The 234,977-nt window shown below is 40.8% G+C and overlaps 2 protein-coding genes across 7 annotated transcripts; both read left to right on the forward strand.

The window, feature by feature from the left end:
- The first annotated feature begins 1,038 nt into the window (after nucleotides 1-1,038).
- On the forward strand, nucleotides 1,039-32,672 carry LEMD3 (LEM domain containing 3). Of its 2 annotated transcripts, XM_073000412.2 has the most exons (13): nucleotides 1,041-2,662; nucleotides 7,878-7,909; nucleotides 9,375-9,438; nucleotides 10,462-10,529; nucleotides 22,645-22,724; nucleotides 23,307-23,455; nucleotides 24,229-24,330; nucleotides 25,195-25,297; nucleotides 25,466-25,644; nucleotides 27,423-27,504; nucleotides 30,104-30,209; nucleotides 30,295-30,373; nucleotides 30,568-32,672. In XM_073000412.2, exons 1-13 carry the CDS (start codon nucleotides 1,108-1,110, stop codon nucleotides 30,729-30,731), a joined length of 2,763 nt encoding a protein of 920 aa, XP_072856513.2. In that variant the 5' UTR covers nucleotides 1,041-1,107; the 3' UTR covers nucleotides 30,732-32,672. The 2 variants fall into 2 exon arrangements, with proteins under 2 accessions (XP_072856514.2, XP_072856513.2); XM_073000413.2 differs by lacking the exons at nucleotides 30,104-30,209; nucleotides 30,295-30,373 and having other exon boundaries at nucleotides 1,039-2,662.
- A 2,105-nt stretch (nucleotides 32,673-34,777) lies between these two features.
- On the forward strand, nucleotides 34,778-129,897 carry MSRB3 (methionine sulfoxide reductase B3). 5 transcript variants are annotated; one of them, XM_020786047.3, is made up of 7 exons: nucleotides 34,939-35,079; nucleotides 57,949-58,075; nucleotides 77,056-77,164; nucleotides 78,935-79,012; nucleotides 85,911-85,939; nucleotides 122,493-122,590; nucleotides 129,036-129,897. In XM_020786047.3, the coding sequence occupies exons 2-7, from the start codon at nucleotides 58,000-58,002 to the stop codon at nucleotides 129,198-129,200; spliced, it is 555 nt and encodes a 184-aa protein (XP_020641706.1). In that variant the 5' UTR covers nucleotides 34,939-35,079; nucleotides 57,949-57,999; the 3' UTR covers nucleotides 129,201-129,897. The 5 variants fall into 5 exon arrangements, with proteins under 5 accessions (XP_078233024.1, XP_020641706.1, XP_020641705.1 ...); XM_020786046.3 differs by lacking the exon at nucleotides 57,949-58,075 and adding an exon at nucleotides 55,743-55,886 and having other exon boundaries at nucleotides 34,941-35,079; XM_020786048.3 differs by lacking the exon at nucleotides 34,939-35,079 and adding an exon at nucleotides 55,093-55,886.
- Nucleotides 129,898-234,977: the final 105,080 nt, after the last annotated feature.

The raw sequence follows: 234,977 nt of genomic DNA on the forward strand, positions 1-234,977 counted from the left end.
TCCTCAGGGGTCTTGGAGAGCAAGACGGCTCGAGTTGACCCCTGAGTGCAGGGGGACGGCCGGGGCATATTTGGGGCCTCTGCCGTGCTCCCTGCTTTAGGCCTCTCACAGTGCAGTTGGGGGTAACGATTCCCAGAACGGCTGGGATGCCTTGTGCATGAAAAGGGGGGCATCCAACAGATTTTTTTCAGGGTGCAGCTCTACAGTAGGTAAAATCATCGTGGGGGTGGGAATCTACAGTACTTGAATTCATTCCACAGATATAATAGGCAGCTTCAATTGGGAAGCACAACAGACAGAAAGTCAACAGGTACGGGCTTTCTGCCCCTCTTGCCTCCATAATGGCAAAGGGTTGCTTGCAACTAGTACTGAATTCCTGTCCTGGGAAGGCATGAGAGAGGACTTGCTTTGAAAAATAACAATAAATCACAAGGCTGTTTCTAGTTTCTTGGGTAAAAATGGAAACTCGTTACTTTTATTTATTTATTTATTTATTTATTCCATTTATACTCCGCCTATCCGGTCATTGCGACCACTCTAGGCGACTTACAACACAAATGCATAAACATATATATATGAAATGGAATTTTACACGGTTAGAAAAATTCTACAAGATGGAGAAAAAAAGGCATAACGCATAAGTTACAATCTATAAATGAAATTTTACACGAAAAATTCTACAAGATAAGAGAAAAACGGCATAAGGCATAACAATCCTGGATCTTGACTACCTGGTTGTGAGAAAAATATTCAGCAATTGAGCTGCTCTCATCACTCCATTTGTTGAATTTCTGTTTGTTTTGAGATATTTAAAAGGAAAAGTGTGATTTCTCTCCCAAGAATATGTGTCATTTTTCTAACTTTTTTATGATGCGTGAATGCGTATAAAATTATAGAGCTCGATAATTGTCCAAAGGTTTTTTTGTCTGCATTGCTTTGTCATCTATTGGTCCTACTTACCACGCACATGGAGGATTCCCCCCCCCTTGTAGCCAGGGAACCGGAATTTTAAGTACATAGAGAACCTTTAAGACCGCAGCCCCTGGGCGGGGACAGGAGCTCGGCGCGTGGGTAGGAAGCAGCCGCGGCGGCTGTTGAGGGAAGAAAATGGCGGCGGCCGCCGCGCAGCTCAGTGATGAGGAGCTTTTCTTCGAGCTACGGCGACTCGGCTTCTCCCCAGGGCCGGTAACGGAAAGTACCCGGCCGGTCTACCTGAAAAAACTGAAGAAGCTTCGAGAGGAAGAAAGGACCGGAGGGGCCCGCGGCGTTGCCGCCCCTACCAAGACCCGGAACAGTAACAACAATAACCCGGGGGCAGGAGGCGGCGGCGGCGGCGGCTTCTTAGGCGTTAGGCTGGCTAACACCAATCTTTCCCCTCTTGCTGGGACTGCGGGCGGCGGCCGGGCCCGTGCGGCTCCCGCCGCCGCCGCCGGCGGCAACAAAGTCGTGCTGGGCTTCAGCTCGGACGAATCGGATGTGGAGGCCAACCCCCGGGGCCAGGCTGGCGCCGCTGGCAGCCGGAGGGAGAGGAGTTCAGCTTCGCGCCGGGACCCGAGGCCTGCGACCGGCGCTTTTGGCGCGGCTGGCCTCAAGAACAGCGCCTTGGCGGAGGCGCCGCCCCGGAGGAAGCCCAATGCCTGGTGGGGGGCGACGCCTAGACGACCCACGGCCACGGCTGGGCTTTGGGAGCAGACTGAGGGCGGGCGGGAGTCTGGGGGCGGCGGCGGCGCAGAGGACGACGACGCCGAGGCGAAGGAGGAAGGAGAGGAAGAGCCGCCGCGGGAGCGGTGCAAGGCTCGGGCCGTGAACGGGAATCGGTTCCTTGGCGGCGGCGGCGGCGGCGGCCCGATTAGGAGGGAGAAGTACTCTGACTCGGAAGAGGACGAGGAGACGCCGGTTACTGGGGCCAAGCCGCAGGGATCGAAAGAGGAGGCGCTTGCTCGCCACTGCTTGGCCAAGAAGAGCCTGAGCAAATCCATTGCCCCCTTCGCAGCACATAAATGTGCGGCAGGCGGCGGCGGTTTGATGGAGACGGGGCACGGTCCTGCCTTGGGCGGCGGCGGCGGCCTTTGCTTAGACGCCAGGCTGGCTGCTGCCACCGGTCGGGGGAAAAATCTGGAGGAGGAGGAGGAGGAAGTGTCAGTGGCCAGAAGAGATGGCGATTATCTCGACTCCAGCCCCCTCTACCCGAGATACCGCTCCAGCTCTTCTAAGAAAGCCCATCAGCTGGTATTGCCGCCACCACTCACCGACTTGGACCCTAGCAAAATGACCGATTCCTTGGGTGGTCACAGAAAGCCAGCCAATAATCATGTTCTCCCCGGTGCTGTTGGTGGCTACAGTACTGAACCGAGGATATATACTGCTGCCAACAGCCTTTCTCCAGGTGCTACTGCTTCCACCTCCACTAGAATTAATCACTCCAACCACACAGGTTCCAACCATAACTACCTGAAAAACACCTACAAACAGAAACTTTCAGAGCCGGAAGAGGATCTTCTTCAGCAGTTCAAGAGAGAAGAAATATCCACTACAGGAGGCTTCAGTGCTCATTACCTGTCTATGTTCCTCTTAACTGCTGCTTGTTTGTTCTTTCTGATACTGGGACTCACTTACCTAAGAATGAGAGGTTCAGGAGTAGCTGAGCATGTGGGAATTGACAGTAAGTATTAGAACATGGGGTGGAAAAGCCTATGTGACATTGAAGTAAATGAGTTAATCCAAAGCCTGTCATTGGGGTTAAGAGCCTGAGCCCAACTATGTTGTGATTTGTCAACTGTTAACACTTGTGTATAATCATGGATTTCTAGTTTGTAACTTTCCCCATCTCAAGAATCTGTATATAGATATTTTTGGTTTACACCAACACTTAAGTATTTCGCAGAATGCTTCAGAATTTTAATTGTGCATTCTTTAACTCTAATGAGGTATTTGGCTATGAGGTAATGCACTTGACACTGCTGCGCTAATATATGTTTGTTTTCTCAAAACAAACACATATTTTGTTTCTTCCTACTTCAAAATGGGAACTTGATGGATCAAACTGTAAACTGTATTTGAGATGTCTTGCTCCTTGCTACTTTTTGGCCTGTTGGAGTCTCCTGCCCACATTACAGAATATACTCTCCATCTACACTTTCATTTAGAAATGAATGAGTTATACAGTATAGGTTGTTACATAATCCCATTCTGAGCCACATGCAGTACCTTAATTTCAATGTGGAAGTACTTCTTATGCAGGAATTTGTAAAATGTGGCATGACGTAGCAGTCTGCATAAAATATAGAAATTACTTTTCTCTAGATTTTTGAAATAACTTTGAAATACAATTCCATATTACTTTCTATCTCCAGTGACATAAAGTTGGCTTAGTTGCAAAGAGTTTGGACAGTTGAAGGGAGAGCTTTGTGGTAGAAGGAATTATGGGTTTCACTTCAGTTGAGGAGAAGTAAGGCTCTGGCAGTTCTTGTTTGAGGTGAAGCAGTTCTTCATTATTTTTGAAAGATTCTTTTGTGCAGTGTATAAAACCCTTGACTTTAATGTGATTTGCATGAAAAATGTATTGGGGAGATCATAAAAGTTTCCTGAAAACCTGACCTTTCCTCCTTTCCCTGTCTTGTCAAGTAGATATTCTTCAGTGACCTCCTATTGTCTTCTGTAATGGTATATATCCTATATTTAACACGTTCCTTTTCATCATCATAATAGTTTTCTAAAATTTGTTTCATTGTTGACATTTTCATGATGTCACTCTCATAGTGTACAGGAAAAACAATTTTCTGACATTTCTTTGCCATATATAAATAAATCTTTATGTAGGCCATGATAACATTTGTTTTACCAGTAAAGCACCAATGAAAGGCAATTTTAAATTTGGGTCCTTTCAAAGAGAAAGGCTGAGTAAAAATATTTTATAAATAAATAAATTTGCTTATGCATCTTTAGATGAACATTTATGCAAACATAATAGTATTAATTACAATAGTTATGTGCCATCAGGACAATTTTGACTTACAGCAACTTTTTTCAGGGTTTTCCAGGTGGACAATACTCAGAAGTGGTTTACCCTTCCCTCCTTTTGCATATGCCCTGGGACTATGCAGCTTGCTCAAGGCCACACAGGCTGACTCTACTTGTAGGAGGCACAGTGGGGAATTGAACTCCCAGCCTCTGGCTCCACAGTTAGATATCTAAACCACTGAGCTAAAATATAAAGGCAGAACCCTATCTGTCAGCAGAATCTTTCCTGTACCTGTGGTATATGTTGAAGTTAAAATCCCTAGAATTTACATGTACTGTACTATTTTTATGAATTTGATTGTTTCATGTGTGGTGGAAATATTGGCTACACTAAATGTGCCTTTAACACATAAGACTATGTGTTCTTTTTACTCTGCATTATTCTGGCCTATATGCTGTACCTTGTAGAAAATAGAAAGATTTACATGTAATTTTAGAATACAGGAAAAAAAGTGTGGGCAGTGTATATATCCTCTAATTTAGTGTGATGTGAAACATCAGTTAAACTTGGAATGGTTGGCTAAGGAATGAAAAGCCATATAACTAAGTAGTGACAAAATAGTAACTTCCCCAGGCTGCAACACTTGTCTTCAGGCATAAGTTTTGTGTAACATGTGGTTAGCTAATTTTTATGCTATATTTTAATTTTGACATCTTTTTTCCAGGAATATTTCTGTACTGCTTCTTATTTTCACAGATCCCAGACTTGAAATCTTCAGTAGGTGTGCATGCAGTCATTGGCTTTTTTAGGCAAACATACTAAACATTGAGACCTATGTGGAACTGCTTCCACACACAGAGAGAAATGGCTGATTTCCAGTTGTCCAGTTGTGGTGCTAGAAGTTTTAAGTCCACAACAGATGGAGAGCCAAAAGTTGTCCACTCTAATTTGTGAAATTATGTCATATTTGGGGAATTTTTTTATTAAAACAAGACATTCTTATAATTCTAGGAAAGCTTGGGAGACAGCAGCAAGGAATTATTTTGTGTGTAGAATTTCTAAATGTATATTATCTGAATTGGTAGCAATTTTTGATTTTTTAAATGGCAAAAGTAATGAGAGGCATGTGTGATAGATGTTCTGACCATACAGACGTTGAGTGTGTTTGTGTCAGAACTAAACTTCATAAAAATAGGAAAAATTCATTATTTTAAAAATTGTATGATATGATCAGCAAAGTTGAATAGAGAGAAGACCACAAGCTTTGCATACTGAAGTTTCAAGGTCAACCTCATGCATCTCTAAATAGGACTGAGAAATATTACTTCTATGTTCTACGTTAGACTTTCTAAACCTAGTGTACTCTAAATTTTTGGAGAGCACCTTTCATCATTCCTAGGTGCTTGGGAATGAGGGGATCTGTAGTGCAGCACATTTGGAAAGCTCCATACTGGGGAAGCCTGGCTGGACTAGACTGATGTAGTTAGACAGATAATCTGATCAAGCATAAGGGAGCTTCTGTTGTTCTATTTCATGTATTACTCAGATGAAGATATACTGTTGCTCTCAGGTGTACTGCATTACACATCTTGAAGACATGATGTTGTTGCATTTCATTTTACATGTTTAATGTTTATATGTAAAAATAAAATTTAGTGGCCAGATTTACAGAGTACTGTAAAACAGCTAACCCTGGGAATGAATAATCAATCTGTACACTGCTTGTTTGCCCCATCCCACTGTGTCCAATTCTAGTTAGATTGTCTTGGTTTCCTAAACCACAGTCTTGTGGTGTAAAATTGAAGAGAGCAGCACTTACAGTGACTGCATTCAGGTATAATAATCTCTCCTCCAAATCAGGTTTGGACATCATGGTGCCTTTCAGATGTGTAGTGCAGCAGCCCCCATAGTCCCTGACTGTTGGGGTCATACCACTTGGTGTGTGGTCCAAAAAATACCTGAAGGCGGAAAGGTCCTATCCATGCTCCAAACCATATTTTTGTATTAATTAATTAGGTCTTAGTTTGGAGGGATTACTCAAAATCTATTTTGCTGATTCATATTTAATGCCTAACTGAAGTATGATTAAGGCACGATCCATTCATTAGGCCAAAGGTGCTCTAATTGCTCTATGTGACAACTTTTCCTGTGTTCCTAAGCCCTGTGCTTATGTACATAGGAACATAGGGCATTCTTTACACTGACTTTGCCATTTTGTTCCAGAATTTAATCCTGTAGTTGCTGTCTGAGTGTAGTTCTGCACATCACTGAATAAACATAGTTTTATTCAAAATTTGGGAGCGTAATGCATCATCTTATATAAAGTACTCATAATTCTCACATATAGTACACAATTTTTTTATTCCTTATCCACTACTTTTCATTATTTGTATCTTTTTTGTCCTGTGGAAGAAATATAGCCATCAAAGGACAAAATAGTTCAAATAATGAAGAGCAGGGGGATAAGGAATAAAAATGAAATTATTATATGTGATAAATATGAGTACTTTATTTAAAGTGTTGCATTATACTTCCAAATTTTGTCTTTCAGAATTATGAGTTTTAGGATCACAATTACAAAGTATACTGAATGTTTGTGTGATATTTGATGCATTATCTGTAGCAACCTCTATTAGATGGCCAGATGTTAGACTTTTACATTCCGAGTCAATAAAAAAATGCTGTTAAAATAATTTATTAATTTATATTGCGTATTTCTCCCTTGAAAGACCCCAAATGGCTTATAAATTATTTTAAAAACAGATACTCAAATAGTATATTAAAACACAGTAGACATTTTAATAATTCACTTTTGAATAATGTGCCATGTTAAAAACACTGAATTAACATGGTTAAAACTAATGTAATAATACCATAAAAGGAGCTGAACAGCCATCCTCATCAGTGAACCAGTGGCCAAATCTGTGTTCTAGAAAACTGTATGATTGCTTCAGAAAGGACAGCCAGGTGGAGGGCTGTCCAGTATCCCTCTGAGAGGATTTCCATGGTGTTGGAGCAGTCACCAAGAAAGCCCTTTCTTACAAAGTTCTCAGCAAATAGGCCTCTCCTGAACATCATGGGACCAGGGCATGCCCATATGGGGAGATGTCATCCAAATGCATTAAACCATAAAATGCACTATAAGTCATAAGCAATGCTTTGAATTGTATCCTAAAATGGACTAGTACTCAGTGAGCCTGTTGTAGCAAACAATTTTTATTCTCACAGTAGTTGGCTTCAGTCAATAGCTTGGCCTCACCATTTTGGATATATTGGCAATTTGAAACTCTTTCGAAAGGCATTCCCAAATATAACATGTTACTGTACAGTAATCCAAACACCATGTAACCAATCCATATGATATTGTGACCCGATCAGACTTCTCCAGGGATAGACATGCAAATAGGTTCTTGCCCACACCACCAAAACCTGAGCATTCAGACTCTGGGCTGAATCGATAAATATAGTCAAGCTGCAGCTCTGAGTTTTCAAAGGGAGTATATTCAGTTCAGCAAAGATTGGGTGCCTTTCCCTTGATTTGCCTTTTGAATTTTCAAAAGAACTTGTTTAAGTTAAGCATCAGTTTGCTCACCCTCATCCATTCTGTAAATGGATTAAGAAATAATGTACCTTTAAGCACATATCTTAGACCAGTGATTTGTTTTCAATATTGGAAGTGAGCCAAGTCTTTTTACATGTCCCCCAAGCATTCTTTATTTCAAGAACGTGATGGAGGGCTATTTTTGTTGCTTTTCTTTAAAAACCAGGAGTCAACATCTCTTATAGATCACAGTCTTCATCCTTTCTGTTCTTGGTATAAACTGGAGATGCTGCATTTAATTTGATGACTTGATTAGTTTTGGTAACATGTGGTATTGATTAACTTAAGTGAATTTCTTTTTTTCTCTCTTAATAGATAAAGATCAGGTTCCCTTACTTGAGATGAAAGTAAGTATGCATTTAATATCCATGTTAAAGTATCCCCCCCCCCATTTTGACTATTGCCTCCTGAATATTAATAAAATGGGTTAGTGTTCTATGTAAATCTTAGGTGGGCTTTCTGTAGTTTTGCATGCTGTATGTCAGTTATGTGAGGAATTTATGTTCCTTATACAACATTTTTGCCATGAGGAATTCTGTATATATGGGTTTCTAATAAGAGCTTGGTTTATGTTTTACTCCTGGGCTTGAATCACCTCAAATCCCCAAAAAGGACACATAACTGATATAAGGGATACAGTGGTGCCTTAATTTACAAACTTAATCCATTCCAGAAAATGGTCGTAACTTGAATTGGTCTTAAGTCAAAGCACCATTTCCCATAGGAATGCATTGAAACCCCATTAATCCGTTCTGGCCGGGGGGGGGGGAAATCACTGTAAAACACACAAAAACACTGCAAGCCCCATCAGAATGCGTTGGAGCTGAAAAAAAATCACCAAAAAACAAAACACAGCAAGCCCCATTGGAATGTGCTGGGGCCAGGAAAGAAAAACGCCCCCCCTAAACGCACACCACCAAACAGAGCAAGCCCCATCGGAACGCACTGGGGCCCCAAATAAATGTTGCCAAAAAACCAAACCAAACCAAAACAGAAAAAGCCCCATCAGAATGCGCTGGGGCTGAAAAAAATTGCCAAAAAACAAACAACACAGCAAGCCCCATCGGAATGTGCTGGAGCCAAAACAAAACAAAACAAAAAAAGCCAACCACAGTAAAAACTAAAAAAAAATCACATCAAAGAAACATACCCCCCCCCTTATATCAATTATCTTGTTTTGGTGTTTTGCTTTCAACCTGTAGTTTTCATTTCACATCTTAACTAAAAACTCAAGGCACTGAAGCTGCACTGTTTTGGCAAGGTATATTAGTTAGTTATGTCCTGTCAGTGGAAACCAACTTATAGTGACCTAACAGAGCTTTCAAGAGTGACCCTAACAGAGCTTTCAAGATAAGTGAGATATTTAAGGTTTTACCAGTTCCACTTCACCAGCGAGTTTCCATGGCGAAGTGGGAATTTGAATCTTGGTCTCCAGAGTCCTAGTCTATCTGTCTCTCCACTACACTACACTGGACACCTACTAGGTACATTAGGGTCTATATAATAGAGGCTTGTAATAATCATCCATCATCAAAACATAATACACAACACTGCCCTTTAAACTGTACAATAAGGACATTGTACAACAAAGACACTGGTGCATTTCCTCCCAATTTCATTGCTCTTGAGATCATATAGGAATATAAATGGAAGACTTCTTTCCCATGAATGGTGATTCTTAAAATTCAGGATGCTGTACTTAAAAAATGTTTGTTGCCCACTAGGACTTGTGCTAATTGTAAATGGTTATGTTGGTATTTTTAAATAAATACTTTATAAGAATGTTTGTTAACTATCTTCTTAAATTTGTAGGGAAATGAAACAATTCTCATGAATAGCTTATACATACTTCATGAAAAGCTGGCACAAATAGCAGGTAACATTTAAATTTGTTGGGTAGCTAAACATTTGAATGTAAAAATTTGACTGTATGAATAGTGGGATCTTAGACATTCAATAAAAGTCAGAATAGAGATGTCTTGGAGCACCTTCTTAAATATGAAAAATGCAATATATAGCAAAAAGAAGACAGTGACTTAGAGTGTATATTGTAAGTTGTTAGGTAGTTGTGCATCGACTGTATGGAATCATAAATGTTAACATAGACTGTTATGAGAGATAAATGTGGATTTATTGCAGGATAATCAATTATTGGAACAAGAGACTAACAAAGACATGTTAAGATAAATTAATAAATACATAGAAATCACAAGACACATCCTGTGCAGAAAGCTAGGATACTTTGGTCATGTGATGAGAAATAAAAAGTACAGATTGTTATAACTGGTCATTTAGAGTGAAAGGAGGAGAAGAGTTTTTTGCTGAAGAAATTTGGAGACTGGTTTCCTTGTAACATAACATAATTGTTTAGGTTTATGTGTGAAGTCAAAATAGCTGTGTTGACTTCTAGCCGCAGTCTCAAATAAGAGAGAATTAAGAAGCAGCAGTAGAATGGAAAAACAGAACAGAATCTTCCCTTTTGTGAATTTTTGTCTTATCTTGGGATCCAAGTCTTATTTATTCAGAGCATCATCGAACTTAAAGCAGATGTTCATTAATCTGAAGTTTATTAGCCATTGAACGTGATGCTTAGGTTACAATCCTGTAGCCCCACTTATCTGGGAATAATCCACATTGGATTCAGTGGTCCTTATAATTCGTATAGACATAGCTAGTGATATATAAATTGTTCTCTAGATTTTTTGTGAAGGTATTTATAGGATGTCTTAGTTAAAACAACATGGCAGATAGATCACAAACAATAAGAACGTTCTGATGTAATAGCATATTGTAACATTTGTATGTATACATTTCACTTGAGAATTTGTTTCTAAATATATTTTTAGTATGAAGAAATATTACTGTCTAAAAGGGAATGTTATGACTTTAATTCTTGTAGGAGATCATGAATGCGGCAATTCTGTCAACAATGGTCTTTCCGTCCAGGAAGCAGCTTCATATTTAAAAGTAAGCAAATGTTTGTCATTTTGTCATTGGGATTATCTCTGTTACATGTTCCATTGTGGGATGGCACAGTTTTTTTAATCTTGCTTTTCCCTTATTTCTGTGCATCATATGGGCAATCAGTGAACAGTGGTATACTATATGTTGAGTTCATTCAGGCACAACATTTTCAGTTCTCTTAAGTGCTGAAGTGGGGAAGGCCATAGTACAATGATACAATATATGTATGGCAGGCTAATTGCTGAAGATTCTGTTATCAGTATCTTCAGGTATGTCTGGGAAATCTGCCTGATACCACAGGTAGTCTACAATACTGGCTTGATAAAATAAGGGTCTGAGTTGTTACAAACTAGCTTCCTATGGTCCTTCTGGTGTCCTTTTGACTATCTATAGATTTCTCAGTTTTGAAAGGAAATCTTCTAGCAATTTGGCAATTAAGAAGAACTAACAAAGATGTTTGTAGTGGAGAAACACAATTATATATTGAAAAACACGTAACTAGGGATGTGTTTTCGATTCAAAATTTGATTGGAAAACAATTTTATTTATTTATTATTTATTTATTTATTTATCTATCTATCTATCTATCTATCTATCTATCTATCTATCTATCTATCTATCTATCTATCTATCTATCTATCTATCTATCTATTTATTTATTTATTTATTTATTTATTTATTTATTTATTTATTTATTTATTTATTTATTTATTGGACTTATATACCGCCCCATAGCGCTACAAGCACTCTCCAGGCGGTTTTATTTTATTTATTGCATTTATATGCCGCCCATCTAGACATAGTCTACAAAGCAAAATGGAGTATTTTTTGCTTCAGAACTGATCCAAAGCAAATAAAGGAAACGTGAAGCAAAGCTTGAATCAGATTGGGAGTTCTTTCAAGTGCTAAATTTTGCTTGGAACTTCAGAAGTTAAAAATGCTGAAAATTGGGAGGAGGGAGCAACTTGGTTCCAGATAAGTCTCATTCAGAAAATGAAAGGAAAAGTCTAATAGAACCAAGAAGCCCAAAGTGTAAGGCGTTTGACAGCTCAAACACCAATGTAAAGCCTAGCTTTCTTGGAAGGCCCAATCACAGAACCCTAGGGAAGGTTCATATTAACTAGATAACATCTGCTTTTGCTGTAATGGATGGTCATTTTCCATCATGTGAGGGCAACATTTTAGTCTGTTGGAGATTCCTTTCCTTTTCAGTAAGGTGGGTTTGCCTTGGAGCCCCCCCCTCCAGTTTTGTTTTAGGCAACCACAGATCTCATTTTCCATTACACTTTAAAATCTTCTCAGTTGAGTGTCTCTACAAGTCTCCCATGCAGGATTTGAGTGGTTTAGGTGACAGTAAGTAGCTACCCCCACCATGACAGGGGAGCAAACGTTGCGAGGCGAACCCAGGCAGCCTCAAGAGTCGAGGTGGCTGAAGCAGAACGAAGAGGAAGCACCGCCGGGCGCTCAGACGACCGCTGGCCAGGCTGGTGCTGGGGGTACCCAGAGAGAAAGAGAGCCGTTTCCCTGGAAGAGGCGTCAGTGGTAGCTGCTGTTGGCAGCTTGGAGGTGCTCTTCGAGGACCGGCCAGGAGCAACTCTTGACAGCAGAGGACGCATGGGTGCTTCGGGGGGGAGGCAAGGTGGGGGCCACAAACAATCGTGCGGCGGGCCACCTGTTTGAGACCCCTGGCCTAAACTAACAGGGAAAAACCGATCAGTAAGGTGTAAATAGTGGGAAATTTGGGTGACTCTTGGAATTTGTTATACTGGGGGGGGGGGAAGGGAAAATCTGAGAATATTGTAATGAGCACTGTGGACTTTAGGAAAGCTGATTTCAGTAAGCATAAGGAAGCACATGGTAAGAAATATTCAAAGAGAATGGAGTTCATTATGGATGGCAATTTTTTAAAGTCAGAATAGGAAAGGCACAGTCAAAAACAATTCCTGTTTGAGAAAAGTGGAAGACACTTGAAGAAACAGGGTGACTGCTAAGAGGTTTTCAGATAAGCAATGTTTTAAAAAGGGCATGTATGAGAAATGGAAGGAGGGGCGGATCACCAAGGAGGAGCAGCCAGATTATGACCCAATAATTATAGAGAGAAAATTAGAAAGGTGAAAGTCTAGAATGAGCTCAGCTTTGCAAGAGGAGTTAAAATTAACAAAAAGCTTTGTTTTCAGGTATGCTCAAAGTACCAGGGAAATGGTAGGTTTGCTACAAAGGGGATGGAGAGAAAGCAGAACTGCTGAACACTTCCTTTGTCTCTCAAAAGGAAAACTGCTCACCATAGTGCTGGTACAATAGAGGAGGAAGGGAGGGTCTCTTACTCAAGGTTGGCAAAGAGGTGGTACAAAAACACCTAGCTGTGTTAAAGGAGTAGAATTTAAAAAATAGAATAGAATAAAGAAATAGAATAAAGTTCGATTACGCAAGCAGGCAAGCAACACCCTCTTTCCCATTCAATGCCAGCTGCAGGCTTCCATCTCCTGTTCTCTGGCTTCATACAGGAGTGATAATGGGAAGGATGGAAAGAAACTGATAGGAATGTTACCTGTACACGATGTAGAAGGAAAGGTAGGTGGGGCTCATCAGCCTTGGAAGGCAGCCCATCTAAGAGAAGGAAAACTCCGATTTCAAACCTCCACTGCCTTGTGGCTATATCCACCAATGGAAAAGGCTTCAGGAGTTAAACTCGAGGCAAAATCCAGAGCCAGAGCCCTGGAGGCAGTTTGTGTCATTCTGCCAACTCCTGCGACGTTGCTGGAACCAGTTGTATTGGCTCTTGCCTTTCCATTGGACTATTTCAGTGACATGGAGAGGGGGGATTTGGTGCTTGGGTAACAGCCTATCCTCCATATTAATCTACCAAGGCTTCATGCTGTGGAGAGGACACTCATACAGAGCGCGTTATCATGGTCTTTCGAGACTGAAGGGTGCTTAAGGGTACTGGGAGTTCAAGTAGTAGTTGATGGTGTTGACTTCCATCCCATACCAGATTCAGACCCTTGTCTTTTCTCCATTCGCATGTTTATTTCATTATTGAAACATGTGCAGATCTTAAAATGTCCAGGTACATTTAATCAGATTCTATAATATGAATTATATTTTAAGACCGTTTCGAATAAATAAAGGTGGATGGTATTTTCACTCCTCTACTTGTAACCTAATCTAGTAAATTTATAGTAGAAATATTGCTGCTTACATATGAGAGATTTAAGGAACTGGATTTGGTGGACAGAGTGCCTGAAGAACTTTGGATAGAGGCTCGTAACATTGTACAGGAGGCAGCAACAAAAACCATCCCAAAGAAAAGGAAATGCAAGAAAGCAAAGTGGCTGTCAAACGAGGCCTTACAAATAGCAGAGAAGAGAAGGAAAGCAAAATGCAAGGGAGATAGGGAAAGTTACAGAAAATTGAATGCAGCCTTCCAAAGAATAGCAAGGACAGACAAGAGGGCCTTCTTAAAGGAACAATGCAGAGAAATAGAGGAAAATAATAGAAAGGGAAAAACCATAGATCTGTTCAGGAAAATTGGAGATATTAAAGGAACATTTTGTGCAAAGATGACCATGATAAAGGACAAAAATGGGAGGGACCTAACAGAAGCAGAAGACATCAAGAAGAGGTGGCAAGAATACACAGAGGAACTATACCAGAAAGACTTGGATATCCCTTACAACCCAGATAGTGTGGTTGCTGACCTTGAGCCAGACATCCTGGAGAGTGAAGTCAAGTGGGCCTTAGAAAGCTTGTCTAACAACAAGGCCAGTGGAGGTGATGGCATTCCAGTGGAAATATTTAAAATCTTGAAAGATGACGCTGTTAAGGTGCTACATTCAATATGCCAGCAAGTTTGGAAAACTCAACAGTGGCCAGAGGACTGGAAAAGATCAGTCTACATCCCAACCCCAAAGAAAGGCAGTGCCAAAGAATGCTCCAACTACCGGACAATTGCACTCATTTCCCACGCTAGCAAGGTTATGCTCAAAATCCTCCAAGGTAGGATTCAGCATTTTGTGGACCGAGAACTCCCAGAAGTGCAAGCTGGGTTTCGAAGGGGCAGAGGAACTCGAGACCAAATTGCTAACATGGATGGATTATGGAGAAAGCCAGAGAGTTCCAGAAAAACATCTACTTCTGCTTTATTGACTATGCAAAAGCCTTTGACTGTGTTGACCACAACAAACTATGGCAAGTCCTTAAAGAAATGGGAGTGCCTGACCACCTTATCTATATACTGAGAAACCTATACGTAGGACAGGAAGCAACAGTTAGAACTGGATACGGAAACACTGATTGGTTCAAAATTGGGAAAGGAGTACGACAAGGCTGTATATTGTCCCCCTGCTTATTTAACTTATATGCAGAATACATCATCCGAAAGGCAGGACTGGAGGAATCCCAAGCCGGAATTAAGATTGCTGGAAGAAATATCAACAACCTCAGATATGCAGATGATACCACTCTGATGGCAGAAAGTGAGGAGGAATTAAGGAACCTTGTAATGAGGGTGAAAGAGGAGAGCGCAAAAAATGGTCTGAAGCTCAACATCAAAAAAACTAAGATCATGGCCACTGGTCCCATCACCTCCTGGCAAATAGAAGGGGAAGATATGGAGGTAGTGACAGATTTTACTCTCTTGGGCTCCATGATCACTGCAGATGGTGGCAGCAGCCACGAAATTAAAAGATGCCTGCTTCTTGGGAGGAAAGCAGTGACAAACCTTGAGAGCATCTTAAAAAGCAGAGACATCACCTTGCCGACAAAAGTCCGAATAGTCAAAGCTATGGTTTTTCCTGTAGTGATGTACGGAAGTGAGAGCTGGACCATAAGGAAGGCTGACAGACGAAGAACTGATGCTTTTGAATTGTGGTGCTGGAGGAGGCTCTTGAGAGTCCCCTGGACTGCAAGGAGAACAAACCTATCCATTCTAAAGGAAATCAACCCTGAGTGTTCACTGGAAGGACAGATCCTGAAGCTGAGGCTCCAGTACTTTGGCCATCTCATGAGAAGAGAAGACTCCCTGGAAAAGACCCTGATGTTAGGAAAGTGTGAGGGCAAGAGAAAAGAGGACGACAGAGGATGAGATGGTTGGACAGTGTGTGAGGGTTCGTGTATGCGGGCTGTCCCTTCTCCAATAAACGGACGAGACTCTTGGGGAAAGTCAAACGGCAACGTGTTTATTTCAACTTTAACATCATCGGTAACGGTTCCCATAAATGGGTTCAGGGACGTTTGGAGACCAAGGTTCGGCTTGGGAGGAGTCCATAAACTATGTACAAAGGGGTTAGAGTTCTCTGGGTTCCAGGGACCTGTTGAAGGCGGCACCGGTCCCGGTCCAGGGTTTGCTTCTTCTTCCAGGGATATCAAGGGTAGGGTCTCCTCGTCTCCACTCCAACCGTCCCAGGAGGATCCATCTTCTATTGTGTAGCCCCAGGGGCCGGGTAGCCCCCCAGCTTCCTCAGTTCGGCGATGTGCCATTGGCGTTTCCTCTCCAGCTCTCGAGCCACCGCCTCCCGCTCCTCCCGTAGCTTCCTACGCCACTCTCTCGCCTCCGTCTCACCCCAGTAAGACGGACGAGGCTTCAGCCCCAGTTGCCGGCGCCTCTCTGCCTCTTCATGTGGTACTCGGACTTGTTCCCACTTGTGGGTCCACGGATCCTCCATCCACACCCACTCCCAACCGCCCGGAATATCCCTCGGTCCTCCCCTTATATCTCCCATCCCTGCCTCTATCTCCTCCCCCCTCTTTCCCGCCTGAAACCGTCCCGTTTCGCGGGCAATTCTTAACCCCTTCAGGTCTTCTTCTAAGTCTCGGGTATCTACCCCCTTGTTTAGGGTGAGGGTTCCGCCGCACTCTGCTCCCCAGTCAGGGGTCTCCACTCCTTTCTCTTCCCGTCGCGGTGGGGATGGTGGGGGGGAAGTCTGGGTCTGGCTGCTATTCTTCAAGAGCAGCGGCACTCCAACCATGGCTTCCACCTTGGGAGCCTCACATACCCCCCCATCCGAGAGTGCCGCTCGCTCTTCCTCGCTCCGCGCCCACGGACCCTGCCGGGAAAAATAATCTACGTTAGAGTGTTCCTTACCCTTGCGGTATTGGACCTTGAACGAATAGGGTTGCAACGCTAGATACCAGCGGGTAAGCCTTGGGTTAGTTTCTTTCATGCGTTTTAACCACTGTAAGGGGGCATGGTCTGTCACCAATGTGAAGGGGGCTCCCTGAAGGTAATACTTCAAGGTCTGGGTGGCCCACCTTATGGCCAGCGCCTCTTTTTCTATAACTGCATATCTTTCTTCCCGGGGTTTCAACTTCCGGCTCAAATATAGAATAGGATATTCCTTACCTTCCCTAACCTGGGACAACACTGCCCCCAAACCCCTATCTGAAGCATCGGTAAATAGGATGAAAGGGTAGCTGAAATCAGGGGAGAACCTGATGGGCAGTTCGCATATTATCCCCTTCAAGGTCTCGAAAGCCCTTTCCTGGGCGGGGCCCCATTTCACCTTAACTGAAGCCCCTTTTCTGGTAAGGTCGGTGAGGGGGGCAGCTATGGATGCGAACTGAGGTATGAACTGCCGGTAATAGCCGATCAGGCCCAAGAATTGCTGCACCTCCCTCTTGGTACGAGGCTTATACCACCGTGAAATCTTGGTCACCTTTTCCTCCTGCGGCTGCACCTCGCCTTGCCCTACTCTGAAGCCCAGGTACTCTACTTTGTCTACACCAATTTTGCATTTTTTGGGATTGACGGTTAGGCCGGCCTTCCTCAATTCCTTGAGGACCCTCCGCAAGTGGGTTAGGTGCTCTTCCCAACTGGTGCTGAAAACAATGATGTCATCTATATACGCCGCAGCCCAGTCCCTCTGTGACTCCAACAGCCGATCCATAAGCCTCTGGAATGTCGCGGCCGCCCCATGTAGCCCAAATGGCATTTTAACGAATTGGAAGAGCCCCTTAGGGGTGCAAAAGGCCGTTTTCTCTCTATCCTGGGCCCTCACCGGAATTTGCCAATATCCTTTAGTTAAATCGATTGAGCTCAGGTACCTGGCATTCCCTAATTTGTCCAGCAAATCCCCTACCTTGGGCATGGGATACGCGTCAAACTTAGAGACCGCATTGACCTTCCTAAAATCCACACAGAACCTCAGAGACCCGTCGGGTTTGGGTACAATGACGGGGAAGCTGCGCCACGGGCCCTTGGCGGGTTCTATAACCCCAATACTCAACATGTCTTCTACTTCCTTTTCTATTAGGGCCTTCACATGGTGGGGCCACGTTCTACCGTTCTCCCTTACCACCACCCCAGGGTCAGTTTCAATGCTGTGCTCCACCAGATTTGTTTGACCCGGGACCTTGGAAAACACCTGGGGAAATTCATCTTTCAAGGAGAGGGCTTGCTCCTTTTGGGTGGGGTTCAGGAGTTTGCCCACAGTGATTTCTTCTTCCTCTTGCATTTGGCTTACTTCTGGGCCCAATTCCTCATCCGTCTCTCCATCGAAGAAGCATTCACGGTCTACCCACGCTTTTAGTAGGTTTACATGAAAAACCTGCCTTTTCCTTTTCCTATCTGGGGTTTCTACTTCATAATCCACTTCACTGAGCCGCCTCACCACTTCATACGGCCCGTGCCATTTTGCCAGAAATTTAGAAGTCTCGGTAGGCAACAACACTAATACTCTTTGCCCCTTTTCAAATTCCCTAGGTTTCACCTTCCTGTCATAGCGCTCTTTCTGTTTTCCCTGGGCTTGGGTTAAATTTTCTTGAGCCACCTCCCAGGCCAATTTCAAGTTATTTCTCATCTCTACTATTTGCTGCAGGGCATTCCGTGAAGCATCTTCTCCCTCCTCCCATTTTTCCCGGATGAGGTCCAGCACCCCCCTAGGTTTCCTCCCGTACAGCAATTCAAATGGCGAGAAACCCGTCGAGGACTGAGGGGCCTCTCGCACTGCAAACATTAAAGGGTTAACAAACATATGCCATTTCTTGGGGTGTTCCATCGCCACTTTTCTCAACATTCCCTTCAGAGTCCGGTTGAATCTTTCTACCAAGCCATTGGCCTGTGGATGGTAAATGGAAGTTCGGAGGGGCTTGACCCCTAACATTTCCCACATTTGCTTAAACGTTAAGCTCATGAAATTGGTTCCCTGGTCCGTTAGTACCTCCTTTGGGAACCCCACCCTCGAAAATACCCCCAAAAGCTCTTTGGCCAGCACTTTCGCCGTTGTTGACCTCAAAGGGAGGGCCTCCGGGTATCTCGTCGCATAGTCAATTATCACCAACACGTACTGATGCCCCCCTTCCGATTTGGTCAGGGGTCCCACAATGTCCATGGCAATTCGGTCAAAGGGCCTATCCACCAACGGCATGGGCACCAGGCCCGCCCCCGGGCCGGTCTTAGGTTGCGTTAGTTGGCATTTGGGGCAGGATTTGCAATATTCTTCGACGTGCTTCACCATGTCTGGCCAAAAGAACCTTTGACGGATGCGGGCCAACGTTTTCTGTGTGGCCAAATGACCAGCCACTGGCAAATCGTGGGCCCAGTGCATTACCCAGCTCCTCAAGTGGTCGGGGACTACCAGGGTTGACTCCTCCCCCTGTTCCCCTCTTCGTATCTGATACAGCAGTCCTCGTCGTACCTCAAACCCTTCCCCATTCACCGGGGTCTCCCCTTCGGGGTTGGCTTTTTGGAAACAAGGCCTTAGGGAAGGATCATCCTGTTGCAGGCCCCTTACTTGATCTCTGGACAACTGCATTATCTCTCCTTCCCCTTCTCCCTCGTCTCGTTCGCCAACCAGTCCGTCTTCTGCCCGTCGTGCCAGGTCCTCCAGGCCTGGCCAGTCCCTGCCCAACAACATCTCGCGGGTTAAGCCGGGAACAACTCCCACCTCCAGGGTTGCCTCCTGGGTTCCAATAGTCACGTTTGCCCTGGCTGTATCATATTCTTTGGCGTCCCCGTGGATGCACCTTACTACCACCGTTTCCCCTAGTCTCGGTCCCTCTAGTTCACGTACCAGCGACCGGGTGCATCCAGTGTCTATTAGGGCCCTTTTTCTCTGTCCATTAACCTCGGCAGTCACCACCCACCCGGGATGGAACTTCTCACCCACCTTAGCGGCGTTCGCATAAATGTTGGCCCACGCGTATTCTTCGGCTGGGCAGAACTTCCGGATGTGGCCGAACTGGCCGCAGCCGAAGCAGGCGGTCATTTTCTCTTTCCCCTGGTTCCAGGTGGGGGCTAGCTTGCTCTTCGCCGGGTCTGTCGTGATTGTTGGGCGGGGGATTCGCGACCCGGTTGAGTTCACGTATTCGATACGGTCGGGGCCTTGCTTTTTCGGAGTCGCCATCGGGGTCCCTCGTGGAGCTCCTGTGTTTACCGCCTCCGCCATCTTGTCCTTGCTCCGGGGTTTCTCTCCCCCTGCTGCAGGGCGATTTGACCATGGATCTTCTGCTCCTAGATAGTCTTCTAGTAGCGTCACAGCGCCCTCTACCGATGTGGGTTTGTGTTTCACTACCCAGTTCCTGGGTCCGGAACTCAGTGTTGATACCAATTGTTCCAGTATCATTAATTCTAACACCTGTTCTGCCGTTTTTCCCTTCGGTTGTACCCATCTCGTGGAGTTTACTCTCATCTTTTGCGCCACCGTTCGTGGGTGTACGCCCGGCTTCAGTCGCAATTCCCTAAACCGTCTGCGGTAGGCTTCTTCATTCAGATTCAGTGTGTTGAGGATCGCCGTTTTAACCTTTTCATAATCCCCTGCGTCCTCTGGGTCTAACGTGTCCACTATTTCCTGAGGCAAGCCCGTCAGGTAAGGTGTGACAATTAGAGCCCACTGGTCCTTCGGCCATTGTGCCGACACCGCCACTCGTTCAAATATATTCAGGAACGCCGCCGGGTCGTCTTGGGGACCCATTTTTTGGAGTTTGATCGGTGGCCGGTGTGCGATTACCCCTCTTCCTTCCGTAGCTGGTGTCTTGGCCGACAACCCTATTTGTGTTCTGCTTAGTTGATCAATGATGAGTTTCTGCTGATCCGCCAGTTGTTTCATCAATGCTTCTTGTCCTTCTGTTATTTGTCGTATCCATCCATCCGTTTCTTGCGGGGCTGACAGCCCCACGTTGGGCGCCAATATGTGAGGGTTCGTGTATGCGGGCTGTCCCTTCTCCAATAAACGGACGAGACTCTTGGGGAAAGTCAAACGGCAACGTGTTTATTTCAACTTTAACATCATCGGTAACGGTTCCCATAAATGGGTTCAGGGACGTTTGGAGACCAAGGTTCGGCTTGGGAGGAGTCCATAAACTATGTACAAAGGGGTTAGAGTTCTCTGGGTTCCAGGGACCTGTTGAAGGCGGCACCGGTCCCGGTCCAGGGTTTGCTTCTTCTTCCAGGGATATCAAGGGTAGGGTCTCCTCGTCTCCACTCCAACCGTCCCAGGAGGATCCATCTTCTATTGTGTAGCCCCAGGGGCCGGGTAGCCCCCCAGCTTCCTCAGTTCGGCGATGTGCCATTGGCGTTTCCTCTCCAGCTCTCGAGCCACCGCCTCCCGCTCCTCCCGTAGCTTCCTACGCCACTCTCTCGCCTCCGTCTCACCCCAGTAAGACGGACGAGGCTTCAGCCCCAGTTGCCGGCGCCTCTCTGCCTCTTCATGTGGTACTCGGACTTGTTCCCACTTGTGGGTCCACGGATCCTCCATCCACACCCACTCCCAACCGCCCGGAATATCCCTCGGTCCTCCCCTTATATCTCCCATCCCTGCCTCTATCTCCTCCCCCCTCTTTCCCGCCTGAAACCGTCCCGTTTCGCGGGCAATTCTTAACCCCTTCAGGTCTTCTTCTAAGTCTCGGGTATCTACCCCCTTGTTTAGGGTGAGGGTTCCGCCGCACTCTGCTCCCCAGTCAGGGGTCTCCACTCCTTTCTCTTCCCGTCGCGGTGGGGATGGTGGGGGGGAAGTCTGGGTCTGGCTGCTATTCTTCAAGAGCAGCGGCACTCCAACCATGGCTTCCACCTTGGGAGCCTCACACAGTGTCATCGAAGCGACCAATATGAATTTGGCCCAGCTCCGGGAGGCAGTGGAAGACAGGAGGGCCTGGCGTGCTCTGGTCCATGGGGTCACGAAGAGTTGGACACGACTAAACGACTAAACAACAACACATATGAGAATGTTGTGTTTTATTGATACATTCATATATAGGTGTTCTCTCTTACCTACAATATGATAATTTAAATGTTGTTTTCATTACAAGATTGAAAACTGTTACTTTGTATAAGTAGGGTTCAGGAGAGAGCAACAAATCAGAGACAGTTTCTCCTCATGTAATTTGTTTAATCTAATAAAAACCTGGATCTGGCAGACTTTGTTGCCCCAATTTTTGCATTATCACTTATTTACTAATTGTAGAGTGGATGCATTTGAGATGTTGATGAACAGCTTTTTAAATAACTGTAGCAGTAGCTCTTGAATTGTAACATTAGAAATGTGTGCTCATTATCCTTGTTACTGGCCATATTATGCTTAGCATAATGTAATCTTTATGACACTTCAGTTGTAGGATAGGAAATTCATCTTTAGATGCCTTTTGTACTGGAATACAAACTAATGAATGGTTTTTGACTACAAAGCTGGAAGTAACTCTACAGAGTTTATTTTAATAAGAAAGGGCAAACACTTTTAGAAGTGGAGAAAGGAGAAAGGATGTGCTCCAAGCCAGACCAGTAACTTATTGTCTCCAGCCCCATGAGGAAACTGCCAGGTAGAATGAACATACAAAGTAATTATCTAATGGCAGAGCCTTCACAAATATAATGTACGTATCTAACATTTTTGTAAGAAAGGTTCAAATAAGTATTTCATTCTATTTAATACAAAGGCTCTGCAATAGACAGCAAAATCTGAATAGGCAATCTTTTATGTTCTGAGAGCAATTAGAGGTTAGGGAAGTATTGATAAAAATATTGGAGAGTTTAGTGAACATTAACACATTTTATTAGAATGTTGTTAGTGACATTTTTATAGCATTTATTATTTGGGAATTATTTTTTATAACCTGCTAATACTGAGCTTTTCAGTTTTGAGTGGAACTCTTAGTTGGCTCTGTGTTTACTTTGTTTTCTTCTTATAAGAGTTTAGGTCCAGAATATGAAAACATACTTAATGACTCTCTGCAATGGATTCTAAATAGTGGAGAAGATGTTGGTATAAAGTAAGTCATTTTATTTCATAGTCTACAGAATCTTAATTTGAACAATCCTTCAAAGAGAAATTTCAAAATGCTTTGGTTTAACTTGTGGCTTTTGTGTCCCCTTTGTCATGGATTTCACCTCCATTATTAAAAATGGGGTGTGGTACTGTGAGATAGTCTGCTGTGATGCTGGAATTTCTTCACTTGCTTACTAGACCACAACTTAGGATTTACTTCAGTCTCTTTTCTGTTCAGTTTGGAGGGGAAGTGCTAAGCATAATTACTGTTGTCTTTGAAGTCATAGCACAGTGTACAGTAGTTAGTGCTGGACCAAGAGAAGGAGGTAGCCACAGATAAGGGGGAGGAAGAAGTGGACTAATGAATAGTATTTGCCTTTTTCATGGTCTAAGCCACTGGTTCTTAACCTTGTGTTACTCAGGAGTTTTGGACTGCAACTCCCAGAAGCCTTCACCACCAGCTGTCCTGACTGGGGTTTCTGGGAGTTGCAGTTCAAAAGCATCCGAGTAACAAAGGTTAAGAACCACTGATCTAAGCCACAGTTGTCATGAAAATATTGGGCTATCTTCTTCTTTTTTTTGATAGGTGTGTTGGCCGCAGTTTGGATGAGGAATCTATAGCCAATATAAGTGATGTAAAATACCTAGTATCGACTAGGCCACAGATGTCTTTTACATGTCGTTTTCGTCGTGCATTTATTACTGTGACATGTAGATCAGTATTTCTACTTTTAGGTGAGTTCCACCCCACCCCAACGAAAGCCTGTTTATATATTTTTAGCTATAAGGAAAACTAGGGAAGTTAATTTGGCAGTAAGCATTTAAAGTAATGTAATATATTTTGTAATTAATTGACATCTGAAATAAGAGGAAATTAGTGACATTTCTAGAATGGAATAGGGTATGTGGTTACTAATACCAAAATGTTAATGAAAAAAAAGTCTGTATCTTTCCTTTATATGGAGATGGCTCAGTGATGTACCTCTCCAGTGCTTAGTAAAAAAAAACCTTCCCCAACCTGGTACCTTCCAGTTGTTTTGGAGCAACTCCTGCGATCCCTCACCATTGACAACAATAGTTGAGATTGATGGAAGTTTTAAGTTTTTTCTTCTTTTCTTTAGTAAATTTATGCTCTGCTTTCTACCTAAAAGCACTCAAGGCAAGCCACAGCTCTGCCAAGTTGCAGATCAGAATATATGGAAGCACAAGGTTGGCAGAAGGCTGCTATGCATGCACTTAAATTTATATAAATAACTATATACATAATTTAATTAAAATTTATCAATCAAAACCTAGGATTAAAATACTTAAAATGCTAATATATAAATACTGCATATTTTGCTAAACACGTATTCAGTGATGCCATCTAATATTTATTTCCATTCCTCTGAAATATCTTTAACCAGATTAGATTTATTGGGGTTTTTTGATGTAAAATATTTGCATTTTCAAAGCAAAGCCAGTAATCTGGTAAAATTTGGATTGTTAAATTATTCTGTTTCATACAGGTGTAGGAATGGTTTGGGCAGTCTTAAGGTATATGAAATATCGGTGGTCTAAGGAGGAAGAACAGACCAGACAGATGTATGATATGGTTGTAAAAATCATAGGTAAGTGCTAACTGTGCTCTAAGTATATGATGACCTGGTTTCACTTCTTTTTTTGTATGACTGTAGGCAGATGTTAATTTTTTGCTTCTATTTTCAATTGACTGCACATTGTTGTTACAAGTGATGTCTAAACCGGCTAATCATAAATATGGTTTAGAGCACAGTAGGCAGGCCCAGAAGGTCTCAGGGCTGTTTTCCAGCCCTCTTCCCCAATTCACACCAGCCACTTCCAGCAAATGGGAAGTCACTTCTGGATTCTCAAAGGAGTTTCAGAAGGTGTTGGGGGGGGGCAGCTACAAGTGCAGTGTAGTTTTAGATGAGTATTGTGCCCTTGGGGCTTCTGGAGCCAGGATCCCCCCCCCCTCTTTTGGAAGAAATATTTTTAGCGGGAGGAACCTGCAGTAATAAAAGAGTCTTGCCTAACTCTACCTTTGGTTTAGCAAAATGGGTCATTTTCATAAACCACAAATAGGCCTCGGTTACTTTCAGTAAACTACAGTTAAAACTGTTCACAATTCGTCTGGGTGTGGACATAATGAAAAAGTAGTTAATTAAAAAGTAGTGTGAAAGCTTATGGTTTGTTTTGTGTGAGGAAAGAGGAGGCTCATGGCCCCAGATTATATGCATATAATGCTAAGCCATAGTCTAGCATTACATATGAATGAAAGGAATGTCTTACCCACATGACCTGTTACACAGAGATAGTATGCACTCAGATAGGTCTGGTTATCAAGAGTGCGTTTTTGGCTCTACTCAAAGAAATTGCCATCAGTTGTACTGTCCTTACCTACTTTTCACTGGATTTCTAAATATCCCTGATTCCAGCTTGATTTGCAATATAGTAACTTCATGCAATGCTTTCAGATGTTTTAAGAACTCACAGTGAAGCATGCCAAGAAAATAAAGACCTGCAGCCATATATGCCTATTCCCCATGTTCGAGATTCTTTGATTCCACCAGAAGACAGGTATGTACAAATAGTTATTTTTGAATCAAGTATATTGATGATCTGAAAATTGTGCTTTTGATTTTCAGTCTTCATACTGAAGTACAAAACTTTTATTACTCTTTGGAAATTGAGTAGGCGGTTTTGATTAAATAAGTCTTCTAACTGAAATGTTCGTTTATATTTAAGGAAAAAAATGAAGAAAGTATGGAATAGAGCTGTTGACTTCCTTGCTGCTAATGAATCTAGAGTTCGCACAGAAACTCAAAGAATAGGTGGTGCTGACTTCCTGGTTTGGAGATGGGTACAGCCATCTGCATCATGTGATAAAAAGTTAGTCATACCATCTAAAGTATGGCAAGGGCAAGGTATGCACAGTTTATATTTTATGAAATATGCCAGCTTTAACATGTTGAAAAAAAGCTATTTAACTCTCATTGAACCATATCTATCACCGACAGTTGAAGTTTATAGTACATAGACAAATCTTTGTCAAATAATATTTCTATAATTCCTGGTAAATAATAATTCTGAAAACTGATTTCATTTCCAATTTCTTGGGTCATTTGAGTATTAAAGCTTTCTTAAAGTCTTTGTTGCTCATTGTGTTATAAAAAGGTCTGTATCTTTGATTGTAATAGTTAATAGCACTGGGATAGGATAAGATGACCATCTGGATGTTATTGTACTGCAACATCTGGCATTCCTAACTACTGGCTATGCTGGGTAGCAAAGATGGGAGTTGCACATCTGGAGAGTTGCAGTTTGCCTACCCTTTACCTTAGTGATTGACTTCCCATGCATTTGCTTGTACTTGTCTTACACTAGCTACTCAGATGGAAACAACAAACTTTGCGTCGAGCAGAAAGTATTGATTGATTGATTGATGGATTGCAGTTTTACCCCGCCTATTTGGTCTCTATACCTACAGTGCTTTAGTTGTCCATGAAGCTCCTTCAAATTCATTCTTTCCTGACAATTAACTGAGCCTTAGAAAAAGTAGCAGCTATAATTGCTAACTATAGGAACTGTGACTGATGACAGTGACAGAATAAAAGGACAGAATGACTTTGTAAAATATCTCACCAGTACTATTGGTATACAAATTTTCTTTCTCAGAACAATAAATATATATAAATATATATAAACAATATATTCTTCAGACAGTTTTGAATTTTTGTAATTTTAAGTGTAAAGTAATTTCACCTGAACGCTATTTATGCTTATTGAATTTTCAGCAAATGTAGGCATCTAAGACTCAAATTATGTGTGGTAACCTCTGTTCCAGTCTCATATAAAATAGGTATCTCATATGTGTTACACCAGAGCAGTTATCCCAAGTTTTAGGTGACCTGGTGTTTTTGGATTGCAATTCCCAGAAGCCTTCACCACCAGTTGTGATGGCTGTGGTTTCTGGGAGCTGCAGTCCAAGAACATTTGGGTTACACAAGTTTGGGAACTACTGTGTTAGAGCATTGGAGAGGACCATAGAATCTTTTATGTGCCTGCTACTTATATCCTTCTAAATTCTCTGTTTTCCCAGCTTTTCTAGTACTTTATGATGTCCTTTCTGTGCAGTAGAATTAAGAGGTTTTTTTAGAGTACGATGGGCTCATATTCCAACCATTGCAAAAATATTGTATTTGTCATATAGCTAAGTAACATTTAGTGTAACTTTGTTTCTAAAATATGCTGGTATTGCTATAATGAAATTGCTTACTTTCTTGCCGAGCTAAGTGAGAGAAGTTACTGATTACTGCAGCCATGTAGGAGCAATATGCCATAATACAGAGGAGAGTTTCATTATATACACTGTAATGCTTTCTGATAGCGTAAGTGAAAACTTAGTTGTGTACATAGCAAAGATTTTTGCATATTATTCACTTATATTTGTCAAATAATGGCAACTTCAGAATGCCAGTTTCTATAGCCACATTTAGGAGCAGCATACACATAGACATGTATTATAATAGAAATGGTGTTAAAGTTCAACAGGTTGACACATTCCTGTAAATATTTGTTGCAGGATGTGTGAAACATGTCTTTGCAATTTGAGTTGCCTGCAGAAAAAAGATTAATATTAGAATATTTGGCCCATGGTGATGTTTATTTGTGAATCAGACATTCATATCTTTTTCCTTGGTAGCATTTCATCTGGACAGAAGAAATTCTCCACCAAATAGCTTGACACCATGCTTAAAGATCCGCAATATGTTTGATCCAGTTATGTAAGTATATGATTTCTTCCGTGCAGTGGGTTTATGTAATTTGTCTAGATACTAAAGAAGAATGGGAGAGTAAAAATACCATAGAATTTGTTTTTCAGCATAGGTTACTGGCATTGAGTGTCTGGAGAAGAAAGAGAGAAAAGAGCTACCTTACAGTATTTGTTTTCCCTACGTCAGTAATTTCCCCCTGTTGGAAATGTAACCATTAGATCTCACTTCAGGATTTTACTCTGTCTCTTCTACCTCTTGTGTAAACCAGACTACTTAGATAGAAGCATGGTTTTCTCTTCAAGCCTGCCTCGTGGGTGTGGGTGTTCATTCAGTGGAATAAATAAGAAACGACTGCTTCAAAAGTGGGTTCTCTGCATCAAGCTTGACAGTACAAGTTGACATCCCTGATTGATTTTCTATACCTATGTTTCTGGACTGCAACACTACCACCCCGAGTTCTGTAAGAAGTGCTCAAGCAGAAATCTGGGAGTCCACAAACACAGTTCTTCAGATATCTGGATTTCACCCTTTTCCTACAGAAAGGTTTTTGAGTTATTTATGCTCATCATCCTGAAACAAGGGTCCCATTAGGCTTCCTAGGAATCATAGTTCTTCAGGATACACCCTCTATAAAACCTAATAGGAAGTAGGACTATGATTTTCAAAGTCTTCTGCACTCTGGAGGGTCTGGTCCTTACTAGTTGGTAAACATGACTGCAGGAATGGTTGCCCAACCAGCAGAAGCCAGTCCTTTGTGAAAGTGAGTGTTGTAGTCTCACTGCCTGTTAAGCTCTACAGAGTGCCTCTTGAAGAACTAGGACTCCCAGGAAGCACCATAGATCTTTCTTTTGGGATGGTGGGAGTATGGCAGCATCAGAGATAAATAACCTGAGAGCCTTTCTATAGAGGGGCAAAATCTAGAGGTCTGCAGATTTGGTTTTGTGGGCTGCAGCTCCCAGAATTCTACCTAGTGTGATGTTAGGGAATTCTGGGAACTGCAGTGCAAAAAAATGAAAGAGCACACCCTCTATGATCTTGATGCTTGGAGTATTAATCTGTTAAGAACTTTAGAGGAATCTCTGCTTTTTAGTTTGATCAGTGAGCATGATCAAATGCTATTGAGAGCATGTAGTTCAATTGTCTGAATTAGGGCTTTGTTTAGCTCTCAAGCCACCCAGCTAAACTTTGTATGAAAAGTCCTGTAACCTTGGCATTTGAATATACAGTATGTGTTCCATACTAGGCCTTTTCTGTTATTGAGTGACAGTGGCATGGAACACTGAAATTACCCAAACAATGTAACCTTTCTTTCAGTGTTTTTGGTTTTAATGCATATATGAAGCTACTCTGTATTGAGTAAAGCCATAAATTCTTCTACCTCATTATTGTGTACTCTTTCTGACACTAGGATTCCAAAGTCTCAGATGGACATTATTTCCAGTTCTGTAGCTTGAACTTTGTTCTATTTGAGGTGGTAGGAATCTGACCTGAGAACCCTCCCCAGCCCTTGATACATGGGGGTCTCATTTCAAACATAAGTATCTCTGCTCTTTAAAGTTACTGTTGAAACTAAGAAATGTTGGGTTGCTTTATGGAATAAGAAAACTTTTCTAGAAAGCAGAAGTACTTGTATAAAGGTTTTGTAGCATCAAAAGTGTTTGTTTCCATAATGAAGAAAAGTAAAATCTCAGACCATTGGAAATTATGGAACTCCTTGGTATATAATGTCATTTTGTTGTTGTTGTGTACTGTCAAGTCATTTTCAATCGTTCGTGACACTAGTATGATTTTTTTTGAAGTATGTGATGTGTTCAGGGAGTGATTTAGCACTACCACACTCACACCTTGTGTGCTTCCATGACTTGAGTAGGCATCTGAACCCAGGTCTCCTGAGTTCTAGTCTGACATTCTGTCCACTACACCACACTGGCATTGCTCTAATATCCTAGAGAATGACTATTTTGTTTTTTGCCTGATAGTTGTAAAAAGAAAGTCTGTTTGACTTAGGTCCAGAAGACAATGCAATTTAGTATGCAGTCTGGTTTTAGTTAGGAATTGTATCCCAGAGGATCCAAAATGTTCTTGAAAAATTTATTCTGTCATAGAGAACTATCAAAATCCACATAGGAATATCTGAATGTCCTCACAGGAGGGCTCCTGATCTACAGACTCTCTATAATAGATTTGTGTCTTTCACACATCTGACAAGGAATTTATTTGTAGTTTCAGAAGATATTGTACCTTGTTTATATTCAGTTAATTCTTCTCTCCTGGGTACCCTTGGTGCACTCCCTTTCATTATTCTTCAACAGTATAGATACAGAGCAAACAGTTTTTATCCTCAAGTATTTTAATGTAAACTTGTTTCTCATAAATTTTGTGGAAATATGTGTTTCTAGGTACGCAGTTTGTGAGGTAGCACCACTTCTCCACACTTCAGTTATCCATTTCCCCTGACATAGTGAATTCGTTTTTTAAAAAAAATCTCAGAAATTCAAATAGGTATTTAAAGAATTGCTTACTTACGTTTATTGCTTTGTCATTAAACTGCTTTAACATTTTTAAAAACTTATACTTACCTGCTAGTTTTGTGTTCTGTGTGTTTTAGGGAAATAGGTGACCACTGGCACTTGGCAATTCAAGAAGCAATCTTGGAAAAGTGCAGTGATAATGAGGGAATTGTTCACATAGCAGTAGACAAAAATTCACGAGAGGTAAAAAATGACATACAACAGTTAAACATTCTGTCTACTCAATGTCTATGTTATAGCTAAATCAAAGCTTTATTTCTCCCCTCAGGGTTGTGTGTATGTCAAGTGTTTGTCTCCAGAATATGCTGGAAAGGCTTTTAAAGCATTACATGGGTCTTGGTTTGATGGTAAGAAGTTTTGATTTATAAAAAATATTCAGGTGGCTAGCGGTAGTTGGTGGAGCATCAGAATAAACAGCAAATATGGTTAGCTTCTAGATTAAAGTATTGCCGATCAAAGTATTTGAGTTTGTACAGTATAAGTGTAAATTCATGCATTTTTTAAAAAAAGTATTAATGTATTGAATTGTAATTTACTACAGGCAAACTTGTAACAGTAAAGTATCTACGGCTAGATCGATACCATCATCGTTTTCCCCAAGCTATTTCTTGCAATATTCCATTGAAGCCATCTAGTACACACATGAACTCGATGTCACATCTTCGTCTCCGGACAGGCACAACTAACTCTCAGGGGAACTCCTGAGACATTTTATTGCTATTAGAACTGTTGACCTGCAGCAGGAGCATTTCCTGTCTGACCCTGTCTTCCACTTTTACTACTTTTGTATGTTAACAGTTTCATTAATCAACGTTCCAGAGGCCTCACTTTTTTGGATGTCTGAGCGATGAGGCTGTAATAGTGAGTAAAAGGAACAGTTGCTCTGTATGTAAAGTATTTTGGAGCTCAACTGAACCAACACTTTTTAAGTTTTGCATGACATATGTTGAATTTATTAAACATTCTCAGATGTGGCTGTATTTTTGCACCAACAAGTGTTTGATAACAGTCTAAAAGCATGGAGAAGTACTGTATTTCCATAGTTTCCTGTGAAATAATATTGTGGGTATTTTGTAACAAAACCACCTACAGTTTCTGATGGAAAGTGAGTAGAAATGTTAGTTCATGTCTGGGTTTCTGTTTATGTTGCTGTAAAAGCTTCATCTGTGTCAGCCTAGAGATGGAGAAGAACTTCTTGTGTTAGAGAGGGAAAACCAACTGAATGCAGATGTACCAGTTTTGTATATAAATGTAGTTGGTGGCAGCAGCAGCAGCAAAAGTAATCTTGTTTTGTGAGGATGTTTGCATTAAAGCAGCAAATAAGCTTCCTATTTTATTCATAACCTAATGTTTTATATATTTTGGCTGTACCAATACATAAAGGCCAAACAACCTTGAAGTATTAGATATACATTAAATATCTTTTTTTAGGTTTTATATTAAAATACACAGTTATGATTTTTGTGTGAATGGATTCATATTATAACTGTGATAATGGATTCAAATTTATGTGAGCAATAAAAAAGCAATTGGCAGGTACTCAAACACTTTGTGAAAAGTTTCATTACAAAAGTAAGTCTCTGATAATATACCACTGGGGAATTTACTGTCCTATAGATACGGTGCCTAAGTATGTGTGTAAAACTAAACAGATGCACATTGTGTGGAAAGAAAACATTGATGAGAGCTGGGAAATGCAGTACATTTACATGAAGACTTGTTTATGTTCAATATTAAAATTTGTGCATTGTTTACACCTAAAACTGCGAGTTACTGAAAATATTAAAAAATTGGATACAGAAGTTCCTGCTGAAGCAGCATAACGGTCAGTCCAGCTGGATACTGTATGAATGAAGAGATGGGAAACCAATCAATTGAAAGTACATCTATTAAAGCCCAGTTTTATTGTAGATATGGATCTGCAGCATGATATTGCACAAATAATGCACGTTTTCTTATGGTTAAGTGAACATGATGCACACTTCTGTAATGGAAAATCCTATTGTGCCTTAACTTTGTGCTTTCTATTTGTGGGCAACATGTTTAATAATGGACAGTTTCTTATCTGGAAAAATCTGTTTTATGTCCTGGATGCTAACAAACAAGTATGTGTAATATAATCAGTCATGCAAAATTCTACTCACCAAGAAACAAGTACATATTTTTGACAAGCGAGTAGATTTTTGTCAAATCTGGTAGATTTTTTTCATGAGATTTACTACATACATATACAAATATGTATAATATACATGTATATGTATTTATATGTATATAATCAGATTTTGCTGTATTTGTGCATCATAGTGATTTATTGACCTGATCTTAGTAACCATCTTGTGACTTGTTGCAAGTGTGAATGTAAAATTTAGTTGTGGCAGTTTAAAAGGTTGCCTTTTGATGCAGATGCATCTTTCTTGCTTCTAAACTATTTGTAAAGACTGTACATTTATTATGGTAATCTGTACTATTTTGCAGCTTATTTTACCTTTAAAATGTTGACCAATATTCCTCCCTGCAAGACAGATGGGAATGTGTATAATACCTTGGACATTTGAGAAAATCAGATGTTTGTAATTTGTCATTTGTCCTGTAAAAACAAAAAGCAAAGCAAAACAAAACTAATTAAAGATTTATTAGGGCTTTTTACATGGGTGCCAATTCTTTTTCAGCTTTGAATGTGTGTGGACCATGGCAGCTTTTACATCTTTTTTTTTAAATGTTGAGGAAGGTTCATTGCTCGTTGCAACACATTAATCTACACTGTATCTCACAGTAATACAATGTTTTTCATGTCTCCAGCTTCTTCTCAGAGCTACTCCCAGTTTTGAAAAGGAAATTATATGATGCAGGGAAGCCTCGGGATGACACCAAACAATATACCACTGGTACATTTAACAATAGCTTGCCATCAACAAGTGCAGAAATCAGCTATAGAACTGCCATGTAGAAAGGCATAATTTCAAGACATTTTTTTGAGCATTTTGCAAGACTATCTGATTTCCAATTATGCTAGTACAGTGGTGCCTCGCTTAATGAGCGCGCCGTTTAATGATGAATCCGCATAGCACCTGGTGGCCATTTTTGAAACAGCTGATCGGTGTTTCCAAAATGGCCGCCCGCACCATTTTCATGCCCTGCCCTCGCTTACCAAGCAGCGAAAATGGCGGCCTGATCCAGGATTCTTCACTTACCGGTGAGTTTTTCCCTAGTAGGAACGCATTAAATGGAGTTTTCCCTGCCCGGATAGCGAAGAATCCAGATAGCGACGTTAATCCTGGAACGGAGTGACGTCGCTATGCAGGGCACCACTGTACTTAATTTCCTCAAATTATCTTTTGTAAGTGTTTTGTATAGTAGAGAAGAACAGTTGACAAGAATGCTCCCTTTGCTTTGAGGAGTGAAAGTAAACTCCACAATAAGTAATCCCGCTAGCTTCCAGACAGAAGACCCTAATCTTTAGTCAGCTCTTGTGAAGACTGGGTTGTGAAGAAGAAACACCGTACACACCCACAATTTTTCTAAAACACTTGACTTGGATCCAGTCTTAGTTATGCTGAGAATACTTACTGAAAAAGTAGACAAAGATTAATGAGTCCTTATTTCTGGAAGGTCTGCTCTTGGTTTGACAATCTGGATCTAAACTACTGCACTGCTGTTCTGCTGATGTACACTGATCTGTTGCAAGATGGAGAAAGAGCAGCCCTCTACAGATGTTTGGTGCTTGCAACATTCTGCACTATTTGAGATGTTGCCTAAGCCTGGAAGGAGCTGGGCTGAGCTGGTGTGTGCATGTGAGAGAGTAAGTGGACATGCAGTATGGGCACACTGAAGAGTGAGATGAGTTTTTTCAGTTTGCATTTTTTCAAGGACCCAGGTGTATGAAACTTGCATAGTAGACATCACTTTGTATTTCTTCCACTTGGATTTTTAAATGACAGGAAAAACCTTGAATTATATCATGCTGACCATAATACTCGGTCTACATCAGTCACTAATATGGTGCACTAGTTCATATTTCCAAAAGAGCTTTGTCTTTTAAGGTACCACAAGAACAAAGTATTCAATTTACAAGCAGTTTTCAAAATAGCTGTCTGTGTTAGTCTGTGCAAGCATGTAAACAAGAAACAAACAAAAGCCCAAAACCAACTCTGTAGCTGGCACCTTAAAGACTACTACTGTATATTAAAATATAGCAGTTAGTCTTTAAGGTGCTAGAATGCCTTTTTGGTGCATGTTTCCTGTTGAAAAAATGGCACGCAGTCACAGATTAACACAATAACCTTATAATTTTTCATGGAATTCTAACACAACTCTGAAACTCGCTCCCCGTCTAACTAGGGCATCTAACACAAAGCACACAAGTTATCTTACGATACTGGGAGGTTTCATCGAAGCAACAACTCCCAAAAAACATCCCAATGAAACAGGACGAATACCCACAAAATGTCCGAAATTCGTGGTTTAAATGCAGGTATGACAAATCGTCTGAAATCAATAGAATGCATAAAAACTGATCACAACCACCCTTAGTCCCATGGATTTCAGTGGATGTGTCCTCGAAGCATGATAAAATCTGGCTCTCCGCCCTGAAAACTTTTGAGAAAAGAGGGCCTGCCTTGACGCAGAACAAGCGGACGCCGAAACCCAGGGAAACGCGAGCCGTCCTCTCTCCGGCCCTCCCGCTTCTGGGAATGGTTCCGGCCCTGCGGAGGCCCGCCCGACTCTGGAACGGGGCGAGGAGGAGGCAACTTGCCTGACCCTGGATCCCCTGCGCTTCTCTCCATGTTCATATTTGGAGCTGCCCGGGCAGCAGCTGGTGCCCCAGGAATTTCCCGTCATGCCTCCTGGAGAGGCGGCCGGGCCTGTCACTGGGCTCAACTGTGGGGGCGGGCGGCGCTTTTTTTTGGGCGAAGCCGTCATCTTCTGCGGGGCGACTTCTTCCTCCGCCGCTTCACTTTCTTCGCCCCGGCGTCGCCCTCCATGCGCCCGGAGCTTTCCTGGCTGCTGAAGTTCGGCTGCCTCGTGGGGCTCTCGGCCGCTGCGCTGGTAGGAGGTGAGAGAGAAAGAGAAAGAGAGAGAGAGAGAGAGAGAGAGAACCGGGCGACCACTTCTCTTTTTTCCCTTCTTGCTTCTAGAGTTTTCTGACCGGCCCGTCGTGCTCGGCGCCGCGTCTCTGGTCTGTCCTACCCTCCGCTTCTAGCAGGGAGAGTTTGAGAATTACGAGGCAGTGGGGTTGTCAGAGGCGGTGCTTGGTGAGGGGAGAAAGGGAAAGGGGCGCTGGAGTGGCTCCTGTCACAGGACGCCTATGCTCTCCTTCTTGAGTGCCATTATATAGTACTTAATACGTACTTTAATATACCTCTGAGCGCCGCCCTGTTTATGATGTGCAGCCCGTTCACTTTAGGGGGGCTTACTCTCAGGTAAGTCAGTCCAGGGTTGCAGCCTTCAGCCACTTTATTTTACTCTTATAGGATAACCCTGTACATGCCTAGTCGGTAGAAAGCCCCCTGAAACGAATGCAATTGCTTAGTACGCATTTGGCTCTAAAGCAGGTATTTATAGCAGCCCAAAATGTCAGTCCTTAACCGTTTATGTAGGAGTAAATCCTCCTAAACTCATGTGGTGCAGCTTCTGAGCAAATGTGTGTCTGACTGAACTGACATCTGAGTAGAAAATTTCAGTGTGTATTTGTGGTTAACAGAATGTAATAGTTATCCTGTCGAAAAGGAATTTATTTTGGGCTAGATGTGGATTACAAATATATGAAGAGGTGCCTCCTGTTAAAGACCAGTATTCTGGCCAAGTCACACCTTTCTGGAAGTTAGCAACAATATAATCAAAATCCAGAGCCCTACACTTGGTTTGCTTTTGACTGCCAGGTTTGAGATGCATGTAAGCAAACTGCTCAGCCTTTGGGATCTTTTTTTTTTAAATAGATTCATATCTACAGAAGTAAACAACCTTCCATGTAAGCTTATGCTGTTGAAGTTATGGGACTTCACCAAACATTGGATGGGTGGGAAAACCCACCAAATGTTGCTTCCCAATGTTTTATGTTCTGTACCCAATCATTTGGAATTCTGGGACAGAACACTGTTTTTTGGATAGCGCAGAGAGTTAATCTGTCCATTCATGCACACCATTTAAGCCAAGAGTATAAGTAGACTTCTGGCTTTGCAGCAACTGCCTTTTTGAAAATTACTGCCCTTGTCATGTGTTACTAATTATACATAATAAACAGCATATTAATAATTCATTGGAGATCCAGGATTCACGGAATAGAAGACATGTGTTTGGAATGAAGGAATTCTGTGCCCAGAGTTTGGTTTTGGCTACCAGAACTGAATGAAGCACAATGCTTTTTTTTTTTAAAATGGAGCTCCCAATTTATCCCTGATTTACTTCATTTCAACAGTGTGACCTCGAAAGGAGTGATTATACTGTATTGCATTCTATTAAGTGTACTGTGGTGCTTGTGGTACAAATAAAGAAGAAATAAGGAATATATGCAAACATGCATATGGCAAGCAAAGGCAGGAATCAGTTCTTTTTGTGGAGAATAGAGTAATAGCACGATGCTGTTTCAGGACACATAGCAGCCACTCTTCCTCCACTTATCTGAAATCACTGTAGCAGATAATCAGTAGTTCCTAGAAATGAGAACCAGTACTGGAAAAGAAAATTATATTTCTTTGTTGTGACTTCTGTGTATTCCCACAATTAGGTACCCTGTTACTGACTTCTCAATTGTTATGTGATAACTGCTCTTAAATATATTGCAGTATTTCTCCATTACAAATTCAACTTAATAGTATATTGCTAGCAAATTATATACCATGTATTACTAACAGTTATCCTCCCCTTACAGCTTTACTAGTGGGTGGATGTGTGCACACACATCTGTGTTACACACTTACCATAACTCTGCTTTAAGGGATAGATGAAAATGTTAATTTTTAACCAAAGAGGTTAATCAAGCAAACTCAACCAAGTAATTTAGAAATAATTGGGTTTAATTCTAAATGTCATATTCAAATAACCAGAATGACTTCTTCAGATAAGAACTTCAGATGGAATCACAGAGAGCCCAGTCCTAGTGCATATCTATTTGGATGAAAGTCCAACTGATTTATGTGGAATTTGTCACTAAGTGTATAGGGTTGTAGCATCAGTGAACAAGTGGGAAATGGTAATTGCTCACTTTGCCAGAGAGTTCATAGGCTGGCCTCACATGGCCTTCACACTCTTTTTCAACAGGTTATTTTCACAAAGATATTGTGATACTTTAATGCTACTCCAGGGCCTTAAAGCAAGGACTGAACAAACATGTAGCAAGTAGAGATGAGTGTCCGGCTCCCGGGGGCCAGACCGTCCACTCACCATTCTGCCGCTGCTACAGGCTCCATGCTCCCTTCCTATCGCTCCAGAGCTCGTGGTGGACTAGCCACTCCTGGCTGGAGGTGGGATGACGAGCCTGCCAGGTTGAAGAGTAGCTAATCTCCAGCTGTGGGGGTGTATCTAGTACCATCTCTAGTAGCAAGTAAATAGTAATTTGTAGCATATCTAGAATGTAAACTCTATGTCAGTAGTTCATAATATTTTGCCTTCTGAAGATTTTGGGCTCTCCTAAAATGATTTGCTTGTATTTGTTCATCCATTCGTTCAGCAACCTATGGGAGACAATTGGGGTTCCCTAAGGCTTTCTTCTGCCTCTTTTGCTATTTTCTCCTTGTATAATTTGGGTCCCAGGGATTTCAGTGTCGTTTGTACACCAGTAACACTCAGCAGTATCCTTCAACCTGTGATCTACAGTGGGGTCTTGACTTAAGAACGGCTTGAGTTAAGAACATTTTGACTTAAGAACCACTCTCATAGGAAAATATTGACTTGACTTAAGTACTTAGATTTGAGTTAAGAACTGAAAAAAACCCACGTGGGAGGCAGGGAAAGTGCAAAATTTGAACTTTCAGTTAACTGTTGGCCAGTGAAAAGGGTGCCTGTCTGCTTCCTCACTCCTCCCAGCGTTTAGAGAGTGGATTGGGAGTCTTCAGACTGCCTGGTACTGCCTGGACTGTATTTTCCCTGCCTTCCCTGAACCTTTCTTGACCTAAGAAAAAAAGAAACAAAATATCCCCCTCTAGTGGTCGAAGGCGGAATAGCAGCTTCCCATTAGTTTCTATGGACGGAAAAGAGCAGATACGGATCAAATGGTTTTCAATGCATTCCTATGGGAAATGCAGATTTGACTTGAGAACTTTTTGACTTGAGAACCGCCTTCCAATACGGATTAAGTTCTCAAGTCAAGACCCCACTGTATCTTCTAATATTCAAATTTGTACTTCAGATTATTTGTCCAGTGTTTCAATTTGGATGCTTCACCGTTATCTGAAACTTAATCTCACTAAGACTCAATTGCCTGTTTTTCCTCCCGAAAAACTATTGGCAATGCTATTATCCATTCTGTGCACACAGTCCTGATTCTATTTTTGATTCTATCTTTGTCTATGCTTTTCTTCATAACTTGGTTAGAATTCATCTCTTTCTTTCTATTTCTTCTACTAAGACTTTAGCTCATGGCTTGGTTATTTCTTGTTTTAGATTGCTATAACTTTTTTCTTCCACAATATTAATTTCTTGTTTATAATCTGACCTTGGCAGTGAAGATTTTTTGGTCCATTATTTGGATCATGTTACCCTCCTTTTGAAGTCTCTTTGCTGGCTTTTTTTTTCCATTCCAGGATTCAGTGTAAACTTTTCATACTCACTTTTAAGACTCTTTATAATCTTCCTATCTGTTGACCCGAGTTTCCCACTGTAGGCCCTCGGTTCTGTTTCTCATGTAGTGGAGGATTTTTATCATTCCTTTATCCTTTCTCCATCACAGCTCTGTATGCTTGCAAGCATCTTCCTGAATATTTGTGGACTATTTCCATCACTTCGTATGTTAAGATCTCATTTAAAAACCTACATTTTTTTCTGTTGATTCTATGTAGTTTTATTATAATTTTTTGTTTTTATTTCAATTATGTATTTTAAATTGTTTATTTGTATTATATTATTTTACCCCTTTCCTCCAACTTTCTATTCTGTGTTTTACTTTTACTTTTCATCTGTCATTAACAATTTTTAGTACAGTATTTCATTTGTTATTCATTGAGGCTTTTCTGTTGACTCAGGAATAATATTTTTGCATTTCCCCTTGCAAATATCTTTGATTTACAGTCTACAATTCTTCTGTTTCATAGTCATTTGAGGGTAAAAATGCAAATCTGTTCTTCACATGTCCTTAAATTCTTCTGGAAACCGGCTTAAATTATGTTTTGGCATTATGCTCATTTTAGTGCTTTTCTTCTGCTTTACTGTAATTTTTGATATTAACAGTTCATCTTCCATACCATTGTCTGCTTTCTACTTTTTCCAGAAAGAATAGAACTTTCCTGTCTTCTGCTCCTAATTATACAATCTGTTTGATTTCTGTGGCCATTATCCTCTTAGAGAGCCCGATGTGTGCAGTGGGGATGGTGTTACTGGCTTAAAAAGATCAGACATATGTGACTTTGTTTCACTGTGTTCTAGTTGCATCCATTCCAAAATTGAAAAAGAGACTCTGTAATCAGTAGCAGTTTGCTGCTACCAGCAATGCCATTCCTATTTTGCCCGTGAAGCTCCACAAGAAGATACTACTGTTTGCCATCCAGTGACTTCCATGTGCATAGTTGTTTGTTAAAGTACCTGAAACATGTATTTGTACTAAACAGATTGTTGGCTTCCCAACCTTCTAAGAGTTGTTTTCCTGCTTCATTTATGAGTCCTAGACCAAATTCTCCAACAGTGTTTGGTTGTGCTTAATTTCCCACTTCAATGTTGCTTTTGCTGTTACTTATTATTATCAGCCCATCCTGTGTACATTGATTGCTCTTCAGAAATTACAGTATTTCTATTATTCAGTTCCTGTGGAAGAGATGGCTTGGAAACCTCTCTTTAGTCTTAATCATGTGGTAGCTAGAACCACAATATAATATCTCAACTTTTGACTGTTCCAACTTTGTATCTAAATGCTTTTCAGAACCTCCTCATAATGACTATGTGATAAGCTTTTACCTTTTTTCAAAAACTGATGGTAAACAAGCCTTTTGCTTTTCAAAAATATTTTAAAAGAATTCCATATATCTCTTAATCCTAACCGTACTTTCCCTCCTGTATAATTTTAAACATTTACTGCTCTAGAGACTACAATGATATTTTTACATTTCTTAAAAACATATCACTCAGGATACATATTTGTGATCATGAATGAAAAACAGGTAGAGCTTTAGAAAGTGTATGAGGTCATAGAGACTTGTGATAATTTGTTAGTCTTTCAGATGTCACAAGACTTGTTTTCTTGAGTCTCTCTTCACCTTAAACATTTGCTTCTGAAAGAAATCTTGTCTACTTGTATAAAAGAGTCATGATTAGGATTTTCATGCTCAACTGACAACAGCCACAAATACTTTTATTGATCTTTCTTTTTAGAAGTGACCTTGAGTTGTTGGTTACAGATGCTGAAATGGTCTAGCTGCATATTCATAGCTGTCAATAAATCACAGTTACTAGTCAAAGGTAAATGCTTGAAGCCAAGAATGTTCCTAGTGCTTCATTTTAATAATGCCCATTCATTTATAAAGAACAAATTAAGCATGTGCTTTTAGCAGACACCCATAATGTGGGGGCTAATCTTTTTATTGTCCTGGGGAATCCATCTGTTTAGAAACAAATTTTCATAGATCTGTCTGCACAGTTATCTTGGTCTATTATATTCTGCGGATCAAATATATTTAGAAGACAGTAATTGTTCCCCCATGATGGTTATTTACAAACGCGGGTGTAAGAAGGAGGGAGAGAGAGACCCCTCTCTCGGGAGTGCCGTCCCTCCCGCTAACCGCTGAGAAAGAGAGCCAGACCCCACCAGTTCCCTTACCCCGGAAGATGAGACCTCCTGGACAGGACCCGGGGAATTTGGAAGGAGATTTGAAAAGATTTATGATTACAGAACCCGGGACTATCTTGGTGGGCGTGGGAGAGAAAAGGCGGGAGATAGTGGAGGCGGGGTTAGGGGATATAAAAAGGGGGGGAAAGAGGGTTACCCGTAGGCTGGGAGTGGATCTGGGTAGAAGATCCATGGACAGGGAAGACAGAGAAACTGCGTGTTCCCAAGGAGGAAGCTGATGCTTGGAGGAGGCGTGAGTTGAACCCCAAATTTTCATACTGGGGTGAATGAGAAACTAAGGAGTGGAGGAGGAAGTTGAGAGAGGAAAGAGAGAGAGTGGAAAGAGAATGGAGGGAGAGGTTAGAATGGAGAATTTGGGAGAACCAACAGAGAGAATTCCTGGAGTCCCATGGGAGATGGGGGAACCCCCCCCCCAAAGAGTATGGTTGGGTGGACATTAGAGAAGAAGACACTACCCCCTTACTGGAAGGAGAGGAGGGATTACTACTGAACCCTGATACCCCACTGGAGTGGCCCAGACCCTGGAATAGCCGGGGTAAGAACCCTTTCAAAGTCGACGACTGGACACCCCCCCCCTTCAGCCCTGTTGTTGAAGGGGAAGAATGTTTGGAACGCTTTTGTTGATACTAGACTGTTATTAAATATCCCAATAAATGTTACTCCCGTTTCAAAACCGAGGAGAGTGGGTGCATTCTTTGAGAAAGATTTTGAGCAAACTACAGAACCCTTACAACGGGGCAAAAACCTAGACTCAGTTACTGTATATACATTATGCTGGTAAAATTAAATAATGGGATTCCCCGAATTAGGGAAATGTTTTAAACATCAGCCTTATTCTAATGTTGCCTAAAATGGCAAGGAATTTGGATTAAGTTAAGCCATTTATGACTGAAAATAGGTGTCTTCAATAATTTAATTTAATTTAATTTAAAAATATTTTTAGTCAAATGGGGGCTGTAATAATTTCTTTAGACAAAGCATTGGTTCATGCATTGAGTGAAAGAAGGAAGAGCAGATTATCAATCAGACCAGCAGAAACTAGATTTTACTTGGCAATGTAGTAGCTTCCTGTCAGGCCACATTCTCAGACAAATAAGGAGTTTTCCAAACAAGTGGTTTGTTTTGTGCAAAAATATTAGTAGTGCACATGCTCCCATTGCAATCTGTAGATTCAATTCCCCGCTGTGTCTCCTGGGAGAAAAGCCAGCCTGTGTAGCCTTGACCAAGCTCACGGTCCCAGGGTGTCACCAGGAGAAGTGAATGGTAAACAGCTTCTAAATTCTGACCAAGAAACAGCTTCTGCATTTCTGACCAGGCCAAGAAAACCCTGGAAAGGTTTGCCTTAAGTCAAAATCAAATTGCCAATAAGTAATTAATTCAAATCCCTAGATCCAGCCCTTTCTAGAAAAAAAAAGGATAGGAACTCCTGGATTGTGTCAACAATTGCTAATGACCAGAAGAGATTCTATAGCTATTTCATATCCCAAATGAATAATTAAATATATAACAAACAAACGTACGCACGCACGGATTGTATGCTTCGTTTGAAGGCAGTCTTGTCTAAAAGACAGGGTGCTAGTAAAATAATAGTGTTCCTTATATACCTTCTAGCTACCCTGTTTTCCCCAAAATAAGACCTAACCGGAAAATAAGCCCTAGTATGATTTTTCAGGATGCTTGTAATATAAGCCCTACCCAAAAAATAAGTCCTACTTAAGTGAAACCCCGCCTTCCACCATTGTGCAGCAACTGGAAGAAGATGACATGGCTGTATTTGAATAAATGTAGCTTGTTTTACATGGGGGGAAAAAATAAAACATCCCCTGAAAATAAGCCCTACTGCATTTTTGGAGCAAAAATTAATATAAGACTCTGTCTTATTTTGGGGGACACACGGTAGTACAGTACTTCCTGTGCTGGAGATTTCATCTCCCAAAACCTGCAGCCATCTTGGTAAAGAATTATGGGCATAGTTGTCACAAACATACAAGGAGGCAGACAAGTTCTCTAGCACTTATAGATCTACCACAGACCTGAGTTCAATGCAATTTCTTGACTACTTGCCTGTTTTCATACCTTCCTGCTTTTGCTGTGCTCACTTTCCCAGTCCCAGGATTAGCCTTGCCTAATCTCCCAGTATTTATCACACCAGCGTTTCTCAAATGAGCACTTTCTGGGTATATTGGGCTTTTGATTTCTATCACTTGCACAAATATTCCTTGGGGATGATGGGTGCCATAATCTAACATATTTGGAGAGCTTAGAAGTGAATGTTCACAAGATGAAAGGGCAAAAATCCACTAAAGTTTCTCTCATTAGCAGATTAAGCTCTTTGTAAACATGTGAGTTGTTAATCTAACAATAAAGCAGATAGAAGCAGTTGAAATAAATAACTGTACTTTATTAAGAAAATTACATTTAGGATAGAAAAACTCATTCCAACTAGATGCACCTGTGCCCTTGGCAGGCATATGGGAGAGGAGCATCAGCATGTCTGCTTCTTAAAAGACTCGGGAAAAGGAGGGAAATGAGACTGGTAGGCTGACCCTGAAAATATACATCTAACAATAGATTCAACAGGAAATAGAGGCCAGAGAGTCAAAAGGACTTACAGGATGTTTGGATTCCCTGTTCCCAAATGTTCTGGTACTCACATGTTCTTTTATTTGGTTTGCGTTGGAACAACACACACACACAAAACAGAGAAGAAAAGTCAAATCTGATACAATCCCACACAGAAACCCAAAAATGCACTGGCCAAAATTATTGGGACCCTGTCTAAATTGTAAGAAATAATTACTTTTCAAGCATGTGATGCTCCTTTAATTTGTACAGAGGTGTGGGCAATATAGTAATCATACTTGCAATCAGTTAAGATGGAGAAAAGTTGACTCAACCTTTGTGTTGTGTGTGACACTGAGCATGGAGAAAAGAATGAAGTGTAAAGAGTTGTCTGTGGATATGAGAGAAAAAATTGTGGCAAAACATAGACAATCTCAAGGCTACAAGTCCATCTCCAGAGATCTTAATGTTCCTGTGTCCACTGTATGCAATATCATCAAGAGGTCTACAGCCCATGGCACTTGATGTGGACGGAAGAGCAAAATTCCTGAAAAATTACAATGAAGGGTTGTTCGAATGGTGGATACAGAACCCACCATAAGTTTGAGATGGCGACCTGATAGCAGGAATGTGTTTTTCCTCCTGCTTGGTTGGCCTTTCCCTTTTCTTTTTGGTCTCTTGTTTTTTGCTTTCTTTACTTTTCTTTGTTACTTGCCTCCCTCCTTGACGCAACTGCTATCACCTGTGAGAAAGAACAACATTGGAGAGAAAGAATCACAATGTTGTTGCAGCTGTTCTCCTTGAGGAAAACGGGCAGGCAGGCTGGAATATAGTGAGCTTTTTTACTTTTCTGTCTAACTGGCTTTGCTTACCTGCCTGGCTGATGCTTCCCACTGGAGCCTCCCAGTGTCCCTCTTGCTGGAGCTTCCCCATTTTCTGGAGCCTTTTCTGCCTTGCTACTTGTTTCCACCACCACCCCACTCTGTGCTGTGTTTGCTGACACTGAGACCAGGTTGGGGCCTTCGGGGCTTCGTTGCTGCAGATTTTGTACATTGGCGCTGCCGGACCCATCGTGGTTACTTTGCTTTGCTTTTAGCTTGCCCTGAATTATTTATCAACACTGGAACCAGGGATGCGGTGACCGGCTTGCTGTTGCTGGCGTGGGAGCTTTCACCTGTAGTCCTGAGGTTTGATGAGCCGAGCTTGTTGCTGCTCGGATGCCTTGTTGTCCATTGGGAAGGCCGTTTGAAGGGCGGGTTGTGGCTTGAGCTTTGAGCCTTGAGCTCCGTTGCTGGTCCCATCATTGTCAGCCCATGGTCTTCGCGGCACGACTTCGTGGACAGCGATATCATTGCTGCGAGCCCCCAGTGCTATCAAAGAGCAGAGCGCCGGGCGGAACGTCAGGCTTCCAATGGAACACTGTGCTGCCAATAGAATGCTGAGTCCTGGAGGAGAGTGGTTGAATGATGGTGGTAACAGTAACAGAAGTCAGAGGAGGTGAGAGGAATGAGCATCGGTCATTCTCTTTGCCTTGCGTGCCACCTCAGGTGCCTGTCACCTCAGCCGCCATTTCTACATCACGCCATCACCTCGACCCCGATCGCCTCAGAGTTTTCTACCTCAACTCCGACTTCCATCTGGCCCCCAACTGCCACCCAGTCTGGCCGTGGCCAACGGGAGCTTCAGTTTATCTGGCAGTAGGAACAGCAGGGGACCAGGACCCATGAGTAACAAATGTAGATGTCAGCTTAGCTATGAGGCCTGGAACTGTCTCTGGACATGAGCGGGGCATGTGTGATCTGGGTGTGTGGGGGTAGTCTGTTTTGTCTCTCCCCTTATCTAAGTGTTTAATTTTTAGTTGCTTATGTTATTAATTTAATTTCATTGCATCTATTATGTTATGGTTTGTTTGATTCATTGTTTATTTGATTTGATTTGTTAATCTTTGTCACTATTTATTGGTTATTTTTTAGTTTGTTAATTTTTGTTTCTTTTTTCTCCTTTTGTTTGGCATGGAGTGGAAGGTTGCCCCCCCCCCCGAGAGGGTCTCTCCAACATCAGGGTGATCTCTGGTAGAGGGAAATATGGTATAGGTGCAGCAGCCATTCGTTCCAGAAGAACTGTGAACAGATGCTTGAAATCTGTTCACTGTTCTGGCACTCTGACCTCCTGCCAGACTTGAGGTATTCAACTCAGCTGGACCTCCACTCTAAACCTGTTGTTGTTGAATGCCATATCTGTATCAAATAAATCCCAGAGTATACAAGACCTGATCCTGGTGGAGGATGCAGATGTGGCATGCATAACCGAAACATTGATGGGCAGGAAAGGGGGTGTTCCCCTGACTCTTGCCTGTTCTCCCAGTTATGCAGTCCCAACACCAGGGTAGACTGGAGGATCGGGTTGGGGGAGTAGCCATTGTGTACAAGAACACCCCGGAGGTTGTTAGGTGCTCTGCGGCGGCAGCAATGGATCTAGAGATCCTACATGTGTTTATTGGGGTCAGGGATGGTATTGGGATCTTGCTGGGTTACCGTGCTCCCCGTGACCCATCCATTTCCTTACCAGAGCTGGCAGACTTCGTCTCTGTGGCACTGTTGGAGTCCCCAAGGCTTCTGGTCTTGGGTGACTTCAACATACATGCGGAGGTGGAGATTTCCGGTCTGGCTCTTGAGTTCTTGGAGACCATGGCCTCCTTGGACATGTCCCAACATGTCAATGGCCCCACCAACGTGGGTGGCCATACACTGGACCTGGTGTTCTTCACCAAGGAGAGTGAGTGTGGTCCGATGGTGACTGACCCCTTGTCATGGTCAGATCACTGTCTGATTAAATGCAACCTTACAGTGGCTCTTCCTCCCCACAGGGAGGAAAGACCTGTTTTAATGGTTTGCCCTTGAAGGTTACTGGATCCTATAGGATTCCAGGATACCATGAGAGGGATTCCGGCCGATTTGACTGTGTGAGATTGTATCAGATTTGACTTTTCTTCTCTGGGTTTGTGTGTGTGTGTGTGTTGTTCCAATGCAAACCATTATTTTCTGAGAGAAGGGTTGCATTTTCTGACAGAATTGCAAGGGTGCCACTATATTTGGCCATGAATATATATGACATTTTCTCTGACCAATAGTTTGGCAAATATGCGTTGTCACTAGAATGGGCTGCTGACAGTTGGACTATTGCCCTCAGTGCAGTGAGGAAGCAGTATTTATTGCCCTGTCCTTGTAATCACAGTGGCTCATTAAAAAAACTCAGCAATTTAATTAAAAGACAAACACCTACTTATGACCATCCCCCTTCAAACAAGTCCCAAATCATTAAAAGTGTACTGAGCTGATGTAAGAATTTGGCACAGTCTGTACTTGGTATCTAATTACCATAGCTTGACTGCAAGAGTCATAAATAAACATCCCCTCCTGCTAATCTCCCTTTTTTGCTTGGGATGCAGTAGTATGCTTGTGCTTTGAGCCAAGCTACAGAGACCACAGAATTCCCCCAAAGTGAGGTACATACTACACAGTCTGTGCTGCTGTGGGTCCAGAACCCTTAAGAAAAGAGGCTTTGTGTCTCCAACCAAATGAAAACTAGAGATCTGTAGCTTCCAAATGATCTCTTTCTTCCACTTCATAGCAAACCACCTTATCCTGTACAATTTAATCTATAATTTTAATTTTAATGCTTACCTTCTGTTCTCAGTTTAATTTTTGCCCTGTCTTTCTACCTAGAGTCTTGCAGTTGGTCTACCCAACTGTATATGAGAGGATATGAAATCAGTTCTTCAGTTTAAAGAACAGAATCTCTCTGTCTGTCTCCTTTATTTCACTAGATGAACCTTTGGGTACTGTCATGTGTAATGAAATCCATTAAATGTCGGATGAAACAATATTTCCCTTATTGGAGTTCAGCTGTGACTGATCTTTTAACTTTCAATGATGTCTGGTAGAAATATTTTATACATTTGCAGAGGAAGACAAATGGCAGTGGTTTCCTTCCAGAGACTTTTTGTGGTGTATTGATGAAGTGTTTAAATCCAAATTCCTGATCCATATTTCAGCTTCATCTGCAATGTCTCTGTGTTGCATGTTGTGAAATTGCTTTCAGTTATAGTGGTGCCTCGACTTATGACCATCCTGATATACGACCATTTTGAGTTGTGACCAGCTCCAGCCACAAAATTTTGCTTTGACTTGCAGCCAGAGCTTTGAGTTGCAAACAGAAAAGAGGCAGGGAAAAAAGGCGGGAAATTCAAATTAGAGTACAGTTGTGCATCGACTTACGACCATAATCCGTTCCAGAAGATGGTCGTAAGTCGAAATGGTTGTAAGTCAAAGCAACATTTCCCATTGAAATGCATTGAAACCTGATTAATCTGTTCTGGCTGTTTTTGGTTGTATCTAGAGGCACCGGTTGCAAGTCGAAGCATTCGTTCCCATAGGAACTAATGCACAAGGGGTTAATCTGTCCTCTGCCACTAGGGGGGAGAATTTTTCTTCTTTTAACCTAAGATGATTTAGGTTAAAAAAGGGCAGGAAAGGAGGGAGGGAAAGAACAGTGGGGAAAAGAGAAAAGAAAGAAGGTCATCACTGGGGCACACAGACCCCTCAGACAAAGGATTGTGCAAGCGCCGGTAGTATAACTTGAAACTTTGGAATTTCTTTTAAAATAAAAAATTGCACTGGGCCGCATTACGAGCTGACCTGGGCCGCATGCGGCCCTCGGGCCGCAGGTTGGACAAGCCTGATCTAAACCTATTTTACACCAGGCCTGCAACCACAGCCCCTCATATAAAATGTTCTGATTTTAAAACAAAAAACTTTGGAGTCACATTTTAAAGCCACATTTTAAAACAAAAGAGAGGTCACGGTACACAAACCCTAGGAGCCACAGAATGCAAAAATGAATACATAAAATGTTCATTTTAAAATTACAGTCTAATTTTCACATTTTAAACCCACACTGCAAGACTCATCAGAACACAGAAACATAACCCCCCCACTTAGTCCAAACCCACGCTGCAAAAATCCTGTATAGTAAATACAGTATTCACCCAGAACAGGCAGTCTCTCTGTTTTAAAAAAGAAAGTCAAAAATCCAAAAAGCAAAAATAAAAAAAAAAACCAGACATACAGTACAGTACAATACAATACCAGGCAGTACATTAGCAAGCAGTACCAGGCAGTACTAAGCAGTCCGAAGTCTCTCTCCATATTTACACTGTCTAACAGCTGGGACAAACGAGATACAGAGAAGCAGCCTCTTAGCTGACCAACGGTTAACTGAAAGTAGTTCAAATTTCCCACTTTCCCTGTCTTCCCCGAGGTTTTTTTCCCAGTCGCAAGTTGAAGCCAAATTTTGCGACCGAAGCTGTTCATAAGTCAAAATGGTCGTAAGTAGGGACGTTCGTAAGTTGAGGCACCACTGTACTAACCGCTGGTCGGCGAAGATCTTCTCTGTATCTCTTTCGCCCCAACGGTTAGAGTGTGTGCGTTTGCAGAGAGGCTTTGGACTGCCTCTCTGGGTGAGTACATTTACAGGGTTTTGCAGGGTGGGTTTGGGCTGGGGTGGTTATGTTTCTGTGCTCTGATGTTTTTTTGGTGTGTTTGGTGTGTGTTTTTTTCAGCCCCATTGCGTTCTGATGGAGTTTGCTCTGTTTGTTTGTTTGTTTCGGCCCCATCGCATTCCGATGGGGTTGGCTGTGCTATTTGTTTTTGGGTTTTTTTTCTTTCAGCCCCATCGCGTTCTGATGGGGCTTCCTGTGTGGTGATTCTTTGGTTTTGTTTTTTGTTTTTTCCCCAGCTGGAATGGATTAATGGGGTTTCAGTGTATTCCTATGGAAAATGGTGTAGCGAACAGCCCTGCCCTCACCTGTCCGTCACAGCTGAACAGTGGAGAAGAAGCCAATGAGAGGACGGAAGGTGGAGCCAAGGGGGGGAGGGGGCTGGATATAAAGGCTGGTGTATGGAGTATGAGGAGAGATTCTGTGAGTGAGAGACAGTGTGAAACTTAAAAGTGAACTTAGAGTGAGATAGAGTTCTGTAAGAACGCTGAATGGTACAGAGAATTATTAGAAATTTAAAGTCAAAGTAGAACTGATATAAATACAAGTGATTAGCAACCTGTGATTTACTTATCGAATATTAATCAGATGTTAACTTCCCTGACCGAATAAATGAGTTAAGTTTTAAAAGCACACGTGTCTCCTTGATTGAATGGTATTGAAACAGCAATACCTGGTGGCAGCGAAGAAGGAAGAAGAGTGAGAACCTTGTGAAGACCTGAGGGAATAGGGGCTTCAGAGGGGATTGCCACATAAATGGTGACCAGCGGCGGGATTCAAATTTAATCCAGTAACGCCTAGAAGCAGAAAGGTTCCCAGAGCAGAAAAATATATTTTAGTCAGGGAATCTGAGTGGAAGGAGTGGGTAAACTTCTTAGGGCTTTTTCAAGGGGAAAAAGCTTAGTGGGAAGGCTTCTAAGCTCAGATTGGGGGGCTAAGATAGGGGCAGGCTCTGAGGAAACCATTTCTGGAAGGAGTTTACCTCAAGCAGAAACTGGGACCAGTTGGCTAGCTTGTTCTGAGCTCAAAGGATAGAGTTCTGAGGGGACAAAGCAGAGACCAAGGGCAGAGAAGCTGAGGTGACTCAAATCAGCAAAAACTGGGAAGAGTTAAAGCTGATATTTCTGGTTATTTGGTGCCTAGAAGCAGGGAGAGACACTTTGTCTCAGAAAGAAGGCCTGGCTAGGAGCCAGAGGCCTAAATACAGTATTTTAACAGTGGATGGTCGCTGGGGGAAGCAACTTTATTACAGTCTCTAACTCACAGGAAAAAAAGAAGGGAAAAGTGTACCTTTTAAATTTGAGGTTTGTAAATTGGAGTACAAGCCTAAATAACTAAACATGCCTTCCACACAGGGGAAAAAGGCAGCAGAAGTGCCTACTGAGATGGCAGTTCAAGAGAGGGAAGAAACTGAGGAAGAAATTACCTCAGAGAGAGAAATGGAGACCTCAAGGGAGGAGGACTCTATAGAATTCAGAAAGTGGAAATTGGAGCAAGCACAGGAAAGGGAATTCAGGCTGAAACAAATGGAGCTACAACAGCTAGAAATTAAGGCCAGATCTGAACAAAGACAGCTAGAAATTAAGGCTAAATCTGAGGAAAGAGAAAGGGATAGGAATTTAGAACTGGAAAAAGAAAAGATTGCCATGGAAAAAAGAAAAAAATTGCCCTGGAGAAGGAGAGGATGTCATTTGAAATTAAGAGGATGGAGCTGACAGCTCAGGTGAATAATAATAACAATAGCCAACCTAATTCTGATGAGAGACATCTGTCCAAGGCAGACCTTAAAAGATTCCCAGTATATAGGAAGGGTGATGACCCTGAATCTTTTATGATTATGTTTGAGCACGCATGTGAGGACTTTGAAGTAAGGGGATCTGAATGCATGAGGGTGCTGAGGTCTCAAATTAGTGGCGGCTTAGCTGACATATACTTAGAAATGCCATTGGAATTAATAAAAGATTTTGATGAATTTAAAAAGTTGGTTTTCGCACGATATGGCATCAATGCTGAGCATTTGAGACAGAAGTTCAGGGCTCTGACAAAGAAACCTGAAGATTCCTACTCTCAGTTGGGGGCAAACTTGACCAGATATCTTGACAAATGGCTTCAACAGGAGGGAGTTGAGACTGTACAGGATATTAAAAACATCTTAGGACTTGAGCAGGACTTGGAGAACTGAGATACCTAGTGAGAGATTAAAAAAACCCAAAATATTCAAGAGGCAGGAGAAGCTGCTGTTTTTATTTCACACATTTGAAATCCAAACTTTTCTGAGGTAAAAGTTGGAAGGAAAGCTTGGGAGGATATGAAAAGAGATCACAGAAGGCAGTTTAAGAACCAACAGAAGGTTGGGGGCCATTTTGTAGGCAAGCCTTCAGATCATAACCAAATCAGAAACAAGGATTGGGAAGGAAAGGGAGTAAAAGGCTCTAGTTATGATCAAATGAACTTTCAAACTTGCTTTTGTTGTGGGGAGAAGGGCCACTTCTCAGCCCAGTGTAGTAAGAACAGAGAAGTTGGGCCACAAAAGGGAAATTTGCCTAAGCCTAAGGCTGTATACTGTTTACAGCAGGACCAAGTTACCACCAAGAGGGAGGAACTGGGCACCATGGCAAGCCAGGCTAATCTCCCTACACAAGCTGAGAACAAAGAACCAGACCAACTTCCAGAGGCTGAAATGCTGCATTGTTATTTGATTAATACAAATCAAGAACTCTTTAAAACTTCTGGTGATAATATTTTTGTTAATAACATTAAATTTATGGCTCTGAAGGACTCATGCTCTCAAGTAACCTTATGCTATCCTGACATCGTCCCTCAGGAATGCATTTTGAAAGGGGAAAGCATGACAGTTAAGGGGACTGGAGAAGCAGCTGTTATTCTGCCAGTCGCTGAAATACCTATTAGCTATCAAGGGTGGAAAGGTGTATGGAGAGTAGGTGTAGCTAATTGATTGCCTACACCTTGTTTAATTGGGATTGACCTCACTGAGCATGTCAAGAGTGTTTTAGTACAGACTCGCACCCAGCAGGAAGAAATAGGCAAAGCAGAGGATGAGGGCGAATTTCATACAGAGCTGGTGAGGGAAGAGGGGCCTAGAACTGAATTAATACCGGTTAAGGTTCCACTACAAAACACTTTTAAAAGGGAACAAAGTACGGATCCCACGTTGGATCAATGTTTTAAGCCAGTTGGTGAAGATCATTTAACCCCAGAGAGGCCTGAAAGGTCCTGCCTAGAAGAAGACCTTTTGGACAGGAAGGCCTGTGTGAATCCCAGTGGGGGAGGGGAGACTCACCTCAAGCAAATTATTGTTCCTCTCAAAGATCAAGTGGGGATAGAGGAGCAGAGGCATGCTGGTACCTTTGCAGCTAATGTGGACATGACAAATACCAACCAAGAATTGGCTCAAAACTTTTACTGCCTTGGAATGAAGGAGCAGTTAAGAGAATTTGGCCAGAGGTGTGAAGGAGGTAAGAGGCAAGGGGATTGCAGTGGCAAATCTGATGCCAAGCTGTGTCCTTTACCTGTCATTTGGAACCCAGACCATAGCATTGGATTAGACATGGTGGAACTGTTGCCCAGAGTTACCCTGAAGGGAAACAAAGTTTGTCTGAATATCGTTGACTGGGTGATACATTATCCCAAAGCAGTTCCCCTGAGAAATATTGAGGCTCAGAATATTGTACATGCTCTGCTGAGGCAGATGGGTAGCAGGAGGTGTGCTTCTGAGCTTGTCAAGTTTTTAGGAACATATTTCCCTTCCAAGATGCTGCAAGCAACCTCCTAAGTGAACAAGGGAGACTACATCAACCTGGTAGAGGGAAAGACAGGCAGGATAGTGGACCAGGGGAAATTAATCAAGCCCTTCTATGGGAAAGAAGACTTTGTCTTGCTGGCATTGAATGAAGCAGACATGGGAAACCCCAAGTTAACTTATGGGGAAGGGAGGGGCGAACTCAAATACACCCCAGAAGAGGCCCAAATCAGTTCCTCAGTTTCCCCAGAACAACAAAAAGTAGCTAGAGCCGTGCTTCTGAGGGGCAAGCAGGTTTTCTCCAACAAGGGTGTAGTGCACAGGTTTGACACTGGGGATGCATGCCCACAGGTGGTTACACCTTATAGAGGACGAACCTATCTATCCAAACTTTGGGGCCAGAAAGCAAAGTTTGGTCAAGATAAGAGAAGAGGAAAGCCCAGAAGAAAACACACATGGCCATATTGGGAAGGCAGAAGGGTGACCTATCGAAAGCTAAATAGGTTGAGACATAGCCTAACCAAGCCTCATGTTGGATATTAATAGCATGATCAGTACCACAATCTGCTCTTGGTGTTTTTTTGTCAAAGAGTCTACAACTTCTCCATCTCCTGCTTCTAGTTACGTAGTCTGTTTGATTCCTGTATTGGTTATCTGATGATGTCCATGTGTACAGGCTTTGTTCGATTGCTTGAAGCATGTATTTTTGATAAATAGATTGTTGTCTTCAAAAAAAAAAACTTTACAAATTCCTCTCCTGTTTCATTTATGACTTCTAGGTCAAATTTTCCAATTTGATTCTGCTTTTTTCTTACTTTAGCATTCAAGTCACTTATGATTATAATCATACATATAGTAACCAGGAATACCATAATCTGAATGGTCTTAATGTTGCATCCTCACTCTTGAGAATCTTTTCTAATTCCTTCATGGCTGCCCTTGGAAGTGTCAATCTTCTTTTGATTTCTTGATTGCAGTCTCCATTTCAGTTAAGGTATAGAAAATATTAGCCATTTCAAGTTTTTCTTTGCTTTTATTAAAGTTATGTAGTTTTTCTGTAGTCCTTACTTTTGTCTTCTTAATGTATTCAGCTGTATTCCTCTTTTGCACTTTCTTCATTATTTAACATCTGTATGTTAAAGATGTGTAAATTAGCATTGGTATTAGTGGAGGATATTTTCTGGCCGAAGAGTCTCATTTCCTGGTTGAAAAATTTTGGGGGACTCCATTTCAGCAGGGACCCAAATACCAAAAGTTGTATCGGATCAATGGAATTGTACTCCCCCTTCCCTCTTTCCCCTTTCCCTTCTCTCCCCTCCCTGCCGCACCTACACATCCCAACCAGGCCACATAAACTGTTTCAGTAAGAAGGTACAAAAAGCCATTGAGACCACTGCCTAGCCCCTGATCAGATTAACATTGTAAGCCCAATGAGCTGAATTCACTTACAGGCATCTCTGCAGACCTTTGCAATAAACATATGAAGTAAATTTATCTTCTGGCCTGGCTGGAGGCACTCGTCCAGCTTCGTTCAGTATATTCCATGGCTAAGCAAGGACTTAAGTTTGGATCTCCCTGGTCTTGACATTCCACCAGTGTCAGCCCTACCATCCTCCCTGCATCTTACATATGCACCCTTCTTCCTTCCACAGTTGCGTCCTTCTTGTAGGTTTAGTGCCATTATCCTACCGGTAGATCTACTGAGAGTAGCTAGCACTCTTTCCTGCCAACAGCAGTACTTTCTGTCACTCATTGGTGGCAGAAGAGTTGGCTCAGACAGGTGTTTTTCTCTCTATTATGGACTGGACAAACCTGTCACTTTTGTTTTCTTTCACATTCATTTTCTAAAACCTCGAGTTCTTTCTATCACATTTATGAAGAACTTGGACAGTTTTGTAAAGATAATGATGTGGCTTCTCTGTTATCATCCTTTTTGTCATCCTCTCCATCACCCTTTTTACCTTCTTTATTGCCATCTGTTTTAATTTACCCTATTTGGCTTGTATTAATTTATTTATTTTTATCGTGTTTTAATATTGTTGTTTATACTGTTATTAGCCGCCCAGAGTGGCCTGGTTTCTAGATGGTACGGGGTAAAAATTCAATAAATAAATAAATAAATAAATCTGCAGACCGAAAGAGTGAGAACTTTTTTCTCCTAAAACAACTTGGGAATGTTTAATTGAATTAAATGGAGTTTTGTTTTTTTAAAGAGGGCATGGATGTGATGTAAGAAGCATATGCGCTCTTGTCTTCTTCAGATGTTTGGGTCCTCCCCCCCCCCCGGTTTCCTGAATGATAGTGAATCAAAAATTAAGGCTGGACTTCTGAAATGATGCAGGGCTCCCAGATTTTCAGGACAGGTTTACATTTACTATTACAAATAAGAGATGTCTTTATTTACCACTCTGAATTTATTTTCTGTGGAACTTATATTTTCTGTGGAGCTTACATTGGGAAAGTTATCTTTTGGACGACTACTCCCATTGGCCGTGATGGCTGGGGATTCTGGGATTTGTAGAGTCCTGTTCATAAGTTTTCTAGTGTCTGGTTTCCCAAGGTGAACCAGCAAACGCCTTTGTTTGTTGGGATCAAGGTTTTAATTTTTCCCGACAGAAGCAAACCTTTTTTTTTCTTACTCCTTGCACTTCTTTCCCTGCTAACCACTAGATGGCGATCTGCTACTTCGGCAAGGGAGAGAATTGCATTAACCATAAATCACTTATGTAAAAGCATGCTAGAGGCCTCTGTTCCTAGGGCAGCTAGCTTTTAAATGGTAGAATACATCTTTGTTCTTTGCCTGACCTGAAGAGTGACATCACTGCCTTTCTTCCTGTTGCACTGTAGCTGCTTGACTCACAGGCTTTGACACAAGCCAGATGGCTGCGATTGGTAGGCGCACAGGCTGCCTGGTACTACAGTTGATGAGACAGAATAGGAAGACGTTTTATGATCAGCTGCGAGAGCACAATAAGACTGCAGCTTTGCTAGGTAATTACATTTTCACTGCACACTTTTATTCCTCATGGTGAAAGTTGCTTCGGGAAAAAAAATTACATTTTATATGTGTGTTTGGAATCTACAGATCTTTGATCATTTATTAGTCAGTAGTCTGCAGCTGAGGAATGCTGGGAGTTTTTTTAACAACAACAACAAAAAAAGAAAAAAGAAAAGGAAACAAAAAAGGAGTTCTGCAGTCACTCGTGAAAATGACATGTTTATTTATGTTTAATGGTTCTCCCAGGCTGTTCAGCATGGCACTTGCCTTCTCCATCTCCACCTCCCACCCCCACTTTTGTCTTCGTTTAGTAACACACAAAAACTGCCATTCTGTAGTTCTAAAGTCAGAATTCAGGCATGTTAACACAACCACTTTTTGGTTCAATGTACTAGAGAATATATATATAGAGAGAGAGAGAATATGTGTGTGTGTGTGTGTGTGTGTGTGTGTGTGTGTGTGTGTGTATACACACATACACATACGTACACACACACACACACACACACTTCATGGTGTAGAAAAAAGCACAACAGGGCCTTTGTTGTTGGGATGTATGCGGAATGGAACAGCTTGGAAAAGTTACTATTTGGCCTACAAAAACATTTTAGTTGGCATGGCCAACAGCAATACTGGCTAGGGGATTTTGGAAGTTGTAGTCCAAAAATATTTTTTTCCAACCTCTGGAATAAAAGGGATCATTTTCTTTCTTTCTTTCCCCTCCCCGTGCCTTTACGTTGCATAATTAGCACAGACACTCAGTTTAAACACAAATAGTTGGACCCAAAGGCTGCAAGAACAGAAATCTGTGAAACAGATATTTTCCATCCCTGTTTCCTCCTGTGACCCTCAAAAACCTCTCCAGAACATTGAGGGGGAGCTTTTCTGAACACTGTGTTATAAAACAGGGAGCCTGCATTAGGAGGGGAATCTGTGGGAAATGGTGCAGAGGTACTTGACACAACGGGGACTCTATTCATACATTCTGCTTGCATAACAGAACCAATTCTCTATTTTTCAAAAGTTAAAAAATGGCAAAAAAATTCCCTATTATCTGGTAAGCAGCGGTTCTTTCTGCATGTAGACATATAACTCTTCAGTCCCAGAATCACACTGTGATCCTGTATAGTTAAATGACATGTCAGAGAACTGGGAAGAAGAATATAAATTGTACTTTTCAAAGAAGGAATTTTCAAGGTTCTTTTATGAACATTTGTGCCTCCTTCCTATTGCTTCCTGCATTCTATTTAAGTGTATAATTAACAGTGTGCAAAACTGATCTCAGGATGCAGAATGAATTAATCTCATATGAAATATTATATTACATTTCGTATGTGATTTATTGGAAATGCCCTGGTAAGCATATAAAAATGAGTGGGAATGGGAAAAGAAGAGACACTCTTGCGTATATTTATCTTGCTGTACTTTGCCTGTTAAATGTGTTTGATGGATTCTAAACTTACCTGGTTGCATTCCAGTGTCATGTCAATGACTGTTTATTATATGGGGCAGCGTTTCACCCACATAAAAGTTATGTTCCTCTCATACAATATTTCTTCATTGCATTTATCACTCTTCCTCATAAGAGCTCAGTGTACTGTATTTATGTATTTATTATGTATGCCACTTCCTTATTTTGGGAGGGAGATAACCAGCAGTTTTAAGGTATCTGAAACAGTCACACAGCCTAATTACATTTTTACCATAATGAGTGTAATAAGTGAAAAGAACAAGACCCTTGTTTACTTCCTGTGTTTTTCATGTGATCAGTTATCTTTAATTGCTCTTATTTCACTGTTTTGTATTTAGGAAGATACTTCACTGCCTGATGTTGTCAATGTTTGCTCACTACGATAAGTTATGTTGTGCTAATCTAATCAAATATAAGGCCAAATGGCAGGAAATGAGAAGAACTTGCTTGCAAATGTGTATTTGGATTACTAGTCTTATATCTTCCTTTCAGTAAAAAAAAAAATCAAAACCATCAGTTTTGCTTAATATATCTAACATTTTTGGTGTTTTAATTTTGTTTTCATCTTTTTTTTCCTTACTCAGCTCTTGCCCCTGTTCTTTGCCTCTGGTTGTGTTGGTGAGGATATTACAGTGATGTCTGCATTCAACCTCCTGCATTTGGTGACAAAGAGCCAGCCAGTGGCCCTGCGAGCCTGTGGGCTTCCCTCAGGTTGAATGGGTGCTACTTGTTGTGGTCATGTATATGGAGGTCTCCCTTTTTAGTAGAGTGGGTGTCTCTGCTACAGTAAATAATATGACGTGGTTTGGTAAAATTTTAATTTTCTAAGGTGTTGGGAGATGAAGCCTTTCTTTGAAGGTATACCATGTCTTTGTTTTGCTCTTATTTTTAATTTTAATTTTTATTAATTAATTAATTTATTTATTTTTGGAAACATGCTTGACTTCTTGGGCTGTCACATCAGTTGCAGCTCCACAAACTGAAAAACAAAAAAGAAGTTATATCTCAACAAATATCAATACAGTTATACCAGTGAATTGAGCTGCAAAACACTTTAAAATGTGTTACAGTGGAAAAACACAATAGTTCAATTTATTGTATTAAGTATAAAAGCTCTGTAGTTTGTAATGCAGGCCATTCCTTTTTTTTTAACTCTATAGGATGAAAATGTCAAATTGCAGTCTAAGGGAAATTGAATGTCCATACAATCAATATGCCTGAAATGGCAAACCTTCTCACCTAAAACACCTTCCCTGGTTTCTCATAACACTAGGCTTGCCCAAGGCCACACAGGCTGGCTGTACTTGCAGGAGGCACAGTGGAAATGGGTAAGCAAAAAGATGGCTGTAAGAGTCACTAAGGACTGGGAAGAGAGCAGAAAATGGTTTACAAAATCCTAGCCTCTGTTTCCCCCTGTTTTTTAGGCACAATTATGGCTTGTGAATGTATAATTTTTAGCTGGGAGATAAATAACATACCTTACTTTTTGCAGTCTTGAAAGAGCACAGAAACTCAGGTATGGTTGCAGCTTCGTTGTTCAGATTTGTATATCAGGATTTTCCACCAGCTTAAAGATAAGGTAAAGGTAAAGGTTCCCCTTGACAATTTTTGTCCAGTTGTGTTCGACTCTAGGGGCGGTGCTCATCCCCATTTCCAAGCCATAGAGCCAGCGTTTTGTCCGAAGATAATCTTCCGTGGTCACATGGCCAGTGCGACTTAGACACGGAACGCTGTTACCTTCCCACCGAGATGGTCCCTATTGATCTACTTGCATTTGCATGCTTTCGAACCGCTAGGTTGGCGGGAGCTGGGACAAGCGACGGGCGCTCACTCCGTCGTGTGGATTCAATCTTACGACTGCTTGGTCTTCTGACCCTGCAACACAGGCTTCTGCAGTTTAGCCCGCAGCGCCACCACGTCCCTGCAGCAGCTTAAAGATATCCACATACTATTTGAGAAACATTTTCTCAAATATTTTACTTATCCCAAACCGATATTGCTGCCTATTCCCCTTCTTTGGGCTTCTAGTCATCTGGGATAAGAACATTATTCTTTGTACAGGTAGTATTTGCCATTACTTATAAGTGCAGGCAAATGTTTCTATGAAGTAGATCCATATTTCACTGTAACGATAAGGAAAATTAACTTGTTTAGAAATGATGTTTCAAAGTTCATCTCAGCTAAAAAGATAATTTCACCAAATTTCCAGTAGATGGCACTAATTATGTATTTGAATACACTAAACTGAAATTCTGCCTTGGGAAGGAAAAGTTCAGCTTAGTAGTTATAAAATCATTTGTCCATCCTGTAAACAGTTTTAATAGAACATTCTATATAACATTTGTGTTCTACTTCTGAAATAATACCCAAAATATTTATCAGTTTATGATAGTCTTAAGTCCTAACTTTTCTTGCAATCTTTGGGTAAAAAATAATTGTTTTGTCATTGTATAATGTGGAATGGGAAAAATCAAATTTTCTTAAATGTGATTTTCTCTTTTTAAAGAATTACCTATTGTAGACTGTATTTATGCAAAACCTTCATTTATGCAGAACATTAACAATATTTTCTGTAGCAGAGCACCACTTTTATATAGGGGCAGAACTTAACGTTGCTTTGCTGTGAGTTTGCATTGTATGAGCTCACTCGTTACTGCAAATTGTAATCCTGTCCCCCATTAACACTCCTGTTGCTTGCATCACTTTTTGCATGCAGTAGAAAGCTTTTTTCCCCCTTCCTGCTCTTAATGGCCTAGAAAAGTAGAATTATTTGTAACTTTATATAGCTTTAATTATATTTATTTTGAAGGCATTCTGAAGGAAATGGATGCTTCTTAATACCAAATTTCTTGATTTCCAAATAAAATTTTATTTATGTTACTAAGAAAAGTTTAATTTATGTTACTGTGTGGTGTTCAGGTTACTTTTATTGCTGTTCATAAGTAAATTGTCTTAAATTTACAGTAGAAAACATACTATATCTATATTGAAGATATTGGGCATATCATGTTGGTTGCTTTTTAATATATTTAATATTGTGTTTTGATAACTGACTTTAATGAATAGTAACGAGGCACTAATATTATGGAGGTCAGTTGTCTCTTACATTCAGAATGTGGAGTGTTCTTGTGCATGATTTCATAACAAATGTAAATAAGGTGGTCCAACCTTTGGGAACCATGGTACGGCTCTTGTTCATGACAGCTAAAGGTAACCATTATAGTGGGTTGCAGCAGTTCTTGTGGCCTTCCAGATATTTTGGACTTCAACTTATGGAGGCTTCAGTCAGCATGGTCACTTATAGGCATCCTAAAAATTTTGGTTTAAAATACCTGGTGGGCCAAAAGTTTTCAATATTTATTTCTTTCCCATGACAATTCAATCACTGTTGTGAACATCATAATGTTATCCTTCGTGTCCTCTGTGAATACACACTAATGGGTTAATCTGCGCTCGAGCAGAGCATCTTCAGAAACTTCCATAGCTTTAAGCACTTGGTGCTGGGACCTCCCCTACACTTGTCTATATAACTCCGTCCCCAACATCTGGCCCTCGGTTCTTTTTTCGACCGCTGCTGTAGTAGCAGCTCTGTTCGGAACTTCGCAAGTAAAAACAAATTCTATTTCTTATCTTTCCTTTTTTAAATCTCCCTTGTTCTTTTTTCTAAATAACAAATTGTTTCTTCTGCCTGGGGGAAGAGCACCAGCTGGCATTAGTTGTTCTTTGTGAAGGCTTTACAAAGCCTTTACAAAACTGGCTTTAGGGCCTCAGGGCTTTTTCTCTTAAAGACATAAGGTCTCTTTTACCTTCTTAGCAAGGTTACCCCCAGGCTCAAGAGCAACAGCTTTCTACCTGTTTGCAGTCTTCCTCTTTCTATCAAAAAGAAAAGGACAGCATCTGAGCTTTACCCTTGGAGGAAGAAAGGGCTGCCTACAGCTCCGGCCACCATCCCCACTTGTCAGTGATTCTCCTGACATGGGATAAAAGCCTCTGTGTGAAGTTGGTGTAGAACAGCCCTCTTGCATCAAGGGGCTTGTTCATACAGCTGTCAAGTCTGCAGTAAGATGAGCACCTATTGTAGCCCCAGGGTTACCCTTGGAAGAAGAAAGGGCTTCCTGCAGTGCCAGTTGCCTTCCCTGCCTGTAAGTGATTCTCCTGACATGGGGTAAAGCCTCTGTGTGAGGTTGGTGCGGAACAGCCCCCCTCTGTGGGCTCATTCATACAGCTACTAATTCCGGAGAAAGCTGTGCGCCAAGGCTGTAGATGTTCCGGCAACATATGGTAAGCCTTGGTTTTGCCTTTGGGGATAGAATGGGCCCCCTTCAGCTCCCGATACCAGCCCTACCTGTAACCTTGGGGCTACTATAGGTGCCCATCTTACTACAGACTTGACAGCTGTATGAACATGCCTGACTGGGGTGACACCTTTGGGCGGTTTGGAATAAAACAGCCCTCATTTATGAATGGGCTTGTTCACACAGCTGCTATTTCCAAAATCAGCTAAGTGCCAAAGCTAGAGCTTTTGGGCAATATTTGGCAGCCCTAGCTTTGCCTTTAAAAAAAGGGGGGGCTGCAGCTCCCATTGCTAGCCCTGATAGTCAGTGACATTCCTGTTTGGGGTAGCCCTTCTTTGGTGGCTCATGGTTTGGCACAAAACAGCCCTCTTTTTCAAGGGGCTCATTCACACTGTAGCCTGTGGCGCCATTTCAGCCGCCGACACCTGCATAGGCTCATAAGGAAAGGACTCATAGGAGTCAACCCTAAAACCATGCTACTGTCAGGTAGACCCAAGTAATTTTCCTCAGTAGGGTCCTATCATGCCGACAAGTTCATGCAGGACCAGTCCTTTCTATCTGGTACAGGAGCTATGAGCCTTTTCCGCCACCTTTTCTGCCACCACTGCTGCCCACTCCACCTGGCACTGTTCTCAGCCACAGGCTAAGAAATGCTTTGCGCCTCCATCTATGCCTCAGAAATGTAGTGATCCCTCAAACTCGGCTCTGGCACCAAAGTGTCCACGGATTTGACCTAACCCGCTGTTAACCCTTTCAGCCTTCTGTGTCCTGGCAACTGTATTGAGACTGAGTTTGGTCAGGCTCATACTAAGAAAGACTGCTCCCCTAATCGTCAGAAGGACTTACCTTATTTATCTGAGACTCACAAGAGTCAGAAGGGGTGAAAGACTTCCAACGAATCTTCCTACTCCCATATCAGTTGCCGCAGTTAGTCACCCTCCTTTACCGTTAACAAATAAGGAGTTCTTTGGTCAGCGTTTTTATTTTCTGGCCGCCTTGTAGCCAACTACTCTGCTATGGGTGCTTATCATCACCACTTATTCAATTTGACATTGCCAATTCTGCGGGTAACTCCTGTGCACCTTTACCGTTAAAGCCTTCCATGTCACTAGGAGGCAATGGGGCGGGCGCGTCATGAGCGCATTGCTGCTCGAAATGCCTTAAACCAGCATCCAAACAACTGACGGGTTGCAGACCTGTGGTTTGTTGGTGTGCGGCTTTTAGTCAGAAAACTGATGTTATTCTTGATAACCTCCCCAAGCTCCCAAAGGCGGCATGGTCATTTGCGGTATAATAACCGCAAGTACCTCCTACCAGCCTAGGGCATAACAGACATGTCAAAGACCTCAACCCGAAAGTTACCAGCTGCCACCCCTAGACACGTGGGCAGGCAGTGCCGTGACCAGCAGATCTGCAGGCAGGACCGCAAAAGCGAGTGGTCGCTTTACTGCACCTGACTTCTCTGTCATTGACCAGTCAGGCTGTCTGGCCCCTTGTCTTTCTGATTGGTGTTCCTTCATATTTAATACAGTACTTGGGTGCTCTCTATCATAGCTACCGGCTATGCTATTGAATTCAATATACCCCACTGTCATAGGCCACGTTATGGCCACACACACACACACCCCAAAAAGGATGGAAGCCTCTGGCCCATCCTTGATTTTGAAGGCTTGGATTCTTTTATTACTCTACGTAGATTCCGTATGGCTTTCTTGGACTCTGTTATTCACATGTTACGTCCAGAGAGTTGGTTGGATGCTTGTTTTCATGATGGCATTTGCTCAGGCCATCAACGTTTTCTCAGGCTTTCAGCAGGGGGAATTACTGTTTACCCATAGCTGGATAACTGGCTCCTGGCCACTGAATCCAAGTCACAAGCTCGTAGACACACGTCCCTGACACTGTCCCTTTGTCAGCGTTGGGACTGAAGGTCAACATAGAGAAGTCGACTTTGCAAGCTACACAGTGTGTAGATTGTTTTAATGAGACTTGGGATGCTTTCTTGAAGCAGGGTTTTCTTCCTTGACGACAAGTCTGTGAAACTGCTTGATTTCTCATGCTCCTTTTTTTTTCTTCAGGCGCTTGCTTCCCTGTCCTACAGGTCCAGCGACTCCTGGGGCTGATGGCATCTACCACAGCCATGGGACTGCATGCTCAACTGAGGATGTGGTCCCTTCAAGCCTGATTTCTCTCACTTTTTCAGATATCTTGCGACCACCCATCCACGTTGCTCCAGGTGACTCCGGAATTCGCTGCATAACTGGACTGGTAGGGATCTCCCCCAACCTACGCATAGGGAGACCCTTTGGTCTCTTGACCTGGTTGGTTCAGTCAGTGGTGGGTGCCAGCCGCCAGGCAGGTGGGCTTGTCTGCGCCACCAGATTGCCCTTGGTCGCTGGTAGCCAGCCTTCATGTCGTTGTGCTGGAGCTCCTGGCAAACACCAGGGCCTTTTGGGCCTCTGAGCCCCTACTCCGGGGTCAGGTGGTTCAGGTCGCATCAGACAATACCATGGCAGCTTATTATATATACAAGCAAGGCGGCGCTCATTCATTCCGCTTTCTTGTTCTCACCATCAACCTTTCAGAATGGTGTTATGCTTGCCACATTTGTCCAGTGCCTGTACATTTGGCAGGCGGAAACGATTCTGTGGCAGTCCATCTCAGACTATGGTTCTGCTCTCATGAGCAGGCTTTCGACCATGCCACCTTTCATTGCCTCTGTCATCGATGGGGGACTCCAGACATACTTTTGCATCCTGATTAAACAAGAAGTGTGCCATGTTCGGCTCCTGAGCTGGCATCAGCCGCAGCTCCCTAGGGGACACCTTCCTGACTAATTGGTCACGGGGCCTCCTTTACAAGTTTCCACCTTTCCTGCTTCTTCAAAGGACTCTTGTTCAAGTCCAACATGAGTTGCAAACGTCATGCTTGGTCGCCTCACTAGCCATGGTTCTCAATAATGCTCCCATGAGCTGCAGAATACATCAGGCTGCAGCTGGTCCCTCACCTATTATCTTGGGATAAGGGTCAGATGTTTCATCCGGGCCTCATGTCCCTCTGCCTGTCGGCTTGGAGTCTTCCCCGGCAGTAACAGACATGCTCAATCATGCTCGCAAACCTTCTACCACCTTCACCTACTCCTTTAATGGGTAGGTGTTCTGTCACTTTGCATCAAGATGACATTTGCCTACTAGGCCAATGTCTCTGGACACATTCCTTCAGTTTCCCCTTCACCTGTTTCACCTGGGACTGGTGAAACCAAGCTATTTCTCCGATGCATGGAGAACATGCGCCCTGCCTATAGACCACTAACACCTCAGTGGTCTCTGCAATTACTTATTTGGCAATTTATAAGGCCTTCCTTCGAGTCCTTGGCGTCAGCATCACTCTGCTTGCTAGCCCTCAAGACTGCCTTTCTCCTGACAATATCCTTAGCTTCCAGGGCTGGAGACTGGCTACACTAAGAGAAGATCCTCTTTTCTGCAAAGTAACCTTATGGCCAGACCTTACCTTCTTCCCTAAGATATTTTCTGCCTTCCATTTGAACCAGCCAGCTGTCCTTCCTGCCTTCTATCCCACTCCATCTTCTCTGCGTGAGACAGCGCTGCACGCTCTAGATGGGAAGCGTGCTCTGTCATATGATGTGCATCATATGATCACTTTTTGTGCCTCACAGTGTCTCCTTGTCACATTTGCTGGCTCCTCCTTTGGAGCACTGGCTTCCTCTCAGACCCTCTAGATGGATAATCCAGGCCATCCGTCTTGCCTATAACTTGGCAAAGACTCCTCTTCCAAAATCACTGAGAGCTCACTCTGCTAGAGGTGTAGCATCCTCAACAGCCTTTCTCCGTGGAGTGGACATTGCGGATGTCTGCCACGCTGCCATATGTGCCACTCCGTCTACCTTCATCTTGCACTACCGCCTGGATGTCTGGCCCAAGGCTTAGACTGCGTAGGTCAAGCTTTTCTGGCTTCTGCACTTTCGTGACGTCTCTCCTGGCTAGTCAGCTTGCCAGTCACCCATTAGTGTGTATTCACAGAGATCACGAAGGAGAAAAGAGATTACTTACCTGTAACTCTGGTTCTTTGAGTGGTCCTCTGTGAATTCACACATCCAGCTCTCCTCCCCGCTGTCCATCACGTGTGCCATGGCATGTTGGGCAGCGGCAGTCGGTTCTTTGGAACTGAGGGCCAGGTGCCGGGGGTAGATTTATATAGCCAGGTGTACGGGAGGTCCCGGCACCAAGTGCTTAAAGCTGTGGAAGTTTTCGAGGAAGCTCTGCTTGAGCGCAGATTAACCCATTTGTGTGAATTCACAGAGGACCACTCAAAGAACCAGTGTTACAGGTAAGTAACCTCTTTTTATCTGACCTTGTTGGACTGGCTGGATGAATACCTTCATGCAGAGTGAAATAGGGGCCTTGCTGCTATATCAAGATATGAACCATTGCTTTTAATGGACATGAATAATCTCATTTAGTGTTGGTTATACATTACTTTTATGCTACATACACAAAAAACAGGGATGAATTGGGGACTCAGCTGTGTATTAGGCTAACCCTGTATTCTCTGCAAGTGTCAATCTGCAAAGGATTCATGGATTACATATTCAGTGCCTTTCTCAATGCTAGCCGCCTAGAGTGGTCACATTTGACCAGATAGGCGGGGTATAAATGAAATAAATAAATAAATAGGTTGTCATCCTCTGCAGACTTCAGAACTATTCTTTATTAGATTTCCTGAGGTCTTCCAACTGGAGCCAGATGCAAGTGGTGTCTCAGGACATAGAGAACTAATGAAACTCGTGAGATATCTATACATAGGGATAACCTGCATATCCAAAGTCTACATTGAGTTTCTACAGATCAAGGACACTAAAAGTCTAATTTTGACTTTAAGATTGTAGTTGATATGGGTGTTGAAAACCTTCATTGACTAACTGCAAATCAGTCAGAGATCTACCAGTGGATCTCAGTTGCTACTTTAGCCTATCACTCTATTAAACAAGTTAGTCAAAAGCCTAGTTTAACAGGTGTTTGGATTTGAGCTTTGTCTCATTGATTTCAATTGTGAAAGGAATTTTAAAAAATCAGTTTTCAAGCCTTAATTACCAAAAATATTCTGAGTGTGTATGTATCCAAATGGCAACAACTCAGATGTCCCAGAAAAAGTATCCTTATATAGAAGAATGAATAGATTCAAACATCACTCTCAACTGGAAAAATTATACTCTCTCTTCCAAGAGATAATTATGGTATTATGCTAAAGAATGCTATATTAGTGTTATACTAAAGAGCAATTCATGTCATAGTTCAGGCGTTAATGAATTCATGTTTCACAGATAATTTGAAAACCCTAGCTAGAAATTTCAAGATCCTGCATCGCATAGCCTTCATATGTTTCAGTCTTCAAAGCCGAGTGGCTGAAATCTAAAAATGTCTATGTGAAGTGCATGGTGAAATGATTCAATTGCTACTCCAGGCTTTCCTTCTTGTAGAAAGTTTCTGAGTGGGTTATGCACTTCTAGCCCCAGGAACATAAATTTTTGTATCTGCAGTAGTCTGACTTTTATTGTATACTTCTTTCCTTAATTACCTCAAGGTGGCAGACCATAGTGGAGAATTGAAATTAATCCAGGCAAAATAGAAATAATGACAATTGACAAGCTTTGCAACACAGGGAAAACTGGCACTCCCATTATTGGTTGTATGGCTTGATTGCCTAGAGGTTTTCCTGCGTTCTTCATGGACCCCAGGTAACCAAAATGCAGTGGATGGTCATTTAGTTGGTAAGAGAACTGCAGCTTTCTCCTGATATTAAAGACCTAACAACCATTATGATTTAATAATCTTGACATGATAATGCACTTGAATGCTGCCATAAGTAGTGGTGGAAAAATGTAACCCTTTCTGATGAGAAGTTGGTCCTTTGCTATTTTTCAGACTTCATGAGAATAAAAGACCTAACTGTCCTGGTCCCAAAATGTCAAGAGACCACTTGAATCTAAGTATTCTATTATGACACTTAGATCTGGCCAGTTCAAATTGAGCTTGCCAGCTATACCAGGTCCAGACAATATATGGTACACAAATGTTCTCAGCTACAAAGTTCAGTTGCCCAGGAAATTTAGTTGTGACCAAGAGATCTAAAAATAAGAAAATAAAACAAGAATACAGCAATAAAATTGCATAAAATGTATAGGACAAAGCTTTAAAGCTTGTTTAAAATTACAATGTTGCCCTATTCTGCAGTGGATACACAAATTCATAGATTAGATATCTTTTTCAGCATAACCTTTCAGAAACAGTGGCCAGAATCCTCTTGTGTAGCTATACAAATGGCATAACTTCTGGAGTCAAATTGCCCAAGTTAAGAAATCACTGGAGACATTGGCAATTGGATGCTGAGTCACTATGCAGCTAATAATGTCTGTGGTGATTTCTCAGCTTGTTACAGTTTGCTTCCAAAAGTTACACCATTTCTGCTATGCCAGCATAATTAAGTAAGAAGATTTGGGCTAATAATGTGGTTTTAAGTGAGAGATAAATTTTACCTATATAAATTCTATCTATGTAGATGTCTTAAATATGCTTTTAAAATTGCTCTTCTGTGGCATCTTTGCTTTGAGATGACATGGGATGTCTTCTGGATTTTGGAAGTTTGTACCTTACACATTACTGTCTGAGCCCCTGAAGGGGAGCAAGCCCAGTGAAATAAAATAAAATATATAGCCATTTCCTAGCTATAAGTTTATAGTGGAGACAGCAATAATTTAAATTCTGAAATTGAGTGTTTATGTAATAAGTCAGCATTTGGTTTTTAACAATTGTCCTCACGCAGTTTCATATAGAATTGAATGTGTGAGTCCTTTAATAAGTGCACAAAATTGGAATGTAATAAATGCAAACACATTTCAGATATTTGATATAATGGCTATCTACAGATCATAAGTTCAGTCACACACAATAAAGTGTTCCATAACAAAAAAAAGTACATGAATTGAAAACAAATACATTGGCTTGTTATTTTAATGAAACTATACTAAACCAAACTTGAAACATACACAGTCTTGCTAAAAATATGCCAGAAAGTTACACAATAACACTAAAAAAAAATCAAATATATTTCAGTCGGCATCTGCCTCAATGGAATATAAAATTAAAACCCATAACAACTAAATCAAAAGTCAAAATAACAACAGTGAATACTAGACCTTTAGGATGCATAAAAGAAGTAGCTGAAGATTAATTGACCAAGGATATTATCAACTGCCAAATCACTATTCCAAAGTTTGAAAAATTATGCTTGTCCTCCAGTGTGCATTTTGAAGCTAATGAAATTCCCTCTGAGTTTAAACTATTAAATAAGAAGCCTGAATAACTGATGTTAGTAAACTTGGCTTTTGTCATGCTCATTTAATTCCTCCTGTGAGGGTAATCTTAAGTAAAACATACAACACATTTCCATTTCCTATTAGAGACCATATACTTTGTACCATTTTTAGAATGCTGCTTTACTAACATTGTAGAAATAAATACTTGTCCAGCGTATTTTCAGCATTCTGGCCACTAACAAAAACCCTTATCAGAGTTGGTGAATTTCTCCTCTTAAACAGCAGTTCCTAGTAAGAACACAGATTATTTACTTATTTATTCATTACATTTATATTCTGCCCATTTAGTGTTGAAGCGCTATTCTGGGCGGCTAACAATGGTAAAAACATAACAACCCAATCCTAACCACAAGAACATGAATAAAGAGAACCAGAAAACATTGTAATTGAATCCCTGTTTCTTACTCCCAGTAACCCTTAAATAGGTGGCCCAAAAAGGTGTAGTTCCATCATAAGTCACATGATAGTAATTTAACACAAAATTGAAAATGGAGCCTGTGATAGCCAGTTGTCAGTATTGTGGTAAATATCCTGATAACTACACACAATCTGTTACACAGTAAGGTTACACTAACCGCATAACTAACCAGCTTGGTTTCTCACTGATTCCCTCTAGGATCATAATCCCTTGAGTGTGGATCCTCTCTGAAGCTATTTCCTGTAGAGTTGTGTCCCATGATGTTGAATTTGTTCAGTTCAGCTGAACATCAGTCTGTATTCCAAAAAATGTTTTTATAATTGGGATTGGTAGTCCCTGGTTTCTCATACAACATGCATGCTCTATAATTCATGGTTTTATGGTGCTAGTGCTCATTCCTACATATATTGTGCTACAGGGACACAGAATAATTTTAAATTAATTTAAATTGTAGAAGTATTTTGGGGTACAATATTTTACCATTGAGTGGATTGACAAACTCCTTTGCCATGGTGTACGAAAAGTACAGTGTCTTCTTGTAAACTGCCCCATCAGTTCTCTTCCATAGTATATCCTACAGAGCAGAACACTTAGTTCACAGAGGTTACTTTAATAATATATCTAGAATGTATTACATAATATATCATTGTTGATCCATTTATATGAAAACAGTGGATTTTTATTGAAATAACAAACATTTTTGCTTTGTATTGTAGTTTTATATTATGCTGATTGTGCTGAGACACTCGGGACTTGTAATCGTAGATAATAGTTATATTAAATTTCTGGTTTATATGTTCATTTTATTTCATTTATTGTACAGTGGGGTCTCTACTTAAGAACGTCTCTACTTAAGAACAATCCAACTTAAGAACAGCTCCATTTGCTAAATTTTGCTTCTACTTGAGAACAGAAATCCAAGATAAGAACAGGAAAAAAACCTTTCCTGCTCTTTTTTTAACCTTAGGTCATCTTAGGTTAAAAAAAGTTCTCCCCCTAGTGGTAGAGTACATATTAACCAGCTTTGCATTAGTTCCTATGGGAACTAATGCTTCAATGTACGAACACACCTCTAGATAACAAAAAAACAGCCAGAACGGATTAATTGGTTTTCAGTCCATTCCTATGGGAAATTTTGCTTCAACTTAAGAATGTTTCAACTTAAGAACACCATTCCAAAATGGATTAAGTTCTTAAGTAGAGGTTCCACTGTAGTTTCTATGGACGGAAAAGAGCAGATGCAGATTAAATGGTTTTCAATGCATTCCTATGGGAAATGCAGATTCAACATAAGAACTTTTCAACTTGAGAACCACCTTCCAATACGGATTAAGTTCTTAAGTAGAGACCCCACTGTATACCATTTATTGTATTGTATCACTGTATTAGTTACTGTTGGGATTTACTTCTTGTTCAGTTTTGATTATCTTCCTTTTGCTTCTACACAAACATTTAATATGAGAATGCAGCATAACCTGAGAATATAACCTGAGAATATGAGTTTTTAGCACTTGATTTCTTAAAACAAGCAACAGAACATTACAAAGAACAAACAGGTAGAGAAGCCAGGATGCTGGGAAATCATGCTAATTTGGAAGGTGACCTTTAAATGCCCCAAAACCATATACTTTGCCAGTTATGGCATATGGCACATTCCTGCAAAATTTTGGTAACTACTTCTATAGTGATAGTTTTAAGACAAACAAAAGAAATCTGAAATGAAGTGTTCATCTCTCTCCAAAGTCAGATTTAAGCTAAGAATGGGAGTACAACAGTGGTCTTTTAAAGACTTCCATTAAAATTAGGGCGCTGCAACTGTTAATGAGGGAGATCACAGCTGAAAACAGATTTGTTTTTAAAAGAATGCTTAGATGAAAACTAATTTCTAATCTGTGAAGTAAAAAAAATTCTTTTCACTACCTTATATTGAACAGCTAAGCTTTTAATGTCTGCAGTACAGGTATTTACTTCAATCATATGTTTTTGATTTATTTATTTCTATCTGCAAATACTGAACAGGGTTAGCTAGTGGTGACCAGAAGCAACATGTATTTTTCTTTTTCTTTTTTAAATAAAAAGATGGAAATGGAATAAAAGGGAGAAAAAAAGAAATATTTTTTTCTTAAATTGTGTGAAAGCATCTGTTCTTTAAGGTACTTTTCATGAACACTGTTTTGTAATGACTGAAGGTAGGAAAGGAGGGAAAACCCCCCCGAAAAGCATCCAATGTTAGGAAATTGCAACCCAATACCATGTAATTTAAACCTGCCGTTTCTTCTCTTGTACTAAATGATATACAGATGGATAGCTCTGGTCACTCTGTATTGAGAACACAATTGCTTTCTTTATGAGTGTATATCTATTACTAACAAACTTCAGTGAGGACTGTTTATTTCTAATCAAGCATAAGTCCTTCAGTAATTGGAAAAACTGTTAATTTTTCAGACCCAGTTTAACTGTAGGCATTTGAAAAGGTTTTATTTTACTAAAATGTCTGTGCTATTTCAGAAGATAATTTTAAATAGATACAGGTGTTGCCCAACCTGAAAGAGTGAAATTAAACTATATGATACTTACTTTTGCTTCGCTACCAGTGTAGTAGTCTAAATTTAAAATATATCTGTGGCCTTTTTGCCTTGTTATACAAATCCATGCCCACTTTGTTACAGTTGATTAAAACCTGGGAGACAAGTGCCTAGAGATACAGTACATTCTTAAACATGTCTTAAACATGGCAGTGAGTCTTACTCGTAGGTAAGTGCAGATAGGATTTTGGACTTTAGTGATTTCAAGTGTAATCTTACACTTGTAAGTAAATCCTTCTGATATCGGTTGTCCTTAAGTCCAGGTAAATGAGTATAGGATTGTGGCCAAATATATTAATGGGCAGAATATATGCTGATGGGAACCTCATGGCGCAGTGTTTAAACTGCTGTACTGCAGCCAAAACTGTGCTTACTACCTGGGCTTCAATCCCAAGTAGCTGGTTCAAGGTTGACTCAGCCTTCCATCCTTCTGAGGTCGGTAAAATGAGTACCCAGCTTGCTGTGGAGGCAATGTGTAGCCTGCATAATTAATTTGTAAACCACCCAGAGAGTGCTTTAAGCACTATGGGGTGGTATTTACGAACACTTTGCTTTGATATTCCAGATGGTTAGCAAATTCAAGCCCTCTTCACATTTTAGCCATGTGCAAGTGTCAATTCAAAGATAATGTTGTCTTTTTTTAAAGCACCAAATAATAGAGGAGCAGGTGGCGTTTATTTTTTTTAATTATTTATTTGTTTGAAGTATTTATATTTTATTTCTCCATGACAAAAAAAACACTTTCTGCACAAAAAAATAAACATATCCGGCATGTTGTGAGTTCTTGTGCTCTAAAATTGATTTAGTACATTTTTCTATCTCTTCCATGTACTGTAATTTACCTTAGTGCTGTCCATTTGTTTTGTTAAATGTTTGTATTACTTGTAAAGTTGCTTTTGGTTCAGAAATGCAGGGTATAAATTCAATTTTTTTAAAAGTTCCATATTAGTAATGCAGAGGAATGAGTGGAACTGTGCTGCTGGCTACTATTCATATCTTGAAATGGTGAATCTGGCAATTGGGTATTGCAGTCATATACAGGTGGGTTGTACTAAATGTAATCAAATACAGTTAATATAATCCTTGTTCAGTTTTAGTTACAAATAGTCAAGTGCAATTGTTATACAGTAATACGAGCGGGAATGGCCATTCCATTCAAAGGAATGCAGTCTAGGAAGATAATTTGTTGTTACATGCTGTCAAGTCAGAACTATTTATAGTGACCCTAACAGAGTTTTCAAAGTAAGTGAGCTATCTAAAGATCATTTATGCCAGTTCCACTCCCCCAGTAATTTTCCATGGTTAAGCAGGGATTTAAACCTACGTCTCCTGAATCCCAGTCCATTACAGTGGTGCCTCGCTAGACAGTTACCCCGCATGACAGTTTTTTCGCTAGACATTGACTTTTTGCGATTGCTATAGCGATTTGCAAAGCAGTGATTCCTATGGGGGAATTTCTCTGGACAATGTTTGGTCCCTGCTTTGCTAGCCGATTTTGACAGCTCCCTCCGCGCTCGCAAAACGGGTGTTTTTGGGACCTAAGCTTCGCAAGACGGCTATTTAAACAGCTGATCGGCGGTTCGCAAAGCGGCTTTCCTATGGCCGATCTTCGCTAGATAACGACAATTTTTTCCCATTGAAATGCATTAAACAGGTTTCAATGCATTCCAGTAGGGAAATGCTTATTGCTCGACAATGATTTCGCTAAACAGCGATTTCAGTGGAACGCATTATCATCGTCTATCGAGTCACCACTGTATTCTATCCACTTCAGCACACTGAGAACCCTTGGTAGAGAATACTCACCCTGATTTCAGTATTCAGTTTGTGCCTGTTGTTTGCATTCCAGAGATATGTATAACCTCATTTCTAAGCTGTCAGTCTCCTTGGATGATACCAGGACAAGTACATCTGATTCAGCAGCACAATTCTGTGCAGGCATAGCTGAATAAGATTAAATAAAAAGGTGTTTCTCTTAATATTTGCTAATAAGAAAAGACTTCTAAATTAATGAATGTTTTTCAGGTGTTCATCCCTTGTTGAAAGCTTTCCAGTCATATTTAACCCATGCTTCTAAGCATTTCCTCTCTTGCAAAAAAAAAAAAAAACTGTTGTCTAGATTTTGCATCCAAAATTCTCCCAAGTCTATCAAAATTTTTCACTGTCATGAAAAGCTGAAGTGCTGCTGCTTTCTTCTTTTCCTTATATGTTAACTGGTTGCTAATATTATATTCTCTATAGAATAGCTACAGGTAGGGATGAGAGAGAGTATATTTAGAAAGTTTCAATAATGCTGAAACTGCCTGACTGCATATGGGTTAGAGAACATCAAAGATTCGGAAGTGCTTTGGTTTTTTTATAGGAGACTTCCATCCAACTCTTATAGAACTAACACACCACCCTGGCCAAGATCCAACTGCTATTGTTTAGTTAGCAGCCTTGAGTTAAGAGTTTTTTCCTCCAAAATTTTTTACAGAAAGCATTCTGACACACCAAATATCTATCTATTAGCAACAGCAGCAGATTATTTAAAATGCAGTTTGCTTGGTCTAAAGTTCCAGATTATGATGGTGGGTGCAAGAGTTCCAAATGTCCCAGAACAGATTAACAGTTTATTTAGATCCCTGCTGAATTCAGACTCAAATGGGGCAGGGTTGCAGATCTGAACAAAGATAGATTGACACTGGTATTAGTGACATTTCTTTATTTTTACAGCACCCATTAGTACATTAGAGTGCTGTTTGGAGAGGATCTTAAAAGTATACCTGTGCTGCAGCAAAAACAACAAAGCATCTTCTGCTACTTCAAAGATTAATTAATTTAATTATGGGAGAAACGGGCTACGGGCTATAGGGTACCTTTGGCATTCCAGATGTTTTGGACATCAGCTTCCAGATGTCCCAGCCAGCATGGTCAGCTGTAAGGAATTATGAGTTTTTATCTGAAACATCTGAAAGGCTGAAAGGCCTTGCCTTAATAGTGCTGTGACAAAATTTGTTAATGTTTGTGACACCCTAATATTTTTGTTTAGTAGTGTAGTAGTCACTTTTAGAGAGCCAGTGTGGTGTAGTGAATGGTGTGACAGACTAGAAATCAGGAGGTGTGGATTCTGTTCCCTGCTTGGCCATGCAAACTTGCTGGGCGAGGTAGTTCTGGTAAAACAATTCAGAGACCATTGGTAATATTGTGGCTAAATAAATAAATAAATAAATAAATAAATAAATAAATAAATAAATAAATAAATAAATAAATAAAATCCTATTAGGGTTTCCATAAATTAGATACAATTTGAGAGCATACAAGTCACTTTTATATATATTTTTTGTATTTCAAAATAAATATGGTGTAACGGGATGTTCACATAAGAATAGGTACCTACTCTAGTCATCAAATTAATTCGAATACATTTTGTGGTTGACTCAACATCAGTTTGACAACTTAGGGTGTGACTACACTTAAATACAATTTTCCAAAGCAGTCCCTGCTGATTTCTGTGGGTGAGATCATTGTCACCATCGAGATGACTACCCATAAATAAATAAATAAATAAATAAATAAATAAATAAATAAATAAATAAATAAATAAATAAATTTTCATCCTAACCACTGGCATCTTTGTTCTGACAAGGTGCTAATTGGCAATTTCTACCTCTTTTTTAAAAATTCTTTTTTCTGAGTGGCTTAGTGCTAATTCTTTGTAACAGTTCCTTTTAAATCCTTTAAAAAACTGGTTAGTGACAACATGCACTCCACCCACAAGTGCCCCTCTATATTGGATCAGGCAATCACACAGAGCAGAAAGTGGGGGGGAAATGATGCCTATGCAGAGCAAAATTTAAACCGCCCTTGCTGGCTGAACTAAAAAACAACCCCTGATTCTCCATATAAAGAGATGATTCCCCAGCAGGCTTCCCCACATTGAGCTTTGTGTCATGTAGTATCTGATTTTTAATTTAATTTTGTCTGTGCCAGATCTAATACAAATGGTAGATAATTTATCAATTCAGATGCCCCTTTAGCATCAGTTCAACATATTACTTCTAGTAAGGCACAACAGACTGCATCCAGTGTTATTGGATCATGCAATAGAATAATTCAGTGTGAAATTTGGAATTTCCTCATCAGCTACTGCCCATTGAGCAAACCAAAACCTGCTTCAGTGAGCTGGGAATATGTCCAGACCTGGTTTTGGATGGCTTCTGGAATCTCTCCTAAATTATTCTCAGAAAACAAACTTTTGTGCAGCCTTCTCACAAAACTCCCATGTTATACTGTGAATGACTGAAAACCATGTTATTTATTCCTTGACATCTCAGCAAAGGGACATCAGCCAGCTTCTTACTGCACTGCATTGACAGGAAATCTCCTCCCCCTCCTCAGCTTATTGTCTACTAAAAGAACTCTTCTCTGAAACCTTGGAGAATTCTCAGCTGCCAGTAATTGTCAATGACATGGGTTAATGATCTGAGTATGGCATCATTTTTTAGGTCTTCAGCAAGTTGATGACCTTCCTGGCTGCTATAATTTTAATGTATTTATTTAAAAAAATGTTTACTAACACATTAGAAGATATTCTGGTAAGTGGTTCAACATAATATGCCCATGAATTTTTATCTGCAATATAGATCTCTTGCAAATATTAAAGCTACTGTCTTTAGTTATTTACTGGGAATATATGATTCAATATGTTTAGGTTCAGGATGTCACCTTCTTGTGAGTGATTATGTAACTACAGAGTCTTATCAAAACCTGTGACTTTTCTGCGTTGAGAAGGCTTTGGCTGTATCACATTTACACTGTTCTTGTAGAGTCACCTGCCTTGCATACTGCAGACTTCTTAAAGCTGGATTTGAAGAAGCAATCGGCTGACCACTATTAGGATCCAGTCTGACCATTGGAAAAGTGAATGCAGAAGCTGTGCTTTTGGCTTGCAGCCCAAGCAGTTGTTCAGGATTTAAACTAAAAATGTTTCTTGTTCCTCATATCCTTTACCTTTACAGGGTCATGTAGGGATAAAAAGAACTGTAAGGTGGTCTTTTCCGAAGAAGAACTAAGGAAGCGGCTGACACCTTTGCAGTACCATGTTACTCAGGAGAAAGGGACTGAAAGGTAAGGCAAGATGAGGGAGATGACACCAACATGAAGTATATGGTTGGCTTTTTGTGATGCTGTTTTCTCTTCTTCACAACTTGACACGTTTTGAAGAATTGTGTTGTTTACTAACTTACAGAAATTAACTCTACTAAACAGACAGGAATTTCCAGTGCAGAGGGCAGGGTCACAGACTTCATAAACATAAAATGACCACATTATTCTGTCTTGGCTCACATTTAGGGTCTGTTTTCAGTTTACTACAAAGTGTGTGGGAAGTAATGGTAGTTAAGAAGCTCTTTTGTGTTTTTTTGGGGAGACACCACAGTAAGCAGAACCATAAGGGAAATAGGGAAATAGTCTTGTGCTTTAAGGCTGCAAATTTGATGGTGATCATTGTAAGTATAGACATTTCGGCTGGGGGAGGATCAGGAGAGAGGAGGTAGCACAGTTTCGCTCCATTCCACTCCAGTTTTCTTTTTTGAAGAACATGTGGAGAAAGTATTTATTGCCTCATTTGTGGCTGGAATGTCAAATATTTTCAATAACTGCCCTCACATGGATTCTGTCCTTGGAAGCAAGCCCTAAATCCTTCAGGAGGGGGCAGGGGGAGACAAAGACAAGAACTCACTCCCAAGGTTCTCACAGTAAATATAGATCTTCTCAGCTGATTCTATCATGACAAACAGTCACCTTTGGCAAGGCCTAAATTAAATTTTGATGCCTTGTTCTGAGCATGAAGGGTAGAAAATAAATGTTCGCCTTGCTTCTGGTCCAGTAGTATTGGACCATGCAACCTTGTTTCCATACCAGATTCCAAAGGGTCCTTTCCTCACATGTGGGGTCCTAGTTAATTGGCAGCACCTTTCCTGTTGGAAGATATGTTTTACTGTATTTTCTGAGCGTGGAGCACTGAGGCTAAGCTATGTATACGTCACAGTAACCTAGTGATGGTGCCCTTTCCAACTCAGGAGGTCGTTCAGCCCAGTCATTTATTGTAGTATACAAAGTCAGTGAGATTATTTAGTGCCCACAAACAACCAGAGATTAGGTCATTTTTAAAAACCCTGTTTATAAAGACAAAAATTGGACCCCCATAAAAAGGGTGAAATGATAATAAAAACAAGCTGCCAAGCACATAGACTTTTTGTTGGCCTAGCACAGCTGATTTGTATTAGATGAATGACCTCCTAGCCTTTAAGATTGTTAACTTAGAAAAATATTCCCTTAAAGCAGTAATATTCTTTTTCAAATAAAAATACAAAGCTCACACAGCTTGAAACCATGGGTTAGCCTCCGTCTCCCCCTTTCAGTTTTATTCTTTTGGTACTTAAACATATTTGTATGTCCTGTCTTCCACAAAGGTCTTGAACTAATGCTTTGAGTTGCACTTAATGACAACAGATTTGGCACTAAGAAATAAGATTTAGAAAAGTTGTTAGAAGGGTGCTTAGGACTAAAATCTATTTTAAAATGACATTTGTACTCAGGTGCAAATTAAAACACTGAACTGAAAATGTCTAGTAACTAGCAAATGGTCCTGTGTTTTGAGGTCAGAACAATAGCTTCTTGTCCAATGTAGGAGACTTCTATGTTACTGTTCAGAATTTAATAAATTTTTCAGTGAAGGGCAATAATGCGTAAATTATGATGTGCTAGTTATTGGAGAAAATATACAACTAGAACATACAGAATTATTTCAGTGTTAATGCTATTGGAATTCACTAATTGTCAGAGCTAATAGTTGTTCACAATCTCTCTCTCTTTATCACACTTGTCTGTCTCTAGTGCCTTTGAAGGAGAATATACATATCACAAATCTCATGGAATATACAAATGTGTTGTTTGTGGGACTCCTTTGTTCAAGTGAGTACATTCAATAGATATGAAACAAAGTGGTTAAAATAATTATTCTTCTTAGTTGTTAAGTGTTACATATGATCTGTGTAAGACAGTGGTTTCTAATCTTGATGGTCCCCATATGGTCCTGGACTACAAACTGTGGGTAGCACAACTAAGTGGTGAATGCTTCTGGGAGTTCTAGTCCAGGAACATCTGGGGACCCAAGGTTGGGAAACCACTGATGTAAGATAAAATTGATTATTTTATTTTGCCTCACACCTTTGTGATCTAAACTGCTGTAACTAATGTACAACCTACTACTAATATAGTCTACTTGCTCTCACTCAGGGATATTGCTTCAGTAGATCTGGGGACCAGTTTCATTTCCTTGGAGCCTCATGGTGCTGCATCATCCTACTGCCATTATTTTGTGGGAGAGCAGTGAGAATAAAGCAAGATGCACAAGATGTGCATGTCTTGCCTTAAAGGAAAAAAAACCCCACTTATGATAGGTATCCAGAACAGTGATTTCTCCTTTGCATTTCTCCATACCTTGTTTTTGAATGAAAATAAGGGAGGTTACTGCCACCACATCGCTGAATTTCAGCAACACATTAAAAAATTTATTTGGGTGGCAGAGGCCACAAACATGAACATGGGGTGCATGTGTTAGGCCATGCTTGCTGGAGGTTATTGGAGGTGCAGTCAAGCACCTCTGGAGAATACTAGATTAGAGAAAGCAGTTTTAGCACTATGGAAGTAAATGGAGGAGAAAAAGAGACACAATTGCCTTACCCCTCCTTTTTTCCACCTGCATAGTTTGAGGGTTGTCATCTAGCAGTTCAGAACCAAATCAGACATGATACATGTGTCCATGAGGAATGGGGACTTACAACTTGCAACTCAACCTGCGACTTGGATCCATTTGTCTGAGTTGTGTTGTCAAGTCCCTGTGGTCCCCGCTGGCCTACCTGCTGCTGCCACCATCACTATCTTCAAAGACAGCACATCAGAGGGCCTTTCATGGTGATGCTCCAGCCTGCGGTAGTCAGAGGGCAGGTCCTCTGACCCACCTCTTCATGTAAATTGTCCTGGTGATACTCTAGCCTGCTATAGAGCATCATTAGGGCAACTTACAGGAACATGCAGCATCTCTCTAAAGAATAAAATTTTAAATCTTTCAGAACTGTTTAATGAATTAGCTGCTGTCCCAGATTTTGTTTTTGTTTTGAGTGGTGGTTTTTACATTAATTCAAAACTTTTATCTGGGAGCTTCTCATCATGGATATCTACTGTGAATCCATATATGTTCTATTTAAGGAATCAGCATTTGTATATTCCCTTTCTCTTTCTCTGAAATTTCCCCACATATATTATTAATATATATATTATTAAGGTACATATGGTCATCTCACTGGCTTTCCCTGCAGTCTTCTTTTAGGTGCTGTATGATTCCCTCTTGCAATCCTTCTATACTTCATTTCCTAATGCAATTTTCCTTGAATCACTTGCCATAATTTATAGCAATGTACTAAAGTACCTTACAGTTACTAGTCTGATCTGTTTCAGAACAGATTCTCATGGCACTTTTAATACAAACAGTATATTTTTAATCATAAGATTTGTAGAATTACAATTCCCTCCTGCACGTGCGTGTAATAATGTACTGGCTGAATGCCTGCTGTAGAGCTGCTCATGCACAATGGTGATGATATCAGCAGCAGCAACAAATCACTACTGATGAAAGGTTCCTTTGGTGATTTTTGGGGAGCAAAGTTGTGCACATCCCTAAAATTGCCTTTAATTAGTAGCAATTTGCTCATGTGAAGCTACACAACAGGATTTTAGCCAATGTATAATAGTGTAGTGTTACAATATAGTGTATTATAATATTAGAGATTTAGGTGCATATACATTGTGTACATGATGGGAAGGGGGTTCAGAGTGAACTGAATGTAGAAAATAACAGTAACATAATTACCACTGGCCTTAAGCAATTAGTGTAGACATCTTGCTAGATTAAAAATAAATCTGTCAGTTTTAATGGTGTCATAAGACTGTTTTTCTGGACACGACTGAAAATAACACTGAAGCAAAAGTCATAATATGTATATTACCATTTGAAAACAGCATTCAAATGCCAATGAGATTTTAAAGTATTGGGCATCAACTTAGGAAGCTTGGTTCAAGCTCTCACTCAGCCATGCAACTAATTTGAAAAAGAGGTGATTGCTGGTGAGGATAAGACAGAGTTGCTATGTTATTTTCCATAGCATTCTGGTATTTTAGCTGGATGCCAACGTAAGGAAAGTTAAGATGTGAAGAAAACAAGAGGAGATGACAGATATAAATTGTTGAGCTTACACTTGCTGTGAATCTTAGACTTCCAGAAATGATTTCAGATAGCAATACAGAAATAATATCTTTCTTTTGGAAGGACTAACTGTACTGTTACCTGTCTTAGGAGTGTGGTATGGCCCCTTTAATTTCTTATCCGGATATCATGTCCTATTAAGTTGAATTAGGTTGTGATTAAAGTTTAAATTAGAGGGAACAAAGTTGATCTAGAATATTTTCTAGTAATAATAGAATTTTTCATCTCTATCTCTGATGGGCAACTGTACTTTTTATTTTCTCTTATGATTCCTTCCTTCCTTCCTTCCTTCCTTCCTTCCTTCCTTCCTTCCTTCCTTCCTTCCTTCCTTCCTTTAATTATATACCACCCCATTAGTGCAAGCACTGCCCTGGGTGACTCCAGTGGTTTTTTTTAAATAGAAGAATGTCCTTTTTACTCTCAAAGAATGGCTGCAATTTGCTGAGAATATCACCAGTAACCTGTACCATATGGCAAATTTTTATTTTTTCTGTTTGTATGCATTAGCAAAGTACATGGTAACTTAGCATGGTTCCCATGTTTTATTTGTATGCACCAGCAGCATACCTGACAGCTTTTAATTGTTCCCCTCTCCCTGTTCATCCCTACAACAATTCTGTGTTAACAATATTTCTGGTCTGATTAAAATTTGTTACTAATTACAGTTATTGTTGCCGAGCTTAATTGAAAGCAAACAAACAAAAGCATGTTTGTTGTTTGGTCTGCTAGTTGAATTCCTTCAAGTCTTGCATTCTTAATTAGTGGACACTATAGAAAAGTGATAATTATGCCTTGCAATGTAATTTTTGCAGTAAAGCCAGAAATGCAGTGCACATTGTAAGAAGACCAGTGCACAGCTATGTAATTTGTGTCGCATATCCTGCTTGCTAGAAAACTCTGTAAAGCAGACATTGCTTTGGTAGGCCAGAGGTATACCTGCGTCAGTACTATATGTGACCTAAGTATATTTCTTTCTTGGCATCTCTTCTTAGCAAACACCCTTTACAATGCATAGCAGGTTTAAGAAGTACCTTGAGAGCTGTGAAATTTACGAGCAAGTGAAGTTTACCATGAGAAAGAGTGTGTAAGCAATAATATCATCATCACATACAGTACATATTACTTAATGGACAGAGAGTAGGTAGAAAGTTTGGGGGAAGACACCTTCAGCTCTCCATTATTCAGCAGGGGCCACTCACTCCTAGAAGATGCTTTACAGGGGCCCGAGTCCTCCAGATGGAGAAAGAGGTTTTTTTTTTTTTCAAAATCTAAGCCATGTCTTGTACTTAATCATTTTGTATTCTGTAAATCAAGGCAAGCATAATATTTTAATGAACTCTATTCTGGCTTTTGAATTACAGTATATTAATTTAGTATGCTACCAAAAAAATGTGCTACAGTTTGGCCCTCTGTCTTCCTGAAAAATAGCTTGAAAGAAAAATCGTTAGACAGAACTTAGCCATTTATCAATAACATTCTGCAATCGAAGCTTACTCATGTTATAATTCACTGATAAAATGGCTGGTCATATTTTAATAAAAACAGTAAAGTAAGGCTGTGCCTTATTTCATAAGCCAAAATTTCCTAGACCCTGCATTGGTTCCATGTGTTCTGGAATCCACCGCCTCCATAGAATTTAGGTTGCTGTCTCCCATTAGTTAACCACTGATATTTTACTCTATTTTGAGAATTCCATGTCTGATCTCTGGCATCCTTCATTGCTGCAGAACTTAGAAAAGGTATCTTTTTGGGGTGACAAATACTAGTATCTTTTTTGTTTCCATATTACTACATCGTTATGCTGGGAGGTCTGTTTTTGCAAACACACCTATTCAAGAAGAAAATTGTGACAGAAAACCCTGATAACTGTCTGTGCAGAGAGGATAATAATAATTATTTCTTTTAAAGTATATGTTATGGAAACAAAAAGGGCACCATTGGCTCAAACCCAAAGGCATCAAAGCAGGGGTAGAGAAACATGTATTACCGTCCTACCTAAGGAGAAATGCTTTTCAAGAACTTCGATGAAATTGTCTATGAAGTGGCCCAGTCCAGGTGGGAGATTTCCTAACCTTGGGCAACCTTTACCCTGAAAAGAGGTGAGAAGGTATGGATTGGGCCAGGTAGAAACTGACAGCTTACTGTACACACTTTCTTTTTGAAGAAGAAAGCTAGACAACAGTTGACTGCCTGTTGATTAATACTCCCAAAGGCATTCTCTTTCTTTTTCTTTAATCATGGGAGGCCACCAGTTGATCTCCCCTATCCCATTAGCAAGTGACCCATGATAGAGAAAAAGGCTCCTCCCTTCTTAAAGAATGCTTTTATGAATAGAATAAGTATGTAAGTAAAACAGCACATGAGAAAGAAGTGGTCATATAAATAATACCTTGATTGTAGTAGTAGCCTTCCCTCCAGTCAATTAAGTCTTTCTCTCTCTTTTTTCTTTGCTATTCTATCTTGGTAATCCTCTCTTTAAATTAATTGTTTTAAAGTGAAATTTGTAATTTTATGATTTTATATGTTTTTATACAGTTTTGTTTTATTTTGTAAGCCGCGCCGAGTAGACATGGTCTAGAGGGGTGGGGTAAAAATCAAATCAAATAAATAAATAAATAGATAGATAAATAGATAAATAGATAAATAGATAAATAGATAAATAGATAAATAAATAAATAAATAAATAAATAAATAAATAAATAAATAAATAAATAAATAAATAAATAGTAGTTCACAAGTGAATACATGACTAAGCACAAGCCTCTGCATATCTGTTCAGAAACATGGCCTATTGAATTCAGTGGTTAAGTGTCTGTAGGACTACAGTCATAATATTATTTCTGAGGGTAGTATAACTGGGATCTCATAGGTCATGTGTGTACATGACGGTGCTGGAATTAGAGACTATGAACCTATTAATGATACTAAGGTCTGGCCTCTGTGGTGTTCCATTTTGCCCCATTTTGCATTCAGACTCCCATCACTGGATTCAGATTCTACTCCCCTTTTCCAGAAATTGGGTACTTTACTTTTTTTGGACTGCAGTTCTAGTATCCCTTAACTAGCATGGCTAGATTTCTAGCCACATGCCATGCTATCTATCTCCTCACCCACTCATCTGTGCCTGTGTTTGACACTATAAGGGTGTTCTCTTGTAATGGAGATCAACTCTTTGACTAGTGATGTTGGATAGAGCACAGTTAGAATGTGTTCCTGACTGAAAGATATTTGCTTTTGTTCCCTGCCCTTTTTCTTTATCATAGGTAGGGCATCCCTTTGAAAAATAGTTGCAGAACAAAGAATATATTTTCTTTATATTTGCTCTTTCATTCCTGATGGCTCCTTTCCCTTGGCTTCTGACTTAAGCCATCTCCATCCAATATTCCAGTTACTGTTTAAGATTACTAGAATTCTTTATATAGTTCTACATTATATGTACTAATTTTATTTTTTTCTGTTCAACCTAATAACACTTTGTCATACATGGTTAGTGAAAAATGCATGCACCTTCTCAAAGCACATGAACATCTTCTCGTGAATGATCCTTCCATTTTGCACCCAGTTTGGGTGCATTTCACTCAAAAGTACCCATACTAAAGTAACATCTTTTATGAAGGCTCCTGCTGATCCATTCTTGTATCTTGCTGTGGCAGCTGTGAATATATATAATATACATCCAGGCACAGAGGTTGTTAATTTGTGATATAAGGCTGGCTGGAGCATGCCTGCTAATTGGTTTGAGAGTTAGATGTAGACAATGCCTCTCCTAGCTGTTTGTTCAGATACGCCTAGTCATAGGGTTAATTCTGCTTGACAGCACTTCAGCCGCATCTCAAAAGTAATTACCCAACTTAGGTTTTCCCACAGCTGAACTGAGAGCTTCAAAGACTTCTGAATTTAAAACTATTATTAACGTATATCTGAAACATGATGTTCCCACAAAGGCTAATTTTCCGTTTCTTCCCCCCTCCCCCTCATTACTAGGTGTATAGCCTACTGAGTTCATTGGTGTTATGCTAAACTCTTTAAATACCACATTAAAGACACAATTGGTGGTACTAGTATGGTTTGCATGAACTCTTCTCTTGTTCAATAAGAATTCAGGAGGTTGGATTTCCTACCTCTTTAAGGGAAACAAACATTTTGGGATGTGCATGTTATAAAAATAATCCCATTGATAAAGCCAACAATTCTGTTGAAAGAAATACTCTTCAAAATTATACTATAATGAATAAATAGAAAGTAAACTTTTTAAAATTAACTATAAATTATACATAATTAAGAGGGATTGTTTTGTATTTTTATTTTTCTTGCAGGATTTTCTGCCACTTTTACTAGCTTTATAAATTTAAATGATTATGAATAAAAGTTGCTAATGTGAAAAATGCACTTAAAAAGTGTTTAGTATCAAATGTATTTGTAGGCAGGACACATTAATACAGAGAGATAATGTTCTCTGCTTGCAGTTCAGTCATTGGTTTCCCATGATATAAATAGTATTTTAAAATTAAAAAATTCCCCCCTTTTCTCTCTTTCTCTCTCTTTTAGATCAGAGACAAAGTTTGACTCCAATTCAGGTATGTTTACATTTACAGTATAACCATTATGTTCAATGTGCAATTTTCATGTTACTCTCAAAAGAGTGATTTATCAGTTCACATGCAGTCTTGACTTCAAGCAGTCTGTAACAGGTCAGTATTTAAGGCATTTTGAAATCTGAGATGGTTCTAAATAGTGCTGTTATTGAGCATGGCAGTACTTCTATTCTTTCTTTGGGTTCAAATCTCTCTTTAATTTTACTCTTTCATGTTAAGGTGACTGCAAGGAAACCATGTCCATTATGCATTATATTTTGAATGATACAGGGCTGAGGGAGATGGACTTTGGGAATATTGGCTGATTTAAAAACTTGTTTTTCTTGCTGGAGGACAAAGCTGTTTCATGGACATGAGGACTGAGCAACCAATTCATCAGGAAATGAGTGATTTGTCATTGAACATGTCTATGTATACGTGCATGCCAGAAAAAGTTGTAGAATTCTCTCTAGGTGGTTAACCTAAATGTCATTTTAAAACACACAAACATGTTTGTAAGAAATATTGGTGTCTGGGGTTCTAAAAAAACAGATATTCCAAAAGCTCATTTAATTCCAACAGAGGGGAAATACATAGTATAGCAAGCAGCTTGACTTTCATCAACTAGGATCATAGTAGTGATGGTAGAAAACCTGGTTGGTTTTTTGTTTTATATGAACAACAGAGGCTTTCTATTTCTAAAAAAACCTTTTGTCCAATAAAACCCGTTAGTCTTTAGGGTGCTATGAGATTCTCCTATTGTTTTTGCTTCAACAGACTAACATGACTACTGTTTCTTGAATTTTTTTCATTGTTTAATACAATTATTTTTTCTGACACAGCATGTGTTCCAGTGATAAAGCTATTATTTCTACAAGGAAACAGAAGCTACTTTCCTATAATTCTTTAGGATTTGTGATACAGTGATAGAACAGTTTAAAACTAAATAAAAGAATTTGCTCCAAACGTGCAATAAACAGCAACAATTGAAACTACAGCTTGACATCACAATCTTGTCTCAAAGATGAAGTGAAGTGGCTATAGGAATTTAGGAAGGAATGCTCTTCTGCCAGCAGAAATTTCATTTTGCCAGCTGATTGTGCAGATCTGCCAAAACAGTTTTCTCCTGGCAGAACTGCTGTCGAAAAAGTCAGAAAAGAAGTGGAGAAGAGGTCCAAACTTTCTGCAGACCAAGCATTCAACTCCAGTGGTGGCAAAAGTTGGCCAAGATGAGGGAAATTCCAAGTAATTTCTAGCATCTCTAGGTTGTGGGACAGGTCATAGACATGGCACACCTTCAGTTGTCCTAGTAGCCATTTTCTGTTTTGGCCTGTTAGAATGGCGTTTTAAGAATGAGGACCAGCAGTCTTATTATCCAGTTAAAACTAAAGGATCTGAAGGGAGCCTCTGAAACTTTGGATCAGAGAACTAGAAACTTTTAATTTGGAAGGGAGGAACCATGGTTTCAGACTCCAGTTGTGTGGCATAAAGTTGTGTAGTAGGATTTTAGCCATAGAAATGTTAGTATTTAAAATGCCAAAAATACTTTGTCTTGTTTTCTCTTGTCTCCCTGCCCCACCCTTTTTTAACTTGCAAATATTCTGAGATAAACTGACAAGGCTTCTTCTCTGGAATTAAACCAAAAGGGCGTCCAAATGAGTATGCTGCCTTCAATACGTTGCTGTCAATTTTTAATAAGCTGACTGGGTTTTTTTTTTAAAAAAAACTGTTTCCTCTCCCTAACCAATTATTACTCAGTTCTCGTTTGAGCCCCACATCACGTTACCTCACTGGTATGTATGCCTTCTCTTAATGTATAAGGTAGACATTTTTCTTACAAGTTCAACTTTATAAGGTATACAATCCTGACTTTTAAACATATTTCTTCTTTGGTTTAAGTCAAGGCTGAGCAAAATGTGGCTGGAGCCATGTGTGTCAAGACTGCTCTAAGAAGCCTCCAGAAATAGTGAACAATTCTTTAAAAAGTTTGTGTGGGGCCCGAACAGCATTTCACACCAAAAATACTAATTTTTCAAAAATGGAATTGGTCCACTTTCGTGTAGTCCCTGGACCCACTGAATTTTATAACAAACAGTCTTATTCAGTCAATCAGGTTTTTTTATCACACATTAAAAGCAAACAGTGCAGTCACATCAGGAGGGAGTTCCATAGAGGCAAGGCTGTCTCTAAAAGTGTCCTGCTTCTTGTATCTGACAACCTGAGAGATCTTACTAGTGTAAGACGCAGAGCACACTCAGGCAAACAACCCCCCCCCCCCTTTAACACTGCTGCCACCAGGTGATCTCTAAATCACCATTACTTCAGGAAGATGAAGATTCAGGTCCACACTTCAAAGTCTTTTATATATAACTTTGCTTTATTGAATACAGAAATTGATAGTGATTCATGAATATCTTTTTAGGTAAATTTATTGTTAACAACAATCTTCTATTTGATAATACACTCCTAACTCCAATCACCTCTCAGATTTCACCAAATTTCACACTCTATCTTCTTCTCCACTCTCCCATGCTACTCTCTCTCTGACTCTGACTGACTGTCTGTCAGGCTCCGCCTCTTATAATATCCCTCTCGGCTCTGCCTCTCAGCAACATGAATATGCATGAACAATTAACATAACAAACATGAACCATTGACATAATAAAGGGGAACGCTACAGACCTCCCCCCTTAAATATGTTTGCTTGGGAGGGGAAACACGTTTTTCCTCCTAAACAAACAGGCACACTTGCATTTAACTTTACTTGCCTTATAACACATTTAACATAACAATTACTATACCTTATACTCTAAACATTTCACTTCTATTCAACAATATACTTTACCTTATTATTTACATTTAACATTTTCAACCATACAGAAATCACAATCGTGAAACTTTTACATAAATAGTGAATTATAGTCCATTTCAGTTAATAATAAAACTCCTTGAATCGTTCTTCACATTTCTGTCCATCAGTTCAATTTTTCATCACATTTACAAACACAACATTTATAATATCAGCTTGGGTTATCCACCCCCATCAGTCATTGGGCTTTTGAGGCACGATCTGAGTCTCCGGTGCAAAGGCAAAATTGGCAAAGTCCAAGTCTCTCATTTTTTCGTAGTACAGTAGTCTGGCGCACCGTGGACTGGTCCGGATGTTGTCATCTCCTTCCAATGGACACACCTCTGCTGGCACTCAGGAGTCCCTCTGTTGACCACTGGCTCCTTCTTCCGCAACCTTTTCCATCGACTGGCGGTCATCGGCCACTCGGTTGATCCCTGGATGTCATCTGCTGGCCGTTTTATAGTGACGTCAGCTTTAAGTCTGGCTTGGGGCTTCACTTGCTCAGCTAGGGATAGGGTAGGCAGTTCGTATGGCATCCTGTGGAGTTTTACCAGGCTAAGTACAAAGACTGATACCAATCCCGCCGGGACTATAGAAGCACTGAAGACAGATGTACCTGGAACTTCACCTACTGACCAAATAAACACCCCAGAGAGCCAGCAAATATTTTAAATCCCCACCTTATAAAACCTACCTGGATGCCACAGCCAACCCACTTGCTCTGTTCTACAGTATTACATCTACAGGCTATGTTAGGGACCCAAAAGATAGCCCCAACCTCAAGGGCTGGTTATCTGAAAATCCTTTCTTGGAACATAGCTGGCTGGGACTCTAGACTGAATGACCTGGGTATACTCAGTTATCTCAGATCTTATGATATACTGTAATCACAGTCCAAGAAATCTGGAGTATAGACTACATCACCTTGAATGGTTACTTAGTGTTTAACAGTCCCGCAGCTCTTAGTAATGGGAAGGGTCTGCAAAAGGCGGGGTTGGCCTTAATGTTTTCTACCGCCTTGAGGGCTTGGGTGAAATGGCTTCCACCTTGTGATAAAGCTGTTGTTGCAGGGCTACTTGTCACCCGGGCAAACACTTACTTTTCCATTAACATTTATATCCCCCCCATCATCTTCCAAAGGTCAAACAACCCAAATATGGGACCAATTGGAGTTCTATATACTTATTTAGAATCCCTAGCACATAAGGCACATGTGATACTTATGGGAGATCTGAATGCAAGGATTTGGCCGAATAATGATATATTTTCCAAAACTCTGGATGCGCTACCAGTAGAGTTTTATACCTTGAGGAATTATAAACTATCAGAAGACTTGAAGACCAAGTGGATTATGCTTGGCTTGGATGGCTGTATGCCTTTCTCTTCATATTATTAATGGCAATGATTTGTTTGATAACTGTGGAAAATTTGCTTTCATTTCAGGGAGAGGAAGTAGTGTGGTAGATTATGTGTTAATTTCCCCATCTTTAGCCAGTTCAGTTAAGGGATTCACAGTTGAACAAAGATTAGAAAGTGATCACCTACCCTTATTGTTAAACCTATCACTCTCAAATATGATACATCTGCCCCTTGAGCCACACATAGATGACAATGTCCTATCCATACGTTATAAATGTTTAATCTGGACAAAGTAAATGCTAATGTTTCCAATTTCTTAAATTCCATTCTGATGTTTGTTGCAAAATTACTGTTGAAATTTTTGATGTTCTGTACTCTGGACTGTTAAGTCCCATTCCATGTTGTTTTTCTATGCTTTTGAGAAATGTGGTAATTATGATGAAGCTTTAATTGAGAAAGTGGCTTCACAGCAAACCATTAAAGGATCAGCAGAGGTGAGAGCAGAGGAAGAAAAGATGGGCAGAGGTGGGAACAGAGGAGAGAAGGAAAGAAGGGGGGCTGTGGGCTGGAAAGCAACTTGCATCCATCAGTATGAAGGGTGAACTTGTCCACAACCCACAACCCCCGTGTAAGCACTAACTGTGATTTCAGATGTGATACAGATGTGAATGAAAACCCAGCAAAAATGAATCATTCTGATTTGGCTTTCAAGTATAGTGACAGACTATATGCAGAAAATATATATATATTTTTGGCCTTTCCTGTCAAACTCCTGTTAGCTCTCCCTGTTCGCTTATTTTTGTCGCTTGCTCTCTGGGATCTGTCTTGTTTTATTCGTCTGCTGTGCTCTGCTAGGAGTTAGTAAAAGTCCGCTACTTGGTGGTGGTGGTATAGTGTATTATTATGATGCAGATGAATATGCTATACCAATGTTTCACCTTTTCTTCAGTGAAGCCTGCATACATGCCTGTCCTCCCTATATTATTAGACTACTAAATCAAGTTGAGAGGGAATGACTGGCTCAGGGGATCATCTGGTGAATTTCATGGTTCAGCAGGGATTAGGACCTGAATCTCCAAAATCCAATCCTGCACTCTAACTGCATTGCATTGTGTGGGAGAAAATCGTTCTGTTGTTCATCCGAGTTTCTGAGACAGATGACAGTGATATTGGAAAGAGCTGCAAAATGTTCTTCTTTCACATGGGTAATAGCTTCTCATTCTACGTTCAGTGATGCAGGTACAAACATGCTTCAGTGATCCCAGTGTGATGCAGTAACTCCCAATATGGTGGGGGGAGAAGCATAAAATAATACACTGGAGATTTATTATGGGGTAGTGGCTCTCACTGGATAGCCAGTGTGATGTAATTGAAAGTGTGATGGACTGGGACTCAAGAGACCTAGGTGTGAATCCTCACTTAGCCATGGAAACTCATAGGAGAAGTGGAACTAGAAAAACCACACCTTAAATATCAGAATAAATTGAAAACCCTAATAGGGTTTATTTATTTATTTATTTATTTATTTATTTATTTATTTATTTATTTATTTATTTGATTTTTACCCCGCCCCTCTAGACCATGTCTACTCGGGTTGTTATAAGTTGGTTCTGACTGTATGGCATATAAGACACAGTGGTTCTTACTCATTGTTCTTCCTAGATGTTTTAGGTTTCATGTCCCAGAGTCTTTAATAGTTGACCACGTTAACTGGTGCTTCTGGGAGCTGAAGTCCAACATGTCTGGAGGACCAACAGGGTGTGGAAACAGCCGGGCCTCATAAACATGACTTGAGAATGGTGGGAATATTCTTAGCAGATTTTATAAAACAGAACTGAGAAATGTGTGTCCCTTCAGATATTTCTTGACACTTAACAGCAATTACTCTGTACCATTGGCTAAGTTGGGTAGAACTGCTGCTGTTGTAGGGCCCTCAACCATATCTTGAGGGCCACATGTTTCCCACAACTGCTGGAATATGACTAAGCATAAAAGTCTATTTTGCTGCTTTCTTGGTCTAATACCACAGTTTGGTAGTTTTCTTTAATTAAAGAGGTTCACATTTAGAATGCTACTACTTTTGCTCTGTTTCTGCATAGTGGGCTGGAACAGACATTTTCTTTTTCATTTCACAAACTCTCTATGTGCACAGTGGTAATGTATTCTAAAGCCATTTGTAAAGTCCAGATGGTATGCTTTGAGGAAACCTTGATAATTTCTTTGCTTTTTTTGGTAAAAGTATCATGAAGTTATGTTCTGTGTTATGAAGAATAACACAGATTTATTTCCTTACAATAAAAGTGGAGCCTGGCTTGCAATTTCTTCTGAAAGGTTCAATTTATTAATTTTAACTACAAAATCTGGAAACTTCATACAGGGATGAAATACTGAGGAAAACATTGTCTGTGAAACGTGAATGTGAAATTGAACATTTAACTTCAAAGTGAAACAAAAAATAAATTAATTCCCAATATTCATCATGCAAATGATTATAACATATGTACATAAATGTACATTCGTCACCCTGATTACTAGGAGTTACATTAATAAAAGCAGAAACTTTGACTGAAAGAAATTTTCCTTTACTGTAGAAGCTCTTGTGTGAGAAAACATACTGTTTTTGAGCTTTAATGTCTGGGAATAAAATGTTCATGTAATAGAAATTACATTTCTACTTCTAACTTTAGGAATTGTATTGTAAGAAACTGGAGTAATAAGCATAACATGAACAGCTGACACAAAGGAAGTAGATACTTACACTGGAGATCCATTGCCTTGTGAGAAGAATGTTAAATTACAGTAAGTGAACAAAGAGTGATTGTTCACTTGCTGTAATTTAACATTGTGTTGTTAAAAAGGACTACATTCTATACATTTTGTGTATACTATATTACTTAAGTTTTTTTTTTCTTTATTTGAATCCTCTTAACAGTCTGACTAAAAATAACTTGTCTCAAATAGTTTGCAACAATATAGGCTGGCTTACCATTTGCAGGTTTAAGTTCAGTTCCCTGTGGGTGGTTGGGAAATCACTGTCTTTAAGAATATACAGTACTTCGTTTTTTAAAGCTAGTGAAAAGCATACCAGGAATTGCTTTTCACTGAGGTGATGCTTGGAAGTCTGCTTTTTAAAAATAGGCATTGTATATATATGTTGTCCTTTTGTCACTTAAAAATGGAAACAAGATATAAACATTGTTATACTGGACTTGTACAACATAGAGTACAATACTGGTAAGAAACCCTGATGAAGACACAAAATGTAAAACTTATTTTATCTTATACATCTTCACTTCTAAATAAGTTCCATTATTCATGGTGAAATCCTAAGTGAATACAGTATAAATAAAATTGTAGCCTCAGGTATCTTCCACTGTCATCAGACTTTTTAACATCTAAGAAAGCAGTCTATTAGGAACATTTTTCTTAATTAATTTCTATTGCATGTACAATTACTGCTTTTAATAGATAACATTTCCCCTTGATTAACATGTTTGACCTAATTTATTTTGGAGGTTCAAAGGATGTGGTCCATGTTAAGAATGTGACAGAATACGTAATTAGAGTGTTGAATTGGGTCTGGGAAATCCATGCTGGTGTTCTCACTGAGCCACAAAGCACACTAGGTGACTCTGAACTAGTCACTCTTTTTCAGCTTTACATATCTCTCACAAGAAAGTATGAAGTTAACACATGGAGCTGTCTTTCTACTTATTTTATCTCAAGCTTATTGGAGGAAGCTCATTGCTAAGTTCCATAGTTCTTTGGCAGTATTACTGTGGATAGTGAACAAAGAAATTAAACTCTAGAGCCTTGTGCAGACTTTTCCAAAGTTGTGGCTCAGTGTATATATGAAGGAGCCAAGTAGTGTGTGTACTGTATAGCCTTGCCAGGGAAGTCACATTGGGATTTAAAATGTACAGGGGGAGCCTACATGGGTAGAAGTGGCTTCTTGCTGAAAATATCAAGGGCTAAGGGGAACTGCATAACCTCACTGGGGAGGAGAAACACCACAACCACGTTGCCCTTGCTGTCATTTATGTTAAATGGGAAAAAAGGTACAGTGGTGCCCCGCATAGCGAGGTTAATCCGTTCCAGATTAACCCTCGCTATGCGGAATCGTCGCTAAACAGGTAGGGAAAACGTATTGAAACACATTAAACTTAGTTTAATGCGTTCCAATACCTTGCTTACTTACCCGTTCAGCGAGGATTCCCCTTGCCGGCAGCCATTTTCGCGCCCTCGCTAAGCGAGGGCAGAGCGTGAAAACGGCTGCCGGCAGCCATTTCCGGGCTTCCGGCGGCCATTTTGGAGCCGCCGAACAGCTGTTCGGCGGCTCCAAAATGGCCGCCGCAATATCCGATCTTCACAATGCGGGTTTTCCCCATTGCGAAGATCGGGTATGTTTCCGTATAGCGATCCCGAAAAAGGGATCGCTATACGGAAACATCGCTATACAGTGCACTCGCTAAGCGAGGCACCACTGTACTGTATTCGGACTTAGCCTCTTTTGCTAATATTGATTCATCTGTATGAATGTACACATCTGATTAAAAATATCTGCTGTAAGATGCTTTTTCTAGTAAAGTGTTGACATGAATGTGGACTGGCTCACTCTACTTCTTGTCTGTTGTTGTCTATTACTTTGAATTGGGAAGACCCCCCTGTGTCAGCTGGGGAACTATGAAAATAACTAAATGGGATATTAAGTCTTTCTGGTCTTTCCACAGGTGACAGACTTTCAAATAATATAGTTCTTTGTTCCATATCCACTTCTAACTGTTGCTTCCGGTCCCATATATAGATTTCTCAGAAGATAGATAAGGTGGTCAGGCACTCCCATTTCTTTAGAAACTTGTCATAGTTTGTTGTGGTCCACACAGTCAAAGGCTTTTGCATAGTCAATGAAGCAGAAGTAGATGTTTTCCTGGAACTCTCTGGCTTTCTCCATAATCCAGCGCATGTTAGCAATTTGGTCTCTAGTTCCTCTGCCTCTTCGGAATCCAGCTTGTACTTCTGGGAGTTCTCGGTCCACATACTGCTGAAGCCTACCTTGCAGGATTTTGAGCATAACCTTACTAGCGTGTGAAATGAGTGCAATTGTACGGTAGCTGAAGCATTCTTTGGCACTGCCCTTCTTTGGAATTGGGATGTAGACTGATCTTTTCCAATCCTCTGGCCACTGCTGAGTTTTCCAAACTTGCTGGCATATTGAGTGTAGCACCTTAACAGCATCATCTTTTAATATTTTAAATAGTTCAACTGGAATGCCATCACCTCCACTGGCCTTGTTGTTAGCCATGCTTTCTAAGGCCCACTTGACTTCACTCTCCAGGATGTCTGGCTCAAGGTCAGCAACCGCACTATCTGTGTTGTCCGGGATATCCATATCTTTCTGGTATAATTCCTCTGTGTATTCTTGCCACCTCTTCTTGATGTCTTCTGCTTCTGTGAGGTCCCTACCATTTTTGTCCTTTATCATGTCCATCTTTGCATAAAATGTTCCTTTAAGATCTCCAATTTTTAACAGATCTCTGGTTTTTCCTTTTCTATTATTTTCCTCTATTTCTTTGCACTGTTCATTTACGTAGGCCCTCTTGTTTCTCCTTGCTATTCTTTGGAAGTCTGCATTCAATTTTCTGTAACTTTCCCTATCTCCCTTGCATTTTGTCTCCCTGCTCTTCTCTGCTATTTGTAAGGCCTCCTTGGACAGCCACTTTGCTTTCTTGCATTTCCTTTTCTTTGGGATGGTTTTTGTTGCTGCCTCCTGTACAATGTTACGAGCCTCCATCCATAGTTCTTCTGGCACTCTGTCCACCAGATCAAGTTCCTTAAATCTGTTCTTCACTTCCACTGTATATTCATAAGGGATTTGGTTTAGATTATACCTGACTAGCCCAGTGGTTTTTCCTACTTTCTTCAGTTTAAGCTTGAATTTTGCTATGAGAAGCTGATGATCAGAGCCACAATCAGCTCCATGTCTTGTTTTTGCTGACTGTATATTTATCTGTTCTACACCTTGCCATTTTTGCAGTTATATTTTTTTCCAATTCATTTAAGCTGAATGCTATTGAGCATGTATATGATTTTGATGATGGCTTGCAAATAAATGTCGATAACAAAAGGGCCCTTATCAGGTCTAAGCTTTTCAAGACCTCTATTAACATAGAGGGCCTGTCAACCCAAAAAGAAGAGCTGCTGCACCTGCTCTGCCAGATATCAATGTGATATACTTTGTATTCAGGAAAGACATAGGGTCAGCCACGAGCAGTGACCTAAAATATTTGGCAAGAGACTTGCAGCTGAGAGACCTGAGAGACCAGACCTGGGCAAAGTGCAGCCCGAGGGCCACATACAGCTTGCGAGCCAGTCCTTTCCGGCCCGCGGACAGTTTTGAACATCAAAACCATTTATAGCTTTTTGTCTAAAGTTGATCAGTTACTTATCTTCAACATACCGCAAATAACCTCTGTAGTATTTGTGAAGATTAACAAGTTTAAAATAAAAACAGTCACAACATCACTGTATTCGCGAAGGCTTTCACAGCCGGGATCTAATGGTTGTTGTGAGTGCTGTCCTCTGAAGATGCCAGCCACAGAGACTGACGAAACGTTAGGAAGAACAACCTTCAGAACACGGCCAAAGAGCCCAAAAAACCCACAACCACCATAACATCACTTTTTCATTTTATTTTTAAGTAAAGTTGGTTTGCCCCCCGAACACTGTTCAGATTTTTCATGTGCCCCCCCTATAGAAATTAATTGCCCACCCCTTTGATAGTTAAGTAGCACTGTATTAGTCAAGTCTGACCTCCAGTTATTGCTTACTGCTGTCAAAAATACAGGATGATACAGAGATAGTAACAATGGAGCTAAGTAATTGTATGGTATAAACCACCTAATGCCCAAACTTGATATTTGTTTAATGCACAGATATTAGAGTCAAACAGTGCAGTCAGTCCGTACTGCTATTCTGAATATGTAGCACTAGCCCATAATGTGGCAAATCATGGCAGCATCCCAACCATCAACAGTACCATTCCACAGCAATATAATTTTGGAAAACAACTATAATTTAAAAGAAAAAACGAATTAGATTCAGATGAAAGAGAAGCAAAAAATTGATGGTTGTAGCCAAGGGGTCAGAAGAAGGTATAGTCATAAAGGCAGCTGTGAAGGAGCTTATAAAGACCTCAAGTGTAAATATGTGCCCCTGGTGATCAAAACAAGTTAATTCATATTATGATATTCATATTATGATTTGTGGATGTGAAAGCCAACACTTGAATTGTGATGCTGAAGGAGTTTTATAGACATAGTGAACTACCAGAAATACAGTGGTGCCCTGCATAGCGAGGTTAATCCGTTCCAGATTAACCTTTGCTATGGGGAAACATCGCTATACGGATCAAAAAACCCCAAATGGGCCCAAAACTCTCCTTTCTGCGATGTTTTCCCATGTTCCGGCGGCCATTTTGAGTGTTCCGGCGGCCATTTTGAGTGTTCCGGTGGCCATTTTGGGTGGTCCAGCAGCCATTTTGAGTGTTCTGGTGGCCATTTTGGGTGGTTCGGTGGCCATTTTGGGTGTTCCGGCGGCCATTTTGGGTGTTCCGGCAGCCATTTTGGAACCACTGAACAGCTGTTCCCCCATCGCAGTGCGAAGAAACATCGGTATGCGATCGCATTAGCGATCGCAAAATCCACATCGCTATGCGGATTCATCGTTAAACGGTGCGCTCGTTACGCGAGGCACCACTGTACAAGTAATTTGGTTTTGGATCAAACCAAGCCTGAACTCTCATAGAAACTAAAACGAATAAAATAGAGGCTATAGTACTTTGAACTTGTCATGAGAAGGCAGGATTCACTGGCAAAGAAAATAACTCTAAGAAAAATTGAAAATGGGAGGAAAAGAGGAAGACCTAATATGGGATTGGTTGAATCAATAAAAGAACCCATGGCTTTTCATTTGTAAGACCAGAGCAGGGCTATTAATGACAGGAGGATATTAATTCATAGTCACCATAAGTCAGAAGCAATTTAATTATACATAACATCACTTAGTCTTAGATGGTCACATCACCACTGCCTGTTAGTCTATGCAACAGGGGGTATAAGCAGCAGCTTTTACTCTATAAAGCAGTTTTCTTTAAGGATCAGATCACAACATTAAGAGAAATTGCATATTCCTTTTTCTATATTATCCCCTTAAGCAGGCAAATCTTGCATGGCTAAGTGGCAGAGGCTTCAGGCATGTAAACAAAATCCCTGTATTTCCCAAATAACCAGTTTCAAAACACAAGCAAGCTAGTTTGCCAAATGTGGAGAATTGAACTCTCAAACTCTTGCTTTGGAGCCAGAAACTTAAATTACTGAGCTATAGCAAAATTTTACCTAAGCAATCAGGAACACAACATGGAACTATGCACTCTCTCAGACTACCCTTCCTATTCTGAGGTGAGGTTTCTTTCTACCCCCCAGCTTTCTGCACGGAAGTGAAGCATTGCTTTGATACCAATGCTTAATGGAATTTGGACCAGTAAGATCTGCTTTCTAGTTAGGATATACGGTATATCCAATTTGAGGCCCAATTACATATAAAAACTTGTTGATCTTAACTGGTTAGCATCTATGATGATACATTGCTTAATTACAGTTCAGACTGGTGGAGAGCTCCAATGCACTCTTCTCATGCTGGTTTCAATTTGAGGTTGCTTTCACAACTCAATTGTTTTGTTTTTGTGTTTGAAAGTCTTATTTAATGAATAGAAGAAGTGAAAATGTAGCTGCTGTTGGGACAAAACCATAACACCTGATGGAAACTGTGGTGTGATTTTAACAGTCTTTTCCAGCTGCTGCAGTTCACAACATTACTGACATTTACTATGCGTCACACATTACTTACGTCTGTTTAATCTAAACAGAGCTGTCTTAAGAGGAGCCCAGAGCAGGACCACAGTGTAGACAGAAAGGAAGTGAACTAACAGTTGAACACCTCTGTGTAATTTTTTTAGTGTAGTACTTTCGTAATTGATATATGTTGCTTCCAGAGAACCTAATTTTAAGTATATGTGCTGACACACCCCAGTGTACTGCAGAATGATATTCTGTGTCCACTAAGGGCTATTTCTTACTGAGATTGTAAATGTGGGCTTGGGATATACAGTCATTAAGCTCTTCCACAAAGTTGTATTGTTTGTTTTTACTGTGGGTTTGCTATGGGTAATTTTGGCATTTTTGTTGTTACAAATTTGTTAACTAGTTTGAACTCATTTAAAACCATATGTCAACAGAAGTGAGGTAATACCTGCATACATTACTTGGAAGTAAGGGAAAAGAGTAACAGATGGGTGAAGTGCTGATCCCATGAAGTGCTGATCCCATGTCAAATCATTCCGAGTTGTGAATCATGGCGTATTTTGCAAAATTACTGTTCAAACTTTTGATGTTCTGTATTTTGAGACTGTGAAATAACTTTCCATGTTGTTTTTTCTACAGAAGTGTAGTAGTCTGAAGTTCTAAATGAGAAAGCAGCTTTACAGCAAACCATAATCACGGTGCTTTGCTTTTGCATGTCTCTTCCCCATGGTCCTGAACATCACACCCTAACTTCCTGTGTCACTAAAACACCACCTACAGACATGCCCCTTGTCTTTAGTTATGATTGGTTCTTGTAGAGACAACAACCACAAGCTTAACAAAGCTTTGTTTGTAAATTTCGTTTCTCAGTCACAAAAGTTTGCTTCAGTCACAGCTCTGAAACACTAACCATTGCAGATGTAATGATAGATTATCTGTAATATATATTCTGGTCCCATGACTCTCCAAGTAAGAGTCGTCTGACAGGATGGGGGATGGATATGATTCTAGTCAGATCTTAGAAATGTTACTACAGGTATTTTGTACAAAATTTTTCAGAGTCCCCTAACTAGCCTATAGCTAGTACTGATTGATTGATTTTTAACACCAGAGTGGAACAGACCACCATATCCTTTGGGATATGAATCAACACCCTGATTTCAGCACTACAGTTTAGGAAGGGGAGTTGTTCTGTTGTTACTTTTGTTGAACAGCTGCAGGTCAGAAATCCTTGTTGATCTAGGATTAATCTGCCAATCAATCCAGATATATTTTTTGCCCATTTCTATGGTCAAATTACATCTCTGTTTCAATATTAATTATGTAGCTAAAGTTCATTTTTTCCTACTGTAATAAGCACAAAAAGGTCTGATCTGGGACTGCAAATTCACTGACACCAGTGGAGGTTTGAGTTTTGTTTAAAAAAAAAACTCTATGCACTCCCCTGAATTTCAAAATAAAGACCAGATGCAGAAAAAGTAAACTTCATCAGCCCTATTCAGGTTGGGGGCACACATGTGTACTAGAGAGTTATAAATACACATCTTTAGTTATATAATATAATCCCAGTTAAAACACACATACTGATTTACCAAGCTCCCATTGACTCTGTTGAGTGTTAGCTCTAATAACTGGATTTAAGCTCAAGTATTTAATATATCTTGTCTCTTGATCCTAGTATGTAACCAATTTTAGTTAAGATAATATTGTAAACAAACCATAAGCTCTTCATGATCAGCATATTGAAGGAGCTGTTTCTGATCAATCCTCTCTTTTCTTCAGGGATTCTTGATTTCAGCACCTAGTCCTTGGCAGTTTCTCACCTACTTTTGGTTTCCATTCAAGACCACTTGGCATGATTTCTTTCCTGCCGTCTGTTTGATAGACCCAGCTTCAACAGGACTGAATACTCCCTCACATTTTTTTTAACTTTGGAAATGCGCTCTTAATCATGTTAGGTGTCATCTGCAGAGAAACGTCATAGCCCAGGGATACATCTCAGAAGAATTAACCTTTACTTAAGTGTGAGTCCTATTTAAGTCAGTGGGATTTATGACAGCAAATTCACAGAGATAGTTAAATGGTTGTTTACACTCTGTGTCATATGCAAAATATATTATTAGTTATGATTAGTTAAACAAGTCTCTAAAGAACTAGGCCCTATACAGTTCTCTCAGTCATATTGTGTGGTCTTCGTTTTTTTAAGGAGAAAAGATTTATTTTAATTTATTTTAATACACGAAAGCTGACATTTTAGCAAATGTTTTAAATTGTGTATTTCAACTAGCAAATTGTTAAATGTGACGTGTGAATCAATAAACACTTTACAGAAAGCTAATTTTTGTGGGATCACAGCTTGCACTCCACAGGCATATCTAAACTTTGGTAGTAACTGCGTGTTAAATGGTCAAGCATTTAAGAACTGCATAAGCAAACCCTCTGATGTCTTTTGGGACCTCAAAGTTGTATGCTACTGGTGTAATCTTATTTCAGGTCACCTTGCTACCTAACCAAGAACATGTTTCAAATTGCACACTCAGGAGAAATATAAGACCAAGTTAAATGAAACAGTGGAGATCCGTAATCCGATTTCTTAGCCTCTTTGATTTCTTTAAGGAACCACAGGGCTCCTCAAATTTTATGAAGAACGTGTCACTAGGAATGTGATGGTTTTCTTCTATGCTACCCCCCCCCTTGAACAAGCCTAATAAAGCTGCTATTTGAGATATTGCAATGGGAGTGCAGTATTGGGTTTCTTACCCAATTTGTAGGACATGTGGATTTCTGTAAGATGAAACTGAAAAGGTGAGAGATATGCTTATGGATTTCCAGTTGGTTGTAAATCTCAAAAAAATACTTAAATCAGAAGTCTGTAATCTCTTGAATTAAAGTTCAGAAAATCTATTGCTATATTTAATACAAGTCTACACCTGTCACAGTTGCACACATACCCTCCTCTCCCTCTAGCTTAATCTACCCTCTAGCCTCACAGTGGCTTGGATTTTCTGCTAGGTGTTTTACACAGTAACGTTTTGTCTATAATGATCATGTATTTTTGTTTTACTCTGTGACAAATTCTAATCTAAAATTAAGTGCACAATCTCTTGGGTATGGAGTAACTTGCTCTGGGTAATTCTTGGTTATTAGTCTCCAGCTTCAACAGGGGAGCTGAATGAGATGATTTTCGTGGATCCTTACACTCTACAGTTCTATGATTTTGTTACTGGCCAAGTCATCCAGCTCCACTATATTTGTATATTTGTTTGTTGAGAGTGGAGGGGGGGTCATTGTTTTGCCCAATTAGTATTTTCCTGTAGTGAGAGCCTTAACACTGCCATAACCATAATAGACATTTAAGATAAGTAAAGTATTTATTGTGATTTTCGTCTTTTGAGTCATGCAACTGTAGCACTGGAATTTCATGTCTTTGTCATTTTAGCTGGGGTCATTGAAGTAATTTCTTTTAAAATGGTTCTGTTCCTGAGTTTTTATTGCAATCCCTGGGGAGTCACTCTTGTATTCCAAGAAAATTAATCCCTTTTCATGTACTGTATATTCTTTTAAAAACTTCAGCAGTTGTTTTTAAATTGAATTAGAATATTCAAAATATATGCAAATCTGTGCCTTCTTTTTGTCTCCTTGTTTGCTGATGAGGTAACCATAATTCAGCATTATAAATGTATCCTGGAGTATGGCTACACAGTCCTAAGGCTATTTGCAGTGGAATTATATTTTTGCAAAACATTATACATATTTTAGAACAGTTCCTCTGCATTGTTTTTGTCTTGTTCCTCCAGTGAAATCAAAAGATGAAAATTAGTATAGACCCTTTGGTGATGTAACAGACTTAGAAATCAGGCTTTTAATACTTGCATTTATACCATAAGTAAATTGTATTTATGTATATACTGTTTTAGTAGGCCTGAGGGATTTCTAACTATGAATAATCCTTTTCTTAGAATCATAATAATGTGACCCTAAGAATATGACCAGTTCAGCAGATAAAAATTTTCATGATGAAAGACTATTGTACACTCAGCAGACTGTTATTTCTTGAAGAGATCTATGTCTTCTGAATTTAGTAGTGATGCCAGCAGGATCCTGAGCCCTGAGACATTAGAGCCAAAACCTCAGACAAGATGATGTGTCACTAGTGTGATGTCACACTAGTGGAAGAGGCAGCTACATTGGTGGAAGGGAGTCCTCTGAGACTAGAGGAATTGAGATGCAGAGGGGATCCAGGTGAATGAGTTTGGAATCTGAATAATAGTGCATTATGGAAACCCAGAGCAGGTGGAAGAGGGATATTTTTCAGTAGCTTGGCAGGTGACAAAATGTGCCCAACAGCAGGAACTGTAGCTGCTATTCTTGCTGTGGTGTTATCCTAACTCATGTGCCATGAAGATGGCACATGGTTTTCCAAACCTTAGATTACTGGTTTATAGAAGGCAGACAACAATACATGGGGAGTTTTCCCCCTGCACTGCTCCTGTACAACAAGAAGGCTCAAGAGTCATGATGTTGATACTCTGCTTTTTGCCTTGTTGTAAATGGCATGACAGAAATAATTGCATGTATCCATTAGCTCTCTACCTGGTCCTTTCTCTTTTCTCCTGACTTTTTGCTGATAGTTTTGCATTAGCACAACACACATAAAAGCATCTTTGCTCTAAACTAGTTAGTCCCAATGGAACTGGTGAAGATAGGTACCCGTACAACAGGTTTAAAAGTTACCTCACACTCCAAAATAAAACCTTATCATTCTGCAATATTGTTCATCTTGAGATCTGTCTTCTTTCTTCATTCATGGAAGCATAGCAATTGTCTGAGACTTAGGGAGCGCTCTGAGGATTGGCAACTGTAGCATTCAGATAATTTTAAAGAATACCTTCTGCCATATGAACCTGCAGCTGGGACTTAGCTCCAGGTTGAAATATTAAAACCTGGAAAAGATGCTGTATGCAAGTATAACTTATTGATTTGTTATTTTTCCTGTTAACATATTAGTGTAGTTGGGTGGGTGAGTATATAAAGAAACCAAACAAAAGTAAAATTCAGCTGTAACTGATAATGTTCTGTTAGTGCTATCATTTAGTTTTAGGTAATATGAAAAATCAGACAACTGGATAAATTGAATTTGTTTTCATTTCAGCAGGTGGAGACAGGAACACAGACATTAAATATCAGTCATTTTGTAGTATTCTTGCTGACTTTCATTTAGAATTGTAAGTTGTTGCCACCAGGTGGAAGTATCTCCATGCTAGCTACTTTCTAAGGTTATTACGATTCCAAATTGTGGCATTATATTCGAGATACAACTTTTATATGTGTTTTGTTCCACTTGTTGAATTCTGTTAAGCCCTTCATGTGAAAGCATGTTATTGGTCCACAGTTGTAGCAAAATACTTGCTATTTCAAAGTTCTGCATATTACTAAAGACTATCATTACATAACAGAACAAACATTAATCAGTATAATTTAATTATTTTGTCCCTATTTAAGGGATAAGGCAATAAAGCAAACTAAGTTAAAGAGCCAAAGACTTATGGTGTTTTTGTTTGGTGATTGAAAAAGAAGTAAGATAAAGTGTTGTTCCTTCTTGCTTGTAGTCTATAGAAATCACTTATTCACCTTATAGAAAGCCAGTGAGTTATTTTGACAGGTAATGTAGAAATGTTAGAGAATTGGTCCTCTTAGTAGGACCTGAGATGGCTGTTCCTTAGTCCCATCATGCTAATCAAACTTTCTAACAGTGGTTCCAAAATTTAGGTCCCCCACATGTTTTTCAGCTTCAGCTGCAGGCATCATGATCAGTGATCAGGGATTCTAGATTTTGCAGTTCAACAAGGTGCAGAGATTTACATTTGGGAGCCACTGTTCTATATCATAAGTAGCTATTCATAATCTGGAAGTTGAGTCATGGCAACTGGACTTCTTTCTTGTTAGGTTGAAATGTTTCGCTAGTCATCCTAGCAGCTTCTTCAATCTGAGAAGAGTTGGTAGGAGAACCCTGATATATCCTCCACGTTGGTTTCACTTCCACCTGCTTCTGCAGTCCTTCTCCACTTCTTCCTGGACTGTGCAGTCATCATAGGATCCAACAGCAGTTTAGGAATAGAAATCTACAGAAAAACCGCACATACTGATCAAATAAATACCTGTGATAACCATACCAGAATGACTGAGAATCTTCACAGATATATAGCTATTCATAACTAATTTTATTAATTTCTCATATAGTTGATGTTTAGAATTAGTCTTGATGGCAGATGTTTCTATTTAACATTTTCCCCAGTGAATTTTGGGAATACTGTAGGAGCATACAAATAGGAGCATATCTCTACTGTACAATTGTAGCAATTTGATAGCGCTTTAACTTTCATGGCTCCTCAGTCTATAGAATCCTGGGATTTTGTGAGATACTAATAATTCTCTTCTATAATTCAAGACACTCTGTGTCCACATCTGGACAGCCACATTGTACCTTCCCCGGGTGTGGTGTGGTGGAGTGGCAGAGTTAGATTTTTAAAAAATCCCACGCAGCATACACATTTACAGTTTTTTATACTACTGAGGCCAGAAACAAGCATCAAAGAGTAGAAGCCTATAACTGAAAGAAAGAAGTGCTTAACTAATGTAAATATCTGAATATCACAGTTTCACTCACTTCTGGGATTATGCAAATTAGCTAGTTTGGCTTCAGGATTTAAGCATGGGTTTAAGCATGGGATTCCTCTGAGGTTTCACAAACAATCAAAAACTGTCCCGATCTGTAGGATTAACACTTATATTTTGGCTGGATGCTGGATTTTCTCTTGACTGGCTATAGCAAATGATTGCAACCATGTGAAGAAGAAAATGTTGCAAATGTGTTAATGTTAAGGAAAACTTTACTGATAGAATTAGATGTTTCACTGATCTGATTTGAACTATCAAAGGTTTTATCTGGCGTCTTGCACTTAGTTGATAGACTCCTGTAGATTGAAATTTAAATAACTGTTGAGGAGCCTGCGGACAGTATTTTACTATGAATATTTTAACTACACAAACTGCAATTTTATAGCATCCTGGAGCTAGTAGTTTGTAAAAAAAAAAATAAACAGAGGCAGTGTATGAGATGTTTTATTGAACTACTTTTTTGAGATAGCAACAAAAAAATTATTCAGCATCGAATACTTTTGGATTGAGGTTACTAGGTCACTAGTAAATTTTTAAAACTATTTCAAACATTTTTAAATGGCATTTCAAAATTATAGCTTAAGGTTATATTTCTACACAATGCCATTCAGATCCTTTGATGCCAAAGATCTACAAATGACTTATGTTTTAGAAGATCTGTTTTCAAAAACATTCCCTGTGATTTAAAGTAATACAAGAGATCAAGCAGAAGTGGATGAAGGGAAAACAACACTTCATCTGGAATGAAGCATGCCCAGTCATTTTATTTAATTTGACAGATAAAGATATATACTTAATGGCAGAATCATAACTGGCGACGATTTCTCTTCCTTAACCTGATTAATACACTGAATTGAAATTTTATTATGCCTGGATAAATGTAATCAGGTAGGCAGTTCTTAACACAGTTTTAATACATTTTGCTGTATTTTAGAATGTTGATACAGGTTATTAAACTTACTAAAGTAGTGATAGTTTTATTAGCATTGTTGAGTTTATTTTCTTAAAAAAACAACAGAATAAAGTTTCATTCTTTGAGTGTCCAAGTTGGTCTTGTCAATTTCACTTTCTAAGTAAACTAAACTCCCACATTTTAAACTTACTTGTAACTGACTCTTAAATAGTATTATCCTACTGAGAACTCAGCTAAAGAACTGAATCCATACCCTTTTTTTGGTAAGCTCTCTTTCACATTCATTAGGAAGTAAAGGGGGAAAAGAAACATAATCTGCATAGTCCTTGTTTCCTTATTACTGAAGTAAGAGAGAGAGAGAGAGAGAGAGAGAGAGAGAGAGAGAGAGAGAGAGAGAAGGAATTTGCTCATAAAATTTGAGATTTAGAACTACAGCTAAAATTTATGCCAGTTGTTTTTCTCCATGTATCATTCCCAGGACAAAGTTACCTAACCAATTCTGTCTTTTGTTTAAATCTGGCCATGAAATGTTGAGCAATTGGGTAGGTTTGGCCTCCTCAAATAGCTGAGTAAAATGCCTTTCCCATAAATTCGGTGGAATACTACAGTGAGCTGTTCCTAAGCAGGCAGATAGTGCCCCAGACACCAAGGCCCAGAATAGTTTGGAATCTTTGTTCAGTACAGAGTCTGACAGAACATTCCACTGTTTCTGAGTTGATTGTTTCTTTTTCTAGACAATCAGAGTTTTGTATGGATTTTTAAAGACATAATATTCTTCAGCGTGGCCTCTGTGAATGCACACAAAAGGGTTAAATCAGCTCCTGCGCTGGACCTCTCAGAATCTTCTCGAGCTTTGAATAGAAAACTAACAAGTTAGATTGCCCCTAATGCGCATGCTCCACCCACCAAAGAAGTGCTAGATTCTTCTTCCTGTACTGCTGGTAAATCTCTCTGAGTTGATTTTTCTTTCATAAGCGTTCCTTGTCAGACCACTTAGGGATGAACCTGCCCAATTTTCTACCAAAGTGAAGTTGTTTTAGGTTAGCACAGAATGCATTTTTAAGACCAGCGAATTATAGTTTAAGACAACTGAGGCCATAGTAAATTTCATGGGTGCCATTATTAAATTTCTTAAGTTCTCAGCAGACAAGGAATTTAAGAAATTGAAAACATTATCATTTACTTCATCTGTCCAGATTAAACGTTTATAACATATGGATAGGACATTGTCATCTATGTGTGACTCAAGAGGCAAATGTATCATGTTTGAGAGTGATAGGTTTAACAATAAGGGTAGGTGATCACTTTCTAATCTTTGTTCAACTGTGAAACCCTTAACCAAAATGACTAAAGATAGGGAAATTAACACATAATCTACCACACTACTTCCTCTCCCTGAAACAAAAGCAAATTCTGCACAGGTATCAAACAAATCATTGCCATTAATAATATGAAGAGAAAGGCGTACAGCCATCCGAGCCAAGCATAATCCACTGCAATTGGTCTTCAAGTCTTTTGATAGTCTATAATTCCTCAAGGTATAAAACTCCACTGGTAGCACATCCAGAGGATTGGAAAATATATCATTATTTGGCCCAGTCCTTGCATTCATATCTCCCATAAGTATTACATGTGCCTTAGGTGCTAGGGATTCTAAATAAGTATATAGAACTCCAATTGGTCCCATGTTTGGGTTGTTTGACCTTTGGAAGATGACAGGGGGTTATAAATGTTAATAAACAAGAGTTTGCCTGGGTGACAAGTAGCCCTGCAACAACAGCTTTATCACAAGGTGGAAGCCATTTCACCCGAGCCCTCAAGGCTGTAGAAAACATTGAGGCCAACCCTGCCTTTTGTCGACCCTTCCCATTACTAGGAATTGTGGTTCTGTTAAATGCTACAGTAAGTGACCATTCAAGCTGATGTCATCTATACTCCAGGTTTCTTGGACTGCAATTATGTCATAAGATCTGAGATAATCAAGTATACCTGGGTCATTCAGTCTGGAGTCCCAGCCAGCTATGTTCCAAGAAAGGATTTTCAAATAACGAGCCCTTGAGGTTGGGGCTGTCTTTTGGGTCACTGATGCAGCCTGTAGATGCAAAACTGCAGGACCAAGTAGTTATAAAACCTAGCCATCTGGCTAGGCTTTATAAGATGGGGATTTGAACTGATTGCTGGCTCTCTAAGGCGTTTATTTGAACAATAGGTGAAGTTCCGGGTACATCTGTCTCGGTGCTTCTATAGTCCCATTGGGTTTAGTATCAGTCTTTGTACTTAGCCTGGTTAAACTCCACAGGATGCCAGTCTGACTTCATATTTGCTTGGTTCTTGACCTATTGGTTTGCATTGTCATACATGTGTGAAGATCTCCTATGTGTTCTCCTTCCCTTCTTGGCTATTGTATATCTTTCATAGCCGCACCACTGGCAATGGTGCGGCTAAAAAATATTGTAAATAAATAAATAAATAAATATTGTAAATAAATAAATTTCAGCACTGGTAGATTAGATGCTCCAGTGTGGTTGGGGATGGTGGCTAAAGAAGGAATAACCCTTTCCTCATTTAGATCAATCAACCGCCCAATCAAAGGCCCTTTATTTCCTTTAGTGAGTCCCTAATTTTCAGTATGGTTTTCATCTCCAGGAGATTCCTCCTTCAGGAGGAATTGGGACTTGGTTACATTGGGCATTGTTCAATGTGGTCGTCTTCAGGTCCTTCAATTCCCTAACTATGCTCTCCTCAAATGTGGGAAGCTTTATTGGATATTCAGGATGAGTATTACTGTGTTTGGCAGACATGTCTACAGGAGTGACTGAAAGAATGATCCTATTGCTTACCGGAAATATCAAGTACTCTGTTCGCAGCTTGCTGAAGTCATTGCTTAGGAGGCTGTTCAAGTGACTGAGATCCAGGAAGTGCCCCTGTTCAGCAATTGGTAGATCAATGGATGAATTACTTAGCCTTCCTGAGCAATCTGATTTTTGCCTCCAGATGTAGTCTGTCATCTTGATTTGTGTCCTTGTTTTTAGAGTTTTATTGTCACTCTTACTGCTCAGGAACTTGTCCTTTAGCGAGTGGGCCAAGGTTTTACTTTTCATTTTAAGTTGAGTCACTGGTAATGGTCATAGGAGTACATCTTCACACCTGTTGCAGCACTGGGGGAGATAGAGTAAGATCAAGTATTTGATCAGGTGCTCCATTCTCAATAGATTCTCTGTAAGTTCAGATTGGAGATATATGATATGGGATCCAGAGATTCTGGCTTCCCAGGCTCCTTTGTTTGCTAAACCTCCACAGCAGAAGGCTGGAGCAACAACAGCAGTAGAAGCCATGAGGAAACCTGAGTCCCAGTAATGCATGAGTCCTGGTAATAAGCTGTTTATATTCTGAGGTATAAACTCCTCCTAACATTCCTACACATCAGCCTTGGGTAAGAGATAGCTTTTGCTGCAGGGTCTCAGCCTGGTCAGCCAGGTCAAAGAAAAAATGTTGCTAAAAACAATAGATAAGGATAAAAGAAATGCTTCGAACTCACAAACGCTTGCTCACTGCACCCAGCCAGAACCAGAAGCCCTCCAGAAATGTCAATAATAGAAATACAGTATGTTTTACTGTAGAAGGGAAGACAGTGAACTGTTTTCTGCACTGTCACTTGTCCACGTACTAACTGCTAGTGGGCAATGTCAAGGCCCGTGCTCTCCTTTATGATCCTTCATCTTGAATTGGAAAGCAATCAGAAGATTGTCTTTCAGCAAAAGAAAGACTTCAAATAGAGGACTGTCCTTCCTAAAATAGGCTGTGCTAGGCTACTCTACAGCACCTTTTCCAATGGTAGTTGCTTACAAGCGGTACTTGTTGTAGAGAAAGATCATTTCAAGCAAACAACTTTGGGAAAGTGTAATCAAATTTCATCTGAGAATCCGGAACTATTTAGCTCCTGGGTGTAGAACTCCAGAGACAAACAAAAGCTGTTGCACTTCACAGCATCTTCTTAACTTGCTGTCATTTAGCAGGTGGTAGCCTGTTCTTTTGCTGGCATTTTGAAGTGGCCAAGTATAGTATGGAGTGCTGCTGTTTGTGTATTTGTTTGTCTGTTTGTTTCATTTAGTTCCATGCGATGGCGCCATTTTAATTTCACTTCATAGTCCATGTTGTCTTGTATTTTGAGCCTTGAGGCAAAAGTGATCAATCTGTGACCCTAAGGAATTTGGGCTAAAATTACCATAAGAAATCCATCAGCTGTGCTACCTATGGTGGATGGAATTCTGGATACAATAACACAATGGTGAGGTATCTGTGCCTAAGGGATATGCATATTAACACATAAGAGAAACTGATGTGAGCTACTCTGCTTTTACAGGATGAAGTCAAATCATGACTGATAAATAAGAACTGAAAATAAATAGATGTACCATATTGCTGTCTGATACAAGCCCACTTTGAATCACATAGTTAAGTTCTTCAATCTTTTCCTCAATCGTTTATGTGAGTTAATGATAACTCCATCAAAGCCTTGAAAGTGTTAATGACTTGAAGTTGTGGTGTTTTATTGCAGTCATAGAGCCATGCCATGTCACTGAGAGTACCTAGAGCAGGGATGGGAAACATGCAGCCCTCTATATGTTGTTCTAATGCATGGTGTGGAATGATTGGAGTTGCAGTCCAACACTGTTTGGAAGGCCATGCCCCTGTCCTCATCACTGACCTAGGGGGTCATTTATTTTGTGTGTGTTTAAAACAGAAGTACTATACCACTGCAGTGCCATTTCATTTGCTGAGAGTAGCAGTGCAGCTATGGTATTACTCCTACACATGTTAGGTTTTAAAAGGCCTAGACAGGCAGCAGGGACATTAGTGAGACATTCCTTCCTTCCTTCCTTCCTTCCCTCCCTCCCACCCACCCACCCACCCACCCTGACTTTTTCTTCGAAAGGACCCAGGGCAGCTTACGTCATTAGAAGGACAATATATAAAAGCTAAAAACAATAAGTGTACAATTATTTAAAAAGAATTAAACAAGTATATTAAAAATGGTAAATAAAATCCATACTAAAAAGACATTTAAAAACAACAGAGCACAAAACCCCTCTTAGACTGCCAGTCACTAAGGAAAAGCCTGTCTGAAGAGAAAGGTTTTGCCCACTTGCAAAAGGACAACAAAGATGAGCTAGCCTGTGAGAGGGAGTTCCAGAGTCTGGGAGCCCTCTCCTGTGTCCCCACCAAACACACCTGTGAAGGTGGTGCGACCAAGAAAAAGCCTTCCCCGGTGATCTTAATGTCCAGGCAGGCTTATAGAGGGAAATGAAGTATTTTAGATACAGTGGACCCTCTACTTATGGAATTAATCTGTATTGGAACGGTGGCTGCAGGTCGAAAAGTCTGCAAATCAAGTCTCCATTGACCTACAATGCATTGAAAACCGATTAATCCTGTAACCAACCATTTTTGTTCCATTTTTGTTCTATTTTGGTTTTTTTCTGGTCTGTAGGTCGATTCTCTGGCTGCAAGTCGAACCTAAATTTTGTGGCTAGAGAAGTCTGTAACTTGAAAAGTCTGTAAGTTGAGCCGTCTGTAAGCCGAGGGTCCACTGTAGCTTTGACCCAAGCCGTTTAGAACTTTATAGGTTAAACCCAGAACTTTCAATGCTGCTCAGAAACAGATCGGCAGCCAGTAGAGCTCTTATAACAGAGATGTTATATGTTCCCTGTAACCAGCTCCAGCGAACAATCTGGCTGCGGCATTTTGGACTCTCTGAAGTTTCCAAACACTTTCCAAAGCCACCCCCATGTAGAGCATGTTGCGGTAATCCAGCTGAGAAGTTACTAGAGCATGTGTCACCATGGCACAGAGTGGAAAATTAGAAAGGTAAAGAGATTCAAAATGACTTTAATCCAAAATTTAGAGTGGAAAGAAAACAACTATTTCAGTAACGATTAGGAGACACGCACTAGCTGCTACTGCCAGCATATGCTGACTTAATTTTAGATGAACAATCCTACGTTTCTTTCTCATGCTGCTGTCAAGTTTGATTCCCATTGTGCCTCCTTGACAGGGACTGGACTCAGCGATCCACAGAAACTCTTGGAGCTCTGCAATTCTAAGATGATGCTGATGATTAAAATTTCTGGTAGCCAGCAGATTCCTAAGCCTTCTATGGAGAATTAACATGGAAGAAAGATCTCTTAAAAGTAATCCAGATTTACATTCCCATGAACAAAGGGCTAAACACATCCAGCCTCCTTTTATTGGTGGGTGCATGAGTATGTTAGGGTAGCCTACTATCCTTGTCCTGGGCCTTATAACTTAGTTCCCAGGCTGCCTCCTTCTCCAGATGTTCAGTAATCAGGGATCATTTAATTGTAACAAAGTAGTTGAAAGTGAGCATTTTAAAGAGCAAGCATTTATTTCCTATTGTCTGCAGTTCTAAGATTCAGGAAAGAACTGGACACTTCTCAAATCACAGAAAGACTCAGCAGGGGAATATGAAGTATAGCAATGCATAACGTCTCACAAGACTTTAAAGACTTTAAGATGAAAAGACAAAAGAATAATATGCATTTCTGTTACAAAGGCATATTTTGTTGTTCTGAGAAATGGGAGCCCCTTTGGCCAGCCTTCAGGAGTGGAGCCAGAGTTTTTCTCTGTTTCAGAATCTACACTGGTCATAAAACAGCTGCTTCTCACTTACTAAATTTATGTTGATTGATAGATATTTAGACACATTTGCCAATTAACATGATCCAAGGAAGGAAAAAAATACAATGTTTGTGTATTCGAAACAAATTCAGATACAGTACCTTGTGTCCCTGCCATTGCTAAGGAATGTGTGGAGATTTACAGTCCTCAGTAGTTTCCACTTTGTAGGTAACTGGTGTAGGTAACTGGTCCCTCTCCGTGGGGAACAGGGACCCATTAAGATGATGTGCCTCCCGCAGGCTATTGGATCCTGTTGGCTTCCAAGATGCAATGCAGGGGATACTGGCTGACCTGGTTGAAGCCCTGGTGGATGAATGGTATATGGCCGCCATCAGGGCAGCTGACATGATTGCTCCTAAATGCCCCCGCCACTCTTGACCCCGACCAGCCACTTGGTACAACTAGCAGCTGTGGAAGTTGAAACGAAATAGCAGGAGGCTAGAGAGCATTTGGAGACAGGCCCCGGCAGTATCCAATTTAAAAGCTGTAAAAATCACGTCTAGCATCGATCTAGCCAGAGTGAAGGCTACAAGAAGATCCTACTTCACTCTCCGGATAAGCAAAGCCCAAGACCATCAGGTTAAACTCTTTTACATAGTACACAATTTATCTAGAGTTGGTTGCAGTGCTGCTCCTGTTATCAGTTTGCAGCCTTTTTAAGACACAAAGTGGAGGCCATCCACCGGGACCTGAATCTCTCTTCTTTATCAGTATATCAAATTGAGACGTTCTCTGCATTGTCTTGCCTGTTGACTTTAACATAGTTTCAGCCATGACGTCATTTGAGGTTGACAGGGTGCTAGAGCTACCACCTCTTCACAAAACCCTTGCCTGGCCTGGCCCCTGAAAGTGGCCAGATTGTTAGCAAGAGAATGGGCAGACGCTATCATCAATGGGTCTTTCAATGAGGAAGGGTCCCCCTTTCCCTCAAGGAGACACTCATGAAGCTGATTCTGAAAAAGCCCAACTTGATGGCTGACACTGGTAACAACTATTGACCAGTCACCAACACTTCAGATGCTTCTGGAGGAAACCAATGTTTTTGATCTGTTCCAGTATGGGTTTGGGCCACGTCATGGCAAGGAAACATTGGTCACCTTGCAAGGTGACCTAAGGGAGGCTGGAAAGGGCAAAATGTCCTTGTTGGTCCTCCTCAACCTGTCAGTGGCCTTTGATACTGTTGACCATGGTATCCTCCTGGAGATGCTCTCTGGGTTGGGTATTAGGGCCAGGCCTTAGCTCCAATCTTACTGGGAGGACTGACCCCAATGAGTTCAGCTTGGGGAGATGCTGTCCGCTCTGTGGACTCTCAGCTGTGGAGTCCTGCAGGGATCAATCATCTCCCCAGTGCTATTCAACATCTATATGAGGCCACTGGGGAGGTCATCAGGAGTTTTGGAGCTTCGTATCATCAATATGCAGATGGCACCCAGCTCTATCTCTCCTTCCACCCTTCTGCAATGAATGCTGTCCTATCCCTTGAACGCTGTCTGGATGCCGTGCTGGGTTGGATGAGAGATGATAGACTGAGGATGAACATGGACAAGATGGAAATCCTGCGAGTGAGGGGCCCTAGTGTCTGCAGTCTGGGGGCTTCCCTCTCCTTCAGGGGGTGACTCTTTCCATTAACAATGAGGTGTGCAGCTTGGGCATACTCCTGGACCCAGTGCTGTATATGGAATCCCAGATAGCATCTGTGGTCCATTCCACCTGTTTCCATATAAGGAATCCGATGGGTTTCTGGTTCGGAAAAAAGAAAAATGTCTAGTTCCGGAAAAAAAAAGTTTTAATTGAAAGATGGTTGATTCCAAATACTTGCTGGCAGGGTAGATTTGATTTAAAACAAATTTTAAAAATCAGATTCTTCAGCGTGGCCTCTGTGAATGCACACAAAAGGGTTAAATCAGAGCCTGCACTAGACCTCTTGGAATATTCTCGAGCTTTGAATAGAAAAGTAACAAGTTAGTTTGTCCCCAATGCGCATGCTCTGCCCGCCAAAGCCTCAGTTCCATTTTTCCGCCGAGCAAATTGGAAACTCTCACATCGAGCTAACTCTTTTTTTCTATTTTTTGACTGGATTTTTACGGTTTTTTCACTTGGATCTACGGACTACTCTAAAATCTGTTGCCGCCAATGCGGACTGCCTTTTTCGGAACTCGCTTTTGTTTCTCCCGATGATCTAGGTTGCCTTGGACATTCCGTTTTCCTGCCTCTTTGCATTGCAGCACGAAGATTTTCACTAAGACATTTTACCCTTCACCAGCTTATGTCCCCTTAAGGTCCCTTCAGCCGCTGCGTTGACTGCCTTAGAAAAGTCCCTTTTCATGACGGGCATGATCACTGCCTTTTTTGTTTAGGGGAACCTCACCAAACTCAATCTTGCAGGCATTGCAAAAAATTCATTAAAGCTTCCTTAAAAGCCAGACAACAGAGATTTAAATACCACCTCTGGGACATCACTCTGTCATCCTCTAAACCTTCTGAGATGGAGATTTACTCACCTTCAGCTACCCTTGTGCTGAGCCCAATGTTTCCTCTAAGTCTTCAACCAACAAACCTGCGGACAAATCTTCAAAAAAGATCGCCTCAGTGAAGAAAACTTCGTCGACGCTGAAATCCTCCTCATCTGTCTTGTTGAAACCTGTTAAGCAAGCAAAAAAAGAAGTCAGTTAAGGCAAAAGAACAGCCTAAACAAATACCACTGATTACTGCTTCTTTGCTCTCTCCTATTCTGGAGGACTCATCGAGAGACAGAGAATCTTTGTTGGAGGCAGCCCCCTCACTCCCTACTCGACAATCTGAGCCAAATCCTTCGGTAGGCGTCTCTTCTCTGACGCCGAGCCAGCTTGCTAGTGCCACTGGAGGCTTGGTCTCTGCCCCTCATAGCCCTGTATCTACCAGGTGGGCATCTTTGGCTCCATTGATGTCATCGGCTGCTTCGAGGTCGAGATCTCCCCCTCAAAAGCGAACCGCTAAGACCAAGCATACTTTGCTGGTTCGACACCGATCTTCTCGACATCGACGACGGGACCAGTCCTCTGACTCTGACGACTACGTTCCTAGGCGTAAAAAAACACTGTCATCAGCGTCAAAGATGTTACTCCTCCTTTTCTGACTCATCTTCGACCTCAGCAGATCGACGCCGACAGAGAAAGAAGAGTAAACACATTTATGTTTCTTCATCCTCGTCATCTGCATTGACATCTCCTAGGAGGCATCGACACCGAGAACGGGTCAACATTGAAGAACACCCAAGGAAACGTATTGGTCCCTCTCTTCCTGTTTCCTCGACGTCGATGGTGGTTCCTTCTTCACAACAAACGGAATCCTCTCTACACGACGTTGACAGCCGTTCACTCCAAAGAGCTCGCCATAGGTCTCCTCCAGAGCAAGAGAACATGTTTTTGCCTGACTCTTCCGATTCCGAACAAGAAGCCCCCCGTCAGCCTTCCCAAGACAAGCTGCCAGAGGGTGAACTAGTGGAGTCGGACACGGTGGACAACCATGCCTCTTCTCCATCGGAGGATTTTTCCTCTTATACACAAATGTTGTCTAGGCTTGCCAAGATCCTGAAATTAGAAGTCGATCAACCAACCCCTCTTGCTGAAGATCTTATATTTGGGAACATAAACCAGGAAAGGTCCTCACTGCTTAGCCTGACATTTATTCCGGATATTTTAGACATCATTAAAGATTATTGGGAACAACCTTCTACATCTGCTCCAATATCAAGGCGTACGGAAAATGTCTACCGAATCCATGGAAATGACACCAATTTCCTGCTTAAGCACCCCATTCCTAATTCTCTTATAGTGGAGACTAGTTGTACGAAACCTACTGGAAAATCTCATGTCACCCCTACAAACAAGGAAGGCAGGAAGTTAGAAGTACAGTGGTGCCTCGCTTAATGGGCGCCCGGTTTAACGACAAATCTGCATAGTGACGATTTTTTGCAATCGCAAAAGCGATCGCATTGCGATGTTTTTAATGGGAAAATATCACTTTGCAATCATCGGTAAGCTGTTTTGCTTACCGATTTTCGCATAGCAATGATTTTCCAACAGCTGATTGGCGGTTCCAAAATGGCCGCCGGGTAAATAAAATGGCCGCTCGCTGTGTTTTTACCTGGATTCCTTGCTTACTGGGCAGTGAAAATGGCGGCTGTATGGAGGATTTTCGCATTAAGGTGAGCTTTTTGCTCAACGGGTTTTAATGCATTCCTATGGGCTTTTTTATTTCGCATAGCGACGAATCCATATAGCAATGATTTTGGTTGCACGGATTATCGTCGCTATGCGGGGCACCACTGTACTAGGGAGGAAGATTTATTCTCTGATCTCCTTCCTTTTAAGAGTCACTAACTACCAGACTGCACTAGGAGCTTATCAGAAGCAGCTGTGGCTTAAGATTCTACCTGGCCTAAAGATGATCCCTGAAGATGTTCGTCAGGGCTTCTTAAATACATATGAAGAAGCTCAAACAGTTTCTAAGCATCAGAGGCTATCAACTAGACATGCAGCGGAGGCTGCTGCCAGGGTACTCATGTCAGCAGTTACACTACGCAGACATGCTTGATTGCGAGCTGCTAATATTTTGGAGGATGTGAAGACAAGGGTTGAGAACCTTCCTTTTGACTCTAAAGGCCTTTTTAATGAGAAGACAGATAGTCGTCTCAAGGAACTTCACAAGGCAAAGAAAACAGCAAAGTCTTACTCCATTCAGCCTCAGACTAGATATAACAGATATCAGTGGCGCATATACAGTACTCAATACTCCCAACCTACTCAGCAATACAAACCTTTCAAGAACTTACCTCAGCACAGGTCTTCTCAAGCATCCTCTTCAACCTCCAATTATTGTCCTCAATCTTCTCAGCGTAGGCAATCCTACAAGCCTCCTACTAAAAAATCCAGATAGTACCTTTGACTCAATCACCAGACCATTCGGAAAGCACTTCACAACAAGACTGCAACCTTATCTTCCAAACTGGACAATCATCACGAGAAACTCATGGGTCTTAAAAATTATACAATTCGGCTACCAGCTGGAATTTATAGACTATCCTCCTCTAGGGCAGGTAAAACACACATCATTCGATCCTGCTCTAGAAGAAGAGGTTCTATCTCTTCTAAAGAAAAAAGCTATTCAAAAAGTTTCCACAAAAGACATCAAAAATGGGTTCTACCCCCGATACTTCGCCGTCCCAAAGAAAGGAGGAGGAATCAGACCCATTCTGGACCTAAGGACTCTAAACACTTACCTCCATCCAAGACGCTTCCGAATGGTGACTCTGAACTCCATAATCCACCTATTGAAGGAAAACAATTGGTTTGTGGTAATAGACCTAAAAGATGCATACTTTCACGTGACCATACATCCCAGACACCGAAAATATCTCCGGTTCATATTTCAGGACAAGATTTACCAGTTTCTGGCCCTACCATTTGGGCTTTCGACAGTGCCAAGGACATTTACCAAGTGGATGGCACCTGTAGCTGCTTACCTGTGTCAACAAAGAATTCAAGTCTATCCCTATATAGACGACTGGCTGGTGGTGTCTCCATCAAGGAATCAGGCTGTGAAAGACACAAAGTTCATTCTTCATTTCCTTAAAAAAGTTGCATCTCACTCCAGCACAAGTACAGTGGTAGATTACATAGGGGCTCGACTAGACGCCACCAAGGGTCAGATCTTCTTGCCCGCAGAGAGATTAAGAAAAATAAAGAAGGCCATAAGAAAATTCCAACCAAGGTTGTCCATTTCTGCAAAAACATGCTCAGCACCTGTTGGGTCTCATGGCATCTACAACCCCAACACTAGCACATGCCCGACTGAAGATGAGATCTCTTCAATGCTGGTTCCTGGCCCTATTCAACCCCATGAAGGATCATCAAAGGAAGCACCTTCATGTGACCCCAGAGTTGGCTCAACAGCTTCAGTGGTGGAGCTTCTCCCCTCATCTTCTGGTGAGATGCCCCTTCCAACCTCTTCAACTTACCATTCAAGTAACAATGGATGCAAGTCCAACAGGCTGGGGGGGCACATTGTGCACAACATTGAATACATGCCCTATGGTCCCCTCAGGAGAGGGATCTCCACATCAATCATCTAGAGATCATGACAGTCCTGAAAGCGTTCAGGGCCTTTCTTCCGTTGATACAGGTCATGGTGTGCAGGTGGTTACCAACAACACCACGGCGATGCATTATATAAACAACAAGGAGGGACACGCTGAGGATCTCTTCTTTATCTGACCATTCATCTGTGGGAATGGTGCTACCAGCACCACATTTTTCCGGTGGCAATACACATCTCCACAATGGAAAATGTACTGGCAGACAAACTGCTACAAGTGGAAAAGCTTTTAGAAGTTTACCAAAGATAGATATCTTACACCTACACTGGTTTCTTTGTCTACTCTGCTTCAATACCTTAGGTATTTGTTTGACCTTAATCTGACCATTTCTACTATGAATGTATATGTTGCTGCAATTGTGTCCTTCCAACCACGAGGGTCAAGTTCAGCAAGACTCTTCTCTCATCCTACTTTAAAGTCCTTTCTCAAGGGGCTTACTAACATGCAACCGCCAATTAAGCCACCACTTCCTCAGTGGTCTCTTCAACTGGTTTTGCATACCCTCATACGTCCACCCTTTGAGCCCATGGCCACGTGTGACGTCCGTTTGCTATCCTTTAAGACTCTATTTTTGGTGGCCATTACATCAGCCAGAAGAGCAAGTGAGCTTGCTGCCCCTAGGTCAGACCAACCATTCTTACAGTTTTTTAAAGACAAGGTGATTTTACATCCTGATATCTCATTTCTACCCAAGGTAGTTATAGACTTCCATCTTAACCAACCTTTGGCACTACCTACTCTTTTTTCTGATCCTGTCACCGATACAGAGCGCATGCTTCACACCCTGGATGTGAGAAGGGCTGTAGCCTTTTATGTTTCCTGAACTAAAGACTTCTGGTTATCCAATAGACTTTTTCTCTGCTTTTATGGTCCGAAGAAGGGATTGCCTGCATCTTCATCAACGCTCTCCAGATGGCTTGTCTCCACTATTTCATTGGCTTATGAGTTGCAATGTAAAACTCCACCTGAAGGCCTTCGGGCTCACTCCACCAGAGCCATGACTTCCTCTACAGCCTTCCTGGGTGGTATTGATGTGCCTGACATCTGCAGGACTGCTACCTGATCTAACGTCTCCACCTTCATCACTCACTATAGACTAGACCTGAGGGCTAAGGGAGAGACAAGTTTCAGGAGAGCAGTGTTGACATCTGTACTTCAGTGACCGCCCTCCTCCCGGTAAGTGAGCGTGCTAGTCAACCCTTTTGTGTGCATTCACAGAGGCCACGCTGAAGAAAGACAGGTTACTTACCTGTAACCATGGTTCTTCAAGTGGACCTCTGTGAATTCACACAATCCCGCCCAGCCTCCCCACTATCAGTCACTGTCTATGTCTAGCACATGCTCAGGCTCTTGTGGCGGATAAATGGAACCGAGGCTTTGGCGGGCGGAGCATGCGCATTGGGCGCAATCTAACTTGTTACTTTTCTATCCAAAGCTTGAGAATATTCCGAGAGGTCCAGCTCAGGCACTGATTTAACCCTTTTGTGTGAATTCACAGAGGTCCACTTGAAGAACCATGGTTACAGGTAAGTAACCTGTCTTTTTTTGATTATTTAAATAAAAAAAAAATTGAATTTAAATTGTGATTTAAATCAATCTGATTTTTTAAAAAAGTATTGATTTCTATCCACCCTGCTATTGGTTTTTGTTGGGATTCCTGTAAGGAAGAAATGGAAAAGAATCTTAGCTTGACCCATGTGGCCTTGCATCATGATGAATATGGTAAAGTACAAGAATCAGTATAAACTCACTTACATGTTGTATTGTCTGCTTTTCCTAACATAAATTACATCTTAGTGATAGAAGAATGAGTAGTAAAATGAGTAGGGAGAGATGTGGGTTTCAATTTTTTAAAGATGGATAGAGGAGAAATATATCTGATAGGTACGCACAGATTTTTAGCAGACTTCACATTCAGAAACTGGATAATGTAACGGAATAATATCTTCTATTTAAACTTGGAAGAGACCAAAAGAATAGCTGCTGCAGCTTGTTTGATAATACAAACATTTGGAAGAAACTCTTCTATGCATCCAATCCATTTCATAATATAAATTCCAGAAGTTGGAGGTTGCTTCTGTCTTTTTATAGCATATGAAGCTTCTCTCTTGTTAAGCTAGGAAGAGGCATTCTCTTTGAGCAGTGACCAGGCCTTCCTGCCAAAATACTTCTAGGGGAGAGGCATACCAAAATAATGTGAAGGTGGCCTCTTCTTCTACCCTTCCATTGCTAGTCACATAGTATCAGATACATTTGGAAATATATGTGTTCTATTAATTTTTACATTTTTCCAATGCAGATAGTGACTATTTTAATATCTTTGCACCGTGTTTTATATTAAATCTGGCACAAAATCGTAACACCATTTTTACTACATAGATTGACTGAAGAGATTTTGATATACATAGCATTTTGTATGAAAGGAATACGATTGGGCACCAATCGTATTAGGAAGGTGTGTGTTATATTGATATTATCCAGAGCTCAGAAAAATCTTGCCAGAATCCAGCAGCTGACAGGGCCATTGTTTTACCAAAAAAGAAAAAAGAGCGAGAGAGAAAGATGAGTTTTGATGTCCTGTTTGTGGGCCTGCAGAAAGCATGTGAATGACTATTGGAAACTGGACCGTGTCAAAGTTAGCAACAGAGTTTGTGAAAAGTTAATTTTGTAGACTCCCAATATGTTTAAAAAGGACTGTGGGATGGAAGTTGTAATCAGAGCAACTGTTTCATTCTGAAATTTGCTTGTTCACTTCTTATTTCATGTTTAGATTTTTTTTTCTTTCTCAGTGATGGAATACAAAAGAACCCTATTGCATGCAGTTTGTTAGTATGCAGATGTAGTTTTTCACACTTTCAGGTTACACAGGACTCTTCTCAAAGCAAGAAAGAATAAATATTTTCCTAGTTGAAAACTTGCAGCTTTACCTTGTGGATACTTTAAAACTGATTGCTTGGTGTGTGTTGGACCTCTGAAAACCCCACTTATGGTTCCTCTTTTCAAAATGTTGTCTAACACAGAAATCTTCATGAGTTACTTTCTTTTTTCTTTTTCTTTTTCAGGTTGGCCTTCATTCTATGATGTGATTGCCTCTGACAGAATAACATTCACTGATGACTACTCCTATGGGATGCACAGGGTTGAGACAAGCTGCAGTCAGGTCAGTTTAGACACAAAAAGGGCATCCCGATGTTAAAGGTTGCAGAAATCGTTGCAGTGTCCGTAGTTTCTCTCCTCACATCTAAAGATCTGCAAAAGCCTTAGTTACCCGAAATAGTAATTAGGGTTGCATGATGGGTCACAGGCCTGACAGCTGCTGAGTATAAGCTAAAATCAAAGTGCTAATGAGAAATCTGTGTTGTTATCTGGGTTAAGCATTATTTAACAGAGCATACATAAATGGCTTGAATCAGAGGGCTCAGAAATTGTCTTCCGGGAAGGCATCCCTTCAAGATTCACCTCTGAACTCTGCTCCCTTAAGTCTAAATGCAAATAGGTTTAGATGGATAGTTGGGAACACTGGGTTGACTATTTGTGTACTGATTCTATCACAGTGCATTGCCCGGGAGCAGGACTGACAGAGGCCCAGTAGCTATTCCCAGGGAATCTCTTTGGTCCTCTCAGAGTCCCATCTGCTGAAATAACCAAGTGAACAATCATAGCAGACACGGCCAGTGTTTCGTTATCTGTCTCATTCTAATTCCTTTCATCTATTGTCATCACCAGCCTTCTGTGGCATTGATGGCTCAGTCTTAACTTATCAGAGAATAGGGGCTGCTGACCTGGCAGTTAGGAGGAATGCCTGGATAACTCTTAGCCAGTTTCTTCCATTCAGGACACACCAGCTTCAATCAGAACTTAAGTCTGAACTTCTTATCGTTTTTAAAGACCTCTCAGTGGGAATCTAGTGGAAAATTGGCATAAAGGATGCTGAACAGCCTAGGGTCCCATGTTTTTGTCTGCGTTTGTGTGTCACATATTGTGCGAGCATTTTCAATTAATTATTCATGGTGGAAGAACTTACCATTGGTGGCTGGGTTTAGAGAATGAAGTAACCCTAGACTGCTCTGGAAACAAATTGCAGTTGTATTTGTACACAGACTTGAAATCATATCTGCATTGATGCACAGTTTAAATTATATTTTTGTTTGCTTCTGGGGTATGTGATCATATATTTTATGGTAAAGCAGCCTTGAAACAATTTCAGCACAAACAAACAGTAACTTACAGTAAAATTCAGTGGTAATTAAACAGTAAAATAAAGGGAGCGGATTTATCTGATCAAACTGGTCTATTGAGAATGTAGAGTGAAGATTCAGAACGTGTTGGAGTAATCTTGCAATGTACAACTCACATCTGGCAGCTTTGTAATGGCATAGTAAATGTGGACTGAGGTATGTGCTAAGCACCTGGGGGAATATTCACACAAGCACTTTTATCATGTTCTGAACATTCTACCAGAAAACTCACTCCTTGTCCTCAGCATGCCACAGTTTTGTGAACAAAGCAGTGACACTATTATGAATGTTAGTGCTTCAGTTTATTCCAAAGGGTCGCAAAATACTGTATATATTCTTGACTATCATAAAGACTACAGATTATTTAAAATCTAAGATCAATTTTGAAGAAAATGAAATCCCCCACATGAAAAATTCCTAGAGCTGCAGCTGTTTAAAGAAAGTAATGTTAGATAAAATAATATTTGAGCTTGCTATATTATCCATGAAACCTCCTGACAACAATTCACATGAGTAGAGACCCTAAAAACCCTAAAAACTTTCTGTACTTGTATGAATCGCCACTGGAACTCTAAATCTTGTCAACTGACACATTACCTCCACTTTGCAGGTAGTGGCTACCTGCTTTCACTTTGCATAGCAGATTTCAGCATTCGCAAAATGGACCTTCAATGATCCTGCCAAAGTTTGGGAGAATTCCAGTATGGAAATTCTTATGCATAGACTAGAAATGCATTGGATATAAAATTGTGAGGTACTAAAAATATTATGCTTCTGGATTCATCAGACTTCACTGAAACAAACAGAGCTGGCACTATATAGAGGTGTTTTCTGTTTTGTTTTTTAAAGAGAAAGCAGTAAAACTATATTGCTAGTACTCCAGTTATGGTTCAACCATTTTACTATATAACATCACCTGAATATGTTTTAGTTGTTGGTTTTCTACAAGGAAATGCTGGAATGACAAACTGAAGCCACCAGTTTGCAGTACTGTTATTTGTACTGTAAATCCAGGGAATTTATTGAAATGGCATACAAACACACATGAAGATGGACATGTAATTAGTATGTCATTCCAGAAATGTCCTGGATTTGTGGTGCAACCTACTTATCAATCATCATGTGGGATCTTCAGTATTTGATTCATACCTCGCAGCAGCATCTGCTACTGGAGTTCAAAGCCCCTCAAGGGAAAGTGATGGAGATTAACAACACCTGGGAACCATCTTCCGTGAATTTGCTATGCTGTAGATCCAAGAGTTGTTGCTCTATGTCATAGAAGCATTAACAAGTATTCATAATCTCAGAATGTACGTGTTTGATTAGCCAAATTCTTTCCCAGTGTGTCTACACAATTCTCTAGATTCCTTGGGTGTCATCTAATGTGCTTTAAAAAGATGTAGCATTTTTGGGTTACAAAGAAAACAACAACAGAAACAACAACAGAACTTCATATTAAAAGATATTACAAGTCTGTCCAAAAGTTTTGGGTCCTTACTTCTTTCTTAGCTTGGCCAAAATTCGCTGCCAAGTTTACTTCATTTGGTCTGCAGCTTCTTTCAAAGGGTAGTCTTTTTAAAAGAAATCTTTTATTTAATATTAGTGCAAAAATAATACAGTGGTGCCCCGCATAGCGATGATAATCGGTTCCGAAAAAATAATCTCTATACGGATTCGTCGTTATACGGGGCAAAAAAACCCATAAGAACGCATTAAAACACGTTTAATGCATTCCTAAGGGGGAAAAACTCACCTTTAAGCGAAAATCCTCCATCTGGCTGCCATTTTCGGTGCCTCTAAAGCGAAGGTAACATAGCGGGTGGCCATTTTGGAACCGCCGATCAGCTGTTCGGCTCTCTCTCTCTCTCGACCCTTGCAGGTCCAGCCTGGGCAGGGAGACTGAGGCCAGGGTCTCCCTGCCCAGGCTGGAGTTGCAAGTGGGGGGAGAGAGAGCGCGCTGAAGTTGGCGGGGGTTTGCGAAGCTAGCTTCCCTGCGATCTTTGCAAACCCCCCGTCCATCAGCTGTGCTTCGGGCTGGCTCTCTCAGAGCCTGCCCGAAGCACAGCTGATGTGCAATGGGTTTGCAAAGATCGCAGAGAAGCCAGCTTTGCAAACCCCGCTCTCCCCCCCCTCCCCTTGCAGGTCCAGCCTGAGGCACCGCACTGCCACGGCCAGGGTGGCGGCGCGGTGCCTCAGTCTCCCTGCCCGGGCTGGACCTGCAAGGGGAGAGAGAGAGAGAGCGCCGAAGTAGGCGTGGGGTTTGCAAAGCTGGCTTCCCCGCGATCTTTGCAAACCCCCCGCCCATCAGCTGTGCTTCAGGCTGGCTCTCTCAGAGTCTGTCCGAAGCACAGCTGATGCGCAGGGTTTTTGCAAAGATCGCAGGTAAGCCAGCTTTGCAAACCCCCCCTCTCTCCCCCCTTGCAGGTCCAGCCTGGGCAGGGAGACTGAGGCACCGCGCTGCTATGGCCAGGGTGGCGGTGCAGTGCCTCAGTCTCCCTGCCCAGGCTGGAGTTGCAAGGGGGGGGGGAGAGAGAGAGAGAGAGCACCGAAGTCAGCAGGGGGGGTGTTGCGAAGCTGGCTTCCCCGCAATCTTTGCAAACCCCCGCCCATCAGCTGTGCTTCGGGGCTCTCTTTCGGTGGGGCCTTTGGGATGATCGTGGGGAAGTGCTTCCCCATGATGATCGCAAAGCGATTTTCCCCCCATTTAAAACATCGCAATGTGATCGCTTTTGCGATCGCAAATACTCCATCGCTATGCGGATTCATCGTTAAACGGGGCGCTCGTTCAGCGAGGCACCCCTGTATTCTCTCACCCAGAGAGAATGCATACACATTCTCTCTCTTTCCACACACCTCCCTCTCCCTCCCTCTCTCTCTCTCTCTCTCTCTCTCTCACACACACACACACACACACACACAAACCTCCATAAATACAAATAAAGATAAACTAGGATTGTGACTTTGTGAATTCATGGCCAAAAAAAAATGTGTGCTGCTCATATACCGTCCCATAGCGCTTCAAGCACTCTGGGCGGTTTACAAGTTAATTATGCTACACATTGCCCTCTCCCACAGCAAACTGTGTACTTAATTTACCGATCTCAGAAAGATGGAAGCCTGAGTCAATCTTGAGCCGGCTACCTGGGATTGATCTCCAGATCATCAGCACAGTTTGAGCTACAGTACAGCAGTTTAACCACTGTGCCATGTGGCTCCTAAAAGCTGAAAAAAGGTTCCCTTTTTAAAATTCACAAGTCCCAGAATCCCTAGGCATATGTCCGTTCCTTGGCTAGGAAATTATGGAAATTATAATCCAAAAAAGAAAAAAAGAAAAGAAAAGAAAAGAAAAGAAAAAGATTTTTCCCCTCAACTGTGGTCATGGCGTCTCCACCACAGTGGTGAACTTCATTGTTCTGCAGGCATGAATGATTATAAAAAACAAACAAACCGCCACACATGGTCTGACTAGTAGGAAGTTTTTTGAGACTTTCTCTGTGTGCTTCCCTGACTGAGCAGATGTGTTGGAGATGCATACTGAAATTTAAGAAGATTGATTTCTGTGCATTGTAGCTCAGGATCTACTGCTACCATGCACATTTGATAATTATGTAAGTTAGCTTACTCTGGCTGAAATCCTGATGCATAACATAGTAAGTCACACTAGAATAGGCCCATGTGAATCACTGAAACTTAGGAGTTGACTTGTCAAGGTCAAAGGCATGACACTCAAACAACTACCTCAGAGCACTATACAACTTTATAACCTCCCTTGGTAGTTTGAGCCTGAGGTGATCCATCATCGCTGACATGTATCCCTAAAAGGATTCCACTGAGAATCAGATGACCACATCAGTCTTACCAGTGTTCATTGGGGTATCAAGGGTATTGCCACTGAGCTGGTGAGCCTACTCTACTCTGACTTACTACACTAAGCAAGAGGATTTCAACTTCTGTCTCTGAAGGACATAGATACCATTCTGAAGAAAAATCAAAAGTCTCTCCCCAGATAGGTGTGGTGATTCTGGTGATAAATGTATATGACTCTTCTGTTGGAATGTTTGTTGATGGTAACGTATTTGATAATAAGGGAAGTTTCATAACTTAAAACTTCATATAAGATGTGTTATGTATAATCTTTTTCTTTGGGAAATAGTCTGTACAAAGTCATTTTAAGCAGCTAAGATAGCTGTTTTCTCATAATGAATCATATTGTCTCAAAAGACCAACACATTTATCTATCAGGTTCTCTGTAGGATCACTCCACAAAGAGCCTTTGAAGACTTCTGGAATTTTACCAAATGCCGTCCTGAGGCTTGAGTGAATCCTGTGGAGAAGCTAACAAACCTTCAAAAGTAGTCCTTCATTCCTAGTTCCAGTAACGACACATCTGTTTTGGAATATATGCAGTAACAATATTATTTCCTGAGATAATTCTGGGTGTGGTACTGGTCTAGAATAGATCTGCTCTGTTGTATGTTGACTTTTCTTTTAGAAGTTCTTGCATTTATAGAGGACAAAAAAGAACAAGGGGGGACCTGCATTTTAGAGACCTTGCTTTTGTGTGGCTCTGTGGTACGGAGGGACGTGGTGGCACAGAGGGACGTGGTGGCACTGCGGGCTAAACCACAGAAGCCTTTGTGTGCTGCAGGGTCAGAAGACCAGCAGTTGTAAGATCGAATCCACGCGACGGAGTGACCTCCTGTCGCTTTGTCCCAGCTCCTCGCCAATCTAGCAGTTTGAAAGCATGTAAATGCAAGTAGATAAATATGTACCATCTCGGTGGGAAGGTAAACAGCGTTCCGAGTCTAAGTTGCGCTGGCCACATGACAATGGAAACTGTCTTCGGACAAATGCTGGCTCTACGGCTTGGAAAAGGGGATGAGCACTGCCCCCTAGAGTCAAACACGACTGACTAAAATGTCAAGGGGAACCTTTACCTATGGTACGTGCACTGGTAAAGACTGGCTGTCATGCAGAGCTTGGAAAGTTACTTCTTTGAATTATAGCATTAAAAATTCCCAACCTACTTGGCCATGGGCCATGATAGCTGGAGAATTTGGAAACCTTAGTCTCAGAAGGTAATTTGTCCTAATTCTGCTCTGGCAGTTGGCATCAAATACATCTGTATCATCCTTTGTCAATGGAAAAAGTTATTGAATGCCATTTTGGAAAACGTTTGTATACAGTAAACACTGATGTTAGTCTGTAACTGAAACTCAAAGTCTACTACATCTCCTAATTAAATTTAACCCACTTAGAAGCAAACAAAATGAAGTTTATTAAGTGTGAACAGCCTATTTTGTTGAACATAATGTTTTTGTTTCCTGAAAAACCTTTAAAAATAAAATATTTGCTCTTTTATTTCAGTGTGGTGCTCATCTTGGACATATTTTTGATGATGGACCTCGCCCAACTGGCAAACGATATTGCATAAATTCAGCTTCACTGGCTTTTAAGCCTGGAGACAAGAACCATGGGGGAGAAGCAAGCATTAGTTCTACTTCCACCCAGCCAGATAAGACAGAGCTGTAGTAGAGAAAAATACTCCCTAGAATCTTTGTATCTTTAGAGGACTTCTGACATATATTATTCTAAATGGCCTTCTATCTTTTGTTAAAAACAAAACTTGCTAAGAAATTACACACACAGTTTTTCTGTATGAAAATGAGGCCTTGTGTTCCATGTATTTTGTTATATTAAGTTTTCCAAATAATTACAGATTCTGTTCATTAAGTAATTCCCTATCAAAGGAATATTTGGCATTATAGCTGCTACTTTTTAGGTACAGCCTTCATACAGTAATAACCCTCTGTGTTTGCTAGGGACAATGTAAGTGTTCTGTTCAGGCAGTATAGAATTATAATACATATAAACATCATTTTAATATGGTAGTTAGGCCATTATCTTATTGCACTTCCCTTGAGCAGAGAGTCTTGCAAACATAGTAACATAGAATAATGCTACTTGTGTAAGAGTTCTAGTTGCACAAGCAGTGACCTTCAGGCTTTTTCAAAAAGTGTCTTCTTGCAATGGTTGTTCAAGCTGTGCTGTCTCATGCTAATATACTGGCAAGACGAAGCTCACTTAGCAGAAGCTCACTTAGCAGAAGCTCAGTAGGATATTAGCTTTAGTGCATGAATTACTTTTATTCTGATTTACAAGTCTAGTGCAATCAACCATGTATTTATTTACCGTATTTGCCAGCGTACAAGATGACTTTTTGGGCCCAAAAACATGCCTCCAAGTGGGGGGGTCATCTTGTACGCCGGGTGCACTTCATTTGGGCCAGGAAGGAGCCGCCGCTGCTGTCGCTGCAGCCGTTGAGTGACGCGGGGCCGCACTGGCCAGGGAGGAAGGCAAGCGGGCAGGCAGGCAGGCAGGCAGTCTGGAGGGAGGGAGCGAAGCACAGCCTGCCATGCTTGAGTGGCCAGAGCCCACCGCCAGGCTGCCCACCGCCCCGTGCTGCTGAGCCAGCTGCACACTCGATCGCCCACCTCCCTTTTCCTCCTCCTCCTGCCGCCCGCTCAGCCTCTTGCCCTCTTCCTCGCCCTCTCACTGCTGAGCCAGTGCGCTCGCTCACCCGCCTGTTTCCCTTTTCCTCCTCCTCCTCCTGCCGCCGCCCGCTCAGCCTCTTGCCCTCTTCCTCGCCCTCTCACTGCTGAGCCAGTGCGCTCGCTCGCCTGCCACCCGCCCATTTCCCTTTTCCTCCTCCTCCTGCCACCGCCCGCCCAGCCTCTTCTGTAGGGGGGATCGTCTTATATGGCCGGTCGCCTTGTATGCTGGCAAATACGGTATTTATTTTTTTTAAAAAAACCCTTTCCTATAGTAGAAACAGGGTAATGAATTCAACGCATCCTTTGGCTCATATTCCTGTTAAATTCCTAAAATGGTACTTATTGTTAAATACTTCATAGTTACCTTTTCCCCACCTTAATTTGGGTACTCAATCTTAATTCAAAACAATGAGTTCATTTGTGTTAGGCTGGCTAGTGTAGATAGCAGTAGTTTGCCTTTTGTGAGTCAATTGTTTCCCAGTACAACAATTTAAGTTACAACCAGAATGTAAATGAATGTGGATAGAGACCTGTTTATTTTAGGAATAGCAATGAGAACTATTAGAGACCAAGTCTGTCTGCGGAAAGTGGTTGATGGCTACTGATAATGGTGGTAGCAGCAGCAGCTTGCCTGTAATGAGGGTCCTGTGAAATCATCATTAAGGAGCCAAAAAGGATTCATGGGGGTAGCCTGAACAAGTTGTTTTTATAGATCTGGCTTTGGAGCAAGAAGCAGGGATTTAGCAGTGTCATTAATTAGTTCTCCATTTTCAGAATTTTTTTCCCCTGATAAAATTAATAATGTATTTAAGTAGTACAAAGTTCTACAATTCACCTGAAAAAAACTTGGGCAAGCATTAGAAGGAATGTTGTTCCCCTTCTTTTGAACAGTATGGGTAGTCAATTAAATATGCTGCTTTTAAACAGCAAGCTGGTAGGCTTACTCATGTGCAAATTTACAGCAGTGTGCTGCTTTAAAAATACTAGACTTCTGCCATCTTACTACTTTACAGTTCCGATTTGTGCAAAAATCCTCTTGTTTGTGTCTGTGTGTAGCAGATGCACATAGAGTTGTTCCAGAACATAGAAAGACAAATAAAACAATGAGAAGCATAGCACGAAACAGTTATATTCCAAGTATCTCAGAGTGGCTTACTGAAAAGTGAGCATGTTTTAATTTAAAATCAATATTGTTAGTGTGATTATTAGAATACAGTGGTACCTCGACTTACAGACGTCTCCACTTGTTACGAATGGCTCCGTTTGCAAAAAGTTGCTTCGATTTGCAAACGGAACTTACGAACGGAACTTACGAACAAAAAAAACCTTTCCTGCCCTTTTTTTGACCTAAGTTCATCTTAGGTCAAAAGAAGAAAAAAATAAAAACTCCCCCTAGTGGTAGAGTACGGATTAACCGGCTTTGCATTAGTTCCTATGGGAACTAATGCCTCTACCTACGAACAGCGCCTCAACATATGAGCGAAAAACAGGAGGTACGGATTAAATGGTTTTCAATGCTTTCTTGTGGAAAAGTTTGCCTCGACTTATGAACTTTTCGACTTATGAACGCCGTTCCAATACAGATTAAGTTTGTAAATTGAGGTACCACTGGTACAAGGTAAGACGAGGTATTTTGTCCCATTTTATGCACATTTCACAACTGCTTTGAGCATTGCCTTTCAATAGTATATACAGTACAGTAAAACTTGTGAATAGCTACTTTTCCGATGCTGTTACACTGCAGTACTGTTACAAATTGTTCTGCCTTTGAATGTTAAAAATATCAGTATCAGACATACTACCTGAAATGCCTAATAATGAAGTACTGTACAACAGATGATAATTGCTGCCTTTTTAGTCTTTCAGCTCCAATGATAAAAAACAGCTGAAATCCTGTTGCTTAGCATATGAAGTTACACTAAAGTAGACCCATTGAATCAGTGGGGATTTGATGAGGCAACTCCTCCTAAATTGCACTGATTTAAACAGGCCTACTCTAGTTGTGACATACTACACTAAAATGCACCGCAAGTAGAGTGGGCCCTTTTGAATCAATGGAATTTATGAAGGAATTGACTCCAGATCCTCAGGGATCCAATGGGACTACTCTAGTGGAATTTACTATACTGCGCAACAGTATTTCAGCCAGTATGTTAATTATTAAGAAGAACAGCTGAATAATAAAGAAATGTAGGATTTCAGGATGCACCCATATACATAAGAGAGCGATTCCTCTTAGCATCAATCCCCTTTATGCAATTGCTCTCTTGTTTGTGCAGTCCTTGGTTTATAACAGGAGAACAACTTCTATGCGACATGTCATTCTTGGTTTATTTTTTGTGTGAAAGGGCTGTTCTCATTCTTTGCCTTTCTTGAAAGGAAAAGTGAGTTTTCTTCTATCACATTTTGTAACATAAATCTCTAACGTGCAACATCAGTAAAAATATGGAACATACATGCAGTGTACTTTTCAGATCACCATTGTAGTAAAGGGTTATCAAGTTTCAGAGTCTTTCTGTCTTGCATTAAAGAAATATATTACTCAGACTTCAGTGAGCAATAATGTCAGCTGTCCATCGGAAGATTTATATTTGCAGGATATGGAATGCAATGAACTGAGTCAGTATGGCTAGGTGTATGTGATGTGAGGGAGTATAACACTATGAACATAGGAAAGCCATTGTTCTTTCTCTGTACCCCAACACTGGACAGTGTTTTTTGCTATGAATGTATGTAGAGGATATAGGCATGACTGGTATTGCAGGGCTCAAATACAGGTCACTTTGTCAATGGCCTTAACAAAGAATCTTGAAAATTGAGCACAATATATAGCCAAGGATTCTATTGCTGTGTCTTTATTCTTTTTACTGTGTGAATGTGTGCAGCTACTGAATGCAAATTATATTAGGAGTAGAGATCTGTATTTTATGATATTATGTCTATATTATCTAAATGTTTGTAGAACATATGCTTAATATATAAATATAAAAAGAAACAGAGAAAGAAAACAATGAAAAGGTTATCTTAGCATACCATTTTAAATATATGTGAACTTTTCCTCAGAATTGTTCTTTGCTTTTAAGAAATAAGTGCTGGATTTTTCAGTGACAGTATCTTTTAATATATTTGTTCTACACAGATATATAATAAATTTAATTTATAAATATTTCTGTCTCACTTATTGCACTTCTGTTTTTGTTGCATTTGCTGTAACCTTTCCCTTACACCGGTGGTCCCCAACCTTGGGCCTCCAGATGTTTTTGGACTTCAACTCCCAGAAATCCTGGCCAGCAGAGGTGGTGGTCAAGGCTTCTGGGAGTTGTAGTCCAAGAACATCTGGAGGCCCAAGGTTGGGGACCACTGCCTTACACCACTGCTGCATTTAGAATACCACAAGCCAACTCTTGAAACATAGCATCCTTTAGGGGAAGGAGGAGCAGCAAACTGATAGGGCATACTCCCAATTCTCCACATGTTTCATGACCCTGGGAAAATATTTCTGAGAGCCAGATACATCACTGTGGAGAGGAACATTTCCAGAATTGCTCAACCTTCACCTTGTGGGTGGGAGGAACTCCTCAATGTTTGTGTACATTCTTACATTTTTTGAAAGCTCTTTACAGTTCCATATTATCACATATTATAAGAATTCTATCAAAGAAGGCCTAAACTGTGATGAAATGAGTTCGCTAAAGACATTTTCTTGAGGACTGATGTCTGGGGAAACAGGCCTGGAATGCCCTTTTGTTTGCAGATAAGCTCACTTTGGTAAATCAGCTTCACACAAAAACTTTGGTGAAAGGAGGACTTTGTGTTGTTTTCAGCTCATCTTCCCTGTTGACATTGCCTGAGAATTGCTAGCATAACCATTCAGTTGTTAATTGTAAAAATCTAGAAAGTCTGTCTAGGGCATCTAAGTGTAGTGGGTACCCCAATTGGAATGCCATGTGATAATGACGATCCAATTTGCTTTTGCCACTGCCATATGCCTTTATTGACCATTGGGTCCGTAACAGCAAAGATAAACCAAATTGTTAATGTTGCTTTATATTCATTTTTGTATGGCACTACCACTGTTTATTACTGCCCCCTGCACAAGAGCCACTGAAGAATGATACTGTAGTTTCCATCTATCAGATAAGACATCCTCCTTGTACAATTCTTTATAGAATACATGAGGAATTGGAACAATGATATATGACGTCTTTGTTTCATTATAGAGGACACCCATCACAGAGGACACCAGTATATTTCCTGCTTTTGAAAAGGACACAATAGTGCCTTCCCACCTGTACACAGACATCAAGCAGATTGTTGACTAATTGTTACTTCAATATGGGCAACATAACACCATCTTCCATCTTACCTGATGGCAGGAAGCCAGCTTAGGAAGCACACAGTAGACCATGAAGAATATACAATCCTGTCATCTCAAGAACTCAACACTTTTCTCTGTCCTCTTCCATATCTGCCACCTGAGGCAGTTGCTTAACTGGGGGCAGATTTAGGAATATTGTAGGTATTCATAACACAGAGTATGTGTGTTGTGTGCCATCAAATCACATCTGATCTACAGCAACTCTAATAAAATTTTCAAGGTATGGGAGACATTCAAGGAGTGGCTTTACCCTTGCCAATTCTCAGTGAATTTGCACGGCCAAGCCAGGATTTGAATCAAAGTCTTCAAGATCATCATTCATTATACCACACGATCACAACAGTGTTATGTGCCTATTACTTTTCTGTGAAGCAGCTAATGTATCATTTAGACCAGTGGTTCTTAACCTTGGGTTACTCAGGTGTTTTTGGACTGCAACTCCCAGAAGCCTTCACCACCAGCTATGCTGGCTGGGGTTTCTGGGAGTTGCAGTTCAAAAACACCTGAGTAACCCAAGGTTAAGAACCACTGATTTAGACTATATCAATACATTTGGGCTGTTTAAAATGTGTGTTTGAGAGTTGACATTCTAAACCCTGCTTCTAAATACTGTATCTGGACTTTTGGCTAATGCCTGGTAAAATAGGGCTAGGTAAACTTTGGACCATCACTTGTTTCAGATTATAATTCCCACACTGCCTGGAAGTTGAATTCCAAAGAAAATAAAGCCCTCCCCCACAAAAAAACGAACCAACACAACAACCATAGTCTTGCCCAATAAAATCTAAGAAATTCATTTTTATGTTTCCAAAAGTAAGTGTTTAAGCCACTACTACCAGCATTTCAATTGAATTTGAGTAGTGATACAATTAGGGTTAGTATAATTAATTTTAGAACTGCAAAGCTGGAAAAGACCCTCTGGATCATCCAGTCCAGCCACTGTCAAGAAGGCACAGTGGGGAATTGAGCTCACAACCTTTGGATCCACACTTAAATGCCTAAACTACTGAGCTATCCAACTGTTCTTTTTGTCGATTCAGATTTAGAAATATTCAGAATTCACTGAATAATGCCATATTGAGATAGTTCTGAATATATTTGAATTTGATACAGTAGTTCCAAATATCTGTAATAATATTCAGAGTCCTAATATTCTAATATTCAGAGTCCCATTTAATCCTGTAGTTTAGAAAGCAAAAGACTAGGTTTCTGCTTGCTAAAGAAAGAAGGGAAAGTGAAACATATTTCTCAGGCATCCAGGAGTGATTTCTTCAGAAAAGAAGCTTAAAGACTCTCAGCCACCAAGGGAAGTGGGGACAGAGAAATCAATGATCCCTGATTGGGATTGCCATGAGAGGGGGCAGAGGTGAGAGCAAAACCTGTAAATGATGTGTGTTTGCACAAATTAAATTTAGAAACAGGCACAGTCACCAGAAGATTATTTTTAAATTGGTTCTTTCCAATTGAAAGGTGAGCATAGTAGCTTATAAATCCCCTGAGTGTTTGCTGTGATGATATGCTCTGGTGCAAGCCTGCACTGCATCAGTTTTATCTGCATTTTTTTCTAAACCTTCAACTCACATTTCTGTTCTCTATATTTTATTACATATTGTCTACTTAATACATTGCATGTTGTTTCCTTCATATAGTTAGGAATTAGATCTCAAATTAGTAAATTCATAGATTGAATTATGTTATAAATTAACACAGGAAATATTATATTAGGATTAGGCGTCTTTGGATATAACAGGCAAGAAAATAAGATTTTGTTCCATATAGACAGATATATAAAGTAAATAGATTTTATGTTTGTGTGTTTGTGTGCCTGAATTTTATTGGAAGGGTTTCAGTTCTGTAGCACAGTTAGATATCATTCTTCTTGGGGTAGAGTCTGCAGACAGTATGAAACATGAGTGTGGTAGAAGTAGTAGTCACTTGGGGAAGTTTAATAGAATGCTTCCTGCATGTACTGCAGCAGCTTCTACTGAGAGGAGTGGAAAAAGGAGAGGAAAAAGACAGCCAACAACTACTGACCCTCCCAAATAAAATCTGTCACCCAGCTGCTGACATTATGTTTAGCTCTGTCACTATGAAAGAACAGTAGGTAGTAGTAACAGAGCGTGTCTGCCAAGGAGATGGCAGAGAAGCTTCTGGTTCAAGGTGGGACAGATATGAGGGAACCTCAGACAAGTTCCAGCCATGTCTTTGTGCAGGTCAAGGGGCCAAAACATGATGAAGAAGGCACTTTTCTCCTGAAGAGAAGGATCAGGATGGGAATAGCACTCAGACTGACACTGAGGCTGCTCCTTTGTGGTTGGGAAAGAGATTGATGAAAAGTGCCAGACATTGCCTTCCGTATCCATACCATACAGCTCTGTCATTTTCATGGAAAGGTTTACCCCCCAGCCCCCATTTCCAGCAAATCTCTCCTGTTCAAAGCAGCGCTGTGGTTGGTGGGAACTGCCTTTCAAGAACATACACATCTGACATGGTGGAAAACTATTTCAAAAGCACATAGCACTGAAATCACCCCTGCCCTTCCAGCTGCACTTGCCAAAACCACTAGTGCTGACAAATTAGCAGTCCTTGTTAGGAATGTGCAGTCCAAAATTGGAGCTCCCAAGAAATCAATAATCTGGAAGCATTTTCAGCAGTGTGCAACAGATGCTCACATGGCTGAGTGCATGGACTGCAAGAAGGTGCTCTAGCATGGGCAGGACTTGGGCCACCTCTCCAGTAGTAGCATGCTTAGCCACCTGAAGGACTCAGTATGCTCAGAGACCTGAAGACTCAGATGGGGAAATAAGCAAGAGGTGGGAGGCAGCAAATGCCAGACCCACGTCTCAAGCATAAGTCCCAGACTACCTGGAGGAGCTTAGAGGGGTGCAGGAAAAGGCTTTCTGTGAACGCAAAAATGCCAGGATTACTCATCACCTGGAAGTGAAGAAATAGAGAAAAATAACAGAAAAGGAAAGACCAGAGATCTGTTCAGGAAAATTGGAGATATTAAAGGAACATTTTGTGCAAAGATGGACATGATAAAGGACAAAAATGGTAGGGACCTCACAGAAGCAGAAGACATCAAGAAGAGGTGGCAAGAATACACAGAGGAATTATATCAGAAAGATTTGGATATCCCGGACAACCCAGACAATGTAGTTGCTGACCTTGCGCCAGACATCCTGGAGAGTGAAGTCAAGTGGGCCTTAGAAAGCATGGCTAACAACAAGGCCAGTGGAGGTGATGGCATTCCAGTGGAACTGTTTAAAATCTTAAAAGATGATGCTGTTAAGGTGCTACATTCAATATGCCAGCAAGTTTGGAAAACTCAACAGTGGCCAAAGGACTGGAAAAAATCAGTCTACATCCCAATTCCAAAGAAGGGCAGTGCCAAAGAATGCTCCAACTACCTTACAATTGCACTCTTTTCACACGCTAGCAAGGTTATGTTCAAAATCCTACAAGGTAGGCTTCAGCAGTATGTGGACCGAGAACTCCCAGAAGTACAAGCTGGATTATGAAGGGGCAGAGGAACTAGAGACCAAATTGCTAACATGCGCTGGATTATGGAGAAAGCCAGAGAGTTCCAGAAAAATATCTACTTCTGCTTCATTGACTACGCAAAAGCCTTTGACTGTGTGGACCACAGCAAACTATGGAAAATCCTTAAAGAAATGGGAGTGCCTGACCACCTTATCTATCTCCTGAGAAACCTATATGTGGGACAGGAAGCAACAGTAAGAACTGGATATGGAACAACTGATTGGTTCAAAATTGGGAAAGGAGTACGACAAGGCTGTATATTGTCTCCCGGCTTATTTAACTTATATGCAGAATACATCATGTGGAAGGCTGGACTGGAGGAATCCCAAGCCATAATTAAGATTGCTGGAAAAAATATCAACAACCTCAGATATGCAGATGATACCACTGTGATGGCAGAAAGTGAGGAGGAATTAAAGAACCTTGTAATGAGGGTGAAAGAGGAGCGCTCAAAAAATGGTCTGAAGCTCAACATCCAAAAAACTAAGATCATCACCACTGGTCCCATCCCCTCCTAGCAAATAGAAAGGGAAGATATGGAGGCAGTGACAGATTTTACTTTCTTAGGCTCCATGATCACTGCAAATGGTGGCAGCAGCCATGAATGCTGCTGGCATTCCCACTGTTCAATGTTCAATCAATATGCCTGTTACAGTCATGTCCTAGCTGCTGCTAGCTGTTGGTGTGCACTCTTTTTGTTTGGCACAAATCACTGGGAAGTTTTCAGAGGTCACAGGGAAATCCTTTAGAAATATTTTGCCTCTTTGTATTTTTTTAAACGAGAGGGGGAAAAAAGACTGTATAGTATTTACATCAATTGTAATGGTGTTCCAGATATTTGGAAATCCTGAATTTTTAAAATTCCAAATTCTGTATCCGAAGGGCTATAATTGTGAATCCTCAATCTGAGTTCTGAATCCAAATTTTGGTGCTAGTGCACATTCCCAGATACAATAGAATTGTATTGATTATTTTGTTCCAGCAGGGTATACCTACTTCTCATTGAAGTCCACCAAACATGTTCTGTGATACAGAAGCATGAAGCCTACTCTTTGAATTACACTGTTTACCTTACCCAGGTGAGACCAGTGGCCATAAGGTCATGAGTTGCCAAAGATTGTTTACACTTCAAAGGAGGGCAGAGGTAGCAATGTGTGTTGTCAAGTCACTGCACTCAAACCTGATGTCCTAAATCAAATAGTGACCTGGTCAAAAGGGCAATTTTATTCATCTTCTCTGACACTCTGACAAGATAAGGAGTGATTCCAACTGCAATGACGTACATTGGATGTGAAGAATAATGAGTATTTTGAGTCAGCAACCATAATGTACCTGTGAATATCTTGAATTTCTTAACTCGGAGGTGGCAGAACAGTGTGTTTGACTGCTAGACATAACTACAATGAATCAGTGAATGTGCAAATGATTTTCCAACATGTTGAGAGCCAAGAAGGTAAGGCATCACAGCAAGTGGTATACACGGAATGACTCATGGTTCAATTGTGTGCATATCTGCCCACCACTGGGTCCACTGAGACTTATTTTTAAGCAAAGGTGTGATCACATGGTGAGGGAAATGCAAATTAACTTGCATTCTGTCACTGAATTCATACCATGGCATTCAGTTCTCTTTGATATAAGCGGCCACACAGGCAGAGGAGAAAAAATCCTTCTAATTGTAGTTCCATTTGAAGAGCCTGTAGGTGGCGTGGTTCAAAGGAACTGCCTTAAGAAGACTTTCTGTCATGAATGTCTATTTCTTCATCTTGTCTTGCCTGCCAGATATCTAGTTACGTTGTAAAAAATAATAATAAACAGGAGCTCTGCTTAAGAAAACTGTTAAAAATAGAGAAGTGTCTTGGAGAGAGAGATGGGAGCTAATGTGTTTATGTGCGCGGATGCTATCCTTGTCCTCCCTTGTGAGGCAAGGGGCAAGGGGGAAAGTGCTTTGCCAAAGCACTGCTTTGTGTGTGTGTGTGTGTGTGTGTGTGTGTGTGTGTGTGTGTGCGCGCTTAATTGGTCTTTCTGCATCAATGAAAGTGAAAGGTTTTGATTTTTAAAGTAAAAGTGTCTGTGGTGGGGAGGAAAAACTGGGTTGGGGGTGTGGATTTTTCCCCCTACGCCCAGTTGGTCTAGTGCTAAATTAGCATATCAATGCAATAACTCAGTCCTAAACTCATTTATTTAGAAAAAATCCGGGACACTTGGTGGCTGTTCCTGCAGTTCCTAACCATCATGCTCCAACTGCTTATGTCACCATAATACCAGACATGCCTCCCCCCCAGCCCTGCATCATTTTGCAGAAAAAATAAAATTGTTCACACAGTGAAGAGTCCTTTCAAATCATTCTGACTTGCACAAACCATAAAATTTGATAACACTGCAAAGCTCATTTGGCAGAATGGGGCAATTTGCTCCAGGCCCTACAAAACAAGAGATCTTTTGTCTCATTTCCTGTCATATAGTTGACCTGTGAAGGAGCATCAGGAAATAGAAAAAAAAGTATTTGAAATTTGGAGGTCCCAATTCCCTTAAGTGACAATGAAGCACATCTAAGGTTCTGCTTCATCCCAGGGTAAAGAGGTGCTACAGGAAAGAATTTTCCTTTGTTGCCCATGTATGTAATAATTCTTGTAGGTAGTTCCCAGCTTTGTACACACATGTTTTGATCCTTCAGGGGAAATGAAGAAAAGCTCCCGATATCATAGTTGCCCCAGCCCCCATAAACATTTTGGATGGCAATGAAAATCTGACTAGGGAAGGTCACTAAAGTCACGATAATAGGACACTATTCTAAATATATTTGTGAAGCACCTGGTCGTTGTTGTCATGTGTTGTAAAGTCACTTCCAACTTATGACTCTATGAATTAGTGACTTTAGAGATATTAATATATCTCTTATTTTTTCTTCATTTTTTTCTGCAACCTTCAACTTTTCCTAGCATTATTGTCTTTTCCAGTAATGTCTTCTCATGATGTGCACAAAGTACTATAGTCTCAGTTTAGCCATCTTTAGTTCTAATGGAAGTTCAGGCTTGATTTGATCTTGGGTCTCCTTGGGGATTGTCCACACACCTATTTTGGAGCAGTTTGGAGCGGGCTAAATAGGATCGCTGGGAGGTCTGCTTTGCCATTTGATGTGATCTTTACATCCAAATGGCATACAGATATGAAACAACTCTATTTGGTCCCCACCAGCCCACTGTCAGAAGTCGGAGGAGATAGTAGGGGGCAATGAGGGGGGAATTTTTGTTTGCTTTTCTCTTAAAAGAGCCAGTTGAGAAAAGCAAACAAAAACTCCTCTTCTTGTCTACTCCTGCCTCTGCCACTGCTCCACTTGCCTCTTTTAACAAAACATGCCATGCCAAGCCAGACAGAGAGACACACACATACATGGGCATGCACAGAGGAAGGTTCTCTCTGCCTTGCCGTTGCAAATTCCTGTCTCCTCCTGCCACTGCTGACACCACTGCTCTGCTTGTTTAAAAAGCTGAGCCAAGACACACATATTGGTGGTCACACTCACTCACTCACTCACTCACTCACTCACTCACTCACTCACTCACTCACTCACTTACTCACTCACTTACAGAAACAGAGGCACATGCATGCACGCACACACACACAGAGGAGGGTTGGCCTTTCCAGAGACAGTCTTTTCATGCCACCTTTGGAAATCAAATACTTCCATGGAGCTGAGGGAGCGTTTAATTGGCCTATATCGTGAAGCAGCTCCCTTATGAAGCCACTTCAGAATACAGTGGTGCCCCGCATGACGACGACCCCGCTAAACGAAAAATCCGCCGAACAAAGACTTTTTGCGATCACTACAGTGATTCGCAAAAGTCATTCCAATGGGGGATTTTCGCTGGACATCGATTAGGTCCATGCTTCTTGAATCATTTGTTCACAAGACGATGATTTTTTTGGTTTCGCAAAATGCCTGCCCTGTGTTTTCCAGACCCCATGTTTCGCAGGGCAGCCATTTTTACAGCTGTTCGGTGCTCACAAAATGGCTTTCCTATGGGTGATCGCTGGACAAGGTATTTTCCCCATTGGAACACATTAAATCAGGTTTCAATGCATTCCAATGGGGAAAGGGTTTTCGCATGACGACGATTTCGCTAAACAGCGATTTTCACGGGATGGATTATCGTTGTCATGCGGGGCACCACTTTACTGGCAAACTGAAGGAAAAGGAAGGCTTCCTTTGGTCCATTCCCAGTGATCACATGTGCTGGAGATGAACCAAAACACAGCAATCCTACTCACACCAGAAAAGTAGAAGCCCTTTGACAGGGGCCAGAAAGGTGCAGGTAGTAATGCTTTGGGGGTGGGCTGGTGTGCTCTAGCAAAGACTTTGTCTGACCACCATCCTTAAGAGCGCACCAGCCCAGCCCAGCAGTGGTCCAAATAGCAGGCTAAACACCCATCTGATTGCACTCTTATTTGTCACCATATGGTATCTGTAAAGCTCTTCTCCAGCACCACATTTCAAATGAATAATTTCCCCCCTGTCAGTTTCCCCTTCCCTGGGAATAATTTTTCAACACAGTGGGAGTTACTTCTGAGTGGAGATGTGTATAGGTCTGTGCCATACATTTTCAAATTATGTTTCTGCTTTATTTCCTGTGGCTCTCTTTGAAAAATGATTTAAATCTTTCCAGCAGGTCAGCTTGCAATGCAAAACTGCTGCAACTTTGTGGCATAGATCCAGATTCCCTTCAATTAAAACTTCTTCTTTCATAGGCAAAACCACAGTTTCCCAGCACTCAAATTGCCATGCTGCTAGGAAAAATCATTTTCCCTCTCTCTCCAGGATTAGGAATACTATGTAAAATAGTTTGTCTTACTCCCCGATCATTGCAGCAGTAGCATTTTGCCTCAAAATTTCACCCCACACAATAGACTAATTGACCAAAAATGAACAGTCAGACTTGAGACCACCAGCCAGCACTTAGCCTGCTTCCCTCTGTCATTGCTTTCTCCAGATGAACAACAGTAAGTCCTGCTTTCATGTAGGTCTTGCACAAAAGGAGTAGCACAGATTTTCTAGGGGTTTTGTTTGCACTTAGAACTTATATGCAATCAAGAACCTCCTCTCTTCAGGCTTATTGTTGGGTTCATGGAGAAAGCAACAATAGAGTGGGACTAGGCCAGTGGTTCCCAACCTTGAGTCCTCAGAAGTTCTTGGACTGCAACTTCCAGAAACCTTTGCCAGCACAGCTAGCGGTGAAGGCTTCTGGGAGTTGAAGTTCAGGAACATCTGGGGATCCAAGGCTGGAAACCACTGGGCTAGGCACTCCCCTCTAACTGTGTTGACAACAATGGATTAGGTAACTGAATAAGGATACTGTCACCAAGAAGTTGATTGCAGGAATTCCACAAGTAGTACATGAGTGTAACAGTACCTTTCCTGTGTTCCTTAGCAATTGGCTTTGAGATGAATATAACACTAGAAATAACATATAGCCCTAATGAGCAGTAGCCTTCAATAACTATCCTCCAAGACTTTATCTAGTCCCTTTTTAAAGCTGTCCAAGTTGGCAGTCAAAGTTCTGCTTCTTCTCCTTCTCTTTAATTTTGTCATGACTTACTACATTACTCATGTGCATGTTTGGGGGTATGAATTACTGTAAATATGTACATGTGAATCACATGAGTGTGTGTCTATGAATTACTGTGTTCTTTGTGGACTTCTGAGGTTAGGTCAGAATTTCTCTTACAGCTGGGGCTATCTTTACTCTTTCCTTGATGCCCATTTTCTTATTAAAGCAGTGATGGTATCGACAAAGTTCCTAATAACTGTTGTCTGCTTCTCTTTTCCTTTTGTTCTTTGGTCTGGTGATGGGCACACAATTCTGTCAGAAATAATTATTGTGGCACTGTGTAACACCCATCTACCAAGTTATAATTATGTTTCCCCATTTGTGAGAATAGGATTCCCCCCCCCCGAAGATTTGTTAACATGCAAATACTAACACAGATATTAGCTGGATAAGAGGAACCCAAAAGGGCACAGGATTAACTGTATGTGTCCTTATTCAGATACAGACTGAACAGAGGGCAGTGCATAGGTCTAGTAAAATGGCACAGTGTATATTGAGAAACACCTCAGCCAACAACACCTATTGAAATTAATGGAAATGTTAGTAACAACTTGTCTCAATTATATTACAATTTAGGCCTGAATATTACTTTCAATCTCAACTAGAGTAGACCCATTGAATCTATGGGAATGATATGTATTGATTCTCCATTTAGCAACTGATGCTATCCTAATTAGGACTAGCAATTGGATTTAGCCTTTGGTCCAGATTTGATACTTTACAGCTGGAATGTCTAAATATCATTAGAAAGTGAATGTTTAGGTATGTATTATATATAATCTGAAGAGAGTGGGTCCAGACTTAGTCACACTTACAGGAGACCCATTAGGGCAAATAATACCTATCTTGTTGCTTTCAGTGGGTCTACTCAAAGCATGGTTAAGTCTGGAACCACCCCAATCTGTTTATTATTATACAAAGACAAATCTGCACATTATGGCTCTCAGTTTAGGTATCAAACAGCTTGTTCTTATCAGGGTTAGCAGAATAAGGAGCCAACTACAGGAGGCCTGTAAAAGACTGTATCTGGGATTGTTTATAGCATAATACTTTGAGATTCTCTGGAATCAGATGAAGGAATTGAAGCTTTAGTAGGCTAGACATTAGCTAATAATACTGTTTCTGAGGAACAGGAAAATATAGGTTCACATTGCCTCCAACTTACAGTATTTCTGAGGCTGCTATTGCATTATGACTTCAAAATGTTTGAGGAAAAATGGCTGGTTGATTTAAAGATAAGCATGAAGAATTGTAGTATGACTGGTTTTTTAAAATATCTAATTCAAAAGAACTAAAAAGTCAGCCATAAAGTTGTACAGCATTTCTCAGGAAGCCTTGTCCACTCTGGACAAATGTTTTCATAAAATATAGTCTGTCCTTTGTAACAATTATTATTGAAAAGATCTCCCAGGATTGCATGGAAACAGCTTAAATACTTTCTGAAATCCAATCTAATATAATTTCAACATTAGAGCTCATTCATAATCTTCTGTTAAATGCTGATGCAATTCTCATGAAATATATCTGCCTGTATAATTATGAATGTTGAATATTCTCATGCTTTCCTAGAAAATTTGAAATTCAGTGCTAAGTTAAAACATACGTGTATGTGCACACCTTCCAACTAGCTTATAAACTCCCACGAAGAAAGAATGGCTCTAAATTTTAAACAAACATCTGGAAAAAGACTGACTTTAAAATGAGGTTGTAATCTTAATTTAGTGCTACTTTGAACATGTCAGAGAGGCCTTGGTTGTGTGAGTGTAATTATAACCCCTTACTTTGTATGTACTGGAGGCAAATGGACCCATTTGTGTTTCCTAAAAGGGATGTGACCCTTTAAAATGTAGACACAAAGTAACCTGAACAGGTATTTTAACTTAAAACTGTTTTTAAAAATCTGTATAGTATACTTTACCAAAGCTAATTGAGCTTTGAAGGGAAATAGACTGATTTACAGACTGGATCTTAATGAACAAAGGCTGAATTCCTTTTCGTTAGTGTGGTAAGTTGCAGTAGAATAGGCCACTTGAATCATGGAAAACTGGTGAGTCAACTCCTCAGTAAGTTCCATTGGTTTAAATGGGTCTACTCTAGATGCCACTTACCACAGCAAAGCAACAGGATTTTTAGTCATTGTGTCAGAAGGTATGTAAGCTTAAGAATAGTTTAAGGCAGTCCTAAGTGTGGATACTCAGAAGTCCATGTGAATTCAATAGAGTCTGATACAAGTGCTTTGGATTACTACATTACTGTACAATGATATGTAACCCACTTTTAGTAATAAGCCCTGTTGGCTCAGATCATGTTGCCTAAATTATGCTTGCAGAATAAAATTACTAGCTGGAAAAGATTTTTGGTGATTAAAGACTTCCAACTCTTATCCCACAGCCTGTCAAACTCACGTGTAATGAGTTTTATTGCATGTAACCATGAATGATCCCTGGGATGGGAGGGTGAGGGTTTTTTGATAGCTAAAATATTCCTTCTTCTATGCTTGGCTTCTATGGCTTACAAGCAATGGCTGAAATCCACCAGCACAATTTAAGGGACCTTGGAAATTATAGTCCAGAAAAAAAAATATTGAAACCCCATTCCAGAGACTGTGAATATTACACCAGACACAACAATTTTTCTAAATAAAGCATTTCTAATTCCTTCCCCAAAATCTTGAGGAGCTCATTGAAACTCTTTCAACTATGAGAAGCTGTAAGGGGGTTGAAGAGGGAAAGGGAGAGTCTTCAGCTACTGAAAAATTGTGTCACCAACAGTAAAATCATCCTGCAGTGGCAATTAAAGACTTCTCCCAGGCCACAGCCCCTAATAGTTTCCGCACAATGAAACGAATCCCAAGTGAGTCTTGGGATCATTAGGGGGAATTAAAAATGTTTAGTTTTTTTTTAAAAAAAACCTGCCACATAAACCTGCTGCATAAAGTTGTACAACAGGGTTTCAGTCAATGAAGCTAATTACTCAGAAGATATGCTGCAAGACAGACACTGGAAGTCCTTCTGCTGTGTAGCTTATGCAACAGGAATTTGGCTATTGAATTTGATAATACTTACTGCCATTCGTGTATACAGAAGACTGCAGTCCCATGTTCCTCTGAAAAATTTTGTACTTAAACTTAAGTAGAAGCTAAGAGTAATATATAAAGTTTTTTATGTTCATTAGGGTTGTTAAATCAGTAGTGCTTCATTCCTTGATATGTTAGTAGCAAAACCTGAGACCAGAGGGTGGCTCCTTGTTTTGTCGTAGAGGTGGAGTGGGCAAAGACTGGGACAGAAGCAAGAACAACAGACATTAAAACATATTTGCACTGAACCATTAAGCCAGCTTGGAATAAATAGAAAGGGGTGCCCAGGCTTTAAAGCCATCTATCTCATACACACAAAAACAATTCTATCTTGTTCTGTGACAACACTCAAACTGTTAGTATCACTATAAGTTAGTTCCGACTTGACAACATATTGGTAAGGTAGAAGCTGTGGTCAGGTTTTCTGATTCACTTACCAATTGTGGACTCGAATTTCACTTCCGCTTTACAGAAGTGTGCAAAAAGATTCATGGGAACTGCTGTAGAACGTCCTCATGACAGCACTGTGTGGAGTTTTGCTTAAACATTTCAAAAACAGCATTCGTTATTTTTTCCAAACACAAGGGCAGAACTATGGTTAGTTTTGCTTAGAGCAGACCTATTGGGTCCACAATTGTCTTTTTTTTTAAAAAATCAGGCCATATTTCTATGTTACGTTAAACCTCTAATTGCCTCTAATAAAGGGCATGCCAACCAACCATCTAACATCTGGATATAGAAAATGATCTTCTCAGGTGGATCTGGCTTACACTTCAGTTATTATTTCTTCATGTTACTGGGTTTTAAATGGAAGTGGCTGTTACTCTAATTATCTAATCCCAGAAAGCTGCTATATGCTAATTTGTCTCAGTGCGAAATTCTTTGCATAGCATAAAACCAGATCTAAGAAGCTGAAAGGTGAATGGAAACCTCATGCTCCAACACTCCTTCCCCACAACTCAAACATTAGTAGCTCTTTAGTTTTGCTGCTAGAGTTCTCCTGGAACTCTGTGAGACTGATCTAATTGAAAGGAAATGCACAATGTGCCATATGTTTGCCTTTGCCTTTATTAATTTATAAAAGAATAACAGAACCCTCTTCAAGAGCTTGGAAATGTTACATTTTTGGACTACAACTCTCATACAGTCATGGCCAAAAATATTGGCGCCCTTGCAATTCTGTCAGAAAATGCAACCCTCCTCTCAGAAAATGGTTGCACTTACAAATGCTTTGGTACTCACATGTTCATTTCTTTGGTTTGCTTTGGAACAACACACACACACACACACAAAAACAGAGAAGAAAAGTCAAATCTGATACAATCCCACACAGAAACCCAAAAATGCACTGGCCAAAATAATTGGCACCCTTAACAATATTTGGTAGCACCCCCTTTGGAAAAAATAACTGAAATCAGTCACTTCCTGTAACCATGAATGAGTTTCTTACACCTCTCTACTGGAATTTTGGAGCACTCTTCTTTTGCAAACTGCCCCAGGGCCTTCAGATTTGAAGGATGCTTTCTCCCAACTGCTGTTTTGAGAGCTCTCCACAGGTCTTCTATGGGATTCAGATCTGGACTCATTGCTGGCCATTTCAGAACACTCCAGCGTTTTGTTTGTAACCATTTCGGAGTGCTTTTTGAAGTGTGTTTCAGGTCATTGTCCTGCTGGAAGACCCATGACCTCTGGTGGAGACGCAGCTTTCTGACACTGGCTACTATGTTGTGCCCCAAAATTCTTTGGTAATCATCAGATTTCATGATACCGTTCAAACAGTCAAGGCATCCAGTGCCAGAAACAGCAAAGCAACCTCAACACATATTTGAACCTCCACCATGTTTGACTGTAGGGACCGTGTTCTTTTCTTTGAATGCCTCATTTCTTTTTCTGTAAACAGTGCTATGATGTCCTTGACCAAAAAGCTCTTCTTTTGTCTCATCTGTCCACACTATGTTCTCCCAGAAGGATTGTGGTTTTGTCACATAAGTTTTGGCATACTCCAGTCTTGCTTTTTTATGCCTTTGTGTCAGCAGTGGTGTCCTCCTGGGTCTCCTACCATAGAGTCCCTTTTCATTCAGATGGCGACAGATAGTGCGAGCTGACGTTATTGTACCCTGTGTCTTCAGATCAGCTTGAATTTGTTGGGAAGTTAATCTGGATTCTGTATTCACCATTTGAACTACCCTTCATTGTAATTTTTCAGGAATTTTGTTCTTCTGTCCATGTCCAGAGAGGTTAGCTACAATGCCATGGGCTGTAAACCTCTTGACGATATTGTATACAGTGGACATAGAAACATTAAGATCTCTGGAGATGGACTTGTAGCCTTATTACTAAAAGTGTCTTATGTTTTGCCATAATTTTTTTTCTCTGAAATCCACAGACAACTCTTTACACTTCATTCTTTTCTTCATGCTCAGTGTCACACACAACACAAAGGTTGAGTCAACTTTTCTCCATCTTAACTGGTTGCAAGTATGATTATTATATTGCCCACATCTCTTAATTATGACAGGTGTGTCTAAATACAAATTAAAGGAGCATCACATGCTTGAAAAGCAATTATTTCTTACAATTTAGACAGGGTGCCAATAATTGTGGCCAGTGCATTTTTGGGTTTCTGTATGCGATTTATCAGACTTGACTTTTCTTCTCTGTTTTTTTGTGTTGTTCCAACACAAACCAAAGAAATGAACATATGAGTACCAAAACATTTGCAACTCTAACAATTTTCTGTGAGAAGGGTTGCATTTTCTGACAGAATTGCAATGGTGCCAATATTTTTGGCTATGACAGTAGTTCCCCAGCCAGTGTAGATTTGGGGATTTGAGGTTTAAAATGTAAAATTTCCAACTTACACCAAATACTTTCATGTTGACATGCCTTCCTTTCTCCTTTGACCAAATGATCCAAGTCTCTGGTCTGATTCTTACATCATCAGCATAATGTATCTGCTGTTGCCTCATAGCACTATCCCATATGGCACGAGGGTATAAAGAGGTAAGTTCATGAAATATATATATACTAGCATCCTCCCTCAATGTGGTGCCCTCCTAGTGTGTTCACCCATCGTTGGTGATAAAATCTTAGAATCTTAGAAACAGCAAAGTTGATAGGGCCCCTATGGATCATGGAGTCCAGCCCCTGGACCGAAGAGGCCCAGTGGAGAATCAAACTCCCAACCTCTGGCTCCGCAACCACAGACCTAAACCACTGAGCTGTCCAGAAGAAGCCAAATGGTGATGGATTCATGACAGATGAGAGGAAGTGCAACTAAACATATTTCATACTTAAATTGTAGAATTAGATGCCACAAGATGTAGTGATTGCTTCCAATTTAATTGGCTTTCAAAGGGGTTAGACATATCCATGGAGGCTAAGGCTATACATCACTGCTAGATGTAGATACAAGCAGAGTGTGGGAAAGTGATTGTTGAATTACCATTTTTGGAATCCCCTAGCTAACACGGTCATAGGCCATGGTGGCTAAGGGCCTTGGAAGCTGTAATCCTAGCTGCGGGCTGTTTCCAGTTCCAAAGGAAATATGCCTCTGAACACCAGTTGCTGTGGTCTTCCTTCACATCCTGCTTGGGGATTTCGCAGAGGCCTCTGCTGGGACACTGTGACAAACAGGTGGCTGAGGCCTCACATGTCATCCAGCAGGACATGCAAAAGCGGATGTACAAAGATTTCCAATCCCTGTACAGATAGGCTCCTCCAGCAACTTGCCATCCATATTTTGGCTTGATCTGATCAATATTGGAATCATTTTTTTTATCATGGTAGAGGTTTTTTTTCCTCACCACTACACTTCATTGCTCAGTATCATTGTTTTCAATAGAGTGCCTTTTTGCAGATCCCTGAGAATTCCTGCTTGAGTATGAGCATCGATAACCCGGAGAATTTTTCTGTCCACATCCATGTGCTGAAAAGGAATGTCTCTCCTTATCTTTATCAAAACATGTGGATATGTGCAGAGTCAAAACAAGCATCAGTGTGAACATTTAGACTTCAAAGATGCTAATGCTGAAAACAAAAAATCAGGTTTGACCTAGACTTTCAAAGTCCTGTGCCAATCCATACCAGTTCTCCTGCTTGTTTTCTTTGTATTAGGCTTATTTTAGAAATAAGGAGTTATTCTTCTCAGCCACTGTTGGGTCTGCACAGAGTTGTCTGGCAGTGCTCTTTCAAGTGGTCAAGGGCCTATTACATTCCAGCCCATAGGAAGAGAATGCAGACTATTCTACAGCCTGCTGTGAAGAATTTGCATGATATTTTGCAGGCAAGATTGTTCTGACTTGGATGCTGTAGTTGACATAGGTCCTGCCAATGTAACTATGGCCCTTGTGTGTCCTGAGCGTTAATCGACAAGTCTCAGTCCTTGCAATCTGAGGATGTAGACAGAACCCTTGGCAAGGTGAGAGTCACCACTTGTGTGCTAAACCTTTGCCCTTCTTAGCTAATAAAAGTTGCCGGGGGCGGGGGGGTTTAGCTGAGTGGATAGGAAGAGTGGTGAATGCCACCCTGCAGCAGTGTGTTTAAAGGAGGCTATAGTAAGACCATTGCTGAAAAAGCCCTCCTTTTGGTATTGGATAATTTTTGACCAGTTTCCAGTATTTCATTTTTGGGCAAAGTATTAGAGCATACAGTGGCTTCTGATCTCCAAAAGTTTGTGGATGTGTCAGATGATTATCTAGATCCTTTTGAATCTGCCTTCAAGCCTAGTTATTGGACAGAGACTGCTTTGGTTGCCTTGGTGAGTGACCTCTGATAGGAACTGGACAGTGGAAGTGTGTCATTGGTTCTGCTGGATCTTTTAGCAGCTTTTGGTACCATTGACGATGGCATCGTTCTGGATCATCTCTCTGGGGTGAGACTTGGAGGCATTGTTCTACAGTGGTTCCAGTCCTTCTGGGAGGGGAGAACTCAAAAGATGGTGCTGAGGGACACACGTTCAACTCCATGGCCTTTAGCCCATGATGTTCCCAAGGGTTCTATTTTATCTCTTATGCTATTTCTAAATCAGTGTCTGACGTGAAAGTCATAGACTGGTGTGAAGGAGTGTGCCGTCCTCCATAGAACAGACTTCTGAGGTGAACCGTGGCTGTGTGGAGGGAGTGTTGGTGGAGATAGAGCAGGAGAGGGAAGAGCGGAAAGGGTCATTGGAGGTCTGTTTGGCCGATGAGAAGGGGGAGGAGCTAGACTTGATCATTTGGGAGGAGGATATAAAACAGGAGGAAGGCGTGTGAAATTTTAGAATTCTAACGGGCGGCGAACAACCAGAAAGGAGAGACCGTGCAGTACAGACTGAGCTGGGCTTTGGGTAGGAGGACTTTGCAGGATTGATGAAAGAATTCCCGAACCTCCGGACAGGGGGAGGTTTGCTCCCGGACCCGAAGGGCTCCCACGCGAAAAGGGAGAACCTAGAGCCACTAGAATGGACCGTGGTGGTGTATCCACACAATCAGCGTGGGGGGAGGAGGGTGATCCATCCCAGTCCCTCTTTACTCCAACAACCGCGTGAAGGGGACTGGACAAGACACCCTTGCTGTGGGACAGCTTGCACTCTGAGGAGCACCCCCCTGAGGCCCATGACAGATCGGGAGCGATTTGGACCGGTCCCAGTGTGAGAAGTGATCTGCGGACGCCTGATGTAAAGGTTCAAAGTTACAGAGTTCTGCCAGAATTAAGTTTGTTAGATCCATTTGGGACCGTTGAGTTGGATATGTTAAATAATAAAAGGGACTATGTTAAAGCTACCAAACAGCCTCTGACTCTCCTTCCCGCGCAATCTCTGGGGTCGCCTCCAGCCGAAGACGAACCCGATCACAACTGGATGAAAGTGAATAAAATAAAGCTTAACCCAGAGATGTTCCTGGTCAATCGAAAGACAGATCAAGGAATAAGGTTTCCACCTATGCTGAATGGGATACCCTCCCCCTGAAAACATACGTTCACACTTTGGGTGTGCTCCTAGATTCCCTTCTGAACCTGGATAGGCAGGAATGCATTTGTTCCTGGGGATGACTGACTTTGCCACAGTGACATTTGCCTTAATAACATCCAATTTTTATTATTGTAATTTGCTCTACATGGATTTGGAAAATGCTCCGACACCTCAGTGGATCCAAAATGCTGCAGCTCGTTTTTCAACTGGACCTGTTTACAGGGATCCCATAACTCTGTTACAGCAGTTCCATTGGCTGCACATACTGTACATTTCTGGGCACAATTAAAAGTGGGTTTTTTTAAAAAACTTATACAGCCTTAAATGACTTGGGTCCAAGCTACTTGAAAAATAACACTTTCATTTATGACCCTGCTAGGGTTTTTAAATTGTCAGGGGAAGCCTTTCTCTCTGTCCTGCCATTCTCACAGGTGTGTTTGATGAGGACATGAGACAGGGCCTTCTCTGCTGCTACTCCCATGCTATGGAGCTCCCTCGCAGAGAAGGTCAAGCTGATGCCTTCTTTGTGCAGGCAAACAAAGATATTCGTTTCTTTTCAAACAGGCATTTCATCAGTAACTGTAAGCCACCTTGGACCCTCTTGAGGAGAAAGGTGGAGTATAAATAAACAAACAAATAGACCAACACAGTCTTCCCTACACACATTTCCCCCCCCCCAAAAAAAATTCTGCTGCTCTCAGAGGCAGAGGGAGAAATTGCCCAGTGTCAAAAAGCAGAGCAGGATATTGCTCCATTCCCACTGGAAGAGGTCGGAAAAATTCCCTGCTTTGGACTATTACTCCCAGTATCCCTCATGGCCAGTGGCTGGGCTGGTTGGAACATTATAGGAATGACAATGTAGAAAAGGAGTTTTTCCAAGTTCTGCAAATGAAGGAAAATTCAACTGCTATTCCAGATTGTTTCTCTATGACTAAAAAAAAAATATTTGGACTGAACCTCCATGAGCACTGCGTGTACTGAAAAAAAAAGTGAGGACATTGCTGTTGTCCACTGAAATATGGAAGTTAATCAAAATGTCCTTTAGTTAAGGAAGCTGGTGTGTTAATACACGAGAACTACCCATCACTCCACCCTGCACAGGATCAGTGGCTGACTGGCAGCCATGTGAATGGGTTGATACTTGAATATGTTTTGCTGCTTTTTGACAAAGGAAACCCACCTGCATTTATGAATACAGATTCTATTGTTTGTTTCATCCCTTGCTACAAATCCTCAAAGTACAAATACTTAAAATAGACAACACAGAACATTTAATACAGTTTCACATGAAGTTTCAAATAACATTGGAATAACATATTAGTAATATACATAGGAAATTTAATAAAGTTTTTATGTTAATGAAGTTTCTAAGCAGGGCCTGGGCAATTTACTTTTTTAATACGGGGGGGGGGAACCCACCTTGTCTAAGCTCTAGTTTTAGTTTCACCAATGTTAATAGCCCCAATTTTATTAAAGGGATACTTTTCCTCCCCCCCACTTTTCGAATTCTGACTTAAAGACCCTTCTGATGACTCTTTGTGTGATGACTGTGACCATATAATGCTTGAGACCCAAGAATGTAACTGAAATAGGGAATTATTTAATGGCAGATGGTTTGGGTTGTGAACAATTTGCTAACTGCCCATTTTAATTGTGTGCTTCTTTTAAAACACAGAACTATTATTTTACTGGCACAAAACGGCTGGTTCTACCATTTGACAGGAAAATTTACTCAACTGGGATTGCAGTTATGGTGCAGAAATATTTTAATCCTTCATGTTATTCGATTCCGGGTCAGGGGAGGGAGGGAGAATGTACACATTATTTCATGCTACGTTCATGCTATGCCAAGTGCCAACTTCAGTGATTGCCATAAGGCAGGAAAATGTTTTGGGGAGTTATTTTAACTCAAAGGTTAGCATTCATATCACTCCTCACAGACAATTAAATGGAGTATGTGGAGGGTGAGAGCATTCTGCAACCTGCACCAGCTGGGAGCTGCTGTACAGATACATTACTGACATATTTCCCACCCTCTGACAAGTTACTGGGGGGGGGGGGACATGGGAAAAGATACAGTCACAATTCTTTGCCATTTTTCATTTGCTTAAGTGATACTGAGTTTTTACACACGCGCACACGCACACGCACGCACACACACACACGCACACACGCACACACTGTATGGATGGGATGGATTACCAGTAATATTGATTGATTTTACAGTTCTAACTTACCATCTCTTCAAGGCTTGGCGGTGACTTCTTTTAATTGTGAGATTATTAGAATTTTTTTTTCCCAATGGGACTCCAGAAGCCTAACAACTCTGAAGTCAAAAACCTAACTAAAAAGCCACACAGCATACATATGTGAGGCACAGGGGTTCATTCTCTCTCCATAGCTATTGCCCCCCCTTCTTCTCTGCTTGCTGTCGTGGTATGTGCAGAGCCTCAATCATTCACAGCAGGAAAAGGTTTTGGAACAGTTACATTGTGAACTACAACTCCCAGAATACTCCAGTAAAAAAAGCAACTTTTCTGATCTCCTAGTGGGGTATAGATAGATGGGAGATGAAGGAGAAAATAGGTTTCTGCCATACTGAGAGAATCAAAAGCATGTGTGTGCTCTCTGGCTTCCTTGGGTGATCCAAGACCTTTTAAGACTGAACAGCAAATGGTAGCTGTGTCTCAAGCTGAGGCGCATGACACCAGTCTTTCATATAACAATAGTACATCACGCAGACACACACACAGAATACAACTACTGTATAATACAGTATAATTAGGATTATTAGGATTAGTGTTAGCATCATCACCACCACCACCATCCCAACCAATACCATATCATCGTTTTGAACTGCTAACAGCTAGGAAAGTGCTTTAGAACTATCTGAGGTATTAAATGGTGCCCTTTGCAAGGGGTATAATAAAGGTGTGATGGGTCACCTGATCAAGTTGTTATTCATGTTAAAACCATGCCCCTAAATGAGAAGGGAAGAGTAGTGCTCAAAGATAGTAACCGTTTGTGTTTTGGATTATATAACTCCAGGGATTATACAAGCAACATGACGTGCTGCAATAGGATTCTAGGAGCTGTACTCTGAAATAATGCAAATTATACAGGAAACCACAGCAACATTGCCAATGGTTATGATTTTTGTAAAAGGTCCATTGTTCTGCTTTCCTCTCCAAAGCAACATGTTACTGCCCGCTTCACTCAATCGGACGATTGAGGTTAATAGCCCCAAATTAATTGAAGCTGGACCGGAGGTCAGAACTGGATAAAGTCTGCTATATGCTAATGGCCGAGATGACTGACATTGTAGAAAGAGTTGCAGACTTCCTTGATACTATTGTTAGGAGACGAACTGTTGTCCCTTTAAGGATGTCTAACACTTTTCGACCTTCTTGATGCCTATATATGTAGTTACCTAACAAACTACCATGACTATGTCCAATTTTTATTTATACCAATAAAGGTTTTATCTAAATAAATATTTAAATAAATGTTACAGTTATATCATTAGTTGTAACACATTACGTCTAAGTTTCATTTCTTAATATGCAAACCATATATCTGGAAACACGCACAGATCGCCGAAAGACACAGAACAACTATTATTATGAGAGAAAAGTATTCAAAGGTGGCATTACAGGAGAAAAGTGTTCAAAGGTGGGACAATCTATGTGTAGCCAGAGAACAAGGCTCCCACAATGGTATTCCTGATGTGAAAGTTGGATAGTGAACAAAGCCATAGGGAAAAAAGATTAATTCATTCAAAATATGGTGCTGGAGGAGAGCTTTGTGGACACCCCAGATCACCAGAAAGTGGGTCCTAGATCAAATCAAGCCTGAATTTCTTTAGAGGGGAAAACGGAGGACAGCATTGAAGCTATTGTACTTGGGCACATCATGAGAAGGCTTACTGGAAAAGACAATAAGGCTAGTAAATGTTGAAGACAGCAAGGAAGTTGAGGGGCTTTTTGTTTGTGTTTATTACTGTTTTGTTTGTTGCTTGGACATCAGTGGAAATAGATTGTGAAGAATGATAGGTCAGTGTGGTCCTTTGAGGTGCATTTCCCACACAGCAGATTTGCATATATGTCTTTGAAATCGACTCTCAAAGTCCAGTCACAAGCAAAGCAAGCTAATCCAGAAGTGACATGGGGTGAGAAGACCACCTCCGTTGAAGATCAGTTGTTGTAGTACTGTGTCTTGTATCCATAACATACAGTTCAGATCACATCTCTTGTATGGCCATGCTGTCTTTAAAAAAAAACACCTGGAAAACTCCTCCCCACCCCCATTTCTACAAAGACCCACAGATGTAGCTGGGGCCATTTGGAAGTCATTCCTTTGCAGCTTGTGGCCACGTGTGAACCCTGTGCATGGGGCAATTTTGCTCATGTGTTTGGCACCTGGAGATCCAGTTTCAAATTGATGTGCTATATCAAATTTAGGTGTTACTTTCCTGTTCTATCCCCAAGAATTCAAAAAGCATCTTTGCCATCATTGCTACCAGAACCCAGAATCTGCCTGTATGGCAGGGCTGTTGAATGTGCAACCTTCTAAATACGGTTGGACTTCTATCTGTCTTAGCCAGTACAGCTAGTGATGAAAGGTAATGGGCACCCATCAACTCTCGGGGTGGGATCATTCTCCATCCTTCTTCTGTGGGATAGGACTATGATGACTTTATTTTACTATAAGAGGTTGTATGTTGAATTTTTAGCAACTCCAGTTTCAAATGTAAGGGTGAGAAATCTTTGCATGCCAATTTGGAACATTACTGCTGTTATTCAGATTTAAAAGTATTGAGCTATAGTAAAGTGTGGTAAAGTTACTTTTTGGTAATTATAGTGACTGGGATATAACACAGAGTTGTCATTTTAGGAAACAGCATCCAGAAATTCTGACTAGCTAGGTAATTGGTCTGCCTGTATATGAGGCAACTCCTTATCCCCAGCTTCAAGGAAGTCTATTGGATGAAACAGAAACCTCTTCTGCTACAAGCCACAACTTAGATCCATTTAAATACCCAGTAGCTGGAATAGAGTGATTCATTGCATTTTTTTTAAAAATGTTAAAACACAGTCCCAGATGACTTGGTCCTTTGATTCTGTAGCATAAACTACCCATTGCTTAGGAAAGATCATGCTCAGATTCTAGAAGTGTAAAGTAAATGGAATGCTAACACAGTCAGGTAGCATATGGCATTCCATGCTTTATGTCCTTGATCACAATGTTCTATACAAGCATGTACTAGTGTTCATTGTTCCATGCAGCAAAACATGCCTGAGGTTGGCCCCTGCAAAGAGAAGTTGATGAAAAGCAGCCTAACCCAAAACAACAACATTGACAATCCACTGAGCTTGAAACACTGACAGTTTTGGACCCTGAATCCAGAACTCTTACACTTGCTGGAGGATTCTGGGAGTTGCAGTCTTCTTTCTGAAAATTTTCCAAGCTCTGGTCTACCGTTTAGGTCACCAGTTGCTACGGAAGAAAACTGGACTACAATAATACGGGAGACACTGCCCAATGGGCAGCTTTTGTTGTGTCAGCATCTCGGCAAAATTAGAAGAGCTGTAGCTCAGAGGCAGGACACATTTTGCATACCAAAACTGCCAAGTTCACTCCCTGATATCTCCTGGTAGGGCTAAGGCAGAATCCTCCCTGAAATTATGGAAAGCTGCTGCCAGCCAGTTGCCAATATCCTACTGTTTATTAACTTCACATGAAATGGTCCATTATGGGTGTGGTTCTTCTTTGTCTGTTGCTTTGGGGATTCCTGTAATATCTTCCACAATGAGAAATCTCAGTGGGTTTCTGCCTTGCACAGATGAAAGGTAGAAAGCACCGGAGCAAATGCCGAGCCTTTATGTTCTGTGTTTGCCGGCAGGATTCTGGTGAGCTTTCATAACAAAAAAAATTAAATTCTAGATGGATGAAAGATCTACCTTGATCCAAGGTGAATTACTATATTTCTTGGTCAACTTCCCCAGATTCTGTCTGGAACTACACCTTTGCAATAATTAGGAATAAACGTATTTTTTGCAAATAGCTACAAATCTACTTGCAATACACACCATGTCTCAATATGTATTATTCCATTCTATGCTCATATTTGTTTAAAAACAGCCATGACAATTGCTTTGTGTCTGGGTGAAGAGTGTTAACTGATGAAAAATGGAATCTGCTTCTGGGATTTCCCCTTGCATCATGTCTCTTTGAGAATGGTAATGAGCACAAGAGGGTATTCTGTAAATCATGTTGACTGCCGAAACTGGTGTTATCAACATTCAGGCTGCCCTTTGCTATGTAAAGCTTGATATCCTTTTTTCCTACTGGCAATGTAGGCACAATACTGGTCCATTTCCTGGCGTTTTGAATCATGGATACTGAAGCATAATATCCCATGCTCATAAAAAGGAGGCTTTTTTAAAAATTGAATTTTATGAATGCCATATGTGAAAATAACATATTTTAAAGTGAATATTTCAAATGTGTATGTTGTCAGGGCACATTGCCTCAATTCTGTGTGGAACTGGGTCATTCATTTGGACTGATCATTCTCATTGATGTAAAGTGAAACAAGTGCATGTAGATTTCCTCCATCATATGTACAAACAGATTTTGTGCCTTGACATAGTACCATTGGGTTTGACTGATCCAACATACATATGTCAGCATAACACATAATGTTGCATAAGCAGACTGGCCAATTTGTTTGATTTCAAAGGGAATAGAAAGAGTTTTACTTTCCTGCTTCCTAGCAAGGAATAGCTTGGATGGAAATTTTCCAGAAGAGTACTGTCATAACCAGATCAGTTTTACAGTTAATAAAAGGAAAGTCATGACAAGAGCATTGACGGATTTTGTGTGTCCATTTATGTCTGTGTTCTTCCTGTGAATGCATTCGCTGTGGGTGGCTTAGTTTAACAAGGAGGCTCATGTGGGGCTGGGAAGCTATCAAATGTCTTTGCTACTACCAGTATATCACAGACTAAAGTTAACAGCATTAGTTCTTGCTTTGTATACTACAGCTCCCAAACAGTCACCCGCAGAATGAAAGGGTCCTGTTTTCAATCAAAGTGTATTTAAAGTTCACCATCTAGTCATAAGCAAAACACTAGGAGGGATGTCTTTACACCTTAGACACACACAGCTTCTCCTTGCATTCCTCACTCACACCATTGCCTGTCTTCTCCAATTTACAAATGGCCATTGTCTCTGTGTAAAGGCGGAAACCTCTGCAAGTTAATACTTCCATCTTGAAATCCTTTGGAAAGCCTCAGGAGATAGGGTGGCATTTCTTCTGACACGAACGGTGGTAACCTGGTTCACAATGCAGTCATGTTTTATGGGTGAACTTGCTGGATTTTCCATGTGAAAACTAGATGTATCCCATTTCCTCCTGCCAGACAAACTGAAAGTGGCCACGGGCCTCACTTTATAAAGGAGAGTCCTCTCTTGAAAGAGCTATCTAACTTTTTTTTGAAGGATCTGTTGTCTGAAGGGCTGTCTGGTTTAAACTGATTTAAAGAGAAGGGGCTATCAGAAGATGGAGCAGGGTACTTAAAGTGGCCTTCCAGTGCTTAGCACCTGCACAGCTGACCAAGCAGGCAAGCTGGTCATCTGGTCAAAGTCTTCACCATTATGGTTGAGATGTGTCATATTTATGTTTAAACTGTATTAACTTTTTCTAAAATTTGCATGGATGCATATACATTTATGCAAAACTAATCCCTCTTCCTCTCCCTGTCTTTCTAGCAGTGGTGCTCTAAACAGACAAAACAAAATAACAGATGGATGTCCTCAAATTATAGCTAGTGGTGGCCTCAGCCCCCCCAATCATCATTCAAGGCAAGACAAGAAGGTCTACTACTGTTACCACCATGTCTTCCATTTTTCATTTTCCTTCCCTAACTGCCACTCCCTAGATAAGTGCTGGCATATCTTTATTCAGAAACAGAAGCAGTGTTGTGTAAGAAGTACTGGTTACTTTGTCTTGGACTTTGATGGTGACTTTCTTCTTAGATCAATGGACTGGTGCTGGTCAATATATTTCCAATTGTTTTTGTTTTTTAAACCGCATCAGTTGCAGGCAGAATTGTCAGTTGTCCAGGAAGAACTAAACTGGAGCCCAGCAACATCTGTTTTCAAACTGTGGACTCACACCAAAGGGGACAGGGCTAGTTTTCACTTTTGGATTGGATATCCAAGGTGAAAGAAAGGTGCCCTTTCCATACAGTAGCAAAAGGTTAGTTGGCATCAGGGCTAGCTATGCACACTGTATAACTGCTGATGGCCCTTCCATTATCACTTTTCCCAATATGTTTTGAACATGTGTGCAGGGAATTGGCTGCAAATGGCTGAGATGCTGGAACCTGAGATAAGAAGTAAGAGATATGGTCTCAGTGGCTCCATATATCTTCTGCTCACATCTGACATTTTCATTATTATTGAGACATTTATTTTAGCTGTGTAACGATGTATGGGTTGCTTTACTGCTGTGGGTTTGTTAAAAATGTTTTTTTTTAATTATCTGATCTAAAAATGAAGCACTAGTATGTGCACCAGCATTATTCTATTTTCAACATTTTTTTCTTATGAGTCAGGATATATAGTGATTGTACTGTAAATCTTATGAAACAGATGTACCAGCATTTTCTAATGGGTAAACAACCTTTATTATCTTTTGCATTAAATTGTTGTTGTTGTTTAGTCGTTTAGTCGTGTCTGACTCTTCGTGACCCCATGGACCAGAGCACGCCAGGCCCTCCTATCTTCCACTGCCTCCCGGAGGTCTGTCAATTTCATGTTGGTTGCTTCGCAGACACTGTCCAGCCATCTCATCCTCGGTCGTCCCCTTCTCCTCTTGCCGTCACACTTTCCTAACATCAAGGTCTTTTCCAGGGAGTCTTCTCTTCTCATCAGATGGCCAAAGTACTGGAGCCTCAGCTTCAGGATCTGTCCTTCCAGTGAGCACTCAGGGTTGATTTCCTTTAGAATTGATAGGTTTTCTTTAAATTACGGCCTTGCAAACATTTGCTTGCTGCTCCCTTTCTATATGCCAGAAACATCTGTCACAAGCTTTTCTTTTTATCATAAGGTCTAATGGGTAGGTGAGTCTTAGAATAGGTAGCAACGATGAATATCTTTAGTGCCTAACCTGTTTTGACATCTGAAGCAGAACTTGCTACAAGTGCCCCTCCCCATCATCCAAAGCTATGGCAATAGAAATTAAATAATAACCAAGTAAATAAAGGAGATATTGCTGGTTTGCATTCAGCATGGCACCTAAAACTTGCTGCCTTAAAGCAGTTGCCTCATGTTGCCTAATGATAGGGCTGGCTGTGTTACTGCCTGTAGTGACTGGCAGTGACTCATGAAGGCTTCCCCATCCCTTCCTGGAGATGGGAAGGGTCCGAGTCCTTTTGCAAAAGAAGCCTGTGTTTCATCACTGAGCCAGCTGCAGATATGTCAATATATATCTAATCATAGCATATATAAACAAATGAAAGCCATTTGTTTAATTTTATAGAAGAGTTTTGATTTTAAGAAAAACCAAAATGTACAAAATAATAGCAGTGTAAAATGGCTTTTGGGAAGTCTATCTTGTTTTTGGGAAAAGAAGTCAGGGGAACTGTCTCTCCAACAGTTTCTCTGAGATGGGTCTCACCATTAGGAATGGTTATAACAGAGATTTGTTAACTCAAAAAAAATTCTTTTTTTGTTGTTGCCACTGCAAGTGGCCAGTATACAACTATGTTGGCAACCTGGCCCCTACTTTACTTCTTCCACATTTTACCTACTGTCATTCTGATAGAGGTGGCAGGCAAGTAGCCATCTAAAAATGGAGGGAAAGTTTTGGAAATTTTTTTGCAAAAGGGCCTTCTGTTTCAAGGGAAGTGTGAAGAAGCTTTCAAGATGCTTAACAGAAGTACAGTCTTCAAATCCCATAAGGTACTAGTTTGCTTCAATTCAGCATGATTAGGTCTCATCTAGAGTACTATGTCCAGTTCTGGACACTGCACTTTAAGAAGGATGCCAACAAATTGGAGGGCATCAAGGATGATCAGAAGACTGGAAAACAAATCCTATGAGGAAAGACAGAAAGAACTGGGCATGTTTAGCCTTCAGAAAAGAAGACTGAGGGGAGATATGATTGCACTTTTCAAATACTTGAAAAATAATCATACAGAGGAGGAGCAGGATCTGTTTTCGATTATCTCAGAATGCAGGACACATAATAATGGGCTCAAGCTACAAGAAGCCAGATTTAGGCTGAATATCAGGAAAAACTTCTTAACTGTCAGGGAAGTACAACAATGGAACCAATTATTTAAACAAGTGGCGAGCGCTCCAGCGCTATAAGCATTCAAGAGAAAATTAGACAACCATCTGTCAGGTCTGCTTTGATTTCAATTTCTGTTTTGAGCAGGGGGTTAGACTCAATGACCTTATAGGCTCCTTCCAACTCAATTATTCTATGATTCTATCAGAATAATGTCTTCTGAGAAATGTTGATTCAGCACTTGCCATCTTTCTTCAAGGTTTAGTACCTTGCCCAGGACTTCCACATACTACATTTTTGAAAAGTCATTAATTGTAGATATATTAAATCTCTACTATAGATGCCTATAATTCAGCCCTTTCCCTATAATAATATGTAACTGTCTACAGAAATCCAGAACATAAGAGACTAGTGAAAAATTAATTAATATACAGAATCTTTGAAATGTTTTGCTTCAAATGTTTTATTATCCTTTCTATCATTAACAACAAAGCAACAAAATGAATGTTGTGTCAATGTGGTCTTGATTGCAATCATTGAACTAATTTGGGATTATGAAAACATAGTCTCTCCTACAGATCAGTGGCAGTGCAAAAAAAAATATGCATCTTGTTTTACTGGACCATACTGTGACCTGGATTTAGAGAGTTGTAGCAAAGTAGCTATTCACATCAACAATGCTTCCCAGTTCCTCTGTGTTTGCCAAATGCCGATTTTTCACAACAGAGCAAGCAAGTGTGAACCATGTCAGGGGTTATAACTGAATTAAAACCACTTCCACTGAGATGAAATTGCTGATGCAGTGAAGTGTAAACAGCAGATGTGGCTCATTTCAGCCAAGTACAGTATACAGTAACTTGGGTTGTAGGACAGAAGTGAAAAAGGCCCTTAAACTGAATGTGTCCATACAGAGGTACCTGGTAAAAATTAGTGTAGAGCTTCAGAAAGGGAAGTGCAAGGTTAGAACAGCAACCAGGATATACACAGAGCAACACGGCTACCTCTTCTGAAACTATAGGATATACATATTATTTGTCCAGTATTCCTCACCATGAGAATCTTGTTTTCTGAAACTGGAGATGTGCCAATTTTCAAACATACAAGTCACTCTCTAATGGTTTCATACAATTGAAAGGAAAAGCAAGAACAAAAAGCTTAGGGGGCTTCCAAAGGAGGCTTTTATTGTGCAGCTGTACTGTCTTGTCTGTGGAACTTTTGTTTTGGACTGCAACTTTGCAAATTTGACCTACAAGTAAAATGTTGGACCACAATATGGGGATAGTTGAGAGGGGATATGGCAACAGGTTTCCCAAGCGTTTCTTTTATTGGATTCCTTTCCACAGAAAACCCATGAAACCAGTGGGTAGGGGGGATAAGAATAGTTGTACACGGTTGTTTCATTTATGGCACAAGGAGAAATTCATCTGGAAGTACAACAAAGAGTCTCGAAACATTTTGAAGACTAACAAGTTTCATTCTTGTTTATTTGGCATGAGATTTTGTGGACTGGAGCCCAAATATATTACATAGCTAAAAAAAAACATCTCTATAATATTGAAAATGTCAGATGGGAGCAAGAAATATATGAAGCCACTGAGATCATCCTCATATCTCTTACTTCCTTATCTCAGGTTCCAGCATTTCAGCCATTTGCAGCCAATTCCCTGCACACATTTTCAAAACATATTGGGAAACGTGATAATGGAAGGGCCGTCAGCAGTTATACAGTGCGCACAGCTTGGATGCCAACTAACTTTTCACTACTGTAAGGAACGGAGATGTTTTTCTCACTATGGCCCACCAACCTAGCAATGAAAAACAGTGCAGAGTGTGGTACAGAGAACAAGGCTGGAGAACGAACAACCTTCCAAATGTAGCTGGGCTTCACTTCCCATCTTTCCAGACCACCATAGCTGTTGGAAGTTAGAAACCAACAACTAGAAATCACAAAGAAAGTGTGATTTCAGGAGGTTATAGTAGCTGCTTTTCTACAGAAAAAAATATATTTACCCATCAGCTCCAATTCATACCATTCTTGAGTACTGACCATTCTTAGCTTGATGGGACTTAGAAACAACCACAAAGCAAGGACTCAATTGTTTATGTCCATCTGGAAGCATCCTTGGAATAAAGCCAAACTACTATGATGGATAAACTTGCTTTTTTCACTACTCCAACAGAACATCTCAGGAGGCAACGATGACGTGTTCTACCAGGTGGTATTCATGGCCAGGAGGAAGATTAAGAAACAGAAAATAAAAACTAGTGGTGAAGGAATGTAAGGTAGAAGAGGTGATCCTACTAATAGCCACCTTCTTCAAGTGGTAGCTGAAAGTGACGCTTGTGTGGGAGGCTACGACAATAACACTCAAACTAACTTTTGTTTGTACTGTGCAGTAGGTGGCAATGATAAACCTCTACTAAACTTCCTTTAGCATGAAGGTGCTATGATGAGACAGCCCAAACTGAAACAAGAGATAGTGCTGAAGGAAGAGACTCTTAGGTTGGAAAGCACTTGAGCGGTGACTAGGGAAGATCATAGGAAAGTCTGAAGCTGTACAACACATACAATTCGAATGTGGAACGTGAAATTATGACTGAAGGTGAACTTGAAACCGTAAAGCAAGAAATGGGGTATATAAACATTGCAGTGCTCGGTATCAGTGAACTCAAGTGAACTAGAGCAGGATATTTTCAGTCAGATAACTATAAAATGTTCTACTTTGGCAATGACAAACTCAGAAGAAATGGAGTGGTATTAATATCGAGGCAATATGTAGCACAGGCAGTTAGGGGCTATAATGAGGAACCTGACTGAATATTATCGATCACACTGTGGAAAACCAATAAACACAACCATGATTCAAGTCTATGCTCCAACTACTAATGCTGAAGAAGATGAAATTGAAAACTTTTACACAAATGTCCAAGAGGAAATTAATCATACACCAAAACAAGGCATGCATATAATCATAGGTGACTGGAACAAAAAAGCAGAGGACAAAGAAGAACAAAATTATGTTGGACAATTTGGCTTACGGGACAGAAATGAAGCACGAGAAAAGTTAAAAATCTGTTTATTGCAAATACATGCTTCAAACAACCAGATGGCTATACAAGTGGACATTACGAGATGGTCAATATAAAAACCAAATAGACTATGTAATTGGAAACAGGAGATGGAAAAGATGTATTCTCTCAGCCAAAACAAGAACAGGAACAGATTGTGGTACCGATCATGAACATATCTAATATTAAAGATGAAAAAGAATACTAAAAGAATTGTAGTGCCAAAATATAGTCAAAGCAACATTCCTGACAAATTTAAAGTCCACATAAAGAACAAATTTGCACTACTAAACTCAATTGACTGCAAACCAGAAGAACTGTAGGTTGAAACCAGAGATATTATCAGAGAAGAACACAAAAAGATAATTCCTGTAGTTTAAAGAAAAGAAAAACCTAGATGGATGATGGAGGTAACACTTAAAATTATAAAGGACAGATGAGAAGCAACAGTAAAAAGTGACAGAAGCAGAGTCAGAATCCTAAATGCATTTTTTCAGCAATTGTCACATAGAGGCAAAGAGAACTACTACTACAACAACTGGTGCAAAGAAACAGGGAAGAACAAGAAAAAGAGGGAAACAAGGGAATTCTTTCAGAAGATCCAAGAAATCAAAGGGAAATTTAATTCTATACCAGGAATGCTGAAAGACCAACAGGGAAACACGCTATATGACCAGGAGAAAATAAAGAGAAGATGGAAATAATATACTGAAGACCTATACAGGAAGAAAAGGATGTCAGAATCATTTAAAGAAGAAGCCTATGATGAAGAACCTGAAGTTCTAGAATAAATCTCTCAAAATCCTAACAGGAATATGCAACAAATATGGAAAACTAAATATTGGCTCACAGACTGGAAATGCTCAATATACATTCCACTCCCTAAGAAAGGAAATGCCAAGGAGTGCAGTAACTACAGGACCATTGCTTTAATTTCTCATGCAGGCAAAGTGACACTCAAGGTGTTGCAACAAAGGCTTTTACCTTATATAGATTGGGAAATGCTCAATCTCCAATCTGTATTTTGAAAAAGAAGAGGCCCTTGAGGTCACACTGCAAATATTTGCTGGCTGTTGGAGAACACTAAAGAATTTCAGAAGATGGTTGTTGTAGGTTTTTTGGGCTGTCTGGCCATGCTCTTGAGGTTTTTCTTCCTAACGTTCCACCAGTCTCTGTGGCCGGCATCTTCAGAGGATAGAACTCTGTCTGTGTTCTGGTGTTTTGACTCCTGTCCTCTGAAGACACCAGCCATAGAGACTGATGAAATGTTAGGAAGAAAAACCTCAAGAACATGGCCAGACAGCCCCAAAAACCTACAACAACCATTGAATCCCAGCCATGAAAGCCTTCGAGAATACAATTTCAGAAGAAGTTCAATCTGTGGTTTATAGACTACAGCAAAGCCTTTGGATATGTAGATCATGAGCTACTATGGGTTGCTCTGAAAGAAATGGTCTGCCTCAGCACTTGATTGTCCTGATTTGTAATTTGTACTGTGGATAAAAAGATTGTTTTCCCAAACCTTTTAGAAATCCTAAAAAAGATTTAGGGCTCCAGTTCAGTCCTGCAACAAAGAATGATAATGATAACACAGAGATAATGATGACAGGACAGAAGATACAGGTAATTTTCTCTCCTGGAGGGATATAAAGAGCTACAATGATGAGGGAAATTTGAACTAAGAGGTGGTTTTTAGGACAGTTTACCTCCCCTTTCATATCATTGCTGTTCCAGTAGAAATAAAGACTCCTGTAATCACAAACAGCTTTTTTTTTTTTTAAAGGAGAAATCTGATTATAGATCTCCTGCAGTATATGTGATTTGGCCCCAAACCACCCAAGATATTTTGCTTACTGAAGTGGAAAAGCAAATTCACCCCCCCACACACACACACACATCCCTCAAACCAACGTACACATCAACTTTTGCCAGCCAATTCATTTTGGCATATAAAGGGAAAACAAGAACAACAAGCACCTCTGGGTCATACTTGGCAGTAAAAATAGAACAATATTAAATTCAATAAGTAAGAATTTGGTGTCCTTTCATTACATCTGTTGTCCACGCTAACTGCCTCATTCTGCATAATGGTAAAGCTGGGTCTGGTTTGACCCTCTAGCTCATCAAGGCATGAGCAACAAGGTCCAGGATTCTCATGAACTAAATAAGGGCTTGACCACACAGAACTTTCTCCTGGCTTGATGTGAATTTCTCTATACTGGACCCTGGCATTTAAATGCCTGTTCTTATCCACACAGAAGTATTAAATTATCCCAGGAAAGTGTGTTTTAATTGTCCACCCATCACACTGCCTCCAATTCTCCTCACTGTTCTGTGCCATTGTCACTACCCTTTCCCACCACCATTCCTTTAAAAAAAGTTAGCAGTTACATGAAAATGAATATTTGCAGGCATTTTGTACACATTTCACCTAATATTTTTATTTTTGTAAGCTATTTCCTCAATAATATCTAATTTTGTAATCTTCCCTAACAGATCCATTTTTCACACACTTTAATGGACACCATCATCTAAAGTACATTTTAAATAGGAAATTGGCATCACAAAATTGAGAAAAGCATGAGTGCTGAAGTGAGACAGTAAGAAAAAATGAGTTCTAGCTTATGAAGTTATTTGGAACGTTTACATTAAAATGTTAACAAAACAATTTTCTCCTCTTGTAGGAATCAAGACACAAACCTGTTAGTCTCAGTGAAAGAAAAACAAACCAGTATAAGGAAAAACCTGACTCAATTCAAATGCAATAAAGTCCAGTGCCATCTAGTGATGAAACTGTATAATGACATTATCCACACAACTATTTCATACAATTGTAATAAAATCCATTTCTACACTGGAGGCCTATATTCTAAGCTTGTTCCCAGGAAACTGCATCCTTCTAGAGGGCTAATATAAATGTGAAGCAATTATTGTATTTAGACAATGTAGACTTAACATCAAACTGTTGTTCAACCCAGGATGTTAGCCAGGGAAGCTTGCTTGCTTGCTTGCTTGCTTCCTTCCTTCCTGAAAATGTGCATATATGTTCCTTTGGTAATAATTCCAGGATGATATGCACTTTAGGCTCTAAATCACTGCTTGGATTTTCAGTTTTCTTTTCTTTTTTAACAATATGTCACTAGTATGTTTATTTGTAAATCTATAAGAAAAAACAAAAAAGGAGTATTTGTTGGTCGGTATGGGCAAAACAAAAGGCTACACTTATTGTATAGTATGTGTTATTTTGAAGCAATCGAAAACCTCCCTCACCTCATGGCTAGAGGTGATAGAAGAAGAAGTATTACTTAGCAGAAGTGGAGGCTTCCCCCACTCAGTTATATCCTATGCTTGTGCAAGACTGGGGGAACAGGGGATGAGAATGAACATTTGTAGCTTGTTCCCTAGGCACAAACTTATGTGTCATCTGGACCATGAATACATACACAGGCTGCAGTATATCTGGTACATATTACCACCTTAGTTTTTCCATTTAGTGTTACATTTTGTTATGTCTATATGGAATACAATGAAGTAATTTTAAACACATTTGTCAACCTGTATGGGGCATTTTTAACACATCTACTGAGCGGGAGGCCTGAGAACTCCAAAGTGGACAAGACAGAAGGAATTACACTGAGTAATCTACCAGGGATATTTTTAAGGAAACTAACTCGGCAATCTCTGCAGTTAGCCTAAGCTTCACCTTTGTAAGTCACAAAACAGATGCAACCACCTTCACCTTTTTTACAGCCGAGCCATTAACAAAGAAATCAAGAGATAACACACAGCTTTTGGGAAGTGTTCCTGTAGAATCCTAATATTCAGGGCTTTGTACCAAATGAGAAATGCTTTTAACATCAGCCACTTCAAAGAGCTCTTTCATGTACCACACATTCTCCTTCCTCCCCCTCCAGTTTTTACTCCTGCGATCCGAAAGGAGATCTGGCAGAACGAATCCTTAGTACTATTCACACAACCTGGGCAGCCTTCACTCCAAAGCCCTCTGTATCCTGCAGGCATCTCTGCTGGGCATATGTTGGAGAGAGTCTGCTTTTTTGGCCCCTAGTGCATTAGCTCTGCCAAGCCAATGATGGTTTGCTTTTTACCAGTACTATAAAGAGTCAGTTTCACCTTCTGGCTCATCTGCAGATGGGTACAGCACAGGATAGGCATGTCTTTTTGTCACTGGGAAACAGGGTGAAAGGGGACACTGTTTGGCAGAACATCTCTGTGTGTGCTAATTTATATGTATATGTGCACCAATTAAAGGGGACGTGGTGGCGCTGCGGGTTAAACTCCAGAAGCCTCTGTGCAGCAAGGTCAGAAGACCAGCAGTCACAAGATCGAATCCATGTGATGGAGTGAGTGCCCGTCGCTTGTCCCAGCTCCTGCCAACCTAGCAGTTCGAAAATATGTAAATGTGAGTAGATAAATAGGTATCACCTCGGTGGGAAGGTAAAAGTATTCCGTGTCCAGTTGTGTTGGGCACGTGACCACGGAAACTGTCTTCGGACAAATGCTGGCTCTATGGCTTGGAAATGGGGAAGAGCACCGGGCCCTAGAGTCGGACACGACTGGACTAAATGTCAAGGGGAACCTTTACCTTACGCACTAATTTTGAAATAATGCTTGTAATTTTAACAGAAATACCACAGTGTCATTGAGAAGACTGCAAACAGGTGGGCTCTGTGACTGCTTTGTCTGGTGCCCAGGTGCTAAGTGGTGAAGGTCCTGGTCTCCCACCTTTCGTTTCTTTGTCTTTTCAGCTGGACTTGGACTGGGCAGGCCTTGCAACAGGGTTGGGCTGGGGAACTGACAGCTCCCTCCCAAGCCATTCTTTGGTCTCTGTAGTCTGTTTGCTCAGGAACGAGGATAACTACTCTTGGAAGCCTCTAGGAGCAACAGTTCTCCTCTAGAGCAAAACTGGGTTGGTTTGTCTTGAAACTGGAAGGGGATTCCCCCCTCCGAATTGGAAGTCTCAGTCTTTTTTTCATCAGTCATCATTTGAAGTCACTGTTCCTTTTGCCTGCCTATCTTAAATTATTGATATTTCTAGCATTAATTTTCACTCCTCCTTCATCAGAGTCCAAGTCTCTCTCTCTTTACCTTCACCAGGAAGAACAACATAAAATACTTACCCCTAATACAGTGCCTCCCAGATGAATTAGACTACAACCATGTTGGGATGCCGGGAATTACAGTTTAGTGTATCTGGGGGGGGGGGGGCATTAGGTTGAGGAAGGCTACTACAGAAAAAGGATTAGTTAATCTGCTTCTACCTGTCATCCTTGATGTCCAGGAAGCAGCTGCTGGGTAGCATGGAGGCAACAGCAGTGGCAAGGCTCTGGATGGTTTTCCGTGTAGAAGGGTCAGAAAAGCCTTAAGTGAGGTGAAGAATGCTGTTCTAGCACCAGAGAGAAAAAAAAGGGAGCGTGATTAGATGGTGCTTTATCTTGCATATTGGACCACTTTTAGCACTGTCAGGTTCCATCTGTTTTCTGGAGACTGCATGATGTACTGGTAATTACGAACCAGTCCAACCCTTTTCCATGGCTATCTGCACCTTTTTTAATCACTAGCAAGGGCTATCGGCGTTTTCGTTTTTTTGTTTTTAGCATGGGTGGGATCACTCCATTTTAGTTCGGTTTCCAGCATACGTGATCATCAGTATTGAACCAAAGTGGCAATAAGTTTCCCCCCCCCCCCAATAATTCAGTGCTATGCTGCTTGGATGGCAAGCCAAACATATGATATGTCACTTTCCAATAAATTAAAACCAAATGTCCAGCTTTCCCCTAATCCCTGAAGAGGGAGTGCAGAGGACAAGGAGGGCAATCCCCCCCACACACACTCTTCCCACTCTTTCTCTACAATGTAGTGGTATATTACTTGTGTGGCAAGTTAAGATGGGCACGAACCACCAGCATGTCAGTTCATGCTGGTTTGTTTAGCGGCTGAACAGGTGTTTGACACTCCAAAGCCCCACCTCCTTTGGCAGGTGCCCACTCAGAAACAGCATCCAGAGGAGGTGGGGGAGGGGAGCCAGTCCTCTGGCTCTGAGTGTCTGAGTGGGCACACCATGGAGAAGGCAAGCCTTTGAAGTGCTGAACACCTGTTTGGCAGCTAAATAAACCATCACAAACTTCCAAACCAGAAGTCTGTGCCCATCTCTAATGACACAAACAGGTATTCCACTCAAGGGGGGGGGGGACATCTCCCTGTAGAAGAAGAGGAAGCAGAGTGGGGAGGCAATCTCTCTCTTTCCCCACCATTCTCTTCATAAGTAGCTGTGTCACTTCCATGGCAAAGCAATCAATTTTTAAAAAATAAAATCCAGATTTCCCCTGCTTCATGAAGAGGGGATGTGGAGGCCTGAAGGCTGAGAGGGAGGAATAAAATACGGTTGCTGTGAGGTGTGGTGTGGTTTCCTGTCCCAAAACCACCTGATTGTTGTTTATGAATTGAAAGATCATCCTAAATGTTAGGTCACACTTTTCAAGCAATGTTGTTTCACTTGATCTAGCATGGGATAACTTCACTGTCTAGTCATCTCCTACAATTCAATATGAAGGCCAGTCAGTTTCTTTGGCGGGATCACTTATTCTTTGCCTCAGGTTGCAAAATCTCTTTGGCTGATTCTGTCAGTGCTGTGAGGATCCAAGAAAAATCAGCAAAGGAGCTTGCTCTGGAGTTGCTCTTCATTTTGAGATAGCATCACTTTCTGTAGACTTATCTGCCAAATGACTGCAAAGATGTAGTTATTTCCCAAATGGATCCATTAACAAGAGGTTAGATATCTGTCAGATCTTATTCATGGGTTAAATTCTGGCAAAGTTAAGTGGATGATTCATTCCCATGTGGTGCTCATGTGATGGCTTTAAACCTTTCAGTGTTTCTTAGTGAGCAGGAAATACTATGTCAAATATGGTTCTAACCAGCTCCAGGGATATGCAGGTTTCCTGTGGTTGTGAAGAAGCTGTCTTGCTGTGGGACCATTAGTGTTTCCATAATTCTCCCTGGATTAGTCATCCCCTCACACAAAAGAACGTATTCATAGTCTTGCACAAACAACCATATGTTCTCAGTGCGGCAGTGCTGGCTGGAGATTTCTGGGACTTATAATCCAAAAGAGTAACTTTTCCAACCTCTGCATGACCTGCATCCAGGTCAAGTAGTACGGGTGGCACCATGCCTTGTGGGCTTCAAGGCCCCACTACTTAAATCTATCGACTGGTTCATCAAGTGTGGCTGTATGCAAGGACATGCACTTAACATATCCTTCTGTTGAGAAAAGGTTACCATAACAACATCTTGTTTACAAAATATTTACAATGGTAGTGGGCTTTCCTTTGCTTTCATTTTCTTATTTCCTGATCATCGTAGATCAGGTTCCAAGTAGGAATTGATCCCTTTGGGGCACATATTGGCTTTTAGTATCTGGCAGCAAGCGGGATGTTTTCCTTAGGAGTAATGGACTGCTTTGATTCTATGTGGTCTCAACATTTCTAAAATAATACCAAACCTGGGGAAAGTAATAGAATCACAATGTGTACAGCTCATGAATTACTGTGATCATATCTATTACCAAAACCCACCTGAAGTCTGGTCAGAAAATGTGCATTCCCTGAGCCAAAAGAAAGCTTTTTGGCTGACCTCGTTACATGATAGGAAGCCTCTTTCACCCCCTCACCCCTCCCCTACCCCCAAAGTCTGTCTGTGCTCATTGTCTGCTTTGCTCAAATCCTCTCTCCCCATTTAATCATGAAGGAATGCTTCTCAAAAGATGTCAGGTCATAAGTGCTCAATAAATCCATCCAGATACACCCCTAATGAGTGGCAAATTAAACAGCATTTGTTTTTAAGTTCAGAGGTCTTCCGGAGAGAGGCCTTCTAAGTTGTAAGCAACCTTCCTCAGTCGCAGGTATGGGGAGGATGGGAATTCTGGAATGTTGAGCCCTCCGTTCTCTCTCTGATACGCCGCTCTTTTTCCACTCAGCTGGGGCTCCTAAAAAAGAAGATTCACTTCTTCCATTTTACTGCTGTCCTATTTGGGGAGGAATGTTTGTAGATTCAGCTTAAGTTCATCCCAGTCAGGGCGGGGGCAGAGAGTGAAGTTTCTACCATAGTCTGGTTCCCTCACCACCACAGTAATCTGCTCGTATCTCCTATTTGTACTGTAACTGCATTCATGTATCCACATGAAATTGGTATTGTGTGGGTTCAAGCGTGCCTATGGATAAAAATTATAACTGTGAACACATCTTAATATGCATTTATTAAACTGGATAACAGGGAGAGTGGCTTTTTGGGGGGGAAAATCTCCAAGCAATCTCTGTCTGTCTGTCTCTTTCACTTCACACTACAGTACCTACCATTTCTTTAACTGACCCTTTGTCATGGGAACTTCATGAGTAATAATACAGTTCTGATTCTGTCAGCACAAATGAACTGAGGGTAGTTCTCTGAAATTTAAATTGTTGGATATGGCTGATAGTAACTACATAAAACTTACATAGCTTATATTCAGAGGAAGAACAAATTAAACAGGAAATATATCTGTGTTTCCTCTTCACGGATTGCTGCCTTGTTGTGGTGAAGGGGCTTGAGTCATTCAGAGAAGCTATGGGCTATGCCGTGCAGGGACACCCAAGATGGACAGGTCATAGTGAAGAGTTCTGACTAAACGAAATCCACCTGGAGCAGGAACTGGCAAGCCACTCCAGTATCTTTGCCAAGAAAACTCCATGGACAGAAACAAAAGGCTAAAAGATATGACACTGGCAGATGAGCCCCTCAGGTTGGAAGGCATCCAACATGTTACTGAAGAAGAGCGGAGGACAAGTATGAGTAGCTCCAGAGCTAATGAAGTGGTTGGGCCAAAGCCGAAAGGACGCTCAGCTGCGGACACGCCTGGAAGTGAAATGAAAGTCCTATTCTGCAAAGAAAAATACTGCATAGGAACCTGGAATGTAAGATCTATGAACCTTGGAAAGCTGGATGTGGTCGAACAGGAGATGGCAAGAATAAAAATTGACATCCTGGGTGTCAATGAACTAAAATGGATGGGAATGGGTGAATTTAATTCAGACGATTATCATATCTACTATTGTGGGCAAGAATCCTGTAGAAGAAATGGAGTAGTCCTCACAGTCAACATAAGAGTGGGAAAAGCTGTATTGGCATACAATCTCAAAAATGATAGAATGATTTCAATACGAATCAAAGGCATTTTGAGATTACATCACAATAATCCAAGTTTACGCACTATCCATCGATGGTGAAGAGGCTGAAATTGACCAGTTCTATGAAGACTTACAACACCTTCTAGAACTGACACCAAAGAAAGATGTTCTTCTCATTCTAGGGGATTGGAATGCTAAAGTAGGGAGTCAAGAGATAAAAGGAACAACAGGTAAGTTTGGCCTTGGAGTTCAAAATGAAGCAGGGCAAAGGCTAATAGAGTTTTGTCAAGAGAACAAGCTGGTCATCACAAACACTCTTTTCCAACAACACAAGAGGCGACTCTATACATGGACTTCACCAAATGGGCAATACTAAAATCAGATTTATAATATTCTCTGCAGCAAAAGATGGAGAAGCTCTATACAGTCTCCAAAAACAAAACCTGGAGCTTATTGTGGCTCTGATCATCAGCTTCTCATAGCAAAACTCAAGCTTAAACTGACGAAAGTAGGAAAAACCACTGGGCTAGTCAGGTATAATCTAAACCACGTCCCTTATGAATACACAGTGGAAGTGAAGAACAGATTTAAGGAACTAGATTTGGTGGGCAGAGTGCCTGAAGAACTATGGATGGAGGCTTGTAACATTGTACAGGAGGCAGCAACAAAGACGATCCCAAAGAAAAGGAAATGCAAGAAAGCAAAATGGCTGTTCAAGGAGGCCTTACAAATAGCAGAGAAGAGACGGGAAGGGAAACAAAATGCAAGGGAGATAGGGAAAGTTACAGAAAATTGAATGCAGACTTCCAAAGAATAGCAAGGAGAGATAAGAGGACCTACTTAAATGAACAGTGCAAAGAAATAGAGCAAAAGAATAGAAAGGGAAAAAACAGAGCTCTGTTCAAGAAAATTGGAGATCTTAAAGGAATATTTTGTGCAGGACGAAAATGGTAGGGACCTCACAGAAGCAGAAGACTTCAAGAATAGTTAGCAAGAATACACAGAGGAATTATACCAGAAAGATCTGGATGTCCTGGACAACCCAGATGGTGTGGTTGCTGACCTTGAGCCAGATATCCTGGAGAGTGAAGTCAAGCGGGCCTTAGAAAGATTGGCTAACAACAAGGCCAGTGGAGGTGATGGCATTCCAGTTGAACTATTTAAAATCTTAAAAGATGATGCTGTTAAGGTGCTACACTCAATATGCCAGCAAGTTTGGAAAACTCAGCAGCGGCCAGAGAATTGGAAAAGATCAGTCTACATCCCAATCCCAAAGAAGGGCAGTGCCAAAGAATGCTCCAACTACTGTACAATTGCACTCATTTCACACACTAGCAAGGTAATGCTCAAAATCCCACAAGGTAGGCTTCAGCAGTATGTGGACCACATAACTCATGACCTCTGTCTTTCTCCTTTACTGTTTTATGTTTTGTGTTTTTGCACTGTATTGTAGTGTTTTATGATTTAGAACTGTTATTTACATTTTTATTGTACTATTTTAAGACTGTTAGCCGCCTAGAGTGGTCCTTGTTTGACCAGATAGGCGGGATATTAAATAAATAAATAAATAAATAAATAAATAAATAAATAAATAAATAAATAAATAAATAAATAAATAAATAAATAAATAAATAAATAAATAAATAAACAAATAAACAAATAAACAAATAAACAAACAAACTCCCAGAAGTACAAGCTGGATTTCGAAGGGGCAGAGGAACTCGAGACCAAATTGCTAACATGCGCCGGATTATGGAGAAAGCCAGAGAGTTCCAGGAAAACATCTACTTCTGCTTCATTGACTATGCAAAAGCCTTTGACTGTGTGGACCACAACAATCTATGACAAGTTTTTAAAGAACTGGGAGTGCCTGACCACCTTATCAGTCTCCTGAGAAATCTATATGTGGGACAGGAAGCAACAGTTAGAAGTGGATATGGAATAACTGATTGGTTCAAAATTGGGAAAAGACTACAACAAGGCTGTATATTGTCTCCCTGCTTATTTAATTTATATGCAGACTACATCATGCGAAATGCTGGACTGGAAGAATACCAAGCCAGAAGAAATAGCAACAACCTCAGATATGCAGATGATACCATTCTGATGGCAGAAAGTGAGGAGGAATTAAAGAAGCTCTTAATGAGGGTGAAATAGGAGAGTGCAAAAATTGTTCTGAAGCTGAAAATCCAAAAAACTAAGATCATGGCCACTGGCCCCATCACTTCCTGGCAAATAGAAGGGGAAGATATGGAGGCAGTGACAGATTTTATTTTCTTGGGCTCCATGATCACTGCAGATGGTGACAGCAGTCATGAAATTAAAATACACCTACTTCTTGGGAGAAAAGTGATGACAAACCTAGACAGCATCTTAAAAAGCAGAAACATCACCTTGCGGACAAAGGTCCACATAGTCAAAGCTATGTTTTTTCCAGTAGTGATGTATGGAAGTGAGAGCTGGATCATAAAGAAAGCTGATTGCCAAAGAATTGATGCTTCTGAATTGTGGTGCTGGAGGAGACTCTTGAGAGTCCCCTGGACTGCAAGGAGAACAAACCTATCCATTTTGAAGGAAAATGACCCTGAGTGCTCACTGGAAGGACAGATCCTGAAGCTGAGGCTCCAATACTTTGGCCATCTCATGAGAAGAGAAGACTCTGTGGAAAAGACCTTGATGTTGGGAAAGTGTGAAGGCAAGAGGAGAAGGCGACAAACCTTGTTTTATCAAAGAACGACACTACCTGGAGTGCACTACTCATGATTGTAGAATTTTAAATTGTTGTGGTATGCCAGTATCTTAAATGGGTATATGCTATGTGCAGACTCCATGTGATATCTTCTCCACCTCAGAGGAAGCAGCCAGATTTTTTTTTAACCTTCCAAACTGGGCACTGTGGTATCTCTAGAACAGCTTCTCGATTCTTGGTGCTCTCAATATATATTGGGCTAAAACTCCCATACACTCAGCTGGAGTGTTTGTTTCATTCTAGTTCAAGCAACTTTCTTACAAAAAGGCAAGAGGTGATTCTAGACATATGAGACAATGTGCGAGTTTAAATGCCGATCAGTAGGGATATTCCAGATGAAAGTTGCAGGAAACAGGAGTGCACGTCTCACCAGCTAAAACACTGCCAACAATTTTAATGCTATACTTGCCCTCAAGAGCCAACGACTTATGGACTGTCTCATCTTCAAAGTCAGCCTAGAGTGACTGAGTGAAGGCTGTGTCTGGAGATCTGGCCTAGCTGAATGAGGATAGCAGTTGAATGAGAGAATTCTACATTATTCAGTTCATTTAAAAGCCACAGTTGTCCCCAGCTAATGGTTTGGTGGTTGTAACTAGAGCTAGTTGTGAAATAGCTCACATTTCTTTCTCAAGAAAATGTCAGTAGCTGAGCATGGGATTGTATTTGTTTTAGAGCACATGAGCCACACGGATAAACTGGAAACGTATGGCAACTGAAAATAGGGAAATGAAAATCTGCAGCTAGGGAAGATTTTCTCACAGTCTGAAGCTCCTCCCAAATTCTCAGTTTCAACATATATATATATACACAAATTCTCAGTTTCAACATATATATATATACACACCTTCTGGTTGCTGTCTGCAAACTCACATCTGCACAACTTTAACTTTATCCTCCACTCAAATGAATTGACTGGGTTTTTTTCTTAATTATTTAAGGACACCAACCCCTCCTCACCTCCTCCCACAAAAAGTACCATGTATTTTGAGACTACTGACCACATCTAATATGTGTTGCAGAGTGTGTATGTGTGTAAAAAGGATGATTGTTCACACAGAGGTTTCCTTGCTGTTCTCAATGGTACAATTTCCTTCCTGTTTTAGATGGTACAAATTTAAATAGGCAAAAAAACCAACAACCTCCCACTCAATTTTGAGCATGGCATTTCTCTTCAGCAGCAAGAATTGCACAGCCACTAAGATTTCAAGCCTATGCATCAAATACTTTAGACAGTGCCAGTTGCCAGTTTATTCATACAGTACCCAGGTAAGTTAAATGCATGAAAAGGGGCAGCAAGCTAGCATTGTGCCTTCTATCATCATTTTGCGCACACCAAGTGACAGGCCTGAAGAAGGGAGGCTTGTCAATCCGTGGCAGTTCTCCACAGGAGCCATGTTTTCCTGAGGCCAAGAAGGAGGATCAGCAGTGGAGCCTGAAAGATTATGTAAGATAGAATGAAATACCCAAAGAATTTATCATGATTCACTTTAGTACAACAAATGTCTGAAAAGTAATAACAATTTGGCACTTGCTAAGGAGACTTGGCAAGAATGTTTTTAAATTCCTGTTTGTCTTATATTGAGGAAGAAGCATTACATATCTTATCTATAGAGAAGTAACTCATAAACCTTAGTTTGATGGTTGCCCAAGCTTCCTTGTTGGAAAGGGCTATTATAAAACAAGATCATGTTTTTTCAATCCTGTGTCCACACCAGTCCAATACTGAAAGATAAAACACATACCTAGGGGATTACAAAATCAGAGAACACCTTTTATAGGAAAGCCAACCAAGTGAATCATTTTAAAAGGGGAAATGTGTTGACATGCTAAACAAGTGCTTTCTCGATAGAGTGCTGTTGTTAATTATAGAAGGATTTCACAAACATAGAGACATGTTAAGGCCCATAAGGTTGTTACAGAGCAAATATTTAAACAGAGAATCATGGAAGTAATTTAAGTTCACTGACCTAAAATGAATTTGAAGGGAGTGTCCGTATCCCCACCCCAATCCACTCATACGATAATAATTCACATACTTAAAACATTTATTCTTACACTACCATCCCATTGTGTGACATCTTATACTCTAAATTGTCCCTGATATAATTGCTGATATTTTAAGTCAATACCATTTAACCTCTGTTATTAATCCTTTACTTGACTACACCTTACACAAAGTACTGTAACTCTTTCCAAGGAGATCTACTTAAATCTATATTAATTTCATGGGAAAGTGTTCCTGATAAAGGTGATTGAGTATTTTCCATAATCCATAAGAGCCATTCCAAATATCAAGATTTAGTTCTTCCAACCCCCCCCCCCAATTTTATGAACGTGGGATGTTGTGCTTTTTTTATCTGTGATTCAAAACACCAGGAAATAGCCTGATTTTGCTGCACAATATTGTGCCCGCTATGCCAGCAGGAAAAAAGGAGGCCGAACTTTACATATGTTGACAACACCAGTGACAGCAGTCAAGATGGTCTACTCAGAATACCCTTTTACACTCTCCATCATTCACAAAGAGACACCAAGCAGGGAAAATCCCATAACCTGACTCCTTTTTTCACAGTTAATTATTTCTCATTTGAACACAAAACATTTGTCAGGGTTCTTTTTCAGCAAGTACTCTAGGGATCTATTGCTTGGAGCCACAAAGTAATCAAAATGCTAAGATGAAATCTGTCTTTCAGATTAACGGTGTGCAGTCAAGTACATGTCTGTGCAGCTGGATGCTATCGGATTGTTAATCCCCAAAGAATGTACATGAATTTGGAGTGTTTCTACCTCACACAACCTGCTGTACAGCACACCCAGCCATCTGCTTTGGGTAATAAGTTTCAGCCATGTTCTTTCAGAGCTGGTGTTCTTTTATGCTCAAGAGTGGAGCACAACACATCTAGAATTTGAAAGAAGGCTAAAGGAAAGGTATGGATATTTGTTGCAATGCCTCACTTTAAATCACTCCTGAGTGTGCAGTGTGGGTTTTTCTTTGGAAAATGATTCTTACGGAGGATGTACCTGAACAGGGAGGAAGTGAAATGGCTTAAACTAGGACACCTGATGGGCTACGTCTTTTGGATTGAAAAAAAAATTATGATAAATCAAGTTCAACCCCCGCGCCTTTCTGTATTTGGGAATTTGCTTTTCTACATCAAGATGAATAGAGTAGCAAATATTGTCAATTATTCTCTCAGCCTCCTCCTTTTTACCAGATATTTATGAATGATTATTTTTGAAACATTGACAGCATGTAGATTAAAAAGCAAGAGCAGCACAAAGTTCAAGTTCAGGTGGGAGCATGCTTCATGGGTGGTAAAACCGAAGATTCCTGATTCAGATAAGAAGAAAATGGAAATAATGCCATCCTCTGAATCTGAAACATCTAACATCTGAAACATGGGGTGAAAGCCACCTGCCTCTGTACACATCTACACTCAATTCAAGGACTTGTTCACTCATGAATGTGACTGATCTTCTGGATATATAAGCCCTTGTCAATTGCCCCAACCCCAAGGAGAGGTTCCATCACAGCATTTGATGATCATTCATATTTTTCCAAGCAATAGATTCATAGAGATTTTGTTGAAAAACAGCCCTGACAATTGCTTTGGAGGAGCCTTGCGACCGCAGAGGTCAAAACTTCGTTACTGCAGTCAAAACTCTGCTCACTACCTATATTTGTCCCAGTAGATTCAGGAAGCCATCTCAAGGTTGACTCAGCCTTCCAGCCTTCTAAGGATGTTAAATTAAGAACCCAGTTCACAGATGGTGGGGTGTAGCCTGTATAATTAAATTGTAAACTGCACAGAGGATGCTTTTAGCTTTGCTTTGCTTTGCTTTGCTTTTAGTGATTGGGTGAGAAGTGCTTAGCTAATGAAAAAAAGTCAGATTTTGGGATTTTCAGCCCCTTGGTGTCTCTTTGTGAATGGTAGTGAGTACAAGAGGGTATCTGCTGACATTGATGTCAACATTCAGGCTGCCCTTTGCTATGTAAAGTTTGGCACCCTTTTTCCTGCTGACAATGTGGGCATGGTATTGTGCGGCAAGATTAGGCCATTTCTTGGCATTTTGAATCACAATCACAAGATGGTGTTGTTGTTTTTTAAAAGAATTGACTTTCTTGGCTTTTTAAAATGGAAATTTAAGTTTACATACACTGCACACAAATTCCAAAAGCAATTTCTCTTATGTAGAACTACATGGTGCTATAGGATCCCAGAAGATGATCACGATCACATGATCTGTACTATGCTTGCTGGTGGAGGTAAAAACCAAGAACAGCTGAGAGGGGGCTGCAGTCCCTCTGTGTCGAAATATTTTAAAGGGCTGTTTCAGAGTTAATGAAATGGCTGCAAAAGTGTGAGTGGCCCAAAGGCTCTGGAGGCAGCAGCCGTGGCACCCCCTTCCGCTATGCTCCCTGCCAGCTGCAGCCCCTGGCCGTGCCCACCCTGCAGGGCCATACACAAACTACCATGGTCACAGAGCCTCCTTTGTGGAGGCTGCTGGTCCAGATTTATTTATTTATTTATTTATTTATTTATTTATTTATTTATTTATTTATTTATTTATTTATTTATTTATTTATTTATTTATTTATTTATTTATTTATTTATTTATTTATTAAGCTTATACGCCGCCCATTTAGACATAGCCTACTCTAGGTGGCTCACAAAACACAGAGTAAAAACAGTTAATATATAATGACAATTTTCAACATTTATACAATAGACAATACTTAAAAATAGAGGAAGAGAAGAAGTAAGTAATGCCCGGAGGGAAGGCCTGTCTATATAACTAGGTCTTGAGTTGGTTTTTTTTAATGCCCAGCGAGGAAGCCAAATGAATCTCGGGGGGGGGGGTAGTTTGTTCCAGAGCCTGGGAGCCACTGCTGAGAAGGCCTGGTGTCTTGTTTTTTTTTCTTTCTGGGCCTCCCTCGGCGTTAGGCTCCTCAGTCGCCCCTCCTGGCTAGATTGGGTGATACGAGTAGATCTAGGTGGGAGGAAGCATTCCGCCAAGTATCAAGGTCCTAAACCATTTAGGACTTTGTATGTGATCCTTAAAACTTTGAAATCAACGTGGAATCGAATGGACAGCCAGTGCAATGCGGCCAGAGTGGGAGTCATACGTTTATGTTTCTTCACCCCACTAAGAAGTCTGGCCGCTGCATTCTGCACCATTTGGAATTTTCGCATCAATCTCAAAGTAGAGTGCATCACAGTAGTCTAATCTCAAGATTACGAGCTCATGGACCAAGGTGGTGAATGTCCCCACGTTAAGAAAGGGACACAGCTGGGCAATCCACCAGAGATGGAAATAGGCGGTGCAGACCACTGAGTTTCCATGGTGAGCACCAGGTCCAGATGTAGAACCAAGCTGCGAAACTAATTCTTCACAGTGAGAGGGAGTTTCCCAAACTGCTGATGGTGGGTCCACCCACCCTCAGGACCTCCATCTTATCCGGGTTCAGCCTCAGCCCATTTTCCTGCATCCATTGCAGTACAGACCCCAGACAGTGCTGAAGGGACAAAACAGTATCCACTGTAGTTGGAAAAAAGATGTAGAGCTGAGTGTAATGAGCGTACTGATGGCACCTTGCTTCACACCCCCTGATAACCTCACCCAGTGGCTTCATATAGATATTAAACAGCATTGAGGAGATAGTCAGCCCTGCAGAACTCCACAATTGAGGCTCCACAGGGCCGAATCCCTCTCCCCAAGCTGAACTCTCTGAGGGCGGTCCTCCAAGACGGATCGGAGCCAGGCCAACGCCAGGCCACCAGATGGAGAAATTGACTCTGTTCCACCCCAGACAATCATCAGCAGATCTTGCTCCATTGCCCCACCCACTATACTTGCCTTGTCCTAGGTGCTGGCAACTCACGCTATGGCACTGACTCTCACTAGAGCAAAAATGAGTCAACTGAGCCTATCCTACCATGTACATATAATGAAAATACAGAACTGACAAGAAAATACAATATCGCTGGGAAAATTGGGGCAGTAGCAGTGGGAAGAAAGGAAGACATAGTATGAGGAAGATTGTCTTAGTAAAGGAAGCCACAGCTGTTAATTTGCAAGACCTGAGCAGAAACTGGAAAAGATAATATTACTGGGGGGGTAGGGAGTAGGAAGAGAGAAAAATCTAACGAGATGTTGTTTTGCAAAATCTGAGCAGAGCTGTTAATGACAGCACATTTTGGAGGTGACTTGATGGCACACAACATCTTTGGAGTTGTTTTCTTAATTACCAAACAATTATATAGTAACAAGACATATGGAATCGTTGAAACTATGATTGGATATAGGCACCAAAGCTTAACATTGAGTAAGACCATCCACAGTCACAAAGCAACCCGCCCCCAGTAATTTCACAGTTTAAATGAGTGAGCTTCTGAATATTTGTTTTTTATCCTTTTAAAAATATATTTTAAAAATATTTTTACAACCAGGCACGGAATCCCTTTGCCAGTCATGAATGTCTGTTTGGCCAGGAAAGTGTTAAAAAGTTCTCCTCTGGAGAGTCACCAAATTGGGTCCTGACTGACAGGGTCGAAAGCTTAGATTGCTTCACACCTGGAGTGGATTTCCCTTTTGAAGATTATGTCAGGAGCCTAATCTCAGAAATCCAGAGAAAAATCCTGTTTACTGAAAGCAATCAGGGCTGGGGAAAACAGAGCTGCTCTGTGTTTTTGCAATGCAGAAATACTGTGAATTTCCCTCACAAAATTGTATGCTAATACCCTGGCAAAATGTCCTTTTCTGGAGAACTCTCACTCCTTTAGCATTCTTTAATGTGATGTTTCACAGATAATGGTGTTTGGGGTGGGCTTTTGTTTTAAAGGTTTATTGTTTTTAATTTTTGAGTTTTGAATATCTTTGCTTCATTCTTTATAGCTGTCCAGAATAGTGGCTTGCCACTAGATGGGTGAGATAGATGAATGAATGAATGAATGAATGAATGAATGAATGAATGAATGAATGAATGAATGAATGAATAAATAAATAAATAAATAAATAAATAAATAAATAAATAAAATGCCTGTTTTTTTAAAACTCTGTCTCCACAAACCTTCATTGCTCTACAGCCTTCCCAGCATGAATCTGCAAGAAGTATCTACTTTGCAGTCCTCTTCCTGGTAAGCCTGTTCCACACATGCTCAGCTTATAACAAAGTTAATGTTTTTCTTTTTTGAAAGACCTTTTTTCAAGATCAATATTTCAGACTTGGCAGCCTGGATTCTTTGAAAATAAAATAAAGCGAGTGGGACCAACCGTTCTATTTCAAGGTAAACAAGATCTGTATTTTCAATTTTTGGACATTTTAGGGTTGCTTGTTTCTAAATGAGGTGGTAAAACAGTTTAATGTTTTTAAAAAAATACTCAAAAGTTCATTGCTCGTACTCCCCCATGTTGAGCACAATGCAACAGCAGGTTGTCTGCAATACATCTGCCAAATATGATTCTGATTTGAAGTCTAGTTTCAAAGTTATAATTTTTTTGTTTGGGTTGCACCATTTATAGAATTGCCTTGCAGAATGTTGATTTGCTTTGTCATCTCAAGATCATTGCTGCACTCTCATGCAGCAATAATGACTGGTATGCCATGTGGGAAATTACCCAGGGACTTGACTGGGGTGGAAGACATGAGGATCAGCCCAACACTAAACCCATCTGAGACCCCTCCACACTAACCCAAATGTCACAGTTGATACTTATTGACATGTTCAGCTGTGTGGTGCTTTGTGGGTGTCTATATATTCTCTTTGCTCAAGGTATCGTAACCTCTTGCAGTTAGAGAGAGATTGAGGGTGTAATCAGATGGGCATTTAACCCACTACAGCGATGAGTTGGTTTCCTTTTTCCCCTGTGATCACACATAATTGTTGGGGTAAACTGAATCATCCCCAGAGTGTTCATAACCATGCCTTTCTGTGCCCTATCAGAAGTTTCTACTTTTTGGTGAAGGTAGGATCACTCTAGTCTGGCCTGTTTCTTGTGTGCAGGTCTTTTGGCTGTCAAGGCTCCTTGTGGTTTGAATTTCCTATATAATCTAATGGCTTGATAACTGAGCCACTTTGTATTACTGGCAGAATGAACACTTCTTCTACCCTTGGTGTGTGTGTGGGGGGGAAGGAGGTTTTATTTGAGGTTATATATAATTTTTTTAATTTATGAGGTTTCACACACACATAATTGAAGGGATTATAAAGGATACACACACCAAAATCTATTGGCTCTCCTCTACAATCCCTTGAAGTTTAGTGATGATTAGTTTTCAGACATCCAAGTTATACACCCTCAAAGTGGGTCTCCCTGCCGCCGCCCCCGGAAAGTGCCATTTAGCATTCCCAGCTGGCTTACAGAAATCCCCAATCTTTACCAAACTTGGAGGGATTGTAGCGGTGAGTCATGGGAAGTGTCTCTGTAAGTTTGGTGTCTCTAGGTACCTTGTGGGTCATTTTAGAACCGAATGTATTGGTAAATCAAAAATTGCTAAAAATTCATTGATTTGTTTTAGCTGAGGGCATTGATTTGTATCAATACGAATCAACAAATAGACAATTTTTGAACAATTTTGGTGATTCATTTTTAAATGTATGACCATTTCTAATATATATATATATATATAAGAAAATGGTCATACATTTAAAAATGAATCGCCAAAATTGTTCAAAAATTGTCTATTTGTTGATTCGTATTGACACAATTCAATATATATATAACTACAGTAATATATGGGCTGCATCATTTCTTTGTGTTTTCTGAAGGGCTGGTTGAGAGGTTCCATGGATTCAGAAATGAGCACTTTCTCAACCAGTCCTTTAAGACAAAGCAAAGAATATATATAATTTAAGCAGCACTTCAGCGATGATCTATTACACTCTAAAATAAATAAATCACTTCCCCTGCCACTCCATTGAGCAGTAGCAGTTCAATTTGCTGATGTCCTGAAGTGGCTTGCTTATTAAGCCACTTCACACTATTGGGCATTCAAACTAGAAGGAGCTGAACCAAATAGGGGAGCTTGAGCTTAGATATGCCATTTGGATGCAAAGATCACACCAAAGGGCATATCACATGTCTAACCAACCCCAAGAGACCCTATTTAGCTTGCAACAGCCCGTTCCAAAAAAGCAGACAAGCCCTGAGACTCTTCATGCTTTTTCTTACACAGTATTACATGTCTGCATGACAGAGCATGCCCAAGAGATTTTGCTACCAGAAGTGGACGAGATGGTGCTTCTTACCACACTTCCCATGTTCAAAAGTTGATCATTTGAATTGTAAGTTGAATTTTATTTCCACACTGATGATAGAACAGTCTTGGTCAGCAGTTAATTTCTGGGGTACCAGGCAGGTACATGGAGGTATGTCTTAAAACCAATCATCACTAAACTTCAAGGGATTGTAGAGGAAAGTTCCCCAGAGTCATCCCCTGCCTCCAGCATCTGCAATGCAAGGCAGCCTCCTCACTCTGCCTATCGGTGTGGCTGGCCCTTTCACAAAACCACTTCTGACCTGATACAAACTTGTCTATTAAATCTGAACATAGCTGGGGTATAGAAATAAGTTGCCATTAATCTGAAAAGTGTTTGGTAACTGTTGCAACCTCATTGAGAAGAAGCAATCTGCATGGCCACCCATTGTTCCAAGCCCATTCCTTCAGCAGCACACAGTCCCAATTTCAAGTTCTGCTTAAGTGACAGCTGTCAGATTTGGAAATGAATTAAGCTATAAATGCCTCCAGTTACACACACAAAAATTTCAGCTGACTCTACAGTCTGGCATTCATCTCCATGGGCTCAGAGCCCAGGCTTTTGCCTTTTTATTTCAATGACAGGGCCTTCAAAGGTCTTTGAGTTTTTAAACCGTTGTTGTCATCACTCTAGGATACAGTACTATGCACCTTGGCACAGTGTGCTAACACAGCTGGGCCTTTCTCAAAAAGAAAAAGAAAACCCAATTTTCACCACATGGCCAGCTATTACTAGCTAAACGTGCTGGATGGCAGTTTAGCAGTGGAACCAAAGTCATATTAAAGTGGTTCTGTTCTATATACAAATAATAGTGAAAGGCCTTGGAGAGTTGGGGGGCAGGAATTGAGTGAATATGGGGAATGGGAGATACCAGTCCACTTCTTTTCTTCTCTTTAACAGCTTTTCAGATTTGACAAAAGAAGTCAAGCAACTGAACTTCCTTGGGGGGGTGTCTGCAAGTAGGTCCTGCCAAAGAACGCAGCAAAATATAAATTTCTCAGCCTGAAGCACACAGCAAGCAGTCAACACATCTATTAAATAAGTCTAGTAGTAAACAGTTGAACAAAGCGTTGCTTGAATGCCATGTGCTTTTTTCTTTGGCCTGTATCGCTGTTCTTGGTACGCTGGCAGTGGAGGTAGCATGACTGTCACCACAGTCACATGGTTGGGACTAATCCCAGAATATGATCTGCTGTGGCATTTTCTGTGTATTTCAATCCATCCTGTTCTGAAAACCTCAATATAAGGGTAAATTGTAAAGCAATTAGAGTCGGGGCAAAGAATTGTGCCTCAGTGAAGGTTAGCATTCTGAAAGCCACAGAAGGTTTACATTTAAATCTTTCTTTCTTATCTTATTGTGCATAAATATTACTTTCTTTGCCCATCTGTCATTTGATCTTCAGAAAAAGGAGTAAACCAGCCGGTCCCCAAAAAGGACCTGTCAGGTCAGGGAATAAAAACAGTACCTTGAGCCAACAGCGGTATTGCTGAATGAGAATTTGGTTTCGGTTCCCTTTTGATAAGAATTCTCCAATGTCCACAAATTCCTTCATATTTCTGATAGAAGGAATATGACTTTGAAAAATAAAAATTAAATTATGCAATATAAACCAGTACTGACTTATTCACCCATCTAGTTTAAGAGGCTGAGTACTCAACTCTTAATTATCTCTGAATGTTCATGTATTCAATCCTTTCAATATGACGGTTGTCACCTTTTAAAAAAAAGGTCTTCACTCTGACTGATCATATCCTAATGAAGGTGTTTTCTGAACAAAAAGGCCTGGTGGGCAAAAACTACATGAAGAAGAGAAAGCATATTCTCCCTAGAGGATTAGGATAGTACAATTAGCCATTTTGCAGGACCGAACATAGGGGGAGGTTTGATTGAAGGAATTGGAGAAGATGATGTGGCCTACAAAAGTATAAGGTGGGGCATAGCTGGTAGTTGCCTATTTATGGCCGAGCACAACTGAGAGTCGTTGTTGGGTTAGGTATCTAGTTTTTTTGTTCTATTTTACTTTTCTTGAAGTTACATTGCCATTACCTTAGACTGTCCAGATATTTCAGCCCGCAACTCCCACCCTGCAGGCCAATTGTAAGGGACCATAGCCTCAAACTTCTAAAAGTTCCAGAATTCTGTATTGTCGGTTTTACAATGGCTAACCCTTCATCCTGGCTAAATAAATAAATAAATAAATAAATAAATAAATAAATAAATAAATAAATAAATAAATAAATAAATAAATAAATAAATAAAGAAAGAAAGAAAGAAAGAAAGAAAGAAAGAAAGAAAGAAAGACAAAGCTACCAAAAGGTATCAGCAGAAGACAAAAATAGGGTAGAATTTTATAGCAACATATAATACATCAGGAAAAGGAAAAATCCCCACTAAAAGAAAAAACATATGTAATATTCTATAACATCAACTGGAATAGCCATAATTCAATTTCCATTTTCTAAGAAAAAAAGTGTGGACATGCAGTGAGTACGTGATGGTGGGTGGGGGCATTCAGTTTATGATGAGAGGAGTTTGGTACCAAAATATCAAGGGTCTGGAGGTGGAAATAGAAGGTTAGGGGCAGGGGAAGTCAGCAGCAACAAGAATGTTCACAGTACTGTACTTGACACCAAACCTATCAGGAAGAGAAAGTTCTCTGGCCCTATTGACTGTGCTGCATTCATAGAAGTATGGGTTATGGAAAAGACTTCAAAGTGAAAAGAGCAAAAGAAGAAGAAATGGGTTTTCACTAGCACTCTAAAGAATGCAACTGTTAAGCAGATTGTTTACTCAAGAATGATAAGCTTGAATCAATAAAGTTGACCCAGACTATGACTAGACATACTGGGATACGATGGATTGGTTGAAACAGAGTCATTGAAGGCCACATAGAGGTATGCCATGCGGTGCAATCCTTGCATCCACATGCAAAGATCAGGTGGTATAAAGGCAGGTAACCACTATACACCTCAAGTGATCCCATATATATGCCATTCTTCCCTTTAAAGTGAACAGTATGGGGAGAGAGAAGAAGAAACTTACCTTGCTTAAATCCTCTCCTTGTTCCCTCATATCTCCCTCACTTGGAGGAGCAAGGGAAGCTGCAATTTTTGAAATGCAAAATTATCTGTAATTGGCATAATGCCAAACTGGCTCCCCAATCAACCAATTCAGCACTTGATAATAAAAGATTAAAAAACTAAACAAAACACCTCCTTATCCACTTCTGTCTCCCCCTCTATGGAAAGAGCAGAAGGAAGCTTTCAGTTTAGCCACTCGAAACACAAAGTGTTGTACGATCTTACCAGGGATTTTTATTATTTAGGTTTTTGGTTTATTTTCACAGATAGAGATTTTGAGAGGGATCCTCACGCTGACCTGTAGTGTATCACAAGATAAAACAATAACATGTTTTGCAGCACATTAAAGGCTAATAATTTAGCTCAGGTTTCATATTGGTTACCTATATAAACTAACGTAAAATACAGATTGTTAAAATGCTCTAGCAGTGTTTGTGTTTTTGTCTGCTTCAGTGATCTGTTTTGGTTTGATCCTGGCCATCACATGCACCAAAACTGAACCAAAATGGAGCAATCTTACCTACACACAAAAAAGAGAGTAGACTCTGAAAATGACCCAAAAATGGTGTTGGTAGCCTTGGATAAGACATTAGCTGGTTTGCAATTGCACATATGCCATGGGATGTCCAGAAAAAAGGAGTGAACCATCCTGTCCCCAAGGAGGACCCATCGGGTCAAGAAGTCTGACACCTTAAACAGTTCCTCAAGAGTCCTACAGGACTTTATAGACCTCCTGAGAGAACTTAAAAGTGGGCATTTATCCCAATTAAGGGTTAATTACAGAATGAAATCAGATGAGCATTTAGATCATATAAAATTCATCTGCATATCAAAGCAGAAATCCTTCCCTTGTTGCAATAATTCCAGGCAATGTCAGCTTGTCTAATCTACATTGTTTCTATGTTGCATGTGCACAAAAATACTTTAAAGTTGCTAACATCCAAATGTCTCACTGCTATGAAAAACTGTAGGCACAAATACTTTAAAAATATATGAAAACTAAACTTATGTTGCAGGCAAATACTTAAGTCGAAATTCAATACAAAACACAGGACCTTAAAAGGTACAAAAAAATACCAAAAATAATTTTTAACTACATTTTAAAAATGCAAGAGCGTATACCCTAAAGAAATGAAAAAATTAAAAAAAATTAAAAGCTTAAATACATCTCTAAAAATATCAAAGTTGTTAAAAATTAAAAAAATCTATGAAGGTAAAGTATATTGCATTCTTCAAGCCTTTCACAGCCGGAATCTGATGGTTGTTGTAGGTTTTTTGGGCTGTTTCTTAAGGTTTTGGGTTGTGTTCTTAAGGTTTTTCTTCCTAATGTTTCGCCAGTCTCTGTGGTCAGTGTCTTCAGAGGACAAGAGTCAAAACAGCAGAACACAGACAGAAGACAGGAGTCAAAACTCTCTCTGTGCTCTGGTGCAGTTTGTGGGATAGCTGAGTATAGCTGTGGGAGCAGCTTTTTATCCTTTTCAGGAGAAGTTTTAAACTTTCAAGAAGAAAGTTTAAAACTCAACAAAACCTGGCTCCCAGCACTGAAAAATACAGCCTGCAAAAGGTCAATGAACTCTACCCAGGCACAAGGAACGGTGATCACTGCACACAAAAGATCAGCTAACAACACCCATCAATTACAGTGATAGATCATCTCTCCCCCTTATCACAACAATACACGCACAACAAAACACTGATCACCATAATCACCCAAACTCCTGAAAAGAACAAAAGCTGTTCCCACAGCTATAAATACTCAACTATCCAACAAACCGCAACAGAGCATAGTCAGAGTTCTGACTCCTGTCCTCTGAAGATGCCGGCCACAGAGACTGGTGAAATGTTAGGAAAAACAACCTTCAGAAGATGGCCGAAGAGCCCGAAAAACCCACAACAGCCATTGCTTTTCCAGAACTATGAAGAGGTTCTAGTAAAGGAACACAAACACTAAGTACAGATAGCTTTTGTGATATTTGATAACTTAATTCATAACTGATCCAGAATCACAAATGTGAGTGTGCTATATAGAGAATGCTTCCTTGTTAAAAACAATACATGCATTCTGGGAAAAGGACTAAAGTAAAGTGAAATGTTTTCTTATCACCAAATTCAGGTTGGATATAATGATTTGGATCAAAGCTTAGGGTTAAGGTGCATGAAGCACCAAAGTGATAAAAATAGTATGTCTCCATCTCTAGTCCTGTTCATCCCAAATGGTGCACTGTAACTGTGACTAAGTCTGGATCCAACCCATGGTGTCGAGGGAATGTGCAAAGGCCTGCATTACAACTGACTGACATTGGAACCATTCAGACCATGAAAGAAAGACCTCCACTTCCATTAATTTTTCCAGCATCTCACCATAGCACCTGGGAGCTTAGCATTGGTTTGCTCACAAGAATTCAACCTGGCAAGCTTCATGGTTCACTGTAGTCTTCTATTTACACGTGCAGCACAGAGATCACAGAAAATCCATAGAAAGGCCAAAGGCATGATAATTGCTGCAGTCATGTATTTCCTTCCAGTAAGGATATCGCCCTATGATTCATGTATGGAAAGAATTATAGCTATAAAATAAGTTCAGATGATATCCTTCCATGGACCAATGCCAGTTGCTTGAATAAAATTACAAGCTCTTGAATCATACATAATACCTTCTTTATGAGGCATAGGTGGCCAGACTAAAATTAAAACACTGACTTTGACTTCTTTAGGTCGATTCTCACATTTCAGCTCTCACATAAGAGGCCGTTGGAAATCCTGTGGACTACAGCCATGGAAAACTACTCGTTACAGAGATTAGCCCTTGTCTATGGATGGTACTATGGTAAGTGTCCTTCAAAGGGTCCAGTGGTGGCAATTTTCAGACATTTAAGACTTCTCACTCCTGTCCTTAAAGTCTTCCACAGAAGGAAAAGGATCCTAAGGGAATCCAGAAATCTTGGGTGGGTGGGAATAATTTCTTGTTTGATTTCTTATTTGAAAATGTCTCGCTGTCTAAGTCACCTACACTGTAGACTGGGATAGGTAATTTTTAACTGTTTTAAATGTAGTCAGTAGTCAGAGATTATGGGGGTTGTAGTGAAAAACAAGAGAGAGTGCCAGCTTTCCACTTTTTTCTTGTAGAAAAAAGAGAAAAAAAGAGGAAGAACAACCTTATAGTCCCAAACAATGTGTTGGCTCCAAAGACACATACTTTGGATATATGGACTGTGTGCATCTGTGCCTTAACTGTATGTCCAAAGGAAATAGTATTTGTTGGGCAAGATCTCTCTCTCTCTCTCTCTCTCTCTCTCTCTCTCTCTCTCTCTCTCTCTCTATCTATCTATCTATCTATCTATCTATCTATCCCTTCCACATGATGTTTTGTAGAACTGGGTTTTCAAAATATAAATGCAAGAAAGGAAAAGAAAGGCAACAAAAAAAAGAACGAAATGGAAAGGGAGGAAGGAGAGTATATAAAACATGTACTCCCCTTCTTCCTTTTTCCCTTCCTTTCCATTTTTGCATTTATATTTTAAAAATCCAAATCTACAAAAGAAACAAACAGATACTCTCAAACAGCTGGTATTACTAGTTGATCAATATTGCCATGTGAAGGCCTTATGCATCTGAAGATCACTGGAACATATCTTCCACACTCAGTTGACTGTATTCATTGTGTCTGTCCGAGCCAAGTACATAATTAACAATGCCTCATTATTCTCAATGGAACAAATATCCAGGATTCTATCAATAGAAAAGGTTTTTTAGAAAGCTTTTTAATGATTTTTTATAAAGAGTTTTTAAAATTACTTTCACTTTCTCTAAATAACAGAAATGAGCTGAATACAGTAGTCAGTTGATCTCTGGTGTATATAAGGCCTCAATGAGTCATCTGTACGCAAACCCTCTCTGTTCTTACAGCTCACTGTTAAGGAGGGAACTCATTTCCACTTGTGAGGAAGCGGTCATGGTATGGGGAGAGGATCTGCTATCCATATGTGCCTAAAGGTGGCTGTGGGATAACACCTGAGCCTTTGACTAGGCGCTTACAGAAAGTGAGTTCAAGCAGGTAGAGGCACCAGGGAAGAATAGACAAGTGTGTGAGACAAAGACCTGACAGCCAGTTGAGGGAGGACTGAAGCCAGGGTCCAGAACAGCCTGAGAAAAAGAGAGAGAGAACAAGAGGATAGTGAGGCAAAGGGGCAACATAAACAAAGAATTATCTTTTTTAAAAAATTAAAAAAATACTTAAAATAATATAAAGAAAGGGGAAAGTTTAAAATGCACCTTAAAGACAGAAATAAAACAAACTTGGGTGAAGGGCCTTCAAATGTCTAAGAAGTTGTCCTGTATGCCACATACCGAAATGTCGAAAAGACCATGAAGCACTTAATCTGCTGGGGAGCAACAGTCTCCTCCCAATATAACTCTCTTAACTTTAACAGACCTGTAAGGAACCCTACATTTGTAGGAAATAATTAATGAAAAGGGGAAAAAAGCAGTGACCTGTCTTTGTGTATGTTTTGTGTTACTATTTGTCTTGAGAAAAAAGGGTCTAGAGAAGGCTAGCCAAGGAAGTCATCATTACTAGTCAATTCTTCACTCTGCCTCGTGGTAGGAATGGCCCAGGTTCCTTCTGCTCCTTAATCCTTTGTGCTGAGCTATGGTTGACAAAATAGAAGTAATCTAAAAAGACATACAGATGGATTACCCCATCTGTATTTGTTCTTATAGGGGAAAGTCTGAGAATTTGACACATAGTTTTTTGAGAGGTATGAGGCTCATTCTTTCCTTCTGATGGTAGAAAATTGTTTTTTTGGTGGAAAAAGAGTTGGCTATCCTCCTTCATCAACTCTCAACATGTCCTAAGAATTTAGTGAGGTCTTGACATGATAGTTTCCGTTTCTTTCATAATTCACGGTTTAAAAAAATAGATGCCACATGAAATCTGCAAGGTTCTGACCCTGGAGTAGAAACTTCAGAGACATATCAAAAGCTTATGTAGATTCATGCCTAGCATATGCAGGTGTTTACCTTATGGATACTTACACTACGAGGTCTTTAATATCGTACGGGCCTCCATAATAGAGATCAGTTATTTCACAGTCCGGACTGGATTCATTTTAGCATTCTGTAACCTCTTTCCTCTAGAACAATCCCAGACCTCACGGAGACCTCCACATAGCTTCACTCTCAGATATATATATGCTGTTGCTCATACAGTACACTTTTCTAAAAGCCCAGGTGAAAAGGGAGACCTGGTGCCCTAGTAGGGAAGTGCAGGTCCTACAGCAATGGGACAAGCAAAAAAGCTTCAAACCAAGCCAGAGAGATTAAAAACTAGTGCTCAGAAATGTTAATGTGAATCTTCTAATCAGGATGGCCAAGGTGACAATGCCAGCTGGTGAGGGATTCTGGAGTTGAAATGCAAAGAAGTAGCTGTTCTGAATTCTGGTTAAAATGGAGTGGAGAAACTATCCCCAAAGCAAAGTATAGGAAAAGGAAATTCAAGAGCAGGGGCTGCATCAGGAGATATGACAAACTGTTGTGAATGGGAGCTGGAGGCAGAAAAATGGTTGAGAAGACCCTCTGAAGGAGATCTTAATGGATATTAAGATCACCTTCAAAGGGTCTTTTCACTAAAAATGGCACCACAGGTGAATTGCAGGAAAGAGGCATTCTCAGTTGGAGCCCCATCTGTAGACCCCAATTACAGGCCACAACTAGGGGATCCACCTGCCATCCTCATTAGACACCTGTGGATGCCAGGCTGCTCTGTTCCCTTCCTCTTTTGTTGGAGTTTAATCCCTTCATTTTTCTATTTACATTTTTCTACTGGCTCTCAAACTCTGAATACTATTACAGTTAAATTATATGAGATGTGCTTGGGATGCAATTGTATTGATTATGCTATATTTTTATGTTTATAAAACACACCAAGGGTATTTGCCAGCTGGTCGATGTTAAATGCTGTGGTTTTTAGTTTTTTGTTACTGGATTGTTTTATTCAACTGTTTAGAATGCTTTATGCTTTCAATTTTCTTTTGTAAGCCACCGAGGGAAGGAGCTTTGCTTGAAAGACATCATATGAATATTCTGGCATTGCAGCCATATTGTCACGGTGCCGAGATTCTATGGTTTAAAAAAAGGCCACATCCAAAGCCTGGACAATTCACTGTGGCTAATAAGGGAGGTACAGGCAGATTTTTCTTGTTGTTTTCCTCTCACAGCTATGTTTTTCTTCCCTTGCATTATCTACAAAAGAGAGAATTAACTTCAGGCTTTCATGACCTTTGGGTGTATGTGTCAGGGAAATACTCTCAGATGTATGTGTCTATGGCATCTTCATGTTATATCCTTGCAATGCCCCCATTTCAAACTTTATTGTCAATAGAATGCAGTTATTAGGGCCATGTGAATAACATTTTCTACCCCCTTATGAGTGTGACCTCCTGTGACAAATGCTCGGTTGTGTTAGCAGGCCTCGCTCTCTGCCAGCAGACCAGCACTTTAGTCCTATCCAGATCCTCCTTGGCTGCCCTTCAAGGCCTGATCACTGCCCCTCCAAAAAGGTTAAAGTTGATGGTTAAAGGAATGCAGACTCCCCATGATTATCTGATTGACCTGTTTTCCTGCAGATAATGGGATTTCCTCTTCCTCAGCCTGTGCTTACCTTCTGGTGACCAATCACAAAACACAACACTGCGCAAGACATGTAGCTGAGGAAAACCATTCACGATTTTAATTGGTTTTGTTTAGAAAAATGTATACACCACTCAGCTGGCATAGCCCTTGGAGCAGTTTTACACTATGGTGGGTATATGATCTTTACCATTTGGGTGATTTCAGCAAAAAAAAAAAAGTGATAAATATATGTTTATAAACATACTGTCTAGTTTAACCCTTAAAAAGTGTTACTATTAGGGATTTTAGCACACACAAAAAGGAGAGGTTCTAGGAATTTGCTTGTTCCTTTAATTAGTAGAGTATATGGCAAGAATAATACAGAAATATCCAATCTCACCAAGCATCCTCCCTGATTTGCACACAAGAACTAGCATTTTGCATGGCAAAAATCACTCTAGAAGCATTCTAGAAGTATGTAAAAAGTATCTTTACTTACAGTAACCATTTGTAGTTACAGTCAGAGGGCAAGGGATGAAATGGAGTCTCCAGCATGCAGAACACTTGCTGCTTGGAGGAGAGTCAGAAGAAAGAGCTATCAACAAAACAAGGGGAGCAAAAGAGAGAGAGAGAAGGGGGAAGGACTTTACCAATCAAATTAGTGGCAAAGAACTATCTCATTCAGCTGTAAAGCCTCCTCCCACTAATACCTAAAGTTAGTGCATGCAAGATCGCTGTTGTCCCAACAAATACTGGGAGGGGTGTGACAGAGCCACATAAATTTCCCAAAGGATATATTGCCTACTTCTGCCCATCACCACAAACAAACAGTCTGCTGGTTGCCTCCTGCCAAACACCTGGGGCAAGAACAGGACCTCGTTGATCTGAGAGCCTGAGCTGGTTCAGAGGAGGAGTAGGTGGTTTTTAAAATTTCTACACCCAGATTTTTTTAAGCTTTTAAAGTTCAAATCAGCAGTAGGAACCAAATTTCAAATGGTCTACTAAGCAGTGGAGATGATACAATGAGAGAGTGATGCAAATTAAGTTTGCATCCCAATTGCAATTCTGATGGCTGCATTTTGTTTCCCTCCAAATCTTTAACATGTCTGCAGAGGCAGATTCATGTTATACATGTCGTGGTAGCCTAATTTGGAGGTAAGACATTAATCATTAGGCATTGTGTGGAATTTATCCCAAAGCCTTTTGTGATATCACAGTAGCCCAGTTCACAGAGATTAGCCCTTTACTCCAAATCAACTAGCAATAATTCAGTGACAGGTATAATAATGTCTCCATTGATAGTAGCTTTCTGGAGTACAAGACCCAGCAGTTCACAGATGCCAACCAGAGCAGCAATTTATGTGCTCCTGCATATATGTTTTTGTATACCATGGGTCACACTGAGAAATATATATCATCCCTATTAATGGGTTGGGATATATCTTTGTGTAAATTAACAAGTAAAGCAGGGGTGGGGAAGAAATGTCAAATGAGGAAGGTAGATTCCTCTACCTAAAGGTTTCGATAGGTCAGATGGTGTTATGGAGCATAGCTATTCTTCCTGATATCATTGGGTCCCTGACAGGAGTACTAGACCAAACTTTTCTATCTGCTGTCTGGTCAAAGCATAAGGTAGAGGTCCATGGGTGAGCAAAGCATGTGCCTTGTCGAATCAGGACTCAGCCAGTACCAGCAAAGGCCAGTTGATTGTGTGGGCACTTTGACTTCTCCCTTTCCTTTTATTTCTTTCCTCTACACTGCAAGGAAAGGGGAAGGAGAAGAGAATCAGTGAATCTTTACTATCTCTGTTTCATGATTAGAAGCATCATTATGTAAGCATCATTATGTAAATACTGGGCATTCGATGTTTAAGCTGTCTTGCTGTGTTGTTTCTAATCTCTTTTTGTAATTTTGATGGTTTTTTCATGCACTTTGCTCGATTTTTAGTCTTTTATGGCAGGGTGCGTTTATGTTCTTTCAAAATCCTTGTAAGTGGCCTTGAGCATTATATTTTAGTGGAAAAGTGGGGGATAAATGTAATAAATAAACAAATAAGTTCCCATATTTCCCTCTTCTGTGACTTTACGAGATAGTGCATGCAAGTTACATGTCTTCTGCAACTCTTTAATTCTTTTTCAAATCAATTTGCGAAAAGAGTATAAAAGGATATTTTGAGAGAAAGCATAAGACACCTCAACATTTTTCTAAATAATATGTTTTATAGCCTGTGTTGTGTTTTGACAGATTTAAGTATATTTAATGATAACTATTTAATGACATGTATTCGCGAAGGCTTTCACGCCTGGAATCTAATGGTTGTTGTGGGTTTTTCGGGCTAGACAACAAGCACCAACAGAGCATGGACAGAGTTCCTACTTCAGTCCTCTGAAGACTGGTGAAACGTCGGGAAGAACAACCTTCAGAACACGACCAAAGAGCCCGAAAAACCCACAACAACTATTTAATGACATACTTGCCTATAGCAGCCACACCATGCCTTATTGGGTTCCTGACGGAGGCTCCAGCTGCAAATTTGTCTGTGGCACTGCAGGCTTATCAGGCTTTCTCTTCTAAGCCTTACAGATCCTGATGAGATGGTGTTTGTGGAGTTTACCTCAGGTTAGTTTACCTGAGAAGGGGGCGAGTGTTTTAAATTCCTTCATTCAGGTTTTCTTTCTGGCCAGTTCTTATATTTTTACATTGCTATGATTTATTGTTTCACAAGAGGCCACTGAAGAAGCCAATCCATCAAAATGCTTCAGGCCTGACTTACTTCTCAGTAATATCTTTGAAATGTGTATTTGGTTTCCACTTGCTTTTGTAAGTTTTTTTTTAAAAACTGTGCCACATGTTTTTTACTCATGCTACATATTTTTTATATTTTATGCTGATTTGTTTTAAAAATGTAAAATACTGGCTTTTACCAGTTTTATTGCTATCCACATGCTTTAAAAAACTGTTGGTGTTTTACAAATCCATTTTAAAAGATAGTTCCTCACCATTCTAATTTCAGTGCAGTCCTTTGTTGTTCTGTAGGCTTACATATATCATTTATTCTTTCTATAGGAGCCCCATTGCTATGTTGCTGTCAAGATATTCTTCAATATGACAGAATGCACATAAGGCAAAGTGAGGTTATATTTTATTTCAAAATCTGCTTCTTATTCCAGAATATTACATTCTTGGCCATATAATATCAGATGTTACTTCTTTCCAACTCTACTGCAGACTAGGGGAACCTGTGGCCCTTCAGATGTTGCTGAAGAATTAACTCTTAATTCTTATCAGACCTAGTTAGCTCGCCCTAACAGATCACAGTACTGTTATTCCAGCTAGGCTACAGCTCTGGGGACATAAACAATGACATTTCTGTAGATATCCAAAGTGCCATGATGTACAGCTTTTCTACCCTCGTCCAACTGCACAGGACAAAATTCTACCTTCCAATTGCAGAATTTACAAAGATCTACAATGTACTTCCAAAACATCATCACTTGCCCAGATTGTCCCCAAATTTCACCCTCTTATTATCAACAGCTGCCTGCACAGCTCAGTGAATTATGTATCTGGCTGCACAGATGCTGGGAGTTGGGAATTTAATTCCCCACTTGTGTCCAAGGGGAAGAACCAGCCTATGCAGCCTTTGGCAAGCTCCACTACCCCAGAAGAAGGAAATGGTAAATGACTTCTGAGTACTCTGTAGTTAGAAAACCCTGGAAGAGGTAGCTGTAAGAACTGAACTGAGAGCATGTAGTAGTAGTAGTAGCAGCAGCAGCAGCGGCGGTGGCAGTGGTGGTGGTAGTAACCTTTAACAACTGTCTTCTTGTAAAATAAAAAGCCTACAGAACATACATACATTACAAAATATCAAATGACTTTTACTACTGGAATGCTTTTTTGTCCTAGGCAATGGGCAAAGTCCACTGTTACTCCCAAAAAGAATAGAACCAATGAGGTCAGTTGTAGGCATCCTTCAGTCTTGAGAGACTATGCTAACATGCTTTGAATAGAGGACTTGGAACAGCATCTAGTGTGGCTGAGAAAGCCAATTCAAGAGTGACAATCCCTTCCACACTGAAGACAAATCCAATCTGTCCCCTGTCCAGCTCCCTGATTTTGTTGCTTTCATGACTGCCTCTTTGCCTCAGCCTGCTGGACAAGGGTCTCTTCAAATTGGGAGAGGCCATGAAGCACCGCCTGCCTCCAGGCTGAATGCTCAGATATTAAGGTTTCCCATTTATTGAAGTCCATTCCTAAGGCCCTCAGATCCCGCTTGCAGATATCTTTGTATCGCAGCTGTGGTCTCCCTATGGATGCTTTCCCTGCACTAATTCTCCATACAGGAGATCTTTTGGAATCCGACTGTCAGCCATTCTCATGACATGTCCAAGCCAACATAGACATTGCTGTTTCAGTAATGTATACATGCTAAAAATTCCAGCTCATTCTAGAACTACTTTATCTGGAACTCTGTCCTACCAGGTGATGCAAAAAATGTGTCAGAGACAACGCATATAGAACGTGTTCAGCTTCCTCTCCTGCCGTGCACAAAGGGTCCAGGACTAGCTGCAGTACAGGAGTGTGCTCAGGACACAGGCTCTATAGACCTGGATCTTGGTATATGCCGTCAGCTTCTTATTAAGCCATACTGTCTTTGTGAGTCTAGAGAATGTGGTAGCTGCTTTGCGAATGCGTTTATCCAGCTCAACACCTAGAGAGAGGGTGTCAGAGATCGTTGAGCCAAGGTATACAAAATCATGAACAACCTCCAATTCTTGGATAGAGATGGTAATAAAAGGAGGTGAGTCCATGCCCTGGCCCATGACTTGGCAGGCCTTGCTAAAACGATTCATGAGTTGTTGGAGGTCTTCAGCAGAATGGGCAATAACAGCTGCATCATCGGCAAAGAGGAAGTGCTACATGCATTTCAGCTGGACTTTGGTCTTCACTCTCAATCTAGAGAGATTAAAGAGCTTTCCATCTGATCTAGTCTGGAGATAGACACCTTCTGTTGCAGTTCCAAAGGCGTGCTTCAGCATGACAGCAAAAAAGATCCCAGAGTTGGTGCGAGGACACAGCCTTGTTTCACTCCGCTTTGAATGTCAAAGGATCTGATGTTGAGCCATAAAAAACTACAGTGCCCTTCATATCCTCATGAAAGGACCTGAGGATGTTAAGGAGCCAAGGTGGACATCCAATCTTGGGAAGTATTTTTAAAAGGGTGTCTCTGCTAACCAAATCAAATGCATTTGTAAGATCTATGAAGGCCACAAAGAGTGGCTGTCATTGTTCCCTACATTTCTCCTGCAACTGTCAGAGGGAAAATACCATGTCAATGGTGGATTTATTAGCTCGAAATCCACACTGTGATTCTGGAAAGACTCTGTCTGCAAGGACCTGGAGCCTCTTCAGCACAACACAGGCAAGCAGGTTCCCTACAATGCTGAGAAGAGAGATGCCACAGTAGTTATTGCAGTCGCCCCTGTCGCCTTTGTTCTTGTACAATGTGGCGATGTTTGCATCCTTCATGTCCTGTGCTACTCCACCTTCCCTCCAGCAAAGACAAAAGATTTCTTACAGCTCAGTGGTGATGATCTCTTTACAGCACTTCAGCACTTCAACAGGGTCCATTGAAGTCAATGGATTTGCATAAGTGGGTGACTCATTCATTTCAATGGATCTGTTCTAGTTACGGCTAAGATTATCTTCAGCTCCTTGTATGTAATGGATTGAGCTGAATATTTTTGTGCACCCATAGTTCCCTTGCTGTAAACAAAAAAGTTCTAGAGATTTTTTTAAATCCTCTATTTATATCAGGCATTTGCAATGGAATAACCCCTAGGATTTTAAAGCAAAAGTACTCAAGCATCCTTCTTGACACCATCTATATGAATTTGTTCTGACACATTTTAGTACCTGAGATACGCAGGCATTTGAGTCGGCGTGTTACGTGGGTACATTTCTAGCTTGTTTCCTTCTGAATACAGGCAGGAAAAGATAGTATAACATTCTGTGCAGTTGAAAACTTGGGAAAGCTATGGTTTCTAAGCACTGCAGCCCCTCTTCCCCACCCCCATTAACTTTTCCTGGCTCTATGAAACAGTTGGGGGGGGGGATTAAACTTGATCCTCCTGTATTCCATTGTTTTGACCAATGAATGCAAGGCAGGGAAGTGATTGAACACATCTTTCAACATCTGAAGTCACATTTTTTAAAAATTATCTAAGATTAAAGTAATTTCAAAAGTGACTTGAATTTGGACCTACTTGTTTCCTTATAGTTGGATTTCTGCCATTTTGCACTGGCATATAATGCCTCTTTCCCTATCCCACATTTCTGGCTATGGGCCTGGTTCCAGGCAGACTTTGGACAGTACTACATCTTGGAGCCCTTCAAATCATACAATTCCATATGGATTCTGCTGTGAGACTGATTGCATCTCTCTCTCTTTTCTCTCTGCTAATCCTTGCCTCATCAGGGAATGGCGCTCTGAATCTATGCTTATTGTGCCCTAATTCAGGGCTGTACTCTGTTTTATTTATGCATTTACTTCATTTGGCTTTAATTGCATTCCCCAAATCCTGCTCCTCACAAACCCTCTTTATCTGGGGCAGCTGACCAGTAGGTAAAGGCACCTATGCAATTGTTCTGTTGCACTCCTCCCTCCAGATAACAAATGAGGGCCATCTGTAGTTGCAAGTATTTGATGAGATGAAAAGAAGGCTTAACTTAAATGTACTCTGGCAGAATAATAGGAAAACATCAATCAGACGGTGACATGTTACTTCATAGGCACCCATCAGCTCAGGCTTGTGGCTGAGTACATTGTAAGAGGAGCCTGTCACTTCTGAAGGCACAGGCAAAACCTAGGAATGCTAGGCACATTTATGAAGAACTTGATAAAGGATTTTAAAATGTTGGTAATGGTATGAAGCTCAGCTCTTCCTCAGTTTCCTCTTTGTTTCTTATTAAATTGAGCCTCAGAGTTGAAACTGGGGTCACTTAGTAATTTTAGCTGAAACAGATGGAGTTTTCAGCAGCCACTTCTAAAATGATCACTTGTATCATAGGCTTCTTAGATACGTGTGTTGTCTCAAAGTAGAGGGTAAACTGCTGACAAAGACTTTTGTTTTTAACTAGTGGCAGCCAGCACGGCCATACTTTGACACTGGAAGGTAATTATTTCATATAGTAGTTGTGATACAGTGTGGACAGAAGATGAGTAATTGCCTTTATGTCTGCTCAAGAGATCTTTTTTTGTGAATATTTTCCCATGGACTACTGCTAAATTAAGGGTCTGTGTGGTATAGTAGAGTGTCAGACTAGGACACAGATGTGAATTCAGGTCCCTGTTCAGCCATGGATGCTCACTGGGGGATGGCACAGGTAAAACCACTCCTTAAACATTTCATATACTGTACATATCACCATATGTTGGATATGACCTGACTGCATGTAACACATTGCTGAACAAAGAAGTTGTAGAATATGATTTTTGGGAAAAGATTACTCCCAAATCCTGGTTTGCACTTTTAATTAGCCATTCATAAATGTCTCCAGCAATCAGGATTCAGTTCACTCTTTAAAATATTATGCAAAGATTAATTAGTGCTTAGGCACTAATTAATTAAGATTAATTAATTAGGATTAATTACTCTAATCCTATTCAAACCCATGATAATAGAAATGGGTTGAGTACAAATGCTGACTTATTGGTTTAGTGTTTTGTTTTTACTCCTTGTGATTCACTAATCCATACAACAGTAACAACAAGGTTAGTTTTTAACACCTGTCTAACTGGGAAATTGGCTGTGGTCTAGTCCGTGCTTAAAAAGTTCATCTCTTAAGTACAATCTAGTTTAACTTTCACCCAAATGGTTCTTCCGTCCACACTGGAGATTGTGCTGCAAGGCCAGAGAAAACATGGTTTACTTGGTTTACTCATGAGTAAGGAAGCAGCAGGAACAGCAGCTGAGGACAGCTGCAGGGTGAGGGGAACCATTGAAGTGAAGATTGGGGAAATAGAAAGGAAGTAACCTCTCCTTTCCCTCCACCTTTTTCCTCGCTTGGGGCTGCACTGCCTTGTGTGGGCAGAGCCCATGGAGTTAACATAGCTTGCTTCCCCACCTCTTTTCACAGCCATCATTCAGGAGCGGGGTGGCCTCTCTCTCCCTCCCTCCCCCCCTCTCAATAAAGTAAGTAGCATACTGAAATGGTAATGCATCAACTTATCATGGTATTAGAATTTCACTGGATTGGTTAAAGAAATATTAACAATAGAAGATGAAAATAGAAGAGTTTCTCCATCCTCCCTTTAATGTCACAACCCACCTAACATATCACAGGGTTGTCTTCTCAGTTAAGGCTGCCCACAGTTCCATTTGGTTGCAGGCTAAGCACAGGCTACACAATGAGCTAATTAAGATTGTGCTGAATCATGCCAAAAAGAATACATGCCCTGCTACTGTGCCTGAAGGGTGTGCAGCAGCTCTTAAAGGAGCATAATGGGTCAATCTAAGTGGAGACACAGTGAATGCCATTATTTGGTCCAAAGCAAATCACACCAACAGCAATCCATATACTGATGTACTGACAGTGTGGACAACCTCTTAAATTGATGGCAATGTGCAGAGCTAGAAAAGCAATGCTGACTTTTTCTCCCTCTCTTCTTAATTGTTGTTAAGTCTAGGAAATGGTGGTGGTGGGTTTGAGCTGTATCTGATGCTTCTCCATTTCCAATATGCAAAATGAAAATCAGACTTTGGGTTATTTTAAAATCTGTACTCAGTTTCGAATTGAGCTTCAAGGACTTGAACTGAGCTGCAAGATCTCCAGGTTACACAGTTCTTCACATCACAGTGGACCTCATGTAAGTATTGGCCTTGTTATGAATGAGCGCTACACTTCACAATGTATGCACCTTTTCTTCCCGTATAGAAATAGATTATCTTGCAATTTTTAAAAAAAAAAGGTGCATCAGGACTTAATCTTGAAGAAAGGCAGATTTTCACCATCGCTTCACATAGTTCTGTTTAGAATAACAGACTCTCTTAAAATTAAATGCAAAGGAGGGTTACTTGTGGAAGCTGATATAATCTGACATTCAATTTGGTGAATGAGGCAGGGCCATGATACAATAAAGGTCAATTCTGTTACTGATTCCAGTGAAAAATTAGGTGTCGCTCCAAAACCAGCTTTTAGTGAGCTCATGAAACCATTTAATGCTGAATTGAAATACATTAATGCTAAGGCATCTGAAGGAGGGACAGTCCAGAGTGGTAATATTGGCCTAACTGAGAAGAACTGTTCTGTGATCAATAAATAACTGTTTGTTACAAATGAATATATCATTTTCTCTACTCTATTCTACTGGCTAATCACTAAACAAACAGCTGAAAATAACATTAATCTTTTCCTCTTTTTAAATATACTGCAAAAGCTTCTATTGTACAATATATTTTTATTCTCATTTGCCTAGCACAATTATCCACATTTTATTTATTTATTTATTTATTTATTTATTTATTTATTTATTTATTTATTTATTTATTTATTTATTTATTTATTTATTTATTTATATTTTGCAGGATCTCTTTGTTGATTACCATTATAAGTAAAACACAATATAAGAATATGCACTCCATATTTTCCTTGTTTTCTGTTCACATTACATCATTGTACCTTTGTTTATGCTTTCTCGTGAAAAGTGGCACACAATGAATAAAGTATTTCTGCCATTTTATCTTATCTGTTTCCAAACAAGCTAATTGTTTCAGTACTTTAATGTTAACTAATCCCATTAATTGTACTATCCTATAGCCTACATTTTACCAGTTTGGCCACAAGAATGTTAGAGCAACCTTGTAAAAAAACAAAAAAACAAAACCCACAACAACCATCAGATCCTGGCCGTGAAAGCCTTCAAAAATACACTTGTTAAAAAAACCTTACTGAAATCAAGATACACTACATCCACAACATTCCCCTTACCTACCAAGCTTTTGACTCTGTGGGAAAAAAAGAGAAATAAGATTAGTGAAGCATGGCTTATTTTTGAGAAACCCATGTTGAATGTCCTTTTCTAAATGCTCACAGACTGACGGTTTAACAATATGCTGTAGAGGGTTTCCTGCTATAACTGTCAAGCTGATCTATCAGTAGTTTCCTAGATCTTCTTTCTCCCCTTTTTTTGAAGATGGGAAGATATTTGCTTTCCTCCAGCCTTCAGAGACTTCACATTTTCTCCAAGAAGCTCTGAGATTATTATGTCTGCAATCTCCTTCAGTACACTGTTAGATCAAATTAGGTTTGGGGGAGAACATTTTGTTCTATGTATTTGGAGCTAGAAAAAAAAGAATCTAGCGACTTGCTCTGTAATTGTTAGATACCATTTGAGAGTCTTACCTGGCTATTTCAGGAGGATAAGGGTTAATCAGTTTGATTTGGTCATCTCCATAAAAAAGTATAAAAAAGCACACACCAATGACTCTATGGCTTCCTATCGACAATAGCAGAACCTTTCACTACAAGAAATACCACAGAAAATCACCTCTTCAAAAGTGCAGAAGGTAAACACTTGAACCTTGGTCTAGTGAAGAATAAACACTATGTGGGAATAAATGACTTCTCAAGATACTTAGCATGGCTACCAGAAGGGGGATAGAATAAAATGAAATACCAGGGAGAACACACATTCCCGGTGTCCTTAATCAAGGAAGAAAAAAATTCCCTCAGTTGATGTCTCAAGGAGAATAAAATACTACAGACAGCCATGGAGATTGTATTTTATTAGTGAGGTCCTGGTATCATAAACTGATACGTATATGGATCCTATCAAAGAGAGAGCACCAACTAAAATGGGAATATTCTATGCATGTTCCTGTTTTCCATGAGCACAGCAGGTCTGACTCCAATTGTCAGTGGATTGACGTGTTGTAAGACACCTACAGGATTTCATATTTTACGCAGACCTGGAAACAGATGTTTTGAAACTGTGGGATGTCATGAACTCACAATCTTTCTATTTGTTGTGCTTCAAGTATATGCTTTCAAAGGCCCAGACCATGAGCCACTATTGGGGTTATAGCTTCATAGATTCTTGATAACTAAATTAATATTAATTAGATTATAAATGTGATTAAATTGCAATTAGATTAAATGAGAGTTTTAAAAAACCTGCATGAGGAAGATGTCTGTTATTTCAGTGACTGCACCATCAAGTGGAAAGTTTCAGCATTCACCTTTCTGAGATTTAAGGCAAAAACCAGAGACCATGTAGTAGACCTTTGTAATGCCACTTGGATGGGCCCTTGTGATGTCACAGAGGCTGGAAAGGTCACGGAAGGCAGCTTGCCCCAATTGTTGCTGTTGCCAGGAATTGTGCAACAAGAAGGCTCATGAGTTGCAACATGGGTACTTTATTTCTTGCCTTGTTCCAAATGGCATGATGGGCTCAGTGTTGTCAACCTGAGGTTGGGGTGGGAGATGAAGAAGAGAGCACACAAGCATCTTGACACTGAGCCAGTAGCACTGGCTCCAGTTTGGGGTGAATGAAAATGGGTGCCCGTTTAAAGCCAGCCAACACATAAAGCAATATTCCCCTGTCTCCAGTATAGCATGCACTGGGATTAAGGTTGGCACATGGAGACCCAGAGAAGAATAACAATTTCCCGAAATTTCAACTGGCACTCTGAGATCTGGCCAAAATAATCAGTTGAACTGTGGAACATTCATTCATTCATTCATTCATTCATTCATTGTTTGTTTGTTTGTTTGTTTGTTTGTTTGTTTGTTTACCTCCCATCTAGAACATGTCTTGATCCAACATGTCTTGATCCAAATATTCTGAAGAGTCTAAGACAGCAGACAACAGGGTAGTTTAAAGGAAATTGCACTGAGAGGAACATAGAAGCTAAGTAAATGAAGGCAGAAGCCATTTTCTTCTATATTTCATACATAAAGGTTAATTTAGTAAAGATGCTTGGAGCAGTAAATGGACTAAGAAAAAAAAAATCAAGGGTACCATCATCTGGTGACTCTGTGCCTTCTCAGTTAGCCATCAAAGTAACTTGTATTTCCTGCAACACTAGGACTTCTTGTTTTATTAGTATTCACAATGTTTAGAAGATTCAGTCATCTCCTGTTTGCTTGGATTACTATTAATCTGTATTAAATGCAGAATTTGAAAGTTACTTCTGTGGACTGCAATTCCCAGAACCGGACTACAAATCCTAGAAAGGTCTGGCTATCATAGCCACTAGCCAATGGTCATGCTTCCTGGGGGATTCTGGGGGTTCTATTCTAAAAATAATCTTTCTGAATCCTGAATCAATGACCACAAAGACATTTTATCTGTTCCAGATATTAAAAATCTGTTTCATTTGTGATTATCTCTATTGGTTATGCTGCATTAAGAAACAATAACCATACTCTCTCTGCAGAATTTGTCATTTTCCTAATTAAATGTAATGAGACAGAAGAAAAATATATAGGGACAGAAGCGAAGTATGGTTATCAGCTCCTAGAGCACAATCCTGCAGTACCCCACATCCTATTTTAATTCAGTCAGAATTCCTGAATTCTAGCTGTTGTAGATTATCAATGTAAAAATGTTTTTAAAATCAACATACAAGGACTGGGCTATCTGATACAGACAGAAAAGTACTTAATTATGCAAACTTAACAAACCAAAATAGTTTTTGAAGTCCTTTCTAAAAATCTGGTAATACACCTGGCTTTTCAAAAGTTCTCTTTAACTGATTCGTCAACTGAAAGTGGTATTTGGTTATGTTGAACCTAAATGCATTAAACATGACACCTAAAGGAGTAGCAAACATTTGGTGTAAGACTTTATGGACAGTAGCTTACTTCATTAAACAAAATAGTTATGCCTGATGAAATGGACTTTGGTCCACAAAATCTTCGAAACAAAAAACGTTACTTTTATATTGAGTGCTTTTGTCACCATGCCCAGACTGAGATAATCAACAAGGAACTTGGCTTAACATACAACCTCACCCAAACAGAGTGTGACACTATACACCGCACCAGAAATGATCCCAACATAGTGATCAAGAGGCTGACAAGGGTGGTGTGACAGTTGTCATGGACAAATCAAGCTACACACAGAAGGCAAAGAGACAATTGTCCAACACTGAATTTTACAAGCCACTAACTACAGCCCTAGCCATCAAATATCAAAAGGAATGACAAAACCTCATGAAAAACCTCCCTGGAAGCATATGTGAACAAATCCTGCCTAACATACCACAAGAACCTCAACCAGCAACCTTCTACCTATTTACTCCAGCTTCCTGTATTTCACAGTGGCCCCACCAGATGCCTCTGGAAGCACATGAGACAACTAGATACCTGTCTCCTGATACCATTCCCCTGCACCTGGCATTTGGAGGTACCTTCCTTTTAAGGCTGGATACATCCCTATCCCTTGTAAACTGCTACGGACTTTTCCTCCAGGAATCTGCCCAATCCCCTTTCAAAGGCATCTAGGCCAGATGCCATCACCACATCCTGTGGCAAGGGCCTCCACAGACTAACAACATAGTAGGTCAAGAAATATTTTCTGTTGTCTGTTCTCACTCTCCCCATGCTCAATTTGAGTGGATGTTCCCTAGTTCAGGTATTGCATGACAGGGAATAGAGCTTCCCTCTATCCACTTTATCCATCCTCTGCATAATTTTATACATCTCAGTCATGTCCCCCTTGAGGCACCTTTTCTCGAGACTAAAGAGCCCCACACGTTGTAGCCTTTCCTCATAAGGGAGGTGCCGCAGCCCAGTAATAATTTTAGTCATTTAATCTTTTTAGTGGCAGGCAAGTTTCATGTCATCTGCAAACTTGGCCATCTCACTGCTTATCCCTGTCTCCAGATCATTTATGAACAGGTTGAAAAGCACGGGTCCCAGGACAGATCCCTGGAGCACACCAATAAGATAATCATAAACAGGTATTCGGCACCCTTAGGTTCTGGCTCTCATTTTAGACTTACTGGATATTAGACAAGAAGCAAACCTTGCTTTTTAACAGCTGGATTACAACTCGCTCAACATACTCCTATCTTTGCATCTCTGATTTGAGTAATTTGCAACTACAAACAGTTGTGTGGGCTCTACTGTTTGGGCCAGCGGGAGGAAAATTATGAACATGAGACTGGAACCCCATTTACAGGTGTGTCCAGAGTAGAAATGGAGGTATTCGTATACAAATATAAATACACCCACACAGCTGGATGTAAGGAGGGCCCCTGGGCCAGACAGTCCATTCACACGTCTGCTGCCACTGGCGGCTCTGCTCTTCCTTCCAATCACTCCAGAGCTTGCGGCCAACTAGCCACTCCAGGCAGAAGGAGGGAAGATGAGTTTCCCTGCCAGGCTGATGAGCGGATAGTTGACCGCGAGCTCTGGAGCAATTGGAAGGGAGAGCGCAATTGCCTCCAGAAGCAGATGCATGAATGGACAGTCTAGCCCCAGAGGGCCAGACCCTCATTACATCCAGCTGTGTGGGGGTATTCGTATTTATATACAAATAAAAATACCCCCATGTCTAGTCAAGATCTAAACATCTTTGAAAGGAACTTTGCTAAAACCTTAAGATGTAATAGTACTCAACCAAACAAAAACTTTAAAAATAACATCTGCAGGCAGGCCTTGTATCTGAAAGGTGACACTGAAATAAATCTTCTAGATTTACACTAGCCCTAAGGCTTTATTTTTATTTTGGTACACATATTTAAAAGAAGCAATTCATTACTTTTTACCCCTTTTGAGGGGAAACCTTTCATTAACGTTGCTCATCAAAGAATGATGCAAGGGACCTGTTACTGATATGTTACTTTCCAGTTGCTTTGGAACAAATTAAAATACAGTTAAAAATATACAAATAGCCCCGCCCCACCCCACAACATGTCTCCCAAGATAATGTTTTAGTATTGTTCACTGCAGTTTCAAGGTGGCATTCATCATTACTTCAATAAATGCTCATTTTACACCCCTCCCAGAGTAATGAGTACTGGTCATACTTATGAGCATTATTTGTAGTGTGTTACCTCCAAGCTCTGCCTTTGGGTTTTCCTGCAAAGGCAAAAAGCACAAGTGAGACCCCAGGTACAGAGGGATCCTTGGGCTCCAACACCCCTTTGAATCTTTGGCGGCAGCAGTCTATTGCGCAGGGTCAAAAAAGTGACACACAACTGCCATGAAACATCTAGTGCCAACCTTCTACATGTTACAATGTCCAAACAGCATAGCACTCTTCAAGCAATATGCCCAGAGCAAATATGTGTAATTCTGCGCCAGTTTTTTCTTATCATTATACAGTATAAGACCATTAGTTGGGAGAGAAAGAAAAAAGAAATTGCTCCTGAAATTTGGAAGAATAAGTGAGAAACTCCTAAAAAATTTATGAGAGTGCAGAACTGGGGGTTCCTGGCCTTACCTTTGTTTGTAAAAGGTGGCCAAACACTGTGCGTTTGTGTGCTGTTCATTTCACAATAAATAAAGAACAGGTTCCTTACTCCCACCTTCATCTGCTCTAGAGATGCTGCCTCCCGGGCACTGGAAAGATGACCGAAGTTTCTTTGTTTTTCTTTTTTTTTGTTATTGTGAAAATAACTTTGCCTTTGTTATTTCTTAACAATAGTGACAACAAACCTTGCTGATCTTTCAGGCCCACAGCTGCAGTGGAAAACCCTAAGGGAGGCAACTAGAGGGCTTTCTACGAAGCACAGAGAAACCTGGGTGTTGCACAGTACAGGAAAATGGTACCTAAGATGTAAAGTAAGAAAGAGCAGTCACTCACGCTCTGGACAGGGTGTTAAAGTAAGCTAAGCACTGAAGCCTTGTGGTGATTCAGGAGAAACTTCTCGGAAATTCAGTACTCCCTGTGAAAGAGGGGGGAAATCGACTGCTACTTTCAAAGGGTAAAAAGAGCTTGCAAAAAGATAGCTGAGGATTTAACATAATGCAAATATAAACATGTGTAAGGGGCATGGGGCTATATATATATACTGCCCCCATGTGTTAGTATTCCAGCCTTGCCTTGCCGGCTCACTTTCTGATCTCACATCAGCAGTGGCTGCTGCCCATGGTGGTTAGTTTGGCATAAAGCACAGCAGCCAATGCTTGGTGGAACAGGAACTAGCAGCCAAATCAGGGATAAAATACGTGTATTCATAGACTACCTATAGACAGAGAGACACAGTGACAGGCAAGTAAGTATTCACACATATACTGTATACAAAGGTAGGCATTCAATCAGAGGGGTCTCAAACACAATTTACCTGGGGGCCGCTGGAGGCAGAGTCTGGGTGAGGCTGGGCTGCAGCACATTTTCCGCCAAGCACAGCAAGACCCCAAGGAAGCCACCCAGGAGTTTCCTTAGCCCGGTTGGGCCTCCAAGGAGGAGGAGGAGGAAGAGGAGGGGCACGCAAGCCCTCGTCACCGGCCACGACCCCCTCTGGCTCCTTCACTACTACCACCACCACCAGCAGCAGGATGAAGAAGCGGAGAAGGGAGGGCGCGCCGGCAACCACGTAGGTGGGGGGGAGGAGGGCACGACATAACATTTTTTAAAACCCTCACAGAATCGCCTTGCCAAAGGAGAAAAGCCCACATTAGTACCCACGAAATTAAACAGAATGGGGTGGGGGCCCCCACAGGTGTGCACGTACACACATACACACAAGCACACACACACAAGCGCGCACACACAAACACACACGGAGGTCCAGCAACCTTCCTCTGAGGGCCCCCCTCAAAAAAAGGCACACTCAGCAGCAGCAGCTATCCCCACCATGACAGAGGACCAAACTTTGCGAGGTGAGCCCAGGCAGCCTCCAGAGCTGAGGTGGCTGAAGCAGGGAAAAGAGAATGAAGAGGAAGCACCGCTGGGTGCTGAGGCGGCCGCTGGCCAGGCAGGCGCTGGGGGTGCAGAGAGAGAAAGAGAACCAGAGAGCCGCTTCTCTGGAAGAGGTGGTGGCGGCAGCTGCTGTTGGCGGCTTGGAGGTGCTCTTTGAGGATGGGCCAGGAGCAAGCTCCTCTCTTAGGCATCGCTCAGCGGTGGCTCAGGTGCTCAGGGAAAAGGGCTGGCAGCACGCCTCGCTCGCTGGCTCTCCCCCAAGACAGCGCCTCTTGCACCCTCCATCTGGAACTACAACCTGCCAGCTGGCAGACAGGCTGGCTGGCTGGCAGGCTGCAGTTCCAGATGGAGGGTGCAAGAGGCGCTGTCTTGGGAGAGAGCTGGCGAGTGAGGTGAGGCTTTTTTTGACTCTTGACAGCAGAGGATGCATGGGCATTTCGGGGGGGGCAGGCAAGGCGGGGGTCGGAAACTATTGTTCGGCGGGCCACAAATGGCCCCTGGGCTGCATGTTTGAGACCCCTGATTATCAGACTGTTCCTCATTCTCTCCATCCCATTCATTTATATTACAACTCATCCAAGGATCGTCAAATGTATCTTGTCCCCAAATCAGCAATGCCACTAACTGTCACTGTTTTCTCCTGGGTCTGGTTTCAAAGCTGGTCACTTGTCACCCAGTCACCCACTCACACCATTCTCTCATTTTTGCTTTCTCTCTTATGACCTGCTGATACAAAGTGTGAGGCTAGGAGTTGAGTAGAAGGGGAGCACAGGGGAGGCCCTGCCATTTCTCTGATGAAGAGTCAGGAAGGAGTGGACTGACAGCGGATGGTGCTCAATACTCATTGAGTAGTGAGGCTTGGAGGTGACTTGTAGTTGCAATTGATCAAACATGAACACCTCTTTTCCACATGATCACAAACCTTGAGAAAGCAAAGTCACCACTTACACAAGAGTTCTGCTCATGTTAAAAGTGAACCAGATCCAAACACCTTTAAAGACAGAAGTTGGGAGAGGCACTTTTTAGGATTACAGCTCCCAGAACCCATACTGACTGGGGGATTCTGACAACTAAATCCAAAACCTAATTTCCCAAGTTTTGTTCATGCCTTCCTGCTCAGGAAGGAGGAATATGGGCTGGGAGAATCAGGCTGAGGCCATCATAAGTCTAGACAGAGCTACATTAGGTTAATCTGTATGCACTATGCGGTGGAAATCACTGCAGTGTACTATTGCTTTCTAATTATGTGCTGAAATCCAAAATATAGTCTGTGTGTGTGTCGAGGGAGGAGTGCTCTAAAGAGCTTTTACATTTTTGGCCATTCCCATTTAAAAGAAGGTAATTTTTCCTGCTACTGCAGTGGTCATTAGTAGACACCAGGCTGATAAAAACATTATAACTCATTTCCACCCCTCTTCCGTGATCCAGGGAAGTGAAAAGGGGAGAATAGTCTGTGTTCCAACTCTTAACGGCAGCCCCTATTCTTATCAGGTTAATTACACTGTAGTCATGTCTGGCTCAACATCCTGCCCAGAAATTGTTTTTTTAAATGGCACATGTTATCTCTTCTAGATTTGTTTTTAATGCTGTTTTTCATTTCTTTCACACTGGAACATCAATTGTTCTATATAAATTAGAACAATTTCTTTTGCCTCTGCGACGTTACTATTTCTGTAACAAGGATTGTAGATAAATAATGAAACTGCTATTGCAAACACGGTAAATGATTTGTCAAGGAAAGAGAAAAGTCAGTGAGCTTTACCTGCTGGGCAAAGGAAAAACTCCTTGGTAGGGAGCCAGCATTTAGGATGTGACCCACATTCTTGTACTTCCCCTTAACTCTGACCGCAGAAGTCTCTCTGGCATTTTTTCAAAAGAAATCTTGGAAGGAATACAGAGGAACATACTCAAGTCTGGAACCTTCCGAGTCTTTTTTAATTACACAGTGGATTCATCCATTCGCTTCCCTGGCAATTCCTGAACCAGACTGAAGGTGGTGCCCTGCCAGAAGATCTGGGAGTTGTAAAAGAACTCAGAACTCAATACAGAATTCCTTAGGACAGGAAGATTTCTGTCTGAGTTCAATACCTTAGATGCTGACAGGCAGGAAGATGAAAGCTTCCCCCCAACACTGAAGATCTATGAAAGAGGAGGCGATGAGTATGACACAGAGAGACCTTTGAAACAAGTTGTCCTAGAAACGATTACACCATTACCAAAAGGAGAAGATGGTACAAGGACATATATACTGTATGTATATTCCAGACCTAGTAATTTCAGAAAATGCATAACAAAATGAATTCTACACGGCACTTTGAAATGTGTAAAAATGGGGGGAAAAATAATGTAAATAAATATATGAATAATGAATAATTTAAAGACATGAATGAATAATACATTTCTTAAATTCATTGGCAGAGCAATAATGAATATTTTATTCTTCCTTTAAAAAAAAAACTCCTTCGACTACCTCTGCCCCATTCAGGATGGTTTCCAGCAGTTTAAAAAAGATAGCTCAAAAGATATCACATAGTTAAAATGATCAAACAACCACAATACTGGAACAGTTTTTTTTAATTTTAAATTTTATTTTAACTAAAACATAAACATAAAATACACAAACCAAAATACAATTTAACTGTGTTCCCCACCACCGTAGATGGGACCTCTTGCAATAATCTTCTTCTATAGATATATATATATATATAAATTTCATGATTCAGCATAGGTTTTGCCCATTTTGAAGTCTGGCCCCCAAGATAAAGGCTATGCAAAGTGAGCTGTCATTAAATGAACTACTTTACATATATAGAATATATATAGATAACTTATATATATATATATATATATATACACACACACACACACACACACACACACACACACACACACATACATACAGTGGTGCGCTATGCACTTCGTTCAATGCATTCCTATGGCTTTAAAACTCACCGTTAAGCGATGTTTTTCCATAGCGCCGCCATTTTCGCACCCTTGGTAAGCGAGGGCAGGGCACGAAAATGCGGCGCGGACCTTCCGGCGGCCATTTTGGAACCACCGATCAGCTGTTCTCCCCGCTTCATTCTGCGAAAATCGCTAAGCGAATTGCTTAGCGATCATTGCAAAGCGAAAAAACGCTATAGGGGCCATCGCTGAGCGAACGCTCCAGCGATGGCCCGGACCCCCTCGCTATGCGAATTCATCGCATAGCGAAGCACTCGCTAAGCGAGGCACCACTGTATATAGAATATCCTCAGAATCTGTATTATGTTGCAATTTTTGTTGTGTCAAGGAGCTTCCTGGTACATTGGTTAAACTGCAGTACTGCAGTGAAGACTCTGCTCACGACCTGAGTTCAATCGCGATTGACTTAGCCTTCCAGCTTTCTGAGTTCGGTAAACTGAGTACCCAGTTTGCAGGGGGATGGGGGCAAAGTGTAGCCTGCATAATTAAGTTGTAAACCACCCTGAGAATGCTTTAGGCATTATGGGGTGGTATATAAGAAGCACATGCTTTGCCACCTCTGATACTGAGTAAGGTACAGGGGCATGAAATGTTCAGTTTATCACAGAACCTCTTCTTGTTTTACTTGCCCTTAAAAAGGAGGACTTTAGAAAGAAGTCATGGAACTGTGGCTCGAATCCTGTTGAAAAAAACACAGAGCATTATTTTTCCTTCTGCATAGTGCTCTGCATTTGCTCCCATAATCTTTGGCTGCCATTGATGCACACTAGAAATTGTTTTATTGAAGACAACTTCCTCTGGTCCCCACTGCTGACCCATTTGTGTGGGCATCTGAAGCAGGGGAGCCCGACTGATTCCAGGGGTTGGTGAGTTTTCCATGCACAGAGATCTGGGTGCAAGGGCCTCCTGTGCACAGTGTGGCTGGAACAGGCCTACATCACAGGAAGTAGGATTACATTGCTCCTTATCTGCATGGCAAAAGTGGGACAAAACTCTCCCTTCAGTGGCCCAACTGTGCCCTCCAGCACCCCTGAGTCAACCCAGTGTCCCCACAAAGCAAAAAAGTCATTGGGCTTTTTTAAAAAAAATTATTTCTTTTTATGACTGAGGAATTCCTTGTGTGCCTTCTAGGCAATAAGGGATGAACTCTGGTATGTTTGGAGCTCCTCTCCAGCATTCTTGTCCTCTTATACTCCACTTTGATTTTATATCAAAGAATGCTGGAGAGGGGCTCCAAACATAGCAAAGTTCATATAATATATTATAGGGTACAAGCATGCTTTTTTCAGTTGCCCCTCCTTTCTGTAAGGAAAAAAAAAACATATTGCAGCATGTGGGTTGTGGGAGTAGGCAAACTCCTCTAAGGTCCAACGAGGGACATGTGTGGCTCTTCCTAAATAGCTTTCTCCTCTCATGTGCAAAAGCTATCCTTTCCTGAAGGACATTAAAGTTTTCAGATGGGATTAAAATTTCACACAGGGATAGACCAAGATTGCACTCATAATTTCAGATATTTTAAGTAGATATGCTACATAACATATCTTTGTCACTGCTCTGCTCCTTCGGTAAGAATGAACGGGAACCCTCTAAACCCAACCAGAGTGACAGTGTAAAAGGGGGGGGGGAAGGGCCAAATAGGGTTGCACATGCTGTGGTGTAGTTGATCCTTGCCTGCAGGCCCTTGTCCTTAGAAGTCTGGAAAGCTGGATTCCAAGATGATAGCATCTGTTTGATTGACCCTAGACCTGTTTACATTCAGGAGGCTGAAGCCACTCTTTGCCTGAGTTGGAGGAGGCTGGGTCCCCTCCCAGACCACAAGAATGTTACAGAAGGAAGACATAAACTCATCTAGAAGCTCCCAAGACAAAGTGCCTGACTCCTCCACATTGGGAGATGTCTTTTAGAGAAAGGTCTTTCTCCCACTGAGACCAGTTGTAAAATCTTGCATCTGTGCACCTCTATCATCTGGGCAAATGGCTGCAGCTGACCTTTGGGTGGGGCTACAGCAGTTCCCCCCCGCATAAACCCCTCCTTTTGACTGTGTGTTTGTTGGGGACAATGGATACAGGCATTTGCCCCATAGTTTGACCCACTCTGGGGATGTGCTGGTTCATACCTTTTTGTGGTGACTACATGATGTATGGGTCATTGTGAACCAGTCTGTCTCCACTTCACACCAACTAATACCTTTTTGGCTCCCTGTCAAGGGTTCCTGTTTTTTCTGCATGTGGATAGGATCATTCCATTTTGGCTCGGTTCCAGCATGTGTGATCACTGGAATCAACCCAAAGCATATGGCTTAAGCTGTCCTCTTTACTTAAGCCACTTCATGATCTTGGGAAACTGAAAGCTTCCTCACATGCCTCTGCATTAGGAAAAAAAAAAGCTTTTGTAAGGAAGTGTTGATGTAAGATGCCATTTAGGGAGGGGGGAAAAGGAAAGAAAACTTCCTCTCTCTCTCCCCCACTCTTGATGGGGAAGATTTCAGTTTCCCAAGATCATAAAGTGGCTTAAGCAAAGTATGGAGGCAGAAACAAGAGGGAACAAGGAGGGGAATTTCTGTTGTTTCTTTTCTTTTCTTTCCCTGTAAAAAGAAAGAAGCGGCAATAGGATCACATGTGGTATGGTTTGCTGTGGTGTGGTGTGGATCAATCCTTTCATGTGTCTGCCAGGATTTCCCCAAGTGGCATACTGTACCTCAAAGCAACCCTGTTTAACACAATCTAGCCTGATCCAGGCTGGGATAATTTGCTTGCCTGCTCACACCTAACGTCTCTCCTAGGTCCAGGCTGCATCTTCTATGTATCCTGATGCTTGGTATTGAATCCTGAGCTTTTGGCCTGGCTTGACTATGCTTCTTGGACTCTCCCTGTTCGTTTGCTATGACTGCTGGACTAGCTTGAGCTTGGATTGTTCTTGGACATTGGATTTAGATCTCCTGCTCCTCATTGCCTGGTAGGATTCTGTTTCTTAGACTTCTGCTTTTCCTCTTGACCTTGATTTTGGAGTACTGTACCTTGTTTGGGTCTGACCATTGCTACACATGCCTCAGCCTGTCAAGACCCTGCCCTGGGATTAGTCCACCTGGGAGCAGGATGCTATTTCAATATTTGAAAAGACCCGTTTGACAGCATTTGATCGTTGACACACGTGCAATGCCATTTAGTTTTTAATAGATTTGATTGCTGCTATGCATGCAATGGTAAATGATAGTAAGATTTTTCTCTCCAGGCAACAATTTCAATATGTACAACAAACTGAATTCCTTGCGTAGTTTTGAACTATGTTACACTTCATTATGAATAGCATTACAGGAAGAGAGAAACATTTCTCAATTAGTTATTTTGACAGATTAGCACCAATTAATGCTCCTATTTCAAGCAAAACATAGATCAGCGCCAGGAGACACTTAATTTAATATGCTAGAGGCAATGTTGAGAGTGGGCTGTGGAATAGCAAGGTGTTTTTTTTAAAAATCTGGCAATAAAGCTGCACAACAGAATGATTTCAGGAGCAAAATAATTCCATCAAACTACTTTTACAAGATAGTAACGTTACAAATATATAAAACATAAATAGATCCTGTTGACAAAGTTGTCACCTTAGAAATAATCCCACTACAAATCGTATAAGTATTGCCTGTAAAGATTTTGCAAGAAAATAAAATAGGAGTTACTAAAAATATAGAACAATAAATAAGTATTGATTACAGACACGATACATAGTTGAAACATTGACTTATTACAGCAATAAGTGGTGGTTGGCTGTGTGAAAGGCTTTTCAGCCAGCAAAATACTCTGGGTTGGAGCCTCTTTTATCTTATGTAATTGGGACTGTAGATGTGGAGTTCATTTTCACCTCCTTCTGACAACAGGCCACCTCTTCCTTCCCACTGCCTCTCCCATGCAGCACCACACAGGTTGCACTTGTTTCATCTTTTTCACTTATCTCACAGGCTACCCCTGTGCTCAGCGTAGCATTTTGTGGGGTGCTGGAATGGCTAACCATTGGAAAGATGTGGCAGGGCAGTCTGCTTCCGCCAGTCTAGGATGCATGTGCCTAAATATGGATTCAGCCCAGAGTTTTTAATCAAAGGGAATATTTGTAGAATAATTGAAGCTGGAATAGACTTGTTGAAGAGAACATGATATACTGTACTGTCTTACACCAGTGCTTTGACTGGCAGCTGCTCTCTGGGGTCCAGACAGAGAGCTTTGCCCTTTTCTGCTACTATCTGATCCTTTCAGCTGGAGATTCCAAGGACTGACCCAGCTGACTTCTGCGTGCAGTGCACATGCTCCATTACTAAGGGTCAAACTAGACAATACAAACAGCTGTTAGAAGCTGAAAGCATGTCAGTATTCCTGTGACACAATTTCCGACAAGTTTCATGTGTGACCAATCCGACTTGCAAGTGAAGCTTGAATTTATCTCCTTTTGACCAATCAAAACAAAACAATCTAACCTGGCAGGAGGTAACAAAAGCTTGTTCTGTGGCAATCAGATGCCTTTTAAAACCTATGAAAGTTATTGCTTCTGGAGACATTTAGTCTACTTCAGCCCTGCCTCATGGCCTGTGAGGATAAGATATACAGTATGGCATTAATTGACTGGTATGAAACAAAAGTAAAGGTATGGAAATCATCATCATCAAGTCAATTGTAGCTTTTGGAGATCCAGTCCAAGTATTCCAAAACTGTGTTAATCAAACATGCAAGGAGACAGAGTGTGCCAACCCCACCCTCTCCATTTCCAATGTTTCTGTTCTTGTTTCTCAGGGTTTTCCAGGGTTTTCTCAGGGTAGAGAATACTCAGAAGTAGCTTACCATTTCTTTCTTCTGGGGGTGCCCTGGGACTGTGCAGCTTGACCAAAGCCACACAGGTTTGTTCTACTTGCAGGAGACATAGTGAACTCCCAACCTCTAGCTCCACAATCAGAAACGTAAGTATATATTAAATATTAAGATATCAACTCTTGTCTTAGTGACAGCTGTGCTGTGAGCCAGTTGCAGATATGGTGGTGAGGCATACATATTTAAATAAATACATAATAAATAAATATTATGTTTCACTTGCAGTAACAAACCCTTCATGCAAACTGTGCTTACCTGACCTTGGTAAGGGGGTGACATATTTTATGCATTCACTCTGCACCGTACCAGCACTGTTAAGAGGACAAGGGCAGAATCTGTAGTTCTAATGCTTAGGATCTTATCTGTAGTTCTAGTGCTTAGGATCTTATCTTGGCTCTTTGATAATAAAAGGAAGTGACCAAATGGAGGAAAAAGCTTATGTCTTCTGCTCTATGGCATTCTTTCCACTGAAAACCAGCCTCACGGAGAAGCAGGCAAAACCCAAAAGAAGTTGTCCCAGTTAACACAAGAGTGACAGACTGAGTAGGCACGCAACTCATGTCGTCACAAGCCCAGTCCGAGTATTCCAAAACTGTGTTAATCAAACATGTAAGGAGACAGAGTGTGCCAACCCCACCCTGTCCATTTCCAATGTTTCTGTTCTTGTTTCCCTTTTCTGTATCCATGGAGTCTCTCCATGTTATTTCAAAGCCAGTCCAAAACACACGGGGAAACCTTCGCTCTTATGCTGCAGAGTCTTCCCTTTCTCATCTACATAGACTAGTCACTCGGTATTCATTTCTGCTCAATAGGGAACTGATTTTCTGTGGAACCAGATATTAATTGGAAAGAGAATAGCAAAATTGTTTTTATTATTTAAAAAAAAATCTGCTTTGTCTCTGCTAACTCCTACCTGTAACCGATTATTCATTGTATTTGCCAGTCGCTTTTGGCATAAGCACGGTGTATTAGAATTACAATATGTGATTATAAAGAATGAAGTGCTCCCTTTGGGCCAGCTCTCAAAACAGCACACACTTCACAAGCTGCTTCCCTTGCAGCAGTTTAGGATCTGACAGTTTATTTCTTGAAAGAAAGGATCTTTGTTCACTGACATGGAGTATGTGATTTCCAACATTCAAACAGTTAAGGAATGTATGCCAAGAAGGTCATGAGTTACAGTGCTGGCATTCCACTCTCCGACTTGCTCCCTATGACACAATGGGGGCCAACTGCATGCGCCCTCCACCTCTCTTTTCAATTCATACCCCTTGTTCCTGGTTGTTTGAAGTGCCAACAGTGCACAAGTGCAACATGCATACAGACATCTTTGGAATGAGCCAGCAAGCCCTGTTCTCAACCATGAAAAAATAGAGATGGGTGCCCAAGCTTTAAAAGCACCCCAGAGGTAAAAAAAAAAATGAAGCTTTCTGCTCTTCCAATACCATGCTTCCTTAAGTCTTTCTAAGAAGACCCCAGGGAAGCAAAGCAAACCCTGTGACATACCAGTTCCCCTCTATTCGGCACTGGTTAGATCTCATCTTGAGTACCGTGTCCAGTCCTGGACACTGCACTCCAAGAAAGTTGTTGAAATTGGAGCAAGTTCAGAGGAGGGCAACAAGGTTGATCAAGGGACTGGAAACCAAGCCCTATGAGGAAAGACTGAAAGAACTGGGCATGTTTAGCCTTGAGAAGAGAAGCGTGATGGAAGATCTGGTAGCACTTTTCAAATACTTGAAAGGTTGACATACAGAGGAGAAGCAGAATCTGTTCTCGATCATCTCAGTGCAGAACATGCAACATGCTCAAGTTACAGGAAGCCAGATTTTGGATGAATATCAAGAAAAACCTCCTAACTGTTAGAGCAGTATGGCAATGGAACCAGTTGCCTCAAGAGGTGAGGAGTGCTCCAACACTGGAGGCATTCAAGAGGAATTCAGACAACCACCTGGCAGATATCCTTTGATCTGTATTCCTGCATTGAGGATGTGGTTGGACTCAATAGCTTTATGGGTGGGCCCCTTCCAACTTCATTATTTTATGATTCTATGATTCTATGAAAACCCAAGGATTTCAAGTTGGTGCTCAGAGACCCTGCAACCCTAGATGCATCTGTCTATGTGTCTGTCCAAAGTATTCACCATGCCCATGTACATCACTGCCTGTAGAAGGGCTTGTCTTGTAATCTCTGAACTATCCCCAAAATTGGTTCCCAGTACCAATCTAACAAGAAAAAAGAGATTAAATATGACACTCTCGTTTTAATGTATGTGATCCAGGATGACTATCCTGGCCCACATTGGGTAACTGAACTGAAGATGAGATCTCACATAATGACACTAGATTGATTTTCAATTCTTCCAATCCATCTGTATTTCTACCATGGCATATTTATTCATTTATGACATTTATAGAATACCTTTCTGGCTATGTATGCAAGGCAGTTTACAATTTAAAGTAATGCTTTATAATCTACCAGATGCTCTATAAAAAAAGAAAAGAAAATGTGGAGGAGAAAGTAAAATAATCATGTTTAGGTAGAAATTTGCAGGAGAAGAGCATATCCACTCTTACCTCTTCCTCGTGGAGGCAAAATACCACCAGCAGCCACATGATCACCTTTAGATGTCATGCATGCCAGTCACACCATCACCAAAACTGTGTGAATCCACTCTCCACATAACAGCTATCTGACTCTTTGAACTAGAGGTGTGTATAAACTTCAGGAAGAAGCTGGCAAACAAGGTGGAGTGGAGATTTTTATATGTCATCAAATGAGACACAGGGTGATTCAAGAAGAAATAGAACACTTGGGCCAGTTAAGACATTCTTGCAAATCAAGAATGTTTGAGTCCAGCATTTTGAGGTTTAAATGGTTGGCCAGAATCCTATTGGTGTTTGTGTAATATTTGTGTAATAATGGCCCTGCCTTCTGGGGTGATGGTAAGGAAGCAAACAAAAGTTTTGTTTTGTGTTTTGTCCATGGAATGTTGAAACACCTGGTTCTTGCACTCCCCTTTCCTTGGAACCTGCCTCTTCTTTGTTGCCGCAGTGATGTGAAGATGTCTCCCCTTTGCACAACGCTAACAATTCCTGTACCCTGCACTCTCTCACCCTCCAGTCTTTGGCTCTGCTCTGCTCAGGGTGTGAGTAGGGGAACAGGCAGAGCCTTGGCTGTTTTCCTAACCTTCTTCTCTGTGAAAGGCAACTGTTCCCACAAAGAAGCACTTTGAGACCAGGATGCTGCCGCTTGAAACTACCCTTCCCTCATGATTCCTTTCTGCACATTGGCTGTATGAAGACACAGGTTAGGGAAGGGAAAGGCCTTGCATCTTGGCTGGCACTGATACATGTCATTGAAGGAGCTGGGAAGAAGAACATGGCTCATAGATGTTGTAGAGGCATCAGTCAGGAGTACTACCAATAACTGTTAGAGCAGTACAACAATGGAACCATTTACCTTGGGAGATGGTGAGCACTCCAATGCTGGAGGCATTCAAAAGAAAATTGACAACCAACTGTCAGATCTGCTTTGATTTGGACTCCTGCATTCAGCAGGGAGTTGGGCTCAATGACCTTATAGACTCCTTCCAAACCAATTATTCTATGACCCTATGATTCTATGCAGGCTCTTAGGGAGGGCTGGGCTAGGAGGAATTAAGGGCAATAGTCTTTGCAGCAGCTTTCCTATCATGAGATCCAGATAAGAGTATCAGGTGGGCCACAATGTCTAGTTGATGTGGGCAGATCCCAAACGTGGGCAATCAGCAGTTTCCCTTTCAGGGGATCTAGGGATATATGGTGGGTTCCTGGAAGGACAGAAGCTGGGTAAGGACGAAAGTTGATTGCTTGCAGAGAAAGGGCAGGAAAGAAACAAGAAGACTGGTAGGTGCTTTGCCAATGCACCGAAGGTCTGTAACATTTCCAAAGTTCATGGCACTGAGTCGCACCCACACCCCAGGTCACAGTACTGTGTTTCTACTATTCTCAACTCCACCCCATTTGGAAGCATACAAATCTGCAAAAACCTGAAAACAAAGAGAGTCAGGCCACCTACAAATAAGCTTGGGGCAAATTGCTGCCAGTTTGTATAGCAAATATTTGGAAACAAATCAAACTGGATGGTATTTCCACACCCCTAATCTGAAAGGTTTTTTTTCTGGACACATGGATTCCATAGCAGGAGGAGTGTGTCTCCTTTGCTTTTTAATCATCTGGGCATTTCCTTTAATCCATCTCACTGAAAACAAATAATTCAAGTCCATTCTTTTTTTAAAAAATCAGCCCCTAAAGCCTCTGTTTATTTAAAGCTCTGCAAAGCTAATAGGAACTGATCATCAAATATAACACAAATAAATGTACCCCTTCCCTTAATAGCAACCCATTTGTTCTGAAAGTGAACTTGGCTGAGTGACTACAGTTTTTCTGTGCTTACAGTATTTGTTATTCTACCATTTAAAGGATCATGGGAGGGGTGCTTGGTTTTTATAAGGCAATAATCTAGTTTGTGAGTGAACAAGCCACAAAACCAGATACTGAGTCATTTAGCTCAATGACAAAAGCGGATTATTCCTAAGTAAACCGGGACCCTCTTTCTATTATACTGTAAAGCAGACAGTAACATTTTACTATCAATACAAATACAGTAAAGGAATCCCACTGCCACAGCTAGTCCAGGATCTCAGCTCTGCCATCTCCACTTCTCAGAACTTCCCCTTCACAAGCTGTTGTTAAGGACACTCGAAAGCAGCCACTCTTCTTACTTCCCTCCATGCTTCTCCATGCTTGATTTAGCAAAATGTTCCATAGAATAAATCTTAGCATTCCTTTCTTCTCCTGTTGTGTCTGTCGTTTCCTAAAGCCCAGGTCAGCTGTCAACTCGGGCCCTGACTAGATCAGACCACCCACGTTCCTAAGTGAGGGCTTTGAGCTGCTCACGATGGAAACTTGACAGTTGAATTTGGTGTAAAGGATGATATTATTATTATGAGAGGGAAGGTTTAGGTGGTGTACTAATGCTGCATGAATGGGGAAGGGACAGGAGAATTTTAAGATGGAAAGTTCTAACCGTGTTTTACAGGTAGCAGTCTTCTAAAATATGATACTTATTACTTAGTGGCAGGCTAGAATAGCTACAATAGTTAAGTTAAAATTACAATTTTACAGCAAAACATCCTTTTCCTTTTTTCAAAAGTATCTAAACTAGTTACTTTACAGATACTTTAAAAACATGCAATCTGAACTGCCTGTGCTGCAGGCCTGCGATACAAAACAGGTCCCCCTCCACCTTTGTTTTCAGTACCTCAACACCGACAACAACGCAGAACACAAAAACATGAGCAGCACTTACACCATGCAATCTACCTCCTCAGCATTTTCATTGCTGTTGTTGTTTTGGGTTATATGTGGTGCAACAGTGCTAAAGCAACCTCTGGGCGGTTTACAATTTAATTGTACAGGCTACACTTTGCTTCCCCAGCAAGCTGGATACTCGTTTTACTGACCTCAGAAGAATGAAAGGCTGAGTCAACCTTGAGCCAGCTAACTTTAGCAAATCTTAGCATGCATAAAATCAACACATGCAAATTGTGGAAAAGATTATTATTCACATAGTCATTGATTTTGGACCTAATATTTTTGGACAAAAAGCAAAATTGAACATAGAACATAATTATTCTGTGAGAGACAGTTGATATTTGGAATATCTAGGAATTAAGCTTGTTTCTTAAACAGGTGAGTAAAGTGTGTCTCCCAATACCTCTGGGGGCTTACAGCACCCTTACACACACTACAGTTTCTATGACTTGAACCAAAAGGATAGTAAGGCTTCAGACCTCCAATACTGCCAATTCCCTTTCTCTCCCCACCCCTTCCCCTCCCCCCTTTCTCTTGATCAGAATTTTCAGATGCAACACATTTCCCTACTTATCGGCTTAAAACAGTTAGTCCAAAGGAATCAAATCTGAGTGAAGCTTTTTGGAAGAGGCAATTCAGTGGCATTAGAAAACTGGAAAGTAGGAATTATGGTGGTTGTGGGGATATTGCCATAAAAAGGAGCAAAGACCTTGAACTTTCCCATCAGTGGTTTCCAGCAGACTGGAGAATGCTCAATTTCTATTCAAATTATAGTAATTATTTTAAAATATACATATACATCTATATTTTTAAGTTAGCATATTCAGTTGTAATGCAAAACAGAATAAATGTCCTCTTTTTCTAATGAGTCTTTTCTTTCTTTCTTTCTTTCTCTCACTCTCTCTTTTTTAAGTAACACGTAAGTGTCCATGTTAAGTACCTAGATTCTTTTAAAAAACCTTTCTGTGTGCAATATTTGGATGAATTTTCAGAAGGAGCAAATTTTCAATAATGTAAAATACTCCTTGTTAATGAGAGATAGAGGCTTCATGTACTATATATGGAAAGCACTGAAACATATTTTTAATGATTTGGACTGTGTGTGCAACTTTTTTTCCTCCTAGCCTGTTAACTTGCTTTTCCCTTGTTAGCAAGTTGGTTTATCCTGTGTTAAAATCACAAATCAAAAGCAAACCTAAAGGGGTGAGCGAAGTTCAACAAAAAATACCAATAAAAGCCTTTCATGGTTCACATGCTCAGCCTGAACTATGTCCAAAAAGGGGGGGGGGAAGGTTGACACCCCCCACCCCCACTCTCCAACAGCTTGAATGTAAATTTGGCTTGTGAAAGGGCAGGTCTCAGCTATCCCCTGGCCATTTATAGTATGCGAGGTTTTATGCGACTATTTACTCTCTTGTTCAATAAAAGAGTAAGAGGTTATATGACACTCAGAGGAATCAAGGATACCTATTTTTCCATATGATGCCAAGCTCTGCTTTAAAGAAATATTCTCACCCACAGTTAAGGTGAATATTTTGCACTCCCAGGAAGAAGTGAGCCGAATTTCTAAAGACAAGAAATGAACATTATCCAAAAAATGGGGGGGGGGGAATGCTGACAGCTGAGGCAGCCTATTTGTAAGCTTGTAGTTCTAAACGCTCTACTACAGCATTAGCTTTGTGCAAGCTGTGGTAAATGAAAACAAATGCTACCTGTTTTACTGCCAGTTGATTGAATCTGTACTTTCCCTTCTCTCCCTTCCCTCATTCCCCCTCCCTTTTTAAAAGGAAAACTTTTCAGTTGGGAATGCACAAAAGAAGCAGATTGCAGCTAATAAAGTCTGAATGAGTAAAACCTTAGATGAGTTGAATAGGAAAGAACTGCAGAAGTCCTAATTCCTATAATTAATTCTAGTTATTGTTCTGTTGTTGCTATTATTATTGTTGTTGTTGTTGTACACCATCATGTTGCTTCTCACTAATGGTGACCCCTTCCAGGTTTTTCTAGGTAGAGAGTAAAGGTAAAGGTTCCCCTTGACAAATTGTCTAGTTGTGTCTGACTCTAGGGGGAGGTGCTCATCCCCATTTCCAAGCCATAGAGCCAGCATTTGTCCGTAGACAGTTTCCATGGTCACATGACAGTGCGGCTAGACATGGAACACCGTTACCTTCCCACCAAGGTGGTACCCTATTTATCTACTCACATTTTTACATGCTTTCAAAAAGACACAAGATAGCTGTTCTCCCAGAAGGCATAATATGGAATTGAACTCCCAACCACCAGCTCCCTTCTCCTGGAACTGTGCAACCTGCCCAAGGCCACGCAGGCTAGCTCTTCTCCCTGGAGACACAGTGGGGAATCAGACTCCCAACCTCTGGTTCTGCTTACCTGAATCACTGGATCTGCATACCTAACTCACTGAGCTATCCAGCCAACTATGGCTTTATTAAGTCAATAATCTCATATTTGTTTTCCCCCTTTCATACTAAATGCAGCTTTTCCTAAGACTATTGCATTTCCCCAGTGAGGCTTTTTTTCTCGTGATGTATGCAAGGCATGATAACCTCAGTTTAGGGAGGTTATAATACCTTTTTAATCTGTTTTGGCCATACCTCCCCTGGAATAAAATGTCTGATTTAAGAAGCTAGCATAAGGCTTTGAAGAAGGGGACCAGGATGTAATAACCTGGAAACAAAACCCTGTGAAGACTGGTTGAGGCAGTAAAGTATGTTTAGCATGGAGAAGAGCAGACTGGGAGTTCATATGACAGCCAAATCACTGCAGAGGTACACCATGGAAGCTGGAGCACACTATTGTCAATGTAAATTGTTGTTTTAATTATTTTTATGAATAATTTTATTGTGAGCTGCCCTGAGTAGACATATGTCGAGAAGAGTGGGATAATAATAATAATAATAATAATAATAATAATAATAATAATAATAATAATAATAATAATAATAATAATAATGATGATGATGATGATGATGATGATGATGATGATGATGATGATGATGATGAATATTTTTTGCCAAAAAAAATGAAAATTGCATTTTGGAATCCAGTTTGCAGACTGCACCCATTACCATGACTAAAAGCTAGTGGCATGGCTAAAGTTGGTAAGAGTAAGCAAGAGGTTAGCTTTGTGGATTTCATTAAGGGCACTCCCTTACTCTTCCCTGTTGCAAATTCAAGCACTGGAATTTTAAGCACCGGGACACCGTTGGCCTGTGTAGTTTGAATCTCAGAAACCATTAAACTTTGGAGATCAAAGATTAAAGCCTGCTTGAAAATGCAGTCACCTTTTAAAACATACTTGCAAGATTTAAATCTAGTCAAAGAGATTTTTTTTAAAAAAAAAAATTACACCAATAAACAAAAGGCTTTACTTTTCATCGTTTTCCTCCAGTTCCTTCAATTTTTCTGCTGGAAGTAATTACAAAAACCCAGGCTGGACTATATTAAAATAATGAAAAGTGAAGTTTTCACTGTGTTCCCATTTAATCATCACCTCACAACTTTACATTGTAACGTCTGACCTTAGGATATCCTCTTCCATGATCACATTAAGAATAATTAAAAGGAAACAGGAAAGTCCACAAGTGATATAGTTTCCTCAGAAGATCAGTGACTCTCAGCCTAATGGATTCTGAGTTTTGCAGATAAAGGATACTAGGAACGGCAGCATAACCCCTTTGCCAGATGTAGCTGGGGCTCGCACAATTCATTTCTTGCTAATTAGCAGAATTGGCTTAAATTATTATGAAACCCTTTTTTTTCCCCTTTGCATTCATATGATTTTGCCACATGCTTTGACTGGAGTTGTACATAGTTTCTAGCCATGTACTGCTAAATTTCAAACAAAATCCTTTTAATGTATAGAGGAGACATTAAAAACAGAGAAAATCTGGGCAGTTCTTTTGAAAACTGTACTTGACCCTTTAGCATTTCGGCCATGGTTCAGAGCCCAGACTTGATGTTAACTGTTGAAGCCATTAAGCTGACTGTATATGGCAAGTTTCTGGCTGTCATTTGTAGAGCAAGAAGTTCAACGTTACTGCATGAATTGTGTGGACAAAAAGGGTGGCCAGAAAAAGACAGAGGGAGAGAAGCAGACCAGCAGGGCAGCTGTAATATGAAAATAGTAACGTTTCCAGGGGGCAGCAGGAAAGAAATTATAATGGATGAAAATAGGAGATGAATTATTAAATGGAATCCTTTCATCAAACAGCTTGATGTTAAAACTCACATATTTAGGGTCATGGAAGTTAGGGGAAAGGGAAGGGGGAAATCACAATCATTATGTACATTATTCAGGATCAAACCTGGTGGGAAATCTAGAGTATTGCCTTAAAACAGTTCCAAATGTTAGAAACGTATTGTTCCATACAAAACGGTTCACTTTTAAGTACACATGCATAAAATCATTTTCATATGTGCACCAGTTTCAGTGTGGATAAGGACACTCGTAGAAAAGGTGGGGGAGAGCATTTCCTTTTCAATAGCCTCTATACTTGGCTTTAGATGAAACACGTACAGAGCACAATCCAGTCAACGTTAAGCACTTTTAAGCCCTGCTTGTTTCAGTGGGGAAGTTAAATTTGCTCTTCTTGACATCTCTCCCTTTGAAAAGAAAAGGAGTTAGAAGACCATGCTATGAGTTGCACCATTCCTGTAATTTTAGGACTGATGGGAATTTTGCAAACGACACCTTTGTAGGATAGATCATGCCATTGTGCTCCACATCTGTTATACACAATTCAGTCATGTTAGGGTCTTCATATCCTATTTCATATAACTCCCTCTGGTGTATAACAAGGTCAGACTAAATATTCAGGGGAATGAATATTCTCTCTAATCAAACCATTTTTCCTCCCACAGTTTCCTCAGAGATGTGTAGTACTTTAGCAATCAGTCTTGCAAATTAAAGGATTCCATGTTTACTTTCCAATCATCACTCACAAAACAGAACATATTAAGTGCAAGATACAAAGTTGAGAAAATCACATTCTATCACAGATGTCTTTAACCAATTGAAGGAGCACCTCTTCCAAATACAAACTAAATATATCACCTAGTTTGACTGTCAATTAAGAAAAAAATCAACCTTTATTACTCCTCAGATATTCACTAAATCTAGTGCCCTCCAGGTGTTTTGGACTACAGTTCTCATAATCTTTGACCAATAGCTATGCCGGAGGTTGTGGGGTATTGTAGTTCAAAGCATCTAAAGAACACCAGGTTAGAGAATGCTGTTTAAATGACTGAATATAGTGGCTGAATTTATTAGTATGCCCCCAGCATGTTGGGCCACATAGTTTGACTCACACTGCTTCAGCTTGCCTGTTGCTGACAGATGGCGGCAGTGAATGTTGTCTTGTTTCACAGTTGAATTAAAATTCAGCATCCGGGTCAATCCACTCCTGCACAACTTGGGGTATCTTGTCCTTTGCCTCAGACAACAAAATGTCTGGGACAGACCTTGACTGTGTCACAGACTTAACTGTCATAATCAATTTTTATTTGGTAAATTCACCACAAGGTGACATTTATCTAATATTTTGAAGTGATTCGGCAGATTTCTAGCAAGTTCCGCTGTGGTAAAATCAGAATGACCATGGCCCTGGAAAAAGAGAACCTTATTCAGGAGTGAAATATGCAGAACACTCACACATACAGAGGAGTAGTGCTGCCCCCTCTCTTGCCATTTCCATTACCCTCCTACGCACGGAGTGTGAGAGGTCGGAAGAGGAAGAGACTCCTTTATTAGGGAAATCTCAATATGAATTAGGACCCTTCAAGATCAGGGTCCAGACTCATGCAAGGAGCCCAAAGAGATAGTGGGGCTCCCCTTCTTCAGGCAGATGTTGGAGCTCAATGAAAGTGACAAGAAGGGGCAGGGTTAGAACCTATTTCTATATATATTTTCTATGTTCCTAACAGCTGAACAGGGGTCTAGGTTTTTTAGTGATTCTGGTACATGGTAGCTTTTGTCTTTCCCACCGAAAGCAGTGAAACCAAAAAGAGGTGTTCATAAAAGCAAAAGCAAAGGTCACCTCCCAGAGACATTATCATTTCTAGACTGATCATGAGAGTCAGGTCTTTGGCTAGGTTTTAGCAGGGATGGGGACTTGAGTCGTGGGACTTGCTGTCAAGTCAGACTTAAGTCACGTGACTTAAGTCTGGTGACTCGACTCAGACTCGTTTTTTTTTTCCAATTGACTTGGACTCGACTGGACTCATGAACCCTTCCACCCCTCCCTTTTTTTCTGGGGGGAAAAAAAGCTTATTTTTAATAGGTACTCAGACTTGGGGCTTCGGATTTGGTACCAAAGACTCAGACTTGGGACTTGGACCCAAAGACTTGCTGACATCCCCCAGGGTTTAGGAGGTGCCTTGTGACCTGTTTCACTTAGTTTTGGTGGGCTTCATTTCTCACATAACTGCACAGAGGAGCTGTTGATGCCACCATGCATCCTCCAAAACATCTTTCCACTTCTTACCATGAATAGCACCCTGTTTATGAGTAAGGAAGATCACAGCACCAGAGCTCTTTCAAAGAAAAGTGTAAGACCAGAACCCTGGTGGTGGTGGTGGTGGTGGGGAATGGCCTGGCGTTTTGATGCCAAACACCAAAATGTAGACAGTACAAGAAATACTGGCCTAGATGCCAATTTAGTTCTGACCGTCCAGCATTCACAACCCTCTTGTGGCTCTGCTACTTTGCAGGGAGCCATAGCTTTGGGTAGCTCCATCTAAGCCTTTGAAACCCTAAGGCCATGCTTCCCATGTGCCATCTCCTCCTCTCCCCTTATCTTAGAGGTTCTGTCTTGAACCAGGATGCTGAAGACATGTCTTTGTGATGTTACAGCAGTGGTGACAGCAAGAAGCAGAGAGGTGGCAGCTGACCAGAAAAAAACGAGATAACCCTGCCTCCTTGCCGGATATGTAGCTCTGAGCTATATGGGTCAGAGTAGGGGTGGGGGAGGTTGGAGACAGATGCTCGCTTACTCTTCTGCCCACCCGTACTTGTTTCCCAAGTGGGCTGAGCACTGAGGGGAGAGAAGGTCTGCTGAATATGAGTGGGGCACAGCAACAGCTGGAGGTGGGATGTGTGTGCTAGGCTGCTTGCCTCTCCTGCCAAAATTGTTACTTTGGGTAACATGCAGCATGCTTTCCATGCTGAAGGTCCTTTGTTCAGTTCTTGGTATTTTTACACAAGAGATGAAGAGCTCTATTTAAAATACTGGCAGCACAACCAGTCAGTGTCTTCCCTAACCTGTAGCCCTCTTGATGCATTGAAGTACAACTCCCATTATCCTTGACCATGGGCCATACTGGTTCAAGCTGATGGGAGGTGTAGTTGCAAACATCTGGGAGACACCACCGCAAGGAAGGCCGCTGAAGGCCATATCAAGCTAAATGCAGCAAGACTCTGTGAGTCTGAAGAAGGCTGCTTCCTGAGTTTCTGTTTGTTCAAGTACTCCTAAGCTTAAGGGATCCAGTGGGGGTGGTAACCAAAAGGGAAGATACAGAGGAGGAGTGGTAGGCTTGCCGCGGACGGGAGCTGCAGGTGGATGGAAACCACTAGGAAATGGTGTGAATCTGGCTTATTCCCAACATCCCAGGTGGCCCAATTCAATGGAGAAAAAGGTCCTGTGCAAACTGCACCAGCTGCAGTTAAGCTCCCGTGTATAAATAGCATGCATATTAACTCAAAAAGCTTGCCAAGAGATGTCAGCAAGGCCAAAGTGGGAAAAGTTTTGTGAAATGAATTCTGAGAGAATATGGGATTTCCCAGCTCTCTGAGGCCACCTGCCATTTCCTTGAAAGACTGCTGATATTCTTACCTTCTCACCAAATCAACATGGCCAGTTCAATGAACCATAAGGTCAGTACAG

This window comes from Pogona vitticeps, chromosome 5 (assembly GCF_051106095.1).
Source record: "Pogona vitticeps strain Pit_001003342236 chromosome 5, PviZW2.1, whole genome shotgun sequence".
Lineage (NCBI taxonomy): Eukaryota > Metazoa > Chordata > Lepidosauria > Squamata > Agamidae > Pogona > Pogona vitticeps.

Excerpts from the sequence above, each read along its gene's own strand:
- LEMD3 (XM_073000412.2), top strand. The coding sequence starts at position 1,108 with ATGGCGGCGGCCGCCGCGCAGCTCAGTGATGAGGAGCTTTTCTTCGAG. Across the intron at positions 24,331-25,194 it reads TATGGTTGTAAAAATCATAG|ATGTTTTAAGAACTCACAGT; the intron begins GTAAGTGCTAAC and ends CAATGCTTTCAG. Across the intron at positions 30,210-30,294 it reads TAGACAAAAATTCACGAGAG|GGTTGTGTGTATGTCAAGTG; the intron begins GTAAAAAATGAC and ends TTCTCCCCTCAG.
- MSRB3 (XM_078376898.1), top strand. The coding sequence starts at position 34,809 with ATGTTCATATTTGGAGCTGCCCGGGCAGCAGCTGGTGCCCCAGGAATT. Across the intron at positions 79,013-85,910 it reads TGTGGGACTCCTTTGTTCAA|ATCAGAGACAAAGTTTGACT; the intron begins GTGAGTACATTC and ends TCTCTCTTTTAG. Across the intron at positions 122,591-129,035 it reads TTGAGACAAGCTGCAGTCAG|TGTGGTGCTCATCTTGGACA; the intron begins GTCAGTTTAGAC and ends CTTTTATTTCAG.